General features: G+C 40.7%; 1 protein-coding gene across 4 annotated transcripts; it reads left to right on the top strand.

Moving 5' to 3' along the window:
- The first annotated feature begins 106,426 nt into the window (after nucleotides 1-106,426).
- Nucleotides 106,427-232,659, top strand: SPTLC3 (serine palmitoyltransferase long chain base subunit 3). 4 transcript variants are annotated; one of them, XM_060031241.1, is made up of 13 exons: nucleotides 106,427-106,522; nucleotides 106,652-106,825; nucleotides 128,083-128,265; nucleotides 134,668-134,822; nucleotides 135,462-135,610; nucleotides 155,070-155,194; nucleotides 157,675-157,768; nucleotides 179,735-179,840; nucleotides 188,602-188,821; nucleotides 197,522-197,648; nucleotides 220,817-220,952; nucleotides 226,056-226,185; nucleotides 231,534-232,659. In XM_060031241.1, exons 2-13 carry the CDS (start codon nucleotides 106,718-106,720, stop codon nucleotides 231,645-231,647), a joined length of 1,647 nt encoding a protein of 548 aa, XP_059887224.1. In that variant the 5' UTR covers nucleotides 106,427-106,522; nucleotides 106,652-106,717; the 3' UTR covers nucleotides 231,648-232,659. The 4 variants fall into 4 exon arrangements, with proteins under 4 accessions (XP_059887224.1, XP_059887228.1, XP_059887225.1 ...); XM_060031242.1 differs by lacking the exon at nucleotides 231,534-232,659 and adding an exon at nucleotides 231,141-231,245 and having other exon boundaries at nucleotides 106,462-106,825; XM_060031243.1 differs by lacking the exon at nucleotides 128,083-128,265 and having other exon boundaries at nucleotides 106,463-106,825.
- The last annotated feature ends 41,088 nt before the right edge of the window (nucleotides 232,660-273,747 follow it).

The raw sequence follows: 273,747 nt of genomic DNA on the forward strand, positions 1-273,747 counted from the left end.
AATGTGGGTTTGAACTGCACGGGTCCACTTACATAGAGATATTTTCAATAGTAAATACCACAGTGTTACATGGTCTGTGGAGAAATCACAGATACAGAGGACTGACAATAAATTTTATGCCGATTAACCCCTGAGTTGTTCAAGGGTCAACCTTAATTGCAATCATGGCTACTTATTTAGTTGGTATAAATTTACACCTGCAAACTCAGGTATCCATACAGGAAATACCACTTTCTCTGACAACCACAACTCAAGCATGGATCCTAGAGCTAAAGTGTCTATGTTTGAATCCTGGTTGTGTGGCCTCAGTTTCCTGCTCTGTAAAATGGGTTGTAAATTGTCACCTCAAAGGGTTTTTGTGACGATTAAATGAGTTAATATTTGTAAAGTAATTAGAACTGTGGCTAGCACACAGCACCTGCAATCTAAGACTCTAAGAGCTAGCTTTATTTGATATATATATCATATATATGATATATGTATAATGACATGGTTATCATTATTCCAAAAATATTGGCTGACTACATCTATGTCGAACCCTGACATGGCAAAGGGTAGGGAAGAGATGGGGTCTTTGCGCTCAGGTTAATGCAGAGAAGGTCTTCCCCTTGGTCAATGAGGCTCTTCAGGTCAAGGGCCCACTGTCTACAAGCCGCACCAGGGATCCACGAACCCTGAGCCTGTCTCCTAAATGTATACGAGGTCACTTTCTCTCCAGGGCTTTGCCACCTTCCGAAAGTATCCTTGGAAGGCTATTGCAGACTCTACCCACTATTTTTCCTCTCTCTCACTCCAGAACCAAGGAAATTACTTTCTACTCTGAAGATGGGAACAAAGCTCTAGTCCTCTTTCTTTACATTACCTGCAAATCTTCAACTTCCCTAAGAGGATAGGGTTTTAAGACACAAAACCTGGGAGATCTGTAGATGATTCCTGGTTTCCTGGCCTCGCCTTAGACACCCCTCCTTTGAGGCAACAATCACTTGCGTGGCTGGAGGGGAAGGGGGAAATCCAGTGAAAGAAGAAAAAATTTTTTAAAAAGGTGAATATCTCCATATATCGGCCTGCCCTACCTAAACAAGAGGACTGTTCTTAACACGCAATTGAGAATGTCAGGAACTCAACAACAGAAGGCCAGGTTCCCACTGCTTGTTTGCTCCTGAGAACTGGAGACACCACCCTCCTGCCATACATAGCTGGGCTTTCATCCTGCCCCACAGCATTGGGCCCTGGGCGGGCCTCCAGGCAGGGGAAGCAGAGACTGTTGCTGAGGGGAGGAAAGCCCCTGGTTTCCAGCCCTGGCAGATGCCAATGCTGGGTTTCTGCAGAACTGGGGTCTAGCTTCCCAAAGTGGCCCGTGACACTCATTCCCTCCTGTCACCACCAGAAAACAAGGAGGGGCAGTGACACCAGCTATTGACTGGGCTTCAGGCAGGTTGGGGTGCCTCTAACTTGGGTAGAAATACTACAAGTCAAGAGATCATTCCTTGCTTAGGTGATGAAATGGAGCTCAAGTGAACTGAAGGCCTTGCTCTTCGTTTCCTGCTGAGATATCTCCCCTCTCGGGCGGGGTGTGTGTGTGTTTTACAGGTCTGAGTCTGACGCTGGAGGTTGAAGTCCATAGGACATCAGGCACTGTGAAGGGAAGATGGCTATGAGCTGGGGAAGAGCAGGAACAAGACGGAGCCCACGGGTGTGAGCTGGAGGCCGTGAGCACGGACTGAAATCTTCTTGTTGCCTCTGACCTTGGAAGTCTGGTGTCCCACAGAAGCCAAAGCCCTTTGTCATGTTGCTAAACACATACGCCCGGCCCCTGAGTCAGGGGAGCAGCTGCGGGCCTGGCTGCCACCTCTACCTGTGGGCTGAGTGAGCATCTCAGAGATGGGGATGTGGACCACAGCATGTCTGCCACCTCCCTCCACAGCCCACTTCTCACCTGGGAGTCTCTGGTGTGGCTTATCCTCACCAGAACCACACGGGAAAAGGAATTCTGGGTTGTAGTTCAGCCTGGTCTAGTTGACACACTGCTAAACCACTGTAGTACCTGTCCCCTCAGTCTGCATTCCCTGGATACGAGAATGCTCTCACTGGGGCTAAAGCCAAGGTAAATTTGGAAAGAAAACACTAAGTCTGTGTGTGCATGTGTGTGTACATGCATGTGTGTGTGCTGTGTACATAGATAAGGCTATGGCAGGGAAATGTGCCTTGAAATGGTGTCTTTTACAGCCATCACCTCTACTCTTCCCCAGAATCGTATATGCGTGGGGTAGGATTATACACATATGTCTATAAAGTAACAGTCTCCAATGTGGTGAGCATCTATAATAACTAACAAAACTACACATCTCTCTCATTCTATAGTCAAGATTGTATCTATACTGTCGCCTGCCCTTTGATATCTTCTTCCTGCCTCAATCCCAGCGAGAATCACCAATGGGTGATTTAAAAAAAAAAGACTGTAAATCCAGACATGAGCGCCCCAGAGGTCCTGGCCTCTGGACTCTTCGTGTGAGGCCAGGACCTTCTACTGTTTTATAAGCCCTCAACATGTTCTTAAGTTTGCTGCCACTTGGAAGCCACAGTTCAGCCAATTTCCTGGTGGGTATGACGGCTACATCACCTGGCAGGACACAGGTGGATCCTTAAGGTAGGAACAGGGGAGGTTTAATAGAAGGACTACTTACAGAGGTGGCAGTAGGTTTCAGGAAGCCAGTCCTGATTGGTGAAACGCCCAAAGATTAGAAGCTGAGACCATGTAAAGAGACCGCCATGAGAAGGAGCATGGCCAGAACACTGAACAGAGCTGCAGCTGGAGAGAGAGGCCACCACATCCTTGCTGGAGTTGAGGCTCCAGGCTCTCCTTTCCCACCCAGTGATCTCCTGCCAGTGCCTCTCTCTAGTGGACCCAGCAGGAAACCAGAGAGTGAGGTTGTCCAGGGGAAGTAATCTGTGGAAGTCAGCTTCCTGAAGCAAAGGGCAGGAGAGGGAAGGGATATGGGGGGACAAAGGGAGCCCACTGGCTTCTCAGTTGTTACCTCTTTTAAAGAATCATTAGAATCATCAGACTTCGATGACCGAGGGTACATGGTGGCCGAAGCAGCAGAACCACAGAGATACCTGAGACAGTCAGGTCACAGCAGCACAGAGCAGGATATCAGGACAGGGGACCATGTGACATAATTCCCCTCCCAGCAGTTATGAAATACACCTTACAATGCTGAAAACAGAGGCCAGCCCATCTCTAAGGTTTAAACAGCAACTCAGGATCTGTGTCCCCTGCACACTGATATCAACTTGATTTTTCTTTTGCTCTAAGGCTATAGAAGCCCTTGGGGAAATTGCAGAATAAGAAAAGTTTTAGGCTCTTGAGTCGCTTGCCAATCTCCTGGCAGATACCTTTGCATTTCCAGGTTGCCGCAAAGCGGTAGCGTTATTTTTATCCTCATGTAGATAGACAGGCATAAAAATACAGAAACATAAAAATAGTACTGTAGTCGACTAGCAATGCAGCTCATCTGCAGGGCTAGGCCACCCATACCTGCGTTGGTGGCCCTCAGCCAGAACATCTCAACACAAGGCTGGGCAGAGCAGCCTGAGATCTTTAGCCTTGACACAAGAGCTGGGACCTGCCCAGGGAATAAACCACTTCCTCCATGTAAATTATGTGCTGTGGGAGAGAAAATGATGCTTATAGACCTATGAAGGCAAATGGAGATAAGAGAGAAAAATACAGAAAAGCACATAGGTGCTAATAAAATAATTTTATATATTATTCTTTTATATATCTATGAAGTAAGGAAAATATATATTATAAGGATATATACATAAAGAGAGAGATATATAAGGATGTATATGGTACATATTCTTATATGATATATTTTCCTTATTTCATATATATATATATATATATATATATATATATATATATACATACAGAGAGAGAGAATTAACATGCAGCATGATAAATGCTAAGAAGTGGGTGAGCACAGGGTCCTAGGGACCCCTAACTCCCCCTTGGAGGCATATGTATATATAGGGAATGGAACATAACAGACTTTCAATAAATCATTTTTGACTTGTCCGTCGTTGTTGTCACATAAACTAAGTATAAAATAAATACTAAACTCAAAATGCTCAGGTGTCGGAGTCACTGAGGGGGAAGAGCCCATTGCCTGTGCTTGTTGGGCGGGGATCCAGATGGGAGTGGCCTGGTAAGTACGGCCAGCACGTCCCCAGAGACAATCACAGAAACAAATGGGTGGCTTGTCCCTGACAATGTCGCCAGGTGAGAGGGCTGGACAGGTGCGTGGCCCATGCCACAAGATCAGGGCTCTGTCCTGCTAAAATGGCCCGTCTCTGTTCCCACAAGAATACTAAAGGGTTTACCAGTTTGACTGCATCCTTGATACTGATCACTCTGAACTCTGGTTGCTCAATGTTTTGTCAGAGCTGCATGTCACTTTCCTTACTCATTTATTTTTTTCTGTCTGCCGGGCAAACCCCTTTTTTTCTGTAAAAATCAGACCCGGATTGAGAGAATAAGGGAAGACTTGACTTTTCATTCTATACTTACTACTTTTCTTAAGGGATTTTTTTCCCACTTTTTCCTGTGTGTTTTATGACCTTTCAATTAAAATATAAGTTTAAAAAGACCAAAAATCTGCATGCTGCCTGCCACCATCTTCCTGCCATTATTTGCAGGCACTAGCTTTGCAGGAGCAAGACTGACAGCAGGAGAGGAAGATCCGCTCTGATCCCAGCCTCTGACTCCATCCTCTTTTTCTGCTGCAAGTAGGGCAGAGAGATACAGCAGCAAGATTGGTCTCCTTTGCTCGGTTTGTTCCAGTGCTGCAAAACTGTGAGCTCCTTGAAGTGGAGAAGGACCAGTGTGCAGGACACAGCTCCGTGTGGCCTCCCTGCTGAGTGATTCTCTGACCCTCTGTCAGAGGTTGGCTAAGAGGGGCAGATGTGAAAAGCTAAACTTCATTTTGGCCTATGCTACTCGCACCTGTGTCATAAAGCTCTTTCCCAATATGTTGAGTAGAAAGAAGCCAAATGGTATCAGATAGTAAATTATGTAATGGTGACCCATTCTTTCGTCTGATCCAGAAGTCTCATCTCTGCTAACAGTCACAGGACTTCACATTCTTCCACAATTCCTTCCCATGTGTTTGCTCACTGACTCGGCATCTGGCTATGTCCCCTCAGGTGTCTAAGTGCATCCTCCCTGTTCCTAGTTCACGATCTCTCCGCTCACTTTCCTCCCCCAAAGCAGTCACGAATCCAACTCCTTTCTCTCCCTGAATGTTCAACTGCAACCCCTGCATTAAGAACAAGCATGGAGTCAAAGGAAGCTGGTGGATGGTTCAGGATTGGTCACAAGAAGCCAGATGAGAAAATGGAGGAAAAGAAAAGCAGAGGGAAGTGAGGCAAATGCTCTCCAGTTGGCAAAGGTATTTTAGGAAAGTGGGTTCTACGTTTGATGGTGTGAAGGCAGGTCTTGCCTTTTGCTATAAATACAAGTCCATCTTCTGAGAGTCATATCAGTTGAAGTTGGTCCCTCTTGAAATTAAGACCTTGTGCAAGCTCATTTTTATATAAATATATAAATAAATAAATATATATATATATATATATTTTTTTTTTTTCGGTACGCGGGCCTCTCACTGTTGTGGTCTCTCCCGTTGTGGAGCACACGCTCCGGATGCGCAGGCTCAGCGGCCATGGCTCATGGCCCCAACCGCTCCGCGGCATGTGGGATCTTCCCGGACCGGGGCACGAACCCGTGTCCCCTGCATCGGCAGACGGACTCTCAACCACTGCGCCACCAGGGAAGCCCTATATAAATATTTTTAATTAATCGCTGCTTCATCAAACAGGAGAGGAATTAAGCATTAACACTCACCAGAGACCCTGAAATTAGATTGATTATCTGCATCTCAATTTGCTTTTTTGACACCACTAATTTATTTTTAATAGGTCTGTAATTTAGCTTTATCTATTTCTTATTCTGCTTGGCAGCCTCAAATGCTTGCAGCTCACCAGTCAACCTCTACAACCTTTAGGCACTGCTGTCTGCACAGTGTATTAAGTTTTAAGTTATCCAACCCAGTATGGGGAAGAACTTAAATTAATTTCCATATAGGAACCAAACTAATACCCCATCCTCCCCCAGAAATAGTGAAATTTGAATGAAAGAGAAGGCCAGTCATAGGGAGAATCTAGATAAAAACAGTAAATTCTCACTCTTACATTACAGAATCTGCTGCCCTTGAATATTTTCCATTTGAATTCCTGGCATTGATATCATTATTGCGGTGAAAAGAAATGCTCCTCTTTTGACACCTGTTATTAGCCAGATTGACTTATGAAATATTGGTGAACAGAGGGCTGGGACCTTTCAAAGGACCTCTTCAATGTCTCCCCATTTTTGATGATATGCACACTTTATTATCCTGAGAAATTCACCAGAATTTCTCTGAAGCAGGAAGCTGTCTTTGTTTTGGAAAACCCCTTGGTAACCTCACGGGGTCAGAAACAAGATCAAAAGTAGAAACCCAAGCAACAGAGAAAAATGGTTGTGTCTCTGCCTGCGAAAAAATAAAAAGTTTAAACACAGAGATATTTTGTTTTCTTTTTTGCCTGATATGGAGGTGGGGGGGTTGTAAGAAAAAGAGTGCCATTGGAGGGACTTGTGTAGGGTGAAAATAACACTGTGATATTTTCATGCTATTCACTGCTGGGGGGGAGCAGGGAGGGCAGCTGCATTAATCCAGATGAAGGTCGTGACCAAAGGCATGCTGAGGGAGATGGCAAGAAATGGTCAGATTCAAGACATTTATTAAAAAAGTCCACTAGGATCACTGATGATCATATGCAGGGAGGGGACAATTCATGGGTGAACCCCTAGACTTCTGGCTTGAGCATCTGGGTGGCTGGTCATTAGAACCAATACTGAGAACAACAACAACAGGGGTGAGTTGGAGTAGAAATCCAACATTCCATTTTACACCAGTATGTCTCAGATGCCTGAGAGATATCCAGATGCAAGTAGCACATAGACAAAAGTGGAAAAGTAAGGCTAAAGCCCAAAGGAAAGATCTGGCTTAGAGAGATGTTAACTGGGCACTATCATTATAAAATGGCATTTATATTATGAAAATGGATTGGATCATCTAGGGAAAGGGAGAGAAGAGAGAAAGCGTGCCCAGTGCTTAGTCTCTAGGAATCTCAAAATTGGATTGAGTAAGAGAAAGGGACCCTCCAATGGGGAGGAAGGAAAGGCAGCCCTCAGAGGAAGGAGCGTTCGGGAGGGGAAATGTCACTGCCGCTAAGAGAACGGAGACTGTCGCTCCCAGGAGGAGTGCTGTGTCCAGTGTGACTGAAGAACCGAATAACACAGGAATAAACAGTCAATTTTACCTCCATCAATCTGTTAAATATTTTTGATCCTTTTGAAGGCACGAGGAGATTGAATTTTGAACTTTGAGGATAGGACTGGGCCTTTCATAGCACAGCAATAAGAGGAATATCTATACGCCAGATAGAGATTCCCGAGTGTCCACAGAGAATAGCACCCCCATGGGCAGCGGGTCTCTGAGTTGGGAAGCAGCTAATGATCTCACCTGCCCGCACTTCAAACACCTGCAGTCCCCTTAGCTCTGAACCCCAGTGACACTAGAGCAGCATGCTTCTCAGAGCAGCAATTTGTGGATTTGTCTAAAAGAACGTAAATTCCTTTGGGGGATAAACAATGCCTTATTCAACTCTGCATTCTGTGCAGCGTCCAACACAGTATCCAGCTCAGAGTAAGACCTCAATTTGTGCTTTTCAATTGTGGTCAAAGATTTTCTTAAAAAATATTTCTGAAAAGTTCTTAGCATTATCAGTGTATTAAAAAATTTGGAAGAACCTGGCCCACAAATTAGTAACATCACAAATGAATGAATCTATAAACATATTACTTTTCTAATTTAAGGGAAGATCCTCACACAGCCTAAAAAGTAAAAAATAAAAGGGGTTAATTACACAAGAGACAGGGCTGTCTGATAATATATTAGTAGTTGGGTAAGAGAAAAGCTCAAAGCCAAGCTCAGTATTTCTTCCGAACTTAAGAGTGTAAGTGGAGCAGGCCATGAACCAGAACCCACAGTGTCTGCAGAAAATATACTTTAAAATAATTTACGCCAGGGCTCTAACTGGTAATGCTTTCTCACGACACAAGGATCTGGAGATTGAGAGAGGGCTGTCTCTAGATGATGTTGCTTTTATGTCTCACACAGAGTAACTAACCAGGGCCTTTCATTCTGAGCATACCAGTTTATGCTTAAGAGTGGCAAAGTAGTCTTGAGATGTATAGGAGAGGTTTATGTAAAATAAATGAGACCAGAGGTAAGAGAAAGTATTAGAGAGAAGGCTGGACAAGACTAAGAAAAGGTGGAGATGAGACAAGCAAGGCAAAGCTATCTTAAGTCTCCAATCAAGTAGAAGGATGTGGCACCCTGTGCAACTAGGAAAGGGAGTTAGGGACACCTGAGAAGTGACCAAGACGCAGCTTCAGCTGCTGACCACAAGTCCCACACCTCGTGTTTTCTGAGCAAAGTAACGTGCAGTCCCTTCACCCCTCGCTTTTTAAAAGCCCATAACCTGAGTCCTCACTTTCTCCAGGCATAACAAGACAAACTTCCTTTACTGTGGTTCCCCCAGCTCCTAACAGTGGAGGTTCCAGATGGCACTTTGGGCTCCCCCATGTGCTGGAGACCTTGTGGACTTGCTCTACCAGGTGGGTTGACAGACTCCGTGGAACTCTGAAAGTCATCTCACCTATTCTTCTGGGAAGAGACCACAAGAGAGAGAACACAAGAGAATCTACAGAAAATACTTGGAATATTAGAGTCCAGAACCTTCCTCCCAGAATCCACAAGAACCCTAGTCCAAGTCACTCACTGGACAAAGGAGAAAAATGAGCCAGAGATACCTGGTGAGTTGGAACAGGTCACACAGCTAGTTAGTTGCATAACCAAGACAACAACTGCAAACACAGCATGAGGTCATGGATGAAGTTTCTCACCTTTGTCTCAATTTGTTTATCTGTAAGTAGGGGTGATCATGGTCACCTTGATGGATGGACGTGGGCACAAAATCATGGATGTGTGTAAAATACCTGACACAGCGATTGGTATGATTGGCACAGGGCCCATGTTCGGTAAATTATCCTCTCCCCATTCACCCTTTCTTGCTACCCACAACATGATGCTGTACCGAATCCTGTTGGAAACAATAGATTAAAGAAAACCCAAACCCTTTTCCACTTTTAAGGATACCTAGGAAAGGGAATTTTCACACACCCCGGCTTCCTATTTCAAATGAAGCATGTTTCTCTAAATGAAGCATGTTTCTCTACGTTCCATTCACAGAGTGTTAAATAGCTTGGAGTGCTAAATAGCTTTATGTTGCTTCTTAATTACTGCTTTAAAAACTCACCTTTCCCTGCACCTTTGCTCGTAGCTGTGATACCGTTAGCTTGGTTAGGAGGCCCTGGGCAAGAGCTTGTGGCTCTAAGGCTCTCAACAGCATCCTCAATACAACCCATTCTTCACAGACTAAGAGGGGAGAGATTGCTTCTCTCCAGATGAGAACTGAATTCACTTCTTTCTGCAGCTCCCCAGGGTCCAGAATAAAAGGAATTTCCGAGATGCTTGATAGCCATATGGACCCCCTCGTTGTTCGGATATTTCTATGTGGCCGGTTGGAACAGCAACAACATGAGAAACATGCTTTATGTCTATAAATTTTGGCAGACAAAAATGAAGGAAAGAGGTGCAACGTGCAGAGACTGGGGAAAGTACAGATCCTGGAATCCGCAAAAGGTGCAGAGAGTTGAGGTTCATCCCTCTTGATCTGATGATTACTTCTCTTATATCTTGAATATGTAATTCCCCAAATCTTGGTCATCACATTGGCTTCCCTCTAAATCCTGCTCATCACCTTTCTCTTTTTTCTTAATCCTGAAAAATATAAAGCCTAGTCAATATGCTAAAGAATAAAATATTAATAAATGCTTGTAGAGCGTAGTTCAATTCAAAAGTGTTTCCTATGAGGAATCCCAAAAGTTACATTGCTGGGATCCAAGCACAGAAAATCCCCCAAAGACAAAGGTTAAAATAACTCACTCTCAGCTTAGTTGTAAATCAAAAGAAGAAAAAGGAGAATGTTTTACCAAGGTTATTTAAGCTTCATGGAAGGCATGTTGGCTTCAGGTACATCTGGTTTTCATCTAACTTGAAAAAGGCTTAGATTTCAAAAAAGAGACTATGCAAATGATTAATCAGTCATTTTGTGTAAATGCTTTAGACTTTAGATGTTACTGTGGGAAATAAAGGAAAATAAAAGAGCTTTAGCACAGCCCCAGTAAGCTTAGTCCATGGACAGCACATTAAATCCTGAATTACATACTCCACCAAACGCTTCCTAATGAGCCATCCAAGTCTCTGAGGTATATAATATGCCTTTTTAAAAATGCATGAATACGTATTCCATCCACAGATTTGGATGGTTCCTTTGCATTATTTAAGTTTCAAAGAAGTTCATCAGTCTCCTAGGTATAACGTTCTGTGAATGCCTTAAAAATGAACATTCAGAAATTAGAAGCTCAAAATACCTTGAAGGGGAACAGTATATCAGCTCCCACACCAGGCTATTCAAAGGCAAGTGTGATGAGGCAGTCGCCTCCCTGAGTTTCCCACCTTTTGTCAGTTTGGGTCACAACCCTTAAAACAGCTGTAACTCTGTTCCTTCCAACCTCATTATACAACTCCTGCTTGTTTTAGTTATAATTAGAATCCAACGACCTCCTCTGATTCCTGTCTGTGCTGCTGTTACATGGCTGTCCTTGGATGCTGGGATGTGATTGTCCTGAGCAGGCAGAGACAATGTTCAAAGCCCCAGGATGGGGTCCGTCCCCATGGGAGGCACTGCAAAGAATGTGAAGGTTGGGGCTTCCCAGCCTAAGGAAGTTGGTGAATCCAAAAAGGAAATACTTGTGGGTAGAAAAGAGAGAAAAAATCACAAAAGGGGCTTACAGAGAAGAAGCTAATATAATCCTTTTTCTGGAGAAGCACAAGAAAAAAACAATGCATAACTTAGCAAGCAAAGGGAACCAGGTGGAAGCGGGGAGAGGGAATGGTAGAGAAATAAGGTGCAAAGCAGGGAAGAAAGCAGCTTTACTTGAGAAACTTCATTGTGCCAGACATTCTCATTAATCCATTTAGCCCCCATTGCAACTTGACATGGAAATGGAATGACCTCCATTCTACAGAGAAAGGAACTGAAGTTCAGAGAGGTTCAGAAACATACCAGAAATCACACAGCTAAAAGTGGAGTCAGAATTCACACCCAGGACTGGATGACCCCAAAGTCTTTGATCCTCTGCTTGGCTAAAGAAGGATGCAGTGAAACTGAATTCCAGGCATTGTGGAGATGCGAGGGTGTGTCCGGAGGAACCCGGAGGCACTATCTAACGCAGCCTGACTGCCCATGTGCAGCATGTTTCCTCAACTGAAAAAGATGAAGCTCACTCTACAGGGTCATTGTGAGAAATAAAAGAGTTAATATATGTTCAGCACATGGCACGTGTGCCTGGCATATTGAAAGCCTTACATGAGTGGAAGCTAATTGATGTTATGTTGCTTGGATAATGATTCATTTCCCTAATCTGCTTGTGGAGGTTAATATTATGGGTTTATAGCTATATATACATGAGAGCAAGTGTTTGATGGTGTTTCAAGTTTCTATTCACATCACTCATATTTTTTCCAACAGTATAGAAATCATAAATTAAGATGCTCTGGGTATGATTTGAGCAAGACACGCTGGTTAGAAGATTTCAGATCATGACACATGTTTGAAAAAGTAATACCCAGGAAGCCGGTTTATTCCAAAGGTTGAAGTCTAACACAGAAATCCATTTGTCCTCCCCACATAATTTAGATCTATAAAGAGCTGATGTAAAGTAAATCTCAACACTGATGAAGGAGCAAGGGGAGAATGAGCTCATCTAATCTCTGCGCTCATTTGACATGAGTAGCCTGGCGGCTCAGAAGAGTCCAGTGTGTCATAGCCAAGTCTGGACATCCCTTTCCAGGGTATGGACAGAGCTAGTTCCACTCCACCAGTGCCCCAGTGGTGCTGATGTCACCCTGAAGCACATTTTGGAATCACACACTGTCCTTGAAGTCAGCAGTCAGAAAGTACAAGTTTCATGGTATTAGGTGGTAGACCAGATGACATCAGTGAAAACAGACATCCTTGACCTCCAAGATCATCCTTTCCAAGATTACTCAGATACAGAGTGGCAAAGGAGCAGGCCACTTCTACCCCGGCCTCGCAGAACGCAGGCACGGCCCCCAGGAGTACAGGAGGAAACCTGCGAGGGGGCGGTTCTGTCTCCACGTGCTGGGAGGTGACTCCCATCTGGGCATAACCCTGTCGGGAGGGGCCAGTAGAGAGCGTCCACGTGTCCTCTGTCAGCTGAAGTGCTGCTTCTCCAGTGGATGCAAACCCCTTCAGAGCACCTGTCAGTCTGTGAACTCTCCCCTTTACCCTCTCCTCTAGTTTTCCCCACTCTTTCCATGACTCTTCTCCTCTCCCTAATGCAGATTTTCCAATGAGATATAAAGATGAGAAGGAAAGCAAAATGGAAGAGCCTTCTTTTCATTTGTTTGTTTGTTTGTTTTTCCAAACCCTAAGTCCTGGACACAGGCTACATACCATTTCTTCAAGTCGCCCTCACCATCTTGAATTTCACCTTAGCCAAACTGGAAGCCACAAGCCATTCCCTGCATCCCAGCACTGTGTGATCATCAGGCCACCGTATGCCTGCTTGCACCATCCTGGCTCTGCAGTGGGCATTATGGGTAACCAGAGAAGCCCAAGACATCGTCACAGCTGGGTCGGGAGACAAGGAAAAGCAGCTCTGAAGATTTTCCTTGTCAGGCTGATCTGATGTAACTGCAACATTCTGACATGTAGAAGCCCAGGCTATAAGTCTTATGCTTAAACATGAGAAAAGGGGAAATGCTTTCCTTAAATTGACTTCACGAGTGTCAGTGAGACTAACTGAAATTCATGCTAACTGCAGATGTCAGTCTGCCCTCTTAGAGGCTGTACTCTTCTCTTGGACTCACATCACTGCTGGTCCTGCCTTGCCCTTCTGGGCTGTAAGATCCCTCAGGATCCTCTTGGTAACAGCCCACCCCTGGGATGATTTCCTGGGTTCTGAGAAGTTCATTGACATCTAGACAAAAACCTGTCCCATCTGTTCCCTGGTGCTTGAAATCCTTCTATCAAAAAGATGGAGGAACTTTATGCACAAATGCCCCCAGGAGCAAAGTCCAATGGCTACAATTCATAAGGTAGGAAAGACAGAAGAAAAGATCCCTGCAGACACAGAATTTCTAGGAGGATCAGAGAATGCGGTGGAGATGGGAAGTGAGGGAGAAGGAGAGGCCAGGACCATTCAGAGACACTTCATCCAATGGCTCATGTGACCTGACCATCAACTGGTCTCAGAGCACTGACTAGTTCTCCCCTCTGCTTGGCTACCCAGAGTCCTGCCCTGGGAGAGACTGCCTTAACCATTTCCTCAGATTCTATTATCCCAGCAGCACTCCTGGCACCAAGCCCACTTCCGCAATGGCAAGGTCTTGAGAAAAAAAGGGAAAGAAACTGAGCTGTCAGTCAATCTTCTTGGCATCGTTTGTCTGTTTTTTGTTCTCAGCTTAGTTTGGAATGAGTTTTATTTTCTCTTTTCTTTTTGGGCATAAGTCTCTCTCTCACCCAAGATGAAGTGTTCTGAAGCTCAGTCCAGCCTATTCTGAACTATAAAAGATTGATTAATTAACCTTTCATCCGCTGATTACTTTCAACCTTTTTGTTGGCACATTGGGGAAATGTATTAGTGGTTACTAATTAAAGGTATTGAATATACCTTTACACTTCTTCACATTCTTAGACTTCTGGAACTAAATTGATTAAGAAGAAAAGGGGGAAGTTTCTGTTGAATTTATCCTTGAAAATGGCTAAGAGAGACTATAAATAAAGCCAGAAAAAGGGAAGCTGTGACCTTATTCTATAACCTATATTTGTAATTGAGTTTTGGGAGTTGAGGTCATTTTGTAAGTACAAAAACAGCTAAGATTTACTGTGTGCTTTTCATGTGCAAGAAATTTAAAACAGCTTTACATGTACCATCTTATTTAACTCTCACAATTCTATGAGATAGATTTGAATTCCAATCCCATATTAAAGACAAGAAAATTAAAGCTTAGAAGTCAGGCAAGTTGCTCAGGATCACAAAGTTAGTACAAGCCAGAGGAGGGACTTAATGTGGAGGATCTGTCCCCAAAGACAATGCATTTAACCCCAACAATGCTGACCTAACTGCATCACAGTGCAATCACCATTTTTGGAGTTGAAAGGACATAAAAAGTCCACGTGCAATTCCAGAATGCATCCTTTTTTTCCTCATGATTCTTTTCTGCACTGGTTGTTTATTGATGAATAACAAATTATCCCAAACATTCATTATCTCAACCCAGGAGCAGCTAAGCTGGGTGGTCTGGCTCTGGGTCCTCCACAAGGTTCTGGTCAAGCTGGCGGCTGGCTCTTGAGACAGGCTGGGACCTGGGACCTGGGACCCTTTGCTGCAGTGTTCGCACCTGGACAAAACACAAAGCAGCAAAACACAAAGAAACTATATGGGACTAAAACTAACGTCATGTAAGCGCAGCTGGGGCAAATTATGGACAACAAGGTACAAAAGAACCAAAAACCCAACTGCCACTTCTGAAGAGCCAGAAGCAAAGCAGGGTACTGTGCATGCCCCCTGCACACAGCACCACCTAAGGGGCGGGCAGACCACCTAAGCCACTCCTCCGGCCCGACCCCTGGACACACCCCTACCCTCACCACCATATAAGGAACAAGCTCACCCTCTCTTTGGGGAGTGAGCAAGCAAGGGAACCTGTTACTTATTTTTGCTCCCTCCTGATGCAGCAGGGGCCCCAGTAAAGCCTTGCCTGAATTTCTTCTCTGGCCTCTTATCAATTTCTGTTGATTGGGGAAGGCCAAGAACCTTGGTCAGTAATAGACTGAAGGCTGGCTAGGGCTAGGGAACTTGCTTCTAAGCTCACTCACGTGGTTGTTAAGAGCTCCTTGCTGACTGATGGCCAGAGACCTCAGTTCCTCACCACACGGCCGCTCCATGAGTAGCTTGAGTGTCCTCATGATATGGCAGCTGCACACGACCCACGATGGAAGCTCAAGTCTTTTATAGCCAAATCTCAGGAGAAACATACCATCAACTCTGTCGTATCCTCTGGGTCACACCGATCAGTCCTGGTACAATGTGGGAGGAGGGACGACACAAAAGTGTGAGTACAAGGAAGTGGGGATCCCTAGGGGTCGTCTTGGAAGTTGTCTACCATCCCTGCCTTTCTCCACTGTTCTCTCAGCACAGAATGCCCGTATCCATCTTGTCGGCCTGCCTTACTTCTACTCATCCTTAAAGATTGATTAAAATGTAATTTTTTCTGTAAAGTATCCCCTGGTTTTCATCATCCTGATGATTATGAACACACTGACCACATTATACTGTGAACACTTGTTTACAGGGTATCTTTGGGATCTCCCAAAAAGCAGAGACCAGGCTTGCCCTCAGGGAATTTAATTTGGAAAGCGATCCCAAGGAACAAGAGTGGGAACTGGGAAGAATGAGAGGAGGCAAAGGCAGTCCATGAGGTAATCCGTTGAGCTGATCAACACCGTAGGCAGCTGGGTTCCATCCACTGGGACTGTTACAGACCTGGGTTCTTGAACTCTTTCATCAATAGAAATTTACAAGAGGCCAAATGAGAAATTCAGGCAAGGCTTTACTGGGACTCAAGCTGCAGCACGAGGGAGCGAAAACAAATAACAGGTTCCCTTGCTCGCTCCCTGAGAGCTGGTCCCTTAAATGGGTTGAGGGTGAGTTCGGGCCAGAGTGGTGGCTTAGGTGGTGTGCCCACCCCCTTGGGGGTGCTGTGTGCAGGGATCATGCGCGGTACCCTGCTTGTGCTCCTGACTCCTCAGAAGTGGCAGCTGGGTTTTTGATCTTTTTGTATCTTATTGTTCATAATTTACCCCAACTGTGCGTGCATGCAGTTATTTTTAGTCCCTTATAGTTTCTTTGTATTCTGTCACTGGAGGAGACATTTGTCCAGGTGCAAGCTCTGCAGCAAAGGGTCCCAGGTACCGGGTCCCAGCCTGTGTCAGGAACCTCTGAGGGACTGTGTAAAGAATAGTCTGCTTAAAAAAAAAAAAAAAGAAGAAGAGTAGTTACACTCCAAGTCCTGTCCCCACAATGATCAAGGGTGAATTCAGAGAGATTTGGCAATGATGCAAAAAGCAAGAGATATGGGGCATAGCAAGTGCCCTTGGGGAACACTGGTATGCAACAGGTGTCCACAGCAGTGGCCAAAACAAAATGATGGGATGGGAGGAGGTAGCTGTCCAACATACATTAATTGGATCCCAATTAAGGCCAGGGGCAGTGCATCATTTCTCTTTGAATCCTAGTGCATAGAACAGGGCCTAGCAGCTGGAAAACCTGTGCCAAATGATGCAATCATTCTGGAGACCCTTAATTTATTTAACAAATATGTACTGAGCATATACGAAGAGGTAGGCAGCCTGCAAAATACTGATAATCCTTTTGAAGCGACTGACAAAATAATAACTAGTAATGCACAGGTACTGACCAACCAAGATGAACCCCAGCCCTTCACAAGCAGTTGAGTTATCCTAGAATGCACTTTCTTTCAAACTTGGAACCAACTGAATAATGAGGCCTAAACCAAAAATATTTACACCCATATCCAAACGATGGGCCTTTTGGGATTTGGGGAGTGGAGTATGGAGGAAACAGATGTCTTGGGTGCCTTCAAGAGGGGAAAAAGGAGATTGGTCATTGAATACACACATGGAAGGAAAAGGCATTTCCAGGTGAGAGGGAGGGTGGGGAGAAATAATGCATACGAAAGCACAGATCGACCATTTCAAAATGAATGGAGCGTTCCTTTACGCAGCTGAAAATGAGTCAGAAATACAAATAATAAAAAGTCTCAAGAATTATCAAACACCAGGATAAAGAAGTGCAAAGTACAAATAGCATGTAAAAATGGGATGTCATATTAAAGATATAAAACTTTATCCTAAGGAGTGAGTAGAAGGAAAGTTTTTCTGCCGCTTTATCATTTGTGTGCCGAGCTTCTGGAAGGGCTGCTCAGAAAGGTTTATTGGTCAAATAAATGGATGGAGTTTAAACTTCTCATTTTAAAATGAACAAACTAAATCTTGGACTTCTGTTTCAGATGAAGAAAATTGCAAGACACTGTCGCTCCCACCCTATCTAAGAAGGCAAAAATAAAAAGCTCTAAAATCATTTTTGTCAAACTCATTGGAGAGTTGAGGACACAAAGAAGCCTAAATGAGCTAAGATGTCAAAAGTAACCATCTTCCTGGGAGAGGAGAGAGTCAAGGCTGTTCATCCCCAGCAGAGGGCGGAGGAGGAGGGGGCCTCTTTATTTAGCACAGAACTTGCACTGCAAGAAAAGCTCAGAGAAGTTGTATAGACAAAGGAAAATATCAGATGGAAACTCAGATCACTGGTAAGGAAAGATGAATACCAGAAAGGTAAACATAAAACATTTTTTTAAATTATCATATTATAATAAATTTCTTTAAAAGTATTTTGATTGGGCTTCCCTGGTGGCACAGTGGTTGAGGGTCCACCTGCCGATTCAGGGGACACGGGTTCGTGCCCCAGTCCGGGAGGATCCCACATGCCACAGAGCGGCTGGGCCCGTGAGCCATGGCCGCTGAGCCTGCATGTCTGGAGCCTGTGCTCCGCAACGGGAGAGGCCACAACAGTGAGAGGCCCGCGTACCAGGAAAAAAAAAAAAAATGTATATTGATTAAGACAAAATTAAAGTATTCTGTAGGGCTTATAAGCATATCATGGTAAGAATAAATGACTAGAGCATAGAGGGCAGGAGGGGAGTAAATTTAACTCTAATTCTTACAAGGACAGATGGAGAGATGTGGCAACAGAAAATAAAAATATCAAACGATAGACATAAACCCACCACAACAATAATTATATTTAATTGAAATATGCTGCAACAACGAAACAGGAATTGAAAGACAGACAGTATCTGAGAGAACAGAAAGGAAGACCCAACTATTTACTGTCTAAAGAGATGCCTTTAAAAATAAAAACACAAATTGGTTGAAAGTAAGAGGAGGGAAAAGGATCTAACATACAAACAGTAAGCAAACAAAAGCTGGAGTGGCTGTATTAATATCAGACGAGGTAAACGTCAAGACAGAAACTATTCTAAGAGATAAAGAAGGACATTTTATAATCATAAAAGGAGAAATTTATCTAGAACACAGAAACAATCCTAAATAAGGGAAACATTGACTCACAGAACTTCAAAACACATGAAGCAAAAACTAACATAACATAAGGAAGAAATAGACAAAACGACAGTAATAGAGAGGTCAATGCTAGCTCAGTTATTGATAGAACCATCTAGGGGCAAATATTTTCAATGCACGTAACTGATAAAGGACTTGTATCCAGAAGATATAAAGAACTCTTACAACTCAATAAGACCAAAAAAAAAAAAAAAATTCCAGTGTAAAAAAGGGTCAAAAGACTTAAGCAGACCCATGAAAGAAGATACAGTAATGGGCAATGAGAACAAGAAAAGACGCTCACTCCCATTACTCACCAGGGAAAAGAAAATTAAAACCATGGTGAGATGCCATTTCACATCCACTGGAAGACCTAAAACTGAAAAGATTGGAAATGCCGTGTCGCCAAGCGCATGAAGGCACTGCAACTGTAACACAATACATTGTTAACCAAATGTAAGAAGTTTTAACCAATTTGGAAAACAATTTGCCCTATAACCCAGGAATTCCACTGCCAACTATTTAATAGGAGAAATGAAAACCAATGTTCACACAAAGTAGCTTTATTCACAATAGCCCAAATCTGGAATCAACCCAATTGTCTATCACCAGACAAATGGAGAAACAACTTGTAGTACATTGCAGTATATTCATACAATGAGATACTAGTCAGTAGTCAAAAGAACAAACTACATATGCTTACAACATGGATGAATCTTTAAGACATTATGTAGATCAAAAGAAGCCAGAGAGACTATACTATATGGAGCCCAAGAACAAACAAAACTAAACTGTAGGGCGAGAACTCAGAAAATGGTTGCCTCTTGACTGGGGAGGTAGAATTTCTGGAAAGGGACATGAGCGGACTTGCTGGAGGGCTAGAAAATGCTCAGTAGCTTATTTGGGGTGGAAATGACATTAGTTCACCATGTCCCTGATACATGAGTGTCAGAGTTCATTAAATACAATAAGAATAGTAAGATCTGTTCATTTTATTGTGCACAAATCATACCTCAGACACCTCCCCCCAAAAAACCCCTAAATCCAAGCAAAATTAAGGCCTTTGCATTAACCAGATGTTGCTGCAATAATGTCCCGTACCAAACTACCCCAAGGCTCAGGGGCTTGCAACAGCAAACACTTACTTCTTGCTCACAGACATGCAGGCTGGCTGGTCATCCTGTGGGACCTGTCTTATCTGGAGGTTCTAGCAGCCACCCAGGGCAAGTTCTTCTCATTGCTGACAAAAGCACAAGGGCAGTGGGCAGTGAAAGCCCTTAGACCCTTAGCATATAACTAGCATCCTGTCATGTCCACCTTCCATTGGCCAAAGCCAGTCACGTGGCCAAGTCCAAAGCCAATAGGACAGGAAGGATACTCCACCCCCATGACCCATGACAAGAGAGGGGAGGAGAGAAGGGTGGATACATAGTACAATCTTGCTGTCTTCAGGTAGTATAAGAGGGGTGACAAAAGCCAGGCCTCCCGACAAGTAGCCCAGCACTTCTGCATCAGCCCACACTGTCTCTGCGTGGTCTGGAAGCCAAGAGACCACAGCTGTGTTCCGGAGGAAAGTTCCAGCACATCTTCACACTGACTGCCGGCAAAGAGGGACGAAACCGGAACCACAGGGCTGCATGCAGATCTGATAGAAGGCTCCAGTCTGGTTTCCCTGGTATTTGGAAATGTGCCTCCCCCCAGGGAGCCACAGAGCTCTCCATCTGCACCGGGAGAAGAAACTTCTGTTAATGGAAAGAAATGCAATACAGCCATCTAATGGATCCTGACTGTTACTGGCCGGCTTCTGCTTCCCTGGGACCAACTGAAGTGGATGACAGCACAAAGCTTGAGCAGAAGTGTCGGCAGGCAGATGGGCACCTGCAGAGGTGGAGGCGGCAGGGGGATAGGAGCTGTCACTGGTGTTTTAATTTGCAGCAGCTGCTCTTTGACTCCTTGGGGAGCAGTATTACCTGACTTGAGCCCACCCCAGCATAAAGACTCACAAAGGAGATTAGACAAAACTCTGTTTCAGGAAAAGGAAAGAAACTAGGCCAGTTTTCACCCACCTACATCTGGTGGAGGTCAGGCCTGGGGTGGCCATTTCTGCCACATGTAGTTAGATAAAGCCAACTGGAAAGAAACATCAGCCTCCTTGTTCTTTCCAGGCCAGTTAAACCATTTTCTCCCTGAGCACCCGTGGACACAGGGTCAGCACAGCAAGAGTCTCTGAGTTGAGCTCCTTTTCACAAAACGGTGGTCTGACCCAGGCCAGCGATCTGAGCTTCCCCACACCCTCCTGACTGCAGCCATTTGTCCACACTCCAGTCAACTGAAGAAGTCATTCGATCCCGTCCACTCATCCAGCCAACGATGACTGCTCACCTGCTATGTGTTAGGAACTCTGCTCAGCCCTGGGGATAAAGCTGTGAATGAGAAAATCATGGTCCCTTCCTGCTCAGAGCTTATAAACAATAGACAAGATAGACATTGACGAAGCGGGTTAAGTGTGATGAGAGGTAAGAAGCAGAATTGCAAGGGGGTCTTTAGAGCCTCAAGAACTGCAGGAAGGACTCCCATGTTATTCCAAGCGTGGTCGGATCCATTAAAGGGGCAGTGTTGCGGGACCATGTGTTTTGGCTGCAGTGTTTCTCCTTTAGCTGCAGTGCTTTTCCTGAATGCTTTGAATTCCACATCCTTCTGTGAGCTCTCTCCTGCTCTGTAGGGTTTCAAGCTGAAGAGCATTTGAATGCACTTACATTTTTACAAACCTAAGTGGGAAAGTTTATCTCTGGCCACACCCCATGCAGAACAGAAACAGCTTTGGGGATCTTAGGGGCACCTGGCTGAGGCAGCAATGACCCCAGAAACCACATGCAGGCCCCTCTTACACTCCCACTTCTTTCAAGACACAGCGGGATGTTGAGCAAGTTTCCAGTGCCTCTTGGCCGTCTGTATGTCTTCTTCGGAGAAATGTCTACTGAGGTCTTCTGCTCATTTTTTTTTGTTGGGTTTTTTGTTTTTTTGATATTAAACTGCATGAGCTGTTTGTATATTTTGGAAATATATCCTTGTCCACATGCTCAATATCGTTAATTATTAGAGAAATCAAGACTACAACGAGGGATCACCTCAAACCAGTCAGAATGGCCATCATCAAAAAGTCTATAAATAATAAATGCTGGAGAGGATATGGAGAAAAAGGAACACTATAGGGGGAAATGTAAATTGGTGCAGCCACTATGGACAACAGTATGGAAGTTCCTTTAAAAATTTAAAATAGAGTTACCATACAATCCTGCAATCCCACTCCTGGGCATATATATGGAGAAAACTCTAATTCTCTAATTTGAAAAGATACATGCACCCCAGTGTTCACAGCAGCACTATTAACAATAGCCAGGACATGGAAGCAACCTAAGTGTCCATCAACAGATAAATGAATTAAGAAGATGTGGTATATATACACAATGGAATACTACTCAGCCATAAAAAAGAATGAAATAATGCCATTTGCAGCAACATGGCTGGACCTAGGGATTATCATACTAAGTGAAGTAAGTTGGACAGAGAAAGACAAATATCATATGATATCACTTATATGTTGAATCCTGAAAAATGATACAAATGAACTTATTTACAAAACAAAAATAGACTCACAGACAGAAAACAAACTTATGGTTACCAAAGGGGAAAGGGGGGGAGATAAATTAGGAGTTTGGGATTAACATACACACACTACTATATATAAAATAGATAAATAACAAGGACCTACTGTATAGCACAGGGAACCATATTCAATATCTTGTAATAGCATATAATAGAAAAGGATCTGAAAAATAATATATATGTGTGTGTGTGTATATACACACATATATATAACTGAATCATTTTTCTGTTCACCTGAAACTAACACAACATTATAAACTAACTATATTTCAATTAAATAAAATAAGTTTATAAAAAAAGAAAGACTGAGGAGGGAAAGTCCTTGCATTGTGATAAAGCACCTCTTCTGCACGGCCATTCATTAGCCATGCATTTCCAAGGTGTTTCTGAAAACCACCAGGGGAGATGGCGTGGGGACTCCAGGGTAACTCTCAGGCTCTGCACCCAGCCACTGCGTGGAGTTAGAAAAGGGACTCAAACCCTCATCTCCTTTTTCGTTTTACATCAGTCGAATGAATAGGGCAAACCTAAAAGTCCAGGTCTAGCTGATGTTCATAAGGTATCATGGGGGCCCAAGCAATGAGAAAAATAAAATTAAAATGTAATTCCTATAGAAAATGTAACTGGAAAAATACCTTCTAGTTTCAATCATTTATTCCTCAGAAGGCTTTTCCATGTAATAACTTAGAGCCAGGACCTCAAAAAAGGTCAGCAGTGTTGTTTGTTATTATTTATTTTGGAGGGGGAGATGGGGTTTTTTTCTCCCACCCAGAATGTTATATTTAGAAGAAACTGTCATTAGCAAAAATTTGGCATTTGGACAGCACAGCTTTCTGTTAATAAACAAACACATAGCTTAGGTATGTTTTTAGTTCCCTAAATACAAATAAAATTGTCCCAACCAGGTCTGGAGAGTGGTATATGGTGCCGTGTGCAGAAGGAGAGGGATGGGACATGTGGTATGGGAGACTCCAAGGGGTTTAGGAGCCTGACACAGGAACGAATGGAATGGATTTCCTTTCATTTCATTTCATTCCTTCCATTCATTTCCTTTCATTTCTTCTGACTGTGTGGGAACTCCCGCAAGAGAGGGCATTCTTATCATTGGTTCCCAAAGTAGCCCAGAATGAGCGCATTGCCCTGCAGCTGAAACTCAGCCACTCTGGAAACACCAGGCCTTGGGGAGACCCATCATATCACCAAGACGGTGTCAGCATCTTCCTCGGGCTAGAGGCGGAAGCTGCACCAAAGTGCAGGACAGACAGGTCAGGGGCTGGGGGTCCCCGGCTCCCCTGCCTGCCCTCAGCACTCTGCATGTCAGCAGCGTGGAAGAAGCATAAGAGGAGATGATGTCTGCCAAGGGGTGACTCAAAATTAATCACAGTCCCCTCTGCTTGGACTTAGATTTCAGGCCAGCCTCACCTCTTGGTTTATATTAGGGTTCACTCTGATGTCAGAGAAGGTAAATGTGAGTGCACACACAAGGCTATGCACACACACACACACACACACACACACACACATCCACACACGTGCATACACACAAGTTTCCACCATTAACTACATTCTCCTCCTCCCTTCTTTCTTCCAGCAAATATTTGGGGAACTCCTGTTGTATGCCAGGCACTTGATCTGAGAGTCAAGTTGTTAATTTGGAGCTGGTGGTTGAAGTGGGCGCAGACAGGCTCTCAGCGGGAAGCGACTTGGACCCATGTGGGAACCAGTGGGAGAATCCTATGAGCTCTTTACTAGGTCTCATCATTCCAAAGCTCTGGGATCAAAGACTCAGAGCCTTTTATTTTCCCTCTTCTGACTTTATTTTTAAACCAAGTAGAGAGAGCAGGGAGGACAATTTATTCTATTTAAAAAGGAGAAAATGTTTTCTGTAGAAGATATTTGTCCTTTCATGGCTGGTCATTGTCTACGTTCCCTTTCCTAACAGTCCCTCCCTGCCCTCGGAAAAAGGCTGGCTGGTCTGAGATCTTATCCTGTGCGGTAAGATAATGGTCCCTCAAAGATGCCTGCATCCTAATCCCTTGAACCTGCAAATACGTTACCTTCCATAGGTGGATAGAGACTCTGCAGGTGTGATGAAGGTAAGGACCTTGAGATGGAAGATTCTCCTGGATTATCCTGGTGGGACCAACGTGTTGACAAAAAAATGCACAGCGAGAGAGTTGCGAGTTAAGTTTTATTGGGGGCAAAATGAGGACTGCAGCCCGGGAGACGGCGTTTCAGATAACTCTGAAAAACTGCTCGGAAGAGGCGAGGGGAGGACCCAGGATATACAGGAGTTTTGCAACAAAGGGCAGGTAGTCGGGAACATCAAAAGATTATTGTTAATTAAAGAAAACCAGACATCTCCAGTTAAGGATTTAGCGCATGGGAAGATGTAAGAGTCTGGGCTCACTGAAATCATTCCTTTGATATGCACCTCAGCTATCTGGGGCCTGTATCCTGCATTTTCACATCCTGTGTTTCTTCAGGGCTCACAGCAGGGAGTGGCTGCAGTCTGACAGCTGCTAGATGGCAGGTATTCTTTTCAGCCCTGAGTTTGCTCAGCGCTCACCGGCTCCCTTTGGAGGGCTGCTGCGTCGTTGATGACTGTGACATCTTTTGTTTATTGATATGGCAGGAAATATTCCATTTATAAATATTCCATTTATCAAACGTAATCACTAGGGTCCTTATACGAGGGAAGCAAGAGTGTCGGAGTCAGAGTAACAGAAGACCATATGACAAATGAAGTAGAGGGATGCAGAGTCAGAGGGAGATGATGTTACTCTGCTGGCTTTGAAGGTGGAGAAAGGGGCCTCGAGTCAAGGAATTTAAGCATCCTTTAGAAGCTGGAGAAGGCACGGACATAGATTCTCCCCTGAAGCCTCCAAAAGGAATGCAGCCCATCATCACCTTGATTTTACACTTCTGATCTCCAGTATATAGATTTGTATTTTTGGCCACTAAGTTTGTGGTAATCTGGAAATTCATAGGAAATTAATACACCATGTTAGTGCCAGACTGCTTGGCTTGAAGCTGTCAAATTCTGCTTTCATTTCCCAAGACCACTCCACTCATCCCTGTGGCATTCCAGAAGTGCCTAGGGATGGACTCCCACCACCTCCCTCCACAGCTATCAAACAATCACTGAAGAGAGCCGGTGGACATCAGTCCCAGCCCCCTTGCCCTTAGGTGGGATGCTCTGCGGTACCGGTTCCACATATGTTCGCGAGTTCCCCTGTGGGATGAAGCCCCAAGTGCCCGGTATGTTAGCGGGCTTATTCAGGCACCTGGCTGCCTTCCCTTCCCTGTCCCACTTTCCTCCTGCCCCCTCGGTGCCTCCTGGGATCACCTCCCAAATATACCACTTGCACTTGAATCCTTGCCTCACGGTCTGCTTTCCAAGGAATTCAAACCAAGATGAAGCGTGATGACAGCCCTGCTTTTCTGAGCTAGAATCCCTCCCTTGAGTCAGGTGACTCAAGCCAGATCTACCAGGCAGTTGCAGCCTGGAGCATGAACCTTAAACAGAGAGACAAAGGGCCTTAAACCAAGGAGTACTTGATTCTGGGCAGCCTGGTGACCCCACTGCTCCTGCCAGCATCTCACAGGCTCCACCTGCCTTGGGTTCCGTGAGCCCCTGAGAGACTTCCAAAGAATCACTTCCTCTTAAATTAGCCAAAGTTAGTTACATCAAAGAAGCTTGACAGATAGAGAGTCAGAGAGGAGTGAAGGGAGTAGGTGCATTCTTTGAAAAAGAGGAAGGAACGATGCCCTGAAAGTAAAACAGCAAAGAAGCAGACTTGACACCTGGGAGCCTTAGTTAAACATGGACTTTCCATGATTTTTAAATAGAAGACTCCAGGGAAGCCATTTTCTTCTTTCTCTTCCAGTTTCAGCCCCTCCCTCAGGACAGGCAGCTTCTATGTGTGGCCATAGGATTATGCTAAGAGGGTTAACTAAACTGGAATTTGGCCATTTTGAACCTGGGAGAATTCTTTCATGAGTAGAAAAGCAGGACACCAGGAGACCTGCACTTGGAGGTAATGCTTGGAGGTGCCAGGGACCCCTCTGCTGTTGTTCTGGGTAGACACATGATGAGCTGAGTCCAGCATACAGAGAGCTCGATCCCTGACATCAGAAAAATAGTAAGAGAGAGAAGCACAGCCAAGAAGTTTGTAGTCAACTCATTCAGTGGTTTAAGGACAATAGAATATGTTGATATAGTGAGAATGACACTTAGAGTCCATAAATCGGTGACTAGTTCTAACTCTGCCACTAACTGTGTAACCGTGGGCAAGAAACTTCACTTCCTTGGGTCTGCATTTCCTTCAATTATTAAATGAGAGAATTGGACAATGTGGTCACACTCTGGCCTCATAGCTATAAAGGAGCATCATTCTCGGATGATCTGGTACCAGCCAACTTATCATGGCCAACTGTCATGACCATGAAGTTGAGTAGATGTATTTCCCCCTGGCCCACATGGCTGTCTCACCATAGACAGCCTCCAGCAACCTAGGAGTTTGAACATGGGAATCCAGATTGTTTTCTTTTAACGTAAAATAAAGGCCAGAAGAATAAGGATACGGCTCTAAGCTTAATTTCATGCCCAAGTAACAGGTAGACCAGTGTTGCAGGTGAATGCATTGGCTTTAAAAGGGAAAAAAGTCAAAAGAACATCTAATTCCTCTTAAGGCACAAAATAAAAATATCTCTATTCCCTTCAGAATGCAGGGGCATCTAATTCCTTAAAGCTGCTTTAAAAGAAATATGTTCATTTTGGAGATACTTAGGCTTACAGTTTTACATAAAACTGCTACTTCTAAGGACTCTAGCTAAAACCGCTAATCTGTTGAACCGATTCATTTAGCAAACATTTTGAGCACTTGTTATACACCAGACACAGTTCAGCAACGGAAGTACAAAGCCATATAACACGTATTCCCTTTTATGTAAAAACTCACCTTTATTCATTTAGTCCACAACTGTTCTGGGCACCTATTCTGTGCTAGAAACCATCACTGGAGAAACAAGAGTGAACCAGACAGTCTCAGCTTTCATGCGGCCCCCATGCCAGTTGTGGAGAAGGTCAACAAAATGGGCTACTCTGATAGTGTGCAGAGATATATTTTTATACGGAGGGAATTGACCATAAGGAGTGGTTGATGCCAGGAGGGGTCAGGAAAGACCCCAGAGGTGCTGAATCTTCAACAAAGGAACCTGGCAGATGGGGAGCTGGTTGGTGGAATACTGGTGAGGAGAATTCTAGGTAAGGAATGTGAAAAGGAAATCTGTTTCCTTGTTAAGGTTTACAAAGACCAAGCTTGTCAGAAACATGAAAAAAGGAAGACTCTGTCTGCCTAAAATGTCTCACTTTCCTTTCTCCCGTGGAGGTAAAAAACATTCAAACAGCCCCCAAGGGGATGAGAAAACTCAATTTACAAACATGAAATGTTGGGTGGTCAGCTGTCTTCTACACTAAGAAGGAGGCAAGAACTATACTCTGGGACTTTGGACTCTCTGGGGTCTGGGTTTAAACTCAGCTCAGCCACTTTCTAGTTCCAGGACTTTGGGCCAACTACTTAAACTCATCTGTAAAGTGAGGTAAATAAGAAAATTCTCGTGATGAACTGGGAGATCGGGATTGACATATATACACTAATATGTATAAAATGGATAAGTAATAAGAAACTGCTGTATAAAAAATAAATACAATAAAATTCAAAAATTAAAAAAGAAAATTCTCCCAAAATTGCTGGGAAAATTAAATGAGAAAATGACTATAAAAACACTACTAATTAATCAATAAATACTACAATTCTTTAAAATTTTCTTTTGATCTCTCATAATGAATAACTTCTTGGCCCCAGAGACAAATCTTTGTAGTTGTTAAATGAGTTGAGCAACAATGTCTGTATTGCACGGGGTTGTTCTTTACACCAGCATGTTGAATATGGAGCCAGATTTATTTATTCAAAATATGTAAACATCCCTTTGTAAAACAGATGCTAGTCTAAGTTCCTGGGTAACTTCATTTTTACTTTATTTAAAGTGTCCCCAAATGAGGAATACTGATGTCAATTTCTCCTCTCCCAGTGGTAGTACTTGTAAGCAGACATTCTTGTTTACAAATCCCACTTTTCTTATGAAGTCCTGGCATGGTTCAAAAGATGATTCTGTATGACTGTGTGTGATTTTAGACTTGATGGAGTAATGCATGTACTTGATTTTTTAACTCCTCATATATCACTTACTAGCTGTGTGACATCAAGCAAGTTACCTCATCTCTCTGTGCTTCCTTTTACACATATTTTAACATTGAGATTATAGGGTTGCTTTGACAATTAAATAAGATTATTCATGCAATTCATGAATTAAGACAGTGCCTGAAACATAACAAGTTCACGATAAAAGTTAGATAATATTATTATCACAAAAATTTTTATATACTCAACCAAAATGGGTTGTAAAATAATGGTAAAGACCATGTTTATTGACAGTGAAACTTCTATATTGGGTATTGATTGTTACATAACTTGCTGCCCTAAATCAAAACAAAAATAATCATTGATTATTATTGCTATTAATCCTCCCTAATTTATGGCAAAGATCGCACACCCAAATTATTTGGGGAAAATGCTCTTTTTTAGGATTTGTTTTCATGGACAAAATCACTTAGGGGTCATCCAAAATGCTAGATTTGTTCAAGTGATAGATATTTGATTGGGGCACATTTTTGAATTGACAAATGAATATGAATACATTGGATGCTGAGAATTCATACCTTGGAGGGAAAAATAATTGAAACTCAACTGTGAAAAGGTCATGAGGTGCAGGCTGCCCTACTCCCTTCAACTCAGCCATGACTAGAAACAAATTGCTTTTTCTCAGCACTTCTCTACTTGAGTGGCTTCCAAACTCACGCAAGCAGTGGAATCCTTTTTTCAAATAAAAGTTGACATGGAGCTCCAAATACCAAAAAGGCTTAAGCAGGGTGGCCCTTGGGAAGCAGGTAAGGACAGACGAGCCTGCAGGTACCTCCAACTCTTCCCCTGCTATGATGCCCCTGGGAGTCACTCAGATGTGTCCTGTGTGTGTCGTGGGACACAGTTTGAGTGTCTGCACAAACACACAAATGTAGGCTGTGTGGAGGGAAATATTTTAAGGAGTTTGCTTTACACTTCTTTTCTCAAACCTATTTTTGTAAAAATAACAATACATCTTTCCCAAGATAAAAAACATTAGTGGCTGATAGGAAGAAAAAGAGTCTTTGAATTTTAAAAGTATATGTGAATTTTACAGGGAATCAGACTTTGCTAATATCCTCAAAAACCAACATCTTTGGTCAAAGCAAAACTCATGCTGATAAGTATATTTGCATACCCATAATGACCTTTCAAGACAGATGTAGTAATCATCCTCTCTATTGTGGACACTAACCTGTGTTAAGCCTTTATGCCTTAGGCAAGTGAGTTGGTGGGCAAATCTGTAGTCATTGAAGTTTGAAAGAGAAGTCTTAAAGCTGCAACTTCACTTTTGCATTAGGTTAAGAAGATGAAAGTGAAGGAGATCGGGGATGAGTCAAAGATAGACACTAGTTAGAGTTACTAGAAGACACTGATCAAATGAGACCCACAGAGTAACTAATTCAGACCCCTCTTGACTCTGAGCCCCCAACGTGGAGACTGAGCCATGCTCATTCTTGAATCCCTAGGAATTGGTACAGGGTGGATGCATTTCTTGTGAGATCAGCATGCCTAACTTTCTTCATTCAGAACTCACATGAGAATGACCCTGACACTAGGCAGCTGAAGCTTCCTCTTACGGTGTCACAGCCTGGCAATCACTTTGTTTGTATTTTTAATGAATTATATGAATGCAGAATGCTTCACTTTTGGTAGAAGAAAGAGGTATCAATCTTGTCATCTGTAAATAATTCATCAACCTGGAGGACAATTCTTAGACTACTGACCAACTATCATGTGAGAACTTAAAGGAAAGATTTAACATACTGGGCAAGGGGAGCGCTAGTGTCAGAGTCCTGGGGAGGTGGCCTCAAATTTCAGCTCTGTCACTCACTCTGTGTCCCACCATAGACCCCAGCAAGACACCTAAATGGCTCTGTTTCCTCACCTGTAGAATTTAAGGCTGAGAAATTATCTATCTCATTGATTTATGAAGATTTTATGAAGAACAAAATTAAACATACATAAAACTCTTGCACAGAGCCCAGAACATATTAGGAGTTCAAAAAATTATACCTATCATGACTAATAAGAACAACATTTTTTTCCTGTAACCAGCAGTGGGAAGAAATCACTAAGAGTGAGAGACAGGACTAAGACAGGCCAAGTAAAACAGGGCAGAAGGCTGAGATCCTTTAGAGGAGATTTCTCCTTATCCAAGATATCCCTCAGAATATGGTCCTACATGATTCCATGGCCATGGTGGATGTAAGCCACGTGTGTGGCTACACAGAACATTTTGAGTAGACTTTCTGTGTTTAGAGAATTTCCCACACTATAAGTCTGCCTCCCTCAGGTAGAAGGCAGAATTCATGTATTTACTCTTCCAGACTCCCTTATAACTAAGACACAGACACGTGACCTCAACTCCACCAATCACATATTCCCAACTTGGATTTGGAAGAGAAAGTAGGTGCCATGTGGAATCCATTTTCTGTTGAGGGTGACTGAGTATAGCAGAGAGAACTCCTCTTTCAGATGGAGCAGTGCCTGAGGTCATGGGAATAGCACCTGGCCCAGAGCACCTGTGGTGAAACCTACAGAGCTGGTGCCTGATGGTGGCAGCACCTGGGTCTCCCCTAGAGTGTTCAGTGGTACCATTTAGGCATCATTCCTGCTGCATAGTCTCCGTACCTAATTCTCTTGCCCTCTATCATTCTATGAGCTATCTAATAAATTGGAAGAAGTTTATTTTATTACTCAACTAGGAGAGTGGATTCTGCTATTTGCAACCAAGAATACTGCCATATTGTTTGCCCTCAAGACCAACATGGCATCACAGACTGAAAATGTGCACTCAGTAAATACTTGTGAGGTAAAAGAACGGTCATGAAAATAAATCAACAAAAGAAAAACAGTTCCATGTGTTCAGAAAATTGGGGCTTAAAATTTATGACACATAAAAAGTTTTCCATTTTAGAAAATGGTTAATGCAAAATTTTAGGAAGGAAAAGAATAAATGCCAGTCATGACAGACTTGGTGCTTTGCATTTAACCTACGTTATCTCATCAAACTGACTTCAGTACGTGGAATTTTATGAATCAAGTACCACCTAATCATTGATCTCAGTCATGGCACACACATTAGGTGCCACCTTCCTAAACTGGAAGGCATCAGCAACCATCTGTAGCCTCACTCTAATTCACAAGATAATTTTGTGTGGGGGGGTAGGGGGTGGAAAGACCTTTGCATTTTCTATAAGCACAAGAGAACAAAATAATTAATCAACTGTTGTCCATTAATTACTGTTGTTTAAAAACAATCATTCATTCATTTATCCACTATTTTTATTCAACAAATATTTATTTATTCAGGGACAACCATGTACCTGATACTATGCTAAGTGCCAGAAATAATTGACAGTTAATAGTATATCATTTCCCGTTGGTTTGATTAAATATAACTCTTCAAATGTTCTCTCTGAAACTGCTTAATGGACATCAACCTGGGTGTCAACTAAAACTTTCTAGCTGCTTAAGATCTCAACATTGACTCAGACAAGAGGCAGGGAGCCATCCCAACTCCCAGGGCAAGGGGGAGCCTGCTTGTGTCTGTCTCTTGTGGTTTTTTCCTCTTTTTACTTTTCTTATTTTTGCCACATTGGCAGAAATGTGTCCTACCCTGTCCTGTATGTTTGAGTTGTTTCACTAGCAGTTGAGGCTGGTTGGACAGCTTTGAGTCAAGTTGTCCTTGGCTCCATTGTTAATTGAAAAGCTGTTTCAATAAAATATTCTTTTCTACCAAAAAAAAAAAAAAGTATGGAGTTTTGTATGCTCTGGAAAGTCCTTTGCATGCTGTGGAAAGTTCCAAATCCCCTCCTCCTAAAAATTTGTAGACTTCTGAGGTTATGTTTTTCTAGTTCCTTCTGGCCATTACTTCTAGCCTCCCATGAATTAGATACCATCCGTTATACACCTTGTGACTTTAAAAAAAAAGCCAAGTATAAATTCATTTTCTTTCCCTGATACCCAACTCTACTACCAAAGAATCCCATTTGCACCAGACCTTTATGTGTATAGCAGACTTGGAGGGACAGATGTTAATATCACAGCAATGCAAACAACTTCAAAATGAGTATGTGCCATCTGAGCTCAGAAGTCCTTCTGCTCCCTTTAAGTGTGGCTCAGCCAATGCATCATCTCTACTTCTATACTTGTTCTTTTTGTCTCTGCATCCCCTAATTCATGTGTATTCCTTTGTATATACAACAAAATAGTTAAGAAATGCAGCTCTGGAGCCGGGCCTCCGGTGTGTGGACCCAGCCCTACACTGTACAATCCATGTGATCTTGGCCAAGTTACTTCAACTCTGTGGACCACAATTTACTCATCCATAAAACGAGGATCACCCAGTTCTCACAGCGTTGTTGTAAGAGTTAATGAGTTAATATACATAGGTAGCCCCTAGCATGTAATGAATGTGTACAGGTGTTATTATACAGAACAGCGCAATTACCCTTTCTATTTGTCCCATCACCTGGACTAACCCATGTCTCATATTCTGGCCTGAGGAATGTTTGAAACAAATTTTTCTTCCCTATGAGGAATCCTATTTCCATTTGTTAAGATAATATTTGTTACTGGCCTGAGAGTAAATGTTGACTTAGCAATACAGCATGAGGGTTAATTAAGCACCTGGTTTTGAAGACAGATGGTCTGGATGGGAGCTGGTACCACTTCTTATAATCTTTTCTTTTAAGAGAAAATTTATTTATTTATTTATAATTAATTTTTATTGGAGTATAATTGCTTTACAATGTTATTAGTTTCTACTGTTCAGCAAAGTGGATCAGCTTCACGTATACATATATCCTCTCTTTTTAGGATTTACTTCTCATTTGGTCTCCACAGAGCACTGAGTAGAGTTCCCTGGGCTATATAGTAACTTCTCATTAGTTATCTATTTTATACACAGTTATCAATAATGTATATATGTCAATCCCAATCTCCCAATTCATCCCACCCCCAACCCTGTTTCCCCCCTTGGTCGATACATTTGTTCTCTACATCTGTGTCTCTATTTCTGTTTTGCAAATAAGATCATCTTTACCACTTTCCTAGTTCCACGTATATGTGTTAATATAAGATGCTCAACATCACTAATTATTAGAGAAATGAAAATCAAAACTACAATGAGGTATCACCTCACACCAGTCAGAATGGCCATCATTAAAAAATCTACAAACAATAAATGCTGGAGACAGTGTGGAGAAAACGGAACCCTCCTACACTGTTGGTGGGAATGTAAACTGATACAGCCACTATGGAGAACAGTATGGATGTTCCTTAAAAAACTAAAAATAAAACTGGCATATGACCCAGCAATCCCACTATTCGGCGTATACCCAGAGAAAACCATAATTCAAAAAGACATATGCACCCCAGTATTCATTGCAGCACTATTTACCATAGCCAGGACATGGAAGAAACCTAAATGTCCATCAACAGAGGAATGGATAGAGAAAATGTGGTATATATATACAATAGGTTATTACTCAGCCATAAAAAGGAATGAAACTGGATCATTTGTAGAGATGTGGATGGACCTAGAGATTGTCATACAGAGTGAAGTAAGTCAGAAAGAGAAAAACATATATTGTATCTTATGATCTTTTTTCCTCCTCTTGTGCACCTTATCACTCCCAGCGCCTCAGTTCCTTCATCTATAAAATGGGCTAATAATACTACCTACTTCATAGGGATGTTGTGAGGATTAAATAAGTTAACATTTTGAGAAAGTAATAATTAGCTTGGACTAAGAAAGAAAAAAAATCTGCCTGGGCTTTCATCAGGCTTAAAAAACAGACAAGAGAAAACCAGCTGCAAAGTTCATAGCAAACAATATCCCTCCCAAGGACACACTACAGTAGTAAAGTGTCATAAAATACTCCTCGTTGGGTGACAACCGCTTTCTCACTTACTGAGAAACTTTGTTCTCTAAAATCATAGACTATTAGAAACACTGCTGTTTGAATCAGACGGTATGAATTAAACATCCTACTTTCTGTGTTTGGTTTGGCTTTTGTGCTTTTTAAAAAAAAACACACACACATTTCTGAAGGTCAGAAGCCCAGATAGGCTCACCTGGTTCATTTGCTAAGGGTCTTACAGCACTGAAATCAAAGTGTTGGCAGGGCTGAGCCCCCTACCAAGGCTCTGGGGAAGAGTGTCTCCAAGCTCATCCAGGTTACTAGCTGAATTTGGCTCCTTGAGGTTGTAGGACTAAGGTTTCCTTGCTGGCAGTCAGCCAGTCTGGTCTCTGCTCTGGAGGCTTCCCACAAAAGCATTCTACCTCTTACCTAGAGAAGCTTCATCACTTTGATACAGGAAAACAGCCTGGACTTAGAGTTCATGTGTGGGCCTTCAAATAAAGGGGCTTCTGGCCATCACACCTGCCTTACCTTTACTGTTTCAAAGTGAAAGGACACTGGGTCTGTTTGGTGTGCAAATCTAATGCTGACCCCTCACACACAGCCTGCTTTGCTTTGAGCCCATCAAGATGCTGCTTCAGTTATGCCTAAACTCCACTCTTCTCCAAAATCCTATAGTATCTGCACGTTTTCCTTCCTTTCACACCACACTTCCCCAGCATGTGCTCCTTCTTGCTGCAATGAAATGATAATTTGACTTAATAGAACTAGAGGCTCATTCCGGGTGGTTTTCGACTGATTGGGCTAGAACAGCTTAAAGTGCTTAAAAGAGAGCCTGGCACATGACAATACTTGATTTAATCTTGTCTGTAATAACAAAAATAATAATCATGATGATTATTATATCATAAACTCTGTGGGTAAATGCAAATAAAAGGGCAATGATGCAGTGCCGAAGATAGAAGCTGTGAAGAAGCCGATTGGAAAACAAACAAACAAACCACCATGCACTGTGTCTGCAGAAGTCTCTGTGACTGCAGGGATTTTCCAAAGGCAAATTTCCACTTCAGAAACCTCACTTGCTGTCATGTGGCAGCACCCTTGGTGCTGGCAGAATCTGTTCAATCATCTGAAATACTTCTTCAACATTCAGCCTGGCCCCAAGTTTATTTCTCTGGGACTATGAGTTAGGACAATTAAGCCACAACATGTTAAGACTTTAAAATTGTTTTGAAATCAGCCCTATGACTGATGCTAAGTGGAAAAGTAAGTTGATCTTGGAAATACTGCTCACTTTTTCCTACTAAAAATGTAAAATGCATATATTTCTAATAATAATCATGGTAATCCTGGCATAATGTGAAAGGTTTGAGGGGATCTTTTCGAAACATGCCAGGCACCAATTTGAGGTTCAAGTAGGACCTATTGAGGATAAAGAATGTCAAGTATCAGAAAGAGGTCCTGAGATCATCTCCATCTTTGGCTCACCTAGGCACCACCTCTTATTTGAGTAATTAATATTCATAAAAATAGATTCAAAAGACCTCCATCAAACACTCAATTTGAAAGAGTTGAGTCAGTATCTAGCAACGTTTGGCACATAATAGACTCTCAACAAATATCTGTTGAATAAACACATGGGCTCTGATGTGAGCTTCAGACAGAATACAGCCCTCTAGAAATGTAAACAGGAGAGACAATGCTGACACGGGCATGATAAAGGGCATACAGACAGTAGCGTAAAAATAGTTCAGGTATAAATAGACAAAGCCTGCCCTAGGGCCACAGGAACAAAAAAGCTTGTACAGTTCAGGATAGACAGAGCAATTCAGCTCACTGATTGGCAAAGTTCATCTGCCTTCTTTAAGTCTATGAGTGTTCACTCTGTCCTCTGGAGACAAGAACTTCCAGTATATGGTTTCCTTCCAATCTCAGCAGAGACTCAAGCTCTATCCAGACTTCTTCGTATGAACACACCTGATATTCAATTCACAATGTCTTACTAGGTTAAGAAACAACTATTATTCACAGAAAATAGATAAATGCTTGGTTCATTAATTATATTATTTGTTCTTTTCTGTTGCTATTTGTTAATTTATTGGGGGAGGGGGGTAATATTTAGGATACATCAAAAGACATAAAGAACAATACAGGGAACACCCAGTGTAAGAAATAAAACAACCATCCAATCGAAATTTCATCTCTGATTACAGACCCCTCTCTCCCCATCAGAGGAATCAACAATCCTGAATTTGGTGATTTTTATTGCCAAATCTTCCTTAAGCATTTTAAAGATTTGCAATTATCCCTGACAAAGGATATACAGTATTGCTTGCATATTGTAACCTGAATATAACTGCTATCATACTTTATTTTTCTGCAGTTTTAAATAATCGATGATATTGTTGTGGCACAGGGCAGGCCACCCCTAAAGTTAGTTAAGAAATGGCCAATGCAAAAGGGATGCTTTGAATCTCCTGTTTCCCTGAAAACAGGGAATAAATCTCCCATGTGAAAGGTGCCCTTTCTGTACCAGGAGGTAGAAAGACATCCTTACCCCCAGAGATGGGGAATTCAGGGCTGAGAAGCCTATAGGAACAAACTTTGTTACTTCTCTACTAATTTACCACCCAAGCCCAAGCTATTAAGTTCCTTACTAATTAAACACTCAAATCTAAGTTTCTTTGTCCTGTCACTTCCTCTCAAATTTATTCTTTGTCTAAAATATATGAAAGCTGCCTGCTTTGGCCACTTCCTATGTCCAATTCCTATGAGATCTCTGTGTGCAGGAATTAAACTTTTTTCTCCTGTTAATCTGTTTTGTATCAATTTTATTATTAGTCTACCTACAAGAACACAAGAGGAGTAGAGGGGGAAATTCCTCCTCTGACAATGTATTTCTGAGATTCATCCCTGTTGATCCAAGTACTGTCTATATAGTATCCCATTATGCGAATACACCACAATTAACGTATCCATTACTTTTTTGATGAATAGGTTGTTTCAAAAGTTTTTGCTATTGTAAACAATGATGTTCTGGGTCTCTTTGGAGATATGTACAAGTTTTCTATGAGGCAGAATTAACTAGAATAATAGAGATACTATTATCCTTACTATAACTACTACTATTAATGATATTAAGAGCTAAATTTTATTAGTTTTTTTTATAGTTACTAATTCATTAACTGCTAAGAATTCTGTGAAGGAGATATATTATTAACTCCATTCACCAATTAAGAAGACATTGGAGGGGAAGCAATGAGTTATAGAATGCAAATTTTCTACCTTATAAAATATTACCAAATTGTAAAAAAAAAATTTACCAAATTATAAAAATTTATATTGCTATTAGGCATATATAAAAGTTCCTGTTCCTTCACATTGTCATCAAAACTTGGCACTGTCAGATTTAAAATTTGTCTTCAAATATGTATATAAAGATTGGTAAGTAAAGACTATACTCATTGAAATATAGACTGTTTGAAATATAGATCAAGAAAGATTGAGAGATAGAGACAGAGAGAGAGAAATCAGAGTAAAGATGAATCTATTTAAGGAACCAGGGAAGGCAGTCAAATAAGTTAGAGGTTGAAAACTCAGTAAAAACACCCTAACTGAAGCATTAAGCCTAACTGATAGTCTTGCACACACCCTTCCAAGCAATAGTCGTCATGTGCTAATTCTTTTACCCAGTACTCATTAGGCTGTAAAAGACTATAGGGGGAGATCTGAATTAGAGATCAGAGAATGGAAAATTCCTTTATCTCTAACTCTCAAGTCTTCCCTACTTTTTTTTTTAATTAATTAATTAATTAGTTTGTTTATTTATTTTGGGCTGTGTTGGGTCTTCGTTTCTGTGCGAGGGCTTTCTCTAGTTGTGGCAAGTGGGGGCCACTCTTCATCGCGGTGCGTGGGCCTCTCACTCTCGCGGCCTCTCTTGTTGCAGAGCACAGGCTCCAGACGCGCAGGCTCAGTAGTTGTGGCTCAGGGGCCTAGTTGCTCCACGGCATGTGGGATCTTCCCAGACAAGGGCTCGAACCCGTGTCCCCCGCATTGGCAGGCAGATTCTCAACCACTGTGCCACCAGGGAAGCCCAAATCTTCCCTACTTTTAACATTATGACTTTTTAATAAATGTTGTATCCCTAAGCACCTCTGCTTTTTCCTTCTTGTTATGAATAATTTATACAGCACAGAGCAAATCAATAACACCCTTTTTAACGTAAAGTTATCACTTTTCAGCATTCATTCATTTTCTTTTGTCTCCTCTAGGAGGAAGAAATGTTTATTATGTATGCTTGATCGATGGGAAAACACACCCAAACTATGAACACAAGAAGATTAAAAGTCTTTAGTGCAAATCAGACCGTCCCTCTACCCACAATGCCCTCCCCCCAAAAAAACCACAACTTTACTAGACCACAGGAGACACCAATTTTCACTAGTTCATTAGCATTAACCCTTTAAGTCCACAGGGACATGAAAGTGGTACCAACTGGAAAATTTCCATAGTGTGGAAAGTTGGCTTTTCACCACAGCTATTACAAATGTCTTCCTCATAAAAGCACCCTCTGTGTTGTGCATATTGCAGAAATTTGAGCATTTTTGCAAGAGAGCTATGAAAACATGCTTGCCTGGATAAAAGGATTTGCCTTGTTTTACTGAAAAACAAATGCAGGCCATAAAAAGTGAAGACAGGCTCTAACAACAAAATAAATTATAGTTTAGTTACACATTCTATGTCTTTATGGCAAACTCCTTTTTCCACAGAAAAACTTCAAGGCACGATCACCGCCATAAAACACCACACTCTAATTCTCAAAGGGAGAATTGCAGAACGCTGAAAATCCCAAATCCCTATTAAATTTGATTTAAGAATTTTTACTGGCTATGAACCATCTCCTCTTATCTTGCAGCTCCAGTAAACACATCAACAGTAACCGAAATATCTCCCCTTTTTGTCTCTCAGTCCCATCCATTTTGAAACAACCTGAGTTTTTAAAATACCAACCTGAATTATCCAATGGGAAACACTGAGAGAAATCATTACCTCTCCCTGGCATTTCAGTTTCAAGGAGAAGCCCAGGCTTGGTGTCACTGACAAAACCACTTAGGCTCGGTGATGGAAAGAATGCCTTATCCCTGCCCCCCTCTTTTTCCTGAAGCAAAGTACATATTTCACAGTAGATTGTTGGTTATTGAAAAGATTTTCAAGCCATTTAACTGTTATAAGCTAGGCTTTATTCTTGCATGAAACCTCTTAAAGGTAGATGGCATCTGCCATGATTTACAAACAAACAAAAAAAAAGAGTTCTTGTACATTTTAAAAGACATTTCTCTTCATCCGACTCTTGATCAAGTCCAGTTTTATCTATTCTCCGTTAGGAAATTTATGCCCGAAGCCACTTAAGTTACTCAAGACTTACAGCTATAACTCATGACTCTAAGTACACCCAAGTTTCTAAATAATATTATAACTACCAATACTTGAACTCTTTTCTCCAAATAATTTAGCAAAAGGTAAAAATATAGGAGGTATGTTGTTATGTAGAAATGTGTTAGCCCTGAGACAGTGTCTGGAGGTGTTATCTAAGCTTGGCTTCCTTATTTATTTACTTATTTGGGTTTTTTTGGAGTGTAGTTGATTTACAATGTTGTGTTAGTTTCAAGTGTACAGCAAAGTTGTTCAGTTTTATATATATATAAATCTATTCTTTTTCAGATTCTTTTCCAGTATAGGTTATTACAAGATATTGAGGATAGATCCCTGTGCTATATAGTAGGTCCTTCTTGGTTATCTATTTTATATATAGTAGTGTGAATCTGTTAATCCCAAACTCCTAATTCATCCCTCCCCGCAATGTTTCCTCTTTGGTAACCATAAGTTTGTTTGTGAGTCTCTTTCTGTTTTGTAAATACGTTCATTTGTATCTTTTTTTTTTTAGATTCCACATGTAAGTGATATCATACGATATTTGTCTTTCTCTGTGTGACTTACTTCACTTAGTATTTTAAGGTGTCTGCAGGGGGTGGGAGAGGTCCAGAAAAGACCACCTGCAGGGAAGGAATGGAAAGTGATAAAGGAGGGGAAGGAACAATGGAGAGAGCTGAACAAACACTTGCTGTATTTCATCTCTTATAAAATCACAATTCTCCCTGATAAATGAAGATGGTAAGAAGTCTGATCATTTTCCTTAAGGAACAGACAGTTTTTCTTTCTTTAACCTATTTTAGTTTTATGTCTTTGGGGCTATACTAAACTCCAGGCTATCAGTATGGATATATCAATATACAGAATATCAGTAAGGAAAAAGCTGCCCCTCAAATGCTGAAGAAATATTTAATTTTGAAAAATAAACAGGCTGTGCATACACACACACACCAAAATAAACCAAGACCCCACTTCCTCCTCAGCTTTCTTGTGTGGCCGCTTGTGAAGACAGAGGCTAGATCTCAGGGACAATAGAAATGAGAGTCATTTATCAAGAGGACCTTATCTAGAGCCAGTAATGGAAACTAACATTATTGGTCATTGTTTTAGTGCAGGTTTCCCCAGAAACAGACCCTGAGTCAAGAATTTATGGGCATTTATTTGGGTGATAAACACCAGGAAGGAATGGGGACAGCAGACAGGGAGGAAGTTTATCACCAGTAAGGAATTTATTGTCAAGCCAGGTGTCACCGGGGTGACTCCAGGAAGTCTGGGACCAGTACCGAACATAGCACCTCTGAAATAACCCACCTGAGCAGGTGAGGGAGCTGGGTAATGTACACACCAAGTCTTGTAAGTCATTGGTTGAGGCTGCTGGGGTGAGGAGTGTGGTGTTAGTTCCCAGCGCCTCCTGGGAGCGAAACAGGCTTCAGTGGCCACAGAAAGCCCTTAGACAAAGAAATGCGGGTACCAGCAGGTGAAGGCCAGTGAACTGAGGCTGTCAGGACAAGAAGATATGATGGGCACCAACACCATCTGCTTACCGTCAGGCAGGACCTCAACAGTGCTGAGTCTGAGAAAAGGATTATCTGGCCCTCGCATTCCACAGAGCAGCCCACTGAGACACTAAGATCCTCTCCTTCAAAGGCAGGCTATTGAGGGACCGCAGTTGGGGGACAATTCAGTTTTATGTGGTCAACTCGGCTTCCTTTTGACATTCTAGCAAGATGCCCAAACAGAATATGAGGAACCTGCACTCAGGTTACAGAGCTGTGTCTTTTCGTTCCTCTAGATGGATCTATAATCAGGAAAAGGTGTTCTCTGTTTTGCAATTCCTCATCACATAGATATCCTCACAGCAACACCATGGGGACAAACAGCTTGTTATTTGATCAAGAATTTGCCTGGTTTTTGCCCCTGGTTTCTGGGAAGGAGCCGCTAAACCCTTGGAAGTTCCCAAGTAATAGGAATGTCTTTGTTGTTTATGGTGGGGAACCTTGGGCCATACCTGAGTTTATGCTATTGAGGTAACTCACAGTAGAACCCTAGTTTCAGGATGGGGGTCCTCCATGCTGGAAAGACCAACCATGTTATTTGAAGGTCACATGATATCAGCATAACCTCTTTGGAGGGAGGGGAGCTTGATTGAATTCAATCATGTGGCCAATGATTCAATCAATCAGGCCAACATCATGAAATCCCTGTAAAAAATCTGGACACTCGAATCTCAAGCGAGCTTTGCTGGATGACGATCATACGTCAATGTGTCAGGAAGGTGACCAGTCCTGAGGGCATTCAAGTTTCACATTTGGGATCCTCCCAGACATCACTTTGTGCATCTGTTCATTTAGTTGTTCCTCATGTGTAACCTTTTTGATAAAAACTAATTAATCATAAGTATAGCCCCTTCCTGAGTCCTGAGGGAATTCTAGCAAATTATAGGACCTTAGGGGACACTGGGAACCCCTAAATTTGTATCCAGTTGGTTGGAAGTACAGATGGCCTAGGAACCCCTGAGCCTGTGTCTGGTATCTGAAATGAGGGAAGTCTTATAGGGAATTTTGCCCTTAACCTGCAAAATCTGACCTAACTTCAGGGACTTAGGGTCAGAATTACACAGCACATCCCAAGAAGTTATGCGATCCACCTAAGGTCCTTCGAACTCCAGTACAGACCCTGTTTGTTCTAATTACAGGGCTTTCCACTACACCCTCCTGAATTTTAGCCTATGTTGGGGAAGGTTCAGTTTAGGATTAGGGAAGATTCTAGTTAAAGCTGGCTTAAGATGTCTAAGAATATTATAAAGTATGTGATGCTTCCAAAGATATAGAAAAATAACAAAAAATATATATGAAATTTGTTTCAACAAGCCATCTATCTAAAAAGGCATCTAGGGCTTCCCTGGTGACGCAGTGGTTGAGAGTCCGCCTGCCAATGCAGGGGACGCGGGTTCGTGCCCCGGTCCGGGAAGATCCCACATGCCGAGGAACGGTTGGGCCCGTGAGCCATGGCCGCTGAGCCTGCGCATCCAGAGCCTGTGCTCCGCAACGGGAGAGGCCACAACAGTGAGAGGCCTGCGTACCGCAAAAAAAAAAAAAAAAAAAAAAGGCATCTAGATGCAACAATGCCTAAATCTGTTCTTAAACTGCTGTAGCCTGGAATTTAATCTAGAGAACTTTGGCTGATACTGCTCTAAAATTAAATATCCAGGCAGTTTGATTTTTTTCCATATGGTATCACAGCCACTGTATTTGGGGAGTTTTCCAAGTTCACTGATTTGTGTTCCTCTTTAGTAAAAGCACACTTTTGTTCACACTAATCTTAACTGTGCAGGAAAAAATAATGCATTTTAAAATTTCTCTGTAATGGACTTTATGTTTCTTACAACCTGCTTGTGTGTGTGTGTGTGTGTGTGTGTGTGTGTGTGTTATTTCATTTTGTGGGATAGAGTGCAGATGATATGTACAGATTTTTAAAGTCATTTTCTTCTGAAGTATAACGTACATACAGAAATATGTACAAATCATAAGAGCACAGCTGGGTGAACTTTCTCAAAATTCTCCGTAACCTGAACCCAGATCCAGAAACAGAACATGCCCAGCACCCTGCAGTGACTCTTACGTGATTCTGGATCATGTGGTCGCTTTGCAGCCCTCCAGGACAGAAACTCTTTGCCTCACCATAGTGGCATCCTCTGGTGGGACCTTCTCCCATTCTGCCAACTATTTTTCTTTCCCCTCTTTGGGGAGGAGAGTAAGGGGGATGGGAACATTCAGGTCCCATCCATGCCATCCCCAACTCAAACTCTCCCTCTGTCTGCCTAAAAAGACTGCACCAGGAAAATGTCATAGATGGGACTGCGCCAGGCTGGGGTAAGGGCATCCTGAGAAGCAGCTGCTAGTCTAAGAAGGAAGGTCTGATACATGTGTCTATACCAACTCCCTCTTCTGCTCCTGCTGTCAGCACCATGGTGTAATGTCACATTGAAACAGAGCAGGACCCTATGGTCCTTGCCCCCGTGTCCTCTGCCTGCCTTTTGTCTGTGGAAAAACCTTAGCCAAAGAGTAGGTATAATCAGAGAAGTGAGAAAATGCAGAAACAAAGGAAAACAGTCCAACAAGACTAAATAATAATAGTTTAGTCACTAAGCATAGTTAAGGACCTTTAGTTCCTCCTCAAGGGCTCTAGATAATATTCTGAGCCACATCCTGTGAGCTGTCTTGTACATACTGAAACCCCTGCCCGGTGGAAAAAGTTAACTACATGATGGCCAGAGTGTAACCATGACATAAGCTGCCACAATTCCAAGAACTGGCCTCAAGAATATGGGAACAAACTGGCCCCGGAACTGAAGAGTAACTGTACTGAAAACAATCAAGATGACACCGATCAGACCACTGCATGACCAATTTCAAGATGACTGTCAGAGCTGACTGTGCTGTTTCTGCATGTAGCCCCCTCCCTCTGTCTATAAAAGCTCTTGCCCACTGGTTGTCAGTTGTGGGGAGTCAGCCTTTGGACAGGTGTCCACCCTCCCCTCCCCCGGTTGCCGTTATCCAAAATAAAGCAAACTTTCCTTTCCAGCAAGCTTGCTCTATATGGGCTCTTGAGTGGCAAGGAGCTGGACCCCACTTTCAGTAACAACATTGGCAGTGGCCCTATGCAGAAATAGGGGTTCCATGTAGTGTGCCCTCTCAGGCTTGCCCAACCCTAGGGTTCCTGGGATGCTGCACACCCAGTTGAATGAGGTTAATGGAAATTTGTCCCACAAGTAGATCCAACTTCAGCTTAGGAAGCAGTCTCCAGCACCTGATCTATTGCTGCCTCTCCATCTCCCTTCACATTTTCCTTTCTTCCTCATCGTATCCTTCTCCTCTAGGGCATTAACTCTTTTAACTGATCTTTTCTTTCCTTCGCTGTGGATTACCTACATCCTATCCCAGTGGTTATAACAGAAGGGGTATCTTCTCCACCATGGAAGAAAAGCAGAGTCCTTCAGTCAGAAAATACTTTCTGGCCTTCAAAATCCTGATTTTCAAGATTCTTGCCCTGTGGGAAGGGTGAGGGGGACCCTGTATTTCATGTCAGGAGCTGAAGATATTTTTCTCTTTAAATACTGGCTATAATGACCTAATCCTATTCTGTTTTCCTTACTCCCTCCTCCCCGGACTCTATTCATTCCCCTGCTTTGAAGCAAAAAAAAAAAAAAAAAAAAAAAAATGCAAATCTCCTTTAGAGGAGGAAGAGGTCATACACACAGAAACATAGACTCAAAAAACATGCTCATATATTTCAAAATACTAACCTCAAGAGACACAAAGTGCATAAATACAAAATACACAAAAAGCAATTTCGGCACATTTTCCAATATGCCTTCATGTAACAGAACCACACGTGGTAACTAATGAACTCTAATTCATCAGCTTCAGAAGCATTGGGTCAAGTAATTCTGAAGACAAAAAAGAGACATTAGTAGCTTGCATTTACTTAGTGTTTTATAATTTGCAAGATGCTTTTGAATACTTACCTTATTTTAACCTTACAGCACCTTTGGGGGCTATGTTTTGCTGTCTTCACTTGGAGGCCGAGAGCAGTTCATCTATTTGCCACCAACCAATATAGAGCTAGAATTTGAAAACAAAACAAAACACATTTTAAGTGTGTCTTTCTTGTGGATTTAAAGGTAGAAATGAAATGCGTATTGGGGGCAAACGACTGCATTTTGGAGGAGACATTTTAGGCAAGTCGTTTAGATGGTAACCAAACACTCCAGTGCCCTGGAGAAACACTCAACGAGTGAAGAAACGGAAATGAGATGCGCTTCTGGGAAAGAAGTGCCCTGTTTAGAAACAAGAAGCCACCATCCTCCCAGAACAGAGCTCCCCTTAGACGTTATTATGATGTGAATTGATATGCTGTTTCCTGGGCAGGGATCAGAGGTGGAGGCTGTAGGTTTGCACTCTGGAGAATCCTGAAAACTTGAACTCTTGAAATGGGAAGCAGGGAGGGTCCCAGAGCAGAAGTAAATTGATGCATTCTAGGCAAGGGGTATCTGGTATTGTAAGTTTCCCTTTTCTGCACTGTGATTTCCTTATATTATCTTCAAGCATCAGTAAGGTCTGTTGAACTTAAAAAGCACATGTGAATTGTTCTTTGCGGAATCATCCCTGTCCACATTCTTTGTCAAAATGGACCAGAGAGATGTCAACCCCAAATAATAACAATGATAATGATGCAGGAGGCTGCAAATAAGAAAAGAGTTTATTTGGGTGTCTTAAGAATTGCAATTTGGGAGACCAAGTTTCAGGTAAAACCTAAAGAGTGTTCCAAGGAAGTGAGAGAGTCGAGGCTTATGAAGACAAAAAGAACAAGATTGTAAAAGTTGCCTGATGAGAATCGTGATTGACTCTGACTCCAGTCAGAAAATATTTGTCCTTAAGGAAGCATGAGTTACTTTAGGGACAAGGTCTGATAAGTAGATAGGCTGTCAGATGTTCTGGATGATGTCTTCAGGTCAAACCCATCCAGGCTGAGACTTGCATCCTTCGTGGTCTCAGGGCTCTATTTTAGAGCAATACTGACTCCATCTTAATTTCCCTTTCACAGAGGATAACTACATACAAAGAGGAAAAGGGGGCCACAGACCTGGAAGAACAGAAAGGGGTGTGGGGGTGAGCATTCGTATGGAATATGAGCTGCTGTGGGCACAAGTGGACCCGTGAAACACTCCCTTGCTCTCCAGTGTTCTCAGAAATACCTGCTCACACCCAAAGGGGGCTCCAACTTGGGACCACTGGATGATAAAAGAAAGAGGGCCTCCCATAGCACCTTCCATAGTACAAAAGCTACCCAGATGTGCAGCAAACCCAAACCTCCCATAGTACAAAAGCTACCCAGATGTGCAGCAAACCCAAACCTCCCATAGCACCTCCCATAGTACAAAAGCTACCCAGATGTGCAGCAAACCCAAACACTGAAGTTTGCAGTGAAGAGAGGATTTATTCGCAAAGCATCCAGAGAGAAGATGGGAGAACAAATCTCAGATCCACCTCCCTGAAGGCAAGGGGCTCAGGTATTTATGGGATAAAGAATAAAGAAGCACGGTGGTCTGAGGCATGGGGAGCACAGGGAAAGGTGATTGGAAAAAGGTACAGTCATCGTTGTGCCTAAGGATGGGGAATGGTTGACAGGAGGACCAATCATGATTAGAGGGTTGGAACTTTCAGTCCCACCCCCTGATTTCCAGGGAGGGGAGAAGGGCTAGAGATTGAGTTTAATCACCAATGGCCAATGATTTAACCAACAGTGCCTTTGTAATGAGATCTCCATAAAAATCCAAAAGACAGGGTTCAGAGAGCCTCCAGGTAAGTGAACATGTAATAATTTGAGGAGTGTCAGGCACAGAAGTTCTGTGACTTTCTCCCCATATTTTGCCCTAATGCATCTCTTTCTCTGGCTGTTGATTTATATCTTTTAATTTGTAATAAACTAGTAATCTAGTGAGTACATTGCTCGCCTGAGTTCTGTGAGCTGCTCTAGCAAATTAATTGAACCCAAGGAAGGGAGGGGGTTGTGGGACTCTGTTGATCAGAAGAACAAGTGACAACCTGAACTTACAATTGGCATCTGAAGTGGGGGGCAATCTTTTGGGACTGAGCCCTTCACCTTGGGAATCTGATGCTGTTTCCAGGTAGATAGTGTCAGAACTGAGTTGTAAGACACCCAGGTGGTGTCAGAGAATTGCTTAGTGTGGAGGAAAACCCACCACATTGGAATTAAGTGCAGAATCTTACCAGCCCTTAATAGATGTGCCGTGAATGTCATTCTATGCTGAAGACAAATATTGTATATATACCAGCTAACTGGCCACTGGTTTTCAAATTTATTTTAGGAAAAATGGAAACTACAAGTTAATGGGAAATAAAATGTTCTGGTCCCTTGTATTTTGGCATTATGAAGACATTGTTTTTCAAAATGATAGGGAAAAAAAACAAAACCTTCTGTTTGCTTTAGGGTCAGCTTCCAGCTCCTCACAGGTGGCATTTGCGTTGGTCTGGTGGTAAATCTGTCCAGGATGCTGAGTAAACAAGAGATTGCCTCCAGTTGGATTTTCAATTATACCAGATATGTCATCCGATGTCTGGAAGCCCTACGCTGCCAAAGACAAAACTGTCTTTGCAAGGTTATTTTTAAAGGAGATCTTTGTTACATGCCCCCAAACGTCCTCACCTCATATATTTCTTGCAGTCTGACATGCTCCCTTTAAATCCCAAAGGCTTGGGCTTCCCTGGTGGCGCAGAGGTTGAGAGTCTGCCTGCCGATGCAGGGGACACAGGTTCGTGCCCTGGTCCAGGAAGATCCCACATGCTGCGGAGCGGCTAGGCCCGTGAGCCATGGCCGCTGAGCCTGCGCGTTCGGAGCCTGTGCTCCACAACGGGAGAGGCCGCAACAGTGAGAGGCCCGCGTACCGCAAAAAAAAAAAAAAAAAAAAAAAAAACTCTTAAATTCCGAAGGCTTTCTGTGTTCAGAAACTCCTTATCTATTATAATGCAAACGTCCCTGGGAAAAAAATAATTCTTTATCAACCCATATTTCAAGGAGGACCAGAGCATCAAAGGCTAAGAACAATTTCTTGCAGCCCAGAGATGGAGAGCTGTACAGAAGTTAAGGAGGAAGGCCTGAGGAGAAGGGCAACTGAGGATGGGTTATCTCTAAATGGGGAGGCCCGAGAAGGACAGGCTCTGGGAACAGATAGGACAAGGTTCAGATCCCCACAGAACCAACGTCCATGGCCCTCAGTTTCTGCTTCCTCGTTTGTAAAAGAGCATGACAATGTGTGTCTTACAGGGTGGTCTCAAACATTAAATGAGACAAGCGGGGTCCTTGCTTATCACCCTCCCCATTAGAAGGAAGTCGAGCCATACGCTCCACTCTGGGCTCTGGAGTCTGCGGGATCCGGGTTCAGGGTCACCTCCGCCACTTGCTGGCTGTGTGACCTCAGGCATCACTTGACGTCATCAAGGTAAAATGTGGACACATCCTACCCATAAAGAAGGTTATGTATGAGGCATATTTTTTTTTTAACTTCTAGTTAGAAAACAACACGAATCACTCAAGCTTACTTCGCTGTGTTGACCATTTAAAGGAAAGAGTCATCAATTGCTATTAGGTGAATGGTTTATTCATCTGAAGCAGAATTAGTCATAATAATTATTAGCCAGAAATAAGTTTGCCTGTAGTCGTTATAGTTTAAATAGTATCTTTCTTATAGCTATACTGAAAAAGCCTCTTGAAGAACTATGACATCTAATAAAAAAGGGAAATGGAGAAAAAGTGTGGGTGAAATTTTAAAACTTCAAGCTTCTTGTTCTCAGACCTCACGCCTTCCCTCCGCCCCGCACAGATGCCGCGACTACTCCACTAATTTCTTAGTGAAACGCCTTTTTCCAGCGCAGCCACAAGGTGTCAGCCTAAGCTTAGCCATTGTTTGCATTTTTCGGAGCCTGAACCGACTTCTTCCTTCTCTTCCTTTCCTCTTCGTTTTTCTCCTTGACTCAGAGCAGATGAAGCATCTCTGGATCACGGGCACCAAGTAAACCACCGTCGTTCCCTTGAACTCTGCGCACTTCAAAGGGCCTCCGCTCTCCGCAGTTTGCAGCCTCCGGAAGAGCCGCCCTTCCGTCCCGCCCCCGGCGCCCCGAGCCCAGAGGCCACTGGGCTGGGCAAGCGCATCCGCCCCGCTTCCTGCGCAGGAACGGGACCAGCCGTCCTGACACGCGGGGAGGACGCCGCGCACCTGCCTCCCAACAGGTGCGCGGAGGCGACTCCCGGCCGGGCTCAGCATCTCTGCGATGCGCTCGCAGATGAAAAAGGCTTTCTCTCTTGTAGCCCATCTTCCCCAAAGTGTCAGCAGAACCTTCCCTGTGTGTGCAAGATGGCTGCGGGAGCTCCTAGAATCACATTCTTGCCACACCACAGAGAAGGCAAAAACAAGGAAACAAAAAAGCAGCGTTTCTTTGCCCTGGGTATGAGGAGTGTCTACCTTCCTTAAACACAATGCTTGTGGCAGAGATCAGTAATTTGGGCTGAATTCCAGGGCCTGGGGTGATGAATCTGAACTTAGGACACTGGCCTGTCTGCCAGGGGCTGGGTGAAAAAGCGGTCCCCTTGATACCAAAATCTACAGATGCTCAAGTTCCTTGTATAATATGGTGTACTACTTGCATATAACCTTCATTCATCCTCCTATATACTTTAAATTCTCTCTAGATTATTTATAATACCTAATACAATGTAAATGCTTGTACATTTGACCCCTGAAAAACGCAGAGGTTAGGGGCACACACAGTAGAAAATCTGAGTATAATTTTTACAGTTGGCTCTCCATATCTGTGAATCCCTGTAGGTATTTATCAAAACTGTGCTGTTCAAAGGTATTTAAATACAATGTAAATGCTATGTAAATAGCTGTCAGCATGCAGCAAATTCAAGTTTTGCTTTTTAAAATTTCCTGGAATTTTTTTTTCAAATATCTTTAACCCATGGTTGGTTGAATCCACAGATACGAAACCCATGACTACAGAGGGCTGACTGTAAACTAAAATAAGCAGTTCGATCAGTGGGAGGTCACAACTTGACCTTGTGACTTGAAGTTATCTTCTCTGGTGGTAATTTCAATTTTTGATTAAGCCACAGTCCTTGGAAGTGTGTCTCTAACCAGGTTTCCAGGGATGTACCCCTAGAAGGGCTCTTCGTTCTACATTGTCAGTGCTCTCCAGCCAGTGGGCACCAGGAACAGACCTGTGGTTGAACAAGTTGATTTATTACTCATTAAAACAAGGGAAACGCCATGGAGAAGTTTGAGGTCTCTCATTAAAAGCAAGATAAGTTTTCAAGTTTCTATACTGTAGGATCTGGGCTTGAGTTGGGTGGTCTAGGGGGAGGTTCAAGGAATTGAATCTTTGCTCTGCAGTGGATGCTGTCAGGAAGTAGAGTCGATTCTATGATTGCGTGGCTTGAAGAAATCTTATTTAAAATTTGGAAGGCTTTTCTTCCCCAGGCTCTACTGTTGAGTTGGTGCCAGGCAGGGAGGAGCCACAGAGACCTGCCAGCGGAAGCCGGCCCGGGCTCCCGCGCATTGAGTCCCCCATCACATGCAGAAGAGGAGCCGCAGCCATGGACAGATTTTGGAAGACTTCTGAGAAATTGTCAGCAGTGCCAAGTGTTGGAGAAACCTTTTCTGCCCCTTTGATAGAGTGAAGTGAGCAAATAGAACCCAGCAGCAGGCTATTGAAGAGAGCAATCACAGGCTGTAAGAAGACACTCAATGAAATCTGTTGTGATTCACTGCTTATCACCTTGAGCTCCTGCCACTCAATGCCAGGAAGGCGTTGAATCTTGTACAGTGAGAGAATAAAATAAAAACCATGCAGCTCAAAACAGAAGCCTAAGAGGTAGCTAAGATGGTGGAGTAGGAAGACCTTGAGCCCACTTCCTCCCACGAGTGCACCAAAAATATAGCTACTTACAGAACACCTATCAATGAGAACAATCTGAAGACTAGCAGGAAATATCTTCTACAACTAAAGATATAACGAAGGAACCACAATGAGATGGGGAGGAGGGACAGAGATGCAGCCTAGTCACAGGCTATTTTACTTGCCTGGAGTATGTCGGTGCAGCAAGAAGTGTTTGCTATAGTGCTGCTGAAGAGAAAATTCACATATTGTGATTCTTCATGTCAACTCTGGCCAATAAATTTAATTTGGTTTGCTGGGCTTCCAAAGAAGAAATGGTGTCATCCACAACATCTGCTAGGGTCAGAAATAAGTCTTGAACTTAATGCAACTTTTCCAGTTGCATTATCCCTACCATGGGAGCCGCCATTCCCAATGTATGTGTGTTACCCCATTGTATGTGTCTGTTATCCCTCTTGGAGTTCTCCCAAATAGTCCCTGTTTGCCTCCCTCTGGAGGTTTCTGGATAATTTTTGTTCAGGAAAACATGGTGTCCTGGAGGGGTAGTAATTTTAAATGTCTGAAAGTCTCTTAACAATTACCCTGAATATGCAGGATGAGTATGAGACAGACAATACCCACTAAGCTATACTCGTATTCAGGATCATCCTGATGGCCGCGGAAGCAGCAGATACTAATGGGGCATGAACTGTATTGGGAGTATTGGGTATTAATTTGCAATAGTATTGACCCAATATTTTATCCCTCAAGGAATTAAGCAGTTCCTGTAAAGCAGGCTGGAGTGTATCTGACTATTGAACCAGAGTCTAACATTAGTCCCCACTGGGGTAGGCTTTTTTGAGAGGGCTGTAATAGCTTTTAGCAGAAGCATTGTGTTGACATGGGTCAAGGTTCAATTCTTATAAGACTGAATTTGGGATCAGTTATGTGGGAGAAACATGTACCAGAAAGATCTGTAGAAGGAAATTTACCTTAACTGTTTACAAAACAGTTGTTAAATTTTTGTCCAGAAGAGAAAAATATACCACAGTGGTTTGTTTTTTCCTAAGTAGCAGAAGGTCATGGCATGGGGAAGAGTGGTCAAAAGTGACAGGATGAATTGGGAGATTGGGATTGACATATATACACTACTGTATATAAAATAGATGACAAATAAGGACCTACCGTATACACAGGGAACTCTACTCAATACTCTGTAATGACCTATATGGGAAAAGAATCTAAAAAGAGTGGACATATGTATATATATAACTGATTCACTTTGCTGTACAGCAGAAACTAACACAACACTGTAAATCAACTATACTCCAATACAATTTTTTTTTAAAGTGACAGGATGAAGATGAGGAAGATCATATTAAGATGTTGTCAGAGGACAACCCCAGGCGTGATTTGATTTGAAGGAGAGGAGAGAAACGGAAAGGTTGCTGAAGGTCAGAAAATGTATCCTATTCTGACACCTTGGGTGAAAGCTATCCACTTCTGCACTCAGAAACATCTGGAGAATTCCTAAGAACCCTCAGTTTCAGGTCTCCTGAGGGAGTGACATCCGGTAGAAAGGAGGAAGTGACATGTCTTTTAAGTTGGGAAACAAGCCTAGAGACCATTGCCTTGAACTCTGTCAGTAATTTACAGTACAGGACCCTCTTCACCTCAAGGGTCAAGGGCCATTTTTCTCTGATGCTTTTTCAAAGGACCAGATATCCAGGTCTCAGATCACCCAGTGACTGCTTCAGTGGTTGTTTGAGAAATTGTTTGACCTGCTGGTGATAAAGTCAGAGGTATTGTATGAGACCCCTGCAGTTATTACTCACGTCCGCTTATAGTAGAGTAGAATCTAGAACTGGAAGTAATTCTCAAACTCATAAGGCAGCTTGTTATTAAAGCAGAAGGAGATAGCTCATAAGACTGTTGAACACTAAAGGGAAAGTCTGAACTAAAAGTCAGAGCGTAGAAAGTCTTGTCTCTAATTTTCAGTTCTTTCTCAGCCTGGACATTACAACTTTATGATGAGTAATGAATCCTAAACACCTCAACCTTCTCTTTTTAGTTGTGAATGATTTGAATAACATGAAGAAAATCAGTACCTATTTTTAAACCAAAAATGTTTCCTTTTTTACAGAATTGATTCACTTTTCTTACATCCCCTACAAAAGAAAAGAATGTTTGTTATGTATGTTGGATTGATAGAGAGCTCTACTCAAATTATGAACACAAGGAGATTAAGGAGCTTTAAAACTGTGGTCAAAGTAGATAAAAATAAAACTTTCCAGTTCATGGAGGTTGTGGGAAATGCTGTCTTCAACAAACACACTTATATTAACACTTCAAGAACCCAGGAACCTTCAAGTCCCACTGAATGGAAAATTCCCGCAGTGTGGGAAGTGGGCTTCTCACCACAGGGACTGCAGAGTTCCTCTTCAGCAAAGGGCCCCTCTGTGCTCAGCAGATTTTAGAAACCCTAGCATTTTTGTCAGGGACCTATGCAAACACACTCAACTGAGGAAAGTGTAAGACTTGTTTTGCAAAGGAACAAAATTCAGGCCACAAAAATTTAGGAGATGCTCACAGCAGCAAAACACACTATATTTTAGTCACATATCCTATGATTTTATGGTCAACTCCTTTCCCTACAGAAAAATTAGAGGTGCTGCCACCTCTGTAAAACCTTAGCCCCTAATCCTCAGAGAGCATTTCAGAACTCTGAGAATTCTGATTCCCTATTGAATTGTACAGAAGAAGGTTTATGGAGCCATGAACCACCCCTCCTGTTTCTGCTGTTCCAGAGAAAACATTTACAGTAACAACAAAAGATTCTTCCTTTTCTTTCTCAGTTCCACCCTTTCAGAAAAGGTCTCTGAGTTCTTCAAACCTCAACCTGGATTATCTAGAAGAAACAAATGAGAGAAAAAATTATCTTTCTGGCATTTCAGTTATAAAGAGAAGCCCAGGTTTAGTGTCACTGCTATTGACCAAATCCCTGGCCTCAGGGATAGAATGTCTTTTCCTCTTGCCTAGAACAAAGAAAAAACATTTCATGGTAGACTCTTGGTGATGGAGGGTTCAGTTCCCAGGTGATGTAGTGATTATAAGCCAGTCCTTATTCTCACATAAAACTACTTGATAGCAGACATTAAAATTGAAGATTAAAAGAAAAATAGTTCATTTTTTTAAAATACTACTCTTCATCTCTGTCTTGATTAAACTATAGTGTGTCTGCTCACCATAAGATCTGTGTCTGAGCTCTCTTAAGGTATCTGAGATGTCAAATTGTAACATGTGACTCCTGGAGAGCCCGTCCCACTAAAGAATATTCTAATTAGCAAGACTTCAGCTCATGATGCACTTAGAAACCAATGTTTTTGTTTTTTGTTTTTTAATTTAACTTAGTACTTAAAAAAATAGACTGCAAGACTTGTCATCCAAGAGTGAGTATGTTTGTTCTGTGACAGGTTTCAGAATGGATGAGTCATCTGATATTTGGTTTATTTTTTTAATTAATTTTTATTGGAGTATAGTTGATTTACAATGTTGTGTTAGTTTCTACTGTACGGCAAAGTGAATCAGTTATACATACATACATACATATATATATATATATATATATATATAACTCCACTCTTTTTTAGGTTCTATTCCCATGTAGGTCATTACAGCATATTGAGTAGAGTTCCCTATGCTATATAGTAGGTTCTTATTAGTTATCTATTTTATATATAGTAGTGCGTATATATCAATCCCAATCTCCCAATTTATCCCTCCCCCCCATTTCCCCTGGTAACCATAAATTTGTTTTCTACATCTGTTATTCTATTTCTATTTTATAAATAGGTTCATTTGTACCATTTTTTTAGATTCCACATATAAGCGATATCATATGACGTTTGTCTTTCTCCGTCTGACTTACTTCACTCAGTATGACAATCTCTAGGTGCATTCATGTCACTGCAAATGGCATTATTTCATTCTTTTCTATGACTGAGTAATATTCCATTGTATATATGTACCACATCTTCTTTATCCATTCCTCCCTCGATGGACATTTAGGTTGCTTCCATGTCCTGGATATTGTAAATAGTGCGGCAATGAACATTGGGGTACATGTATATTTTTGAATTATGGTTTTCTCTGGATATATGCCCAGTAGTGGGAATGCTGGATCATATGATAGCTCTATTTTTGGTGTTTTTAAGGAACCTCCATACTGTTCTCCATAGTGGCTGTATCAATTTACATTCCCACCAACAGTGTAGGAGGGTTCCCTTTTCTCCACACCCTCTCCAGCATTTGTTGTTTGTAGAGTTTTTGATGATGGCCATTCTGACCAGTGTGAGGTGATACCTCACTGTAGTTTTGATTTGCATTTCTCTAATAATTAGTGATGTTGAGCATCTTTTCATGTGCCTCTTGTCCATCTCTCTGATACTTTTTTTATAGTGGGGTGGGAAGTTGGGGTCCAAGGGAAAACAAAAGATTAGGGAAAGAATGTGGAGGAATAAAAGGAAGGGAAAGAAAGGGGGAAAGCTTGAATAGGAAAGACAGAAGAATTGCACAGTAGAATGAATCCCACTGTTAAGTGATCTCATCCTTCCCTGATAGATCAGCACATTCAGAAATCTATTTACCTCAACAAAAGATGCATCTTTGTTACCTTTTACACATTCTAGTTGTTTCTTTGGGGTTATGGTGAGCTCCAAAAAAATCATCATTTTGGGGAGGAGAAGCAACCTAAATGGTATTAAACAATAATGATGAATTTTAGAAAGTATGCTAGTGAATACATACATATATCTACAAAAATAAAGCAATACCTCATTCTCAGCTCAGTCATACAGTCTTTGATCCTTGGTCTGGAGTCTAGACAGTAGGGGAAAAAAATGAGTCAATAATTCAAGAGACAAAAATTGGAGCCAGTATTATTTGTCATTGTCTTGGTTTGGGATCTTCCAGAGATGGGCAATAAGACAGGAATTTGAAGCAATTAGTGCATCTGGGATGTGAAGGAAACATGGGTAGGACAGTGGGGAAGTGAGACAGAGAAGGGAAGTAACCCTATAATGATATCAGGCCAGTTATCGCTGGAGTAACTGCCGTCCAGTCCCATTGCAGAGCTCTGGAAGGCAGTGTAGAACATATGCTTCAGCGTCTTCTCTCTCCAAGGGCAAGGGAGCTGGGACACTGATGACTGAGTGCTGCTTCTAGCACCTTCCATGGGTAGGCAGAGCCAGCCTCAATGACTAGAGAAAGCCCCCCTTGTACAGTGACACAAGAACTGGGAGTTGGAATCTGTGGTGGGAGAGAGGGAATTGTATGGGCACCAACACTGTCAGGGCTGAATGGAAAGAAAGCATTGTCTATCGTACTCCTACTTTGTATCAGACTCAGCAGTTGACTTCCACATAACACAAGCTGTTTTACAGATACATCGCTTTGAGTGACAGATCATTAAGCATCATTAATCAGGGGCCAACTGAGTGTTAACGTTGCCAGTGCTGCTTCCTTTAGACCTTCCAGCGAGGTACCAAAGCACCAGAAATATGAGATTATCGTGGAGGTTCTGTCTTTCTTGTCTCGAGACAGATCTGTAATCACCCAGAGGTGTCCCGTGAGTGCAGTTTCCATGTCCTTTATTCTCATGAGGCTCTGAGAATAAGGATTATCTCACTGGTGAGGAAGCAGCCTGAGAGATTATGTACTTCACCTTACGACTGCTAAGAGCTACGGACTCGACCCACTCTCTTCCTTCTCTTTTCTCTTTTCCACTAGACCTTGCTGTACTATAAGACTAATGCCAGTTGGGGGAAGATTTTAGTTAAAGTTCATTTAAGATCACCAAGGGCATTGGAAAGTATGTGATAGTTCCAAAAATATATCAAAATAACAATGAAATATAAGAAATGTGTTTCAACTACTAACACATATGATAGAACAGGCATCATATGTGGGCTTCACAGATACTGCATTTTATACAAATCGAAGGCTTACTGCAACCCTGCATCGAGCAAGTCTGTCAGCACCATTTTTCCAACAGCATTTGCTCATTTCATGTCTCTGGGTCACATTTAGGTTAATCTCGCAATATTTCAAACTCTTTTCATTATAATTATTATATTTGTTTCAGTGATCTATGATGAGTGATCTTTGATGTTACTATCGCAAAGAGATAAAGACTTGCTCAAGGGTCAGATAATGGTTAGCATTTTTTAGCATAAAGTACTTTTAATTAAGGTATGTACATTGTTTTTTAGGCGTTATGCTATTTCACACTTAACAGGTGACAGTATAGTGTAAACATAACTTTTATATGCACGAGAAACCAAAAAACTGATGTGACTCACTTTCTTGCAGTGGTCTAGAATCGAACCTGCATTATCTCTGAGGTATATTTGTATGCAGATATAATGATGGCTAAATCTCTTTTTCAATTTCTGTCACCTGAAATTGATCTTATTTAACTTACTACTCCGGAGAGTATTAAATGTAGAACTAGCCTGAGTTTTTCCTTACAGCCACTATTTGGGGAGTCTTCCAGGTTCGTGGATTTTGACCCACTTTCATTAGCAAAAGCACATGAAATGAATTCACACATTTACTTGCAGTGCATTCAAATGTATGGGGAAACGTGGCATCTTTATTTCTCTAAAATTGACTTATTGTTTCTCACAAGTGCCACCTGCTGGGCTGTATGTGCGCTTGTGATTGTGCATGGAAGTTCAGAGGCACTAGAATTTTCAAGCAAACTTTTTTGTTGAAGAATAACGTACATCAAAAAATATGCAACTATTTTAAGTGTACAGCTGCATAGATTTTCACAGAGTAAACACACTTATGGAGTGAACACCCAGATCAAGAAATAGAACATTACCAGGACCCCAAAACCACCCGCCTCATGCCACCTCCCTGTTACTAAACCTGGGGGTGGGGGTGGGGTAATTGATATAATTCAATCTGGTAACCCCAATCTGTTAAAATTCAATTAAGATTCAATTCAATCTCTTAAAATTCAATATTTTAAGCTGTGCATAAAATTGTCCATTATGTAAAATGCTCAATCTGTCACATTGCACCCCTTTCTCCCTTCTCTGTGCTCAGCAAGAGAGCATCTAAAGGAGGTTGTGGGACAGAAGTGTCCTTGTGATTTGAAGGCAGGAGGGTCTCAGATCTGCATTCCACACTGGTTCTGGGACAAGAGTCAATACTCACCCTGCTGTCATCAGCTGCTGACAACTGTCACTCAGGTAATGCTTAGCTGAGCAGCGCCTGGTTACTGCCCCTGCTAACTGGGCCCCCATCAGCACATCAGCTCTGGATGGCGCTGTGAATCCCTTCCGGTATATGGTCATGATCTTGGCCCAAGTGGTTCCAACATCGTGCTTCTTTCTCCACCACAGTGACCTTCGGGCAAGAGCCTTGACCTTGCGCCCAGTTTTCTCTATTTCTCCTCTGAAGGGGGCTGTCGGAGCTTCTCAGTCCCATCCCTACTACATAGGAACTGAGGACAGCTTAGGGGTACCCAGCTTCAAGCCCTTTCCTAGTGCATAAGTACATTTCACTGCCTTCAACATGGTGAAGTTATCTTCTCCAGGATCATAAATGGGAACTTGGTCTTGAAAGCGCTATCAAACTCACGTCTGATCCCCTGTCTCACCACCGTGTCAGTCTTTGGCCCCTGCAGGAGCACAATTGCCCACTGCCAGGTTGGAAGTGGCCACATGCAGTGCTTTTCTTAGAGGCCTGCAGATTCTACCCAGTGTGCCCAGGGAAGCAGGCCACAGCCGCAACATTCTTGGGCTACCCTAGACCTATCCATAGGCCTGAATTTTAAAAAAGCCAGCCACATTACTAGGAATGAGAACTTCAACACCTGATATGTTCCCTGCATCTCCTTTCCTCCCTCTCTTTAAAGCAAACTTTGAGTATTTAAAGCAACAATCTTTAGGCTTTTCTTTCTTCGATATTACATCCCACCCAGGGCAGTAACCTTCCCACTGGGCTTTTCTTTCCTCTACTGTCTACCCATTCACCCCTTCCTAGTGGTCACAGATGGAAGGGGTACAGAAGAAACTCTAGGTTTCTAGCCTCCAGGTCCAAATCTTGATCTGTTCAGCGGGACTTAACAGGAGTTTTAGAAGATTCTTTCTCCATAATAAAGACTGATTCTCTAGACTCCTATTTAAAAACAACAGCAACAATCATTTTACGTATCAGATTATCTTCTGTTCTCTTTCAATTTCTGCTATAACAATTCTCATCTCTCCCCATCCTCCCAAACCCTCACTTTACCCATCTGCCCAAGGTGACAGGGTACTTCAGGTGACTACGGAGAAGGCCATATATACAGAATCATAAAATAGAAAAGCACATTCATATATTTCAAAATGTTAATTCTAACATACTGAAATGAATTAATGTAAAATACATGAAGAGTAATTTTAGCATTTCCCCCAGTAGCCTTGCACTAACACAGAATCATACACTGTAACTAAAGAACTCTAATTTATCAGCTTCAGAAGTATTGAGTTAACGAGATTTGAAAATAAAACTTAATTCATATCTATGTTTATATAACCCTTTATTGTTCACAAGATGCTTTCACATAAATTATCTCATTTTATCCTTACTCAAGGAAGGATGCATTACTGTCCTCATTTGGAGGCCTAGGGAAGTAAAACTCTGCCATCAGCATATAGTGAATGAAATAGTGAGATTAAAAAAAAAAACTTCTATATTAAAAAAAAAATTCTAGATTAAAAAAAAAAACTTCTATATTAAAATACATGTAGCTCTGAAGGCCCCCTGAAGGGGCCAGGATAGACTCACTTGGTTTTGAGAAGAACCATCTTTCTGAACCACTTTTGTCATGAAATGTGTAACAAACAGGGGCCCATTATTCTTTGGGAAACTGAACATTGGTAATGTAATCAAAGTGCTTCAAAATGAGATGGTAGGTGCCCTGTTTAAATATGTGATCAGCAGGGCTGTGGGCGGGTACATGACTGCAGAGCTTAGTGTGATGTGGTTTCCTGCTTTGCTTGGTCAGACGAGGACCAGAGGCAGTGCTTGGGCTCTTCCGTTCTGGAGGACACTAAACATTTGTGCTTTTCTTGGGACAAAGCACAAGGACATAGCATCAGGCCAGGAGATATGGCCAGTAGAGCAATCAAAGGGAACCTGCGGCTAATGAATTCTAGGAAAACATATAGAATTTTAAATTTTCCCTTTGGGCATGGTATTTCCTATATGTTATCCTCAAGTGTCAGGAGAGTCTGTCTCATTCAGAGCTCTGTTTTTTGGTTTTTTTTTTCGCGGTACGCGGGCCTCTTACTGCTGCTGCCTCTCCCACCGTGGAGCACAGGCTCCGGACGCGCAGGCCCAGCGGCCATGGCCCACGGGCTCAGCCGCTCCGCGGCATGTGGGATCTTCCCAGACCGGGGCACGAACCCGTGTTCCCTGCATCGGCAGGCGGACTCAAAACCACTGCGCCACCAGGGAAGCCCCACAGCCCTTTTTAACTTATGATTGGAAGGATCATCCTTGTCCACATTCTTTGACAGAACGGACTTGAGAGAATAACTACATCATGGAAAGGGGATCAGAGACCCGCGGGAGGAGACAGAGGGAACTGAGCCTGGAGCCTGAGGTGTGAGGGACACAGGTGGGCTTGAAGAACTTTCTAGCACTCCTCTGGGGTTCTCAGAAATACCTTCCAGCACTCACAGGGGGCTCAGGTCAGGCACCACTAAACAGTAAAGGAGGACCTCCCATATACCGGAAATGAATTGGATGCAGAATTAGTCATATTTGGAGGTAACTTTAACCTGTGCCATTTGGATTAGCCAAAAATCAATTGTAGTTAAATATTATATTAGCTTTCTCCTGGATATTCTTTAAATCCTATTAAACAATAGCGTCACACAATCCGAAAAAATTAAATGGTCTTTATTATTTTCCATTCTCAGGGCACCTCTGTTCCCACCCGTTCGCCAGTCTGCGGGAGTCTTTCTTAGTGACGCGCCTGTTTCCTGCTCAACCACCAGGTGTCAGTCCAAGCTCAGCCCTCTCGGCATTTTCCTGGCCCACAGAATGAAGCTTCTTGTTTTTTTCTTTCTGTCCAGGAGGAACTTAGAGATCCTCAAGACCTTCAGGGTAAGGTACAGCGACCACAGAGGCCACTGGACGCTCTTCCTGAGTGAGACCCATGGCCTTCGTGGCTCTGAGCAGATGAAGCATCTCTGGATCGGGGCACTAAGTAAACCACCACCGTTCCCTTGAACTCTGAACACTTCAAAGGGCCTCCGCTCTCCACAGTTTGCAGCCTCCGGAGGAGCCGCCCTTCCTTCCCGCCACCCCCAACCCCGGGTCCCGAGCCCTAAGGCCACTGGGCTGGGCGAGCGCATCCCCCAGCTTCCTGCTCAGGAACGGGACCCGCTGTCCTGTCCCACGGGGAGGACGCCGCGCACCTGCCTCCCAACAGGTGCGCGGAGGCGGCTCAGCATCGCCGCGCTGCGCGCGCAAATGAAAATGGCTTTCCCTCTTGTAGCCCATCCTCCCACAGGTGTCCGCAGGACTTTGCCTGTGGGTGCGAGATGCCTGTGGGAGTTCCTAGAATCAGGTTCTTGCCACATCACAGAGAAGGCAAAAAAAGGGGCGGGGGGTGCTGCTTTTTTTTTGTTTGTTTTTTCCCCCTTGTGGATTTTTGTGAGGGCGGAAATAACTTCTTCCAGACATGTCTCAGCTGATATAGGCTTTCAACTCGCTCCTGGGTCAGCCTATCCCTGGAAAGGTCACCAGTCATAGGAGCTGGGACACCATGATGGGTATAGATGCGTTAGACCCATTTCCCAGAGCAGGGCACTGCCCCAGACTCCCAAACGGGGCCCTGTAACCAAGGCTGTTGTGGAGGCAGTTGGCAGAATTTGCTTCACCAGGTAAAAAACTGATCCAAAACAAACAAAAAGACCTACCGAAAATTCACAGGAGAATACAGTCTCTTCTCAGTAAATAATTTAAAAGTGTGTATACTGTGTGGGTAACTTATAGTGAAACATTTTTAAAATTCTGTGTACCTCTATTGACTACTCGCAAGGTTGATTTGTGAGAATTTCATTATTTGGAATGCATTTTTTGTCCAGTTCATTAAATCTCAACTTGGGGGGGGGCATAAAAATAAGAAAAGGTGTTTTCTATTTCCCACACTATTATTTTGCTTGGAACTCTGCTGGATCTCTTTATCTAGTCCCTTAGGTACATCTTGGGCAGATGCCACGACTTTCTAGTCACTTACAATTACCAAGATTATATTCATTTAAAATTTTTATCTAAATATCTAATTATGTTGTATGAATAATATACCACAGTGGAATAATACTCAGCCATAAAAAGAATGAAATCATGCCATTTGCAGCAACATGGACGGAACTAGAGATTACTGAGTGAAGTAAGTCAGAGAAAGACAAATATATTTTTTAGATTCCACATATAAGTATCACTTATATGTGGAATCTAAAAAATAATACAAATGAATTTATTTACAAAACAGACTCAGACATAGAAAACAAACTCATGGTTACCAAAAGTGAAAGGGGGGAGGGATGAATTGGGAGTATGGGATTAATAGAAACACACCACTATATATATAAAATAAACAACAAGGATTTACTATACAGTGCAGGGAACTATATTCAATATCCTGTAATAACCTATAATGGAAAAGAATCTGAAATATATATATATATATATATATATATATATACTTCTCTGTACACCAGAAAGTAACACAACATTGTAAGTCAACTATACTTCAATTAAAATATATAAATGTATACATAACATATCTATATCTGTATCTATATCTATCCTCTCTCCCCTTCTCCAAGCAAAGGCCCCAACTTCAGAATGAATGAGACCGTGGTCCTCTCATTCCTTTCTTCTACTCCTGCACCTTGCAATTGCTAATGGGAAGACACAGTGACCTCTGGGGTCACCCTTGGTCCTCTTCTAACCTCAAGCTACTCTGATGTTGGGTGAAGAAGAAGGGATCAGGGAAAATAGTAAAAGCCTTTTTCCCGGGTATGTTTGTCATTGTTTCTCTGTGGTGGCTGCTGCTTCTGAGCTACCACCGACTGGCCACCGGACACTCCAAGAGAAAGGGACTTTCAAACGCTGGCCCTCTCACAGATTTCATGCATGACGTTTTTCAAAGGCCTTATTGGAGTCTCCTTACTACACTATTTGCTGATGTGTACCTCACTTCAACTCCTTTCCACTTTCCCTTATCTTGCTTTCCTGGTGGAAAATCCTGCACACTCGCTCCTGGTAGGCAGACTTTGCTTTATTTTATTTTATTTTATTTTATTTTATTTTATTTTATTTTATTGGAGTATAGTCGATTTACAATGTTGTGTTAGTTTCGGGTGTATAGCAAAGTGAATCAGTTATACATATATCCACCCTTTTTTAGATCTTTTTCCCATATAGACCATTACAGAGTATTGAGTAGAGTTCCCTGGGATATACAGTAGGCCCTTATTAGTTAGCTATTTTATATATAGTACTGTGTATATGTCAGTCCCAATCTCCCAATTTATCCCTCCCCTCTCCTTACTCCCTGGTAATCATAAGCTTGTTTTCTACATCTGTAACTCTACTTCTGTTTTGTAGATAAGTTCATTTGTATCCCTTTTTTTTAGATTCCACAAATAAGCAATATTATATGAACAGCCATCTTCAGTGGAGAATTAATCAGATGACACAAAACTGGCTGTTCTCTGTGATGCCACCGTAGGCAACTCTGCGTTCCAACTGTGGGTGTGCAAAACATCTCCACCATCGGTCCTTGCTCTCTCTCCTACCTCCTTGCCTCTTCTCCCCGTATTCAGTTAGGCTGGAACTGATGGGCAAGCCTGCTTGCCTGAGGAGATGTCCATCTAGGGAAGAGATCCAGCCTTTCCCCTCTGCAGGCATCCACCCTCTTTATGAGCAATTTTCTTAGAAATCCCATCATTTGGCTTTGGAGATTGGAAAGCATCACTGTCATGAACAAGTGCTTCACCAGACTGACACCCACACTTCTTATGAATCCCCCACTTCTCCCAGTGCTTCTTTAGTGGGCTAGGAAGGGGCACTGGCTGACTTTAGTAGGGCTGATGTGTCTCCTCGTGGGAAACATGGAGCAGGACTTGGTCCCAGCAGTTTTTAAGAAGGTGGGTGTGTAATACCTCACTTAGTCCTTAGGTATGCTGTATTAAAGAAAAGACGATAACTCTAACATGTTTTGAATACTTACTTCGTTTCATCTAATTGTCACAAGAAGACAATAAAATAATACGATTCTCACTTGATAAGTGAGGAAAATTTAAGCTCTAAGTATTCAGTGACTTTCTCACAGTCTTACAGCTGGTAAATGGGATAGAAACACAGGTCTGTCTGATCCCAAAGCCCATACTTTTGTCACTTCTGCTGTTTTTTATACAAATAGTATCTGATAAGTGGGTCTGATAACCTCTCTGAATAACTAGTTTTAAATAAGCTGACATCAAAATAAAATGAAATTAAAAGGGAATGTTCACCACTGTTCATAAACAGCATTCACCATTTTCATTACAACTCACTCAGCTTACTCATTCCTTCATTTAAGGTGAATGGATAAAGAGGATGTGGTATGTATATAAAAATAATGGAATACCGTTCAGCCATAAAAAGTGATTGAAATTTTGCTATTTGCAGCAACAAGGATGCACTTGGAGAGCATTATGCTAAGTGAGATAAGTAAGACAGAGAAAGACAAATATGTATATCACTTATATGTGGAAATCTAAAAAGATACAATAAACTAGTGAATATAACAAAAAGAAGCCGACTCAAAGACATTACAGAACAAACTAATGGTTACCAGTGGGGAGAGAGAAGTAGGGATTGGCAATATAGGAGTGGGGGATTAAGAAGCACAAACTATTAGGTATGAAATAAGCTACAAGAATATATTGTAGAGCACAAGGAATATAGTAAATATTTTATAATAACTATAAATGGAGTATAACCTTTAAAAACTAGAATCACTATATGGTACACCTGTAAATTATATAATATTATACATCAACTATATTTCAATTTAAATGTCAAAAAGTTTTTAAAAGAGTAATTGAGGGCTTATTGTGAGAAGAAATGGAATGTAATATGTTCTCACCTTCAAACTAGCTTGCAACTAGTAAAGGACCTAAAGACATAGAGAAAATGACTTAATAAAAGTTGAAAGATCCTAGAACAAATGTAAACATCAAATTCTAATGGGATTCTGAAGTTCAATTTCATGTTTGGGGAGTGGATGTCTTAGAAAGTTACAATCTGAGTTGAGTCCTAGGGAATGGACAGACTGTGGAGATAAGAGATGTCAGGGAAAACCTGAGCATGGAGAACAGACAGCATGAAAAAAGCAGAGAGGCAAGATATCTTTCAGCAGGTTTAGAGACAGCTGGTTTGGCCGGAATGTAAGCTGTGTAGAATTTATGTATTCGAGATTGGGAGATAAAATCAGAAACTTAAGTAAGGGTCAGATCACAGAGAACCTTCACTTGTCAGGCTGAGGTTGTGACTAGGATACCATTCAAGGAATTTGAGCTGAGTATTATTTCACTGGAGTTGAGCCTGAGGGGAGTGAGCCTTGGAGAAGCATGTAGGATCCATTAGAGTGAGAGAAACTGAAAAAGTAAAAATAAAAGGTAGAACAACCAGGAAACCATTACAATTATCATGGAATGCATTATAAGAGGAAGTATTGACAAGGATGTGCAGCACCTGGAATCTTGGTACACTGTTGGTTGGAGTATAAAGTGGAACAATCATTTTTCAGAGTTGTTTGGCAAATTTCTTATAAAGTTTAATTCTACCTTATGGCCCAGCAAGTTCACTCTTAGGTACTTACCCAAGAGAAATGAAAACATATGTCCACTAAAAGACTTATATAAGAATATTTCCAGCAGCCTTACTCAAAATATTGTCCATCAACAAAAAATTAGGTGAACGAATTGCAGTGTATTCATATAATGGAATGCTATTTAACAATTAAAAGGAATGAACTACTGACAAACGCAATAACATAGTTGAATCGCAGAAGTTTAATATTAAAGAAGCCAGATAAGAGTCTGGGCCATGTGATTCCATTTACGTGAAATCCAAATTCAGGGAAAGTTAATCTATGGAAATAGAAATTAAAAAATAGTGGATGTTAAGGGAGGAAAAGAAAGGGAGGGATGGAGAATGGGATGGAAAGGTACATGAGGGAACTTCTCAGATGGTGTAAATGTTCTGCATCTTATTTTTGGTGGTGGTTACACATATTATACAACTGTCCAAAACTCATCATCTGAACATGTGACAATTCTGCACTTTATGTTAACTACATCTCGGTTAAAAACATTAGGGCATTGATTATGTAGCCTCCACTCAACCTCCCTGAGAAAAATACCTAACAAATCAAAACAATCAAATACTTTATCTGAGGAATGAATCAAAATAAAATGGCAGAAATAATGGTTGAAAAAGACCTAAGAGTGAGCAATGAAACTAATAAAAACCTACAGTAAAGATAAAATAATATGCTCATATTTTTAAAATTAATGTAATTATTTTTGTAAGAGATAGTGAATGTTATAAAATTAATACTTTAGCAATAGCCTATATATCAAATGCTAAATTGTGGCCCAAAACTCTGAAGTCAGTGGGAAAAGATAAAGCAGCGGTTTGTTTAAAGAAATCTCTAATTAAAAGGACTAAAGTCCTGCTGTAGAAAAAGCCAGTATTATGCTCAAATGTCATATTTTCAAAAGTATTCATTGTAAACCCTTTATAAAGAATTAAGTTCATGGTTCATAAAAGTTGCTTTAGGACAAAACTGATTTGTTCTCACACTGAGAAGTAATATAGTGTTTACAGAAATGTGTCCTTCTATCTGTAGGGCAGATAGAGCTCATGTAAAAAAAAGATGTCATTATAGCTTTATGTAATTAGCTTAAGAAGCAAAATTAAATTATGATTCATTATCTTTCGCCCAGATAAGCTCTACGAAGTGTATACTTAAGGTTACCTGTTTTGGAAGTCAAAAATTATATTTACTGTTCAAAAGCAAGATAGAAATCTGTAGAATCTGTTATTCTTGTGACTTGCTTAGGGAGTAAAAGTGAGTTAAGGGCAATACAAAATCCTTTTGAGAAGGAAAATATAGCCTTGTACTGTGTATAACTCATGTACCTCTTTTTAGGAGGAAAGCTAAGCTGTTACCTGGAAGTGTATTTTCCAGTGGTAAGCAGATAATACTTCTGTATAGGAATACCAAAATTATGTGCAGATACCATGTAGAAAGGTGAGAGTGTGTGAGAGTGAAACAGAATGCAAACTCTTGAAATATACCAGGATAATCTGGGTCTCCCCAGCTCCCCACTCTGAATACATGTTAATTCTCTTGGCTTCTACTACTCTAAGAGACTAGCACATGGTTACTGGAAATAAATGGAATGACTCAATGGGAAAGTGGTTGAATAAATCTTGGTAAATATCTACAAGGAAATATTACCGCTAATAGGTGGAGTTAATTAGATCCGTTTTGACATTGTGTACTATTTGTATGTTAAATAAGAAAAAGAAAATTTTAGAATAATGTATATTGTGAGTATTCATATTGGTAAAAACAATTCAAAAGGGAAAAACTCCCTATATGGTATGAAAACATACCAGCAAATACCATACTAGAAGAGTTAATATTGTTCACATTTAAGGGGGAAAACTTGACAGATCTGTTTAAAATGCATATGTCAACTGCTATAAGTAGATGGCTTAGGAAATATGTGGACTGTAATGGAAAATTCAGGAAAGATGGGTTAACATGGATGGATGGATGAGTGGATGGACTGGTGGATGGAGAAAGGAGAGAAGAAAAGAAAAGAAAGGGAGGAAGGAAAATTATTTTTCTTCAGACATATGAAGGCCTTGTTCCATTATTGTTCTAGTATCTGATGTTTCCCATGATAATTCTATTGCCAAAATATATTTCGCTCTCTTTATCCTTATCCTGATATTTTGTAATCAGGATCTAAATGTGAGTCTTTTCTGTTTAAAGAATTTGGTTCCCTTTCAGCTCAGAAAAAATCCTCATGTTGCTTCTTAGACCATTTAGACCCCTCTATTCCCTCTGTTCTATCTTTCTGGCACTACAACTTGCTGGCCATTCGACCTCTTTTACTATTTCTCTAAAATATTCCATATTCTCTTCTTGTTGCTCCACATTTTGATTTTTTTTTCATTTTTCCCCTTTTTTAAATTTAAAGGATTCTTTTATACACTTTTATCCTTTTTGCAGCATCCTGTTCTTGTTTTATAGATACATCTTCTTAAATTTGTATGTTTCTCAAAGTCCTCCTCTGTGTCGTAAATTATCTCTGTATCCTCCAGGGTCAATTTGTGTGTATGTGTGTGATTGTATTACCTAAAACAATGAAGAGAAAAGGGAGTGAGATTATAAAGGGTAAGAGATATCCATAGATTCCTCGACGATAGAGAACATATTAAGTATTATTGATGACTGAGAAAGAGGTGAGGAGGGAAATACGCTTCTTAGAATTCATGCTGAGGAATGGATGTGGAAGAAGAAGCCATTGACCTGGTGGAAATGGGTTGCAATTCTAGCACTGTCACTTATCTCCTAGATGATCCTAGGTATTTTACTTAATTCACAATTTTCACTATTATTTAATAGATCTTTACCAAATAGACCAGCATGTCCCAACAGAATGCTCTGTGATAATGGAAATATTCCATATCTCCACTGGTCAATATGGAAGCCACTTGCCACATGTGTTTTTTGGGCACATGAAATGCCATTCATGTGATTAAAGGAGTGAATTTTTATTTTCATTTCCTTTTAATTGTTTCAAATTTAAATAGCCACTTGTGGCTAGTGGCTACAAGAAGAGAAACAGAACAGAAGAGAAATAGACCTTTATTCATCCATACAAAAGTGCTTTTATGAGGTATAACTATTAGAATCATATATAAATCAGGAGATAGAATTCTTGGCTACATGATTCAGAATGCCATAGCCAAAGGAAAAGAAATAATATAAAAGAAGTTTAAAAGAGAGCCAGTCTTCTTCTTCCTTAAAGTACTACGCTTCTGACATCATTTTCTTTTCTTTTCTTTCTTTCTTTCTTTCTTTTCTTTCTTTCTTTCTTTCTTTCTTTCTTTCTTTCTTTCTTTCCTTCTTTCTTTCTTTCTTTCTCTCTTTCTTTCTTTCTTTATTTCTCTCTCTTTTCTTTTATTTTCTGGATGTGTGGTATCCACCTGTCTACATCACAGCAAAGGAAGTAGCATAGTTTGTAGGGTTGCACAAGTCAAAAAACATAAACAGTACAGTAAATGGCATGAGGCACTCCCCAGAAGGTTTCATTAGGATAAATCTTATCTCACCTGCAATGGCCTTGCCCACCAGCCCTAATGAGTGACTTTGACTCTCACTGGCTCTTGAATTCCTGCCAAAGCCAGCACATATTCACAGCTGAGTTCTCACGGAGCAGCCTCTTGTTTTTTTATTTGTGGCACTGGACCTCTCTTTGAACATCAGGGAAGCATCCATTCAGCAGTAGACCCATCCACAGAGTGACTTCTCCCAAAGTTATTGTCACTAGATACACAAAATTTATATTTCCTTTTAAGAATATGGATGGCTATATAAACCATTCCTCTTTTAGATTTATATTCTGCATAGGATAGGCATAATCTTGTGAAAAGAGCTCTGGACTTAGGGTCAGAGGAAACGGGCTTTAACCCCAGTTCTGCCATTAGCCAGTTGTGTTCTTCCTGTGCAGGTCACTCAACTGCTCTAGGCCCCAGTTCCTCCAACTGCAAAAGGGAGGCAATTCTACGACATCAACATTAGGATCCCTCACTGCAGTCTAATTGGAAAGGTTGCCTCACCCAGAACTGACCCATGTAAATAGGTAGGAGATGGGACAGGTGGATGGTTCTGTTTCTATGCTGCTGGATGCTCATAATAGGTCATCCCAGTAAAAGGAAAACCAACCTGCTAACTCGTAACTTGATGATGTTAGGGACTTTGAAGATACAGTTCTGTGTCCAGATGATGCCATTTCTCACTGTCTATCAGGAGACTCCTCAATCACATGTGGATAAAGGCAGCACAAGCCTGGTAGCCCCATGGGGATTCCACAGGCAAAGAGCTCCATCCCCGCTACATCGGGAGCTTCTCAGCCTGGCTGTGGTCGATGGTAGTTTTGAGCTCTCAGTGTCACTATAAGCATCTTGCTTCCACACCCATCATTATTAACCGTAATTACCTTTAGTCCTTTTCACTTTATCCTCAATAACCTGTTGTCTACTTTACGGAAGATTAAATGCTTGTAGTTCCTGAGAGTGTTCCTGGGTCAATTTGGGGGGTTTGTGCCCTCTCTGTAAGGACAGTATTTTACTTCCCATTAATATGCATTTCACTTGCATAAACAGAAATCTCTTGCAACTATAGGATACTTAAAAAGGTAGAAACCATAGAATAAACATATTTAAAAAAGCATACCAGTTTCTTTTTCAAATAATAAGCATTGCATTTAAAACAATGTGTCTAATAGTTAGTTGGAACAAATATAATAAATATACCACGGAGTGCCCACAAGTCTGGAAGCATAGGAGAAATAGTATATTTATTGTACATTATACAGATGGGGAAATTGAGTCTCTGAATGGTTGAGAGCTCAGAGTTGGGTAAGGAGTAGATCAGATCCAGAATCGAAGCCCATATTGGTCTATGTATCTTGTCCCACATTAGGTATAAGCATTTCAAATTAGAACCAGCTTCCTAACACATCTGTATATTTTTTTCTCATCGAAAGCTTATAAATACCAAGACAGCAACCAACTCACCTTGAAAGTGATTTCAAGACTTTTAAAAAATTGGGTCATTTGTAGAGACGTGGATGGATCTAGAGACTGTCATACGGAGTGAAGTAAGTCAGAAAGAGAAAAACAAATATCGTATATTAACGCATAAATGTGGAACCTAGAAAAATGGTACAGATGAACCGGTTTGCAGGGCAGAAATTGAGATACAGATGCAGAGAACAAACCCTACAAAATGGAGGGGGCAGGTGGAGTGGTGGGATGAATTGGGAGATTGGGATTGACATGTATACACTAACATGTATAAAATGGATAACTAATGAGAACCCGCTGTATAAGAAAAAAAAAAGGACATATCAATATTAATGCCACATACTTGAATAAATCTCTATCAGTCCTCTCTACCACTTTTTGTTTTTAACCATATGGGAAAAAATAGTAAATATTGAGTTCAAATAAAGAAACTGCTTTATTTTCTCTAAAAAGAAAAAAAGGACTTTAAAAAATTCATTATCTTTTCATTAATTTACTTAAAGTATGTTCTGAAAATATTTGTATACTTTTAAAAAGAAAACTTTTTATCCTGAAGCCCATTTTGTGTATAATGAATGTGTCTTCATTCTGTGACATTAACTATATGTGCGTATCAATGTTCCTGCTTAAAGTAGAAAGCTAATTGCAGGGTGTGTCATGTCTAACCTGTTTATACCACATATGGCCCAGTATCCTAGGCAGCTACAATGATAAAGACTTAAAGAATCTTCAAATGTTTGGGCTAAACAAGAGCCTATAGGAGGTCTACACCAACCTCCTCACTTCACAGATGAATAAACTGAGGCTCAGTCATTCAGTGAGCACAGTTTTGTTGGATATCTGTTGTGTGCTTTCCCTAGGTTTCAGTTCAGTAGGTCAGAAAAAAATGAATCAGCCCAGAGAAGTCAAATGATTGCCCAAGAACACTCACAGCTGCATGCCACACCTAGGATAAAGACAGTTGGGGCAATGGCAATCAGAACACCTAGGACTGAAATGAGCTGGCACATGTCTGACATTATTTAGGAAGGTACTAGTGGTAAGAGGCCCAATGGATAAAAACTCAGTGAGTATGAAGGGAAGAAAGTGTGGGGAATATTTTTAAATATTAAGATCTGAGAGCTTCACAATACTCTGCAATGGCCTATATGGGAAAAGAAGCTAAAAAAAAATGTGGATATATGTATAACTGATTCACTTTGCTGCACACCCAAAAGTTACACAACATTGTAAATAAACTATACTGCAATAAAATTTTTTTTTAAAATCTGAGAACTTCAAAGAAATATTTCCAAGCTTATCTAGCAATGCCACTTGCGTTAAGAGACATGACCTGATGGAACAGTTGAGCATTTAACAGAGGATTCTTCAGAAAAAGCCAGGCTTTGGGGTGGTATGATATTCAAAAGGTACAAGGTGAACCCCATTAGGCTCTCCAGCCTCTAGACATCAAAAAGTCATTTCTGCCCTGGGTGGGAGCAGATGCTCAAGACTCACATCTTTCTCTCATCCACTTTACTCTGTAAGTGAAATCTAAGGGCATTCCTGCCTAAACAGATACCAAACTACAAATGAAATCAAGCCTCCTTGGGCAAACCAGGAGGTTAAGGGGAAAAAAATAAAAGCAAATCCATTTCTATATCACCTCCCTGCCAAGGCAGCAAATCTACAATAAGAACATAGGACACTGAAGGTTATGATGATAACCTCCCACGCTTGTTCTAGAAAGGACTAGAAGAGGCATTCCAGGCCACTGTGGACCCCAAGCCATCACTGATTCCTCCACCAGATGCTTGGCCTCTGGGCAGACCCAGTTTACCCTTCAAGAAGAATGAGATCATGTAAAGACTAATTCACCATTGTTTATGCCTCCAAAGCCTACTCACTATTCATTTGGGGGGATAGGGCTTCCACCTGGGAAACTTTTCCTTTAGATTATTTATGGCCTCAAGAAGGTTGCCTTTGGAACTGGAATGCTTCCAATGACTCAGAATCTAGTTCATGTAGAAGAGGCCCAATCTGAGTTTAAACTACATATATCCTAAGGACTTCAGTGTATCTGGACATGTGCGGAGGGCTTTTAAGATGGGATCACAAAGATAAATTCTAATGGAAATCTGAGAAGGTCTAAACCACGTCTTTGGTTCAAGATTAATGGAGCAGTATCACAGTATCACACAGAAGCAGTATGGTGGTGGCATTTCAGTATAACCTCTGAGTATGCTGGAGGCCCAACGTAGATAGAGACTCTCAAGAAAGAATGAGTGAAAAGATAAAGTCATTTCAGTGTTTTCTCCATGAGATTGAGAGAACAATTACCCGACAGTATCGGAGTCTATAGGACCAAGAACTGGCTCCCTCAGCATAAATGTTGGCATCCTTGATGGCACAGATCAGCTGCCTGTATAAGGACATAACCAGGCACTGGACAGTGGCAATGGCCAGGACATGTGGGGATTGATTAGCATGAGGAGTCGAGGCATTGGGGGAGGAAACGGGGATCTCTGTCCTCACACACCTCCTTCTTCAAAACAAGAAGATTTACTAGCAGAATGCATGTGAGAAACCTGCAAGGATATTCAGAAAAGATTCAGGAGGAATTTGAAAGAAGTTGTTATTCTTGTAGGGACACTGGGAGGCAGAGCCAGAAAAATGCTGTTTAATGACTATTGTCATGAACATTATTTAGTCCTGTGCTGCTGCAGCCTCTAAAATACAGGTTAAGCAAGAAAAATCTGTGCTCTTTCCTTCTTTAATAAAATGTATTTAAGGAATTCTCTAGTTTGATAAATTATAAAATATCATTTCCATCCTTCTAGTCTGCTTGTGGCTCCTCCTGCATCTTCTCTGTGTATTGCCATGTGAATTTCCTCAGAAACAGAGCCAGGGGCTTCCCTGGTGGTGCAGTGGTTGACAGTCCACCTGCCGATGCAGGGGACGCGGGTTCGTGCCCCGGTCCAGGAAGATCCCACATGTCACGGAGCGTCTAGGCCCGTGAGCCATGGCCGCTGAGCCTGCGCATCGGGAGCCTGTGCTCCGCAATGGGAGAGGCCACAACAGTGACAGTCCCGTGTACCGCAAAAAACAAAACAAAACAACACAAAAAAACAAAAAACAGAGCCAGTATAAATGAGAACAATACTTTCTTTGAATAGAGCAATGTCAATGGGTTCCAGAAAGAAGGTACAGCGTTTCGGCTGCATTGAGCCATCACCAAAATTGCCTTCATAACTGCCCTATTAGTATCAGCTTTTATGTGACTATAAGTGTATATATGTTTGAGTGAAGAAATGTCACATAGATATTCCCATTTATATTTTTTCCTTTGGTGAGTGTGTTTATTCTGGCAGTTTCCAACACAAACGACACTACAAACAACCAACACATTTGAACATGAAATGGGGCAGGGCAGGGGGTTGGGGGGCAGGGGGAGGGTTGGTGTAGAATGACACACTTTCTTGCTCCAATTCAAGACACTGACGGAGTTACTAAACTGTGAGATTCTGGACCTTAGGTAGATAGAAAGAATTAACAACTGTTTAGTGTTCAGAAGTGTCATACATTTCCCCATATGCTATTGAATAAGGGAGACGTTCTCATATTTCAGATAAAACTGTGTGCATACATCATTCACATGGTGTGATCTTGGGCAATTAGCTCAACCTCTCTGGATGAAATCTTGCAATTCATAAAATAAAAATAAAATAGCTGCCTTTATCTCCCTCATAGGATTGTTGTAAGATATTATCACATAAAGTAGAAAATCATGATACAGATATATTTCTATTTCATTACAATTAGCCTCATTTAAAATAAAAGAAATTGTCATTTAAAAGTTAAATGGTCCCTGGAAATATCTACATGAGTGACATCTGTAAGAAGGCAGAATAGTCCCAGTCCTTGATTACTCATAGACACAGATTTCACAATGCTATATGGACCAAAATACCTTTATGAAAAGTCTAGATTACAGTAAGAGGTTACAGTACTCAAGATGAGCACATGTCTTAGAAAGGTCATCATCAAAAAAAGAATAATACTAAGTGTTGGCAAGGATATGGGAAAATTGAAATCTTTATACGTAATCTCACTTCTTGGAATTTATCCAAAAGAATTAAAATCAGGATCTTGAAGAGGTTTATGCATCACCCTGTTTGTTGTGGCATTATTTACAAGAGCTGAGATATGAAAACAACCCACATGTCCATCAATGGATGAATGGATAAAGAAAATGATGAATATACACACAGTGGAGTATTATTCATCCAGAAAAAGGATACCCTGCCATAAGCAAGAACACAGATGGATCTTGAGAACAGGATGCTAGGTGAAATTAGCCAATCTCAGAAGAACAAATACCGCATGATTCCACTTATATAAGGAATCTAAGGTGGTAAAGAAACAGAAAATGGAATGGTGATTGTCAGGGGTGGGGGGAGGTAGGAAATGGGGGAGATGCTGTTAAAAGGGTATAAAGTTTCAGTCATGCAAGATGAATAAGTTCTAGAGACCTGTTGTACAACATTGTGTTTATAGTTAACACTACTGTACTGTACACTTAAAAATGTGTTAAAAGAGTAGATTTCATGTTATCTGTTCTTACCACAATTAAAAAAAAAAAAAAAAAGAGGGCTTCCCTGGTGGCGCATTGGTTGAGAGTCCGCCTGCCGATGCAGGGGACATGGGTTCGTGCCCCGGTCCGGGAAGATCCCACATGCCGCGGAGTGGCTGGGCCCCTGAACCATGGCCGCTGAGCCTGCACATCCGGAGCCTGTGCTCCGCAACGGGAGAGGCCACAACGGTGAGAGGCCCGCGTACTTTTAGGGTGACTCCATCTCACAGCCTAAAATACTGTAATGCTGAATTCCAAAGTAGTTGACAAAATTTGGGAACAAAGTCTGTATGGAATATTTGGTGGGACAGGAGGAAGAGGTTTAGGTCAAATGTTCCCTGAGATTCAAAGCAATAACTCCTCTTTTGCTGTAATTAGGGCATTTCATAACTCAGTGTAATGTACAACTGAGTTTGTACCCTATCATTTGGAAGAGAAAGAGGCAGAAATCACACGTCAGTTTTTCACCTGAATAGTAAACATTGGAAAAGAAATGTAGGTTAAGAAAAAATTAACCAAGTTTGTGCCCATAGGTAACAATGTCTCTGGTGCATCAACAATGCTCTGTCAGTGCCTTTGGCTAATGGCATGAGGCTCGTGGTCAGACAATCTTTTGGCAAGAGGAACATGTGACTCTTAGGACATTGCCTGTGATAGACCCTGGGAGCCAGACACCCAATTGTAATGCATCCAAGAAGTGTTTCCTCTGTTCTCTTTAGGGCTTCAACACTGTACTTACTGAAGAATGAAGAGCTTTTATCCCACCTGTTACCATGAAGCAGGTGGTTGCTGGGGACAAAGCTGGTGGGAGGGAGTCCTGCCTCTCCAGTTAAGCCAGTTTAGAGGATGTGAACAGGGTTGAGAAGTGGAGAATGCCAGTGGCCACATCTGGATGCTGGTTCAAGTTTCTGCCCCATCCCATTCTAAGGAAACAAAGGAGGGAGGGACAGCATTTTCCAGCTGAAAGTGAGGCTCAGATATTGGGAGATGTCAGAAATCAAGAAAGGCTTCTCACTCTCACTTTATCCCACGCTGTTGTTCTTGAACATATTTAGGAAAATATTTAATGAAAATGTTAAGGATGCTATAAGTTCATTTAAAAAAATCAAACAAAACATAGTCCTTATAAGCACCAAAAATGAGCTTTGTATAAAATGAATATTCATAATTAGCTTTACATTTGCTCTAAAAGTGTTTGGATTCTTCATGAAACTGCACAAGAGGAATCATTTGTAGATTCTTAGATGCCATTTGGTATTAGATGAAATAGCCTCATTAGTAATAATTGTGTACTTAACAGTTTGTTATGTCAGAGAAATTCTTGATCAGTATTCAAGTATAAGTGCTTTGGGAAAATCATTGATTTAAAAATGTTTTCTAATAAATTTCTTTTCAGAAGTTACCCAATAACACCTACTCAGTAACCTAGTTACTCATTGATGATACATTAAGAAAAAGTTAATATTCATCCCATTTTCCCAGGTAAACCAGAGAATAATTTTGTATACTTCTCTATGCCCCACAAGTGTGTATGGTATTTTGTAATGTTTTTACAAAACCAGTATTATTCATATTAGTCTTCAATCTCTTTTTCTCACTTAGCAATCATTCATGAGTGTTGCTCCAAGTTAGTCTTAGAGATCTAAGTCCTTCCTTATCATAGCTGCAAAATTGTTCATTCTATGGATGTATCACAATTTACCCAATCATTGCACAGCTAATGGACATTCAGGTTGTGTCCTGGGTTTTTTTGTTTGTTTGTGGCTGTTTGGTTTTCTATTATAAACAATGCTGTGAACAACCTGATACATGTGATACATATGTCTTTGAGTCCTGGTACTTTTATTTACAAAGGACAGATTTCTACAAGCAAGATTTGGGATCAAATTGCACAAGCATTTTTATTTTGCCAGTTAAGGCTGGTTTATTTTCCAAAGGTAGCAGCAATTTTACACTCAGCATCAATGTATGAAAGTACCTATTTGCTTGAATCATTGCCAACATTGGAGGTCGCTGTACTTTAGCATTTTTGTCATTCTCACAGCTGTCAGTGGACTTTTAGACTTAAAAAGATAGATTTGTAACTTCTTGTTCCTTTATACTTTAAAAGTCCTGATGTATTATTATAAAATGTTCCTTTTAAATAGAAAAGCTTACATGTTCTTATTTACCCCATCAGACTTTTATTACAATAACAATTTTACAACATAACAGATATAGAAAGCAACCAACAACTCTCCATAAATATTGTCCAGTTCTTGTCCATATGCATATCAGTTTTACAAAGATATGGTTCTAGCATAGTGTAATTTTGCACTTTCAATTTTTTACTATACATTACAAGATAAATACTTTCCCTGTCTTCCCTTTTAACAGCTGCTTAATGGTTTGTATCTGTGAACTCATTAATGAGTCACCCATTGTTGAATGTCTGAGCTACTTTTCTGGTTTAATAATTACAGATAACTGTGAAGTGAAAATATTCATAAATATGAAGTCATCCTTTTTTAAGCAGATTTTCCTTGGATAAATTTCCAAGAATGGAATAGAATAAATGTGTTAAGAGATCTTGAGACACTGTACCAAACTGTTTTCCAAAAGGGTAGTACCTATTCATCCAGGCACAAGCAAAGGATTAGATTTCTTTTAAAAAAATAAAAATCTTTATTGGAATATAATTGCTTTACAATGGTGTGTTAGTTTCTGCTTTATAAAAAAGTGAACCAGTTATACATATACATATGTCTAAATTTCTGAATGACATGTCAAGATCTCTAAATTAGGACCTAGCAATCTCTATTTTTCATCAGGGTTTTTTTTTTTTTTTTTTTGACATTTTAAAACCACTCTATGCCATTAGAAACAGTGGCTATCCTTGGGCGAGGAAATGACTGGAATAGGAAGAAAGTAAGGTTCTGTGGCCCTGCTTATGTTCTATTTCTTGATTTGGAAACCAATTAGGCAGAAGTGTTCAGTTTGTGAAGACTAGGAGAGCAGGACCCTTCAGATTGCAGCACTTTTCTCTATGCACATCATACATCAATAACTGTCCAAGAAACATGCTGCAGGAATTTCATGAGAATGTCTGTCACATTGCAGAAAGACACATGAACACTCTAGAATATTTTACCAGGCACCACTTTGGATTGGATTTGAATTATCTATATATGTCATATGTTTTGCTACATACCATCAAGGATGTTCCAAAGCACCAAGTCCTGCAGGTGTTAGGAAATTGCCCCAAGTCCCAGATGATCAAACATTCTTTGTTTCCTAAACTTTGGCAGCAGTCTGATGGAGGCACCATTAGGAAAACCAGATCTGTCAATCTGGAGCTTACTGTTTCTCAAATTAAACTTTGGAGAACTTACCTGGTGAGAAGGCCCAGGAAGGTTAGATAACTGTTCTGAAACCTGCAGCTAACTAGTGGTAGAGCTAGAACTAAACCCAGGCCTCCAGTTTCCAAGAACGGGGTTTTTTCCCAACCTTCTCCCCAGCCTGAGGCCAGTGTCAGACAAAAAGTTGTTGATTGAAGTCCTTCAGTGAACTCCAGCGGGGCCTGGTTTAAGCTCTCCGGGTGTATTTTTAGTCCTTCCCCAAGATATTCTCAACCTTACTTCTTTGTTAATTTGGAACCTATGCTCTCCTGCTGGGAGAACCATGGACTTTTATGCCTTGCACCTGTTGCCTCCTTCACCTAGAAGATCCTCCTGTGTTCAGTTCTTCGAATATCTTACCTTATTTATACTCGAAACCAAGATGGCGGAGTAGAAGGACGTGCTCTTACTCCCTCTTGTGAGAACACCAGAATCACAAATAGCTGCTGGACAATCATCGAAGGAGGACACTGGAACTCACCAAAAAATATACCCCACATCCAAAGACAAACAAGAAGCCACAGTGAGATGGTAGGAGGGGTGCAATCACAGTAAAATCAAATCCCATAACTGCTGGGTGGATGACTCACAGACTGGAGAACACTTATACCACAGAAGTCCACCCACTGGAGTGAAGGTTCTGAGCCCCACGTCAGGCTCCCCAACCTGGGGGTCGAGCAATGGGAGGAGGAATTCCTAGAGAATCAGACTTTGAAAGCTAGTGGGATTTGATTGCAGGACTTCGACAGGACTGGGGGGAACAGAGACTCCACTCTTGGAGGGCACACACAAAGTAGTGTGCGCATCGGAACCCAGGGGAAGGAGCAGTGACCCCGTAAGAGACTGAAGCAGACCTACCTGCTAGTGTTGGAGGGTCTCCTGCAGAGGTGGAGGGTGGCTGTGGCACACCGTGTGGACAAGGAAACTGGCAGCAGAAGTTACAGGAAGTACTCCTTGGTGCGATCCCTCCCAGAGTCCGCCATTAGCCCCACCAAAGAGCCCAGGTAGGCTCCTGTGTTGGGTTGCATAGGGATAAACAACTAGCAAGGAGGGAACCCAGCCCCACCCATCAGCAGTCAAGTGTATTAAAGTTTTACTGAGCTCTGCCCACCAGAGCAACACTCAGCTCTACCCACCACCAGTCCCTATGATCAGAAAACTTGCACAAGCCTCTTAGATAGCTGCATCTACCAGAGGGCAAACAGCAGAAGCAAGAAGAACTACAATCCTGCAGCTTGTGGAACAAAAACCACATTCACAGAAAGATAGACAAGATGAAAAAGCAGAGGGCTAGAAAGGGACCTACAAAAACAAACCCAAAACAATTAAGAAAATGGTCATAAGAACATACATATCAATAATTACCTTAAATGGGAATGGATTAAATGCTTCAACCAAAAGACACAGGCCTGCTGAATGGATACAAAAACAAGACCCATATATATGCTGTCTACAAAAGACCCACTTTAGACCTAGAGACACATACAGGCTGAAAGTGAGGGGATGGAAAAAGATATTCCATGCAAATGGAAACCAAAGCTGGAGTAGCAATTCTCATATCAGATAAAATAGACTTTAAAATAAAGAATGTTACAAGAGACAAGGAAGGACACTACATAATGATCAAGGAATCAATCCAAGAAGAAGATATAACAATTATAAATATATATACACCCAACATAGGAGCACATCAATACATAAGGCAACTGCTAACAGCTATAAAAGAGGAAATTGACAGTAACACAATCCTAGTGGGGGACTTTAACGCCTCACTTACACCAATGGACAGATCATCCAAAATGGAAATAAATAAGGAAACAGAAGTTTTAAATGACACAATAGACCTGATAGATTTAATTGATATTTATAGGACATTCCATCCCAAAACAGCAGATTACACTTTCTCCTCAAGTGCACATGGAAGATTCTCCAGGATAGATCACATATTGGGTCACAAATCAAGCCTCAGTAAATTTAAGAAAATTGAAACGATATCAAGTATCTTTTCTGACCACAACGCTATGAGATTAGAAATGAGTTACAGGGAAAAAAATGTAAAAATTACAAACACATAGAGGCTAAACAATATGTTACTAAATAACCAAGAGATCACTGAAGAAATCAAATAAGAAATCAAAAATTACCTAGAGACAAATGACAAGGAAAACACAATGATCCAAAACCTATGAGATGCAGCAAAAGCAGTTCTAAGAGGGAAGTTTATAGCTATACAAGCCCACCTAAAGAAACAAGAAAAATCTCAAATAAAATATCTAACCTTACACCTAAAGGAACTACAGAAAGAAGAACAAACAAAACTCAAAGTTAGCAGAAGGAAATAAATCAAAAAGATCAGAGCAAAAATAAATGAAATAGAAACAAAGAAAACAATAGCAAAGTTCAATAAAACTAAAAGTTGGTTCTTTGAGAAGATAAACAAAATTGAAAATTCATTAGCCAGACTCATCAAGAAAAAGAGGGAGAGAACTCAAATCAATAAAATTAGAAATGAAAAATAAGTTACAACAGACAATGCAGAAATACAAAGCGTCCTAAGAGACTACTACAAGCAACTCTATGCCAATAAAATGGACAATCTGGAAGAAATGGACAAATTCTTAGAGAGGTATAACATTCCAAGACTAAACCAGAAAGAACCAGAAAATATGAACAGACCAATCACAAGTAATGAAATTGAAGCTGTGATTAAAAATCTTCCAACAAACAAAAGTCAAGGACCAGATGGCTTCACAGGTGAATTCTATCAAACATTTAGAGAAGAGCTGACACCCAACCTTCCCAAACTCTTCCAAAAATTTGTGCAGAAAGGAACACTCCCAAACTCATTCTATGAGGCCACCATCACCCTGATAACAAAACTAGACAAAGATACTACAAAAAAAGAAAATTACAGACCAATATCACTGATGAATATAGATGCAAAAATCCTCAACAAAATACTAGCAAACAGAATCCAACAACACATTAAAAGGATCATGCACCATGATCAAATGGGATTTATCCCAGGGATGCAAGGATTCTTCAATATATGCAAATCAATCAATGTGATACACCATATTAACAAATTGAAGAAGAAAAACCATGTGACCATCTCAATAGATGCAGAAAAAGCTTTTGACAAAATTCAACACCCTTTTATGATAAAAACTCTCCAGAAAGTGGGCATAGAGGGAACCTACCTCAACATAATAAACGCCATATACAACAAACCCACAGCAAACATAATTCTCAATGGTGAAAAACTGAAAGCATTTCCTCTAAGATCAGGAACAAGACAAGGATTCCACTGTCGCCACTATTATTCAACATAGTTTTGGAAGTCCTAGCCACGGCAATCAGAGAAGAAAAAGAAATAAAAGGCATACAAATTGGAAAAGAAGAAGTAAAGCTGTCACTGATGGCAGATGACATGATACTATACATAGAGAATCCTAAAGATGCCACCAGAAAACTACTCAGGCTAAGCAATGTATTTGGTAGTTGCAGGATACAAAATTAATGCACAGAAATCTCTTGCATTCCTATACACTAATGATGAAAAATCTGAAAGAGAAATTAAGGAAACACTCCCATTTACCATTGCAACAAAAAGAATAAAATACCTAGGAATAAACTTACCTAGGGAGACAAAAGACCCACATGCAGAAAACTATAAGACACTGATGAAACAAATTAAAGATGATACAAACAGATGGAGAAATATACCATGTTCTTGGATTGGAAGAATCAATAGCATGAAAATGACTATACTACCCAAAGCAATCTACAGATTCAATGCAATCCCTATCAAATTACCAATGGTATTTTTTACAGATCTAGAACAAAAAATCTTAAAATTTGTATGGAGACAAAAAAGACCCCGAATAGCCAAAGCACTCTTGTGGGAAAAAAACGGAGCTGGAGGAATCAGACTCCCTGACTTCAGACTATACTACAAAGCTACAGTAATCAAGACAATATGGTACTGGCACAAAAACAGAAATATAGATCAATGGAACAAGATAGAAAGCCCAGAGATAAACCCACACACTTATGGTCAACTAATCTCTGACAAAAGAGTCAAGGGTATACAACGGAGAAAAGACAATCTCTTCAATAAGTGGTGCTGGTAAAACTGGACAGCTACATGTAAAACAATGAAATTAGAACACTGCCTAATACCATACACAAAAATAAACTCAAAATGGATTAGAGACCTAAATGTGTGACCAGACACTATAAAACTCTTAGAGAAAAATATAGGAAGAACACTCTTTGACATAAATCACAGCAAGATCTTTTTTAATCCACCTCCTAGAGTAATGGAAATAAAAACAAAAATAAACAAATGGGACCTAATGAACCTTCAAGACTTTTGCACAGAAAAGGAAACCATAAACAAGACAAAAAGACAACCCTCAGAATGGGAGAAAATATTTGCAAATGAATCAATGGACAAAGGATTAATCTCCAAAATATATAAAGAGCTCATGCAGCTCAATATTAAAAAAAAAAAAAAAACCCAATCCTACAATGGGTCGAAGACCTAAATAGACGTTTCGCCAAAGAAGACACACAGATGGCCAAGAAGCACATGAAAAGCTGCTCAGCATCACTAATTATTAGAGAAATGCAAATCAAAACTACAATGAGGTACCACCTCACACCAGTTAGAATGGGCATCATCAGAAAATCTACAAACAATAAATGCTGGAGAGGGTGTGGAGAAAAGGGAACCCTCTTGCCATGTTGGTGGGAATGTAAATTGATGCAGCTGCTATGCAGAACAGTATGGAGGTTCCTTAAAAAACTAAAAATAAAATTACCATATGGGGCTTCCCTGGTGGCACAGTGGTTGAGAGTCTGCCTGCCGATGCAGGGGACACGGGTTCGTGTCCCGGTCCGGGAAGATCCCACATGCTGCGGAGCGGCTGCTGGGCCCATGAGCCACAGCTGCTGAGCCTGCGCGTCCAGAACCTATGCTCCACAATGGGAGAGGCCACAACAGTGAGAGGCCCGTGTACCTCAAAAAAAAAAAAATTACCATATGATCCAGCAATTCCACTACTGGGCATATACCCAGAGAAAACCATAATTCAAAAAGATACATACATCCCAATGTGCATTGCAGCACTATTTACAATAGCCACATCATGAAAGCAACCTAAATGCCCATCGACAAACGAATGGATAAAGAAGGTGTGGTACATGTATACAATGGAATATTACTCAGCCATAAAAAGGAACGAAATTGGGTCATTTGTTGAGACATGGATGGATCTAGAGACTGTCATACCGAGTGAATTAAGTCAGAAAGAGAAAAACAAATATCGTATATTAACGCATATATGTGGAAACTAGAAAAATGGTACAGATGATCCGGTTTGCAGGGTAGAAATTGAGACACAGATGTAGAGAACAAACGTATGGACACCAAGGGGGGAAAGCAGTGGGGGAGTGGGGGTGGTGGTGTGATGAATTGGGCGATTGGGATTGAAATGTATACACTGATGTGTATAAAATTGATGACTAATAAGAACGTGCTATATAAAAAAAAATAAAATAAAATTCAAAAAAACCCACAAAAACTCCACACAGCAATCTAATAAATTTTTATAAATAACAACTTGTCCCACTGCACACAGATACTAAATTTTCACCCAATTCTGTTTAATTCCAGACCCCATGTCTGAACCCCTCCCCCTGCTGCCTCTGTTCCCACTCTGTTCCCATAGCGACTATGAGTCTTGTTAATTACATGCACACTTGCATGGGCAAAGTCTCCTTTGCCTTTCCTTACAACCCTCTGAACTAAGCATTATTATTGTCCCCACTTATAGATGAATAAACTGAAGCTCAGAAAGGTGAACGGGCTTGCCCAAGGTCACACTATGATTACAATCCATACCACATAATGTAGTCTCTGATTCTATAACATCTTTTAGTCAATTGTCTACACATTTACTTAGTACTTATTCAAAGTGCCTTAAACTGGATACTCTGGGAATTAGAAAGATTGTTTATAAATTTCTTCCTGTGTGTTAGATTAAGTCTCCTCCACTTAATTTGTAAGATACTAAGTAGAACAGAGCTCATCCTGTTTGTCATCCTCCCCCAGTGCTTAGCCCAGCCTGGGGCCCAGAATAAGTAAATACATAATACTAGGATCTTCTCATCTTGGCCACCAAAATAACCAGATGCCAATAGGCAACCAAAAATTCTTTTCCTGAGTTTGATTCCAGGGTCATTCATTTCCTGGTCATTCTTATTTTCCTTATTAGAAAAAAAAAATTCCATTGCATTTTTAAAACAATTTTTTAATTCAAACCAGCCCTAAGTAAAAGTGGGAATTCCAACCTCCCAAAAACATATAGAAAATCACTGATTGGTTTGCCTTTAGAAATTCTTCCCTGAAATTATAGTAAACATATCAAGTTTCAGGAAAAAAATACAATGAATTTTTAAGCATTATCAATTCAAAAATGCTTTGAAATCTTAAGAATAAAGTTCAATGGCACCAAAATCACAAGTGAAAAAGAAAAACGGGTAAATTTGACTTCATCAAAATTTAAAACTTTTGTGCTTCAAAGAATACCATCAAGAAAGTAAAAAAGACAACCTACAGAATGGGAGAAAATGTCTGCAAATCATATATATGACAGAACACTTGTAACTAAAATACATAAAGAATTCTTACAAATTAATAGAAAGACAAATAACCCAATTTAAAAGTAGACAGAGGATTCGAATAGAATCCTTCCTCCAAAGAAGTTATGCACATAATCAATAAGCTCATGAAGAGATTCTCAATATCATTATCAATCAGGGAAAGGACTAGTGAGATACCACTTCATACTTACTAGAATATCTGTAATAAAAAAAAAAGATAATTACAACTGTTAGTGTGGATGTGGAGAAATTAGAACCCTCATCCACTGCTGGGTGCAATGTAAAACGGTGCAGCCACATTGGAAAGCAGTCTGGCAGTTCCTCAAATGTTAAACATAGAGTTAACATATGGCCCAGAAATTCCACTCCTACGTGTATACTCAAGAGAAATAAAAACCTGTACACAAATGTTCATAGCAGCATTATTCATAATAACCAAAAGGTGGAAACAATCCAAATATCCATCAACTGGTGAGTGGATAAACAAAATGTGGTATATCTATACAGTGGAATATTATTAAACCTTAAAAAGGAATAAAGTAATGAAAGAAGCCATTCCCAGAAGAACACACATGTGTGATTCCATTGATATGAAATGTCCAGAAAAGGTAAAACTACAGAGACAAAAAGTAGATGAATGGTTGTCTAGCTAGGGGGAAATGGTGGGGAGGTAAGCGGAGGGAGAAACTGAGGAGAAATGAAGAGTGACTGCTAATGGGTGTGGAGTTTCCTTTTAGAGTAATGAAGATGTTCTAACATTGATTTGGTGATGATTGCACAACTCTGAGTGGAGTGAAAACCATTGAATTGTATCTTTTAAATGAGTGAATTGTGTGATATTCAATTTCAAAACATTAGAAGAAAATATCTGATGACCTACCTCTGCATTCAAAAGAAGCTGAGGTATAATTGATGCCCATGTTACTTGTGGTATGTTTCTGCGAATTTTTTCACATTTCATTATGTACGCGCGATTTCTTCATACTCATCATCATACTGATACGGCAAGCACTAGACATTAACTAGCTGGGAATGGAGTGAGGGAAAGTTGTCAGGTTCCCAGACCTGGAAAAACAGATTGAGTATAGTTTTGGTATGCTGCCAGCTTAAGTTTCCTGCACTAGCTCACTCACAGGAGAAAAAAAAAAAAAAAAGTAGCCATTTGGAAGAGAAGATGATGTGATTAAATGTGTCAACCAATATCTTCTGGATATTTAACCAATCGTGGTTACTGGGCAACTAAAACCCTATTCAAAGGTCAAAACCCAGTTAATATACAACCCTACCTTCCCCATTTCTGTTCAGAGTAGAGTGAATTCATCACAATGTGTCTGTGTATGTGCATACATGACAGAGGACAAATCTGGCGGAAAAGGAAATTTACTATGATAATAGTGGTAACAATTTTAAGATTCTATAAAATGAATGTTATCCAGCAATAAGAATGGATAAATTACCATTACACACAACTATATGGAAAAATCTCACAATCAAAATGTTGAGTTAAAGAAAGGAGACACAAAAGAGTACATTTTGCATGGCTGCATTAATATGAAGTCAAAAAGAAGGCAAGCTAATCTGTGCTGGTACAAGTCAGGATAAAGACTACCCTTAGGAAAGTTATGACTGGACGGGGCACAGGGCTGAAGGATTGTCCTTAGGTCTAGTCATTCCACATATTTTCTCTATCTGGAAGTTCAAGAAGAAGTGCAGCTCTGCAAAATGTCATGAACCAAGAGATCAGGGCAGGAAAAAAAGCAATGAAGACAAGCCAGTCTGAAGAAAGCAAAAATTCTTATATATATTATAAGAAGTACATCATTACTGGTACCATTCGACTTTGAATTACATCTTCCTTGTGGTTTGGAGTAGTGAGAAAAACGAAAATAATCAGGATTCACTGACCGATTTTGAATCTGAACAGCAAGCTGATATAAAGCATTATCTTTTGCGCTTTTCTCTTTCCACCGAGGAGAAGAATTCATTTGATCACCAATTACTACTTAATTGTGAAGTCATCTATTCCTTTTCTGAAAAATGTTGCTTAGGTCTTTTCATCTTAAGGGATATATTCTATTGGTATTTTACATGTACATTCCTTGCCTTCACAGCTGGATTCTTGATTGCTAGCCACTTAAATATTATATATTTCCTGATGCAACTGACATACATTACCCAGCGTCTTACAGGTCACTCTCTATAAAGTAGAGATGCAAAAATTATTGGCTCATCAGTCTTGATTTCTTACCAAATGTCGCTTTGAATTTAAACCTCCAAAGTTAACAGTTTGCTTTTTCTTGAAAAGGCTTAAAATGAGGACCATAAGGTCTTCCATTACTTTTAACTTTACAGGAGGATTGCATAATCCTGAGTATTTTTGACTTTAAAATGGTTCAGTGTAAGAAGGGTAAAGAGGTTTGAAGCATGCTCGATAATTAGTGAAAACACAGTTGTCTTACAGAGGACTTTTTAACTACCTGAGACCTGTAATTAAACAAATCATGCTCTGAGCCTCAGTTTTTAATGTGTAAAATGGAAATTTTATTGCCTATTATTGCAAAGATTATTTTGAAGACTAAATGAAATGTGGAAGAACACTGAGAAACTGTTTGGAATCTTGCTGATGGAGCAAAGAGAGGATGAGAATGGCCATTTAGATACCAAAGAAACAACTTATATGACAAATAGCTACTGTATAATTTTCAAAAGTAAAAATGTAACTTTCAAACAAATATAAAATGAACACATCAAGGATTTTATTCAACTTATTCATTAATAATCAACAGTATTATGTTAACTGGATCAAAGAAGAATTTGAAGAACAAATATTGGTATAGATAGATACATACAGAGATGAATTTTCTAATAAATATAAAACTGAATAGTGTCCTCTAAGGCAATGCAATATAATGTTTGGGGTTATCTTTTCAAATTGGCAGAAATTGATGTATCTCTACCAGTCAATGTTCATTTGCAGTGCTAGCCACAAGAATCATCATTACCATTGCTATCAGTTTTCTACACATTAACTTCCATCCCTATTGAATTGTAAAATAGGCAACAGAAAATCAATCAAAAGACTTACAGAATCAGATGATCTCCTCAGAGTTCTCTAGACTGTATCTTACACTCCACTGAAAGGACACTGCATAATTTTTCTCGCTCATTTCCAAGTCATGACCACTTTTTCTTACAAATATATTTACAGTATACCTCAGTGTACGTATGTATGTAGCTGAATGGAAACAATGTGAAGTGCCTAAGCTCACACATATCTATTTCAGATACTATAGTGGCAAATTATGTTCACCTGAATTCTTTGTATGTATGTGTTTCTATGTGGTAAGGTAGGTAGGTGAATTATTGTTGTAGAGTATTATTCTAATATATATTATTCTAATATATATGGATTATTATTAGAATAATGTATTGACTAATGGTCATCATCACTTTCCTCCTCATCCTAGCTGTTAAGATGCTTTATTCTCATTGAACTAGGAGAGAGAGCTTACAGAACAGAATGCAGAAGAATGAAAAAATAATAATAATAACCTGTTTTGGAATTCTGTGTTCCAAAAGTGAAGTCTCTGGGGGAACACAAAAGACTCATATGAATGACAGTAGCAGGTTTGAGGAGAGAGGGATGTTCTCAGGGACTAGAAGAAAGATGCTTCCAGGTTGGGAAGAAGGGAAGTAAGGAGAGAGGAAGCACAGGTGGGTGGTCGTGAGAGGCGCTTGCCCTGCCCCCCAGGCAGTGCCCCTTAAAGGAAGAAACTCCCTTGAGAGAGAACAACTGAAGAGGATGGGGCCCTGGGCAAACTTGTAAGGATCCCTGATCCCCAACCTGGCAGAGAAGGAGCAGAATAACTCCTTTGCCTTCCCAGGTGGCACAGGGAAAGCAGAGAGAAATCTGCCTGAGCTGAAAGGTGCAGAGGTCAGAATGAGAAGATACTCAGGTGCATATGTCAAGGACCAAGGACATTGACATTCTCCAAGCCTGCTGTCTCCATAGCAACCTGATTTCATGAAAGCTCCTCATAACTAGATCAATGGACTGAGATTATCTCAACCACCTGATGGAATGGGGGAAGGTCCTCAAAATTAACATTAAGTTGTAAGAAAAAGTTATATTTTGGGCACAGCTGAGTCACGCGCTGTGAGTTACGTGTGCTATCTATACGATAGCTGTGCCTAGAGACATTTAGCCCCCCAACAGTCCCAATGCATGTCATCTCTGAGGATCCACGATCCTGAACCTATTACCAGCATGGGAAAGGCTCAGCCACAAGCCCCTTGGAGGCTTAGAAAATGTCTCCATCCCAAGGCACAGAATCACCTTGGGCTATACCTCCAGGGTCAGACCACTCGAGGATAGATTTATCCTTCAAGTGTCTGGAACCAGGTGGGCTTTTTAGACCAGATCATGCCCAGTAGGGGTGTAAACTGATCCAGTCACACTTAGGAGTCCAAATACACTGCCTAGCAAAGTGAGAGACAGGCGACGTAAATGTCTCCCACTGAGTCTTTGCATTCAAGGGATCTAGAAATAGGTTTTAAGCAACAAGATAAACATTTCTGAGAGCTTCTCATCTTTACCTGCTTTTGCTGCCACAGCAATGTGGCAAAGACTATATTGCCATGATGGTGAGAAAGGTTACCCTGGGTCAGGCTATGGACCATCTGTGGTGAGATGGCTAATGGTCATCAAAATCTACATTCTCCTCTTCTTCCCAGACACACAGCTAGATGGCATTTTCCAGCCTCTCTTGCCATTACATGTGGCCAGGTGACCGAGTTGCAGCTAGTGGAATTAGGAAAACATGATATGTGCCAATTCCAGGCGTGGCCCATAAAACGCTCCCAGGGACACTGTTTTATGCCTTTTCTTCTTTGGCCAAGGAAAGGGAGCTGACCATGGTCAGCCTTGGAGTTCACGGTCTGACATGGCCTGGGTCACTTCAGTATGGACCTCACACTTGAACTGGGTAATGTGGTCCCTGTCAATGCCCGGCCCCTGCCTGGTTTCTTGGGCAGAAGTGATGAGAGGATGAGGATTATTTGGAGTCACAGTCACCCTGTGGAGCCTTCTTGATGGATGACTTTATATCATCAGTCAAACTTAGCTTGTGGTCTTTGAACCTCTTTTTCTTAACTCTATGAATGTCATTATATCATCGCTAATAGTATCCATTGGTAAAGGAGGAAGAGAGACTCAAAACTTTTGTACCTTATGCTTTCCAATGTTCTCTCACATAATCCTTGTAACAGCCCTCGAGGTTGTTATCATCTTTTATAGATGGAAACAAACAAGATTCAGAGAAATCAATTTGCCCAACTCCAGCAAAGCCAGTTACCTACACCACCCAGCCTCCACAAGACGCGTACTACTGAATAAAAGTTGAGGTTGTTTCATTGGACAGAGAACATCCAGGCTACTGTCTATTCACAAGCCAACTACTTTTTCTACCTTCTTTACTTACAGGCAAATTAAAGATACATGGCACATTTGCTGTAGTGTGAATCATCAAGACTGTGTGTGCCAGGGGCAGGGAGGAGAACGTATTTTACCAATGACATAAATACCTGGTGGTATGTGACTCATACAGGAATGCAACAAGAGCCAAAAGAAGAAAGAAAGAGACTATTTTGAAGTCTGAATGCTCTTGAGTTCATTCTTATCACATACTTGTGGTTTGGCACCAACAACAAGAGCTTGGACCCAAATAGGCAAACTTTCATGATGCCAGGCTGCTATGTAATGTTTCTGAGGCTCTGCCTTTCCTTTCCTTGGACGTGTTCCCTCAGGTCAGTAGGTAAATGATCTATGAAATGAGTAACCTGTACTGACTCAAGTCAGTCCAGTGGTCCACAGACTCGATTGGATGCCTGCTTGTGCCTCCTTATTATGTCTGGCTCTTGAAGTAGTGGGTTAAGATCACGAAGTAAACACAGTTTTCCCTCTTCAACCACAAGAGATTTAATTATCCCAAAACACTCTTGATAGAAAAATGCACAAACAAAGTAGAATCTTAAAGTTCAAACAAGCTTAGAGTTTGATAAAATTCGTTGAATTGTACCCTTAAGATTTGTGTATTTCACTATCTGTAAATTCTACCTTTAAAAAGAAGAAAACAACAACAAACAAACAAATCATAATGAGATACCGTATACACTCACCCGAATGGTTAACATATTTAAAAGACAGAAAATAACAAGTGTTGGTGAGAGTGTAGAACCACTGGAATGCTCCTGGCACAAACACCTGGAACACTTGTCAACATCTTCCAAAGATGAGCACATGCACACTTTGGGTTTGTTAGGTACATACCCAACATTAATGTACATATATGGTTACCGAAAGATATACTGGAAAATTCACAATAGCAACAATTGTAATAGTTAAAAACTAGAAACAACCCATATGTCCACCATAGAATGGATAAATAAATGATGATATGTTCATAAAATGGAAACTTTATACCAGTGACAGTGAACAACTTATTGGTACAACACAGAAAACTCTCAGGACAATATTTGAGTGAAAGAAGCCAGACACAAAAGAATATAGTCTGTATAATTCTGTTTGTATCAGATTAAGAGGCAGAACTAATCTGTGGTGATATAAATCAAGATACTGTTTTTCTGGGGGGAGAAGGGAACGGTGAGTGGGGCAGAGCATGAGAAGTGTTCTGTACACTAGACGTGTCCTATTTCTTGATCTCATTGTAGCTCCTAGGTAAGTTCACTTTTTGAAAATTTATTGAGCTGTCACTTAGTGTTCTTTTGTCTATGAATATTAGATTGCAATTAAAAATGCTTTTAAAAGGTTTGGGATGGTCAATTTGAGAATGAACCTATGAAAGCCTGTAAAAATACTCATTTACAATATTTCTTTAAAAAATAAAAGCAATAAACAAAGGCTACCATCTGTGATTGCTTTATATATTTTAAGTTAGTAGTAATAGGTACTGTGGTAGGCAACATAATGGCCCACCCAAAGACGTCCATACCCTCATCCCTGGAACTTGTGACTATGTTATCGTACATGGCAAAAGGGACTTTGCACATGCGATTGACATTATTCTGACGTTATTTTGGATTATCCAGATCATCACAATCTAATCACATGATTTCTTGAAAGCAGAGAACCTTCCCAGCTGTAGTCAGTCAAAGATGTACAACTAAATAAAAGTTGGAAAGATGCAACATTGCTGACTTTGAAGAAGGAGGAAGGGGACCATAATCCAAGGAATGCAGGTGGCCTCTAGAAGCTGGAAAAGCCAAAGAAACAGATTCTTCCATAGAACCTCCAGAAAGGAATGCAACCCTGCTGTTACCTTGATTTTAGCCCAGTGAGACCCATGTCAGACTCCTGACTTATAGAATTGTAAGATGATGAATCTATGTTGTTCCAGTTGAGTTTATGATAATTTGTTACCGCAGCAATAGAAAACTAATAAATACTGAACATATAATTTCCATTTATCATCGCTTTCTAGCTAAAAACAGGATTTCTTTCCATCAAATCTTTAAAGAATGGATAAGTTCAGTTTACTTTTTCTGCAGATAATACACATGCTAAACGAATTTGTGGAGCCTGTTCCTCATTCAGCGTTTTTATGATATTATAATTCAAAATGCATGACTTTACTTCCCATAACTAGGGTGTAAGAGACCCTCTTCTCACAAATATCCCATAAGCCTTTCCTATGGGAGGCACAAGAGCACAGTTTTCCTGTCTCTCTCCTAAATTTATTGATGTTTTTTATTCAATGAACGTATTGAGTTCTTTTCATGTACTATCTCTTATTGATAATTCAAAAGAGCTAACTGGATCTCCACTCAGTAGATCTGATAGACTAACTGGGACTTGTTTGTCTTTGTTTAGGTTTCCCCCAAATAGACCCTGAGAAAAGGGTTTTGGTGCAAGCAGTTTATTTGGCGGTGTTTTCAAGAAGAGTGATAAGTAAAACAAGGAAAGGAGGAAAGCTAACAAGAGATGCTTTCACATGATGATTACTGCCAAGGGAACAGGGAGCATTCCCACTGGGGACTCTGGGGAGACTGTGGACACACCTCAGAATTGTCCCATAAAGAAGAAAAAGTATGGGGTATTTATACACCAACTCCTTTCCTTCGTTGTTTGAGGATTGCTCCTAGGGACGTGACTCACCAGCACATCTGACCTCACTGCACAGAGAGCACACCCCATGGTCAGAGAACCTGCACAGGCACAGGGAGATGCAGGAGGCAGCTGACAAGTCAGGGAACTGTCATTCGGGGACCCCGGGGTCCAAAGTTGTGAATGAGGCACTGACTGCATCCGCTATGGTGGGGACCTGGTTCAAGCAATGGTAGGTGGTGGTAAAGGTGTGTTATTCCTGACTTTCTCAATCACAATAGTGCACAAAACCCAGAGATGTAAAAACTAAACTTAACTTCACCTTGGTTAAAAGTAACAATTTCCATCTGAGAGCAGAGAAATTGATGTGGTCACTGTCTGGATTTTCTCCAAGAATTTCAATGACTTCTTGGTCAATTCAGGCTTCTGGTTTGGTCACATGTAGCATGTTTTCCCTTTGTCTCTCTCTTTCTCCATTCTGGGGTTGTTCACACAAAAGCCCACTCTGGAGGGAGTAGAAAGTGAACAATCTTATCTCTGCTCTGCCAGGTTTCCACAAACCTGGAATTTGAGAAAGACAAATACCACATGATATCTCTTACATGTGGAATCTAAAATGTGACACAAATGAACTTATCTATGAAACAGAAACAGACTCACAGACATAGAGGACAGAATTGTGGTTGCCAAGGGGGTGGGAGGGTGGAGGAGGGAAGGATTGGGAGTTTGGGATTAGCTGATGCAAACTGTTCTATATAAGATGGATAAACAACAAGGTGCTACTATAGAGCACAGGGAACTATAGTCAACACCCTGTGATGAACCATAATGGGAAAGAATAAGAAAAAGAATATATACATATGTATAACAGAATCACTTGGCTGTTCAGTAGAAATTAACACATTATAAATCAACTGTACTTTAATATTTTTTTTTTAAAGAGGGCTGTGAGGTTTCCTTCCACCACCTGCCTTCATCCCTTCCTCATGCTCTCCCAGCTCCACATCCCCTCTGCCATTCACAGAGGACTCCAGACTTACCCCATCACTTGGAGAAAGTTGATCTGTCTCTCCTCACTCTCACAAGGTCTCTTTTCTCACATATTTTCTCATATATGCCTCACATTTTGCATTCATGCCACTCCCTCTACCTGAAACATTCTTTCCCCATCTTGTCTCCTGACCCTCTTCTATTCATGTTCCAAGCCTTATTCAAATCCTGCCTCCAATGTGTGGTTTACCATGACCTGGCAAAATTAGGTGCTCCCTTACCTATGCTCCCTGGTTTTCTCACCCCCCTCACATTGGACTAGAGCTCTTGATGTGTCTCTCTTGCCCACAGTTATTTGAAAGTACCGACTGTGTCAGATTCATCTCTCTTTCCTAAGAGCTAAGAACAGCGATTGGCCCATTTAGGCAATCATTAATTTGTGAGGAATCTGATGGAACTGCATCTAACAGACACATCTTAAGAGTTTCTTTATTACTACAAATCTGCTTCTTTACAGGATAAATGGTTTCACGTATATATTATCCCTCTTATTTCAACCATTAAAGAGATAATAAAGTAAAACTTTATCAAGACACCATGTCAACCCTGTCCAGTAATTTGGTTATGGCTTTTTACTTTTAAATTAAAAAGTAAATATAAATAAAATAAGTTTATCTCCAGGATTTTTTTTTTTTTTTTTTTTTTGTGGTACACGGGCCTCTCACTGTTGTGGCCCCTCTCGCTGCGGAGCACAGGCTCCGGACGCGCAGGCTCAGCGGCCACGGCTCACGGGCCCAGCCGCTCCACTGCATGTGGGATCTTCCTGGACCGGGGCACGAACCCGTGTCCGCTGCATTGGCAGGCGGACTCTCAACCACTGCGCCACCAGGGAAGCCCAGGGATTTAATTTTTAAAAATCCATATTTTGACATCAATTTGATATCTATTTAGTCCAGTTCCTTATGCCCACATAAACCTTATAATGAGAATTGAGGCTGTAAAATATCTAAAGGACTTATAGATGATTTGATTATCACAGTTCTGCTTTATTAAATACACTGATCTTATATTGTATGAGCTAATGAAGGAACTTGATGTCTGTGGTACAGCAATACATGAAACCAGAAGGACTGAAATCATCTTGGGAACAACCAAAGATCTAGGCCTGAACACACAACGGAACAACTGTGTGAAAAGAAGCAGGATCCATGAAGATGCTGTAAAATGACTTTAGATATTTTAAATGAGAAGAACGTGAAAACATTGCAAGAGACAGTGTGACAATAAATAGATGAGTGGTGAAGGATTACAGAATATGTTCTTCCTAAAAAAACAGCCAGGAGCAGATTACTGGGCAGTGTGAACTCAGAGCTCCCAGTTGACACGATGGCAAATATGGGGCCAGCCAATCACTGGGGCTCTGGGTCAGCCTTCCTGAATTCCAAGTCCCTTGGAGCCCTCACAGCTGTGTCAATTCTCTTTCCCCTTAGGAACGATATCAGGAACCTCAACTTTGCCGAGAGGGTACACTTGTTCCTTAAAGTCGGGTGACTGCATTTTCAATCCTGGAAATATGGATGTGACTAGGACATGATAAAGAAAATCAAACCCATAGTATTAATACTTGCTTATTAAGTTTAGGAATAATGTATGTGTGTGAATGAGCCAAAGAATCTATAATATTTAAGTTAGTATTTGTAACAGAATATTAACTAGTTTATAATATTTATAGACAGTATCCCAATATTGAAGAGAATTTGATTACCATATATATTTATTTAAATATATTAAAATTATATGATTCATGTTTGTACTTGGCAAGGTTTTGCTTGCTCAGGATAAACGTTTCCCCAATAGCCATTTGAAGTACTTAAAAGAAAATAAAATACATTCAACTGTTTTTATGTTTTAAATTTTAAAGCAATTTAATTAAGTTTTAAATGTTTGAAGGCAGTGCATTAACTAAGTTTATAAGTGGCACTGTTCCTTTAAGAATTTAGCCTACTCAACATATGTCAATCGCATATTATTCAATTAACAATCACGTAATTGCTCTTATTTCACACAGAAGTTATAAGGTTTATAGATTGAACTTTACTAGGGTCTCAATTTGTAATTTAATATGCCAAATATTAATTTAAAACCTAGTTATGGAAATCTGGAATGAAGAATCTGTGAGGCTGGTTTTTGAGGAGAAGGACATTAGCACACCCTCACCCCTGACCCCTTCTGGGTTGGGAGGACCATGCCAGGAGATAAACATTGGTTCAAGATGGCGGACTAGACAGACATGCACTCACTCCCTCTTGTGAGAGGACCAGGATCACAAATAACAGCTGAACAATCATCAAAGGAAGACACTGGAACTCACCAAAAAATATACCCCACATCCAAAGACAAAGGAGAAGCTGCAATGAGATGGTAGGAGGGGTGAAATCACAATAAAATCAAATCCCATAACACTGGGTGGGTAACTCACAAACTGGAGAACAATTATACCACAAAAGTTCACCACTGAAGTGAAGGTCCTGAGCTCCATGTCAGGCTTCCCAACCTGGGGGTCCAGCAACAGGAGGAGGAATTCCCAGAGAATCAGACTTTGAAGGCTAGCAGTATTTGATTTCAGGACTTTGACAGATCTGGGTGAAACAAAGACTCCACTCTTGCAGGGCACACACAAAGCAGTGTGCACATCAGGACCCAGTGGGAAGGAGCAGTGACCCCATAGGAGACTGAACCAGACCTACCTGCTAGTGTTGGAGAGTCTCCTGCAGAGACATGGGTGGCTGTGGCTCACCGCAGGGACAAGGACACTGGCAGGAGAAGTTCTGGGAAGTACTCCTTTTTGTGTGCCCTCCTGGAGTCCACCATTAGCCCCACAAAAAGGCCTGTAGGATCCAGTGCTGGATCACCTCAGGACAAACAACCAACAGAGGGGGAACTCAGCCCCACCCATCAACAGACAAGTGGCTTAAAGTTTTACTGAGTTCTGCCCAACAGAGCAGCACCCAGCTCTACCCATCACCAGTCCCTCCCATCAGGAAGCTTGCACAGACCTCTTAGATAGCCTCATCCACCAGAAGGCTGACAGCAGAAGCAAGAAGAACTGTAATTCTGCAACCTGTGGAACGAAAACCACACTCACAGAAAGATAGACAAAATGAAAAGGCAGAGGACTATGTACCACATGAAGAAACAAGAGAAAATCAACTAAACGAAGTGGAGATAGGCAACCTTCCAGAAAAAGAATTCAGAATGATGATAGTGAAGATGATCCAGGACCTCGGAAAAAGAATAGAGGCAAAGATCAAGAGGAGGCAAGAAATGTTTAACAAAGAGCTAGAAACATTAAAGAACAAACACCTAGAATAATTAAAGAACAAACAGAGATGAACAATACAATAACTGAAATGAAAAATACACTAGAAGGAATCAATAGCAGAATAACTGAGGCAGAAGAACGGATAAGTGACCTGGAAGACAGAATGGTGAAATTCACTGCCATGGAACAGAATAAAGAAAAAAGAATGAAAAGAAATGAAGACAGCCTAAGAGACCTCTGAGACAACATTAAACACACCATCACTTGCACTATAGGGGTCCCAGAAGGAGAAGAGAGAGAGAAGGGACCCGAGAAAATATTTGGAGAAATTATAGTCAAAAATTTCCCTAACCTGGGAAAGGAAATAGCCAGCCAAGTCCAGGAAGCACAGAGGTCCCAGGCAGAATAAACCCCAGGAGAAACAGGCCAATACACATAGTAATCAAATTGACAAAAATTAAAGACAAAGAAAAGTTATTAAAAGCAACAGGAAAAAATGACAAATAACATGCAAGGAAACTCCCATAAGGTTAACAGCTGATTTCTCAGCAGAAACTCAACAAGCCAGACGGGAGTGGCATGATACATGTAAAGTGATGAAAGGAAAGAACCTGCAACCAAGATTACTCTACCCAGCAAGGATGCAATTCAGATTTGATGGAGAAATAAAAAGCTTTACAGACAAGCAGAGCAAGAGAATTCAGCACCACCAAACCAGCTCTAAAACAAACGCTAAAGGAACTTCTCTAAGCAGGAAACACAAGAAGAAAAGGACCTACAAAAACATACCCCCCAAAATTAAGAAAATGGTAATAGGAACATGTATATTGATAATTACCTTAAATGTGAATGGATTAAATGCTCCAACCAAAATACACAGGCCCACTGAAAGTACACAAAAACAAGACCCATATATATGTTGTCTACAAGAGACCCACTTCAGACCTAGGGACACATACAGACTGAAAGTGAGAGGATAGAAAAAGATATTCCATGTAAGTGAAAATCAAAAGAAAGCTGGAGGAGCAACTCATATCAGATAAAATAGACTTTAAAATGAAGAATGTTACAAGAGACAAGGAACGACACTACATAATGATCAAGGGATCAATCCAAGAAGATGTAACAATTATAAATATATATACACCCAACATAGGAGCACCTCAATACATAAAGCAAATGCTAACAGCTATAAAAGAGGAAATTGGCAGTAACAAAATAATAGTAGGGGAGTTTAACACCTCACTTACATCAGTGGACAGATCATCCAGACAGAAAATTAATAAGGAAACACAAGCTTTAAATGACACAATAGACCAGATAGACTTAATTGATATTTATAGGATATTCCATCTGAAAACAGCAGATTACACTTTCTTCTCAAGTGCACATGGAACATTCTCCAGGATAGATCACATCTTGGGTCACATATCAAACCTTGGAAAATTTAAGAAAATTGAAATCATATCAAGTATCTTTTCCGACCACAACGCTATGAGATTAGAAGTCAATTACAGGGAAAAAAATGTAAAAAATACAAACACATGGAGGTTAAACAATACATTACTAAATAACCAAGAGATCACTGAAGAAATCAAACAGGAAATCAAAAAATACTTAGAGACAAATGACAATGAACACATGATGATCCAAAATCTATGGGATGCAGCAAAAGCACTTCTAAGAGGGAAGTTTATAGCAATACAATCCTACTTCAAGAAACAAGAAAAAACTCAGATAAACAATCTAAACTTACACCTAAAGGAACTAGGGAAAGAAGAAGAAATAAAACCCAAAGTTAGTAGAAGGAAAGATATCATAAAGATCAGAGCAGAAATAAATGAAATAGAAACAAAGAAAACAGTAACAAAGATCAATAAAACTAAAAGCTGGTTCTTTGAGAAGATAAACAAAATTGGTAAACCTTTAGCCAGACTCATGAAGGAAAGGAGGGAGAGGACTGAAATCAATAAAATTAGAAATGAAAAAGGAGAAGTTACAACAGACACTGGAACCATGAAGAAATAGAAAATATGAACAGGTCAATCACAAGTAATGAAATTGAAGCTGTGATTTAAAATATTCCAACAAACAAAAGTCCAGGGCCAGATGTCTTCACAGGTGACTTCTACCAAACATTTAGAGAAGAGCTAACACCCATCCTTCTCAAACTCTTCCAAAAAATTGCAGAGAAAGGAACACTCCCAAACTCATTTTGTGAGGCCACCATCACCCTGATACCAAATCTAAAGATACTACAAAAAAAGAAAATTACAGACCAATATCACTGATGAATATAGATGCAAAAATCCTCAACAAAATACTAGCAAACAGAATCCAACAACACACTGAACAACACACCCTTGCACTGTTGGTGGGAATGTAAATTGATACAACCACTATGGAGAACAGTATGGAGGTTCCTTAAAAAACTAAAAATAGAATTACCATATGACCCAGCAATTCCACTACTGGGCATATACCTAGAGGAAACCATAATTCAAAAAGACATATGTACCCCAATATTCATTGCAGCACTATTTACAATAGCCAGGTCATGGAAGCAACCTAAATGCCCATCGACAGACAAATGGATAAAGAAGATGTGGTACATATATACAATGGAATATTACTCAGCCATAAAAAGGTGTGAAATTGGCGGGGCTTCCCTGGTGGCACAATGGTTGAGAAACCGCCTGCTGATGCAGGGGACATGGGTTCGTGCCCCGGTCCGGGAAGATCTCACATGCCACAGAGCGGCTGGGCCCGTGAGCCATGGCCGCTGAGCCTGCGCGTCTGGAGTCTGTGCTCCGCAACGAAAGTGGCCACGGCAGTGACAGGTCCACCTACCGCAAAAAAAAAAAAAAAAAAAAAGTGTGAAATTGGGTCATTTGTAGAGATGTGGGTGGGCCTAGAGACTGTCATATAGAGTGAAGTAAGTCAGAAAGAGGAAAAGAAATATCATATATTAACGCATATATGTGGAATCTAGTAAAATGGTACAGATGATCGGGTTCGAAAGGCAGAAATAGAGACACAGATGTAGAAAAAACAAATGTATGGACACCAATGGGGGAAAGGGGGGTTGGGGGGTGGGATGAATTGTTAGATTGGGATTGACATATATACACTAATATGTATAAAATAGATAACTAATAAGAACCTGCTGTATAAAAATAAATAAATAAAATTCAAAGAAAAAAAGAAAACCTAGTAGGTAAGTCCTTTGCCTTTATACAAAGAACCCCCTATGGAAAAAAAGAAAATCATGTTGACAGAAATAAAAATGCTTGAGGGGTTAACAAAACTGGGTAGCTGTCCCCTGCCTCCAAAATACAGTGACTTTGAGAAGCTCATCCCCAAGTATCTAGAATTATGATATTGGCTTTCAAGTACTTCTTAGAAGTACCAAGTCTATGTTTTGAGAGAGTCTGAGCCCTAAAGGTTTTTGGGTTTCTTTAATAGATGTTTTTTTCATAAGCAAGCAGTTGGGACATCCACTGGTAGGAGAAGCTGCCTGTTCTTTGGTAAGGGACATTCTGAAGGTAATTGCTACTATAAGGACTTGGGTGACACTTGTCCCTGGAGAATTATTCCAAGAAGAAAGCAGAATTATCCCACTGTTGCAGACATTGGGGTAGTAATCAATGACTGGTTTGTGGTTTTTTTTAACTTAAAATAGCATTGTCATCCTATTAGCGAATGTCTTGATAGAAAAAAAAAAACAGACTAATATCTGATACCTGTAATGTTGGTATCTAGCCTCCTTCTGTCATGGTGTTTACAAACTATGGATAAGAAAAGCTTTGCAACTGAATTGTCTCTACACTGGTAATTTTTCCAGACTGAATTCTTTGAGAAATGTACTTCCTTGTAGAGGAATCCCAGAGTATCAAATTCCAGCAGATATTATGATGTCATTACATCTTTTTAATAAATCACAGGATTTTAATGGATCAAGAACGCAAAATAAAATATTTTTTATTATTTGGCCAATTCAATGAAATTTCCCAAATCATAACAGTTTCTGTTTTCCTTTTCTTCTTGGTGGTTGACGATTTTCAAGATAACAGCTGAAAGAGAGATATCATATCTAGGACATGCTCTGGACCCAGAAATTCTAGATTCAAAACATACTTCTGTCACATAACCATGTGGCTTTGGAAAAGTCACCTAACTTGTTGGAACTTTAGTTTTTGCATCAGCATCACCCTCTATTATATGAGTAAAGATTGAATCAGTGAGAATTAATGGATTACTATACATTGTATAATTCTGACCATTTGCTTTGTTTGTTCCCTCCATTTTCTGCTAACTTTCCATCTCTAAGTTGTTCCCAGAGCTTTTTCAGAACACATTGTCAAGCCTCTGAGCACCCCTTTCTTGTCTACCCCTAGAAGCTGGTATCTAGGCAAGAAAAAACGTCCCTTCAGGAAATACCACAAGGTCATCATTAACTAATTAGATCTTTGCCTCTAATACACTAATGGGCAGGTTGATTTATTTATTTTTTACATCTTCATTGGAGTATATTTGCTTTACAATGTTGTGTTAGTTTCTGCTGTATAACAAAGTGAATCAGCTATATGTATACATATATCCCCATATCCCCTCCCTCTTGGGCCTCCCTCCTACCCTCCCAATTCCACACCTCTAGGTGGTCACATAGCACCAAGCTGATCTCCCTGTGCAGTGCAGCTGCTTCCCACAAACTATCTATTTTACATTTGGTAGTGTATATATGTCAATGCTACTCTCTCACTTCGTCCCAGCTTACCCTTCCCACTCCCCGTGCCAAGTCCACTCTCTAGATCTGCATCTTTATTCCTGTCCTGCCCCTAGGTTCTTCAGAAACTTTTTTTTTTTTTTAGATTCCATATATATGTGTTAGCATATGGTATTTGTTTTTCTCTTTCTGACTTACTTCACTCTGTATGACAGACTCTAGGTCCATCCCCCTCTCTACAAATAACTCAATTTCATTTTTTTTGTGGCTGAGTAATATTCCATTGTATATATGTGGCACACCTTCTTTATCCATTCATCTGTTGATGGACACTTAGGTTGCTTCCATGTCCTGGCTATTGTAAATAGTGCTGCTTCGATTAAGACATCTCTTAAGTAGAAGATATGCAGGTGCTGCTCCTGGTCCTGTGAGGGTGGAGATTGCAACAGTCTTTTTCATTGTTGTGTAAAAGGGCTGAGCAAATAGCTTAATATATAGTAGTTATTCAAACGTCTGTTGAGTTTACTGGTTGATCTGAAATACATTTAGTTATTCAGAGACACAGAATCATACTCGATATTTAGTTTGTGTTTTAGTGTTGATTGAGTTCTTAGCCTACTCGGGCTGCTGTAACAAAATACCATGAACTAAGTAGCTGTTAAACAACAGAAATTTATTTCTCACAGTTCTGGAGGCTGAGAAGTCCGAGATCAAGGCATTAGAAAATTTGGTGAGGGTTTGCGTCCTAAGCAGCCACCTTTCCGAGGTAACCCCAGATGGCTGAAGGACCAAGGGAGCTTCTTGGGCCTCTTATAAGGGGCCTCCCAAAAGCCTCACCACCTAATAGCTTTACCTTTGCGAGTCAGGATTTCAACATGTGAATGTTGGGGGGATACAAACATTCAGACCAATAGCAATTGATATCTTAAAACTGAAAGCCACCACTCACTCAAACAGACCTCCACACTTATTTTGACTGGAGATGATATGAAACAATAGGCACACTGATTGTACACATCTACGGTACCTGATACCAGATGGTTGGAGTGTTAGGATGATTCTGTGCACACAGAAATTCACATATTCCAATATGGCAAGTAGACAAGTTTCAAAAGTGAGAACATGTAGTAGATACTCCCTGAAGGTTAATGTATGGTTACCTAAGTTTGGCAATTGAGATTAAGAATGGAAAAAAAAGAAGATTTCAGCATTTTGACATGCTTTCATTTCTTTCTTAAAAAAAATTTATCAAAATACAGTTGATTTACAATGTTGTGTTAGTTTTAGGTGTACAGCAAAGTCATTCAGTTATACATGTATATATAAATATACATATTCTTTTTTACATTATCTTCCATTATAGGTAATTACAAGATATTGATTATAGTTCCCTGTGCTATAGAGTAGGTCCTTGTTGGTTAACTATTTTGTATATAGTAGTGTGTGTATTTTAATCCCAAACTCCTGATTTATCCGTCTCCCCTCCCCTTGACATGTTTTCTTTATTTGTGGTTTTTGCCCCCTTGTAAAAAAAAAAAGAAAAAGATAAAGAAAAATGAAAATAAGATGAAGAGGAGTAAGAAGGATGAAAGGAAATTCAAAAGAGGACAGTGATGAGGGAAGAAGAGGGGGAAAAACGGAGAAGGGGAGGAAGCATATAAGGTTCATAAGTTTTATCTCAAAATCCTTATTCAAAAAATAACTTTGTACGGGTCAGTAGAGCTCAGTCAAAATAACACCATGTCTTCAGTGTGTCTTTCTAAATGGAGGCAGTCACGCCGGCAGTTATCAGTGCCCCCTCTTCCCTTTTCTTCTCTTTTTTGTGTTAAGTCTAGAAGGAAATAAGCCAACACAGGTTCAACTCCCAAATCCTACTGTAACGGCCACTGAAGAGACAAGTTCTGCTCTGATGACAAAGGTTGGGAGAAATGCAATAAAGATTCTCATCTTGAGACATGAAAGGGAGGGCACACTTGGTATTTATTCCATCATTTGGCCCAAGACCTTATTTTATTCCTCTAGGTCTCTGTGGGATGGGGGAAAAGGACACCTTCACAGGCTAATCATGCTTGGGAGAGGCATTATATCACTTCCTCTGTTTGCCACATCTTCCTAGAGGGGAAACAAACCCTGCCCAAGAGAACTGAGAACCAGGAAGTGAGGCTCTGACAACAGGACTATGTCTGTCTTTTTGTTGTGCTTCTTGTTTGTTTGTGCCTACTGACCCAATAAATGGGTTTCTTTTCTGAGTGTCTGATGTTAAAGAAGCCTCCATTCAGGAGAACCATGAGGGCGAGGATTCAACAGGCTGTAAATGATTGACACTGTCCAACCAACCATGTCACCACAATGCCTTTAGATGGTGAGAGGAGAAAACAGACCTCTCTGGTGACTGGTGCATTGAGAGAATAGGAGTTGATGAGTAAACCAGAGGTGTCAGGACTGGGATGCTACCTCACAACACCTATGTCTGTAACAAACTACTTCATCAGACGCTAGCCCACAAAAAATGTTTTATCTCATCTTATAGCTGGAGAAACTGAGGCAAAAAGGGAGAAAAATCACTTTCCCAAGGTCACATGATCAAGGTGATGCAGCTATAATGAGAAACCAAATATCCTGTCTCCCAGACTTCTGTCTTATCGGAATTCTGGATGAGTCAGTACCTCTCATTGATGTCACTGGGGTTTTTTGTTTTGCTTGTTTTTTCATTTTCACCAAGAACTTTTTTTAAACTAATTAATTAATTAGTTTTATTTTTGGCTGCATTGGGTCTTTGTTGCAGTACACGGGCTTCTTATTGCGGTGGCTTCTCTTGTTGCAGAGCACGGGCTCTAGGCATGTGGGCTTCGGTAGTTGTGGCACACGGGCTTAGTTGCTCCACGGCATGTGGGATCTTCCCAGACGGAGTCTCAAACCCGTGTCCCCTGCATTGGCAAGTGGATTCCTAACCACTGAGCCACGAGGGAAGTCCTGATGTCACTGGTTTTAACATAAGGTGGGTTCTGAATTGTCTTTTTGCCATTTTTGTATTATGGTAAAATATACATTACATAAAATTTACCATTTTAACCATTTTGAAGTGTATAGTTCCGTGGCATTCACATGGCAATCATCACTACCATCCGTCGCCCCAACTTTTCCCATCTTCTCCAACAGAAACTTGTACCCATTAAACAGTAGCTTCCTATCTCTCCTCCCTGTGGCCCCTGGCAACCACTTCTGAATGTTACTTTACCGCAAAAAGAAGTGTTGACTTTGACCTTGGTTTACAAACAAAAATGTAATTAGATGCAGGAGGGAGGTGAGAAGGGGATAGACGTCAATTTGGCACTGACTGTCCTCCGTAGGAGACACCTGGGGAGTGTACAGTGGCGTGTGTGTGTGTGTGTGTGTGTGTGTGTCTTTAAAAGATTCTCCACCTCCCTGCTGGCCTCCTCACAGTTTGCCAGTGGCTTTGCAGCCTCCTGGTTGCCTCAGTCCAGGCAAGGAGCTGGCAATCTCCTTTGTAGTTTCAGGAGCAGTTCTGTTACCATGGAGGCCACATTCTGATTTCAAGAGTGTAAAGGTAATCATTTGTTTTTAGCTTCAAAGATCTTCCCAAAAGATAGGCTGTCGCTCTTCTTCTGGAAAAGCCTGATTGGTAGGATTCCTTCAAGCACTCAGTCTGAAGTGCTTTATCCCATTCCCTCACCAGCTTCAAAAGTCAAGCTTGCCAAGAGCCTCTGGAGGAAAATCTGCCACTTCCATCAATTTCACACAAATGGTTGATCCTGGAGGTGGTGCTATTTGCAATGGAACACTTCACAATCAGAGCGACCACTGTCACAGAAAAAACTGCACAAGGAACGGGATGGTGAAAGAAGCCCAGGTAAGAGGCAATCCCTCCCCCTTACTCTGAAAGACCTGAACATTTCAATATTTGTTGTAAAGCTATTTGAAGCTGTCCTAGCTGAAAGTTCTTGGCAGGAAGTGTTTTCTGTGTTTTGACTCCTTACTTCAGCTAATTTCAAATGCTTGGCTACTAAAAAGTTTGGATGTGGGTTAAGGAGGGAATTTCTTCTCTGTACAAGACAGGACACACGTAGATCCAAGAGCCTTAAACCCTTAACATAAAAACGTCTCTGCTAGACTTTTGTTTTCTCTCAAGCATTTTGGAGAAAACAGTTATGAAGGCTAAAACTCTCCAGCTAAATTTCAGTCTATCAGGAAATCACAACAGACTGCATGCATCAAACTTCATAGGGGAAAAAAAGAGGAAGTGAAAGTAAACGCTGCTGAGATTACGTGGAGTAGGTTTTCCCCTGGTACGTGAGGAGTGCCTCTCGGATTAAAAGGGGACTTCTTTTTGGTGTTTGGTGGGGCCTTGTCATAGCTTACAGCTTGATTCGGGGCCAAAGTCTTTCTTTGAAACTTGACATCACAAGCATTCCTTTTTAAGACACTTCAGAAAGTGCGGCTTATTGTTACAGGCTGCACACAGGAACCAAACAGACTTTGAATTGTTTTCCCATGTGATACTTTTTGTAAAAATTTTTGGCTCCTGCTCTGACAGAATGTTTGAGGGGAATGTACTGAGGAAGGGGAAGAACCCAAGAAATGTTGTCAGCTCATTCAAAGAGGGAGCCGGGTCTGCAAGCTGCTTACGAACAGGCTGGCCATTGCCAGCTTCCCATTGGATGCCCAGGTCCTCTGTTCTGAGCAGCAGGGGTGAGTTCACCTGCTTGGGAGCAGGTTAGCATAGCCAAACAGGCAGCTTCACCATTGCAAAATGAGAAGCTGGGCAAGGAATCTGTGCGGGAGAACTGGGGTCGGGGGTGGGGAGGTTGGGCAGTGAGATTGTTCTAAGATCACAGGACAGGTGGGGCTGGCTGGGGGCCAGCCCACCATTCAGTGAAGGAAATTTGTGTGTTCAGTGGAATGAAAGAGGTGTGTGGGGGGGGCACTCTGGAGCCTGGGTTGTGTGTGAATAGGCTGTGGTCCCCCAAATAGGTTCCCCTCTTAACAAAAGACATTGCCCTAGCCTTGGAATTGTCTACCTAAAACCTCAGGTCTGGCCTCTCGCAGATGAGTATAATGTGAAGAGAAAATACTCAACTCTCATTCTTTGCACGAGGGCAATCATACTAATACCCACCATCTATTCATCACTGTATCGAATCAGACCACTACCACTCAAGACACTCTTTGCCCCTAAAATGGCTGTAACACTGGCCACTGGCCTTCTCACCCTCTGGACCATTATGACCCTGAAGGCTCTCATTTGGGTAGAGATGCCCTCAAAGCCATTCTCTCTCTCTCTCTCTCTCTCTCTCTACTTTATCTTGGTTTTGTAACCACCTTCTAGTGTCTGAGGTTAGAGACTTAGCTAAATGGTTACAACCATTCCTAAGGACACGAGCCAGGATCCTAAAGGTTCATTACTAAGTGCTCCTACAAGACTGTGAATATCTTTGGACACTGAAGCTTCCCTAAGAGCAGCAGGAAATACCAGGGAGGCTACTGCCTTTTCCAACAGCTCTTTCTGAAGGAAGGACCATCCAGAACCTATTTGCTCAGATATATTTAGGTGTTACTTAGTTGAAATTGGCTCCCACTGAGAGCCTCAATTATGGCTTAAGAAGTATGTTCCAGAAAGAAGAAACCCTGCTGAGTTCTTAGTGAAGTCGGGCAGACAAAGGCCTGTTTTCCCCTCTGTGATATAGATGAAGTTGTCTTTACTATCATGATCCTTAATCACTGGTTTTAGTCCATTTTGCTTTGAGGACCTTAAACAAACTGAGTCTTTACCAAAAACCTTGAAGCTTGAACCCAGTCCTCGTAGAACACTCACTCTTGGAACCCAGCCACCACATTTGAAGGAAGCCCAAGCAGCTCAAGAGAAGCCCAAGTAGAGAGAAACCAGGTATCCTTGCTGTGCGCCTAGGCAAGATGCAGCACCAGCTTGTAAACTGTGTGAGTCAGCTATCTTAGAAGTGGATCCTCCATCCCTGGAGTCTATCTGTTCCAATTATACTTCATGGAGTATACATGACTTGTCCCCACTGGGCTCTGCCCAAATTACAGATCCTTAAGCAAACAAATGATTGGGTTTTTTTTTTTAAGCTGGGTTTGCTTATCAGACTTTTAATATCTTTATTTATTTATGGCTGCGTTGGGTCTTCATTGCGGTGTGCGGGCTTTCCCTAGCTGCAGCGGAGTGGGAACTATACTTCGCTGTGGTGCGTGGGCCTCTCATTGAGGTGGCTTCTCTTTGTTGCGGAGCATGGGCTCTAGGCACGTGGGCTTCAGTAGTTGTGGCTCGCAGGCTCTAGAGCGCAGGCTCAGTAGTTGTGGTGCACAGGCTTTGTTGCTCCGCGGCATGTGGGATCTTCCCAGACCAGGGCTTGAACCCGTGTCCCCTGCATTGGCAGGTGGATTCTTAACCACTGTGCCACCAGGGAAGTCCCAAGCAAACAAATGATTGTTGTTTTAAGTATGGTGGTGGTTTGCTAAGCAACAATAAACATGTAAACACATGTATATTCTATTTCTTTAAAATGCCTAGAAAAATCATTGTACAGTCTCATTACAACCATTTTCAGTGCTTTCATTTTGAGGAAAGAGTTTGTTTTGGCCATCAATCTTTGGCAAAGATGCCTTTCCCTAAGCTTTACACTTTTGTTGTGTTTTGTTTTGTGTTTTGCATAAGGACTGTATGCTTAAGATGAGTGTCCGGCTGGTAAAACCAAATACAATGAACTCAAATATCAACTATACAAAAGCACAATCACTTGGATGCTGTCAAATCTGAAGTGTAATTATTCAATCTGAGGAGGTCTGTAACTTGTTGCCTTATCTATGAAGAAAGAGCAGGCAAAGAAGCATGTATGTGTTCTGGTTCAGATGTTTTGTTAATTAAATGAATACATGTTTTAAAGTATATTTAATATCTGCCAATTATAAATTAATTTTACCTATTGGTTAAAGTTTCCTACAAAATGATTCTCTTTAGAAACACAAGTAGAGGTAGATTGACGTTAACCTAATTACTCTCAAGAAATCTACTACATTTATTTTGAAGTACACTTGATTTAATCTTTCTACTAATTATTGTCACCTTGTCTCAATTGGCCTGAACTAATGTAGTTTTACTGGAATTCTAAAGTATATCAACCTGTAAATCCATGTGAGAAGAAGTTGTTGCCACCATATTAGAAAGAAAGTCATTGGCCCAGTAATTCACAATTTAGATTAAACCTTTGGAAACAAACAAACAAACACTATGAACATAGTTCAGAGAAGTATTCAGAATTGTTCTCCACAATGTACTTCATCCATCACAGTTCCCTCTAAATCCTGCTTCAACCAAAAGTTTTGCCACATTGAAGATCATTTGATTACAGCAGAGGTTAAGATTACAAATGCCCAGCAGGCTGGTAAAGCATGGGTTTACCTGAACAAAGCTCATTGTCACCATGAGAGAAAGCAGGTCCTATGTTGACAGATCTTATGATTTTCAAAAGAAACTGGAAATCCAGATGGAGTGGGAGGGAGAGAGAATATCCTGATTTTTAAGTATTAGCATCTAATGCTTCAAATCTCCAATAGTGTAGAGTTCAATGAGACATTGCTACCAGCCACAAATCTGTAATCTCTGAACTATAGGCAAATAGGATGAGAAAAATAAGAGGTCATAAATAGAGTGATTCAGGGAATTTGGATCTTCTTAATTTAGACTTACTTTATATTTTCTAAAAGCAATAGATGTATCTTACATCTTAATTTTCCTGAGTTGTTACATTAATACTTGATCCTGGAGTATGGAAGTTTTAGGAACAATTATGACCCAACCAGTTGTACTAGATTTCTCTGACTAAACCTGACTTCAAATATTAGATGACAAAATGTCATAGAACTGATACCATTTCACTGCTCAAACTTCATCTCTCAGACTTTGTAGGAAGTGACACACAAACCTTTTGTTAGACAATGCACTCATATAGCTTGGTCACCATTATTATTCTCTAGACATAGTATAACTGGGCCTTCAAAAGTTGCCCAGGAAAAGGCTATGTGTAAATTATGATTATCCAGTCAACTACAACTTATACCTGACTGTTCTTTCTCTGCCATGTGGAGCTTATCCTTTTGGAAGTCAAAAATCCTTTGAGAAGCTGATAGATACTTTCTGTATTAAAGAATTTTCCACATAGAGGATTCATGTGTTTCCTGACTTTCTCAGATCCTCAGGTTAAGAACCTCAGCTCTCACACCCTGCTCAGAAAAACCAACAAATCAGGCTTTCCAGAGAAGACAGGGTAAAGGGATTCATAAATTGATCTACCAAGGAGAGAAAACCAAACATAAGCCAAAGTGACTCAGACCACAAGCCCACATGTATTAATTTATTTAAAAATGTATATTAGAATTTTGCACCCCACTTTATAATACTATTTTAATAATATTTATTTTACTATAAAACTACTTTTATATCCTCCTTGAAAACCTTGAGTATAAATGAACTCCCCAGGAAGATATTTCTTTCCTGGTGGCTTTTCATATCCCAGCACCCCTCAGGATTTCCCAGGGAACAACTTAAGGAAGAATGATAGCAGGAAGACAAGCTTTGACATCAGCAGAAATGGGTATGAGTACTAGCTTTGCTCCCTACTAGCTGTGCCACATTGGGGAAGTAGCATCACGGCTCTGATCCATACCTCACAAGGCAAAGGTGAAGATTGGATAAGAGAGTGTATGTAAGACTCCCAGTAACTATCACATGTGTAGTAGATACTTGATAAATAGTGACTATTATCTATTAAAGTCTGCCTGCAGCTCTTACCCCTCTACTGCTATTGTAAGACCATTCAGTACAATGCCTGGCATGTAATAGGTGCTCAATAAATGATAGTCTTAAATCCTTGAATTCCCTCATCCAATGGTGGCTTCATTTTACTTGGTCTGTCAGCAGCACTTGACACAAGTAATTACTCCTCCTCCTTCAAGCCCTTTTCTCTCTTGGCTTCCAAGTTATGACCCTCCTATATCACCAGCTGTTCCTTTACAGTGTCTATTCCTGGTTTTCCTCAACTCCTTGATCTTTGAACAATAGAGTGCCCCAAGACTCAGTCCTTGTACCCGTTCTCTTTTCTAACTGCAGATTTCTCCTGATGATCTGACCTTGTCTCATTACTATATGTACATGTATATATGTGCAGCTGTGTGTATGTGCGTGTATGTGTATATATATATATGTCATTTCCAACTGCTTCCTTGATCTTTCGCTTGGATGACCAAAGGCATCTCCAGCTTAACATGTCCAAAACTGAGCCCCCAATACTCCCTCCCTCTGTCCCTAACGTGTTTCCTTTATAGTCTTTCCCATCTCAGTAAATGACAACTCTATCCTTCCAGTGGCTCAAACCAAAAACCTGGGTATCGTTCATGACTTTTTCCTTCTGTATTCAATGAGTCAGCAAATTCATGATCCTACCTTCACAGGATATCCAGAATCTGACCGCTCCTCACCTCCCCACAGCAACCACTCTGGTCTCAGCCACCACTGTCTCTCACCTTGATTGTTACGGGAGCCTCATGCCTTTTCCCTATGTCCCAGTTATTCATTACAGAGTGACAACCCATCCCAAAACAGAATGACATTAAACAACGACTATTTTGTTATGCTCATGGATTCTACTGGGTAGGAATTCAGAAAAGACTCAGTGGAGACAGCTCTTCCCTGTTCCAGGATATCTGGGGCCTCAATTGGCTGGACCTAGAACAGCTGAGCCAGGAGGATTTGCCTGCAAGATGGTGTCCTCACTACCATGTCCAAGCTGGGTCAGCTGAAAAAAAGGACAAGCCAGGATTGTGGGCAGGATTGCCTCAGACAACTTCTACAGCAGGGAGGGCTCTAGAGAGTTTTCTAGTAAGTGAAAACGTTTCATGGCCTTTTGTATCCTAGCCTTGAGTAAAAGCTGAAATTCTTACAGTGACCACAAGGAGCCATGGTTTGATCCTCACTGACTCATCTCCTTTTTCCCAGGGCTCAGTGTATTCCAGCAGCCCTGCATCCTCCCACCTCAGGACATTCCCACATCCTCCCCCATTTGCACTTCCCAGAAATCCAGGTGCCTGCACCTCCCTTCTTTCAAGTCAAATATTACTCACAATCCTATAAAAATTGCAACATACTTTCTTCCTGACTCCCTTTCCTGATCTTGCTTGGTTCTTTAGTACTTAACACCATCTACACACACACACACACACACACACACACACACACACACACACACACACACACTTGAATTTATTTCCTATCTATTGTCTGCCTCTGGCTCTAGAATGGGAATTCCACCCAGGCAGAGATTTCTATCTCACTGCCAAATCCCCAGAACATATACCGGAGCCTGTACACAATAGGTGCTCAATAATAGTTGTGCAATGATTAAAGACCACCTGTTTTTACTAATCTAGTGTTTGTTAAAACTCGGATTTCAGTTTGTTTTGTTTATTTCAATTGCCATTTGCTGTTCACAGGCCTGGTTCTTTAAAAGACTGAAAAGCCCCACTCATACGATACACAAGCTTCTTGCAGATTTCAAAGCGTATAACCTCTTATTAATTAATACACTGATTAATTACTAATTTATTAGTAATTTACCTAATATTAATTAAAGGTTTCCCACCCTTTGTTGGAGAACATGACCACTATTCACTGCCTTCTTTTTAAAAATCACTAAATCACTAGATTTTTGTGTGACCAGGTAACTACGAGCTTTTATATCGATATCCAGATATTATGTATACTCTAAGTTTGGGGTCAGGGAATATGCTTTAAGGAGGTGGAACTTTTTGAAGGAGATGAAAATAGAAATTAAATATTATTGATTTATCCTGATGATTCTACTACCTCTTAATAGGAGATGAAATATGCCTGGATTAGAAGGAAAATGACTAATACCTCAAGGTATATAGACCTGTCATCTGGTTTTAATAAAATTCTGCATTCTCAGGGTTGAATGTCCAAGAAAAATCAGAATAATCTGCTTCCCCATTCATGACCCTGTATATGAAATGATTTTTAAAATTTCATTTAACAAATTTTCCATCACACTATATGCTAGGAACTTTCTAAATACAAACTTATTTGATTCCCACAACCCTGTGACTTTAATGCTATTACTATCCCTATTTTTTATATGAGGCAACTGGTCATAGAAAAGTTAAGTAAGTTTGTCTAAGATTAAACCTCTAGTTAGTGCAGACTGACCCCAGGGTCTATGTCTTTATCACTAGAAAAAAAAAAAAAAAAAGCCTTTTCCTCAAACATTTTATTGTAAATATTTGCAAACTTACAGAAAAATTAAAGAGTTCTACACTGAATACTCATATACCTACCACTTAGAAACTGCAGTTAACATTTTACTATATTTGTTTCATCACACGTTTGTCTGTCTATCCGTCTCTCTATTCATCCATCAAACCATATGTTTGGTGCATTTCAAAGAAAGTTGGAGAATCAATAGACTTCACCCCTAAACTCTTCCACATGTGAATTATTAACCAGATTTCAATATTTGTCCATCGTTCTTTCTTTTTTCTTCTTTTGAGACAAAATGTGCAGATAATTCCATTCAATGAATTTTGACCTACACTACCTTTCGATTTTTCTTGCTGGGAAAGGTTTCATTGTATAGTTTTGACTGTGCAAAGATTTTATAAAACCGTGAGCTGAATCAAGTGTAAATTCATCTATGAGATGAAAGACTCAGCAGGAGGCTACCTCACTCGAGAAACTCCCCTGTTGTACACCTAAAATCTGACGGGTTCAAGAGCCATTTTCCCTTTTTGTCTGGAGTATAATCCAGCTGGCAGGAAGGGAACTCACTGTAGAAATTCTTAAAATTCCATACCATGCCCTGTCTTCTTACACATGGAGGAATGAGGCTCAACAAAATGAAGTGACTGTCTCAGAGGTCACACCAGTGTGAGGCACCCTCCCCCACTCTGGTCTCTTGATACCCAGACCAAGGCCTTTCTGGAAAGGTGCATTTGTTTCTGAAACCTCCAACCTGTGAAAGCAAACAGCCAGGGACTACAGTATTTGATGGCTCAGAGTGGTATCTGCTATTGCAAATTCTTTAGCTTCAATTTCAAAATTGATGATGCAAAGTTGCATTTGTCTCATGGAAGATGTAAAGACCTCTCCTATTTCCCAAAATAAGAGCCACGTGGAGAAAGCCTCCTTCTTTGCTTATCTTAGAAAAGCATGTCAGAGAAATCAGTATTAATTACAGTTAATGATTGCTGCCACACACAAGGTCCTACCACATATTTACGCTTTTTGAAGTATTGTGAATTCTCACCTATCGCTTTCAAATTTCACGTATAAGGACCCAAGGTTCAAAGAGGTCAGATAATCACCCACACGGGTGGCAAGTAATAGGAGGATTTTCTGACCCCTAATATCACATAAATTGTTGCCATCTCCTGCCCTACTGTCCTAGTAAACTGAACCATCATATAGAGGTTGGGAGTCCGGCCTCCCCTTCGCACTGCCTGGGCTTGAATTTCAGCTTCACATCGGTCACTCTATGACCTTGGACAAGCAGCTTAATCTCTGTGCCTCAGTTTCCTTAACTGGAGGATGAGGATAATAGTAGTGCCTGACCAATAGAGTCGTTGTAAGAAGTAAATATGGTGGCGCATGCAAGGCTTAGAATGATTTCTTTAAAAAGCAACCAACGTTTTGCCCCTTTAACCTTCAGCATCAACTATAATGATCCTTATATCCAACGTCTTGTTGGACTCTCACAGCAATGCTGTGAAGTATTGAGTGCTACTGACCCATTTGGGGATGAAAAAAACAGAGCTAAGAAAGATAATGAGACCAAAGACACATGGATGATGGGGACAGAGCTGGACAAGAATCCCAGACATTTTTAACTCTAAGTTCAGGAATGTCTCAAAGGACTGGATACGTAGGTATTTTTCAAGCCCTTACTCAGTGCATACAACTCTGTCAACTGTTCCTTTACAAGAACAGGTAGGAAGTAAAAAAAAAAAAAAATCAGCACCTCTATTCTTCAGCAGATTAATTCACAGCAAGAGAAAAAGTGCTATTTTGGTTATTACACTTACTCAGAAGAGCAGATTTGGGAGTCAGTTTTAGTAATTTTTAGAAATCTGTAAGATTCTAAAAGTCTTGTAAAATGTTAGTTTCTACCTTAGATTTCCATAGCCAGGCAGCAAAGTGATTTTACATGGCACACCAGACAGCACAACTTCCTATAAATCTTTCTTTAAAAATCATTGACCTTTGTCTTTACATCCTCACGGCATGTAGCATGTGTACTCCCCAGAATTACCTTCTTCTGAGCCCTTGTACAGCCTCAACTTCATTTTCAAACACAGGCCATCATGAAAGCTTGCTTCCAGACCCAGCAGGGGAGCACAAGTCAATTAATTTCTTGGTTCCTTTGCTGAGTCTCCCCGAGGCAATGACATTGATGATGCGTTAAGGATTCTTAGGTCTTGCAACATGGCATGTTTCCCAGTCACCTACTCTGATAATCTGAAGGAAACTAGGCTCCAGATCATTTCAAATACTGGAATAATCATGGTAGAAATGATCTCAGATCTCAGAGAAGCATGTTATCTCATTTTCTAGATCTTAGTGACACATTTGTCACTTAATAGAATAGAGAACAGAACTGAGGCACACTTGCCCATATCTCAAAATGGCCAATCCAGGGCAAGACGCACACCTGTCCACTGCCAGTTTCTAGAGCCTCTACACAATACTGCTTTTCATAGTACAGAATCCAAAACAAACCCCGAAGGAGCCCTTGGCAATAACAGCTTTTGCCAAACCATGCAAATAACTTAGGGGTACTTGGGAAAATCTCAAAACCGACGTAAGTTTTGACGGATTGGTTTGTAAGTTTATGCAAAAGGGGCTGGCATTTTGTCTATGGGGCTGTGCTTCCCATCGGTCAGTTCTTTGCAAAACCACTGAATCAGGTGTCTACAGACTAAGATACAGAAGTTCTCCACATAGTGACCTGGGAAAATGAGACAATGGCTGAAATAAATAGGTCACGAATGTCACTTTTCTCTTTTTAAGTGTAATATCAATCTTTATACCAATCAGATGACCCATGCCTTGCACCCAGCCATTACTTAAGGCTCATAAATTATGATGGCTAAAAAAAAATGCCTGGAATTTTTAAATGGTTGATTCAGGAGTACAGGTAAAAATTAGTCAAGGCTAGCACTACTCTGGGAGAAGTTACTTCTTTTTCAACATTATATGCCACGTAAGAAAAGTTAATCAGATAATTATAGCTGTGACCATGGATGTTATCAGATGTTTTGGAAGCAAAGAAACAAATTGTTATGTTGTCATACTCTTGGGCAATTGGTTGTTTGGAGACATTATGCTTACTTTCCCAAGAAGCAAAATGTTTTCATGGAAAATCAAATATGCTCTGCCTTCCATGAACACCAAAGATTCCAGCCAAAAAAACTGTATACATTCAACTAAGCATCATCTCTTTAAGGACACATTCTGTCTTCAAAGGCAAGCAAAAGATGAGTCAGGTTATAGGTTGAAGATGAACCTAGGCTGCTCTTGATGTGCATAAATTGTGAGTGGTTTTATAGGGTGATAGGCAGAGGAGGGAAGGAGGCAAGGAGAATAGGTCTGTACAGCCATGAGCCAAATCCTGATAAACACACAGGGAAGGAAGAACAATGGAATCCTCGGCAACTTTCTCTCTTTCTGGGTAGGGGGATTTTCTGCTCCTTCAGGTTGTTGAATAGCAGACACTCTTTGGTCCATGTTTAGGGGATGAGAAGTTTTGGTTGGGGTCTAGAGATGGTAGTTCAGCATCATCAAGGTGCAAGAAGAAATTGTTTCAATTTGATTCAAAGAGAAAAACCATTGTTTCTAATCCAAGTTCAGTCCCCTGAGCTCAGCCAACCACATTTTGTGTGCTTCCAGAGCCCCACCCTTTTTTTAACTCACCTATGAGTCATCAGCTGCCTGGCACGGGAAGGAGATGCTACAGTACACATCTCACTCCCATGGCAAAGCACATCTCTGGTGTTGGTTCATTCTCATGCAGCTCAGGAAACACTTTCCTTTTGATTTTTGATCATAGGTTCAAAAGTTCAGGATCAATGGAGCGAGTATGTTTCATCAAATATTCTTCTGCAAGGGATACAAGAGAAACTTTATTTTATTTTATATTGGATTATAGTTGATTAACAATGGTATGTTAGTTTCAGGTGTACAGCAAAGTGATTCAGTTATACATATACTTGTATCTATTCTTTTTCAAATTCTATTCCCACTTAGGTTATTACAGAATATTGAGCAGAGTTCCCTGTGCTATACCGTAGGTCCTTGTTGGTTATCTATTTTAAATATAGCAGTGTGTATATGTCAATCCCAAACTCCCAATCTATCCCTCCACCCCCTATCCTTTTTCCCCCAGTAACCATAAGTTCATTCTCTAAGTCTGTGAGCTCTGTTTTGCAAGTAAGTTCATTTGTATAATCTTTTTTAGGATTCTGCATGTAAGAGATATCATATGATATTTATCTTTCTCAAAATTACCGACCATACAGCCATGAGTCACTGTGAATCATTGGTATGTCAGGGCTCCCTGAAGACCCATTCACATGCATGGCTTTGCAGGGGGCCTTTTGAAAACACGTATCAGATCAGGTTTTTAGACCGGCATTTGCTTACAGCTCGTCAATGGCTTCCCTTGTCAGGATCAAGGCTATGGTCCTAAGCTCAGTTTACGAGCTCTGCACAACTTCCCCGCTGATTCGTCCATTGATTCATCAAAGATTTATTGGATACCTACTTCGTATCAGATGCCCTTCTAAGCCCTGGAGTACTAATGATGGACAAAGTGGATGGAGTTCCCCTTTTAGAACTGACCTACAGCCATGCCTGCCCCCTCACTACCCCTGCCAGCCCACCACCCTACCCGCTTCCCTCCCCACAGTTCTTTGGGTTCTTCCTCCTGCTGGGAACACTGCACCTCCTCAACTCCTACTGACTATTCAGATCTTATTTCAAGCATCATCTTCTTTAGGGAGGCCTTTCTCTTTTCCTGGACTAGGCCAGATCCCATCCTATCCGCTCCATAGGTCCCTGACTTATCCTTCATTTCCCTTTTTGTAAGTATTTGCTCTGGTCTGTATTTCCATCTAGACCAGGGGCTGGCAAACTTTCTCTGTAATGGGCCAGACAGTAAATATTTTCAGTTCTTTGGGACACGAAGTCCCTGTCTCAATTACTCAACTCTGCCTTTGCAGTGTGAAAGCAGCCATGGACAACAATAAACAAACGGGTGTCACTGTGTTCCAATAAAACTTTATTTTGAAAGAAAATAGCAAAAGCAAGGGGTAGGCCAGATATGGCTTGTGGGCCATAATTTGCAGACCTCAGAACAACGGGACCTGCTGTGATGATGGAAATACTGTGTGACTGTCCCACCCAGTAAGGTAGCCACCAGCCATGTGTGGTTGTCCAACATTTGAAATGTGGCTCATGCAACTGTAACCTAAATCTCTAAATGTATTTAACTTGAATGATTTTAGTTTGAATGTAAGTAGCCACATGTGGCTAATGATTATTGTTTTGGACGGTTCACATATAGACTATGAGTGTCATGAGGTCAGGGGTTCTGTCCTTCCTGGTCACCACTGTGTCACCTGGACAGAGCACAGCAGCTAGCACAGAGTAGGTACTCAATATGTATTTGTTGGATGAATGAATGAACAAATATGCCTAGAGATGATCATACTAAGTGAAGTAGGACAGAGAAAGACAAATATCATATGATATCACTTATATGTGATATCTAAAAAAGGATACAAATGAACTTATTTACAAAACAGAAATAGACTCACAGATATAAAAGACAAACATGGTCACCAAAGGGGAAACGTGGGAAGGGGGGGGATAAATTAGGAGTTTGGAATTAACAGATATACACTACTATATTTAAAATAGATAACCAACAAGGACCTACTGTATGGCACAGGGAACTATATTCAATATCTTGTAATAACCTAAAATGGAAAAGAATGTGAAAAAGAATATATATATATATGTGTGTGTGTGTGTGTGTGTACAACTGAAGCACTTTGCTGAAACTAACACAACACTGTAAATCAACTGTACTGCAATTAAAAATGTAAATAAATAAAGGAAGGGAAAAAATGAACAAATGTATAAATATGGAATGACATTAGACTTCTGGGATGTTGCCACTGGAGACTTCTTGCTCTCTAATCCTGAAGAGTTGTATTTCTGTACACACGTTTTATCCCCACCTTAGTCCATGAGTTCCATGGGGATGGAAGCCATAAGAGAAACTACCTGAATGACCCAGTGCCTAGCACAGGTACAAGCACATGGTAGTCAGCCGTCCCATGAGTGTTGACAGCTGCCAGTACCCACCTGGGAAGGACAAGGAGTCAGCCCCATGGCTATTTCTGAAACATGTTCCAATCTGTCACATCTCAAAGATCTAACTTAGAGCTTCTTTCTGATTCAACCCTGGTGCTGTGCACTTTAGAAATTCAACTTCATCCTGACTTTGCCTGCTTTATAACCTTGGGGAAATTGCCTAATGCCCTGTGACTATCTTATTAAGTGAAGATAACTCTAATTCTATTACAGTTATCCACAACCTACCTCTTAGGAATATCATGTAAGTAAATAAAATCATGGCCACAAAAGCTTTGAGCACCTCAGAGATAAGCGCTGTTCTCACCTGGACTGAGAACATCATAACTGAACAAGAAGATAGTAGGTAGTAGTTAATTTCAATGATATTAAAGCAACAATGCATTGTTTTCTCTGGTTTATCAGGATAACTTCAGAAAAGCTCTGTGCCTCTCAAGTGATCCAGCTGGTTGTGAGTAAAATTAGAAGATTGCAGTCATTGCAGGGTGGTGAAGGACAGCCACTTTGTTCCAAAGTTCAATTATGTCCAACTGACTTTAGGGCCTCCACCCCAGCTGTCATCCCAGGTAGGATCCTGGGATCCTACAAATCTTTCTTCCCTGCATTTCTTTTTCACTGCTCTTTGAAACAGAAAGTCTGACTTATCCTGCAGAGAAGGCCTGTTCAATTTCAGCAGGCACTACACACCACATCTCCAAGCAGGCAACACATGAGGTCCAGCCAGAAGTCCTTGCATGGTCCCATTCCTCTCGTTTCTACTCACTAACAAGTGCCCATGCTGGTTCTCCTGTCCTGGAAGGCCCTCACCTCCTTCCTCAACATTTTCCAGTCTTGGCTCTCTTTTTCTCTCTCATTCACTCAGTCCTACAACAGATTTTCATGGGGCACACTGCTAGGGACTCCATTTAGTCCTCTCCAAGCCATCCTACCTTTTCTGTGAATCCCTGACTTCCCAATCTGGAAGTGTGGAAGGTGGGACTCTTCGTGGGCTTCCCTGACCTCTTTGCTAACTTCTCTGGTGGTGGATGGGAAAACCATGGGAAAGCAACTGAGCCTCTCAACGACTGAACTTGGGCATCACTACAAAGAAAGGTTGGAGTAGTTAATACATAAAGAACTTGTCCCCTCAAAAAGTTCCATGTTTATAATCTGTCTGTCTCTCTCTCTGACTTCTGTACTTCTTTCTGTCATGCACCACCTAACACTCAGAGATGCTCAATAACTCAAGAATTGAATCTTTGACAACTTCACCAGATTTATTGATTGACTGATTGATGATCCCATTCTATCTTTTTTTAAATTAAAGTACAGTTGATTTACAATGCTATACTAGTTTCAGGTGTACAACATAATGATTTGATATTTTTATAACTTATACTCCATTTAAAATTCTTATAAAATATCAGTTATATTCCCTGTGCTGTACATTACATCCTTGTGTCTTATTTATTTCATACATAGTAGTTTATACATCTTAATCACCTTCCCCTATCTTGCCCCTCCCCACTGCACTGGTAACCACTAGTTTGTTCTCTGTATCTATTAGTCTACTTCTGTTTTGTTATATTCATTTGTTTTATTTTTTTAGATTCCACATATAAATGAGAATATACATTATTTGTTTTTCTCTGTCTGACTTACTTCACTAAGTGTAATATCCTCCAGGTCTACCCATGTTGTTGCAAATGGCAAAATTTCATTATTTTTTTATAGCTGAGTAATATTCCGTATATATATATATATATAGAGAGAGAGAGAGAGAGAGAGAGAGAGAGACACTCATACATCGGGGTACATATATCTTTTCAAATCAGTGTTTTCATTTTCTTTGGATAATTACCCAGGAGTGGGACTGCTGGATCATATTGTTGTTTTATTTTTAGTTTTTTGAGGAACCTCCATGCTGTTTTCCATAGTGGCTGCACCAGTTTACATTCCCCAGATTTAAATTTGAATGTTGGCCAGTGCAGACAGGTCCTGATGCACCCTTTTGCTTGGGGAGGTAACTCAGTTCTCAGACTTCTTCCAAACGCTTCTAAACAAGATTTAGACATGAAAGAATTTTAACACAATTCTTATAGTATGTATTCATTAAGGTAATACTAGATGACATAAAAAATGAGCCACCACATCTCAGTGGCATAACCCAATAGAAGTTTATTTCTCACTCATATTAAGTCTTATGGGCAGTGGCAGGAAGCTGGAGGGGGAGGAGGTGAAGACTCTGCTCCACACGGTAATTCGGGGCACCTGGCTGACAAAGCTCTGCAGACGACACTGTGTGGCTTCCAAGGTCACCTTGGCCATCAGAATTCAGATGACAATAGGGGAGAGAGAGAAAGAGATGGATCGTGAGAGAAGCTCTTGTGGGCCAGGCACAGAAATGGCACATTTCACTTCTACCAACTTCACATTGATCAGTCGTACACGTGTCTGCAAGGGACGTGGGGCATGTAGCCTGGCCATGAGAAAGAGGAGAGGGAAATGGTCTGATGCGCAGCCAGTCTCCACCGCAATGGACAATAGTGTGAAAATATTTGAAATATTCAAAAGGCCTGAGTGAGAGATAATAAAAGCTATTATTTTTTGCAAGTGATCCTTTATTTTCTGTCCTTTTATTAAATGATTTGTCTTCCTAAAAATAGTATTGTAATACAATGTTGTGAGTGTTATAATGGTATTATGTAGTGATAACGCCTAGCCTGGATCTTTTTAAGAAGTGAAGCCAGGAGCTTCCCTGGTGGCGCAGTGGTTGAGAGTCCGTCTGCCGATGCAGGGAACACGGGTTCATGCCCCGGTCCGGGAAGATCCCACATGCCGCGGAGAGGCTGGGCCCGTGAGCCATGGCCACTGAGCCTGCGCATCCGGAGCCTGTGCTCCGCAAAGGGAGAGGCCACAGCAGTGAGAGGCCCACGTACCGAAAAAAAAAGAAGTGAAGCCAGAACTGGGTCTTAAACAGTGGATATTAGGCAAGCCAAGGTGTCTATGTGTGTGGGGTGGTGGGGGGGGGGGGCAGCAGAGGACAGTTAGGAAAAGGACAGTTACCTGGCTACAGGGCCAGGTAAGGAAAAGAGGAAAACCCACTGATCCTCACAGGATGGCGTTGAACGTCCTGGAAGTTTCTCTTTTTATATGTGCCTATGTGACTTAGCCATCCTCTAAGTCAGCCCAAGGGGTTCATTTGTGAGCACATTAAATCAAGGTTCTGAAGTCACCCACACTGGATGCCCTTCACTCACCCTTCTTCGTCTACGGTGCCCTTAAAATCAGGGGGTCCCAAATTTTGGTCCCAAGCTTCCTGCTCTTCTTTTTATTTTGTGCTTTATCACATTTGCCTTTAACCGTGGTTCACGCTGGGCCTCAGAGTAGTTGAGTCCTAGATCGTATACGTCAGCTAGGCCTTTCTCTTTTCCTGCATCTCTAACTGCCCCCAAATACCCCCACTTACGCAAGCAGACACAACCCCAACTCAGCAGGTCCCGTGCACACTCATTGTCTTCCCCCACAAGCAGTCCTCCTTCTAATCTCCGCTTTCTTCTTATCCACATTCCTATAACACTCCTCGCAGATACTGTCATGACCTCTTCCTTGACCTCATACCGAACCAGTCACAAAAGTTAGTCAAACCTTTTTCATGAGGCTCTCAGCCCCTTTTGCTAGAGTCTGGACAACTCCAGGAAGGAGGTAAGCCCCTTGGGTATCCCCATGATGTGGAAAGAACCAGAAGGTGGAGCTTAACTGGGCCAGGAAGTCACCAGGCATGCTAGAGATGGATGCAGTTCAAAGGTCACAGACAGAACAGAACCCAGGAAGGGAGCCAAAGTTTCACACTAGACTAGGAAGATTGGCCATCCATCAGACCTACGACTGGTGTGAGGGCATAGAGGGAGGTCAAGAACTCAGGAGCAGGGACGGGGTCTGTCATCTTGGAATTCCCAGAACCTAGCATGTTGATGGTTCATGCAAGACATCCAATTAGTGCCCTATGTTCCCAAATACAAGGTATTTGTTATATTCTTTCCTTCACCTTCCATTCAAGACCTCATATTATGCAATGCTCTCTCACTTTAATTATTTTAAACCACCCGGTAGCATTTGGGGAAGATATTAGACAAAAGCAACATCCATTAATGTTAGCTTGGTTTGTCTGGAGAAGACATTGTTGTCAAAACGCGGCCTCTGTGCTCTGGTGCTGAATAGAAACGTGGAGACAGACTTCTGGGTAAAGTAGAAAATAATAGCTTTGTTGCTTTGCCAGGCAAAGGGGGTCACGGCGGGCTAATGCCTGCCAAACTGTGTGTCCCACCCTGGAAGGGGTAGTGAGAAGTCTTACAGTGTTCAAAAAGCAGGGCATGGTCACCTCATGGTCGTTCTTCTGACTGGTCGGTGGTGAGGTAATGAGGAATCAGCATCATCGACCTCCTGGTTCCAACTGGTCTGGGGTCTACGTGCTGTGGGCAGCATACAGTTAACTTCTCCCACCTGCTGGGGGCTTCAGTATCTGCAAAACAGCTCAAAGGACATGGCTCAGAATATTATCTATAGTCCTTGAGGAAGAACTAAAGGTCCTTGAGTTTGTTTAATGACTAAAGTATTATTATTTTGTCTTGCTTGACTGTTTTCCTTTCTGCATTTTCTCACTTCTCTGATTAAATTTATTCTTTGACTAAAGTTTTCCTACAGAAAAACAGCAGGTGGATGACATGGGATGGGTCTATTCTGGGAAGGCCGCATAGGGCCCTGCTCAGTTACAACACTGATATAATGGATAATAAGGAGTTAAGGAATTTTAATAAGATTTAATAATATTTTGTGGGTTTTTGACTGAGCAATTCAAGTGTAAAATCTCATTATAAAAGGGCTTTTTAAAAGTTACTTTAAAAACAAGTAATATAAATAAAAAATATTCATCTATCAGATAGATTGTTTTTTTGATTGTCACATATTTTGTGGCTTGGGATAAAACTTCCAGGGACTGTCACACAGATTCCAAAAATACTGCATCTCAAATAGAATAGAGGAAATAAAGGCAATATAGTCTAGAAAACTGTGTTTGTGGAATCTAATAGTGCTTACAGTATGAGAGTAGCAAAAGCATTATTTCTAATTAACATAATTTTTATATAATACATCATTTAAAATATATATGTGTAAGCTAAATTAATAAATTAAGTATTAGTAGACAAATGACACTGTAAATCACTAAAAATGGTCAAAACACTTCTTATGGATCATCTAATTGGGAAATAGGGAATCCAAGGATTGTATTATATTTGTTGAATAAAAATATGAATAAATGTATAAATATTTATTAAAGACAAAAACTTAATTAGTAGTGTTAAGAATAATTTATTCACTAATGCATTGAGCAAACATTGAGCTACCATGTGAAAATCAATTAAGCAGGAATAAGAATGGTTTGATATTAAAAGTCTACTTTCCACCGGCATGGTGACACCTAAAATAAATGAGAGAAATATTTACTTTGACTTTTTATTATGAAAATTTTCAAACATGCAGAAAAATGAAAAAATAATATAACAATCGCCCACCCGTATAACCTCCATCTAGATTCAACATTTTCCCAAAATTGCTTTATGTATGTGTTTAATTTTTGATGAACCATCTGAAAGAAAATTAGAACTGTTATAACACTTCACCCTCCTTAATCCTTCAGCATGCATTGACAAAGATTAAAGCATCCTCCCACATAACTATACTACTACTCTCACTTTTAACAAAATTAACTCCTCAATAATATATATTTCCAGTACACATTTGGATTTCCACAATTGTTCAAAATATGTGTTTTTACCAGTTTTTTTTACAAAAAACAGAAAAAGAGGATCTAATGAAAGAATACACAGTGCACTTGGGTGTCTCTTAAGTTCCCTCCCCCACTCTTTACTCTTTTTTTTTCCAGCTTGATTGAGGTATAATTAATAACTAATAATTGTATGTACTTGAGGTGTACGTGACTTGATATATGTATACGTTATGAAATTATTACCGCAATCAAGCTGATTAACACATCTATCACCTCACCTACCTACCTGTGTGTGTGTGTGTCTGCGTGTGATGAGAACACTTTAGATCTACTGTTTTAGCAAATTTCAAGTATACTATACAATATTACTACCTATAGGTACCATGCTGTACATTAGCTCCCCGGAACTTCTTCATGTTGTAACTGAAGGCTTGTACCCTTTGACCAACACCTCCCTGCTTTCCCCACCCACTGTCTGGTAATCACCAGTCTACTCTCTGTTTCTGTGAGTTCAGCTTTTTCAGATTTCACATATAAGTGAGATAAGGCAGTGTTTGGCTTCTTGAGTCTGGCTTGTCTCACTTAGCATAACATACTCTAGGTTCATCTATGTTTTACAAATGACTGAATTTTCTTTTGTGTGTGTGGCGGAAAAATATTCATGTGTGTGTGTACAAAACCCACATTTTCTTTATCCATTCATCCGTCAACACACACTTAGATCATTTCTGTATCTTAGCTGCTGTGAATGATGCTGCAGTGAACATGGAAGTGCAAATATCTCTTCAAGATACTGATTTCATTTCCTATGAATATATGCCCAAAAGTGGGATTGCTGGGTCATATGGTAATTGTTTTAATTTTTGGAGGAAACTTCATACAGTTTTCCATGATGATTGTACCAGTTGACATTCCCACTAGCAGTCCACAAGGGCTCCCTTTTCTCCACATCCTCACCAACATTTGTTATCTCTCTTTTTTTTGGTAACAGCTGGGCTAGCAGGTGTCAGGTGATATCTAATTGTGATTTTAATTTGCATTCCCTGATGATTAGTGATGTTGAGCACCTCTTCATATAACTGCTAGCCACTTGGATGTCATCTTTGGGAAAATGTCTATTCAGGTTCTCCTCCCATTTTTAATTGGATTATTTGTTTTTTACTTGTATGAGTTCCTTATGTATTTTGGGTATTAACCTATTATCAGATATATGGTTTGCAAATATTTTCTCTCATTCTGTAGGTTGCATTTTCATTTCATTGATCATTTCTCTTGCTGTGCAAAAGCTTTTTGGTTTGATGTAGTCCCACTTGTTTATGTTTTGCTTTCAAAGACCAAGCCAATTGTCATATAAAAAGTCCCACATTGTGGATTATCTGTTTCCTCATGAAGTCATTTACCTGATATTTCTTGTAAAATGGAAGTCAGATATTAGAGCTTGACTAAATTCAGGTTAAATATGTCATCAGTGTATTAAATATTACATCACGACAAGAGCATAGAGTGGTGAGTTGTTCTAACATCTGTGATGTAATTTGATCACCTGGCTGAGGTGTAACCCCAAGTTTGTGTTTGGGGAGTAACTAATAGGGTTATACATTGGCATCTTGCAAAAACCCTATTCCTTATTAATTTTTCACTTAATGGATTTAGAATCTGTTGAGAATTTTTGCCTGAATTAATTATTTCATTAGGATTTGTGAAATAAAATGTACATTGCTGATTACCCTCTTCAATGATCAGTTTCCAATTTTCTCCAAGCAGTTTTTCAAATCTTAAATATGTTCTTTGAAAGGTAAAAGGTCAAAAGTCCAAAAATTTTAATATCATAGTTTATTGTAATGGAAGAGTAGTAATTTTCCACTTTCTTTTGTCTTTTCAGCAAAATGGAAATTCAAATTTTTATAAGCCAATGGTTGAATCCTTTGAGGAAGCACCTCTACATGTTATGGTTTTCACTTACTTGGGATATGGAATTGGAACGCTGTTTGGTTATCTCAGAGATTTTTTGAGAAACTGGGGAATAGAAAAATGCAATGCAGCCATAGAGAGAGAAAAGCAAAAAGTACGTATGAACACCTCCCTGGGTCTTTGTCAATGCCAATTCTTCTGTAAAGTGTTCTCACAAGTGGTGATGTGTGTACAGGTCCTAAAAAGAGTGATACTCTCAGGAACTATCCAGGGTAAATTCTATTCCTCTGCACCCCATAAACCCCCAAACATTCCCTGTGTATTCACGCACTTGTTTTTTACAAACATTTATTGAGCAACTACTATTTGCCGGACTGAACTAAAGGTTTTCTTGTAAATTATCATATTTAATTTTTATAATGATATAGATATTAAAATAGCATTTTAAAGGTGAAAAATCAAAATATAAGAGTGAGGACACATGAGTGGAACTTTATTCTGGTCTTCTAGGTGTCAGTTGAGTATTATTTATGTTCTATCCTGGAAGAGGAAAGAGTGTTTGAGTGAAATGTGGGACTTTTATTTCATCTAGGTCAGTTTCTCAACTTTGGCACTACTGACATTTCAGACTGGATAATTCTTTGATATGGGAGACTGCCCTGTGCATTGTAGAAATTTTAACAGCATCCCTGACCTTTACCCACTAGATGCAATTAGCACTCTCCCACATACTTGTGACAATGAAAAATGCCTCCAGACATTGCCAAATTCCTCACAGATTGCAAAATCACCCTGTGTAGAACCACTGATCTAGATACTTTCAATAATTAACCTATAAAAATCTACATCATCCCCTTTTCACATAGAGCTAACAGGACAACCTGGAAAATATTAAGAGACCTGTGAGCAACCTGCATCCTTTTAACATGTTTTCCAAAATTGGTTCAAATGATTTATGATGCCATGAATCTCTTTTTCCTAAAACTTGCTTTGCAATATACAATTGTGGCCATAGATTATTCCACATGATGGAGCCTTGAACACATCTGAGCAAAGAACATAGGTAAGGCATGAACTTCAATGTAATGAGAGAACTTCAAATCTTGTAACTTAGTGACTAGTACCCCTGGTAAGCTAAACTCTTGTTACAGTAACATAACCATGAACAAATCATGTAGAACACTTACTTTGCAATTACCTTAAGTCAAGCATATCACCTTCAGAAGAAAATCAGGCCCAGCTTTATTATTGTACTCTCTCCTACCTTTAGCAAGTATTTGAGTATATGCTGTCTACCAAGTAATGGAGGCTAATAGAGAAGAAACTATAGGTCTTTCCATGAGAGAATTTGAAGTCTGGTGTGCAAAACAGACTCACCAGCAAAACAAATGATAAAAAGTGATGATGGGGCAGAAGGTGACAAAGGAAACAGGGATCGGTGCCCTGTGATTCTCTTAAGGAGTCAGGAAGGCATGATATTGGGGCTTGCACGGTGAGCAGGAGTTTGCCTAGTGAGCAAGGGTGAGAAGGAAGACACTCTCTGAAGAGGGCACTGCTTGTGTCAAAGCATTCATTAACTCACTAATCAAGTCAGGTTTGTTTGGAGCATGTATCTTGTGCCAGGCACTGTATTACAGTCTTGGAATATAGGAATAACTAAGGCAGATAATGGTTCTTGCTTTCAGAGAGCTAACCATAAAAAAAAAGCAGTTGCAATGGAATTTGGTAAGAGGTACCATAGCGGTAAGTAGATGACATCAAGGAAGCAAAGAAGAGAAACATTTAACCTGAACTTGGTGTTCAGGGAAGACTCCTGGGAGGAAGAGAAAGTTAAATTGACATCTAAGGGCTAAAGAGTAAGTAGTAAGGCAAAGGGTGAGGCAAGATGAGCTGGAAGGAGTCTTCAGGGAGAAGAAATGTGATGCAAAGTGGCCCAGAGGTCAGAGAAAGCATTGTACATTTAAGGAACCAATGAATTCTAATGACCAGAGTGTTGCGAGTGAGAGTGGGAGCATGTGGGGAGAAAGATTGCTTGAGAGGCAAGCAGGGACCATACTATAATGGGTTTTTATAAGCCATGGGCATTTATTAGAACAATGGGAAGGCATTGAAGGATTTCAGGCAGAGGAATGCAGATTTGCAGATTAGAAAGATCATGTTCACTGCTCTATAAAAAATGGATTTACAGGACAATATAGGGGCCAAAAAAACCAGTTAAGAGGCTGAGGCAGAAGTCCAGTTTGAAAAAAAATCTAGATGAGCCCTTGGGCTGGGACCAGGGTAGTGATAATAGGGATGGTGATAATAGGCGAGGCCAAGAGAGGTTTAAGAGATGGAGTTAGGACTACTCAGCTGTAAGAAAGAAGGAAACCATGCCATTTGCAGCAGCATGGATGGACCTAGAGATTGTCACACTAAGTGAAGTAAGTCAGACAGAGAAAAACAAATATCATACAATATCAGTTATATGTGGCATATAAACAAATGATACAAGTGAAGTTATTTACAAAATAGAAATAGACTCACAGACATAGAAACAAACTTATGGTTATCAAAGGGGAAAGAGCCAGTGAGGGATAAATTAGGAGGTTGGGATTAACAGATACACACTACTATATACAAAATAGATAAATAATAAGGACCTACTGTATAACACAGGGAACTATATTCAATATCTTGTAATAATCTATAATCTGAAAAGAATATATACATATATATATATATGTATAACTGAATCACTTCGCTGTAAGCCTGAAACTAGTACAACTTTATTTATTTTTTTAATGGTGTGTTAGTTTCTGCTTTATAACAAAGTGAATCAGTTATACATATACATATGTTCCCATATCTCTTCCCTCTTGCATCTCCCTCCCTCCCATCCTCCCTATCCCACCCCTCTAGGTGGTCACAAAGCACCGAGTTGATCTTCCTGTGCTGTGCGGCTGCTTCCCACTAGCTATCTATTTTACGTTTGGTAGTGTATATATGTCCATGCCACTCTCTCACTTTGTCACAGCTTACCCTTCCCCCTCCCCTTTTTCTCCTTGTCCCTGTTAGGAAGTTATATATAATATATCCCTCACTGTTTTTTTTAATGGTTCTCTTAGAATATTTAACACATATATTTAGAATTTAGTTACCATTATTTAGTAACTAGAGTCTTCCCCTGACCAGGAGAAGAATTTAATAAAATTGCACTTTCTTTCTCCCACATACCCATTCTCCATGTTGTCATTTATTTGTGAATTTTTAGTTTCTGTTTCTTTATACTACAAATATAATGCTACTTGGGCTAAACCATCTTCCATCAGTTTCTTCACTCACTATTTTTTCTGGCATCTGTCTTCCTCCATAGTTATTTCATTGTATTATTGAGGTACACGCTCAATTATTATAGAAAAGGGAATTAAACTCAAGACTCCTTACATATATTGGAAAGTTTTTACTTGGATTTTCCCATTTGTTTGCTGGTTTGGCTGATTATAGGATTTTAAGTTCAAAATAATTTTCCCTCATACTCTTTTCCACCATTGTCACCTAAGAAAAGTCCGAAGCAGTCTAATTCATATTCCCTTGTCTATAAACTGCCTTTCCCTGAAGCATTTTGAGATTCTTCCCTTTGACTTCTGAAATTTAACCAGGATGTAGCTTGGCGTGTGTTTTTCCTTATTTGCTCTATTCAGGACCTGATAGACTATTTACATCTTAGGATTCAAAACTTCCTTCCTCTCTGGAACTTGCCCCTCCTCCTCCTCCTTTTTTTTTAACTTCCTTTTCCTCCTCTTTCACCTCATCTCCTCCTTCTCCTCCTTCCTTCAATCTTGCAAATCCTTCTAGGGAGATACTGGACCTTCTAAATCTGCCCTTCGTATCTCTTGACTTTTCCTCCATATTTTATTTTCTCTGTCCTGGAATGATTAGTCAACTGACTATGCTAGTTTATTAATTTACTTCTCAGCTGTGTTCATTGTACTTTTGAACGTTTAATTTTTTAAAAGGATCCATTGTTTCGTTGTGTCTTTCTAAACACGTTACTTACATATTTTTAAATTCTTTTTCTGTTTGCTCTATGAAGTCTTTTCACTAAATGTCAGTTCTGCTTATTGAATTTGGTGCCTCTTATTGTACTAGTTTTCCTGTAATAGTGATGATGTTTTGTTTTATGCTCACTTTTTAATTTAGGAATCCTTATTTGCTTACACATTCACCTGTCTTGAGTGATTGTAGAAAGAAAATGGAATGTGTTGCCTGGACCAGGGGCTTGTGTTCTTGCTGTGTGGTCTCCCCACCTCTCTACAGTGGGGTCTTGTTCTTCCAGTCAGTTCTTGCTGCCCATCACAGTGCTTTGTGCTGTGGACAATGCAACTGCTTCTTACTTATTAACCCAATAAAAGAAGAACAAAGAGATATTGCTTCATTAATCACCCAGGGTATCAACTTCTTGTAGTTATCAACTCTTGGCTTTAATGATCCCTACAGTTAGTGTATGTCCATACCAGTCTTCTCTGCAAATGTTTTAGGGCTATGGTTTCCTGTGGTCTTATTTCTGCATTGAGCAGATCTTATTTATGTTCTATCTTTTGTGATCCTTCTATATTTCTGATTCATTGATGATTTATAAATTTATTTTGGTTTTTAAGTATCTACTTTTTGTCATTTCACAGAGCTTTTAGATGATTGGTAGAATACATACAAGCACTGAATCCGCTATCTTTATTCAACCTTCCTCTAATTTCTTAATAAGAAAAATTAAATTTAGCCATCCTTATTTTGTGTTTCTCATACTTCAAAGAACTGTCTATAATACAGTTAGTTGCCCTTCCCAACAAAAAGGAAAACACAAACATATTTTATTATTATTCTGAGCTCAACCCTGGTAGGAGAAACAGCTGTTTCTCAAGAGGAAATAATGATAAAAAAGAAATATTAGGTGAGAACAGAAGCATCAATGTAGGCACAAATGAAAAACTACGATTGATAATGATTCTCTCTCTCTCTCCAAATCCATGATTCTATTTGCTACTGAATGGGCAAGTAGTTAAACCAAAAAAAAGAAGGGACAAATTTGGTAGTATTTTTCCAAATTTGGTAGTATTTTTTACAATGTGCCATGGATATGTTCTCTTCAATCCCTTTTAAATACCTATCTCTGCAGCATGATTTATTCAAAAGAGCATTGGTTATAGAACTGGGTACAAATCCCAATCTGTCCACTCAGATTTTCTGACTTTCTGTTGAATTGTCTATAAAAGTAGGATTGATATATCTATAACATTTGGAAAATGATAAGGTACCCTACAAGCTTAACAGTGGAAAAAGAAAGAGTGTCATATTGTAGGAGAAACAAAGGCATTTTCATGGCTGCATTATTAGGTTTTGTTCAACCCTCCTATATCCTGCTCCCAAAAATTATTATGTCCTTGTGGCCTGGGGTTCACTTTCACACTTAGCCTTTTGTGTCAGGAAGAAAAATATAGTGAGTTGGTCATGTGACGAGTTAAATCTACAACTAGATAAGGATATACCCCATTGCAGTGCTTCTGTTTTTGCAATATCTAGTCCAGTTTCATTTTTTGGTATAGTTACAAAACTGTGGGAGGCTTACCTGAGACTAGAAGACAGCGACATTTGGAAGGCATTGACTGCTCCTGAAGAAACCTCACTGGTGCTCAAAGGAATGGGTTGGGGTGAAAATACACCCACACAGAGGCAGGAAGCTCACCGGTAGAGGCAGAGGAATAGGAGAACTGTACCCTCAAAACAGGCCTTCTTCTTTGGACCAGATCTTTTTTTTTTTTATTTCATACTGGAGTATGGTTGATTAACAATGTAGTGTTAGTTTTGGGTATACAGCAAAGTGATTCAGTTTTATACATATACATATATCTGTTGTTTTTCAAATTCTTTTCCCACTTAGCTTATTACAGAGTATTGAGCAGAGTTCCCTGTGCAATACAGTTGGTCCTTGTTGGTTATCTATTTTAAATATAGCAGAGAATACATGTCAATCCCAAACTCCCAATCTATCCCTCCCCCCAACCCTTCCCCCCTGGTAACCATAAGTTAGTTCTCTAAGTCTGTGAGTCTGTTTCTGTTTTGTAAATACGTTCATTTGTGTCTTTTTTTTTTTTAGATTCAGCATATAAGTGATATTTGTCTTTCTCTGTCTGCCTTACTTCACTTAGTATGATCATCTCCAGGTCCATCCCCGTTGCGGCAAATGGCATTATTCTTGAATTCTAAGAAGGTTCCCAAGCTCAATTCTCCCTCTCGGGAACACTGGGATTCGTTGTCTCCAGCACTCATTTGGGGACTTGTATTTTGCTGTCATTTTTGTTACTTTTATTTGCCACAGGTTTTACCTCCCCCACTAAAAGGAGGTGGAGGACTCACAGAGTTATTTGTGGACCCCACCCAACCCCTTACCCAAGAACCTTGCTCAAAATATTTGCAGATGGAATATTTTCATGGTTCCTCCATGTCTTTTAGTGTTCAATTGCAAATGAACTACAAAAAGCGAGACACCAAAGGTAAACTTCTGCCTCTGTTATTACAGGATTTTGTGCCGCTGTATCAAAGCTTTGAGAATTTTTATACACGGAACCTTTACATGAGAATCAGAGACAACTGGAACCGGCCCATCTGCAGTGCCCCGGGGCCTCTGTTTGATGTGATGGAGAGGGTGTCAGATGACTACAACTGGACATTTAGGTGAGGCGGCCACCTGGAGGGGCTTGGTTGAAAGAAATGCTTTCAAGGAAATTCTAGCATGGGCACCAGATCACAGATCTGAAAAAAGCACAAAGCAATAGAACAGCTGCTCTTCCATCATTCAGCCCTTTGCAAGCCCTCGTGATGCCAATGGGAGAAGTCACAGTAATTAAATTGCCAAGGGCAGCTTACTTGTATTGCGATTAAAGAGGAATCAGTGGCAGAAGGTGCAGGATACACAGAGCCAGCCGGGAAGAGTCCTTTTCAGCTTTATTGACAAATTGTACCCTCCTACTTCCTGCTGAGGGAGCCAGTGATGACCATGGCTCTTTCTGATTTAGAAAGTCCTTGCTGAAATTTAAACCAGAGCACAGGTGTCACGAAAGCAAGCACCCAAGACAAATCAGGGCTGAGTAACACTCCATGGCCTGGAAACCTTTTCCCAATGCTCTGCCCAGGTTCATTATGAGGTGACTCTCCTCTAAGGACAAATCATTTTGTGGTGACAACAAGGCAAATCAAAAAGAAAAGACGTGACTTGGGCCAAACCCAAGGTCTCTTCGTGAGAGTCTTTTCTGGAGCACTAGGATGATATTAAATGAGAAAGCCCTTTGTGTTCACCTGCCCTTCTCTCTGCAGGTTTACTGGAAGAATCATCAAAGATGTCATCAATATGGGTTCCTATAACTTCCTTGGCCTTGCAGCCAAGTACGATGAATCTATGAAAACAGTAAAGGATGTTTTAGAGACATATGGCCTGGGCGTGGGCAGCACCAGACATGAAATGGGTACGTACATTCACTATTTTGAAATTTTTTTCCAGTTGGGTCTCAGATTCCTGGTGGCTACTTCTCAAATCTAGATCATATCTAGACAGTGTGCCTCAAAATGTTGTTATAAAACACAAAAAGGAAAAGGTATATAACGGTCTTTTTGGAAATTTCAAACATTATGTTCTTACTAGGCAGTTTTTAAAGATTTTAATTCTCCAGAGTAAAAAAAAAAATTGTTCTTTCCTGACCATGTTATCTAAAAAAGCAGCTATAATGCCTCTTCCATCTGGTCCTTTTCTGGGTCTTTTCTTTTCCACTTTTCTTTTCTTTTTAACAGCTTTTTTGAGTTACAATTGCTATTCAAAGAAAACCATTGTACTTATTTAGTATATATAATTTAATGAGTTTGGACATATGCATATACCTGTGAAACCATCACCACAATCAAGGTGATAAACATATCCATTACCTCAGAAAGTGTCATATCGTCCTCCTTTTTATGGTAAGAATGCTTAAATGAGATCGATCCTTTTTTCTATTTTTTCCCCTAAATAAAATTTTATTTTATTTTTACTTATTGAAGTAAAGTTGACTTACAATATTATATCAGTTTCAGGGGAAACCCTAGTAATTCTGTATTTAGAGATCTACCCTTTTAACAAATGTTCAAGGGCACAGTACAGAATTGTTCCAGGAACTGTGTGAAAGGGCAGGTCTCTAGAACTTACTCGTCCTGTATCACAGAAGCTTCGTACCCATTGAACAACAACTTCTCCTTTGGATTTGGCTCTTTCTCCCACTTTTCTTAATGATGCCTATCACTTATCTTGCTTTTGTACTTGTATATTGCCTGTCTCTGCTCCTGCAACATAAGTTCCATGAAGGGAGGAATGGGTCGTATTGACTTGTGTTGAATGAATGAATGAATGAATGATGAATGAATGAATGGTAAAGATGAAGCAGACTGCCTATTTATTTCTCTTTTAGCTGAAACATTTTTCTCTTAGAGGAGTAAGATCTTTGAGAAGGAAACTTCTGCTCCCCTCACTTCCGGGAGGATGAGCAGAGCAAGCCTGTTCCTGTGGCCTGCTTCGCTCTTCCTGGCCCACTCTCTCCTCCTATATTATCTCATGTGTTCCTCACAAAGCCCCATGCTGTGCGGGGCAGGACAGGTGGTGTTATTGCCATCTTCCAGAGGAGGAAACTGAGGACCACAGTGACTCAGTGATGTGCCTATAGTGGCCGATGACCCATCCTAACTCCCGGGGTTGCTCAGCTTTCCTACTAAGCAGTTTCCCAACCAGGATAATACATGCAGAGCTCACTAGGTCAGTTTCAGGCCTAAGAATCAGAGTTAAAGCTGCTAAAAATGGATTTACCATTCATGAAAAATGAGCCACATGCCTCTCTCAGATAACCCCTTGGCAGAAGGCCTTTAAAAGCATGTAATTATTCAGACCTGTGCAATAAATAGCCATTCAGATTGAACAAAATCACCTTCTTATCCACATAGCCAGTAAATACTTAACTAAAACTCCAGAGTGTATAAGTAGTTGCCCAGATTTCTTAGGAAAGACACGGTATCTTTATTTTGACTCATGAGGGCTGGAGAAATAAGCAGGGAGTGGAAGAAAGGTTCTACTCCTTTAGAAGAGCTGGGTCACCCACAGGACCCTACTTGGTGGCGGGATCGAGACTGGAAGGACACACCGTCAAAAGAGACACGGAGGCAGCAACCTTTGGGGATGTTGCCTCTGGTGCTGGTGACACCAAACACAAGGGTTGTTCATCAGGAAACACACTCCTGAAGATGAGGACCCCCAACTCACTGAGACAGAACAGTCCCCAGTCACAACACCAGAAACTAAAGAGAGGCAGCCTGACACAGGCGATGGTTTCCTCCCAGTAAAGACAGATGCGGAATAAAGGTCCCTGATTCTGCAGACTCAACAAACCCAGAGAAACCAAGCAGAGACGAAGATCCCTGTTTAGACTGCCTACAGCCTACATGCTTTCTCCACCTACTCATCCTTCTGAATCACTGGGCTTTTAATATTTAGTTGCTTCATTGTGAGCTCTCCAACTCAAGCTCTAGGAAGATTTTAACAGCTTCCAAGGAAACAGTGAGACAGCAAGGTAGAAACCACCCACAGTAATTTTAGGCAAATAGAAGAACTGAAAACAAGAATATAAGCAATCTAAAAATAAATGAATAAACAGGGTACATCTGAAAGTCTTCTGCAAGATAAATGGTAACCTGAACATAGCAGTCAAGAATTGGTAATATAGTTGTTTTTTTTTTAACATCTTTATTGGAGTATAATTGCTTTACAATGGTGTGTTAGTTTCTGCTGTATAGTTTTGAATGCCATTTACTTCAAGATATACAAGTAACTTTTGGAAAATGTATGCTACATAGCCTTAAGAAAATATTTAACAGGGCCAATGGACTAACAGTGAAACTTTGGTAATATAGAGGCTTAAGAATTTTTAGTAACCAAAATAGCTTCTTGAGGAACCCAAAGTAAATGTTTAGGGACGTTTAATCACTTAAAATACTTCCTAGAGCTTTTAAAAGTAGTTTCCAATGTTCCAGGGGGAAAAGAACACAGAAATCATATTCCAAAATAGGAAAATTCAATGAAAAAGAAATCAAGAGGAAACACATAAAATATAGTAAAAGGGACTTCCCTGACGGTCCGATGTAGGGTGGGTGAGGGTTCGATCCCTGATCAGAGAACTAAGATCCCACATGCTGCACAGCATGGCCACAAACGAAAAGTAACAAGTAAAAAATAAATAAATAAAAATAAAATATAGTAAAAGGATAAAAGATCACATATTTTATTTTTACCAAAAATATATAACTAGAACATATTTGCCTACTAGAAGCAAAGGACTGAGATTTGGCCAAAAACTAAACTCAATTATGTGCTGTAATCAAAAATAAATACAACTAAATTAAAGTTATTCCAAAGGATGAAAAGCAGAAAGATAGGTCCCAGCCAGGCACCTGGTTCCACCTCCCCATTGTAACCAACAACAAAATACCCTCAGTGCCCAAGAGGGAGGTCAATTCAGTGGAAGGAGCAGCAAAAAGTGCCCTAGAGTAAGGTTGTTTGCCAAATCTACACCTGCAAATGTTAAAACTAGGCCCAAAATAGAACTGAAAATGACACATTTCCAGACAGATATGTACAGAATTTTAAGTGATATTTTAAGATGTAAAATGATGTGCTACTGTTTACTTTTCTGTACAACTAAAAGATAGCAGAATATGGAATTAGGGGAGGCTTTGACCCCTTGTGGGTGGATTTAACATTTCACATGCTGATATGGGTGGGATGATTGCACTTTTCACACATCCTAAATATGAGACAGAGTGAAATGGCAAATTGGAGTCACCATCAAGCATTTAAATATCTGACACATTTTAAATTCCTATCTTCTATATTCCTGTTGGTTTTTGTTAGAATGTTCCCTGATCCGGGCTGTCTCCCTGAAACTGCATGCCTTATGTGACATCTTTGGTAATTACAACCTAGTTTTGTTTTGTTTTGTTTTGTTTTAATAATGTTGTTAATGTGTGTGAAAGATGAGAAATTTTTGAGTTTAGGTGTGTGTGACATTACATTGTGAATTAGGGACCTCTGGAGTGAACAGCCTATCAAATGTTGAAATTGGTACTCTTTAAGCTGGCTTGCCTTCAAATTTTTAGCTGCAAAGTCTGTAGATTAACTGTCTTAGCTGAAAAACGCTAGAATAACTACTATAATTTGTTTAGAAACAGATTCTAAAACTACATGGATGTTTAGATTTTTAGCACTAAGATTGAGAGTTGTGTAAAAATTGTTCATAATGTCTGAAGAGTAACATCAAACAATCAGTAGTATCTTCAGGAATTCCCTGGTGGTCCAGTGGTTAGGACACAGCGCTTCCACTGCCAAGACCCGAGTCTGATCCCTGGTCAGGGAACTAAGATCCCACAAGCTGCTTAGCCTGGCCTAAATAAATAAGTAAATAAAATGAAAAAAACAATCAGTAAAACTTCATTATGCAAGATATTTCTATATATGATCTTTGAGTTTTGTTACTGGAAAGAACTATTTAATTTTGCTGTATGTGGAAGGTGCTTGTTTGAATATATTGATTTAACAATGGAAGACGTTCATGCAGCCACCCCTAACTCAAAGTCAATGCAGAATTGCTTGTTCTTCCTTCATATGAATTAAGCTTTAAGTGAAGAATAAACTGAAACTTTAAAGATAAATAAACAAACAACCTAAAGGTGTGGTGCAAATGCAAACAGAAAGAAAAGCAGAAGTTAAGCTTAGTGTATGAATTATTAAACATAAGGAGAGATTCACCTTATAAAAATTATGTGGAGAGTCCATAATGAAGATTGATGCAACTCCTATAGCCTCTGTGCATTAAGTAACACAGCAGAGACATATATGGCTCTTTATTTTTCTATACAAACTGGAAATTAGTAGGACAATGAATTATGGGAGGCTTCAAAAATCATATGGGTCAACTTAACATACTCGATTAAAAACAAAAGTGAGAAAAATAAAAAGTGAGATAGTGATAGAAAACCCTAAAATTCCTCCCAGTCCTTGAAAAATGAAGAAGACAAAAAAATAAGCAAATAAAGACACAGAAGACATTAACAATGTAATTGTTGAGTTTAGTTTAATATTTATATATTGAATGCTGAACTTTAAAACATATTACCAGTAGACGATATCTTTTTAAATATTTATTGAATTTTCATATAAATTTACTATATATTATGCACAAAGAAAACCTCATTGAATTCCAAAAAGTGAAATCTACATAGGTCACGTTCTTGGACCACTGTGAAATAAAGCTAAAAATTAATACCAAAATTAGAAATGAACCCTTTTTAAAAATCACTTGAAACTTTTAAAGCTCTCTCATAAGTAACTCTTGAATCAACAGGGAAATGAAGTTACAGTTACATCATGTTTAGAAACTAACAACTATGAGAACACCATAGGATCCAACTAGTTGTGTACTCAGAGGAAAATGTGTATTCTTACTTTACTAAAGAAGTAAGATCGAAGCTAGTAAACTAACAACCAATGGAGTAAGGAATAAAAGGAAAGCAAAAGTATTACACTATTAAAGATATAAACAGGAACTTATAAATTAGAGAAGAGTAATTTCTATTGGGCTGAGGCACCTAAATTTTAATGAGTCACTAGAGGTGATTCTGATGACCAGCCAGAGTTGACAACCACTAAGCTAACATAACCCTGATCCCAAAATTTGACAAATGAGCATTTAATAAAAGGAAAATTATAAGACAATATTACTTGGGAAGAAAATTATACAAGAAATTGACGTTGCAAATTCAACGGTATAGTCAAATAACATGATACCATGATCAAGTAATTCTATGCAGGGACTATAAGGATAGTGAGTTCAATAAGAAAATTTGTAACCTTGAAAGATCCAAGAAGGAAAACATATGATTATCTTGATAGATGTCACTAAAACATTTATAAAATTCAATATCCATTCCTTATAAAACTTTTAACAGAATAAAAATAAGAGATTCTTGAATGGAATAAAAAATATCTACTTCAAACAATGCGACTTGTACTACACTTTGTGATGAAACTTCTAGTTACTAGAAGCTTTCACTTTGAGTCAGGGAAAAGATGAAGATGTGTTTTTACCACCATTTTGATAACCTTTGGAAGTACTAAGCAATATAATTATTCATTTATATTTTACTCCTTACATCAATAAATATTTATTGAATAACTACCATGTGACAAAATAAGAAATATATGTGCAATAAAAGAAGAGGTGATCTAACCATTATTTGTAGATGATCTGGTTGTTCCTTTCTCTATTTTTTAAACCATGATCTGTGAGTAGTAAAGTGATCCTCAGAAGGGGCTGCTCTTGAGGCCACTGTAGAGATGAGGGGCTGCTGAGCAGGAGAGACAGAGTTTTAGTCCATTGTCTTCCATTTTACATATTAAACTATCAAGAATTTATTAGAGATAATAAACATTTAATAAAGAATTCAATAAAGAGCTACATTCAAAAACCACTAATTTTTAAAATTCAGAAAGTCTATAATCAACAATCAATAAGAGGATATACTGGGGAAAATAATATTATTAGTAAATATGAGGGAAAATAGCACAGACCTAGGGAATAAGCTTATTTTGAAAATGTTGGGTTTTTGGTTTTGGTTTTGGTTTTACATCTTTACTGGAGTATAATTGCTTTACAATGGTGTGTTAGTTTCTGCTTTATAACAAAGTGAATCAGTTATACATATACATATGTCCCCATATCTCTTCCCTCTTGTGTCTCGCTCCCTCCCACCCTCCCTATCCCACCCCTCTAGGTGGTCACAAAGCACCGAGCTGATCTCCCTGTGCTATGAGGCTGCTTCCCACTAGCTATCTATTTTACGTTTGGTAGTGTATATATGTCCATGCCACTTTCTCACTTTGTCAAAGCTTACCCTTCCCCCTCCCCATATCCTCAAGTCCATTCTCTATAGGTCTGTGTCTTTATTCCTGTCTTACCCCTAGGTTCTTCATGACATATTTTTTCTTAAATTCCATATATATGTGTTAGCATATGGTATTTGTCTTTCTCTTTCTGACTTACTTCACTCTGTATGACAGACTCTAGGTCCATCCACCTCATTACAAAATGTTTAGAACCTATTTGAAGAAAACTAAGATTTTTATAAAAGACCTAAAATAATACTTGAAAGAAACAGAGAGAGACACCAATATCCTAGAAGGGAATGGCTCAGTATTACAATTTGATTAAATCTTCCTTAAAATGAATATGTAAATTGAACACAATCCAATGACATTAATAGACAAGGTGGGTGGTGGGAGGTCTCAACCGAAAGTCTAGAGACAGTTTGGTCCACTCATCTGTATATAAAAAGAACAACATTTCAAATCAACTAGAAGAGGATCAATTATATCACAATTAGTTTTGTGATAACTGGCTGATCATATAAGGAAATAAGCCAGATTCCTATCTCACGCATTGTATCTAGGTAAGTTACACTTAGGTAAATTGCAAATGCATTTGCAATTGCAATGCAAAAACAAAAGCAATCACCGCCAGAAATAACTATATAAATAGTTATTTGAAACTGAGTGAATGAAAATTGAAATTGAAACTGAGTGAATGACTAAATGGATGAATGAATGAACAAATGAAGAGAATAAAACTACTCAGACAATTCAAATACAAGATGCACTTGTGTGTGTTCCTTGGTAAAGACCCTCCTAGAAATATCAGACTACATCTCCCTTTATGTGAGCAATGCTTGTGTCTTAGTCCATTTGGGCTGATATAACAAAATACCACAGACCGAGTGGCTTATAAACAACAGAAGTGTATTCCTCACCTTTCTGGAGGCTGAAAGTCCAAGATCAGGGAGCTAGTATGGTCAAGCAGGGCCTCTTCTGTGTTACAGACTTCTCCTTGTATGTGTCCTCACATGGCAGAAGGGGTGGGCTAGCTCTTTGGGCCTCTTTTGTAAGGGCACTAATCCTATTTATGAGGGCTCCATCCTCAAGACCTAATCACCTCCCCAAAACCCCACCTCCAAATGCCATCATTTAGGACATTAGGTTTTCAATATATGAATTTTGGGGGGACACAAACATTCAGACCACAGCAGCCTCTTCTCTAGCTTGTCACTTCTGATCACCCCTCCATTCTACAACCCATAATGACCTCCAGTCTTTCCAGCAAAACTCATGTCACCTGGCAAGATGCCCTCTTACATGGCAGGGATGCATTTTAAATGATGCTCAGGCTCACTCCTTGCAACACAGGCCACTCAGGTCCATGGAAAACAGGCACTCTCCCTGTTAGGAGAGACAGCTTGTTCCCAACCCAACCAGTAGCCACAGCTGTTTGCCCTTCAGATTTCACAAGCCTGATTCAGACAGTAGTCTACTGTGTACTCACACTCCAGGGAACCAGAGAAAGCTCTCCCAGAAACATGGAGGGAAAAGATCCAACAAAATGAAAAATTTAAACTGCTGTACAAAACAAAACAAACAAAAAAACAAAAGCCAACAACAATGTCAACAAAGTTAAAAGTCAAAGAACAAAATTAGAAAAAATTATTCACATATATTTAACAAAATGTTAATATTCTTAACGTGTAAAGACTCTTAGAAATCAAAAGGAAAAGAACATCCCAGTTTAAGAAGTGGGCCAAGATTTTGACAAAGTTCAAAACAGGCAAAACTACAGAGTAGGATAGTGTGATGTCCCTCAACCTTTTTTTTTCATTATCACTTCCTCTCATGACACTTGAATACCACAGATACACTATATATTTGTTTATGTAGTACATGGATATCTCTGCTTTACACATAAATAGAGTAAGATATTCCCCCTCCAAAAACCAATTTTCACCTCTTTGAAAGCAATATCACCCCTGTTTAGAATGCGTACGTTACCTTTGGGGGAGGTGGATGGTGACCAAAGAGGGCAAAGCTGTTCCTATTGTTTTTTTTTAACCTTGATACAGTTATGTGAGTTCACTGTATGAAACTTCATAGAGCTCCATATGTACAATTTGTTTCCCATTTTCTATGTATGTTCTAGTTTAAATGAAAGTTTTACTTTTAAAAGTAGATCCAGTACATAAATGGACAATTAAGGAAAATAAATAAATATAAATGGGCAATGAGCTTGTGGAAAATACTCTGCCCCTTAAATAATCAAAAAATTATTAAGACACAGAGTTACCATTTTCACCTAATTGGCAAAAGACAGAAAATAATATCCCCAAGTTTCAAAGGAGTGAAGAAAAGGGCACCCTTATATACTATTGACAGAGTAAATTGCAGGGCAATTTGAAAATGTATCAACTGCAAGCCATTTAACTCAGCAATTCCATTTTGAGAAATTTTGCTTTGAAAATTTTGAGTAAGTATTCAATGATGTATGATCGAGAATAATAATTGCATTGTATTTGATAATAGAAAAATTGGGGAAATGAGGCACTTCCAGCAAGGAAAGTGATTGAATATACTTGGTAGATCTGTTTAACATAATATTATTTAGCCATACAAAGTTATAATGTAGTTGCTCAGCACCATGATTTAGAGCAAAGGCTCTGGGATGAGGCTGCTGGGATTCAAATCCTAGTCCTTACTTTTAACTAGCTAGGGCCTGAGATAAACTATTATATACACCTTCCTAGTCTTCAATTTTCTCTTCTGTAAAATGGAAAATACATTGTTAATGAACTTATATACGAAACAAAAACAGACTCACAGACATAGAGAACAGACTTGTGGTTGCCAAGGGGGAGGGGAGGTGGGGGAGGGAAGGAGCAGGAGTTTGGGATTAGCAGGTGCAAACTATTATATATAGAATGGAAAAACAATAGGGTCTTACTGTATAGCACAGGGAACTATATTCAATAGCCTGTGATAAACCATAATGGAAAAGAATATGAAAAAGAATGTATATATATGTATAACTGAATCATTTTGCTGTACAGCAGAAATTAACACAACATTGTAAATCAACTATACTTCAATAAAAAAAGAAAATACATTGTTAAAAGACTAAAACAAGAGCAGTACATATATTATGAGTCCACTTTTTAAAATATATTTTACATGAATATCTGTATTGATAAAGATGGTTATGTTTTATTGTGTAGTATTTTCTATTTCTTCCACAATGACCTCACATTTTTTGGTTTAATTATTTCCTTAAAAGTCACCAGGAGCCTAAGATGAGGGCACAGTCTTATGAAAATCGTTATAGTACTTCTAAGACATTATCACTGAATCAGACTGACCAGATTTTTTCATTGTACTGGAGGGTTTCTGCTGCAGGTTATGTGGATTTTTTACCTTCAACCAGTGGTTTTCAAACTTTAGCTCACATTAGAATCACCTGCAGGGCTTGGAAAAACACAGATTGTTGGGCCCACCTACAGAGTTCCTGATGCAGTCAGTCTGGAATAGGACCCGAGATTTTGCATTTCTAACAAATTCCAAGGTGATATTGATGCTGCTGCTCTGGGGACCACACTTTGGGAACCACTGGAAACTATCTAGCATGGCTGACTTTCTTGACCAAATTTTCAAAGATTTTCCAAAATGCAATGGTCTTTCACCTTGTGTGGAATGAATACCACATATACCTGGGGGATGGAGCTTATAAATAAAAACTGGAAAGTAGGTAAGATACACCCAGAAATCAGTGAAGCAATTTGATTTTTGTCTCTGAGTCTATTCTGACACACATTGCTGGTCCAGATTTCCAAATTTAGGAAAGGATAAACTCAGGCAAACTAGAGAGAAGCTTTTGTTTCTGTTTGTTGATGGAAAGAATCAATAAACAATCTAATAGCAGGAATAGAAAAGAGTTTTATTCCAGCCCAACTGAGGACTATAGCCAGCCTGGGAGACACAAATTCAAGAAGCAGTAGAATTGTATCCCTCCAGACTATGAAATGCGGGAGGATTATAAAGGCAAAAACTGCAAGGTTCCAGTTAGTTACATGAGTTTTTTATCAAGAATTATAACTAGAACTGGCAAGAGGTAAGGGTGTTTTTAAGTAAGGATTGATTGAGGTCTGAAATGGTTGCGTAGTTACAAGGGCAGACCGTGAGACCATAAGTTTGCAGCTGGCAGCTCTTAGCTGATATTGTTTTCAGGATGGTTGGTGGTGTCCTTGAGTTTGATAAAGTTCAGAAAATTCAAGTCTCAGTGATGTGGGAACACGTCTGAAACCACATCCACAATAGCTGCCTGGCTCCATTTTAGATGTCTGAACTACAGTTACTCCATTTTTTTTTTAATGCATTCTTTTTCTAAATGGTTAAATCAGATGTACAATGCATGTTTGACAGGCCAGAGACAGATTGTTCTAGGTAGCATAAAGTTTGTTAAATCATGTATAAGCCAGAATGATTTCTCTATACCTCAATATGTAGAAATTTCTTCCTTCACTTTCTCCCCTCTTCTCTGCTTTTGGTCAACAAGGAAGTGTAGCTTCTTGGTCTTTCTTTCCCTAAGCACTGGATGGTTAAAAGTGGATGTCTAGTAACAGTACATTATCTAAATCTATGTGCTCTATAAGTGCTGCCAGAGTTTCACCTAGCAACTGTTAGTCAGAAGTTCACTTCTAAGAAAACAAACTCATGGGACGCCAGAAGACTAATTCTGTGCCAATGAAAGATCATTTCTACGTGGAGACTTTTTTCCTTTGAGAAGGAAAGCCTTGTGCTTGAATCATCACATCAGGAAAACCTGATTAGTACGTCTACCTAAAAACTGCCTAGTTGAGAACCTTCTTTCAAATTATAGTTGCAATTTCAAGAAGTAGGCTTGAAATATTTTCATCTTAAAAACGTCAGAAAGAACACACTTAGGAATCAATGAAACTGGATATAATAGGATATTATTTTCCATTCTCAGGTTTCGGATGTGATTTTCACGTTAGTTATATACAAATTTCCTGAAATTGCTATTTCTCAGTTTGAGAACATTGTTCTTAGCCGTTAGACAGTGTGTCTCCCTCTTTCTCTACATGACAAGTTCTCTGCTACTGTTTCATTCAGAGTACTTAGACTCTTCTTGGGTTTCTTTCTCAAACCTTTGTACCTAGATTCCAGGAATGTGCAACCTTGCTGACCTAAATACTGAAGAAGGGGTCAGCCTCAATTTGCAAAATGTGTAACTTAAAACATATTTCAAATAAATATCAGCTTCAAATTCCTATGGAAATCGCAGTTTCTAAGAAATTGCTACCAAGTAGAGATCTTGCTTCCTTTTTTAAAAAAAAGCAATTTTAATTAACAGGATTTTATGCAAATCAATGCTATAAATATGCTTTAAAGCAGTGGATTCAGTTAAATAGGCTATAAAGGTCTCCATCTCAATTAGTATTACCTTCTTAATTTACACAGCAAAACCTTTATTCATAGACAGTGCCAGCTCCTTTCAGACTAAATTGTTGTAAATTCTGATCAATGAGATTTCATTGCATTTCTCTCAAGACTTTTTATTTTCCTTTAAGAATATTTGTAAAGGAAGGTGGACCCTCAGGGGAATAGTTTGGGAGGAGGAAAATGAAAGTGTATCTTGGTTTCTGAAAGCCTTTTGGCAATTTCCTGATACCTGTTATAATTCTGACAAGGTAATTGCCCTTCTCTTGAGAGTGATAGAAATTACAGCACAGCCAAATTTCAACTAGCAGAGATATTTCTGCAAGTGAAGAATTTGGCCCTGTAGGTTCAACAAGGCCAAGCAAACACAACAACTTAACAAGATATGCCAGTGATTTTACATAAGTATAATACTTGCCAGCAGGGTAACACCTGGGATGATCGAAAAAAGTTGAAACTCACAGACTTCCAGAATACGTAGATCATCTACCACTTCCCTTCACGTAGAAAAACACCATAAGATACATGAAGACTAGAGATTCTTTTTTTTTTTTTTGCGGTACGCGGGCCTCTCGCTGTTGTGGTCTCTCCCTTTGCGGAGCACAGGCTCCGGACGCACCGGCTCAGCGGCCATGGCTCACGGGTCCAGCCGCTCCGCGGCACGTGAGATCCTCCCGGGCACAAACCCGTGTCCCCTGCATCGGCAGGCGGACTCTCAACCACTGCGACACGGGAAGCCCTCCTTTACTAAATTTAGACTAAAAATCCTGTTACATCCAAATATACTAAGGATATAGATTAACTTTCATAGACATCAGTACCTGTGTATATCCTTTAACCACTGGTAATATCAAACAATAATTAGTTTCAAGGCTGCCAAGAACAAAGAGCTTTATTTTGTGTGTTAAGAGTTGTAATTCAGAAAACGCAGATTCGGGTAAAACCGAAAGAGTGGGGGACTTCCCTCGTGGCGCAGTGGTTAAGAATCTGCCTGCCAATGCAGGAGACACGGGTTCGATCCCCGGTCAGGGAAGATACCACATGCCATGGAGCAACAAAGCCCGTGCACCACAACTACTGAGTCTGCGCTCTAGAGCCCACAAGCCACAACCACTGAGCCGGCGCGGACCAATAACTGAGGCCCATGTACCCTAGAGCCAACGCTCCACAACAAGAGAAGCCACCGCAATGAGAAGCCTGCGCCCCACAACAAAGAGTAGCCCCAGCTCGCCGCAACTAGAGAAGCTTGCAGCAATGAAGACCCAACGCAGCCAAAAAAAAAAAACAACCCAGAAGAGTGTTCCGAGGAAGGGAAAGAGTTATCTCTCTAGAGTCACACATGCTGAATCTGAACCTTGGCTCTAGACTTACTAACTGCATGACCTTGGGCAAGTGAACTAAACTCTCAGGCTTTGGTGTACTTATCTATAAAAGGAGATAACAGCAGTACCAACTTCAAAAATTTGTATGACAATTAATTGAGATAAAGCTTGAAATGTTTCAGCAGGGTAGGTTGTCACGTTGTTAAGTAGGTGGTCTGCACTTATTAGCTCTATCTCCTTCGGGTAAGTGGCATCACTTCTGCATCTATTTCCTCACTGATAAGGACCAGGATGCCTATTTTATAGAGAGTGTGGAGGTGTAATGATTAAATAACCATATACATAAGTGGACCCTCATTATAAGTTGCTTCATTCCCCCTCCTTCATCTATCTTTGTTTCCAGAGGTGGGTTTTTTGTACTTGAACATTCGTTACTTTTTTTTTTCTTTTTTTTTTTTTTTTTAATTTTTGGCTGTATTGGGTCTTCGTTTCTGTGCGAGGGCTTTCTCTAGTTGTGGCAAGCAGGGGCCACTCTTCATCGCGGTGCGCGGGCCTCTCACTATCGCAGCCTCTCTTGCTGCGGAGCACAGGCTCCAGACGCGCAGGCTCAGTAGTTGTGGCTCACGGGCCTAGTTGCTCTGCGGCACGTGGAATCTTCCCAGACCAGGGTTCGAACCTGTGTCCCCTGCATTAGCAGGCAGATTCTCAACCACTGCGCCACCAGGGAAGCCCCAGAGTTGGGTTTTTAAAGTGAGAGAATCAAAGGTGAATTAGCTCTGTGCAGTAGTACAGTAGATAATAGTATTATATCGATGATAATAGTACTGGCGTTACATAAGAGAGTGCCCTGTTTTTAGGAAATACAGAGTGAAATATTTAAGAGAAGAGGGGGCATTATGATCGTAATTTATTAAATAGTTCAGCAAAAAATTTCATATAATTGTACATATTATATATAATTATATACACACGTGTGTGCATATATATATATACACACACATAGAGAGAGAGAGAATGATATTTAATGAAATGTACTAAAATGATAACATATGGGGAATCTGGATGAAAAGTATTTGGGGATTCTTGGTACTATTCTTGCAACTTTTTAGTAGGTCAAAAATTACATCAAAACAAAATGTTAAAGAAAAAAAAGAAGGGTGAAACATGACTCTATTGAGTATGTGGTCAGAGGTGAGGTAGAGGTCATCATTTGGTCCACTTAAAAATTCTTCTCTTATCAAGATGATTTGTGAGAGGAAAGCTCATCATAATTACATATCCACGCCTCAAGGTTTTTGTTTGCATCGGATTCTAATTATCTATTAACGTTTTAACCTGCCAAGAGATGGCAAGTGGTTTGCTAAAAATAAAGGCCTGGGAAGTTGGGCAGATAAAAATTGTTTCTGCTGTTTTACTGAACTTCATCAGGATGGGTGGTCTCTTGACCCAGCACTGGTGGCCTCTGCTCAGCGTGACAGTGTGTTCTAGACCCATTTCAGACAACCCATCTGGCTTCAAGACTTTTCTCTGAATGTTTCACAGGAAAACAAAGGTACTCAAGAGGCTTAGTAGCTCTGTAACCCCTACCAGACTGTACGCAAGCGGAATAAGCAGAAAAACAGGGTATTCTAAGTGCTTTTGGGTGAAGAGCTGAAAAGGTGGACTCCTTTAGGCAGAAGGGTTGATGCTGATTTTAATGCAGGAATCACCAGTTCAAGCAAAGTGGCTCAGAAGTGGACTGAGAGCCATAGCACAGTAGGAACAGCCAGATGAAATGGCTGGCATGTTGCCACAATAAATGGCCACCTACTCCTAGGTCACATCTAAGCAACTATCAACAAACAGGATATTCTGGATGAAAAGAGACTACTGTTACAGTTTGGAAATTAGTCTTCACATGTGCTACACAGGAAGAATAGGTGGTTGTGAAACAGGCTTGTTAATAATACCTACACCCTTTACTATTAATCAGTGTCAATATGAAGGCCGATATCAGTAAAAAATCAGCTGAAATGTAGAGTTCATAAACATAATATTGCTACTTTTTCCTGAGTCTGATTTTTATTGATTTGACTGATGGTGGCATACCCTGTGCTTGGCACGTGAAAATACTGCTGAGAGATCTGGCAAGAGGATACACCCAGCTTGTATTTATTCTTTTATTCACAAAGCAGATTTTCAGTATCCACTGGATAAATAAACCTTCAGGATAAGAACAAGTGTCAACATATGCACAACACTGAAATTCGGAGATCCATTCTCACCAGCCTATATGTGACTTTCAGAGACTAAAGAAAAAACAAAAGTCACAGAGAAATAAAGATTATTGTGGATATATTTGTACCTTCAGTTAGAACTATAGCTCTGCTTTCTTGAGATTTAAAAAAAAGGCCCACAGTTATATGTCAGCAACAAAATGTTGAATATGATTTCTAGAAGTCCTCAAGTACTCAGACCACCAAGGGCAAACTTGACAGGACTCAGGCATCTCCATTCAATCAGAGTATGGCTTGAATGTTGGTGGAAACAAGCTAGTTAAGTTTCTAGTGACAGTTTTGTTTCCCCAAGGTCCTTCTACATTTTCATTTCTTTTTTCTTCAGTTTTAATATTTTTTATTGAAGTATAGTTGATTTACAACGTTGTGTTAATTTCTGCTGTACAACAAAGTGATTCAATTATACATATTTTTTCAGTTTTGAATTTTTTATTGAAGTATAGTTGATTTACAATGTTGTGTTAATTCCTACATTTTTATTTCTTGAATTTGAGGAATAGGAGGCAGAAAGCAGCAGTCCATTAATATGAAAGAGACATATTATCTATTCTTCCTTAAAAACCCCACCCCATCCCAGACCAGCCCAGTCTAACGTTGCAAGGCATGGCTTCTTAGAGTAGAAAATATCCAGCCATCCTGGGAATCTCTCATATCTGTTGATGAAATCTGAGCTATGAACACTAAACAGAGAAACTCCATGATCATGGGGTTTGGGAGTGGGAACTATTATTTTCTACAAATTGAAGGTAAGCCCCTAGATGCAAAACAACTGACAACTCGTAACCCAGCTGTGAGACATCCATTTGTAGAAACTGATATATTTGAAAATTACTTTACTAACCACCTGACCACTGGAAATCCAGAAGAAGGCTGGTTTCTGGAGACCTAATCTGGTCACCTGCTTTCCCCCACCTTCTCCCTCTCTTTAAGTCAAGATAATGAAAGAGACCTCGTAGAGGGGGATTCCTCAGACTGTTCTTAGACACACCCATGTCTAATTAGTTGGTTGGCTGTTTAATCATTTACAAGACATCCTGTATTATCCTAAGGACTTTTAGTGATGTAACTGTCATAGACAAGGCCTTGGAATGGCAGATTTGGGGAAGATGTAGGTGGAGGAAGACATCACGCAGATTCATCGTGAACGTCGACTCATGCACTTCTGGGTGACTGGGCCAGGACACAGTTGTCCCCTGACATCTGAGCAGGAAAGGCTCATGGGGAAAGTTACCAAGTTAACAAAGTTTGGGCACCCTCCATCCTTGCTGGAGACCTTCTTCAGGTATCGGTGTTTCCAAGCTGGTGCTCACTGCCTGGTCGCCTTGTTGCCCTGGCATCGCATGACTTCTTGACCTTTTTCCCTGTGCCATCCCCTCCTCTAGCCTCAGTCTTGGCCTCCTTCTCCATCAAAAGACAGAATGCAACTCAGCAAGCACCTACTACATGTCAGTACTGCAATAGGAGTTGCAAGCACCTACTACGTGTCAGTACTGCAATAGGAGTGCCCGTATCTGCACACCCAGTATCTGCACTCCAAGGGCTCTTTCTGTAATAAAGAAGATGGCCCCATGAACATCCCCAATGAAACTTACTAAGTGCTATAATCATTATGTGATGAGGCTTATGCGACCTCAGAGGAGAAAATGACCGAGTTTGCCTGGGGAAGCTGAGACTGCATCTGAGAAAAGAGGCCATGTTAGGTGGATCTCGAAGAGTGACTAGGAGCTGCCAGAAGACCATTCTAGGTGGAGGAAAGACCACTTCCAAGGTCAAAGATGCCTAAAACAGCACCTCTCCCAGTCTCTCCAGAAATTGCCCGAAGGGGCAGCCAGAGGCCACCCAGCTGTTTAGTGGAAGAGCTGGGGTCAGAACCAGTTCTCCTCACGGCCAGGCCGGTGGACTTTTCATTACCTGTTCTTGGAGGTGTTCCCTTTGGAATGCAGTCTCTGCTGGGTAAAAACAAATCTGACAAAAGATTATGTGCCCACGTTTTATCTTTAAATTTCAGTTTCTCTTTTCACACTATAGTGTATCTTGGATAATAAAGTTTTAAATTACAATTTAAATTTCTAACTATTCCCCACCCCCAAATCTTGAATACAATTGACTCTGCTAGAATGTTTGTTTTACTATATTTTCTGACAGTTTGGAGCATAAATGAATTCTGATTTGATAAAAAGGCCACCAGCCAGCAGCGTGAGAAGAGGGGAAGGGCAAAGATGGGCTATCTCATGTTCTCTTTTATGTTAAATGCAAAATAAAACTTCAACTCACCACGCAATGCCTTCTAAAGTTCAACTCCTCACCATTTGAGCTCAATAAGCAAGCTAATTTACCAATTGAAATAAAATTCTGATATCCCGCTTTGTAGTAATATATGTTAATCTTTAGATTAATAGAAGCTTGTTTATAATAGTCCTGAATATGCCAACAACATTCCTCTAACTTAAATCTGAGTTAAATCTGCATATGGATGGATACAAATTCCTGTCCACCTATACATTTTTTCTATTCTCTTAAGTGTATCATCTAGACCAATAAAAATATAATGCAAGACACGTGGAATTTAAAATTTTCTAGTAGCCACATTTTAAAAAGTTTTAAAAAATCAGGTAAACAATGTCATAATACATTTTATGTGATCCAATATATCCCAAGTATTGTCATTTAACCATGTAATCAATAAGTGAAATATTAATGAACTATACTGTATTATTTTTATTGTTTTTGTTCTCTCTTCAAAAAATGTTGGGTATTTTACCCTTACAGTACATGTCAATTCAGACACCAAATTTTCACTGGTTAAAGTGAAATAAGTGGGAAATAATCCTACCAAAACAGTAAAGTTGTGTTTATTGGAAAAAAATCACTAAAATTAAATAAAATTCAAAACTCAGTTCCTCTATTGCACTAACCATATGTAGTTGGTGCCTACCATATTGGACAGTATAGATCTAGAAGTTAGAGTGATGGCAAACAAGACTGTGGGAAGCATTAGTATTTACTCTCAGTAAGGCATGAGGGATTATTTATAAGAAGGGGTCAGAGAGTAAGCATTTAAAGGTAGTAGAGTCTTAAAAATATGAACTTTGGAGTTAGACTTGAGTATCTCTGTTGCTCTTTATCTGTGACCTCTTCCCACTTCAGTTTTCTTATCTGTAAAGTAATAATACCTGCATTATTGGGCCCTTAAAATTAAATGAGATAACCTAAATAGTGGGCTTTGCAATCCAGCACATTCCAAAGGTTCAATAAATTATAGCTCAATGCACGTATGGAAGTCATGAGCTCTGTTTGCATTTGAGTGTCGGGAACCCTCTGAGGGAGTTAGAATTTAATTACTTATTCGTGGGATGTAAGGTGGAAAGAAAGAGGAACTGTGGCATTTTTTATAAATTTTATTGCATTATAAATTATATATATAGAAAAGTGCACCAATCGTAAGTATAAAATGGATTTTCACAAAACAAACATACCCACATAACCAGCACCCAGATCTAGAAACAAAACAGAGCATCTCAAAGTTTCTCTCCATGCTCTCAACAAAAGAAACCACTTTCCTGACTTCTAACACTACAGGTTAGTTTTGTCTGTTCGTAAATTTCATATAAATGGATTCATACAGTATGAGTGTATACATGTCTGACTTTTTTCTCTCGACCACGTGTTTGTGAGATTTTCCATGCTGTTGTGTGGGACATTAGTTTGTTTTTTCTCACTGATGTGTTGAATTCTACTGTATATGTATTGATCCGTTCTACAGTGTGTGGTTATTTGGGTTGTTTCTAGATTCGGCCTATGGCAAATAGACCTGCTATGTGCACTCCTGTATGTGTCTTTTGGTAATGGGTAAGCACTGGAATTTGAGTTTTCAATCTTGGACTTGTTGAGAACAGGAGACTCACCCATCCTATCATTTCATGAGCAGGAACCTTGGATAAACATAAAGAGTTGGAGGACCTTGTAGCTGAGTTCCTGAATGTAGAAGCTGCTATGGTCTTTGGAATGGGATTTGCAACAAACTCAATGAATATCCCTGCACTCGTTGGAAAGGTGAGAATTTGTTAACGTAATTGTCTTCTGCTGTGTTATTCCTAAGACATAACTCTGAGCAGGTCCTTTGTTAGACGTATGACTGAGAAGTTTCTTTTCTTAGGCTTGGATCTTCAGCTTTTTGAATACATGTACTGTTACCGACCAGGATGCCTGGCCTCCTTAATTGATAGAAATTGATAAGAGGCCAGACAAGAGATTCAGGCAAGGCTTTATTGGGGCCCCTGCTGCAGCAGCGGGGGAGCTCACCCCCAAGGAGGGGAGCGAGCTAGTTCCTCATATGGGGTGAGGGTAGGGACAGGTCCCAGGGTAAGGCCAGAGGGGTGGCTTAGGAGGTTTGCCCACCGCTTTGGTGGTGTTGTGTGCAAGAGGCATATGCTTCCGGCTTTTGCTTCCGGCTGCTTTTGCTTCCGGCTCTTCAGAAGTGGCAGTTGGGTTTTTTGGTCTTTTTGAATCTTGTCCATAATTTGCCCCAACTGCACAAGCACACAGTTAATTTTAGTCCCATATAGTTTCTTTGTATTTTGTTGCACAAGGAGATGAAGAGGTTTGTCCAGGTACAAGCATTGCAGCAAAGGGTCCCAGGTCCCAGGTCCCAACCTGTCTAAGTACCAGCTGAGTCCAGCAAATCTCTTCATCATGATATCTGGTTATAGAATTGTAGCCCTAGATGGGAGTCAAGATTCCTCTTCAGTGACAGTTTTACAAAATCAATTAAATTTTTAGGCCCCCGAGTCACCATGTTCAGCATAACAAATGCTTATTAAGCATTTATTTTAACAAAACGTTTTTCTTGTGTTATTTGTCCCTTTATTCATTCAATAAGTCACTTATTGAGAATCTACTGTGTTCTCATATGAGGCAAGTTACAGAGTATACAGAGACAAACAAGACCTTTGCCCTGTAAATTCATGTAGTTTCTAATGGGGGTAATAACACACCAAGTAACAGAATAAATACCACAGAAAAGGGGTGCCCGTAAATGGGGAAGGACAAAAGAGTTGTCCCCTAACTCTTCTCGAGAAAGGCTGAGATGCTTGTGCAAAGTAGGTGACATGAGAACAGAATCTGTTACTTATCTGTTTAGATAAGTAAGTTATTTTCTTAAGACAAGGAAGAGTGAGCAGCCTGTGTGAAGCACTGAGGTTTGGAAGAATTAGAACATAGGAGAGTGGACAAAGAAGAGACCAGAGGTGAAGGCAGTTACCAAACTGTAAAGAGCCTTATAGCATAAATCATGCTAGAGTGTTGGGAATTCTCCTGGAGAAAAATGAAGAGTTGGTTTGTTCATTTTAAGTAAGCAAATGCCATAATCAGATTTATGTTTTTAAAAATCTGACTCATGACAACTAATATAATGCAGTGTATGATCTTTGATTGGATTCTGCATTGAAAAAAATAGGAAAGGAAACATCTGTAAAAGGCATCAAGACATTTTTAGGACAGTTGGAAAAATTTGGATTTGAACTGTGTATTAGATGATAGCATTGTATTAATGTTTAATTTCAAAGGTGTGATAATTGCATTGTGATCATGTAGGAGCATGTCCTTTTTCCTAGTAGACACGTGCTAAAGAATTTCAGGGTGAGGTATCATGAGGTTTACAAGTAACTCTCAAATGTCCACCAAAAAAAATTATAAATACACACACAATGTCTGGGGTATGGAGATGTGAGAATTTTGCTGGCTTTGCCTCAAAAACTTAAAAGTGTATCATGTGTGAGATTTCTAAAATATAAGGGAGAACTCTAAGATTCTGGGTGGCCATAAAATAAAGGTCTTTATTTTTAATTTTTTTGCATGTCTCTGCATTTTGAGTCTACTTGAGCAATTTCATAATTTAGAAATCTTTAAATTAATAAAGAAAAATAATTTTACAAACAGTAACTTATATAAGCAGTAAATTAGAGTGACCTTCTCTCCTTGCCTCAGACTGAATTGCCATCCATACTTTTCCAGATGCAAAGTTTTTAACTGTAAAGCAGTGATGCCTCTGTCTACATGGATGTTAACATAGTAGGGAATGAGAATCAGAAAACAAGAGCTTGAAATGTTTTGCAGAAATTATCCCTGCCTACCAGCAAGAGTGCCCCGAAACCATTCCAAATAATCCAGCATGGGACTGAAAAGCCTCAGCAAATCCACAACCCACCCAAAATCATGTTAGTTTTCCTGCCAACCATCAATCCTTTAGACTCTACCCGGTGCTTAACCAAGATCTTGGATGACCTCCTCTGCTGAAAACTATATGCAAATGTTTCAAAAAGGTGTTAACCCTTAACAGATCCCCAACTCCATCAGCAAATTGCTCTAGAGGATTTTATCCACGAAGACACCAGTTTAAACTCTTGGACTTTTAAAATTAAAGAGGGTTTTGGAGAATCTGTGTTATAGATCTTAAAGTGAGTTCCTGTTCCCACATGTTGTTTTCCCTTCATTTTATTTATTGGCCTATGTTTCATGTGCTTGTTTTCTACCAGGGATGCCTCATTTTAAGCGATGAGTTAAACCATGCATCTCTTGTGCTTGGGGCCCGACTCTCGGGTGCAACCATAAGGATCTTCAAACACAACAGTGAGTATCAGTGCTTTTATCCAATAGATACCTCTTGCTTCTAGACAAAAGTAAAGATTATTGATGGGGCTTAGTCCTTGCTCTTCGACCTGGGAGCTTAGCTAATGAAACACAGTCATGTTTATACTCACTACTGGCTTGTTAACCTCTGGTGACCTGGAACAAATGGTTGAACTGCATTAAACACCCAGATTGCTAAGTGTAACCCAAACACATTAGTGTCTCTGTCATTAGTGATCTTCCAGCGCGGCCTCTGAAGCCATGACTGAGCTCTTAGACTGCACGTAATTATCAGAAGTGTGATAATGCCTCCTCTTTTGTAACTCTGCCTTGAGAAAGTTTAAAGAATTAAGTTTATTTTTAATTTATTTTTTCATTGAAGCACAGTTGATTTACAGTGTTGTGACAATTTCTGCTGTACAGCAAAGTAACTCATTTATATATGCATTCTTTTTTATATTCTTTTCCATTATGGTTTATCTCGGGATGTTGAATGTAGTTCTCTGTGCTGTACAGTAGGACCTTGTTGTTTATCCATTCTATACATAATAGTTTACATCTACTAACCCCAAACTCCCAGTCCACCCCTCCCCCACTCCTCCTCCCCCTTGGAGGGCCACAAGTCTGTTCTCTATGTCTGTGAGTCTGTCTCTGTTTTGTAGATATGTTCATCTGTGTCATATTTTAGATTCCACATATAAATGATATTGTATGGTATTTCTCTTTCTCTGTTTGACTTACTTCACTTAGTATGATAATCTCTAGTTGCATCCATATTGCTACAAATGGTATTATTTCATTCTTTTTTATGGCTGAGTTGTATTCCATTGTGTATATGCACCATATCTTCTTTTTTTTTTAACGCTTTTATTGGAGTATAATTGCTTTACAATGGTGGGTTAGTTTCTGCTTTATAACAAAGTGAATCAGTTATACATATACATATATCCCCATATCTCTTCCCTCTTGCATCTCCCACACTCCCACCTGTCAAGCTGGTCACAAAGCATGGAGGTGATCTCCCTGTCCTATGCGACTGCTTCCCACTAGCTATCTATTTTACATCTGGTACTGTTTATATGTCCATATATACACTACCACTCTCTCACTTGGTCCCAGCTTACCCTTCCCCCTCTCAGTGTCCTCAAGTCCATTCTCTAGTAGGTCTGCATCTTTATTCCCGTCTTGCCCCTAGGTTCTTCATGACTTTTTTTTTTTTTTTTTAGATTCCATATATATGTGTTAACACACAGTATTAGTTTTTCTCTTTCTGACTTACTTCATTCTGTAGGACAGACTCTAGGTCCATCCACCACACTACAAATAACTCAATTTTGTTTCTTTTTATGGCTGAGTAATATTCCATTGTATATATGTGCCACATCTTTTTTATCCATTCAACTGTTAATGGACACTTAGGTTGCTTCCATGTCCTGGCTACTGTAAATAGAGCTGCAATGATCTTTGTGGAACATGACTCTTTTTGAATTATGGTTTTCTCAGGGTATATGCCCAGTAGTGGGATTGCTGGGTCGTATGGTAGTTCTATTTTTAGTTTTTTAAGGAACCTCCATAGTGTTCTCCATAGTGGCTGTATCAATTTACATTCCTACCAACAGTGTATGAGGGTTCCCTTTTCTCCACAGCCCTCTCCAGCATTTATTGTTTGTAGATTTTTTGGTGATGGCTATTCTGACCAGTGTGAGATGATATCGCATTGTAGTTTTGAATTGCATTTCTCTAATGAGTAATGATGTTGAACATTCTTTCATGTGTTTGTTGGAAATCTGTATATCTTCTTAGGAGAAATGTATATTGAGGTCTTCTCCCCATTTTTGGATTGGGTTGTTTGTTTTTTTGATATTGAGCTGCATGAGCTGCTTGTAAATTTTGGAGATCAATCCTTTATCAGTTGCTTCATTTGCAAATATTTTCTCCCATTCTGAAGGTTGTCTTTTCGTCTTGTTTATGGTTTCCATTGCTGTGCAAAAGCTTTTAAGTTTCATTAGGTCCCATTTGTTTCTTTTTGTTTTTATTTCCCTTTCTCTAGGAGGTGGGTCAAAAAGGATCTTGCTGTGATTTATGCCATAGAGTGTTCTGCCTATGTTTTCCTCTAAGAGTTTGATAGTGTCTGTCCTTACGTTTAGGTCTCTAAACCACTTTAAGTTTATTTTTGGGTATGGTGTTAAGGAGTGTTCTAATTTCATTCTTATACATGTAGCTGTCCAGTTTTCCCAGCACCACTTATTGAAGAGGCTGTCTTTTCTCCACTGTATATTCTTACCTCCTTTATCAAAGATAAGGTGACCACGTGTGCGTGGGTTTATCTCTGGGCTTTGTATCCTGTTCCATTGATCTATCTTTCTGTTTTTGTGCCAGTACCATACTGTTTGATTACTGTAGCTTTGTAGTATAGTCTGAAGTCAGGGAGGCTGATTCCTCCAGCTCCATTTTTCTTTCTCAAGATTGCATTGGCTATTCAGGGTCTTTTGTATTTCCATATAAATTGTGAAATTTTTTGTTCTCGTTCTGTGAAAACTGCCAGTGGTAGTTTGATAGGGATTGCATTGAATCTGTAGATTGCTTTGGGTAGTATAGTGATTTTCACAATGTTGACTCTTCCAATCCAAGAACATGGTATATCTCTCCATCTATTTGTATCATCTTTAATTTCTTTCATCAATGTCTTATAATTTTCTGCATACAAGTCTTTCATCTCCTTAGGTAGGTTTATTCCTAGGTATTTTATTCTCTATGTTGCAATGGTAAATGGGAGTGCTTTCTTAATTTCACTTTCAGATTCTTCATCATTAGTGTATAGGAATGCAAGAGATTTCTGTGCATTAATTTTGTATCCTGCTACTTTACCAAATTCATTGATTAGTTCTAGTAGTTTTCTGGTGGCATCTTTAGGATTCTCTATGTATAGTATCATGTCATCTGCAAACAGTGACAGCTTTACTTCTTCTTTTCTGGTTTGTATTCCTTTTATTTCTTTTTCTTCTCTGATTGCTGTGGTTAAAACTTCCAAAACTATGTTGAATAATAGTAGTGAGAGTGGACAACCTTGTCTTGTTCCGGATCTTAATGGAAAAGGTTTCAGTTTTTCACCATTGAGGACGATGTTCGCTGTGGGCTTGTCATATATGGCCTTTATTATGTTGAGGAAAGTTCCCTCTATGCCTACTTTCTGGAGAGTTTTTATCATAAATGGGTGTTGAATTTTGTCAAACGCGTTCTCTGCATCTATTGAGATGATCATATGGTTTTCTCCTTCAATTTGTTAATATGGTGTATCACATTGATTGATTTGTGTATATCAAAGAATCCTTGCATTCCTGGGATAAACCTCACTTGGTCATGGTGTATGATCTTTTTAGTGTGCTGTTGGATTCTGTTTGCTAGTATTTTGTTGAGGATTTTTGCATCTATGTTCATCAGTGATATTGACCTGTAGTTTTCTTTGTTTGTGACATCTTTGTCTGGTTTTGGTATCAAGGTGATGGTGGCCTCGTAGAATGAGTTTGGGAGTGTTCCTCCCTCTGCTATATTTTGAAAGAGTTTGAGAAGAATAGGTGTCAGCTCTTCTCTAAATGTTTGATAGAATTCGCCTGTGAAGCCATCTGGTCCTGGGCTTTTGTTTGTTGGAAGGTTTTTAGTCACAGTTTCAATTTCAGTGCTTGTGATTGGTCTGTTCATATTTTCTATTTCTTCCTGGTTCAGTCTTGGAAGGTTAAACCTTTATAAGAATTGTCCAGTTCTTCCAGGCTGTCCATTTTATTGGCATATAGTTGCTTGTAGTAATCTCTCATGATCCTTTGTATTTCTGCAGTGTCAGTTGTTACTTCCCCTTTTTCATTTCTAATTCTATTGACTTGAGTCTTCTCCCTTTTTTTTCTTGATGAGTGTGGTAATGGGTTATCAATTTTGTTTATCTTCTCAAAGAACCAGCTTTTAGTTTTATTGATCTTTGCTATTGTTTCCTTCATTTCTTTTTTATTTATTTCTGATCTGATCTTTATGATTTCTTTCCTTCTCCTAACTTTGGGGGTTTTTTGTTCTTCTTTCTCTAATTCCTTTAGGTGTAAGGTTAGGTTGTTTATTTGAGATGTTTCTTGTTTCTTAAGGTAGGATTGTATTGCTATAATCTTACCTCTTAGAACTGCTTTACTGCATCCCATAGGTTTTGAGTTGTTGTGTTTTCATTGTCATTTGTTTCCAGGTATTTTTTGATTTCCTCTTTGATTTCTTCAGTCATCTCTTGGCTATTAAGTAGTGTATTGTTTAGCCTCCATGTGTTTGTATTTTTTACATATTTTTTTCCTGTCATTGATATCTAGTCTCATAGCATTGTGGTCAGAAAAGATACTTGATACAATTTCAATTTTCTTAAATTTACTAAGGCTTGACTTGTGACCCAAGATATGATCTATCCTGGAGAATGTTCCATGAGCACTTGAGAAGAAAGTGTATTCTATTGTTTTTGGATGGAATGTCCTATAAATATCAATTAAGTCCACCTTGTTTAATGTATCATTTAAAGCTTGTGTTTCCTTATTTACTTTCACTTTGGATGATCTGTCCATTGGTGAAAGTGGGGTGTTAAAGTCCCCTACTATGATTGTGTTACTGTCAATTTCCCCTTTTATGGCTGTTAGCATTTGCCTTATGTATTGAGGTGCTCCTATGTTGGGTGCATAAATATTTACAATTGTTATATCTTCTTCTTGGATTGATCCCTTGATCACTATGTAGTGTCCTTCTTTGTCTCTTGTAATAGTCTTTATTTTAAAGTCTATTTTGTCTGATATGAGAATTGCTACTCCAGCTTTCTTTTGGTTTCGATTTGCATGTAATATCTTTTTCCATCCCCTCACTTTCAGTCTGTATGTGTCTCTAGGTCTGAAGTGGCTTTCTTGTAGACATAATATATATGGGTCTTGTTTTTTATCCATTCAGCCAGTCTATGTCTTTTGGTTGGAGCATTTAATCCATTTACATTTAAGGTAATTATCGATATGTATGTTCCTATTACCATTTTCTTAATTGTTTTGGGTTTCTTATTGTAGGTCTTTTCCTTCTCTTTTGTTTCCTGCCTAGAGAAGTTCCTTTAGCATTTGTTGTAAAGCTGGTTTGGTGATGCTGAGTTATCTTAGCATTTGCTTGTCTGTAAAGGTTTTAATTTCTCCATCAAATCTGAATGAGATCCTTGCTGGATAGAGTAATCTTGGTTGTAGTTTTCTCCCTTTCATCACTTTAAATATGTCCTGCCACTCCCTTCTGGCTTGCAGAGTTTCTGCTGAAAGATCAGCTCTTAACTTTATGGGGATTCCCTTGTATGTTATTTGTTGTTTTTCCCTTGTTGCTTTTAATATTTTTTCTTTGTATTTAATTTTTGATAGTTTGATTAACATGTGTCTTGGCATGTTTCTCCTTGAATTTATCCTATATGGGACTCTCTGTGCTTCCTGGACTTGATTAACTATTTCCTTACCCGTATTAGGGAAGTTTTCAACTATAATCTCTTCAAATATTTTCTCAGTCCATTGCTTTTTCTCTTCTTCTTCTGGGACCCCTGTAATTCGAATGTTGGTGCATTTAATGTTGTCCCAGAGGTCTCTGAGACTGTCCTCAATTCTTTTCATTCTTTTTTCTTTATTCTGCTCTGCAGTAGTTATTTCCACAATTTATCTTCCAGGTTACTTATCCATTCTTCTACTTCAGTTATTCTGCTATTGATTCCTTCTAGAGAATTTTTAATTTCATTTATTGTGTTTTTCATGATTCTTTGTTTGCTCTTTAGTTCTTCTAGCTCCTTGTTAACCATTTCTTATATTTTCTCCATTCTATTTCCACGATTTTGGATCATGTTTACTATTATTATTCTGAATTCTTTTTCAGGTAGACTGCCTATTTCCTCTTCATTTGGTTGGTCTGGTGGGTTTTTACCTTGCTCCTTCATCTGCTGTGTGTTTCTTTGTCTTCTCATTTTGCTTAACTTATGGTATTTGTGGTCTCCTTCTCACAGACTGAAGATTTGTAGTTCCCATTGTTTTTGGTGTCTGCCCCCAGTGGCTAAGGTTGGTTCAGTGTGTTGTGTAGGCTTCCTGGTTGAGGGGACTAGTGCCTGTGTTCTGGTGGATGAGGCTGGATGTTGTCTTTCTGGTAGGCAGGTCCATGTCTGGTGGTGTGTTTTGGTGTGTCTGTGACATTATTATGATTTTAGGCAGCCTCTCTGCTAATGGGTGTGGTTGTGTTCCTCTCTTGCTAGTTGTTTGGCATAGTGTGTCCAGCACTGTAGCTTGCTGATCATTGAGGGGAGCTGGTCTTGGTGTTGAGATGGAGATCTCTGGGTGATTTTCACCGTTCAATATTACATGGAGCTGGGAGGTCTCTGGTGGACCAATGTCCTGAACTTGGCTCTCCCACCTCAGAGGCACAGCCCTGAAGCCTAGCTGGAGCACCAAGAGCCTGTCATCCACATAGCTGCTGGTGTTGGAGACTCCCCCAAAGAGGCGGAGTTCCCTGGGGACCAGGCACCAGTGGAACTCTTTCTACGCAGCAGACACTGGTAGCCGCACAATATCTTCTTTATCCATTCATCTGTCAATGGACATTTAGGTTGTTTCCATGTGAAGACTTAAGTTTTAAGTTATAGTCAGGTAAAAAGTGATCTTGTTCCTTAGCCTAAACGCCTCCTTTCACTATCCCAACTCCCCGCCCCCCACACACACACACAAACCATCTAGTCAGTGTCATTGCAGTGCCCTTTCAGGCTCCTGGGTGTGAGGTTTTGTGATGAGGTCAAGGCAGCATGGGAAATATTAGGAAATACTTAGAAGGAGGTGGTGGTGAACACCTGAGTTCTCTCGTCCAGCTCTGCCCCTGACTTTTTGCATCACCTTGTGTAAATCCTTTCCTCTTTCTTGTACTCAGTTTTCCAACTGTAAAATGAAGGTGTTCAACTATATGATGTGTAAGGATCCTCCTAGTTCAAAGTTCCTGATCCTAATTCTTTATTACTGTCATCAGAACTCTCCTTTCTTTCTGTGTGCATGCATGTGTCCACACACACACACACACACACACACACACACACACACACACACTTGTTTTCTCTCTCTTCTTTCTCACTGCTATTCTCTCCTGCTTTCTCTCCCCCTCTACTTTTCCCTGTTCCTCTTCCTTGGCACTCTCCCTTCATTCTCCAAGGAAGTAACAAAGATTGAAGTGAGAAGAAGAAAACAAAGAAGTGAGGAAGAATTGTTCCAGTTCTGTTATGCCCACCTCACAGAAACCTCAAACCGTAAAACAATTATCCCCCAGGAGAGGAAAGCCAATGCATGGGAGCATTCCAAAGTGACCCCCCTTTTCCAACTTGTAGAGTTATTCTGATGAAAAATTTCCTCTCACTGAGTGGGGTGAGTTCTGGTTATGCCTTTACTGAACCCCCTTCAGCGGCTGTGTGAGAAGAACACTCTGGAGTGAAGTTCAGGGCCAGTAACTCTGCAAGAACCAAACTTGAGGCCCCTCAGACCTACAGCTCAACTCTGACCATTAGCTCAATGCTAATTCAAAATATGTTGACTCCATTTCTTAATGTTACATCAACCACTCAGTCTTTGCTTTCATCTCTGATAAGCCAAGTTTAGTTCCTCCAGTTCTGTTTCTTTTTCTTCATTTATCATCAATTGTCACATCCAGATTCAAATTATCTTCACAGTGCTGGGAATTCATATTTGGAGTAGACATCTTTCAGGGGTTCAAAAAATGAATTTATTAGGAGATGAAGGAAAATGCTTTTGACATTAGCACAGTGTGCTATGCTTTTTGATTCTTTGGCAAGGCGGGTAATTGGTGATCAAAAATTCTGTCTTCTTGAGGAAGGATAAAGGAAATAGTGGATAATTATTCAACTGTAGCTGCATCCATGGATATGATTAAACGTGATGATCTCACTCTTGGAGAGAAACATCTATCAATGGCAGCCACTCATTTCTTCACTCAATTCTACTGAGGGCAATGGAATGTCACAGTCCTAGTTGCACAATAGAAACATCTAAGAATATCTATGAAAGGTCAATGACTCGGTCGTCCTACAGACCAAGTGAATTCAAATACTCAGGTTGGGACCAAGGCAGCTGCATTTCTTCAGAGTTCCCCACGTGATTCTGATGCATAGTGAGGGATATAAGCCCTAATATAAGGTTATTTTCTAACCTCATTTAGTCTAAGCTGACCCTAGATCTTGCCAGTATACCCAGAGATATATCACCAGACACATATTGTCACATTAACTATCCTCAGGCTTCCTGTCACCATGATGAGCACTTTTTTATACTCCTGGTCTAAAGTTGGTAAAGGGAGTCACAAAATGTAGAAAAAGTGTTCTAAGCCAAAACTCACTAAGCACTTATCGAACAACTTTCTGATTCAGGCACTATGTTAGGGCTTTGGAGAACTATAAAAATGATAAGGTAATAACTTAGCTAACTGAGAGCTTACAATCTAGTAGGAGGAGCAGATATATACAAAAGTAATTACCATGGGTTGAAGCGAAAAAGGGCCATGTGGTATCGCGCAGTGGTTAAGAGTAAAGGCTTTGACAAATGTACATTTTCACATCCACTGGAATAGTTAAAATCCAAAAGATGACAACATCAAATGTTATCAGAGGTGTGGAGCAATTAGAACACTCACCCATCCCATAACTGGAGTGTAAGTGGCACAACTCGTTTAGAAAACCCTTTGGCAAATCTTGTAAAGCTAAACACATCCCTATGCTATGACCCAGAAATCCCACAGCTCAGAATTCCCAGGAAAATGAAAGCATATGTCCACTAAAAGTTTTGTGCAAGACTGTTTCATAGGAACTTTATTCATAAAAGTTCAAAACTGGAAACAACCCAAATATCTATCAATAGGAGAATAGAAAAAAAAAAGCCTTATTCATATAATAGAAGACAATTCTACATAAAAAAGGAATAAACTACTGATACAAAGTGGATGACTCTCAAGAAACATCATTTTTAATTAAATAAACCATATACAAAAGAGTACACACAGTATGAATTTGCTTATAGAAAACTCAAACCAGATAAAACAACTCTGTGGTGATATAAGTCACAACAATACTAGCCTCTCCTTGTAGGGGAGGAAAATTGGTAAGAAGAGGCATGAAAAACTTTCTGGGGTGATAGAAATGTTGTTATTTTGAGTAGGGTGATGCTCACGTTCTTATTAAAATTCATTGCATTGTGTACTTAAGATCTATACATTTCCTTGTAAATAAATTTTCCTAACTTGTTAATTATCATACAGCATATATAAATTTAAAACCATCAATTTGGTATTTTTTCTAAAAAGTATAGGCCTTGATCCAAACGTTAGTGTCCTTGTTCTATAGCCTATTATCATGTGGTCCTAGGAAAATTACTTAACCTTCTTGGATCTCTATTTACTAATTCCAAAAATAATCTCTATTATGATGCCTGATTCATGGTATGCTGGAGAAGGAATATAAAGTGCTTAGCACAATACCTGGTAATAGAAACTACTGAATTGTTTGTACCTGCTGTGTTATTATGATTATTATTATCCTCGTCATGGTCATCACCAGTGCCACTAAGGGATAGTAGAGAACATTATGGTGACCCAGAAGAATGCAGAGGTCATCTCATTAAGGGGATTGCATGAAATGCATAGCATTTGCCATAGACTTTGAAGGATTGGGAGAATTCTAATCAGGGGTGAGGGAAAGGACGTTTCAAACAGAAGACTAATCTGCAGTGTGCAAAGATAGCAAGACCCCCAAACGTGTCCTGAGTGTGGGGCTGAACTACTGGAGAAGAGCCTTAAAATTAAGGCCTTCCTTGGCCAGTTAATGTAGAGCCACAAAGACATGTATATAAGCCAAGATGTATGTACTTCAAGAAGCAAGGAAAAGTGTCTGTTCTGCTGTGTGCCATGCTGTCCCTTGGAGGGATTAGCTTTGCTCGCAGCATTTAGTAGCCCTCCCAGGTGTCCAGGGGAGATGAAAACAGAGATACAAGCAACTTTGAGTTAAAACTTTGAACAGCATCAGATGGAAAAGATGTGTCTTTATGGATTGTAAAGATCAGCTCTCCTCAAAGCAGTTCTCTTATCCCTTTAATGATTCAGGAACCAATTCGAATGTGTGTGGGGTTCTCTACACCACCAAGAAATTCTGCAACACTAGCTGGGCATCCAACAATTAAACTTAATTCTGATACTATCTACCTGGTGACGGCATCAGACTCCACAGGTCTGTCCCCATTTCAGATGCCAATCTCACGTCCAGGTTGTCACCTGTGTTTCTGAGTGACCAGCTAAAAATCAGAAGTTCCCATCACCCTCTCCTTTAGGTTCAACTAATTTGCTAGAGCAGTTCACAAAACTCAGGAAACTAGTTTACTTACTAGATTATCAGCTAACTATAAAAGGTTATAACTCAGTAACAGCCAGATGGAAGAGATGCACAGGGCAAGGTGGGTGGGAAAGCATGCAGGAGCTTCCACAACCTCTCCCTGAATCTCCAGGTTTGTTTCATCAACCCAGAAGCTCTCTGAACCCCATCCTTCTGAGGGCTTATGGAGGTCTCATTGGCACAATTGATTAAATCATTGGCCATTGGCCATTGGTGATTGAACTCAATCTCCAGCCCCTAACCCTCCCCAGAGATTGGAAGGAAAGACTGAAAATTCCAACCCTCTAATCACTGGTCAGTTCCCCTGGCAACCAGCCACCATCCTCAGGTGCTTTCCAAAAGTCACCTCATTAACATAACAAAAGACACCAATATAGCTTTCGGCACGTAGGAAATTCTAAGTGTTTTAGGAGCTATGTGCCAGGAACAGTGTAGCGGGTGAAGACCAAATACATCATTTCTTATTACAAATCGCAATATCTCACCTTCTCTATCTGGATTTATCATTTAGAATTCGGCCCAAATTGTACCATTCACCAGTCTTCCTTTGGAAATTCTATAGAGATGATGATGATGATAGATAGATAGATAGATGATAGATAGTTAGGTAGATAGGTAGATAGATAGATAATAGATAGATGATAGAATGATAAAGTAAATGGGATTCAGTGTTAATAGATGAATCTGAGTAAAATGTATCTGGGTGTTCTTTGTAGTATTCTTATTCTTGCAAATATTTTTGTTAAGTTTGAAATTATTTTCAGACAAAATTGTAATTCCTTAACCCTTTGCCGAAATTATAAGTCAAGGATTTCATTTTATCTTCCAATTTTACACATCTCTTAAAACACTCAGTAACTTAATCCTCATGCTCTCTCTTTATACCCCCAGAGGACAGATAACAGTTTTTATCTATATCTTTACAATACGTGTTTGCTGTGGTTATTTTATACCAGCAAATAGCACTTATTGAGAATTTACTCTGTGCCAGATGCTGAGCTAATAACCTTCTTTTATGTATTTATTTAACCCTGTGGACGGTCCTCATTTACAGGTGAGGAGATTCAGGCCTAAATAGGTTGTTGAATACCTGTCCAAGATCATAGAGCCCCTCAGTGGTGAAGCCTGGCACTGTCTGTACAAATCCTGCTTTTCCCAATTAAGAATAGCATGCGGTGAGGGTCAGAGTCCATCATTTAATCCATGACATTCTGTTATGCATGAACTGCTGTGGCTCTTTAGTTCTCTGTGGGAGGTAGAATAATGGTCCCCCAACATGCCTGTGTCTTAATCCCCAGAGCCTATGACCATATTATATTTTGTGATAAAGGGGAATGAAGGATCCAGATGGAATTCAGGTTGCTACTCGGATAATCTTAAAATAAAGAGATTGCACAGGGTCCAGGGTAATCACAACGTCCTTAAATGTGGAAAAGGGAAACAGAAGAGTGAGTGTCAGAGTGATGCCACGTGAGAAAAACTTCAAGCCATTGCTGGCTTTGGAGATCAAAGAAACCACAGCCAATGAATGCCAGAAGCCTCTAGAAGCTGCAAAAAGCAAGGAAATGGGTCCCCCCCGACCCAGCTTCCAGAAAAGAAAGCACCTCGACTTGGTTTTAGCCTAGTAAGACACATTTCAGAGTTTTGGCCTCCAGAACTGTAAGATAATTTGTGTTTCGTAAAGCCCTACGTTTGTGTTAATTTTTTCCAGCAGCTGTAAGAAACTAATACACTTTCATTCTCGGGTACACAGATCCCTTGTTCTCACTCACTAATGTGCTCAACAGGACTTTTACACATGAACAGCTCTCCCTGCTGTTGTATTTACACCACAGAAACAGCCACCTTTGAGAGCAAGGCTACCTCCAGGGTCCTTGAAACGACTTCTCACTTGAGAGGTCCTGGAGGTGAGATGGCATATGGAGGGGAAGATAATTAAATGGAGTCCTAATAGCTAAGGCATCAGTTGCTGCTGGCGCTCTTTCTTGCTTTACTATTCCCAGGATAATACTAAACACCTCAGTAAACAATGATACTTTAATCCTTAATACATATCCATGCAGATTGAAATGATAACGTGGAGATTTTTTGAAGGATCTGGAGAAGATGAAAGTTACCTTCCTGTGTGTGCAGGAGGCATGCAACCGGCCCAGATGGGAGCTAATAACTTATGAGACGGAGTTTAAGAATGGCTTCCTAAACTGGAATGTTCTTAAACATCAGGATTATGGGATTTCATACAACCACACTTGCTCTGCTTTCCTGGACTTTGCTCCACCTGTGTCCTCTGCTTATATCTTAAGGATACTCTCCTGACTTTGGTGGGGGGAAGAGGTCCTATTTTTACGTAGATCAATACTAGAGGATACCCACTTGTTATTTAGAGCCATAGTAAATAAATCAGAATTCTGGGCCCTTGAATTTTTGCATTCTGTATGCGAAAAATATACCCAAAGTGGAGTCAAACCATTGCAGACCATCATAATAAACTTTGAATCCTATGTGACCTGGATTGACCAACAACTTCAAGCTATTCATCATTTCTTTATTTCCCACAAAATCAGAATGAGGAACTGAACAAAATCAGAACACACAAAAGCTATACTCTCTAAGGAAAAGTAGACAACTCAGAAGTGCAGTTTTAGCAGAATTTCTCACCAGGGATTATTTCTTCCTGGATTGCAAATGTTACAATTACAGTCAGCCCTCCATTTCTGCATGTTCCACATCCACCAGATTCAACCAACTACAGATGGAAAATATTTGGGAAAAAAATTCCAGAAAGTTACAAAAAGCAAAACTTTATCGCATGCTGGCAGCTACTTACACAGCATTTACGTTGTATTAGGTATTATAAATAGCCTAGAGATGATTTAAAGTATATGGGAGGTTGTGCGTAGGTTATACGCAAACACTATGCCATTTTATATAAAGGACTTGAGCGTCTGCAGATTCGTCTGTCCACAGGGGCTCCTGAAACCAATCCCCCCTGGATACCAAGGGACGACTGTACTGAGATCCAAACTCTCATTTATTCAGCGTTCACTGCTGCCAAGCACTACATTAAGCCCTTTATATAATCAACCGTTTAAATTGAACAAAAATCCAGATTCCTGTTTCTCTTCATTATTCCTACCTATTAAGAGAAAACAATGCTCAAAGTGATTGAATGACCTGCCCAAGGACACACGCATGACATATGGTGGTGAGAGTCAAAATTCAAACCCAAGTCTGTTGCTCTTGTCTTGGTTCATTTCCCCTAGGAGCAGACTTGAGACATGGATGTGAAGGCAAGTCGTTTATTTAGGAAGTGATCCCAGGACGCAGGCAGAGAAGCAGGGGATGAAGACAGAGCAGGGGAGGTGGCCAATAAAGGGCGTGTTGTCAAGCATGTTAGCACAGTAAACACCTGGAGCTCAAGCTTACTAGGAAACTCTGGGTGCCAGTATAGACATGTCTCAGTGTTATCCCACCTGAGGGGTGGGAACTGGGGTATTTATGCACCAGTGCCCGCTGGTGGTTGGTTGAGGGCTGTCCTGACTCAGGCTGAGTATGCTCCCACAGCCAGAAAAATATGTCTTGGACAAAGAATTGCCTGTGTCTGCAATAAGGAGCTGGGCTGAGAGGATTCAGGTACCTGGACAGCTCTAGACGGCACTCTTACCCACTCGCTAAGTCCGGCTACTGCCAGACCACATGTAGAACACAGAGAGCTGTGGGTTCTTGTGTGAAAATCAATCTAGCGTGATGCCTTATCCTGTTAGTAACATGAATCTTAACTCAGAAGCTGAAGTTTGGCCTCTGAAAGCCTCTGGCTACGTGCTGAGAATATCTCCTTGCACTTTCTACTTTGGGCAGCTTCAGGGAAATAGCCAACCCTTAGTTTGCCTTTGTGACTCATTGGTACCACAAGACAGACTCTCCAGCCATTTTACAGCACAAGCCGAGGCATCATCTCCAACCAGGGACCCACAGGCTTGGTCTCCTTCATGATTCTGGTGCATCGAGGAAATGGGTCCAAGCACCGTGGGGTACCCGGCGGCCTTTGCTAAACATGTCCTCTGGGCTGAGTATATTAGCACCCTGAGAATTCAAGGACCTCAAACCCTGGGCGAATTTTAACTCTCTGGAAAGGTCAACCACTTCTTTCAGAGATTTGGGGAAATCAGAACTGAGTTATTTTTTTCCTGTAACTGCTCACTTTACTGGTAAATGCTTACGATGTAGATCCTAGAACCATGTTTCCCAGTCTTTAAGGTACAAGGAGTCACCATGGGGGTTCTTGTTGAAATGCAGACTTGGATTTGGTGGTTCTGGGCGGGGGCCTGAGCACCTGCATTTCTGACAAACTCCCAGGCGATACTGATGTGGCTGGTACAAGACTGTACTTGGAGCAGCAAGGCTGTAGGTCATCTCTGGACTCAAGTGAGTCACAAAGGGCTTCTTGAGCTGGTCTTGAAGAGGAGAAGCAGTCTTTTGAGCTAGGAGAGTTGCCATAAGGTCAGAGGAATGAGCAGGCCAAGAATTTGGAGTGGTTTAGGGGGAAAAAAAGTGGAGAGGAAGAACCAGGATTCTATCTAGAGGCATTTAAAGGCCAAGAGGAAGAAGAACAAAGGATGCAGTGTTTGTGGGAAAACTCTGAGCCCTACCTCTTCTGCGGAGTGAGGGCTCATGAGTGTCATTTGAGTGGAAGGTCAAACCTATAAACATCACTTAGATTACTTTACAAGCCACAACATTTTCAATCTCAAGACTCCTGAACTAGGTTGTTTAACAAATGAAGCAATTGCCCCTATATCTTTGAACAGTAAGAGTATTCAACCCTTGTTGTAATGAAACTTTCACATGCACTCACTCCTTTTAGCTCCAACTTCACAACAAGTCACCTACCGATTATCCCCTTTTTACAGATGAAGAAAGAGGCACAAAGTGGTGAGGTGACTTATTTAGAGACAGCTGGAAAGAGGCAGAGCTGGGATTTAAATAGAGGAGGTCTGACTTCAGAGTTCCAACTTCTAAACACAATGAACTTTGATCTCCTTTCCACTCCCTGCCTCCCCCAGATGGTAGAGTGATGCCTCCATCTCCCATGCAACTGTCCCGGGTCAGGGCAGTTGGGTTAGGCGGACGCAGCCAGCATTCACTGGGCGCCCTTGACTGCATCCTGACTTGAGACACAGGATCCAGGTGCTGAGCCCTGGGCTCCCACAGTGCTCCCTGAATCAAGGCTCACCTTCCTGCACTGACCCCACTCCCCAGGGATCCTATTCAGCATTCTGTCTAGTCCCACAGGCCGTTCTCTAAGGATCAGAGCCCTCCATGCTTCATCAGGTCCAGAGTCTGAGTTCATGGGACACTCTGTCCCCATGCATTAGGCTCTACCCATTCTTCACCTCATGTGCCCAAGGCCAGAAATTTCTGGGATGACCCTCTCCCCTGGGTAAGTAGGCCCTCCCCCTAGCACCTACCTCATCCTCTGCCCAGCCCAGCTCCTCTGCTCCCAGCTGCCTTTTGCCTGCTTCCAGGAAGCTCACCTTGCTTCTTTGACCTACAAAAGGCCACGTGACACCTGCAAACATATTTGCAGACCCATTCAGAAGACCTGAACCAAAGTATGTATCCAAACTGCCTTGCAAAACTGAAGGCACCCATTTTTCTTTCTTTTTTAAAACTTTTTAAAAATATTTATTTATTTATTTGGTTGTGCCAGGTCTTAGTTGTATCAGGCGGGCTCCTTAGTTGTGGCATGCAAACTCTTAGTTGCGGCATGCATGTGGGATTTAGTTCCCTGAACAGGGATCGAACCCATGCCCCCTATATTGGGAGTGCAGTCTTGTCCACTGCGCCACCAGGGAAGTCCCACACCCATTTTTCAATGCATCAGAAATGCCCTCATTGATCTCATGGAGGAGACTCTATAAATGTCACTTTGAGAGAAATATTTGCTTTGCTGGCCAGAACTGGACATTATGATTATGTTTTCCCCCTAAGGCTACACAAGGGGGCAGTTCCCCACAAACCATCTTAAAAATAAGAATAGTTTATCATCATTCACAGTTGTTTAAGTACCTACTGCTTAATAGTTCACATTTGGGCTCAATATTGAAGGATGAAACTGATTATCCCTGAAGGAACACGAAGAACAGGAAAAAGATGGGGGGAGGGCAAGGAATTAGAGTAACAAGTAGTATTTCTTCATCATCCAAACATCTTTTCACTTAAGAAATAGCTGTTGAGTGTCTATCCTGTGTAGGCATGAAAAGATTTTGGCAAGAAGCCCACGGAGCAGGGAACAAGAGGACATATCTAAATGCAGGTGGAGGCAGGTTTGCTGGAGCTCTGAGCGATGAGGGTGAACCAGCAAGCACACTGGGCAGCACAAGGAAAGTGGAGGCTGCCCTTCAGCCCTGAACACGGGCCCTAGATGGAGAGCAGGGCAGGGCACGGAGGGATGGCCAAGTTCTCGTGTCTCAACAAAAGCTCAGTTGCACAAGAGATGAGGAAAGAGGCAGCTGAGGCAGGAGAAACAGTGTTTTTGCTGTACAGGAAAGTAAGAAAGAAGCCAGAGACCTAGTTCTTATCTTTAGGAAGACACTTTTTGAACTACACCAACCTCCCTTCTGAGAAGGTTACGGCTTCTTTGTTGACTTGGGCTCTCTTCTCACAGGACTGTATGTGTAGTTTCCACAGATCCCGGAGGCTTGCTGACATTATGAGGGTTTTGAATTTAAGGACAGGTGCAGGAACAGGCTCGCAGAGCGTCATTGTCACCTAAGCCTGATTGGAGCTTTGGGCACATAGCTGGACTCTCCCTGGGATTTAATAATTCCCTAACCCGTGACAAACCAGGGCTGCTTTGCACCAGAATGTGGACCCCAGGCCATGTCTCATCACCCACCATGCCAGCTCCCTCCTCTCAGCCCGTCACAAACCAAAGGACCCCGCCTCGATGAGCCAGACTTGGTGGTGAATAATGTCTAAGGCGTTGTTGGTACTCAAATTTGTGGTGATTACAAATCCACAGTGTGTCATTATAACTTTGTAACATGATGGTACAGTTAGCACTGTGTGAGTGCATCTTGATGGCATCAACTGTATTCTTTTAATTTCTGTATCTCAGGATTTTCTGTATACTCCAACAAGAAGCTGGTTTGTTTGGGCTTAGGGTCTTTTTTTTTTTTTTTTCAGTTGTTATTGGTTTTACAAACCTTCTGGCATGAGTTTGCTTATCTGAAAAAAAAAACCAAAACCTAATCGTTCAGAGGTGTCATGAGGATTAACATAATGCGGGTATAAGTGCTTTAATAAGCATCATTATTTGAAAATCCCTTGCAGATGTTAGCATGTGATTTGCTGAAACTGTAGAACCTCATAAGGCCTGCAAGAACATAAACCACAATCCCCTGAATCCTATAGGTCTGTGACCCACACACTGTAGAATTATAGAGCAAGGACCTAAAAATCAGAAACTACCAGATGTTAACATGGGTCCAGAATCCCACAGTGAGTGAAATCATATCTTTCTCTGTCTAGCTTCTGTGTTTCTAAGAGGTTAGTGAGTTTGTCTCCCATGGCAGAACAATGGCTGATTGATCTTCCCTTTGCTCAAGGATCCCAGTGTGTGGACACTGAGGGTTTTCTGAAGTTCCGCTAAAAGCTTCTCCTCATCGAACTCTCCATTCATGACAAACACGATGAGTTACTGCCATCTGCAAAATACAAAAAACACATCAAGGTCTTTTGCAGGCTTGTTTTCTGTCCTGCCTGATATTAAAAGAATGGAGAGAAATTTATCTCTTTAGTGGGGTTCATTTAAACTCCCAAACTCAGGCTCTAACATGTATGTGACCCTCTTGATTGCATAAACAGTACAATAATCTCTGCATGTATAGATTTTCAAAAACCTTAGAATATTCACTTTTAAGTGACTGCTAATTTAGTTCACTGGGTTTGCTTTTGAGTTTATTTTTGTGTATGGTGTTAGGGAGTGTTCTAATTTCATTCTTTTACATGTAGCTGTCCAGTTTTCCCAGCACCACTTACTGAAGAGACTGCCTTTTCTCCATTGTATATCCTTGCCTCCTTTGTCATAGATTAGTTGACCATAGGTACGTGGGTTTATCTCAGGGCTTCCTGTTCCATTGATCTATATTTCTGTTTTTGTGCCAGTACCATATTGTCTTGATAACTGTAGCTTTGTAGTATAGTCTGAAGTCAGGGAGGCTGATTCCTCCAGCTCTGTTTTCTTGTTTGTTTTTTTTTTTTTTTTCTGTTTTTGTGTGGTACGCGGGCCTCTCACCATTGTGGCCTCTCCCGTTGCGGAGCACAGGCTCTGGACGCGCAGGCTCAGCAGCCATGACTCATGGGCCTAGCCGCTCTGTGGCATGTGGGATCTTCCCAGACCGGGGCACGAACCTGTGTCCCCTGCATCGGTAGGTAGACTCTCAACCACTGCGCCACCAGGGAAGCCCTCCAGCTCTGTTTTTTTCCCTCAAGATTGCTTTGGCTATTCGAGGTCTTTTGTGTTTCCATACAAATTTTAAGATTTTTTGTTCTAGTTCTGTAAAAAATGCCATTTGGTAATTTGATAGGGATTGCATTGAATCTGTAGATTGCTTTGGGTAGTATAGTCATTTTCACAATACCAATTCTTCCAATCCAAAAACATGGTATATCTCTCCATCTGTTTGTGTCATCTTTGATTTCTTTCATCAGTGTCTTATAGTTTTCTGAATACAGGTCTTTTGTCTCCTTAGCTAGGTTTATTCGTAGGTATTGTATTCTTTTTGTTGCAATGGTATATGGTAGTGTTTCCTTAATTTCTCTTTCAGATTTTTCATCATTAGTGTATAGAAATGCAAGAGATTTCTGTGCATTGATTTTGTATCCTGCAACTTTACCACATTCATTACTTAGCTCTGGTAGTTTTCTGGTGGCATCTTTAGGATTCTCTATGTATAGTATCATGTCATCTGCAAACGGTGACAGTTTTACTTCTTCTTTTCCAATTTGTATTCCTTTTATTTCTTTTTCTTCTCTGATTGCCGTGGCTAGGATTTCCAAAACTATGTTGAATAATAGTGGTGAGTGTGGACATCCTTGTCTTGTTCTTGATCTTAGAGGAAATGCTTTCAGTTTTTCACCATTGAGAACGATGTTGGCTGCTATGGCTTTGTCGTATGAGGCCTTTGTTATGTGGAGGTCGGCTCCCTCTGTGCCCACTCTCTGGAGTCTGGGTTTGCTTTTATTACTATAGCATCGGAGTCACACTCACCGTGTGTCATTTCTGTATAAAAACTTGTAAATTCCAAGTCCCAGAAGGAAAAACTCTGTAAGCAGGTATACTTATATTCATCAGCTCTTTATTCCCTTCAGAGACTAACGGGTCTGCGGTGGATTGTAGAAAAGGGAGCTGCTTCCCCCAATCACATGGGTTACTTCAGCATTTTAGGAACCCAGCCGAAAGCAGAAGGTCTAAAGATGAACGTTTGTTATCCCTGAAATTCTCAAAATAAGAGAGCTGCTTTCTGTTTCCTTGGCTGCCATCTAGTGGTCAGTGATGTAGTGACACTAAAACAACACTACATCTTACGTGAAGACTCAGAAGATATAGCTGCCTGTCTTTAACCTAGAGGGGTGGGATAGGGAGTGTGGGAGGAAGACGCAAGAGGGAGGAGATATGGGGATATATGTATATGTATAGCTGATTCACTTTGTTATACAGCAGAAACTAACACATCTTTGTAAAGCAATTATACTCCAATAAAGATGTTAAAAAAAAAAGCTAAAAACACAGTTAATTAAAGAAATATTACTGCAGGTATGAGGCAATTATCCTTTCTCATAATTCCTATTTAGATCCCAAAGTGTCATTCCCTTTCCTGTTTCCTGGTCTACAATCTTTTCCATGAAAAGACAAGCGATTCAACTATCATATATCACTTTAGCTCTAGCACTGTGCATTAGGACTAGGGCTAAAAGGATGAATAAGATAAGGTCCCTGCCTTCCCTGGAGAAGAGACATGAACTCAAATAATGAGCAGTGTGATGAGTGCTTAAATCCAGAATAGATGAGTCATCAAGGACACAAAGAAGAAAGAAAGTCTGTTCTATTGGCCAAAAGAGTTTGAGTGGAGGCTTGCATGGTGGGTGGAGGTTCTCCAGACAGACAAGAGCAGGGAAGCATGTAAGAGAGATGGGAGGCTGTGTGCTGGGGAATATTGAGAAACCATAGGAGGAAGATAGCCAGGGTCTAGAGCAGGAACGGCCTTTGGAGACTGCATTCTTTAGCTAGTCCCGTAACAAACAACCTCGAAACCCCAGTAGCATCCAACAAATATCACTTATTTCTTACTCATGACTGCAAGTGGGCTGGGCTAACTGTGCCCTACTTGTCTCTCAGCCTCTCCTGGGACCCTCCCAGGACCTGTGGACTAGCCTGGGAGTGTTCTTTTCATGTTACTGGTAGAAGCACAAGAGGAAAAGCAGAAACGTGTAAGGCCTCTTAAGGCCGAGGCGCGGAACCAACCTGCTCTCTCTTCCCTGGATTCTATTAGCCAAAGCATTGGCTGAACCCAAGCCAGAGGCAGGGAAACACCTTCCGTTCCTTTAGTGGGAGGGCTCTGAGGTCGCATGTCAAAGGACTCAAATTAGGGGAGTGTAGGAATTGGGGCCAATGATGCCATCTGCCACAAGTTCTATCTTGGAAATGCTTATTTTGAGGTACCCATGGTTTTGTCTAAAATGTGGTTGGAAAACAGTTATGTAGCTCAAAATATAGGTCTGGCTTTGAGTGATGGACCCAGGAGTGCCAAGACCCCAAATCTGAACCCTTGTGGACCCCATCCCACACAAACTGGTCCAGCATCTCTAGGAGTGAGAGAAGGAATCTACATTTTTACTGGTTCCCCAAATGATGATTCCCCAAATGATGATTCCCCAAATGATGATTCTTTCAAAAGTTTCTTAAAGTTTTGAAAGAAACCAGGACTGCTTTGTACCAGAACATGGCCTCCACACCACATCCATTTACCCACCTCCCAGAACTTAGGCAGTGAGACCCCTGCCAGCCCAAAATGCTGCCGTTCTGTGCAAAACCAGCTAAACTCTACCATGCTGGTGGCTAAACCATCAATTGGTGAGTGTTAGTTAATGATATCCCTCAGGGCTAATTTTCACCTGGCAACAAAGCTTAAGCTTAAGAAATGCATTTAATGTAAAGCTGCAATCTCTGCTAAGGCAGGTGAGGACAGCCTTTGAAGAGCCTGTGAAACTATGTGCTCCCACTAGAGGTTTATTCTGCTGGCTTTACAAACCTGACTACTCAGCTTGTCAGAGTTAACTTTTACTAAAAACTGGACTTGTCTGTCCCCCAAGGTGTTCTCTGACTTCGACTTTGCTCTCTGAAAGTTTGGGTCAGAGGCTGAGCCTAAAATATCTGCTGCCTTCTGCAAAAAGAAAATGAAGGAGGAAAGGAAAAGCCCTCTCATGACTCAATTTTTTGTGTGTATTATTTAAAGACATGCAAAGCCTAGAGAAGCTCCTGAGAGATGCTGTAATCTACGGCCAGCCTCGAACCCGCAGAGCCTGGAAAAAGATTCTCATCCTAGTGGAGGGCATCTACAGGTATGTAAATAACCGGAGACCTATTCACACACTGAGGCTCACAGCGAGCTGACAGGTGGCGCAAGGCTGACCTCTCCTAGTTAAATGGAAAAGTGAGTTCGATATAGGTGTTATGAAGGGACCTGAGTCAGAGCTATCAATGTGAACCATCAGGTCTTGGGTCACCTGTCTTTTCAATGACCATACGTATGGCGGAGCACCCTGGAGGCTGGCATACTTAAGAAGGTGTCTTCAGAAACGTCCTGACAGAGCATTGCTAACTTGTATTGATTCCACTACTTTTGGCTGCCCCACGGTTTCAAGGGCTTTTAGGGGATGGGTTATTCAACCTCAGAACACTCTTTGCCTTTATGACAAAGGCAGGAAAGTAGATACTGCTGGTGGGCACCCAGCTGCCCCTAACTCAACAGTGCACCCAGAGTCCAGGCTTGCTGAACTTGGCCAATTGTTAGCATCAGACAACAAAAAGCTTGCACATTTTCTTCAAGGTAAGGTTAACCTGGAGTGCAATTCTTGATGCAGAGCTGGGAAGAGGGGGAGACGGTCTTAGCATCTGAAGGCATGCTCAGTCTTCCCACAGCTTGTAGGCTGAGCAGACAAAACACCCACTAAGCCAGTCAGAGCTGTACTTTCGTATTGCTGGTTGTGATTGAATTTGCTTCATTCTATGTCTGAACTGATGATCGTTACTAAGGTAGGAACTGCTCCCAAGTTTGTCTTCTGTTGGATGCCCTAGTCCATGAGTCAAGGAAACATTACTTCAGAGTTACTCACTCCTAAATCAATTCTCAATCTTAATGTTAGAAGAAGCAAGAGCAATGTTTCCTATGGGTTAATTATGGGAAAGTGAACAAAATTAAAAGGAAGGGAATGGGGCTTCCCTGGGGGTGCAGTGGTTGAGAGTCTGCCTGCCGACGCAGGGGACACGAATTCATGCCCCGGTCCAGGAAGATCCCACATGCCATGGAGTGGCTGGGCCCGTGAGCCATGGCCACTGAGCCTGCGCGTCTGGAGCCTGTGCATGAGGGCTTAACTTCCCAACAAGGGGAAGCGTGGCTGCAAAGGAGGCTTGAGATAAAGAGCAGCCTTTGTTCTGCAGCTAATGGAATCCGTCCCTGGGGCACCACACAAGCTCATCCGGCAATTTTCAGTTGTCACAACTGCAGTAAAGTACTGCTGGCATCCTGGCATCTGGTGGGCAGAGGCCAGGGATGCTGCTAAGCCCCCTACCATGCACAGGATAGTCCCCTGCAACGGAGAATTATCTGGCTCAAAACGTCAACAGCGCCGAGTTTGGGAAACCCTGCTGTCGAATAATGTAACCACTCACTGGCCCTGAACTTGCTACTTTTAGGAAATAATCTCATCTTGACTCTGGGCTGTCATAGCCTCAAGCACGGGTCTTTCTCCCTGTGTGATTCATGCCAGATGCCAGCCTGGGAGGGGAGAACTTATCTAAACACCTGTCAATCAAGCCTGGACTGGTGGGAGCACAGATCAGCGGAGGGAGAGCAGACGGGCATCTCCTTTAACCAGAGTAAACAGAACCCAACTGCAAATAAACAGAACTTGGCTTCACTAAAGAGAAGTTGTGTTCTCAGTACTTTGATCATGGCTGAAATTAAGTGGACCACCAGCGTTTCACTGTCAAATATTCCCATCAGTTACACAAAGAAACCCCTCTGCTAATGGCTATGTTGGGCCTGGGTCCTACCATGATATCAGGAGGATAGGGGAGCCAGATGTGGACTTCGGCTACAAAACAGGGTGGCAACAAACCACAGCTTAGGGTTCACTAGCAATGGTGACTGCCCAGTGACCTGCTGCTGTGAAACGAGCCACCTCAAAGCACGGTGGCTTACACAGCAATGAGTTATTATTTCCCACGCTACTGTGGGCTGTCTGGACCAACTGGGCAGCTCTGCTCCATGTGACATTGGTTGGGGTCATTCATGTGGCTGCTTTCTGTGGGGTGTTTGGCTGGGTCTGGAACATCCAAAATGACCTCACTCACACATGTGGGCTCTTGGTACTGGCTGTTGACTGAGGTGCCTTATTCTCTCCTCTTCTCTGGGGTGCTTTCTCTATATGTAGGTTTTTCTCGTTCAGCAGTCTAGCTAGAGCTTCCTTACAACATGGTGGCTGGCTTCCAAGAGAATGAAAGCAGAAGTTGCCAACCTTTTAAGGGCTGGGCCCAGAGCTGGTACAACATCACTATGCCATATTCTATTGGTCAAAGCATGACACCAGTCTAGCCCAGATTCAAGGGGAGGAGAAACAGACCCCACCTCTTGATGGGAGGATTGGCTTGTGTATACAGGGAGGGGAAGACTTACAGGCAACCATCTTTGGAGGCAATCTACCACAGCAGCTCCATCAACCCGACATGTATACAGGGAGAAGTCTCCACTGTCCATGGACTTGCCTTCTCAGAGATGTTCCTTTTTTCTCACCTGCGCAGGAATCTTGTCTTTAAATGAGACTGTGACCTAAAGGCACTCATTCATAGATAGGAAACAGGACCCTTCTTAAACAGGCCTCAGTACCTCCTGGGACCTCAGTTTCCTCGTCCGTAAAATAAGACTAGCCTAGAGTAGAGTTCTGGAACATATGGATGTTCTCATTTGCTGCTCTCACCAGAAAATGAAATTATTTCCCACAAGATTTTCCAAAGGGCCAGGGTTACGAATGTGAAACCAGTGGTTCACAAATGTACTTTTACTTTCCAGAGATGTATTATGGATGTATACCTTGTTAGAATTTACACAAAACCTCCTTAGAGTTTCACTCCCAGATCTTTCTTATCTCTGGCTGTGGTTTGCCCCCATGGGCAAAGTCTCCCTACCACAGACAGCTCCCATAAATCAATTTCTTCAAAACTCCAAAAAAGAGCAGTCAGCCAAATCAGACAGTTTCAGGTACGTATCGAGGTAGAAAAGGCTAGATACCAAATCCAAGAAGTCAGTAAACTCCACAAAAGCAGTTATGATAATAATAATAGCAATAATAATATCGTCATCCTTAGATCATGTATGTATTAATATTTATATACAGACTATAGGGGAGTCAGGATTTGGAGGGAGGCCTGGGACATGGGTGTAGGTCCTGTGTTGCTGCCTATAACTATGTGCCCTTCATAGGGTTCTTTTGTAAGAATTAAATGAGATCACATAAGCTAGTGCTTCGAGAAGCCCAGCGCATCGTAAACCCACAACCAAGGGTAGCTGTCTTCATCATTGAATTTATTTTCAGTTGAGGAAGTTGCAACTCAGAAAGCAATAGGCCATCTGCATGCCGAAGCTGTTTGACTCCTGAAGGATGGGTGTCAGAGGACAGGGTTCACATTTATCATGTGTTATTGCTAAACATTTCACATGTGCTATTGTGAGTAAGCGCCTCCAGTACTCCTAAGTTTATTGTGAGGATGAAGAAACTCGGGTTCCAAGACCTAGATAACTTGCCCCTGGGCAGATAACTGAGATAATCAGAGCTGGGATTCAAACCAGGTGGCCCTGCTGGGACAGAGGCCCAATGTAAACAGAAGAATCAGCCCATGTGTCCACATTCAATGAAGTAAATGTGGAAAATGCAAGGTCATCCATTTGCCTTTCAGCATCAACATGTCTAGGGCTCGGTTTCTTCATCGGTAAAATTGGGAGATTGAAACTTGAAGTGTAGAGTTCCATGATTCCATAATTTGGGGTTTAGAAGTACAATAGTATTATTTTAGTGTTCTCACCTGCATTTTCTTTTAAGTCTTGTTTTAAAGTCACAGTCTTCTAGTTTTGTGTCTCTGAGAAGCCTAGTGGTTGATTCATGGTGGTCAAACAATCTCAAAATTATTCAAAAACACACTAGAGATGGGCAGAGAGGTCCCAAATAACTGGGGGTATAAACTAGCATAGCTGGAGCCCAAACTTTCAAAATAAAATTAATCAAGAAATACTATCCAACCTTTTCCAAAAATACACATATAAACAAAGGTTGAAATCTCAGAATGCCATTTTCTCTAAGAATGTAAGCCATTCTCCTGCCCAAAATAATGTAAGTTTAAGGACTGAGATCTTCAGTGGTAAACTCTCACCTATACCTCTGTGGTTTAAACAAAGACAAAGACAAAGAAAACAGTAGTTACTTTATTTTTAATTAAGCTTAGTTCCTTTTTTCCCCTTTCTTTCCACCTTCTTTTCTCCCCTTGGGTTGTACTCAGGGCCCACCAAGGAGATTTTTCCACCATGTAAGTTGGCAACCCAGTGGTTTAAATCCCAATCCTGCCAGTGGGTAATATGGTTTATAGGTGGAGGAGAAGGTGGTGAGAGGGAGATTTCAAAAAGGAGTCTTGTTACTTAGCTAATACATTATGTAATAGAAAAGATATAAAGAAATTATTCACTGACTTGCTGGTTTAAGAATCATTCAAGTTCCTGCACAGAACTTCACATTAACTGGTGGAATTATCTTTACCTACAGTTGTATTTTAGTTGTTTTTTTTTTTCTATTCAAGTCAAAAGAAAACACAACCTTCCACTCAGGAAGAAAGAATAAAACACTGTTCTTAGGTTTGTTTGGGGTTTTTTTAAATCGTTTCTGGCACAGTGTTCTTTGACAGCAATCTGCAGCAATGACATAGATAGCCTTTACATGTAAACACCACACTCAGTATCTCACTACAGGGAAAGGTTCAATTCAAATTTGGTCACATTGAGAGAATGAAAACTTAGTGTGGGTAAATATAGCTCTTTATGAACACTGAATTCCCTCTAGGACTCATGTGTGCCCTACATTAACTCCTGAAATCAGCAGTATTGTGGAGTCATTAATCTTCGAGGAAGAAATATAAACCAGGTGAGCGGGCTCCTCACATCAGCTAGATCGGCCCAAGCAAAGATGGCTAATTAGCTGCCCGGAGTGTCTGCAAACTGTTCAACATTAACTCCGGTTCCTGCCAAACTCAGTTCCAGAACAAAGAATGGCTATTTGTGACATGTCAGGCTTTTAGCATGTTTGTGTTACCAATTTAGAACATTTTAAAAGATGAGAAGATTCTAGAATTTTGAGGGCATACAGCCATTTATTATGTGTGACACCCATATGCTTTCTTCCTGGAAAATTCAACACAGAGCATTGTCAAGGGCTCCCAATTTCTCAAATTAGGCCTCGTTGCTACCATTTCCTCCTAAGCTCCACCTGAGAACAAGAACAACCCAATGGGTGCTCGTTATACGTCAGACACTTTACAAATATTATTTCTAGTCATTCCGATAAAGGCCTTATGAGCAGTGTGTCATCCTCATGCTTATTTTCTATCCGAGGAAACTGAGGCAGTGAAGAGCAAATAAGTTGCCCAAGTCCTCAGTTAGTAAGTGGTGTGGCTACCATCTCAGCTTAGGCAGTCAGCCGGCTGGACCTCCTCCCCGTCAATGGAAACAACTTTAACAAGCAATTACTCTAAGAAAATACTGGAATTAACTTGCAAACTTCTATAAGAGAAGATGACTCTATTTGGTCTTCATGTCATTAAACTCTGAAAACAGCCTTTCAGAATGACCTTGTGAAAAGCACAGTGTAATAAGTTGGACTTCATTAAAATTAAGAACTTTTTCTCTGCAAGACAATGCCAAGAGCATTAGAAAGACATGCCACAGACTGGGAGAAAATATTCGCAAAAGATACATTGGATAAAGCATCATTATCTAAAAGATACAAAAAACTCTTAGAACTCAACAATAAGAAAACAAACAACCGGGTTAAAAAATGGGCCAAGGACCTTAACAGATACCTCACCAAAGATTTACAGATGGAAATAAGCATGTGAAAAGATGCTCCGCATCATATGCCATCAGGGAAAATACAAATTAAAACAATGAGATACCACTACACACTTGTTAGGAGTTCACAATCTGAGACACTGACAACAGTAAACACTGGCAGAGAATGTGCAGTAACCCAGAGCTCTCATTCACTGCTGGTGGGAATGCAAAATGGTCCAGCCACTTTGGATGACGGATTGGTGGTTTCTTACAAGCATGCTCTGACCATACAATCCAGCAACCATGCTCCTTGGTATTTACCCAAAGGAGTTGAAAATTTGTGTCCACTCAAAACCCCGCACACGGATGTTTGTAGCATCTTTATTTATAATTGCCCAAACTTGGAAGCCACCAAAATGTCCTTCACTTGGCAAATGGCTAAATAAACTGTGGTCCATCCAGACAATGGAATTTTATTCAGCACTAAAAAGAAATGATCTGTGGAGCCAATGAAAAGATGCGGAGGAAACTTAAATGTGTATTATTGAGTGAAAGAAGCCAATCTGAAAACGTTACATAGTGTATGATTCTAGCTACATAATGTTCTGGGAAAGGCATTACTATAGAAACAGCAGAAAGATCCCTGGTTGCCATGGGTTGGGTGTGGAGAGGGATAAGTAGGTAAGCACAGTGGATTTTTAGGGCAGTGAAAGTAGTTTGTGTGATGTTATAATGATGGATACGTGTCATTATGCATTCGTCCAAACCCATAGAATGTATGATGCCAAAACTCAGCCTCTGTGCACCAATACCAAATCAAATCTTGGAGACAGAGTTTTGGGTGAAGTAGAAAAGAATAACTTTATTGCTTTGCCAGACAAAGGGGGACACAGGGGCTAATGCTCTCAAAACTGTGTGTCCCAACCTGGGGGGATTTGGTGAGGAGTTTTATAACAATGGTTCAAGGATGGAGCTGCTGATAAGGCTCAGGGTGTATGCAGCGCCTGCCTTCCTTTAATCTGGCCTTTGGTGGTCTTTTGATGAACTTCTGTGGTTCTGGAGGTTATCAAACTGACCTCTCTTGAATGAAGAGTGCTTCATCAAGTAGTTAACATCTTCCATTTGTTGGGGGTTTTAGTTCTGCCAAAACTTGGAAGCAACCAAAATGTCCTTCAGTTGGCAAATGGGTAAATATGAGAAGAGCTCGAAGATATTGTTATGTGTATCCCTTGAGGCAGAACCAGGACCCTGACCCAAGGCCGCACTATTGTTTCTTGACTGCTCTTCCCTTGTCTCTGCATCCCCTCTCTTCCCTGACTAGCAACTGTTTGAACCTGCCCTTTGGAACTCAGGGTAGGTCATGAAAGCTGAAACCTATTTCCTACAAATAAGAAACAGGGGACAGAAGGCTTTTGTGCCCAGGAGCCCCACAGGGTCCTGCTTGGTTTCACATACAATGCCAAGAGTGAACCCTAATATAAACTATGGGCTTTAGATGATGATGTACCAATGTAGGTTAATCAGTTGAAACAAATGTACCACTTCGGTGGGTGATGTTGATAGTGGGGGAGGGTATGCATATGTCAGGTGGGGGTATATGGGAAATCTCTGTACCCTCTACTCAATTTTGCTGTGAACCTAAAACTGCTCTGAAAAATAAAGTCCTGTAAAAAAAAGAAAAAGCATCCAACACCTGTTGGTCTGGGTAACTACGTAACAGCTGGACTGTTTTGACTGAATCGACCTAACACTTAAATTATTTTTTAATACATTAAATAAATACATAAACTAATTAAGAAGAAGGGAGAAGTTCAACTCTGTTTGTGTCAACTGACTAGTTCTTGAACTAAATTGATGGGTTGCTTAAACTGTTTGACAAGCTCCTTCATGGGGGTGAGGGTGTGATTCTGTGTGTTTTCACAGAACTCGCCTGTCAGTGCAGTCAAAACTGTGTGAGCTGTGGACACAGCTTAAGAAGTGTTCTGAGAACTGATTAAAGACAAGAGTTCTTCTAAGTCCGTTGGGTTCCAAGAGGTGTCCTGTAAATATCAATGTTCATTTCACTTGCTTATTTACTTCCCGTCTTTCCCTTTGCTGGAGGACTAGAAGTGTTTTTGCAATTTAAAATACCATGTAAATTTACCAAATTACAATAATACCATGAAAAATTAAGCACTTAGGCAACAAAAGTTGATCTATAGCAGTGGTTCTCAGAGTGCTGTCTCCAGCTAGCAGTAGGAGAATCTCCCAGGAGCTTGGTAGAAATGCCAATTCGAAGCCCATCCCAGACCTACTAAATCAGAAACTCTGTGGGTGGGACCCAGCAATCTGTGTTGTGACAAACCATTCAAGGGACTCTGATGCTCACTCAAGAGTGAGAACCATTGCCCTAAAGGAAAAGAAGGGACACCACCAGAAGCCTCGAATAAGCCTTTGAGTTCAGTGAGGACTGAACAGGAGACCCTAAGGACTTTCTCCCATGCTTTAATAAATTTATGATGTCTTAAAGTTCTTTTGTGTGTTTTTAATTCCTTCTTTTAATCTTTGGCAATTCAAGCACTGAGTTTAGGTCAGACAGAACTGACCAGGTAGACAGTCGCAGGCTGATGAAGATACATCAACATAGAGCCATTTAATTAAAACTAGCAAAATACCTAGACTCCAACATGGTCAGTCTAGTTATGCTAGTCGGCTTTACGAATATGGATAAATTGATCAACAATGCAGTGAGCTGTTTACTTGGGAATTAGCTATAACAACTCAAAGCACTTAAATCCACTGAATGTAAATTCTTTTTTTTCCCCAAGTGAAATAATGCCAGAGCAGCCTCACAGGATTGAGAGGTTTGTCTCCACCAAATAAAATATGCCTTCAGAAGAAAGGAATGGCATGTCCCTGTCTTCCCCTTCTGGTGTCAGGGCAGACTGTCTGAGAAGTACTGAAAGGGAGAGTGACACAGAGTTTCCCTGGAGGGTACACACGGGTGATGAGCATTTCTCCTTATGCCCTAGCATGGAAGGTTCCATCGCGCGTCTATCCCAGATCGTGGCTCTAAAGAAGAAATACAAGGCTTACCTCTACGTAGATGAAGCTCACAGTATTGGGTCCGTGGGCCCGACCGGCCGGGGTGTGATGGAGTACTTTGCCATGGACCCCAGAGATATTGATGTATTTATGGGCACATTCACCAAAAGCTTTGGCGCCTCGGGAGGTTACATAGCTGGAAGGAAGGTAAGAGACAGATCCCTTGTGTCTGTTTAAAACCTGAATGCCCTCGGAAGGTAGTCTGCGGGGTCTTCTGATTTCCCTGAGAGCTTCAGTTCGGTTCAACACACTTGACTGATGAGGGCAGCCTTGCCACCGTGTGTTCACAGCCATGGCAGGCCCAGAAGGTCAAGGAGCTCATTCTCTGATAGCGCAGAGGAGCGTGTGATGAGTAATCACATGACCATAAAAAGACAACACCGGCTGTGCACACAGGCAAAGACAGTACAAAGGAAAGGGCAGTACCTAAGAAGTCTTAGAATGAATGTCAGTCTTGTAGACAAAGGATGGGGCAGCGGGGTTTATATTTCAGAAAGAGGGAATGATGTCTAACAAGCCACAGAAGTGATGCTGCAGAACTGTAAGTCGTTTGGGTTTTGTGGCGTGAAAAACGCAAGGTGGGTGGTAGAAACAGTGAGCAGAGGTCAGATGCTAAGGACACTGACCCTGTGCTACAAGTTGTGGGTTTTCAGAGTTTTAATCAAAATAGTAGCAAGATCGGAAATGTCTTTTTTAGAGATTTTCTCTGCAAACTAATTCTCTTCCACAAGTTTGGATAAGCCGTGGGTCAAATCTTGTCATCCTCTGGTACCTTATCTAGGTGACTTAAGATTCTGATCTGAAGGAATCAGACTGTTAAGTGTTATCCCTGTCATTCTACTGCCAATGTCACCAAGGGGGTTGCTAAAATAAAACAAATGCTTGAAAGGATTTTAAAAGAAGAGGGAAGGGGTGGAGAGAAAGAAAATGAAATATTAAAACCTGGGTTTCAGGGCTTCCCTGGTGGCGCAGTGGTTGAGAGTCTGCCTGCCGATGCAGGGGACACGGGTTCGTGACCCGGTCCGGGAAGATCCCACATGCCGCGGAGCAGCTGGGCCCGTGAGCCATGGCCGCTGAGCCTGCGCGCGGCGGAGCCTGTGCTCCGCAACGGGAGAGGCCACAACAGTGAGAGGCCCACACACCGCAAAAACCAAAACAAAATAAATCCCTGGGTTTCAGGGCTCAGAGAGCCAGTTAATCTGCTCCTTTATAGGACAGTCTAATGCAAATCCTGATAGCTGTCTCCCCCAGGCCTACACCTGCCCCAGAGAGACTGTGATAGTGTAGCTGGCTCCAGCCAGGAGGGCAAAGAAGGCTCAAAAGCAGTGCATGCCGGTGGCTCGATGGCTTCTCTAAAATTCCTGATTCCTCACTCACTGTCCCCAGCAGGAACAGGAGTTCAGACTCCTGGTAAACCAGTTAGACAAAACCAGAGAGTACGGCGAAAACAGTCTGGCTGTGGAAAGGCCATGATTTAAAACAACAGATTTTATTACGGCCACTAACTCTGCCATGAGATGCGCAAATGCTTAAAACGTCCAGAGCTTTTAGTGGTCTTTACCCTTCAAGAAGCATCACTTTCTTCCGAGCTCAAAGCATTGTTGTTCAGCGTCCTTCCACTGGTCTGTGGGAATTCGCTGGGTGATGCTAAAAACATAGGGAATGCCCAGGATCTTACAAAACTCAGCTAAATCTTGTGAGAGGTTAAACTTTCCGTTTCTCGACTGTCAAAGCAATGGGATCAGAGGGTCTCAAAGGAGGCATGCCCCCGACTCAGGCTACTTGGCTTTGTGATTACTTTAGCAGAAGTTCTGAGCTACAAAATTTTTAACCAAGCGTAACTCTGTTTCCTGAACCAAAGGCACCTGAATAAACTGAAGCGAGTGGATCCTTGAAATGTTGTCAAACGTGGTAGCTGTCATCATGTCCCCCTTAGAGTCCCTTCAAGTGATACCCGCTTTAAACAAAGGCTCCTGATGGCCCCTTTAGGACCAGCTCAGTATGGTTCTCTCACATACTCTCCATCCTAAAGTCAGGTGGACTATTTTAGAAGTGTATTTGCTCTTGTCTATGTAACTTCTATTGATTTGGTGTAGATACTGAGCAATTGTGAAAATTATTTAGTATTTACATTAATCAAGAGGGAGATAAAAGTATGTAGATCATTTTTTGCTCTTTAAAAAAAAACTCATTTTGTTCATACTTAGACCCAGAAGGCTTCATCATTTCCCCCTTTCCCCTCTCCCCCTCCCCGCCCTCCCCTTCACCTTCCCCTCTCGCTCTCCCTCCCCTTCCCCCTACTCCCTCCACAAATACTCTGCAGTCTCTGAATTTACCACTAGGTGGCAGCAAGAATTAGAGAGTGTTTGGCTGACCCATGCGGAGACCTACTGTCCTGAAACAGCAAGATGCAAAACCTAGAAAACACAGGGTAGTTTTCAAGATGTGGAGGGTGCGGAGGAGATAGGAGGTCACTTGAGAAAGTGTCTGCATGGGCCGTTCCCTGATGATTTAAAACTCAGTCAGGTAAACACCTGTCTGGAATCGTTTTGGTGAGACTGTGATAAACCCAGATAAACGGTGGTTTCCTTCTAGCCTAATGAGCCCATGAGTTAATGGAACTTACGCATTTGCTCCTCTGTGCATTTAATTTGTCAAATTAAGTTAATTTTATATTATGTATAGTTTCCATTTAAATCATAGTTTTTACGCCCCTGGACTTTGAAGAATTTTCACTTTCAGTTTGTTTTAAACTATGCTTTTTAATTGATAGGACATAGGATTGGGCAAATGCTACAGATTTGTTTGAAAAAATAATCTTTCTAGTATCTGTTTAAATAATTTGAGTTCAGAGTTTCATCATACATATTTTTTCTGGATATTTTAAAGTATATCCAGCATTCTAGATACTAAATACTACAAAAGCAACAAAATTAACCGTAAAAAACGTTAAAGTGCACACACTAGGACTTTATATTTTTCTGAAATCTTAATAATTTCAAGTTCACTCTGCTCATGGGCTTCCTAGTAAATCTTGAGATTTGAAAATAATTATAAACTATAAAACTATAGAAAACTATAAAACTATAAACTATAGAAAACTATAAAACTATAAAAACTATAGAAAACTATATAAAACTATAAAACTATAGAAAACTATAAAACTATAAACTATAAAACTATAAAAACTATAGAAAACTATAAAACTAGGGCTTCCTAGTAAATCTTGAGATTTGAAAATAATTACTTGAGTCCAAAAATCTAGAAATCTAGCTCTTAACTCTCTTTTTAAATGTCAAGGTCAATGTTAGTGGCACAGGAACTATATTCCTAGTAATAGTTTCTAGGAAGCTCTAGAAATCTTTAGGGAACAGGTGAAGGCAGATGCGTCACGTAAGAAAAAATATTCAGAAACACACAAAAGAAAAATTGGTTTGGTGCTAAGATACGACTACAGAGAGTAGAGATTCTTTTTGTCCTCACTTCAGCCTTCCGGTAACAAAATGTCCTACAAATTCATCTCCACTCTTGGAGTTTACTGCCTTGGCCTGACCTACTCTCCCAACCTCAGGGAAACTGCTAAAACAGTCTCTCAAGAGCCAGCAAGGTTTTACTGTTTTGCCCACTGTGAGTTCAGAGCTGCTGTAGCTGATCCAGAACACCCCACCGTGAACCTTTCTCTCCTTTCAAGACCTTCAGGTGAAACATCAGGTACTTACTTCTCTCCACCTATCAGAGCTCCATGCCATGAACGGCTTCTTGGAAGAAAGCCTGAGCTGATGGGGCTAGTTTCCTTATTTTTATTTTTGAATTTGCATTAATTCAGTTGCTGAGGAGATGGGGTCAACACTGCAGACCCCAGCTTCTAGGATCCCGGGTTTGCTCAGGCAAGGATCCTGAGTCCTCTTGCATGCCTGGGGTTGAGCACTGGCTTTCACAGCCTCCACTGGGTGACCAGAGATTTGCAAATGAATGAAGCAAAAGTGACCCTGCGGACTGATAGGTTGCAGGGCTGAGATTCTGGAGGAGGGGACTGGGCAGCCAAGCTTGGCGTGAGTGTTAGCCCAGAAGCCTGGGCGCCAGACGAAGGCAGAAGCCAGCTCTGCCCTGCGTGCTCAGCCCTGGCTGTATTTAACAGCCCCTTGAAGTAAATGGGGGTCATGGAATGAACGCCAAGATGTTTACCCTAAAGAGCCTCCTGTCTAACTTTCTCAGAAAAGCCACCCTGTCCTTGAACTCCAGGCTCAGGGTTTTGCATTTACTAATGGCCTTGGAAACCTCGGTCTGAAGAGACCTCTAACCCAGCCTGAAGGAAAACACAACATGGTCTCTCCTTAAGACCAAAGCTAACTCGTAATTCATGGTTCATGGCATCCAGTGGGCAAGTGATAGGAGGAAATCGGAAAACCAGGAACCAAGGCTTCCTTGATGTCCTGCTGAGGGGACTCCAAGAGTCCCACTTTCTGAACCACACAGGTAAATTACCTCCCATCCTCACACTCAGATTCTGAGAGAAATTGGACTCAGTCTGAAAGAAATAAGATTATGGGCAAGACAGTCTTACTGCTTAAAGGAAGTGATACTGTGCCAATGAGGCATCTATTCAAACTAAGGATGCATGTGACCTTGGCTTTGTGAAATTTCTCAATTTGATAGGAAAATTGGGGGTTGGGGACATAAAGGCCCCTTTAGGGATCAAAGGCAGCTTTGTTTTGTTTCTTTGATCTTTGTCAGCAATGCCCCAAGGCTACGAGAATATTGCTATACCTGTTCCTAAGAATGTAGCTTAATACCTCCCTCTATATTTCAGGGACCCTCACCATCCTTCCTTAGCCCCTAAACCCTTCTGCTTTCCATTAGACCATCAGTATTTACCAGAACCCCACTAAGTACCCACCACTATGGATTATAAGAGAGTGTATAATAAAGTATATAACTCAATTCCCTACTCTCAAGGAGGTTCCAGTTTCTTTGGAGAAATAAATGTAATAGACAGGAAATATTTTGAGACTGATACAATTCCATCTGTGGTTTAGAACTATGAACACTTGAGTACATTAGGAATTCGCCTCTTCCCCTCCTCCTCCAGAGGTGCAATCTCTGTGGATTAGGGAAAGCACCACAGGGATAAGTAGCAGTGAAGGTGGTCTTCTCTGTGCTCTTTGGGCCATCCCCCACCCTGTGCCAAGCCAGCTCCTCTAGTCTGAAGAAGTAATACAGTGCAGAGCTAAGGGGGGTGCAAGGGGGGCAGTAATCTCGGGACAGACTGTTTGGGTCCAAATCCTTGTTATCCAGCCACTTTTTGCACTTTTTGGTTGGATAATTTTCTGATCTGTTTCATGACTCAGTGATCCCACCTGTAAAATGGAGATAAAAATAATACCTATCTCATAGCATTATTGTGAAGCTGAGTTAATACATGCAAATATACATGTAAAATACACATAAAATTCTCAAAATGGAGCTTCAAGCAGCCAGTGAATATCAGCTCTGGATCTATCAATGAACTGTCAGCTCTACCACATTTGCAGTCATGCAATCTGCCATCAGGTCTGGGTTCTCCTTTCTTTAGAATGCCTCTCTTTTCCTTTCTTTTCACTCCTACTGTTAACCACCCAATAAGGATGGAGGAAGTGCTGGGCTGAAAAATCTTTGGTTTGATGCCCGGATCTACCAACATGCAGTTATGTAACCTTATAGCATTACAAGGGAGCTGGAATAAAGACACTGTAAGAAGTTTTTACATTTTGGTCCCCTCCTCCCAACCCATGCTCCCAGTGTTAAGAATCTCTGAGATGGCAATCCATTAAAAATAATTGCCAACAGCATCAGGTATTCACTAGGTACCAGATGCTTTTTAAGCACTGTGTGTGTATTAACTCATTGAATCCTCACAAGGACCCTGAGGTAAGTATTACCCTTATCTCATTTTTCAGAGGAGACAAAGGCACAGAGAGGCTTAGTAACTTGACCATGGTCGCATATCACTAAGTGGCAGAGCCAGGATTTGAACCCAAGTGATCTAGTCTCCACAGCCTGTCTTGTAACTCTGCGGTCAGAACTCCCTTCAAGGGAACAACCCCTCATCACCTTTTCTTGGAGGCAGTAGCTTCTCCCTCTGCCCCCATTTGACTCTTCCATCCTGTGCTGATTAGGATGCCATCTTTATTACTAATTTTAGCACGTGTCTATGCCTCTCCCCTCCTCTCTCCAAATCTACCCATCCTTCAAGGTCAGATCATCTCCTCAAAACAGATCTTTCCGGACCACATGAGCCCCATGATCCCATTTCCTGCATCCCACCCGTTCCCTCTTCACTGGCTTCCCCAGCATCCTGCTGGAAGGCACCAGCTCTCAGCAGAGAAAGAAAACACCTGCTGCTGCTCACGGAGGATTGTGAAGAGCAGCTTAGCTGTGGCTACTCTGGAAAATGACCGCCTCTCTCTCGCTGACCCTCCCGCCACATCCTCCATCGTCAAAGTGAACTTCCTGGATACCATGTGGCCAGTGCCTTCGTTCAGGCCAACGTCACACACATCCTCTACAGATACAGTGAAAACACTGTTTTTATGAGATTTACTAAACAAAATAATGGACAGAAACTTAATTTTGATTTTAATGTAAGTGGAGAATGGCTGCCAGGGACTAGGCTTTCTATCTTCCGCCTCTTCTTGGGCTCCGGCATTCAGAACGTAGCCCAGAGCACATCCTTGTACAAACTTGCTGAATGGAAAGATGGAAGGAGGGAAGAGGCGAGGGGTGGGGAGAGAAGGAGGAGAAGGGAAGGAAGGAAGGAAGGAGGAAGGAAGGAAGGAAGGGAGGGAGGAAGGGAGGGAAGAAAGGAGAGAGAAAGGAAGGAAAGAAATACTTAGAAATGGAAAGAAAAAGGATTTGAATGGAGAATTTAAAATTAAAATAACTAAAGAGAGGGAACTAAAGATGCAGACCTACTAGAGAATGGGCTTAAGGACACGGGGAGGGGGAAGGGTAAGCTGGGACAAAGTGAGAGAGTGGCATGGATATATATACACTACCAAACGTAAAATAGATAGCTAGTGGGAAGCAGCTGCATAGCACAGGGAGATCAGCTTGGTGCTTTGTGACCACCTAGAGGGGTGGGGTAGGGAGGGTGGGAGGGAGACGCAAGAAGGAGGAGATATGGGGATATATGTATATGTATAGCTGATTCACTTTGTTATAAAGCAGAAACTAACACACCATTGTAAAGCAATTATACTCCAATAAAGATGTTAAAAAAGAGAGAGCAAGAGAGGGAACCAGAGTAGAAAGGATGGGGATGGAAAAGAAGAAAGAAACCAACAAAAAGGAATGAAGAGTGTGAAATGGAGAAAGGAAGTCGGGGAAGCAGGAGCTTGGAAGAGGGGATTTAGGATGAAGGACATATTGAAGGAAGCAGGAAGGACAGGATGGAGTTACCTGTTCCCCCTGTGGGCCAGGTAGAGGCATCATGTCACCAACCACCTGTAAGGCAGGCCACTCACTTTACTATGAACGTTTAGGAAAGTTCATAGTAACTTTAGGTACTCTCTACTTACTTACCTATTAACTTTAGTTACTCGTTCATAGGAAGATAAACTATGTACATTTAAAATGCTTGGGTAACGACCCATGGTTGGGAGCAAACACGACACCCATAACCCGAGGGAGAAAAGTGACAGGTGGGCACAGTCCCAGGCGCGGAGGCGGGAGTGGATGTGGCCGGTGAAGGGGAGTTAGGACGAGATGGGCCTGCTCGAAGCAGAGCTCTCCACAGTTCATCTTCCAGGGAGTGATCAGAGTAGATCCTAAGTGGGATCCTAAGCTGTGTCGTTATCCTGGGAGAGAAGGTGGCTGATGCTTTACAGACCCCACTGCTGATGCAGAGCCGCTATGGGCCCGCTAGCTTTTCTGCAGGACAACCCCGAGGGTCCTGGGCTATGAGTCAGGAAAGATGGGCCAATGGATGGTCTGCCTGGCCAGGGCTGAGTGCCTCCAGGTACCAGCTCTGAGTCCCCCACCATCGCTGTAGAATGAGGTGATTGGAGCTTCTTCAGGCTCTCAGCATGCTTCCCTGGGACCTCAGGTTTGGCCTCAAAGGTCAGACATGCAGGTGGAGAATCATTCCTACCACTGTACAGGCCAGCATCCTGCAGTGGGTCAGCGCTCCAAATAGGGTTACACAAAAATCCCAACAGTTGTCTCCTGCTCAAGGCACAACTAGAGTTTATCTGGTCCTCACCTCCACACTGGTTTAATTTCTCTCCTCTCCCTCCTGCTGCTCCCTTCCCCTGAAAGTTTTCTTTTTATCTTTGTCTGTCTTCTTTCTTCAAGACAATTCTACTTCCTCACTGGAGCCTCCCTTATCTACTCCCGCTGGTAATATCCCCTCTCCTTCCTCGGCCATCTGGTAGCTCCGCTGCATAAACTAGTCTGCATGTCTTGTTATTTTTCCTGCCATTACTCCTCCATGGGCACAAGCTAATGTAATATGCTCAAGGGCAAAAAACACATCCCGGATTTTTCTTTGGACTCTCCTGAATACTAAACCAGTGCTTGTGTGGGCTAGGTACCCAAACAAATGTCTAGGAAACCACTTTTCCTTTACACATCTGGTTTTGCCTTACAGAACTCCACTCCAAATTTGCAGCATCCCATTGTGGTATACCTTCTAGGTTGTTTAGGGAGAGACTAAGAAGAAGGGATAGAAAAAATAAAGAGTTTGGTGATGCCCATTGAAAATCAGACCACATTCGAGAATCAAATGTCTTGTGCGATGATGGGTGGGGATGGGGCCACTAACACTGAGATTTATTTGCCTTCTTTTTGGATTTCCCTCCTGTATTAAAGGACCTTGTGGACTATTTACGGGCTCACTCACATAGCGCTGCTTATGCCACCTCCATGAGCCCCCCGGTAGCAGAGCAAGTCATCAGAGCAATGAAACTCATCATGGGACTAGATGGGACCACGCAAGGTAAGAGGGTCTGCAGCAAGCACATCTCCCGTGAATTCCTTTCCTAGACCTCTCCCTGTCTCCCTTCTGCCCCATCAACCTCCCTCCTTTTCAAATATAAATTTCTGTCTTTTTTTTTTTCTTTTTTTGGCCGCATCGCGTGCCATGTGGGATCTCAGTTCCCGGACCAGGGATTGAACCCACTCCCCCTGCAGTGGAAGTGCAGAGTCTTAACCGCTGGATCTCCAGGGAAGTCCCCATACACCTTTGTCTTAACCAATTTGTAAATCAAGCCCTATGCACATCAATAGTACATAATACATAAGAGTACACAGTACATAAATATACTAGAACTGCCATCAGCACACAAAAAAGCGGAGGATGCTCTTTTAAAGCAATGAAAACTTTCTCATTCACCTCTTTATGTGATCAGCAAATGTGGATAGTTTTGTTTATGAAGCCAAATTTGGTGTGTGTTTGCCTGTGCTTTCTTGGAACTGTCACTTGTGTTTCCCTGGGAACAAACTAGTCAATTTAATATTCGTTTTTTTCATCCACCCATCCACCTATCTCATCATTCATTCATTCATTCATTCATTCATTACCAGCCAAGAGCTGGGGAGAAGAAAGTCACCACTGCCCATTTAAGAATATATGGACAAAGCACTCACAACGATAACCTACCAGCCATTTCTTTGATGTTGGATCACCACAGCCAAGGTGTGCTACTTTGTTCAACTCAAATGAGCTTAACCTTTTTTTTGAAAAATGGTTTCATCAAAGGCTCTTGGAACTCTCCATCTTTCATATACAGTTTATAGAGCTTCTACTATTTATCACAATGGGGAACAGTGATGGCTAGGGCAGTTCTTGCTGTCAGGCAGTCTAGTGAGTGTGTTTGTAGAAGCAGCAAATTACCCTGGCCTCAGACCTGCTCACTGGACTATACAATCCGTGTGCCCTGACCCACCTCTCAGCTGATGTGAAACCCTATACCGTCTAGTGCAATGTTCCAAGCCTACTATTTCAGTAGAAATATGGAGAGATCCATCATTTTTCAATTTTATTAAAATAGCAGAATACTTTATTCACATACACATTTTACCCAGAAGCCTACTATATATAAAACAGATTAAAACAGGGCTGGTGCGGATGACGTAGTGTCTCTATGTACCTCCAAACCAATGGTCCCTGAAGCCATTCCACTGAGCCCCCGTGCTCCTCAGTCACTGGGTTGAAAAGGATAGACTTTTCTTTTTCACTAAAGCAAGAAAAAGGCTTGGAGGGTGACTTTGTTCCTCTATGTAAAATGCAATGATTGACTGACCTTCAGGTCATTTCCAGGCATGTCTTTTGGGTTTTATGATTCTGTGTCTTATTGAATAGTCCGTGTGAAAAAGAAATTCATTGCAAAACACCGAGCTGATCTCCCTGTGCTATGCTGCTTCTTCCCACTAGCTAATTATTTTACATTTGGTAGTGTATACATGTCGATGCTACTCTCACTTCGCCTCACTTCCCCCTCCCCTTCCCTGTGTCCTTAAGTCCATTCTCTATGTCTACATCTTTATTCCTGCCCTGCCACTAGGTTCATCAGTACCATATATATATATATATATATTTTTTTTTAGATTCCATATATATGCATTAGCATGTGGTATTTTTTTTTCTCTTTTGCTTTGCTACGACCTAGAGGGGTGGGATAGGGAGGGTGGGAGGGAGGCTCAGGAGGGAGGGAATATGGGGATATATGTATACATATGGTTGATTCACTTTTGTACAACAGAAGCTAACACAGTATTGTGAAGCAATTATACTCCAATAAAGATTTTTAAAAAACAAACAAACAAAGAAAAAGGAAATGCGAATCCAGTCCATCCATGGTGCAATGCTTAAGGGCATAACCTGAAAGCAGCTGCCTGGACTTGACTCCTGGGATACTACTTAACTTGCTGTGTTCTTAGGCAAGTGATTTCACTGATCTGCTCAACCCTGAGCAAGTTACCTGTCTGTGCTTCAGTTCTTCCAGCTGTAAAATAAGGAAAGGGATATTGATGAACTAAGGTTTTTGTGAGAATTAGGTAAAATAAGACATATAAAATGCTTCATTATGAGTGAAAACAATTCCATCTATAGTAAGCATTGTATAATTTCTTGCTGCATTACTTGGTATTACTCCTGAGGTGTTCAAGAAGTATTTGGACTATGTCTTGGAGAAGCTGTAGGAAGGATTCTTGTGATGCAGGTGAGGTAAAGCTAGATTTCCTTCAAGGTCCTGGATTAGTCAGGATAAGCTAAATTATGCCAGTGTAACAAATAAACCTTGAGAATCTCAAAGACTTACCTGAATCAAGGTTTACTTCTTGCTCGCATATCTAATACCAGATCTAATACAAATCGGACATCTCACTGCACACTTCTTCTCCGTAGGAAGTGACTCAGGCTTCTGCAAGCTTGAGGCTTGGCCATCTCAGCAACTGGCCTCCACAGTCGCCATGGTAGAAAGAAAGATCAGCCTGGAAGTGACACATCACCTTGCTTACCATGCATTGGCCAAAACTAGTCACATGGCCCACCTGAATTTGGGGAAATGGTGGTGGTAAACTAAGAGATATGGATATAGATATGAATAAGCAGATATCTTTAAACCTTCTAAAGCTGAAACTCGAAATAGACCTGTCTCCATTCCCACATGAGCTGTCCAGTTGTGTGAAAAAACTGGTCCAGAACCACTGGAACTCTCTCAAAGTCATCTTAATGATCTTCTTGACTATGTGCATTTCTTAATGGAAAACAATTATTTGAGACTAAAGCTAAAATGCCAGTTAAATGAATTGTCCTATGATGACCAGAATTATCCATTGGTCATATTTTCAAGATGAATAACTAGAAAAAAGTTACCCTGAAAATTAGCCTATGTCTTAATAAAGATCACTAATTTCTTAAGCCCTGTAGTGTATATATTATCAGCATCCGTTGATTAACATGTCCCCAGCTTGACAATTTTTTCCTTCCCACCTCTGGATGGCTCTACCACTTCATCACAGGCAGAACTCACTCTGTTTATCTGACCAAAAAGATCTGCAGAAAAGTTACATTTAAAGACATGATCATAAGAACTTTGATAGCTATCTATCGTCAGTTTTTCTTCCTCTGAGGGGAGAGATATTTCCCTTGGTTCTCTCTCTTACCTGGTCATTATTTTTAACCTCCCAGTTAAAGGGTCTCACTTCACCCTTCTTGCCATCTTAAGAGAAAAAAGAAAGAAATGAGAGAAGGATACGTGTTCAGTCTGTGTTCTCAGAGTCAAGTTAAGGGGAATCAGGGAGAAAGATCGGACAGTTTCTTTTCAAAGGAACTAACAAAAGAAAGTGATAAAAAAGCAAACTGACTGAATCATCAGCCAAGTTTCAGATGGTTCAGCCTGACATGGCTTTTGAAGAATTCAAAAGCACACAGTGAATCCTCACGCTGGCCTCATTGACAACAATGCCTGCTTTAAATAAGATAAACAAGTCTGGTTGGGAACGTTGCAGTAACTCACCGATTTCTGCAAAGACAGAGCAACTCTCAGGGTAAAGTTGCCCAAAGCTCAAAGGGCTGCACTTCATGGAGCCAGAGCTGCCTTACGGGATCTGAGAAAGCACCCTGCTCCGAGCCTTGATCTCCGGCTGCTCCCCTGCCGCTGTGATTGGAGCCTTTCAAGGCTTTGTTTTGGGTTGAGTTTGGGGAGCGGTTGGCCAGATCTGTTGCTTGATGAATGTCTTCACTTTAATCTGCAAGGCAAAGCCATACGCTTCAAAGAAAGGCAGACTACAGGAATAAGGTCAGTGTTCTTTGAAGCCAGGGTTCAAAGATGAAATAGCAGTCCCAGTGAAATGACAATGTTTATGAACACACAGCCACCTTGACTCTGCAGCCAGGCTGCTCGTGGAGTTCATGCACCACAAGCTGAGGGGCTGCAAGCCACCCAGGCCTTCCACAGGCACCGAGGCCCTTCTCGTCTCCTGGCCTGTCACTTCGTGCATCACAATGAACCCAAAGTGGAGATTTGGTTTCTCCATCCTAATGGAGGTTGGGTGGTCCCCCAGCCAAACCAATGCTGTAAGCCCTTCAAGGGCAAGAGCTGTGTCATGAATTAATGTGGTGTCCCTCTGAGTGCCAAGCCCAGTGCTCAGCTTAATAACTATGCCATGACTCAAGTTCCATCTTGCAGACCCACTCGATTTCAGGTCAGCGTTTATGCTAAACAAGGAGCTTGAAAGGCTCCAAGGTGGAGGGAATGTTTATCTCATAGGACTGGGGGCTGGGAGTCAGTCCCACACCAGTTGTGGCAGCTGAAGGGATGACTCAGTGATGGGGATACCTCAGTGATGAACACCACTTTTGAAGAGGTCCAGAAAGATGGCAGCTCTGTCACTTTCTTCATCAAGACATGGCCCAGGCAGGAGGGTGAGGCCCAAGCGACACCAACCACTCCCCTAAAGAAAGCATCGTCAACAATTGTCTTATTATTTATTTAAATCTTGGATGCATGTTTTTCAGTTAATAAGTCAACATTCTTTTTGAACCCCAACTCTGGGTAACCTTTTACTTCTCAGAGAAAATAGAAGTTGTATCGCGTGGAGGGGTTAGGGTGCGTGCTTTGCAGCCAGACTGCATGGGGCCCGGTCCTCGACCCACCACTTGCTCCATGAATGGCAAGTTGCTTACCCTCTGTTAGCTTCAGTTCCTTCATTGTAAACTGGGGCTGTAGGGAGGATTAAGTGATGTAATGTAGATAATGAACTTAGCGTGATGCTTGATGCAAAGTAAGCACCCAATAAAGGTGAAAATTACTATTATTTTTAACTCATCTGCTTTCTTTCTCTGATTTTTCCAATAGTTTTTATGCACCCTGGAATCTTCCTGTCTCTCAGGCCTTACACCTACTCCATCAGCAAATCCTGCAGCACTTCCTTTGACATATCCCAGGAATCAGGTCCCTTCTCACCCTCTCCACCATCGTCTCCATCACCTCTCACCTGGATCACTGCAATGATCTCCACTCCCCACTCTTGCCATTTTATGACTTGTTCTCCACACAGAAGCCAAAATTATCTTTTAAAAAAATGTAACCCAGACTATATCACCCCTTCACTCAGAACTTTTCATTGTTTTCCATCTTTCCCAGTGTAAAGTCCAGACTTTGGCCTTCCAGGCTTCGCCTGATGTGGTCTCTTCCATATTTCCCACCACTCTTTCCCTTGCTTAGTCCACTCCAAGTAGCTGGCATACTTGTTTTTTCTTAGAACGCAGGGAACAGCTCCCACAAAGGGTCTTTGCACTTGCTGGCCTTTCTAGAACGTCATGTCCAGCCAACACATGCATAGCCCACTCCCTCACTTTCCTCACGTCTTTGCTCAAAATCAGCCTTATGAGAGGAGCAGCTGTATCCTTAATTTCACACCCCTTCTTGTCCCTCTAATTCTCTCACCTTGCTTCAGTCTTAGTAGCATTTATGAGCACCTGACAAATTATACACGTATCTGCTTATTTTCTGGTTTCCCACTAGGATGTAAACTCCAGAACAAGCATTTTGTCTGTCTTGTTCCTGACACCGAGAACAGTGCCTGGCAACGACAAGTTCTCAACAAATATTTGTTGAATACTTCTCTCTTTCCCTCTTAGCTCAGCAAATAAAGGACCCTTATCTCTTCCACATCTCTGTGCTTGATTCTCTCCCTTCCCACCTTCTAAAGGCACCGGCCCCTTTTCTCAACCAGGAACCTGTTCATCTCCTTCATCGTAAAAATCCTCCCCTCACCCCTTCTGTTTCAATAGCTGTCAACTCGCACACCTTCCATTGCTGCAAATCTTCTCAGAAGAATGGCCGTCTGCCTGCTCCCCTACTGCTCCCTCTCAGCCATCAGCCCTCATCCTCTGCCCATTTCCATGGACTCTGTTCCCTCAGAGGTCGCCGCTGCTCTCTGACCCTGTTAGTCCTCCTCCAGCTGAACTTGACTGGCCTTTCCACCTCATCCTCTCTCCTTGAGAACAGTCTTCCCTTAGTTGTGGAAGATGCTGTTCTTTCCTGGTTCTCTTTTATTTATTTGTCTGTTCTTCCTCCCCTTCTCTGCTAGTTCTTCTTCCCATTTGCATTTGCCAGAATTCCATCCTCTGCTCTCTTTACATTCCCCTCTGCACATGTATGCCCCCCTTTTTCTTTTCTCTGATGTAGGAACGTGCTTCTCAAACTTGAGCCTGTATCAGTGTCTCATGGAAAGGTGATAAAAACTTCTCCACTTCAGAACAGACAATAGATCACTCCATTGGCTAAGGCATTACTTATCTGACCAAAATGGCTCTAGGAAAAAGAATCTCTGTGATTTCATCAACTTTTCCTACTGTTACTTCAGTGCTAGGCTGATGGGATAATCACCAACGCTGTGAATCACAAAACCGTTTTTTGCTGTCATATACATGGAAATATTTGATTTGTTTATGATTGAGCGGTCAGTAGTGTTTCTCTAGAGAGGAAAAGAGTAGTGGAAATTTACTTACAAGTGAAAATAAATACAGAGTTCCAATTCCTAACATATAATATCCAACTTCAGTAGAATACACCTTCATCTTTGCTAATAAAATCTCCTATGCTTAAACAATAAAGTTAAGAAAAATAGAATTTTCTATTTTTCTTCAAAGTCACACTTGTCCCTCTTTGCCTGTAAACAGAAGGAGTTTCTGGGTGACAGGGTGGGGGACATGTCTGGATGTTGTATAGGTAGAGAAAAACTAAAGGTAAAATCAAGGTGGAATAATGAATTGTGTTCTTCCTGGAAATAAAGGAATTAGGTATACAGGATCCTCAAAAAATATAGGAATTTGACAGGATGGAATGCAATAGGCTGTTTTTCCTTTTTAATTTAATATATTTTCTGAATATAGTATTCTGGGATTATTGCTACAAAAAGATGACACAAATAGTATTACCATCATCCTTCCTCAATCCTATTAGATATTATCCAAATAAGTTCCTCAATTCTCCGCTTTCAATATTTCAATATGGAGACAGAGGTTTTGGTGAACTATAGCAGGAAGACCAATAAGAGAAGGATGGGGAAACTGACTAGAAAATTAGAGCTAAGTACCCCAGCCATTGTGCCAGTACAGGAATTTTGCCTCAAAGCTGAGCTTCCTTTGCCTTTTAGAAAATCAGAATTGTGATGAGCCCAAGATCTGAGGAGGAAGTATTAAATAGACATGCTCCCCAACAGAGGGCCTCCTCACACTAACTTTGTGAGGTTTTCTTTTATTTCTTGCATGACTTGAGAGGTATTCAAAACATTCCATCTGTGAAGAAGCTGTTACTTTGGCCCTAGAATTCTGCTTGCACATCTCATGCTGCCTTTGGCGAGACTGAGGAGTGAAGACCCTCAGCTAATGGGATCGTTCTTTTTTCTTCTGAGTATCGGCCTCTGGAGTAGCGAGGCTCTCCATTCCTGAACTGGGGAGGTGATGTCTTTTAAATGTGCATTTGGTTATATAACGGTGTCACTACTTTATGGTGACATTGCCCATTCTAAAATTAAAACTAAGTATTCTGTCCCTTCACTGAAAAATCCCTGGTTCTAGTCCCTGAGAATATCTGAAGGGTTAAAGATCACTGTGGTTTCTGTGCAAAAAGGAACAGCAGTGGGAAAAGGGGGATGCATTCTGTTAGTGGATGAAATTCAGATCATGTTCAAAAACACAGATAAGTCAAAATCAAAGAAAACAATTGGAGTCCTCTCTGATTTCCCGCAGCTTCCACCTTCCTTCATTTTTCACCCCTTGACCACCACCCAGAACTTTGTTCCCGACCCTGGACACAGATGCCCTTGTATTTTCTGCTACTCCAGCTCATCTCTCAGAACAGGCTCAGACCCAAACTTGGAGACCAGATGAAATCTGGACTCAGGACAGCTTGGAATGGGGGTTCATGCTGGAGTCACCCTTCTAGCACCTGCCACCAACCCAGAGAGACCATCCCTAACCACCCTTTCTAAAATACCACCCTCTCCCTTGTGGGTGACTCTATCTACTCCCTTATTCTGCACCATTTTCCTTCATAGCACTTACCACCACCTGGAATTATGTACTTGTTTCCTTGGTTATTTTCTGTCTCCCCAGGAGAATACAAGTGACATGAGGGCAGAGACACTGTCTCCAACTTCAAACAGTATATGTTGGCTGCATGAATGATCCCATTCAGTGTAAGGTTTGGCCATATCCCAGCAACGATTCATAAGGCATTGGTACCACCGATTGGTATTCCCTCTATCTAGAAGATTCTCATCTCTCCCCACAAACCCACTACACCCATTCTTTATCTCCTGAATCTCTGTTCAGCCTTCTAAGTCCTCTCACAGTGGCCACAGTCAAGAAATAATCCTTCCTTCCTCTGTCTCATGAAATCTTTGGCTCTTACGTTAGTCACACATACCTTAATCCAGTCCTCCAAATGGGTAGTGATTAATTAATTAATTGTGCCTTAAGCATCAAAGATGTGAATGAATGAAAACTAAATGACCGAATTTGGGGCTAAGCAGATTTCCTGGACAAGGATTGAATTCTAATCACTCTCTATAAACAACTACAATATCATTTCTTTAGAGGTTACTTATGGAATTATTTTGGTTCAAATACTGGAGTTATAATCACTTCCTTGGTAGATATATGCATAAGCCAAAATGTAGAGTTCCTTTCCTATTCTTTTGAGAAATGAATGGTTTTGCATTATTACATGTGCTAAGGCTTTGTCTAGACACCATCTAATACAGAGGTGAGTAAGGCAGATAATTCAAGCCATTACTACCAAATAGCAGAAGCAAAAATGGAGTTTTTCCTTTAATTATCCAAGCAATTAGCTGAATCCCTCACTTAAGGTTTCCTAGGGAGACACCATCCAAATCTCATAAACGCATTTGACTCACACAGTAGTCAGCAAAGACTGGGCACCAGCTAATCCTCTCTGTCCGAGTTGAAGCACATTTCCAAAACAGAGGTGAGCAGGTGTTCTTAAGCATCCAAAAATGGCATTTTCCACTGAGTATGTTGGAGGTACCTCCTCCCCTCCTCTTTTCCATCTTCATGATGATTTGCACTTAGGGTCTTTTTCAATCAAGAGACTTCACGTTTTCATGACATTATTTGGTGACTAGTAATGAGAGGTTGAAAAAATAAAATTAACACTGAAAAATTAGAGTTTCCCTTTATCAGGGCACCATTTAGCCAATGAAAAGTAAAAGGGCATTAGGATTTTGAATCCTTGAAAATTTTTCATGGTATCTTTCTTACAAGGTCAGTAGTAGTTAAGGTTAATTAGTTGTTGTGACAAACTCCAACATATAACACAAGAGACATTGTTTTTGTTGCTCATATAGTGCCCAAAATGGGTGTAAACACGGCCTCTTTTCCATCTTGTGGCTCCTCCAACTTATGGCTTCCAAGGTTGCCATCAAAGGGGATCGTGTGTATGAAGTTTTCAGGGGCCATAACTGGAATGGTATGTTTCGTTTCTGCCTACATCCTATTGCTGGGACTCAGTTACAGGAACTTGCCTAACCACAAAGCATCCTGGGAAATGAAGTTAACCGCCTGCCTAGGAGGGGGAAATGGGATTGGTCTTTGCCACAGTCTTTGCCACAGGACTTGACCTCGGCCCAGGACATTCTTTCCCCGGTCTTTCTGATGGACGTATACTGTGGGAAGACATTGTATGTTTTAGACAGTTTCCCAATCTTTCTCTATTGACTTAAAAAATAAACTCTTGACCTGGAGTGGAATAAAAGTAGCTCAAGGAAAAAGAAAAACAAAGTCCAAAAGACTGAAGACAAATCTCTTCCTTTTATAGGGACTCTGGGGGCTTCTAGTCTGGCTTTTACATAACCACTTCGGCTTCTTTCTCGTAGAACATAGTCCCAGGCCGTGGCAGGTACTGAGATCATTATCATTATGATGGTGCTCAATTCCCCAATGCTATGTACTTCTTGGAGGCAGAAAATGGACCCTGGGCATAATGCTTCCCCCGAAGAAGCTAAAAAGACATGAAATTGGAACAGCTCTGGAAGTCAGACCAGAACAGGAGAGAATGTATATTTTGGAAGTAGTAACACACTCTCAGAAAATCAGGCCATTTTTCTGAAAGAGAGGATGTGATGAGACAGAAGATTATAAATTGCATCAGTATCAGAAAATTATAAATTGCAATTGAAAACATACAATTTAAACACATGGACATTTCGGTTCATTATCTGAATCAGATGGGTTTATTTTGAGTCACCCCAACTCTCTTATTCAGCCACACTTTGGTTCTTTTGAGACCATGGACTAAAAGGAGGCTAAGAGGCTTTAAAAAGTATCAAACTTCCGATGTTCATCACATCAGCACCCAGCATGTGACTAATCAAGGTAAACTAGTCACAAGGGAAAACCGAATTCTAAGCGCAGGTAGAAAAATAAAACTAGCAACTTCAAATCGAGATTGAATTTATATGAAAATATGATTCTCCTCAACATTGCCTTAAGTATTCCATCTACTTTAGGAAGCACTAAAAGCTGTGTGCTTCTGTTATGTACATGTGGGCAAACGCACTCCACATAATTCATTCTGTACCATATCTGGGATTTTATAAAAATGTTTTCCAAAGGCTTACATTTCTGTTCTGTATTCAGTTCTTAGGAGAAGGAATTGAATAAAATGGCAAGGTCTTTCAAATAGCTTCATTCATTTATGAACCTCAATCATTTTTCTTTTCTTTACCCTCTGGAGAGGAAACTGAAGATAAAAGAAAAAAGAGTGAGACTTAAAATATAATGCATTCGCACTGGAAAATACAACCATGCCTCATTTTTAAATTATTTTGTCTGGATTATTTCATTCATCCTGATCATTTGTGAAATTTTATCATGAGATTGGCAGGTGAGGTACTGACCCTGCTTCTAACCCAACATGGACTTGGAGAAAGTGGCCCCCGCACCTTCCAGCTGTGACCTTGGACCTTTGCTCTGGTCCCTGGAACAGGGCACACATATTTTTACACTTGAGTTTGATAGGTTTAAAAAACGGGAGTGACTAACTGGGAAGATTTAATGCTTTGAAGGGGGAAGGAAAGGAGTACACTGGGTGACAGCAATTCACTCTCCAGAGTGGAATTTTCTCACTTTCCTACTGTTTATATTTGACACGAGATCCATTCACAAACATCTCTTGTAAGATGTTGCTTCTCAGCAGGGCAAGCTCTTTGGGGGCTGCAAACTACACTTATCCATCCAACTATCAAGCTTATCTCGTGGCTGTTCTTACTGATTTACTCTTCACCCAGAATCTCTGTGAGGACGAGACAGTGAGAACCAGAAAGGACTGTGATTAGGGAGATGATACTGTGATAATTAGACACGGAGTTTTCAAAGGTCCTCTCAGCATCTACCTTGGCATAGAGTTCAGCGAATACAAACTTGACTTCTTCCAAGTTCTTTTCTCCCCCTAAACCCAGCCACACATCGTTGGTTCTGTCCCTCTGAAGTCCCTCCATGAATGCAGAGGAGCCCATAGAGAATCCCACCCATAATGGGCCGTCTGAGGCCCCTGGCATCCAAGGCCCATGGCATTGTTGAGGGAGGACCCAGCCGCTGCTTCCTAAATATATTTGCCACTTGGTTACCAGCTGGAGATGCAAAGAGAGGCAGAGAAAGAGACAGAAGGCACGGAGGGCTGCGTTTTCTAAATGGTTTCAAGCCACTGGCCTTTCAACAACAGCTAACGCAGAACAGATGGCTGTGCTACGCTCGGCTGGCTTTCAACTGAGGGGCTGCCTCTGTCCATGATTAATCACCTGTGCTGGGGGGTAAGAAAGTTCTACCTGGTTTTTTTGGGGGGGGACCTAAGGTTGGGGTCAGCAAGCAAAGTGACAGGTGTTGCCTCTCTGCCCTATTGCTACTCACGTGCTTGTAGGACCACGCTGCGGGGAAGCGGGTGGGCATCCAATAAACACAGAATTAGCCAACCTGTGGAGCCCCAGCTAGGAGGGGACATTTGTCTGGTTGTGCAGAAATGGCTTGAAAAACGTTCCACAACGTTCTGTCCCTTCATTTACTTCGCCTTAAGGGTTAGCCAAGCGTAGAATTTTATGGCAGTTCAGTAAATTCTGCACTTGCTTTGAGGCCTTAAAAGATATCCCCAGCAAGAGTGTAAAGAGAATCTGTTTGTCTTTTAGATGGCACTGGGGCAAAAGGATAACATGGCCACTTCCTTCCTCCCGTCCTACAAACAAGATATCCTTTTACACCATGAGTCCTCCAGAAGTTACCTCTTCACTCTCGTTTCCTCTGTGTGGATGGAGTCTGAGATGGGGGAGTTGTGATGCAGCACACATGGAATTCTCTGCTGGTTCAGTCCAACTGGAGAAGAACATGATTCCAGCTGCAGGATCTTTGAGGGTGAAGGGGAGTTACTCTTCCACATTGATCTTTGTTTTCTCCATCACGGGTTCATTTTCAGCTCAGCAGCAAAAACCCCCAAAGCGGGGGAGTGTCGTACCCCAGCCCAACTCTTGTCTGGAGAAGTTTGGGGAGAAAATCAGGTCAGCCACAGCCAGGGAGGGTTAAGCAGGTGGATTTGTGGCTGGAGAAGGCCAGCGTGTGCTCTAGGCTACACAGAATGTATTAGTTCTCTATTTCTACGTCACAGATGACGACAAACTTCGGGCTTCAAATGACATCCATTTATTATCTCACAGTCTCCTGGGGTCGGGAGTCTGGGAAGTTTTTTCTCTGCTCAGGCCCTGGCAAGGCAGAAATCAAGGTGTCAGCAGCTTTTTTCTGCAGTTCACACTCCTCTTCCAGGCTCACATGTGGTGGTGGCAGAACTCAGTTTCTGGGGGTTGCAGGACTGAAGTCCCTGTTTGCTTGTCAGCTGCCAGCTGGGGCCCCTCTCAGCCCCTGGAGACTTGAATTTCTTACCATGTGACCCCCTCCATCTTCAAAGCCAGCAGTGGAGAATCTCTTTCTTCAGAAAGAACCCAGTCCTTTCTAAGAGCTCACGTGATTACGTCTTAAGTACTGGTTAATGTCACTAAAATGTATTTTGTTTTTGTAAATTAGCACTTTATGTAGTTAGATTTCCAGTGGTCATATGCTTCAACTTGAATACTGAGAATGAACATTATTCTGGTGAATATTTAATTCTGGGGGTTAAGAAAATATCAAAACGCATGTCCTAGGCACCAAAACAATAAAACAAAAGAAACTGAGGAGGGTACAGGAACAACCAGATTGGCTGTAGACACCACAGGTCACTTCCATTGATCACAGAGGCCCAGCCTTAGAGGGCAAATCCAAGCAAGTCAGTTCAGTCTTTGGTGAAGACTGGAAATGAATAGTTTTCAATATTTTTTTGAACCACAGAATTTTTTTTCAAATGAAATGTACATGGAAGTCCATTTTATACAAATTTTTTAAATTTTACAACACTCTTATAGGACTTACTGTGTGCCAGACACTGTCCAAAGTGCTTAAAATCAAATCCTCATAACAGTATGAAATGGGCATCCTTCTCATTATTGTTGTCATTGTCATTATTCACATTTTACAGGTGAAGAACCTGAGCTGCAGAAAGATGAAATGCCTTGCCCAAGATGGCAGAGAGGATTTTGAACCCAGGAAAATTAGGCTTACGGTCCTTGAGCACTTGGCAGAGATGTTGTTGTCATGGAGACAGCTTGGAGGGTAGAGTGGTCCGATCTCCTAGCTGCTGAGCCCCTCCCTCAGTTTTTCCCTGCACCCCCTCCCTGAGGCTTCCTCAGTGCACACCCCGCCCAGCAGACACTTTGAAAACCAGAGGTTTGAATCATGCACACGCTGCCTCGATGGGGCCCCCTGGAGGCTACTTTCGTTTGCACCGTTTCTCAGAGCGCTTTCAGGGGACCCCCATCAACCCAATTCCTCAGCCAGGACCTCTCCTTTGCCTTCTTGCCGCAATCTTTGCTGAAGCACATCTCACCCACTTCTGCTGCCACTCTGGCCTCCTTACGTGTCTGGCCACCTCTGGTTTTCCCCTTATCCTATTCCACGTACTATACACTATGACTTCCTCTTCCTAAACCCCCTCAGAACATGGCATATCCTGTTCGTGATGCTGCCCTGGCTCCCTAGTGCCCACCACCTCTTAGATTGGCATCTGCAGCCCTCTGGGTCTGATTCCACTGATCTTTCTCATGACTGTAAACCAAATGTTCTAGGCAAGTGAGATAACCATCCCTCCTGGCGCACAAGGTGTTCACTTACCACCTCTAGGTCTTTGCTCCAAACTCCCAGAGCATTTCTTCCATGGGGCGTTCAATTTTCTACCGGCTGTGATTATTACATACTTTTTCTAGGCTATAAGCTCCTTGGAAATAATAGACATATTCATCTTTTAATTCTCCCCTGAACACAACAGCCACTCACACGGAAAAGTATGAGACAACATTCTCCCCAAAGTCCTGGGAAATAGATTGTTATCATCCCCATTTAACAGATCAGTAAATTAAGGCTCAGATACGAGTGACTTCCTCATCTCCATAGAAAAAAGAAAAGGGCAGATGGGAGCTGACACATGGACCTGTTGATGGAGGGGAAAAATGCAAAAATACTTGGAGACAAATTGCTCTCTGGAGGCTTCAGTTAGAATCAGCCTTATTATCTTCATAGAATCAACAACCACAACAGTTTATGACTACGAGTGATGGTTCAGAACTGGGGTGCACACCGCAGTTACCCAGGGGTAGCTTTTGTAAAAGGTCCACACCAGTCCTTCTGGAGCAGAATCTCTGCAGAAGAGGCTTACCTGTGAGTGTTCCAGAAAAAAAAAATTATTCCCTGAAGACTCTGGTGTGTTCCCCTGTTTAAGAACCACCAATTCGCAAGGGTCCCAAAGGCCCCAGCCTCCCAAATTACCCCATTCGATGTGTAAAACTCCACCATTAGAGACTTGCTAAGATACTGCTCTCTACTTAAATGCAAGTTAACGTTAAATCTTATCACTTATTCTGTAAGGATTCAAGAAGCACTACTATGTGACAGGCCGGCTGACTCTGTCTATATCTGTCTTATGGCTCTTCTCATGTGTATATTGTCTGATATCTGCTCTCTCTACTGTTAGGTTATTTCTTGCCAAATAGCCCCAGAATTTTTTCATCTTCTCCTCCATCTTAGCAGCTGGCTCTTGTACATAGTGAGTGCTTTTCATTTGTGAAATGTATGAATCCATGAATCATGGGACTCACACCTCATCAGGAATGAGTTTACAAGCTTCTTTCAAGGAGCAGACTTTGATAGACTCAGGCACCGCCAATTTCCAGGCCAGCTGTGCAAGGCATGAACAGTCTCCCAGCCTTGGTTTCCTCATCTGTGAAGGGGGCCCAAAAGCACAGCTCCTGGCTCATAGTAGGTGCACAAGACATGTCCATTGTCACCTCTCCTTGTGGATTAAGCCCCTGATGGTGTATCTGAGCAGTGGGTGGGGAGGTGGAAACAGGGGCGTGAAATCCTGTCGTGTAGACAGCCGTCCACCCTGACGTCCGGCCTGCCCGCTCCGCTCCTGTGTGCATTCCACAGGGGCAGGACTGAGCGGCCTGGACCGTCCTTGGCACACGAGTATGTGCCTATAAAGCATGCCGTAACCTTGGAATCCAGACATCAAAAGGGAGAGCTTCAGTGCCTGATAAAAATATGTGTTCCTCTCAGCAAACCACTCCAAACGCCGTCTTCTCCATCCCACTGGGAAGCTTGTCACTGCTAATGCGATTCTTATGATTCTCGCTGCTCGGTACCCTCTTGATCTTTCCTGAGATCTCTCTGCCCCGAGTGTGTAGGAAACAAAATGTCCTGTCTGCTGTCCAGAGCTTAAAATAACAGATGCTGGGTTCCTGCTGCCACATTGAAACTTTACTCCAAGGTCTCTCCCCAGCACCCCTGCTCCCGCCCCCTCCCCATGCCTGGAGCAGAAGCCTAGTGTGAGCACCAGACAAAGAAGGGGAAGGAGGCAAGGGGGCAGGGGTGGGGGGAGGGAGGCCTTCTCAGACCACCGCGGGCACTCTTGAGGATCAAACTGGTTGTTCCGAAAGATCGACTTCTTAAGTTGTGAGACATGTTTTAGGGAAAGATTCTTCCTATCTCTAAAGAAAAAAACCGCATTTCCCAAGCGTCACTGCCTAGGAGCATGTTCGAGGTTGCCCAGCCTGTATTCCGCACTGGTGAAAGGAGGGCGGTGTGTATTTCTGTATGTGCCTTTTTCTGCCTGGGGAATAATAAAATAAGTCCCCCCCATGCCATCTGGGTCTATGCATGTTTCCTCTGTTAGAGAGCAAGCTTGCAAAGTCTGCAGAAAATAGAGTGTCGTTGGTATTGTCTTGCAAACTCATCAAATCCGCCTCTTTCACTCAGTCTTACAGGGGGAAATGCCTTTGTCCTCTTTTGCCGGCAGGTGATGTTTGGATGGTTCGACAGAGAAGATATTTTCCTTCTTTAGCTTTTGACAGGTCATTCTGGGAGTGTCTACTGTCCACAATTCCTTCTGGCCCTCTGGAGACTGAGTTGACCTGAGCATATTTTTGGAAATGCCACAGATGATTGTTTTTATTTGGGGACGGCATGGCTTTGTAGTGGTGACACTTTGGGTTTTATTTGTTTTCCTTCCCCTGCCCCAGCTGTTTTTGTTTTAATAACATTGGAGAGAAGGTTAAACCTAGTCCATCTCTCAAGTTGGCAGAGCTAGAAATCCAAGTGGGTAGAATGGCAACCTACAGGTCATCTGCCCAGCTGGGTCCATCCCTGATTTTATCCAGCCTCATGAGAGGGGCGAGGTTGACAGTGAGGTTGGTCTCAAGTCGAGTGAGCACTTTGGAGCCGATAACTGTCAGGGGAGCAAGTGAACCCACAAACATACCATTGGAGACCTCGAGCACTCAGTAAATGCTGGGATGTCATCTTACCCAACAAGAGGCTAGGATATATGCCCATCTTTTACTTTCCATGTCCAACCAAGGAGCATGACTCAGCAAGACACAGTCAGGCACCTAACACAGCCATGCATGGCCTTGGGGGTGAACTGGTAATGGCCATTGTTTCTGAGACATCTGAGTCTCCGTGGCTGCACCTGGTGAAATCCGAAACTCATGCTTGATCTCATTACCAGAGATGCTGATTTCATTGGTCTGGGGTACAGTCTGGGCATGGGATTTTGCCAAGCTCTCTAAATGATTTCAAGGTGCCACTGAGGCTACCCAGAACTATTGCTAACAGAAAAACGTAACTAACCTTTCAAGTACCTTTTTCCGAGACACAGTACTAAGCATGTTCCTGCATTAACCCTTTATTTCTCCCAATCTTCCTGTCAGATAAGCTTACGTATCGCTAGGTGAAACTGAGGTTTCAAAGCCTTACGTTGTCCAGGTGGAGTTTGGTTCCTAGTCCATTTAACTCCAAAGCTTATTCTTTTTCCAGAGAACCCAGAATACAGCAAAATAAGATACTCGTGTAAACTCTCCAGCACTCTACATAAGAGATCTGATCCTTCACTTATGTATCTGTGCGGAGCCTTCCCTGAATTCTATGTATTATAATAGGTGGAAGGAGAATCAGAAACTAATTAGGGACTTTGTGTATTGCAAAGGGAAGGTCACTGCCTTGCCCAGTCCCCATGCCATGCGTGGCCATCCCCGTACGAAAGAACAAGTGCTAAAAACTCCTTCTACTTTTATAAAGCACTCTTCAAACAAGGATCTCAAAGCACAACATAATTAATAAAATCACCCACATCCTGTAGGTGAGTAGCGTTTTATATGTACAAATTTCTCTCTGCCCCCAGGCCCTCCAAGAGGAGGAGAATGTTTCCAATTTTCCAGAGTGAGCAATAGAGTAATTGAAAGGAGCTGTGTCTTGGCCAACTCAAAAGACCTCAAGGCATTTATAGTGACCCTATGTGAGAAAACATGGTGACCACGAAGTGTGTCATAATGGCTTGTCAGCCATGCTGTGCTAAATGGTTCAAAGAAGAAGAAGACAGGGCAAGAATTAAACATTCAGTTCTCAAGAGTCAGCTGCCCCTGTGATCGATATTCTGATCTGTTTGGTCAGCTCTCCAAAGGATCTAGAAGCAGTAAAATGATGACATTAGCTAGTGATCCAGTTACTTGGGTTAATCAAGGCAGAGAGGACAGACGGGGCCAATTAAGTAGCTGGGCAGCCCAATGATGGATGAGTCATTATGGGCAAGTGCAAAGATAATGCCATTGGGAAAAGCAATTTAAGTCATTCATGCACTTCCAGGCCAGGAAATCCTTCTAGTCTGTGAGGGGGATCATTTAGGAATCATCAGACTCAGCCTGATGAACTCATCTATTCATTGTGCAACTAACAATCAACAGAAGAGCTGAACACACAGGGGACAAGCCATATGGAATACATTTTGGTAGCTGGGATGTATATCTGTGCCTTCATTTGAATCACCTTCTTTACTTTTGTTTGTTTGTTTTTAATTTTATTGGAGTATAGTTGATTTACAATGTTGTGCTAGTTTCAGGTGTACAGCAAAGTGATTCAGTTATACATATATTCATTCTTTTTAGATTTTGTTCTCATATAGGTTATCACAGAATATTGAGTAGAGTTTCCTGTGCTATCCAGTAGGTCCTTGTTGGTTATTTTGCTTATATATAGTGGTGCGTGCATGTTCATCCCAAGCTCCTGGCTTATTCTTCCCCCCCACATTTCCTCTTTGGTAACCATAAGTCTGTTTTCAATATCTGTAAGTCTGTTTCTGTTTTGTAAATACATTCATTTGTATCTGAATGGCCTTCTTTAAAACAGGTCATACTCTAGCCCCTCTTCTGTTTTTTTGTTTTTTTTTAATTGGAGTATAATTGCTTTGCAATGCTGTGTTAGTTTCTGCCGCACAGCGAAGTGAATCAGCCTTATGCATACACACATCCCCTCTTTTCTTTTCCTTCTCCGGTCCCCAATCTCTCCCTACTCCTTATGTTCTCATCTTCCTAAACACACACAGTTTCAAAGTGTATGGATGATAGTTTTATTTTTAAGTAATGACAAATATTTTCCTTCCTCACTGCTAGTTCTGTCCTTCACATAGGTTGCTCTCTGTACACATACAAGTTTCCAAGGGACACTTCAGCATGTTACAAAACTGTTCTTTTTTTTTTTTTTAAGCACAGAAGAGGCTTGTGTCTATGCAGAAAACTTTATGCAAATGGGAGGTTGGGGGGTGGAATGAACTGGGAGACTGGGATTGACATATATTCACTAATATGTATAAAATAGATAACTAACAAGAACATGCTGTATAGCACAGGGAACTCTATTTCACTTCACTGTACAGTAGAAAGTAACACAACATTGTAAAACAACTCTACCTCAATTAAAAAAAAAATTTACGCAAATGGTCTACACTTCTCCAAATCCTTTACTTGTATTCATGTTGCAAATCTGGAATTTTAGGGGAGAGGACTTATCTTATTTTTAAGGAGGTGGGTAGGAAACTAAAAGCCCATATGAATTAAAGTAAACCATACTTGCAATTACCTGTTTCTTTAAAACAAAAGTCCTAATCAGGAACCCCCAGAAAAAGGTTATCCATGACTGCCATGTTGATAACTCTAATGAACGCTAGTTCTTCTCCTGACTTACCTTCTCCCTCTCTGATTTCTCCTGTTTGTCCCCTTTTAAGCTCATCCTCTCTTACCAACCATTCAGTGTTGGATTCTCTAAACACTGTATTCCTGGTTTTTTCAGAGAGTTGACTCATTGTTCCATTCTCGTCTTGCCCTACACTCAACCACATCTTGCTGGTTCCCAGCCACCCTGTTTTCTACAAACTACAGTAGCATTGCATTTGTTTCCTGTGCCAGGAATTCTCTCCTCTGGTTCTTTATCTTGTTAACATTTGTCCATCCTTCAGATCTCAGCTCACTCATCATATATTGACTTCCTCACACTCGGTCCAATCTCTTTACTATGGACTCTCATAACACCACATAGCATTCTTTACCACACTCATCAGAGTTGCAACTTTATATTCATTTGTGTGATTTATTTGATTAATGTCTGTCTCCCCCATTAGCCTATAATCTCTTCCCTGTTTCTGTTTCTTCTCTTCCTGTTGCTATTGACCAACCTTGCACTGCCCACGTCTCTTCTTCACGGGCTACCATAGCTTCTACTGACCAATGGCTTCCTCTATCTCATAGATTCTGATAATACGCTTTTCTCTCAGTGCCCCTCAATTTCTAGTCTTCCTCCAATTGTTGGCTGTCTCTAATTTTTTTTACATTCACACTCTACCAGCAAAACAATCTTATTGGTTTGATTCATATGTACAATCTCTTCGGCAAACTTCTCATGACAGACCAACTCATGGCTCCCTGGGCAACACTCGAATGGACTTCCCTAGGGTCAAGCATGTCCTGCATCCATGGGCTGTAGCCAACATAGTGGACAGGTCAGCTTTCCTGAGAGAGTACGATAAATCAGATACTTTCTCCATCACAGTCTGCTTGCTGAGAACTGGCAGAGCTGGGGAGGGATATTCCTGGAGAACCAGGATTGGGGAAAGAGTAAAGAGTAGAAACAGAAAACAAGCAGGGACAATTGAGGCATTCAACAACCTCCTCTTTGGTTGGTGTTCCACTCAACGAAACCACCATTCCTTGGCATACATCGTTAACAAATTTAAGATGTCACAGGAGTCAAGTCCATTTATATCTGATGAGCAAAGTAAAACTCTCAACGGAAGATCTGAAGTATTTGGGAAGTGATAGAACCCAGTGAAAAATGTCAGATGATTAGATTTTAAAAGTACCTTGGAAGGGTAAAGGCCTATCTACTTCTGGTTCATAGTTACTCCTTGGGAGCAGCCCTTCAGGCCCCAAAGTGAAGGGGTTCACCAGTCCTCCCTTGTGGCAGATCCTGGACTCTAGTCTTTGATGCTGTACCCCACACCCTTACAACATGAGGCTGCCAAAATCTTGTTCAGCCCTCAATCTCTCAACTGGCTCTACTAGAAAAAATTGGTATAACAATGATCATAACAGCTGTTAGAAATGAGTTTTACTGAGCTTGAGGAGAAGAGATGGCCGCCATCCTTTATCTGGGTGGACATCATCAATTGCTTCTCTTGGACAGAGCAACATAATATAGGGTTAACAGCACAGATTCCAGAACCAACTGCCTGGGTTCAAATTCTGGCCCTGCTACCTACCAACTATGTGAACTTGGGTAAGTTACTTGTCTCCTCCTCATGTATGACATGAGATTATAGCATCTACCTCAATATAGTTGTTGTGAGGACTAAATAAATCATTAAATGCCAAGTGCTTATAACAAAGTTTACATTACATATCTGTGAGCTACAATAATTATTGCTGTTGATATTACTATCGTCCTTAAGAAGTCACCTCATCCAATTATTGGCCACCTGTATTACTCAGGACATATCAGCTCATATTCTACTGACATATCAGTAGAAATTCAGCTCAACGTAGCTTCAGTAAGAAAAAGAAATGTAATGGTTCACACAGCAGGGAAAGTCCAAAGGATGGGCTCACTTAGGCACCGCTAGACCCAAGAGTTCCAATGATGCCATCAAGACTCTTGCTGTCTTGTGCCTTGGCTTTCTTCTGAATCAGCATCATTCTCAAGCAGGTTTCCTCCATGGTAGCAAGGATGTAGCTTGAAGATGACCTTGTTTTTACACTTCTTCCTCAGTGGATTTGAAAGATTGGTAGGCCCTGGTTGTGTTCCATCAATGACCCAATTTTCAGGGGGGTGGAGTATTCCAATAGGCCAGGCCTGGGTCACACAATACCCCTGTAGCCAAGAGGAAAGGTGGAGCCAACTCTACCTGAACATCATGGTCCCCTGGAGGAAGGATGCTGAGCAGGAGATACCCGCTGCTCAACCCTTTGTCAAGGCACGGTCTGGGGCCATGTCTCCAAGAAGAAACTAGAAGACTGTGATGACATGTTTATTGAAATTTTTATCCATTTTCCATCTAAAGAGTTACAAACACACTCAGGAGTGATGTTCAAAATATTGAATAACTGGTAGAGTAAGAGTTGATCAGTTTGAATGGATGCCTGACCAATCAGAATGGAGGTCAGCTGTATCAGCAAATTCCTGCTGAATGGCAACGCTGCATCAAATGCAAACATTGGACTGATTTCTCAGGGACTTAAATATCCAATCCTATTCAATCTTCCTTATTGAGCAAACACTCTCTAGCTTTGGCTAGTTTATTCACTTACCTGATTAGAGGCAGAACTGAGGAGACAGATATCTCCAGAACTCTTTCTACTCTTCAGTTCCCTTTGGTCATCTCATAATGTGTGTGACCTTCCCACTGGGATACGCACTTAAGACAGAAGATAAGCTTTTGAGCTGAAGTACCGATAACCTTGAAATGGGCACATGTACCTTGCTTGACCTTCTGTTGGGGGCCAACCCTGTCATTTTTTCTGTCTGGAGAAAGCAGAGGGCCCCCTCTTCCCTTTCCTCTATTACTCTATCACCACTGAGTGCCTCACAAAATAGTCCCAGTCTCCAATGGATCTATCTGTCCAAGGATATGCTACCCCTTCAAATTCAGATTGGATGAAGTGTTCTTTGATTAGAGACCTAGATGAAGGGTTACTTAAAGGGCCAGCTCAGCTTGGCTAAAAGGCCACAACCAACAACTGGTATGGGGTGGAGTGTGTGTGTGTGTGTGTGTGTGTGTGTGCGTGACTTCTTGTCACACTCTCTTCCCCTGAACTAATGTGCCTATAATACTTAGCAGAATCCACACACAATAGGTGTCTAGTAAATGATAGTTCATCTCCTTCCTTCTTGCTAGACACCCTTCCTGCTCCCCTACTGCCATGCAGCCTAGCCTGGCTTTGGTTGCCAGCAGTACCCAGCAGCATCATTCCCCCGGATCCTGCCTTCTAGGCTCAGGGCAGATCCCAGGCATCAGTGCTCACACCTGCTCACCAGGAGATATTTCCCTACCCTACTTTGACCCCCTTCCAACTCTTAACGCAGGACTGCAGAAAGACTTAGGAACACTTGCCAAGACAGTCTGACCTTTGCTTCCCTCTTCCGGGTGGGAATTGATGGATTTCATGCCTGTTTCCTTTCAGGGTTGCAGAGAGTACAGCAACTTGCAGAAAACACAAGATACTTCAGACAGAGACTGAGTGAAATGGGATTCATTATCTATGGCAATGAGGAATCTCCTGTTGTTCCCCTGCTCCTTTACATGCCTGCTAAAGTAGCGTGAGTATCCAGCAGACTCCCAGAATAACACCTAAGCTCCAAGGTGATCTGACAGAGATGGTGCTTTTGACACCACAGGGCTCTTTCAGCATAGGTATTGCTTTGCACTTTGAGCGGGACGCTGAGTTCAGAATTCACTTGTCCAACTTCTCAGAAACTACCTGCCTGCCCATCAGCAAGACCTTTTCACAGATCTTGCGGGAAGGGAGCCAGGTACTGCGGCCCATCATTTCCAAGCTCTGTGAATTGGGTGGAGTCACTTATCTCAGGCCTCAGCTGTAAATTGATGATGATCCTGCACTTCTTCCTGCCCCCAAGATCTTTCTCAGGGAGAACCTCAAAACACCATCTCTCCCAACATTCAAAAGCAACATTACCAGGCTCTGTGCTTTCTCCCATTGCACTCTCACGGCCATCCTCAAAAGAAGGCACCCTCATGTGTGGGGAAACTGAGGCTGAGAGCAGTTAAATAGCTTCCCAAAGCCATACCAGTCAAGCAGTAGTAAAACCAAGAGGCAAACCCAAACCTAGGCTTACTCCAAAGCTCTTGCTCTTAACAAAAAATGTTAACACCACTCCTGTAAGCTTATTTGGGGTTGTTTTCCATCGATTGCAACTCTGAGGTTGAGCATTAGTAAAAACTGCATAAAAAGGAAAAATGACTTTTCTCAGTATGGCACAGATGAATTTATACGTGAGCCATCTCCAATCTGCTAGAGAATAATTAACTCTGTTGTTAAAAGGAAGTTAATTAAACGCTTTTCTAGTATAAAATGTTTGTGTATCTGATGAAGCACATGGTAGAAAGTAATTCTCAACAAATGTTTATCAGATTCTAGACATCCTGACACTCCTTTAACACAACCCCATTGTTGGAACTCTCCGTTTGATTCTCTTAACAGTCGAAGTAGATTGGCAGAGTATTAGACGTAGTACAGAAAAGAAGTTCTGGAGCTATTAGTTGAAAACTCATGATGGATAGGACTGAGTTATATGTTCCTAAAAGATGGATTTTTTGGAGTACACTTTTGGGTCATTTCACCACAGCAAAATAATAAGCAGTTAAAACACACACATGAGTTGCCCCATGCACCACAGCTGTCCACCACTCAGCCCTTTGTTCATAGATCTGGATCAGGAAATCAATGCCTGGAGTAGCCAAGAAGACAGTGTGCTTCAGAAATGTCATAGGATACTGCTCTGTGCTAATGGCAGGAAGGAGTGACAATGGTGATTCCAACTGGCAGATAACCCCAAACTCTTTACCATCTGATCTTGGATGACAGGAAAGAAAACCCACGTTTACTCAGAGTGGTTGGGGAAACGGTATGTTCTGACCCTACATGTAGTCCATGCCTATCTAATATTTTATGATTAGCTGAAATGAAGACACCAAAAGTAAACTTGTTTCATTTTAGAGAGTGTCAACACCAGAGGGTGGCGGTAGGGAGTGTGCTGGATACTTCTGACTTTGATGATAGAAGCTGGAATTAGAACCTCAACAGGCTGGGAACATGAATCCATCCAATGAGAAGAGTCCATGAAGAATAAAAACAAATGCATTTCAATGCAAGAATTCAAGTGCACGATGACAGAACAAAAGAGAGAGTTCCCCTCCTCCTTTATATGCCAGGAGTCCTAACTAGACAAAGCTAATGTGAAAAAGGAAAATTAAACTGAGAGGGAGTTTCCTGGAAAACTTATGTTCTAAGGTATAATGAGATGTTTGGAATGAAAAAGAAATTTGACTCTGCCTCTTCCTAGCTGGGGGATCTAGGACAAGTTAACCAACCTTCTGAAGCCCCACTTTTCTCATATTGAAAATGGGATAGAATAGGACCTATTTCCTAAGATCATTTGAAGATTAAACAAGATGAAGTCTATCAGCATTTGGCATGTCATGCCTTAACATAGGAGCTACTCAGTGTTGGCTGTTATTATTAATAGTATTAATAATGTATATAAAGCACTTCAAATAGTAATTGACTAAGCGCTCAATCAGTGGCAGACATCATTATTACTACTACTACTACAGCTACAGTGACGATAATTGTTCGTTTCAACAGGGTATAAGATTGAGTCATCGTGGTTGCATGGCTAAGGAGGCGCTAACATTGCTGGATGTTACTTATATGCTAAGGAAGGCTCTTAAACCCAGTTGTCACCCATTGAAGGTGGGATGCTTAGCCCTGGTTTACAAATGAAGACACCTAGACACCCCAAAGTCAACCTAGTTTCTCAGGGTCACTCACATTGTAGGTACTAGAGGCCGGAATTCAAACCAGTTGCATTTGCCTCCTAAACCAGTGCTCTCTTCAACGCACAACACAGCCCATAGGGGAAAAATACACATCTCTTTAAAGCAATGCAGAGTATAATTTAACCCTCTTTAATGTCATCACTGGTGAATCAAAAGGCATCCATTATGACAATGGGAAAAAAAATCTGATTATTTGAGTTGTTAAGAAAAATAGAACAGGTTAGTTACAAAAGGTAATATTATCTAATGTTGGCAGGAGTTACTGCTGCCCAATCTTGTTTCCTGCACTGATATTTCTTCAATGGAAAGTTGAAGGCAGAGAACCTTTTGAAACGGAGTTAATTGGCTAAGCCAGTGTATGAGCACTTGTTTCAATTTGCTCATTTAAAAACTTTTGATTTTTCTCAAAGAACTGTGATTACTCCATATTTCCACCTACTACAGAATGGAGACATTATCTCCAGCCAGGTATCCTTTTGGATAAAGTCCTGTTTGCAATTCTACCACTGGAATCTTCTATGGAGTTTAGTATAATGCGATTTCACCCATAAAACATTCACTTAAATAATCAAGAATATATTGTATTTACTATTTGGTACAGGGTTGACATTTTCCATCCTCAGCCTTCATCACACACTCGGAGGATGGTGGTGCAGAAGATGCAGTGATGCTGCGTGCAATGCAATGCTAATGTTGTACTATTATTATTCTTATTCACATAGTTTAGCTTCTTTCAGCCTATGCCAGCTCTAATTTGCTTTGGGGAATACAAACCCAGAGGCAATCGCATACATTAGCTGAAGGAGGCTAGGTTTAGTAGTGTAAGTTTTAAACTTAGAACTGCTCCGGGGAGGCCTCAGGTTAGCCTAATGAATCAACAGTCATATATTTCACTCCACATTCTTTGGCAAAACTTACTTCCTCTGGTACAAAGAGAAGAGTGCAGACAGTGAAAATGGTCTTTGGGGAGTTCCGAAAACCGGCCCGATCATGGGTCAGGTGGTTTGGACTCTAGCAATAAAAGCACTTGACTTGTTTCTCAGACAATTACGAGCTCTCACCCTGTGCAGTTCCGTGGGCAGCCTTCCATAGGGTGATCAAGAAAAAGAAAGAATGGCTGTTTTCAAGCTTCCTCAGTTAGAAAGCCCTATCTCCTTGTAAACTTCGCAATCCAAATCAAAGGCTATATCTTGCCATGGCCAAGCCAGGGGGCCAGAGAGGCTGTGTGTTTGGTAGTTCTTGCAATCTCCATTGCTTTCTTTGATAACCTGCGTTCTGCACGAGGAAACCAAAAGGCAGACAGCTAAACGGGAGGAGGATGAAAGACCCCTGCGTCGCGGATTCTTCCTGAGTTACGACTCAAGGTTTCTGTGGTGCTGTCAGCTTCCAGCCTAAAATAAGACACCAGCAACCTCTTAATGCTAAGAACAGATCTGAGACATTTATCCTACTTGAGGGCAAAGCATCTCAGTGATTAAGGATTCCTGCGGGGAGCGACGGAGCACAAAGGGGAAAAGGCTCACTTGGGTGCACATGCCTGGGTCTGACATTGGATCTCAGAGCAAGAAGTTTACAGACTTTGAGAGCTGGGTATTCTAGAATCGTTACTGAGATTAGCTCTGAAATAAAAAGAGGCTAGAAGCAGTTAAGGGGAAGGAATCATAGCTTAAAAAAGTTTTACTCAGTATCAAAGAGCTTTGTAATTCTATGACCTACAGCTTCCAGGTGGCTTCTACCGACCAGCCTCTGTGTGTGTGCATTTCTCTCCCTCCCTCCTTCCCCATCCCCCCTTAATCCAGCCAATAGGTTTATTATCCCTGAACATACACATAACAAATGAGGAGACCCTTGCTATTTCCTGTCTTTGGCTTGATGGAAAATAAAATCTTTGTCTCTGGAAAGATAACATGGCTTGGGATTGGCTCCTGCAGATCCTCTGACCCTGATCCTGAAATTATAGTCACGAAGTAGAGGCTTCTTAAAATTTCCACACCGTATTATCAGTATGAAGTTTTTAAAGCATATAGGTATGCATCTAACATATTCTTTCTTCAGGTAATTGCATTGACTAATGGTTTTTATTCCTTAGGAACCCTGCAGACAAAAGATTTTACATATGTGCAGACTTGTTAAACCAGGGTCACGTGCACCAGCATTTTCTGCTCAATGTCAAAGACTCTGTGCACGTAACTGTCTAATGAGTGCAACATACCCCACAGTACACACACTCAGTTATGGGTACCATCAAGTGACTGGCTGCCACATTTCCTTATCGGTTGTACCTGAGAGAAGTTTCATTACTTCAGTCATCTTCTACTTACTTTAAAAAAGTAGGGACGGGCTTCTCTGGTGGCGCGGTGGTTGAGAGTCCACCTGCCGATGCAGGGGATGCGGGTTCGTGCCCCGGTCCGGGAAGATACCACATGCCGCGGAGCGGCTGGGCCCGTGAGTATCACAAAAAAAAAAAAAAAAAAAAAGTAGGGACTTCCCTGTTGGTCCAGTGGGTAAGACTCTGTGCTCCCAATGCAGGGGGCCGGGGTTCAGCCCTGGTCGAGGAATTACTGGGTTGGCAAAAAAATTCGTTCACGTTTCTCCGTTACATCTTATGGAAAAACCCTAAAGAACTTTTTGGCCAACCCAATAGATCCCGCATGTCACAACTAAGAAGCCTACATGCTGCAACTAAAGATCCCGCATGCCACAACTAAGACCCAGTGCAGCCAAAATAAATATAAATTTAAAAAAAAAAGTCAATTAGCCACATTCCTTTTTTTTCCTTTTTTTCTTTTTGCAGTGTAATTTTGTCATCTCTCAGTTAACCTCCTTTTTAACATTTCCCTTAGGGCTTTTGCAAGGCATCTATTAAAGAGAAAAATCGGCGTGGTGGTCGTTGGATTTCCAGCTACTCCCCTTGCAGAAGCCCGGGCTCGGTTCTGTGTTTCAGCAGCACATACACGGGAGATGTTAGACGCAGTAAGTACTCCACAGCCCAGCAGAAGCGACAGGATGGGGTCCTCGGATTCTGAGCACGTTCTTTTACTGAGCTTGCTTGGGTTTCCCTGGGTTTCTCTTGGATGGTTTAAGAAAACAACACTAATAACACTCACTGCTAAAAAATAAAAATAAAAAATAAGGGTATCCTAACAATGCCCAACAATGTGATCAACTCAGCAGATAGAAAAGGAAATCAGCTCAGTGAAGACTTGAGTCAAGTCGGTGTTTTGGTTTCATAGCAAAGACCCACTGAGTAGCCAGACATCCTGCTCTTTGCTTGTTCTTAAAGGCAGACGCTGATCTCACGTGCTATTTCAGCAGTAACTGCCTGCATCCTGGCACTGCTCACAGCCACCACATCCATCATAAGAAAAGATGACCCAAATAAGCCACATGTTGGAAAAACAACAACAAAGACAGATCTGTCATATAAACTCATCCTACGTGAGGTGTAAAGGATTTCAAAACCACATTTCATTGTCCTTGGATTTCGATCTCTGTGTGAATGAATAATATCAGAGAACCAAGCCAGGTCAGTCAGTTTAAGGTTGATGAAGCTGTCTTATAAAATCAATGCAGTTTAGCAAACACTATCAGGTGTCTGCTCTATGCAAAACCCTGGGGCAAAAGTCTAAGAGAACATACTATAAATAAGCACTTCACAATAATATCAGACAGAATAAATTCATCTCGAGAAAGAAATATAGACAACTGCATGAAGGTGGAGTGGGTTATTATGGAGCTATTTGAACAAAACAAGAGACGACAAGGTCAAGGGCAATGGAAACAAAAGAAATGGATCTAGGAATAGACGTTATGCATGCATGAAGCTGCCAAGACTTGGCAAATATTGGATGCAGGGCACGTATGGGGTGAGGGAATCAAGAATAATCTGAGGTCTCTAGCCCTCTAGCAAATAAAGAATGGCAAAACTAAGCACGTATATAAGCTAAGGTATATGGCAAGGAACAGCATAACACCAACAGGACTGGGGGAATAAAACGAGCTCACTTCTAGACATGTTGGGATTACAAATCTATGGGCCAGCTGTGAAAAAGCAAACTATTATATATAGGATGGATAAACATCAAGGTCCTACTGTATAGCACAGGGAACTATATTCAATATCCTGTGACAAACCATAATGGAAAAGAATATGAAAAAGAATATGTGTGTGTGTGTGTGTGTGTAACTGAGTCATTTATACTTCGATAAAATTTAAAGAAAATAAAATTCAATTCTGGAGCTTAGGAGAGTATGCAAGGCTGGAGCTGCTGTAATCTGAGGAACTAAGGGATCATTAAAGTCAGTGGTAGAAAATATAATTGTCCAAATATAAGTGAACGGGCCAAGCACAGACTCCCCCTACATCCCTGGTTGGATATAGGAATCACAGATGAGGAACTGGGCTTAGATGGAGCTAGATCAATTGGAAAAGTCATAAGCTAGTGTAGTGCTCAACACAGTAAAAAGGAAAAAGCTTCAAGGACGGGGAGGATCAAATGTCCCTGCGATTTTTTTAGATTCTACGTGTAAGCGATATCATATGATATTTGTCTTTCTTGTCTGACTTACTTCACTCAGTATGACAATCTCTAGGTCCATCCATGTCACTGCAGATGGCATTATTTTGTTCTTTTTCATGGCTAAGTAATATTCTATTGATGAACCTATTTACAAAACAGAAATAGAGTCACAGATGTAGAAAACAAAGTTATGGTTACCAAGGGGGAAAGTGAGGGGAGGGATAAATTGGGAAATTGGGATTGACATACACACACTACTATATATAAAATATATAACTAATAAGAACCTACTGTATAGGACAGGGAACTTTATTCAATACTCTGTAACGACCTATATGAGAATAGAATCTAAAAAAGAGTGGATATATGTACATGTATAACTGATTCACTTTGCTGTACACCTGAAACAAACATAACATTGTAAATCAACTATACTCCGATAAAAATTAATTTTTAAAAGTGTCTCTACAAAACAGCAGAACATCCAAGTGGGGTGAGAGATGAGAAGAAACCATTGGCTTAGCAGTTAGTAGGATCTTGCTGTTGCTCAGAAAAGAGAGTTTTAGGGGAGTGCAGGGAACAGAAATAAGAATACAAAGAATTAAAAAATTGAAGGGATACTTTGAGCTCGAATTACACACAGACACTCACACGGGTCCATATCTTTCTGCATCACCATTATATTCTAGGACTTAAACCAATGTATAGAACATAGTAGGTACACAATAACAATTTATTAGGTAACATGTTAATAACTGAGCTAACTCTAGATTTTGAGATGATGGGAGAACTTTGCTGTTTTTGTTTTATATATTGTCCAGATTCTCTAAAATGAGTATATTTTAGAGAATATTAATTTTAACAAATTGTTTCTTCTAAATGTAATGAGTGGGTGGTAAGAAATGGTAGGCAAGTCTTTTGAGAAGTGTGTAAAGGCAAAAAGAATAGGTTTAGAAAAAGCCCTTGAAAGTGGGGGAAGACTTGAGCATGTTTACACATCAAGGAAAAAGGGAGCGAAGAGAGGGGCACTGCAGGCATGGGGAGAAGAGGATGTGCCCAGAAGCACGCTCCAGAGACGGCAGGAGGGGATGCACAGCTTGGGTCAATTTGCATCTTTTTTCTGATCCAAACGGCATGGAGGCACTCACGAATACCCAGTTCAATAGATATCAGACCTTGTGATTGTTTTCATGAGTTAATTCCTGCGGAATACTTGGTTTGGAAGGAGCACGGAAACCTCATCTAGACAAATGCCTCTAAACTTTTGAGATCGTCAAATCAATACAAAATTTTGAGCAAGTTTCTTACCCTAAGAGAAGTGAAAAATGATCCCTTGAACAGTCAGGGCATTAAGGTAGCAACTGAACATAAATGACAGTCGCAGAAAATATACAATATTAGAGAAGTCTATTCAGTGACCACGTTTGGAACAAGACAAAAAGGAAGACACTTTACAAACACAAAATGACTTAAAAGGTCCCTCTTCTAACATGAGTGGCAGCTGTTCCGTTACCAAGGACAGCTCTAGCCTTGCTATAATCCTCCCGCCTTCTAGATAAGTCTACGTACGTGTAAACAACACTGAGCTGCTCCAGCTTCTCGACAGCATCCAAGCCAGAACTGGCCCCTGCTTCCTTAGAATCATCTCGTGCACAAGTCCAGATGTGATACGTAGCCCTTCCCCACTCCCTGTTACGAAGACGGTCCTTCTGGAGTGCATATTCCCTGCTGCAGCAAGCTGAATAAAGCCGACTTTGTTTGAGTACTGGTGTGTTTCAGGTAGTTGATTAGTGGGCCTCAACATAAATCCATTTAGAAATAATACATGCATTACCAATATATTATGTACATTTTATAACAGACACAAAAAAAGAAGTTAAAAAGGTTGAGATACCACCTCACACCTGTCAGAATGGCTATCATCAAAAAGAACACAAATTACAAATGTTGGCAAGGATGTGGAGAAAAGGGAACCCTCGTACACTGTGGGTGGGAATGTATATTGGTGAAGCCACTGTGGAAAACAGTATGGAGGTTTCTCAAAAAACTAAAAATAGAACTGCCATATGATCCAGCAATTCCATTCCTGGGTATATATATGAAAAAAACAAAAACACTAGTTCAAAAAGATACATGCACCCCAATGTTCATAGCAGTGTTACTTACAATAGCCAAGATATGGAAGCAACTTAAGTGTCCATCAATAGATGAATGGGTAAAGAAGATGTGGTATGTATTTGCAATGGAATATAACCCAACCATAAAAAAGAATGAAATTTTGCCATTTGCAGCAACATGGATGGACTTGGAGGGCATTATGCTAAGTAAAATAAGTCAGACAGAGAAAGACAAGTACTGTATGACATTGCTTATGTGTAGAATATAAAAAATACAACAAACTAGTTAATATAATAAAAAAGAAGCAGACATAGAGAGCAAACTACTTGTTACCACTGGGGAGAGTGGGAGGGGTCACGTAAGGGTTGGGCAGCAAGAGGCACAAACTATTGGGTATAAGATAGGCTCAAGGATGTATTGTACACAACACAGGGAATATAGTTGATACATTGTAATAACTGTAAATGGAAAGTAACCTTTAAAATTGTATTAAATTTTTTTTTTAAATTTTTTAAAAGGTTGAGATTAAAATGAATCAAAATCCTATGTTTTCCTCCCACATCCTTCATGAATTGTGGTACTTCTCCCCCAGGTGTGTGGGTCCTTCACTTTCAAAGCCACAGAGCTACTCCATCCCCCACCTTCAGGAAAAGCAACAGAAACTACCCCAGATTGGTGCCACTTAAAATGTAAAGCCTGATACTTTTTCCTAGGGCTTATATTTGGTATAAAAATTAAGAAAATAAATTGAAGTAAAAAGAAAATTTTAATTACCCATAATCCTACCACCCAGAAATAAACTATTCTTAACATCTTGGTAGGGATCTTAACTAATGTCAGTTTGGAAGATTTCCCAACGGAGAAAATCCATAAGCCCCATGAGTCATTCATTCTGATGATAACGATTCTCACTTTACCTTTTTCAAAACATTGGACTCTAATATCATTTCCCTTTTCTTTTGACTGGTTGAGAAAAACAGGCCCAAAAGGTTAAAAAGGCATGCCCAATTCAGTAGGATTAGTGATAGACTGGAAGGAAAAACTTACATTTTGTATATTCTGGATCTCAGTTGTTTCATTTGTAAACTTGGGGCTACATTTACCTGCCTGGATTGAGAGAATTGAAACAGATGAGTTCTTGGTGTCTTGTGGTTTTAAATTCTATTATTCTATGGAGCATAGACATGAGTATTTAAAAGTTGAGGGTAGGAGGAGGGGGGCAGCTGAAGAATGGGAGAGAGAGGAGGAACCTAATTAGCTCCCATAATGTTCCGTTTTCTTCCTGGCCAGGTTGGTTTGCTGTGTCATGAAGAATTAACACAAATGTAATCTGCGAAGTTTTCTTTTTCTTCCACAAGTTTACATATGTCATTAAACTTTAAAATAAATCCTTCAAGGGTAAGCATGGATCAGATGATTTTATTCCTCTCCTCTCACCCCCAAAATAAACTAAAGATTTGTAATGTGGAGTTAGACTATTAAAGAATATGAAAATAAAATGCATTAGCCTCTAACATTCCTCTAGGGCTGACTTATGAACCACAGCTTAATGATTTGGATCTTTCTCCTTTTCTTTAAAATCGAATAAGCTGGCAAAAGAAGAGTGTGGTTCTCTGTGAGCCCCCCAGAGAGCAAGGCCACTTGGGGATTTAAAGAGAACTGATGGAAGGAATCTCTTTGCAGGTTTTGGAAGCCCTGGATGAGATGGGTGACCTCCTGCATGTGAAATATTCCCGGAACAGGAAGTCAGCACGCCCTGAACTCTACGACGAGACGAGCTTTGAACTTGAGGATTGAGTTTCCTGGACCTGAATGGAGCCTAAAGACTTTGCCAGAAAGACCTCCCTCCTTGCCTCCAAAGAAATATGAATAGATTTCTTCTCCTTTCTATGGACAGTTTTGGTTTCCAAACCAATTTCATTGAGCCAAGGGAGACATGATTGTTGTGCTTTTAATGTCTCTGCAGAGACAAAACTATGGTTCCAGAGTTTAGTTTTCTCTTCCCCTAAGTATCCTGCTGCAAATACACACACACACTTCTTAGAATAGTTTTAACAGCACAGAGCCTGTATTTTAGTTGCTATTGTGCAGCCTCTTTGGTCCAGACCCTTGCAGGAGTTCCAACCAAATAAGAGGGTTTTGATTTTTTAGTTCAGTAGATCTTATTATGTGTTTGCTAATTTCATCTGCAGATGAGGGCAAGGGTGATGGGCAGTAGGTGGACTCCTTGTTACCCATGAAACACCAGCTAGAACTCATCCGTATCATGGGGAGTTCCAGGCAGGAGGGTAAAGAAATGTTGCCTCTACCATTTGCCACATTTGGACTTTTTCCAAGGACAAGTGTCAAAAGCCATAGTTAATGTTTCAAGGGAGAGTGCAGGCCTGGCCAGCGGCGACCAAACATCTTTAAAGGAAATTTTCTTTTTCCACTTGCTGGTCTCCTACAGTTTTACAGCTGAGTTTTGAGGTTTGGAAAACTCAAGACTTTTGTTTCATCAGGAAGAGGGCAGAAAGCAAGCAAGCCAATGATAGGCCTAGACTAAAACTGTAAAGTTATAACAACTTGAATGTTGTTGGTGCCATGCAGACTGAATGTTTAGCATCGCTTTTACTACTTTAACGACTGAGTGGTCATTTTCCTATTAAATTTGGAGTACATGGGGGAAATTCAAGTTCCTTTAGAGTTGCCTTTCAAGACTACACTTGAAGAACATATTGATTCAAAAATGACATTTAAAAGTAAATGCTATTCTACTTTTCAATTCTGACCCCCTTCCCCATTCAGGCTTATTAAATACGACTATCCTCTGGCATAAGCACTCCAATTTGGTGCTAGGTGGGCTTGCACACTATTGGGCAACTAACTGGAATTTATTTGAGTTGTCTCTCTCTCTCTTTATCTCTCTGTCTGTCTCTGTATGTCTGCCTGTCTGTCTCTCTCTCTCCTAACGTGAACACAAATTTCTCTGCAAAAGTAACACTTTGCTAATTGGATCTAGTTGGTATGGAAGAAGCCAGGGGAAAACCTTATCTTTATCAAGCTTCCAGATGGTGCCCAGATTGGGAAACACTAAAAAGCAGTGGTGACCTTTTAGCAAAGCTTCTGTAATAGTTCGAATGAGTTACAGAACATTCCACTCCATCAAATGACACTATAAACAAATCACTTCAAGAGAGGTTTGACTTTGCATGACACAGATGGACCAAGGCTTTCATGCTGTGAGCTGGGATAGAAACTCCACCCACAGCTCCCGTGTTGGATGGAGAAGCATGGAGATTGGTTCAAGATGGTGGAGTAGAAGGAGGTGCACTCACTCCCTCTTGTGAGAGCAGTGGAATCACAACTAACTGCTGAACAATCATCAACAGGAAGACACTGGAACTCACCAAAAAAGATACCTCACATTCAAAGACAAAGGAGAAGGTGCAATGAGATGGTAGGAGGGAGCAATCACAATAAAATCAAATCCCGTAACTGCTGGGTGGGTAACTCACAAACTGGAGAACAATTATACAACAAGAGTCCACCACTGGAGTGAAGGTTCTGAGCCCCATGTCAACCTGGGGGTCCAGCAACAGGAGGAGGAATTCCCAGAGAATCAGACTTTGAAGACTAGCAGTATTTGATTGCAGGACTTTGACAGGACTGGGGGAAACAGAGACTCCACTCTTGGAGGGCACACACAAAGTAGTGTGCGTAATGGGACCCAGGAGAAGGAGCAGTGACCCCAGGGGAGCCTGACTCAGACATATCTGCTAGTGCTAGAGGGTCTGCTGCAGAGGTGGGGGGTGGCTGTGGCTCACCATGGGGACAAGGACACTGGCAGCAAAAGTTCTGGGAAGTACTCCTTGGCGTGAGCCCTCCCAGAGTCCACCATTAGCCCCAACAAAGAGCCCAGGTAGGCTTCAGTGTTGGGTTGCCTCAGGCCAAACAACCAAAACCCAGGCCCACCCATCAGCAGTTGCCTCAGGCCAAACAACCAAAACCCAGCCCCACCCATCAGCAGTCAAGAGGATTAAAGTTTTACTGAGCTCTGCCCACCAGAGCAACAGTCAGCTCTACCCACCACCAGTCCCTCCCATCAGAAAACTTGCAGAAGCCTCTTAGATAGCCTCATCCACCAGAGGGCAGACAGCAGAAGCAAGAAGAACTACAGTTGTGCAGGCTGTGGAACGAAAACCACATTCACAGAAAGATAGACAAAATGAAAAGGCAGAGGACTATGTACCACATGAAGGAACAAGATAAAACCCCAGAAAAACAACTAAATGAAGTGGAGATAGGCACCCTTCCAGAAAAAGAATTGAGAATAATGATAGTGAAGATGATCCAGAACCTCAGAAAGAGAATGGAGGCAAAGATCAAGATAAAGGAAGAAATGTTTAACAAAGACCTAGAAGAATGAAAGAAAAAACACCTAGAAGAATTAAAGAACAAATGAAAAGAAATGAACAATACAATAATTGAAATGAAAAATACACTAGAAGGAATCAATAGCAGAATAACTGAGGCAGAAGAACAGATAAGTGACCTGGAAGACAGAATGGTGGAATTTACTGCCACAGAACAGAATAAAGAAAAAAGAATGAAAAGAAATGAAGACCGCTTAAGAGACCTCTGGGACAACATTAGACACACCAACATTTGCATTATAGGGGTTCCAGAAGGAGAAGAGAGAGAGAAAGAAACCGAGAAAATATTTGAAGAGATTATAGTCAAAAATTTCCCTAACATGGGAAAGGAAATAGCCACACAAGTCCAGGAAGCACAGAGTCCCAGGCAGGATAAACCCAAAGAGAAATATGCTGAGACACATAGTAATCAATTTGACAAAAAATAAAGACAAAGAAAAATTATTAAAAGCAACAAGGGGAAAATGTCAAGTAACATACAAGGGAACTCCCATAAGGTTAACAGCAGAAACTCTACAAGCCAGAAGGGAGTGGCACAGTATATTTAAAGAGATAAAAGGGAAGAAGCTACAACCAAGATTACTCTAACCAGCAAGGATCTCATTCAGATTCAATGGAGAAATCAAAAGCTTTACAGACAAGCCAAAGCTAAGAGAATTCAGCACCACCAAACCAGCTCTACAACAAATGTTAAAGGAACTTCTCTAAGTGGAAAACACAAGAGGAGAAAAGGACCTACAAAAACATACACAAAACAGTTAAGAAAATGGTAATAGGAACATACATATCAATAATTACCTTAAATGTGAATGGATTAAATGGTCCAACCAAAAGACATAGACTCACTGCATGGATACAAAAACGAGACCCATATATATGCTGTCTACAAGAGACCCACTTCAGACTTACGGACACATACAGACTGAAAGTGAGGGGATGGAAAAAGATATTCCATGCAAATGGAAATCAAAAGAAAGCTGGAGGAGCAATACTCATATCTGATAAAATAAACTTTAAAATAAAGAATGTTCCAAGAGACAAGGAAGGACGCTACACAGTGATCAAGGGATCAATCCAAAAAAAATGATAAAACAATTATAAATACATATGCACCCAACATAGGAGCACCTCAATACATAAGGCAACTGCTAACAGCTATAAAAGAGGAAATCAACAGTAACACAATCATAGTGGGGGACTTCAACACCTTACTTACACCAATGGACAGATCATCCAGACAGAAAATTAATAAGGAAACTGAAGTTTTAAATGACACAACAGGCAAGATAGACTTAATTGATATTTATAGGACATTCCATCTGAAAACAGCAGATTACACTTTCTACTCAAGTGCACACGGAAAATTCTCCAGGATAGATCACATCATGGGTCACAAATCAAGCCTCAGTAAATTTAAGAAAATTGAAATCATATCAAGCAGCCTTTCCAATCAAAATGATATGAGATTAGAAGTCAATTACAGGGGAAGAAAACATAAAAAGCAAAGACACATGAAGCCTAAACAGTATGTTACTAAATAACCAAGAGAAATCAAACAGGAAATAAAAAAATAACTAGAGACAAGTGACAATGAAATCACGATGATCCAAAACCTATGGGATGCAGCAAGAGCAATTCTAAGAGGGAGGTTTATAGCTATACAATCCTACCTCAAGAAATAAGAAAAATCTCAAATAAACAATCAAACCTTACACCTACAGGAACTAGAGAAAGAAGAACAAACAAAACCCAAAGTTAGTAGAAGGAAACAAATCATAAAGATCAGAGCAGAAATAAATGAAATAGAAACAAAGAAAACAATTGCAAAGATCAATAAAACTAAAAGCTGGTTCTTTGAGAAGATAAACAAAATTGATAAACCTTTAGCCAGACTTATCAAGGAAAAGAGGGAGAGGACTCAAATCAATAAAATTACAAATGAAAAAGGAGAAGTTACAACAGATACCGCAGAAATACAAAGCATCCTAAGAGACTACTACAAGCAATTCTATGCCAATAAAATGGACAGCCTGGAAGAACTGAACAATTCTTATAAAGGTATAACCTTCCAAGACTGAACCAAAAAGAAATAGAAAATATGAACAGACCAATCACAAGTAATGAAATTGAAACTGTGATTTAAAATCTTCCAACAAACAAAAGCCCAGGACCAGATCACTTCACAGGTGAATTCTATCAAACATATAGAGATGAGCTAACACCCATCCTTCTCAAACTCTTCCAAAAAATTACAGAGGAAGGAACACTCCCAAACTCATTCTATTAGGCCACCATCACCCTGATACCAAAACCAGACAACGATACTACAGAAAAAGAAAATTACAGACCAATATCACTGATGAATATAGATGCAAAATTCCTCAACAAAATACTAGCAAACAGAATCTAACAATACATTAAAAGAAACATGTACCATGATCAAGTGGGATTTATCCCAGGGATGCAAGGATTCTTCAATATACACAAATCAATCAATGTGATATGCCATATTAACAAATTGAAGAATAAAAACCATATGATCATCTCAATAGATGCACAGAAAGCTTTTGTCAAAATTCAACACCCATTTATGATAAAAACTCTCCAGAAAGTGGGCATTGAGGGAACCTACCTCAACATAATAAAGGCCATATATGACAAACCCACAGCAAACATCATTCTCAAATGTGAAAAAGTGAAAGCATTTCCTTTAAGATCAGAAACAAGACAAATGTCCACCCTCACCACTATTATTCAACATAGTTTTGGAAGTCTTAGCCACAGCAATCAGAGAGGAAAAAGAAATAAAAGGAATACAAATTGGAAAAGAAGAAGTAAAACTATCACTGTTTGCAGATGACATGATACTATACACTGATAATCCTAAAAATGCCACCAGAAAACTACTAGAGATAATGAATGAATTTGGTAAAGGTGCAGGATACAAAATTAATGCACAGAAATCTCTTGCATTCCTATAATGCAAGATCAATGAAAGATTAGAAAGAGAAATTAAGGAAACAATCCCCAATACCTAGGAATAAACCTACCTGAGGAGGTAAAAGACCTGTACTCAGAACTATAAAACACTGATGAAAGAAATCAAAGATGACACAAACAGATGGAGAGATATACCATGTTCTTGGATCGGAAGAATCAATAGTGTGATAATGACTATACTACCCAAAGCAATGTACAGATTCAAGGCAATCCCTATAAAATTACCAATGGCATTTTTTACAGAACTAGAACAAAATAATCTTAAAATTTGCATGTAGAGACAAAAGACCCCGAATAGCCAAAGTGACCCTGAGGGAAAAAAAATGGAGTTGGAGGAATCAGCCTCCCTGACTTCAGACTATACTACAAAGCTACAGTAATCAAGACAATATGGTACTGGCACAAAAACAGAAATATAGATCAATGGAACAGGATAGAAAGCCCAGAGATAAACCCATGCACCTATGGTCAACTAATCTGTGACAAAAGAGGCAAGGATATACAATGGAGAAAAGACAGTCACTTCAATAAGTGGTGCTGGGAAAACTGGGCAGCTGCACATAAAAGAATGAAATTAGAACACTCCCTAATACCATACACAAAAATAAACTCAAAATGGATTAAAGACCTAAATGTAAGACCGGACACTATAAAACTCTTAGAGGAAAACATAGGAATAACACTCTTTGACATAAATCACAGCAAGATCTTTTTTGACCCACCTCCTAGAGTAATGGAAATAAAAACAAAAATGAACAAATGGGACCTAGTGAAAATTGAAAGCCTTTGCACAGCAAAGGAAACTACAAACAAGACAAAAATACAACCTTCAGAATGGGAGAAAATATTTGCAAACAAATCAACGGACAAAGGATTAATCTCCAAAATATATAAGCAGCTCAATATTAAAAAAACAACCCAGTCAAAATGTGGGCAGAAAACCTAAATAGACATTTCACTAAAGAAGATATACAGATGACCAAGAGGCACATGAAAAGCTGCTCAACATCACTAATTACTAGAGAAATGCAAATCAAAACTACAGTGAGGTATCACCTCACACCAGTTAGAATAGGCATCATCAGAAAATCTACAAACAACAAATGCTGGAGAGGGTGTGGAGAAAAGGGAACCCTCTTGCCCTGTTGGTGGGAATGTAAATTGATACAGCCACTATGGAGAACAGTATGGAGGTTCCTTAAAAAACTAAAAATAGAATTACCATATGACCCAGCAATCCCACTACTGGGCATATACCCAGAGAAAACCATAATTCAAAAAGATACATGCACCCCAATGTTCATTGCAGCACTATTTACAATAGCTAGGTCATGGAAGCAACCTAAATGCCCATCGACAGATGAATGGATAAAGAAGGTGTGATACATACATACAATGGAATATTAGCTATAAAAAGGAAAGAAATTGGGTCATTTGTGGATGTAATTATAGACTGTCATACAGAGTGAAGTAAGTCAGAAAGAGAAAAACAAATATAGTATATTAACGCATATATGTGGAATCTAGGAAAATGGTACAGATGAACCAGTGTGCAAGGCAGGAATAGAGACACAGATGTAGAGAACAAACGTATGGACACCAAGGGGGGAAAGCGGGGGGCAGGGAGATGGTGGTGGTGGTGGGATGAGTTGAGAGATTAGGATTGACACATATACACTAATATGTATAAAATAGATAACTAATAAGAACCTGCTGTATTAAAAATTAATTAATTAAATTTAATTTAAAAAAAGAAAAATATAGAAGCAAATGTTACACTCCTATACTATTCATTTCAAGCTGAGATAATAAGACTAAGGAGTTCAATAAAAGTATTTTTAAAACAACACAGATATAACTGGGCTAAAGTTTAAAATAATACTAACTATAAAATAATAATCACAATAGATAGCACATATTGCATGTTTACCATGTATAATGTACTATGTTAGAATCTTTAGATAAATTAACTTCTTTAATCTTCAAAATAACTCTGTAATTTTGTTTTATTTTTGTCCCCACAGTAGAGATTAGGGCACTGAGGTCTCCTCTGAGATTGAGAATAGCCTGTGTCCTCCTAATCACTATGTCTTCATCACTTGGGGGAGAAGAAATACAAACATCACCAAGAGGCATCAGGGGCACTTGCAGGAAATTCACGTGCCTCAAACATTTATATATATATATCTTGTCTAGGTGGGGTTTCTCCTGGTTCTAAATCACTACAGTAAAGAGCTACTAATTGGAAAATGTTCTGTCCCTCAGGTGTGTCAGTTAAGGAAAAAAGTTTAAATCATTTTTTCAAAGAAGACATACAGGTGGCCAACAGACACATGCAAAGATGCTCAAAATCACTAATCATTAGGGAAATTCCAATCAAAACCACAATGAGATATCACCTCACACCTGTCAGAATGGCTATTGTCAAAAAGACAAGAAATAACAAATATTGGCAAGGATATGGAGAAAAGGTAACCCCTATGCACTGCTGGTGGGAAAGTAAATTGGTGCAGCCACGATGGAAAACAGTATGGAGGTACCTCAAAAAATTAAAAATAAAACTAACATATGCTCCATCCATTCCAATCCTGGGTATTTATCCAAAGAAAACAAAAATACTAATCCAAAAAGGCATCTGCACCCCTATGTTCATTGCAGCATTATTTACAATAGCCAAGATATGGAAGCAACCCAAGTGTGCATCAATAGATAAATGGATAAAGAAGATGTGGTACATATATATACAATTGAATATTACTCAGCCATAAAAATAATGAAATCTTGCCATTTATGACAACATGGATGAACCTAGAGGTTTTATGCTAAGTGAAATAAGTTAGACAGGGAAAGACAAATACCGTATGATTGCACTTATATGTGGAATCTAAAAAACAAAACAAATGAACAAATAACAAAACAGGAACAGAGTCATAGATACAGAGAACAAACAGGTAGTTGCCAAAGGGGAGGGAGATAGGGGGAGGAGAGAAATAGGTGAGGGAGGGTAAGAGGTACAAACTTCCAGTTGCAAAATATATGAGTCACTGGTATGAAATGCAGAATGTGGAGAATATAGTCAATTATTATATAATATCTTTGGTGACAGATGGTAACTAGACTCTTGGTGGTCATTTTGAAATGTATAGAAATATTGGATCACTATGCTGTATACTAGGAACGAGCAAACAAACAACCTCACAGAAAAAGAGATCACATTTGTGGTTACCAGAGGTGGGGGTGGAGGCGGGGAAACTGGATGAAGGCAGTTAAAGGTATCAACTTCCAGTTATAAGTTAAATAAGTACTAGGGATGTCACGTACAACATGACAAATAAATGAACACTGCTGAATGTTACATATAAAAGTTGTTAAGAGAGGAAACACTAAGGGTTCTCACAAGGAAAAAAATTTTTTTCTATTCCTTTAAATCTGTATCTGTATGAGATGATGGATGTTCACTAAACTTATTGTGATAATCATTTCATGATGTATGTAAGTCAAATTATTATGCTGTACACCTTAAACTTATGCGGTGCTGTATGTCAATTATATCTCAATAAAGCTGGAAAATATATATAAAAAGGTGATCAGCTTTTGGAAAGCTTTTTATGGGGAGATTATAACCCCCCAGTAGGTACATCAGTTTAAAAGTGGATCACATGGTAAAGCTCCTCCTGGACTTTTGCAAGGAGTCCTATAAGCAGAAGAGGAGAGGAAGGGGGCCCTGAAAATGCAGTTGCCCAATCCAATGACTGATTTTGATAACTAAATTCCAACAGAGACTAAATTCCCACTCTTCTCAGTGAACTGCAGCTTTCCTTGGGCAAAGAAAATGTATGCTGTATAAATGTGCCAAGAAAAGCAAGACACATAGATCTTTTCTCTTGAAAATGTACATTTAAATGAAATTGATCTCAGTTAATTGTCCAAAATGCATCTTCATCAAGATCCTGGAGTCCTGGGAAATTGATTACATTCTCCAATACAAGATCAAGGACATACCTCTGTCAGAAAGTCTGTGTTGAATATACACTTAGGAGAACAACTTTAATCCAAGTGGAATGTTTCCTGAGCATATTAGAGGGGCTCGGGTCCCAAAGGGCTGGTGATATAAGAATGTATGTCATAATAGGGTAAGGTTGGTCAAGAGGGTGCTTGTGAGAATTTTTTATAAGAAAAAATCTACTGCTAGGTTAGTAAAACCATCATTTCAATTCAATAGGGATTATTGGGTCTCAAAAACGATACCAGAGACAAAAATGTCCCATTGGTTGGTTCTGTTTGGAAAGGTAATTTTCTAACAGAACATAATGTTTTGCACCCCCAACCCTCCCAGTTGTGGTGTGCACGCATGTGCGCGCATGCACACACACACACACACACACACACACACACACTTTCCCCTTCCTTTACAGATCAAGCAAGAGTATAAAGATACAGAAATGAGAATTTGGTTGGCTGATAGATAGATGGAAGATGCTGTCTCTGAAAATGACCTTCAGGGAAGCAGAAGATAAAAGATCCAGACTGATATTTGTAAGGAGGATACATTTGCAAAATAGCAAAATAGTGTAGACACCTTCCTAATCTTATGGAATGCAATATCCTGGGTGTTTGGCTATCTTCCCCTTCAGCATGTTTTGGTTTGGCAGAGGCCATGGACTTCAGAACATACTAGTAAGCTTGTTAAAATGCAGATCCCTGGGCCCCAGACCAGACCGCCACTGAATCAGAACGGCTACAGTGCCCAGGAATCTTTCATTTCAGCCAGCCTTCCCAGGGGATTCTCATCCAGGTCATAGTTTGAGAACCACTATTGGAACTTTTGTTTTGGTAGATTGGTCAGTGCTAATAACATAGCAGGAACTTTGTTCTGATTCTCTGTTGATGGTTAAGAGTGTTTATTTTACTAAAATAAAATGAATTATTTCAAACTTTCACCTCAATGGGACGTTTGTTCCCATTTCCAGGTACCTTCTCTTTCTACAAAAAAGGACCCAATATTGAAGAATAATCTGCCATTCATTTGAGCAAAATTATCTCTTCTCTAGTTCTCCCTCTGTGTCATTTCCTACAAGATGTTCCTTTTCCTTTTCATGCCCTTGTTCCGTTGAATGCGATACCTTGTTTCTTTTTTTTCTTCCTACCCCTTAAAAAAATCTTCAACCTCTGATTATTTATTTATTCCAATAATAGCTCTTGAGTTGGGTGAAAGTCTTAACAGTTCTTCAAACATGCAATGCTCCTCTGTATTTTTCATCAGAGATAACAAATATTATAAATGGGTTGCTCTGACTTCAAAGTTCCGATGAGAAAACCTTAGCTCTCTTAAATATACCCTCTGATTTATGGCAATAATAACAATTGTAATTTGAACTTATCTGATGCTTTCTTGGCAATTTTTCCTGGTCTCAGTAAGAACAACATATTTGAAGTCTGTTTTCTCAGAATGCCATACACAGCTGTGTAATGTTTAGGAAATTAAAAGGAGACTGTATTTTAAATGTTTCTAAGCAGTTATTGTGGGACGTTGTCTTATGGTGTTGTGGTATGTTGTGTGTGTGTGTTTCACTGAAAGATATGAGGTGACCAACTTCATTTCATTCTGCCTGCAATGTGTTAATTTCTCTAATAAACATATCACCAAAATTGGCAATATAAAAAATTGATGGTTTTTGTGTTGATTTAGTTTGGGTTGCCCTAAAAAAAGACTGAGGTGGAGATTTGCTTTCAAGAATTTCATTGAGAAAAATTGGCGCAGGGTGGAGAGCCCTGGTTTGCACTGTGTCACAAGAACCAATTGCGCTCATCTCTTCGCAATTCTGTTTTCAGTGACATCACATTGGCCATATAGGGAGTATTTACATCACAGAAACTGGCAAACACTGCAAATCAGTGATCTGGAGAGCTGGCGGTTAGACATTTACCAGCACACCACTGAGACCACATACAATGGTGCAATATCTAGGTTGGAGTGAGGGAACAGGATTGGAAACAGGAGAAGTTGCACTGTGATGTCATCATAAGGAAGGCTTCAGTGAGCCCCAGGGAAGCTATGCAACTGAGATGGGCCTCTAGAGTTATCTCAAAAGGAGGAATGAGAGCCAGGTCTTTTCTCCCCATCGACTATTCACGGGATGCAAGCTACCAGGGTAGAGGTGTCGGGGAGAGTGTTACGTTGGGCAAGACAATTCTGTTCAGTTGAAGGCAAGTCAGTTCTTGGGGAGGGACTCAGCTTTGAGCTGACAACAGTCCATCCTCTTAAAAAATTTATTTCTAATCTACACACTTAAAAAAATTTATAATGGAAAATCCTAAACATATGATAAAATAGAAGAGTATAATGAACCCACATGTGCCTATCACCTAGCTTCAAACATTATCAATTCATGGCCAATCTTTTTCATCTATTTCCCTTCTCCCCACTTCACCCCCCTCCCACCAGATTGCTTTGAGGCGAGCCCCGGAAGTCTTATGATTTCATCAGTATATATTTCACTGAGTCTCTCTAAAAGGTAGAGATGTCTTCATTTGTTTCAACCTCATTAAAAGGTAAGTCTTCAGGATCACGAAGGCACCAAAATGAGTCAAATTTTCTTTCTCCGTCTCATACCATGCACTCTTATTTCCTGGAGTAAGAGTAGGAATTATTTCTAAAGTAGGTATATGGTGTCTTGAACGATAATAAATCAATCCTTTTGGGACATTTATCATGTGCCAGACACTGTACCAAGAACTCTGACATACATGATCTTCGGGGGACTCCCGTGGAGACAAATCATGGACTCATCTTGGACAGCAGCAGTGTTGAAGATGTCAGGGGGTTAGCAGTGACTAAAGAGGACTTCCAAGACTCCGATGGGGCGTTGCTTTTTTTCTGAGGATGCCCTCTTCCTTATTGAATCAAGTTTCTTAAAAATTTATTTCAGCTAAATTTTATGTATCAGCAGGGGTGATTCGAGCAGGAATAAGAACTAGTGAGACCAGCTTACCCATCTGAAAAAGGGTGATGCCTGTGAGGGTTTAAGGTAGAACCTGTCACACTCATTCTTGTTGTACCCCTTTGTCCAGATGAGAGGCTTAAATCTGATGGTTGCAAGTCAACTGCTCAGAAAAGTTATCACTGATACAAATCAATGAAATATCGAACATGAGGAGTCAGAGTAGAAGAAAGAGATGTTTTTTCCCCCCTCTGGCATGAAACAGTGCTCTCTTTTATTCAGCCCAGATGCTAATTTCTATATCAAAAACATTGATTGAAGGGGCTAGTGATTTTGGCTCGCACCCAAGTTTATTCAGGATCTTTCTTAATTAGGTTTGGGTGCACTGCCCGTGGCCAGGGTTAGGTCTGGCTCCAATCACCACATGCTCTCCACTTCATCACCGGCCAAGGAAAAAGGCAAGGAAATTGCTGCTTCTTTGTTTCTCCAGCCCATGAGTCTGTTTTTTTTCCAGATTTGAAGCTTGCATGGACCAAATGTGCAAGGAAGACCAAAAGAACTGTAATGGCTTCAGTGAGGTGAGATCAATCTAGCCTACTTAACTAGTGATCCCCACCATGAATAAGGCTCTGTGTGTGAAAAATGAACGGGTAGCCATGTGAGATCGTGGAAAAAGATCTTGGCATGTGGTGTTTCACCAGGTTGATGCAGCCAATCAGACTACGAGTTTTTTTAAAGGGAAAAATAATTTCTTTTGCCAACAATACACGATTTCCTCATAATTCATCTAGTTTGTACATAATTGTAGTTGTCATGCAACTATTTTAATAATGTTCATATCAATTTCATATACTTTATACTAGTCTTTTAAAAGCATCTCTGCACACATAAAACATCAATAAATCTCGGTCACAAATTATAGACACTTATGACAAGAGGGGTTTTTCTTTATACATAAAGTAGTGTGTTGATATTAAAAAGTATAATCCAGGTCCCCTAAAACATTTTCAACTAAATATCTAAGAGTTTTTAACTCAAAAAAATCTTAGATAAAACTTCAAAGTATATATTTGTAAGATTTTATATTAATGAGACAACTCATTAAGTTGGATCAACCAAATAGAATGAACCAAATGTTAAAGATTTCCTACATAGACACTTCTATAAGCCCTATGGATTGTTAATGTTACAGGAACATTATACAGAAAAATTAAAATATTTTATTAAAGTGGGTCTATTTCTAATAAAATGAACACTCTTTTGAAAATTGCATTTTTTACTATGTATTTCTTACTTATAGTAGCCAAGTAGAGAAGAAACATGCCAGCTATTCAAACTGTTAACACGTACCTCGACTGTGAATATAGATGGAAGATAGGGATTACCAGATATCTGAAGAAACCCAACAACACCAAAATGAGTAGCAAAGATGAAAACAGAGAAAAACTTTCACCGACAGCAACAATCATAGAAAAGGGAACTTTTAAAATATTCTAATTATCATCCTTGTGGGTCAAGCTGATTGTTTGACGATATCACACCCACAAAACCAAACTGGGTTGATATTGAAAAGGAACCAGCATTCATGAAAATTAAAAATACTATTTAAATGTTTGGTGAAAATAAATCAATAGAAAGAAAATAATAAAAAAATTTTAAATCTCTCTCAGAATATAAAGCAAAGGACAAAAGAGATAGAAAACATGAGAGAAAAATTTAAAGATATAGCAGAGTCATACAGGAGGACCAATAACCATCTAACAAAAAGTTGAGAAAGAAAAAATAAGGAAAACTGAAGGCAAGAAAAATAATCTAAGAAATACATAAAAGAACTAGTTCCCTGAGGCTGAAACAAAACAGAAGGTAGGAAAGGCCCAGTAAGTACTGAGTTGATGAATAAAAATAGATTTTCACCTAAAAGCATCTTCATGAAACTTTGCTACACCAAGGATAAAGAAAACTAAAAACTTTCCAACTAGAAAAACAAAACAATCTCACCTACAAAAGTAAAAGTACCAGATTTTATTTCTGAATATTACAAACGTGTCCTCCAAAAAGTTCATTCCAATTTTCACACCCATCAAGCAGTGTATAAAAATATTCATTTCCCCCATCTGTGCCAATGCCGACTATTACCATTTTTATAATCTTTGTCAACCTGATGGAGAAGAAAATGGGTTCTTATTAACGTACGAGTGATACAATTTTTTCATGTGTGTATGACTGTATGTATTGGTCTTTTGTGCATTTTTTTGTTTGTATCCCCTGTTGCTTTTTCTATCATGAATGTCTCATTAGCATTTCTGGATGCTAGAAGACAATGAAGCAATGCCTTCGAATTCAGAGGGAAAATAGTTTTGAGTCTAAAATCCCATATCCAGAAAAATATGTCTAATCAAGGGAGGGACAAATAGGGACTTTTCTGAACGTAAAAGGTTCACAAGGTTTACTTCCTCAGTACTCTTTCTTTAAAAAATTCCTTACCCAATACTCCAATAAACACATCCAAGGAAAAGAAAGACATGTTATCCAGAAAAGAGCAGAATTAACCCAGGAATAATTTTTAAAATCCCAAAATGGTAAAAAAAAAAAAAAAAAAAATCCCCAAATAGTAATTTATTAGTTAAAGTAGATTAAACATTTGTAAGAAAAGGTGATGGGTGGCAAGCACCCTCCTCCACATGGTACTTCAAGGACCCAGGCTATTCTCAGCCACCCACCTATGGCTCCACCAAGCCCTAGGACCTTGTCATGTCATGTGTGGTTGAGGCTCCAGATTTCAACCTGTGAGAAAGGGATGGTGAGCATGGAGGAGGCCCACCTCTTAGCCCTGTCTGTTGCTAGACTTAACTCTGACCCTTTGGACACCTTCCAAGGAGGATGACAGGCCCTGATTCCACAATCCCAAAAGGAGCATCCAGAGATCTCTAAGAAGCAGAATTGCTGCAGATAGCACCCTGATTTCTCAGTTCCTAGAGATCCAGCCCTCCTCCCACAACCCTGCTCCAACACTAACCCCCTTTAGTTAGTATGCTAACTAAATGCTCCAACACTAACCCCCTTTACTTCTGCCTGATAGATGAGACCTTATAAGCTCTATCCATACTCTGGTCCTAGAGTCCAGAGCCATGTCCCCACAGCCCCTGGTGAGAAGGTCAGCCATTCCCTTATCCCATGTCTCATTTCCATCATTTCGTCTCGTGTGGACACATTCACCTCACTCCTCAGAAAAGAATATGTGCAACAGTCTCAGCTAAGGCATATTTGAAATGGCTGGGCTGGGCCGCACTGGAGGAGGGGGCGTCGCAGAGGTGGGTGTCCATCTACACGAAGCTCTCAGGCAGTGGGAACTTTGTCCTGGCCACCAGAACTTTGAGCGTGCTAAGTCTGGCCCATATGCTCCTCAGGATATGAAAAGAGAGGTGGTAGGTTTCTCACCTCTGTGATCTTCACTCTGCCTCTCAAATTGTCACACCTCACTTAGGGACCCTCCTGGGTTTCATTAGTGATGGGGAAAGCCAGCCAACTGGGGATTAGTATAGGTTTGTTTGGGGATGGTTCTTTTAAAATTCCACTTTCACAGGGGAATAGCCTGGGGTCAGCTCTTCAGTGAAATGCTGGAAACAAGAAAATATGGTGCACTTTATGGCTTGTTTATCCAACTGCATCTTCCCTGGTGCACGTTCCTGGGGTCTCTTCCCTCCTGGGTTACGACCTTTCAGGGTTTTGCAGCTTGTTAAAAGCTATTCTTCAGTGACAGTTTAAGGACGATGAGAGGTAGCCACTAAAAATAACAGCATGCACAGCAATTCATTCCTGCCCCCATCTCTATGCGGTATCCTCCTCCATGTTCACCATTCAGCCTTAAATATGACTATATGTGAGTGATGTGAAAATGGAATTTATATGTGGTAGGTTCTCACCTTGCAGAAGTAAAGGTGGGGTGACAGACTATCAGAAAACACTTGTTCATCAGAATTCCAAGAGCATTCATGTTCAGTTCTTTTAAATTTATACTTCCAAAGTTCATGATGAGACAGATATTCTATAAAAAGGGGAAGGTACTAGAAACAAAAATCTAACAGTGAACTTCACATTTTGAAACTTGCTTTTTTTGCCTCTGGGGAAAAAATTAAAGTTTTAATAAAAAGATGCTTAAAAGGAGAGACAGGCAAGTTGAACAGAGATTCAGTAAACCAAAGAGCTAAGAAATTATTTAAAAGCTATCCTGTGTTCATTATTGTGTTCTTGAATTGTAATATATCCCAGTGAGGACAAACTTTAGTCCTGGCAACATTATGGTCTAAGTAACCAGGCACACTGACAGCTTTCTATTACAAGCATCTGCATCTTTCTGTCTAAGGGTTTTCTGTGGACCCAGGAGTCCCCACCTATAGGAAGCGAGAGTTGATACCCCAAGAGCAACCCTCCTCAGTGAGTGATGGGAGTTGGCAGATGAGAACCTTGAGCTCTTCGCCATCTGGGGGCGTAATTTGAAGACATGTTCTACACAGTCTCTCAGACTGTCCTCAACAGGCTAGAACTCCAGCTGCCCACAGTGGTAACCTGCTGATCAACGAACCCATTATTCGCTGTCTTCTTTTCCACATCTCCCTTCCCCACTCTCTCACCATATTTCTGGAATCATCTCCCAAATAAACTCCTAGCACCCAAATCCTTGTCCCTGTGTCTGCTGTCGGATGAACCCAAGCAAGACACCTTTTCCCTTTGACCCACCAACACCTAATCTTGAGGTCTATGGTCTTATTGGAGTCACAAGAACTTGCCCAGTTGAGTACGACATTGTTACAACCTTCCCCAAGAAACCAAACATTGGCCTTTCCAGAGGACCGTCTTTCCAGAGATGCCACCAACTACATCTGCCCAGGCTAGGTCAGTTGTATCTCAGCTCACCCCCAAACAGATGAATGAGAAATAAATGCTTAAGCCACTGAGTTGTCACACTATCAGATGGAAAGACCTATACATTTAAAATAACTGAATGGTAAGAACTAATTTTTTTTTAATTGAGGAAGATTTTTTTTCCTCAAATAGTAATAATATCACAAAGAACCAATACATAAAAGACATGAGATAATAATTTCACATAAATAAATAAAGTACTGAATTTGGACAGCAATAAAAATATAAAATAAATTCCTAAGAAGGCACCATTTCCAGTTTCTACCTATTAAGTATGAGGATGATAGAAATTGAGTTTTGAAGATACTAGTCCACTGCTCTTAAAACAGAGTCCACGCACTCCACAGTGATCACAAGTCCTCTCCTCTGACCACCTCTGTCCTATTCCAACTCCACTGCCATATTTCTTTTTCTTGCGGTACGCGGGCCTCTCACTGTTGTGGCCTCTCCCGTTGCCGAGCACAGGCTCCGGACGCGCAGGCTCAGCAGCCATGGCTCACGGGCCCAGCCGCTCCGTGACATGTGGGATCTTCCCGGACCAGGGCCCAAACCCGTGTCCCCTGCATCAGCAGGCAGACTCTCAACCACTGCGCCACCAGGGAAGCCCTTCACGGCCATATTTCTTAAATGTTCTTAGCTTCTTCCTGTCTCAGGCAGCCACCCCCCCCCCACGCCCCGCCACAATACGTTGCTCCTTCTGCCTAGAAATTTTCCTTCCTCTTCCTCCTCATTCCTACTCCCCAGCTCTTCACTGCTCCTTTCTTCTAATTGACACAAGTGTACTATGATTGACAGACAGAACTGACCACATTATTTAAATTATTTTCTCTCTACTTGTTAATTTTTGTTTTGAGCATGTCTAGTGGATTTCATGTAATATTAAGTGTATGCATGGTTCAACTCCACTTTGTTTCTTTATGACATTGGAATCCTCTCTAAAATTTAAGTATGGAATGCCACTTTATTGATCATCTCCTCTGGGTGCTCCATTACTTTCTTGTAGATTATTGTCTCATAAAATCATGGCAATAACATTGCAAGGTAGCCATAAATGTACTCATCTTTGGTGGCTTCCCAGGTGGCGCAGTGGTTGAGAGTCTGCCTGCCGATATAGGGGACACGGGTTCGTGCCCCGGTGTGGGATGATCCCATATGCCGCGGAGCGGCTGGGCCCGTGAGCCATGGCCACTGAGCCTGTACGTCCGGAGCCTGTGCTCCGCAACGGGAGAGGCCACAGCAGTGAGAGGACCACGTACCGCAAAAAAAAAAAAAAAAGTACTAATTTTTATAGATGAAGAAAGTGAGATTAAAAGAGTAGACAGGAGGACTTCTGGTTTGGCTCAGATATGTAAAGAACTTGGAAGTTGTCACTCCCACCTTTGCAACAGGAGATAGCTAAACAGATAGAAAATTACTTGTTTTTTTTGGACCCATCAGAGAACTGAGGTGGCAGGGCAAAGAGCCAGTCTGAAATCTGAAGAGACAAGGGCATCCAGAAAGTCACGGTCAAATCTGCTTACCTGAATCACAAGCTGCTGGAGCCATAAAGCAGTAGGAACATTCAAATGGTAATTTTGATGAATTGCTGGAGGCTGAGTGTGGACTAACAAGGGAATGAGAAACTACTGAGGTCCCCAATATTGCAGGGGGCAACTTTCATAGCTTTTTACCCCCATGAATTCCACCAAAATCCTCACAATGAAGATCTGAGAAGGATCTCCTCCTGGCTCTGGCCAGGGAGAGAAAGAGGAATCCTTGTGAAAATACGTCCAGAACATTTTCCACCACAAAGGTGAACCCTCCATGGGAAAAAATATTGCAAGAGCCTTGTCCCATCTGGGGAAGGGGCATGTCTGCCGATCCAGTCCCCTCTAGCCTTCCTGTTCTATCTAATGTGGGGGAGAGGCAAGGTCAACAGAGGTCAGGGCTCTGAAGAAATAGATTGGGAATGCTACAGCCAGGGAAGGAAGTAGAGGGCAGAGGAAATAGTAGCTGTACCACTAGTAACTCACTTGTGAAGGTCACAGCCCAAAGACACAGGATGACTAAAACATTGAGATGTAATTGCAAGATTATAAAACATTCCCCCTTCTCAACACATTATCAGCACACCAATAAGACTCCCGTATAACAACAGTGGGTTATAGCTGAAAGTGCAGACCCAGAATTTCTCTGAGAAGGAGCACTTAGGGAAACCCAAAGTCAAGACAATAACAAGGACACCAGAGGAATTTAAAACCTCTTGAACCTGTAGCTACAGCAAGCTTTAAACAAATTCAAACTCCTAACCAGAAAAATGTAAATCCTCACAGTAAAGGCTTATTTACCTCAGGTCCTATAATCCAATAAAACATACAAAAAACCACAAACAAACAAACAAAAAAACAAAAAAAACCCACAGTCTGAAGAAACAAAGCAATCATCAGAACCAGACCTAGATATAACATAGATATTTGAATTATAGGACAGGGAATTTAAAATAACTATGATTAATATATTAAAGGTTCTAATGGAAAAAGTAGAAAATAGGCAAGAAAAGATGGTTAATATAAGCAGAGAGATGAAAACTCTCAGAAAGCATCAAAAGGAAATGTTAGGGAAAAAATTGTAACACAAATAAAGAACAACTTTGATGGGCTCATCAGTAGATTTGACATGACTAAGGAAAGAATGAGTAAGCTTGAAGATAGAAAGTTCCCAGAGCAGAACATCCAAAAACTGCGGGGCAATTTTGAAAGGGTAACATACAGGTAATTAGAGTACCAGAAATAGAAAGAAATGATGAAGCACAACAAATATTTGAAGTAAGAGTGGCTGACAACTTTCAAAAACTAATGACAAACAGTAAAACACCACAGATCCAGGAAGCTCACAGGTAAAGAATATATACAAACAAACAAATTAAAACCTTATGTATGTCATATTTAAACTGCAGAAAAAGAAAAAGTCTTGAAGAAGCTAGAGGAAAAAAAAAAAACACCTTTCTTAGAGAAGAACTAGCATAAGGATTACAGTGGACTTCTCATCAGAAACTATGCAAACAAAGGAGAGTGATATGAAATATTTGAAGTGTTGAAAGAAAACATACCACCAACTTAGACTTCTGTCCAGTGAAATTATCCTTCAAAAATGAAAGAGAAATAAAGACTTTCTCTGACAAAAAAAAATTGAGAGAATTCATCACCAGTGGACCTGCTCTGAAAGAACTGTTAAAAGTTCTTCAGACAGAAGGAAAATAATACAGGTAGGAAACTTGGATCTGCATAAAAACAGAAGAGCGTTAGAGAAGGAATAAGTAGAGGTAAAATAAAATATTTTATTCTTATTATTCTGAAACCAGTTTGAATGATAACTTTTTAAAAGTAATAATAGTAACAATGTGTTGCAGTGAATATAGCATATGGATAAGTGAAATTAATAACAGCAATGTCACAAGGAATAGGAGAGGTGAATTGGGAACATTCTGCTAAAAGGTACTTAGACTTCATGTGAAGTGTTATAGAGTTATTTGAAGATGGATTTAGATTAGCTCTTTTTTAAAAGGTGTATTTTACACTACAGGGAAACCACAAAAAATGTTTTAAGTATAACTAATATGCTAAGAAAGAAGATAAAATAGGATTAATCATGTAAAATGCTCAGTTAAAACAGAGAAGGAAGAAAAAGAGAAGGGGAAAGAGACAAAAAACAATACAATGAAAAGAAAACAAACATGATAGATGTTAATCCAATTATACCAATAATCACTTTAAATGTGAATGCTCTAATACATCAATTAAAAGACAGAGATTGTCACAGTATTTGAAAGATCAAAGAGGTGGTAAGTGGAAGAGCTCAGATATGCTCCCAAGACTGAATCCACAATAGAGGTTCTTTCTGCTTTACCAGAGCGGGTGTTTCTTTCATAAAAAGAAAAAAAAAAATTTCGGCACTGACATATTTGATACACAAATATCTCCTGAGTTAAGTTACGTCCACCAAAACATTAAAAAAAAAAAAAGAGTAGAAATCCAAAATAAACCTAGATATTCAAAAAGTTGTTAAAGTGACTGCATGTACTAGTTACGAATGCATTAGGCCGAAAGTACAAAAAATACCCAATAAATACTGGCTTAAACAAATAGGGTTTAGATTTCTCACCTAAAAGAAAGTCCAGAGACAGGCAGTTTCTAGCATGCTCAACAGTGCCATCTGGGAGCCAGATTATTCCTGTCTTTTCAACCCACTTCCCTTGGCTTTTGTCCTCATGTCTGTTGCCTAATTAACACAAAATGGCAACCATAGTTCTGGATTTCACATCATCATTCAAGGCAGGGAACAGAGGAAAGAGGTATGCTGGTAGTCTATGGCCCATTTTAAAAGGAAAGAAAATGTTTTCCCTGAAATTGTCTCGGGAGAACCTGCTTACATCTTTTTGGCTGGAACTGTATCACATAACCACCTGTTGCCGCAAGAGGTAAGAAAATGAGAATTTTGTTTTTCCAAGGTATATAAGTGAGGTAGGTGAGGGAAAAGAAGGTAAACAAACTCCCTTATAGTGGCTACCATTGCATATCCAAATAAAAAAGAGAAAATCTGATTTTCTAGCTATCATTAGGTTTACTTTTTCTTCTTTTGTTTTCTTTAACTTATGATTTCTTGAAAAAAAAATGGTTGCATTGAATATTTGCCATATGAGTCACAACTTCACTTAAAACTAAAACATCTTTCTTTTTCATCTGTTTAACTCTTTTGCCCTTCATTCCCTGACATAGAGCTTGTCTCCAAGCTATAACCTGGACTGTATTAATGCTTCCATGGGTTATGATATACACTTCAAGTGAAAAGATATAATTTAGGTGAACATGTTGTGCAAATGGTAAGTAAAATGTCTCTAGGTTCTGAATACATGAGGTTTAACTTACTTCATCCTAAGATGACATGGGGCGTTTGGTGTGGAGAACCGAACCAGGTGCTCTCAGAATATTCTCAACTGTAAGTGTTTGAAAATCCAACTCAGACGGCTTTCTTAAAAAATAGATGGCGTTTCTCAGCTTCAGGAATTTTATCCACTGAATCAAGAATGTCACCATGGACGCTGTTTTTGTTTTTCACTTTGGGGTTTTGTTTTGTTTTTTTAATCTGTCTTTTCTACAATTGATTCCATTGGCTTTACCCTCAGGCTGAGTTGCCTCATGTTCACATGATGGCTGCCAAGAACTACAGGGCAACATATTTTCTGATACATATGTAAAATATAAAAAAGATGGAGTTAAAGATATCTTTCTCTTATCCTGGCCATTTAGTTTGCTACAGTCCTTCACTTTGCTCTGAGTGAAACTGAACCAGTCACTGTATTGATTAAGAACACAAAGATCTGGTTGGCTTCAGCCAATCAAGGCCCATCCCCACAGCTGGGGATGGGGTCAATCCCACACAAAGTGCAAAGTGCATAGTTGCACAGTGGGAGAGAGAGAAGAGAGAAGAGGGGGGGAGCCAACTTGTGGTTGCTGAGGAGGGGGAACCACAAGTTCCACTAGAGCCAGATCCCTGCACTGCTTCCTTACCATCTGTGAACATGGGTCTTCACGAACCTTAGATCCCTCCTCTATAATATATGACAAGTAAAACCTGCTCACCAGCTCAACCCATCCCTCAGAGTCCTTGTAAGGATTGAATAAGATAAGATAAATGAAGGTCTTTGTAAGCAGTAAAGTATTCGATGCTACAACATACACAAATTATTAAGTACTAAAGGTAAGCTTCTGGATGAATTTCCCATTATACACGTTGAGCAGCTACTGTAACTGACCTGCCTCTTTTGGCCCTTCCCATTCCTGTTCACACCATCCACCTTCCGACTGGCCACACCTTTGCCTGAGGTTTTTCTCTGGGCACCAGAGCCCTCTCTGTCCATAATGGTTGTCAGGTCACAAGCGCTGGGGAACTAACATCCTTTTCTTCAGCCCAGAAGCAGCCCAGCCTGTGACTGATGAAGTTGGGGAATAAATTCCTTGCTCCTGGGGAGGGAATCTTCTGGGACGTGTTCTGCACAAATCCCAGAGTGGTGTCTCCAGTTGTCTGCTCTTGTAACTGGCTTGCTGATGCACCTTGTATTGGGTTTCTTCCCTCCCTATCTCATTCCTCCCACGAACCCCTGCTTCCTGGGATCACCTCTCAAATAAACTCCATGCACTCATATCCTTTTCTCCGAGATGCCTTCTAGAGGAATCCAAATGAAGACATACATCAAATTCGTATCACGCAAATATGAGAATGCTTATTTGCCATGAAAAGTATATTCCAGACATTGTATTTTAAAATACATTCCATGATTCTTTTAGAGTGATTTCTGTGTGAGTTTTCATTTTCTATGTATAGTGTACCCTTGTTGCTAATGAATTCATTATGTTGCTAGGCTCACTGAGGGGTCAAACATGGCCTGACTCCAGAGAAAGATGAAACACAAGCAATGGTCCCCAGATGTATTTTTTACAAAGTCCTGTCCTGAAGATAGATAATGCTATTAGAACCCAGAATCTATAATTAGTATATTTATCAGTAAAAGACACACTAGACTGTGATGAATTTGCATGTTTGAAGGCAAAAGAAAAAAAATATGTTCAATATGCATCCACTTACCCATTACTATTTTTTTGAAAAGTTTTGTTTTGCACTGAGTTCATTTTTATTATAATCAAGTGATTAGACTGAGCTGAACAGACCATTTCATTTAGGCTTGTAAGAAATGATGGCCTGTTGTGTTATGTGAGCATTTTGAAAAAATAACTTGGTTTTAAACCATTTAGCAGGGCTGCATACAAGTGTTATAAATTGAATGTCTAGCTATATTTGTTTTCTTATTTTTCAGTTGAATTCAAATTTGTTTCAAAACTTAACCCTGCCTCAGGGCCTTTGCACTTTCCTTTTTTTTTTTTTTTTTTTTTTGCGGTACTCAGTCCTCTCACTGTTGTGGCCTCTCCCGTTGCGGAGCACAGGATCTGGACGCATAGGCTCAGCAGCCATGGCTCACGGGCCCAGCCTCTCCGCGGCATGTGGGATCCTCCCGGACCGGGGCACGAACCCGCGTCCCCTGCATCGGCAGGTGGACTCTCAACCACTGCGACACCCGGGAAGCCCCTTTGCACTTTCTGATCCCTCTATCTGGAGTGCATATCTCTGCATGGCTGGCTCTTTGTCCTTATTTAGGTGGTAGAAAGTCCCTCTTCACCCACTATCTAATACTACGCTGTCCCATATAGTAGCCGCTAACCATAGTGGATGCTGAGCACTTCCTAGGTGCCATATACGTGCCATATACAGAAAACATATGCTGGATTTTATAGACTTAGTGTGAAAAAAATCTATAAAACATCTCATTAATAATTTTTATATTGATTACTTGTTGAAATGCTATTTTGGATATATTGAGTTAAATGTATATTATTAAAATTAATTCCGCCTGTTTCTTTCTACTTTTCTTAATGTGACCAGAAAATTTTAAATGTCATATCCGGCTTACATTTTGGCCCACATGATATTTCTGCTGTTCAGTGATGACCTAAAGTCAGGCCCACACCGACCTCAGCACTCTGCTTTATTGTCATCACAGCACTGTATCACTCCTACACAAGCCAATTCTAAACTAGTTACTTGTAAATGATGCCATTTGCAGCAACATGTATGGACCAAGAGATCATCATACTAAGTGAAGTAAGTTAGACAGAGAAAGGCATACCACATGATATCACTTATATGTGGAAACTAAAAATGTGATACAAATGAACTTATTTACAAAACAGAAATAGACTCACAGACATAGAAAACAAACTTATGGTTACCAAAGGGGAAAGGTGGGGAGAGATAAATTAAGAGCTTGGGATTAACTGATACTTACTACTATATAAAAAATAGGTAACCAACAAGGACCTACTGTATAGCACAGGAAACTATATTCAATATCTTGTAATAACTTATAATGGTAAAAAATCTGAAAAAATTATATATATATATATAACTATGTATAGTTATATATGTACTATATAAAGTTATATATGTGTCTGTGTGTGTATATATATATAAATATATATATATATAAAACTGAATCGTTTTGCTGTATACCTGAAACATTGTAAATCAACTATACTTCAATTTGAAAAATAAACTATTTTCTTGTATACTAGAATTATACAAGTACATTCTAAATTGTTTACTTGTATACTGTAAGCTCCGAGGATTTCTGTCAGCCAAGCTTACCCTACACCAGTGCCTAGAACACAAGAGAGTTGAAAACATACTTTATGAAATGAATAGATGAAGGAATAAAGGAATGAGTGGACCAGGCACTCTGTTGTCCTGAGAGCTCCCCTGTCAATAGCAACCCAACTTCATTCAGTCCCTACCAGGTTGATGAGCTAGACCAGATCCCCCTGGAGAGAGAGAGGGCAGGCACACAAAAGAAACAGAACTTGCTCGCTGGCCATTTCTCAATTCTATTTTGTGGTTTTCTTCATAAAATCGCAATCAGAAATACAAGACCATTTGGCTCATCTGGTAAGAATGACCAACACACCCAAGTTAGACCTAGCTGAGCAGAGGATTTGCTGGTTATTAGGAAACTAATGACTCAGTAACTAAGGCTATTGACTGGGATCAAAAAGATTTTAACTGACCTTCTGCTTAACGAACAATCATTACAACAATCAAGAAACTGGAGGTACTTCATTGGGCAAGAAGTCACCGTTAATTGCTGGCCTCTAAGTCCCATAACTGCCATTAAATGGCTACCAGTGATATAATTAAACTTCATAGTTGACAACCCCATTAGGATGAATGGGAAAGTTCACATTTTACTCACTACTATTATTTTTAGATTTACCTGTCTAAAGACTCAAAGACTTTGTCCAGACCAAGTCAAACCTACTTATCCTTCATTCACTGAATTGGCTCTGTCCTGTACAGAAAGTCAAGACTTAGGCAACCATCATGCAACCATCATGCTCTATAAGTTACATGATAAATTGAACTTTTTCTCCTTATTACCCTAGAATAGAGATTTCTATATTCAAAGAACAGAGAAGGTATGTAGTTTTCAGCTCAGATCCAGAGAGTCTAGGGTTCAAATTTTATCCTGGCCAACGATTTACAGGAAGGTTTTAAACACATTTTGAACACTTTTCTGTTTCTATTTCCTGATTTTGGATATGCCCACACCAGAATTTGGGTTGGCCAAAAAGTTCATTAGGGTTTTTGCGTGAGACCTTACTTTAGTTGCCACGGGAAAAAAAAAATTGATTTTCATGTAATAATTATGCCTTTCCTAAGATACAAATTATTTCCAAAAAATTAATTGAAAATATCATCTAGCATGAATATATAAATAGCAAAGCCTGGAAAATTTCAGCCTAATTAATATTTTGATATTATTCTCCATATATCACAAATATTCAGTTGCTTGGGAATGTCTGAATTTTTAAATTTTTCGGTTTTAATTAGATTCTCATTATTAAGTAGACATGACCTAATAAAGTGCAACTCTCTCTTCCTACGTCATACCTAAATGCCTGGAACTTGGCCCCGTGCTCTCTTTTTTGGGGGGCAATAACTCCACCTCATCCACAAATCCACAAAGCTACATATTAATTTTCATTCCTTTTCTTGTCATTTTCCTCCACTAGAATGTTCTTCCTTTTCCCATCTGTTTCTCCATCCTGCCATTAGATGATTATTCATCACCTTCCTCTTAGAAACCTGCCCATGTTAACTGGCTTCTATTTGAATAACAACAGCATGGAATGGATAGTTTAATTCATTTTCTTCCTTCCTTCCTTCTTTCCTTCCTTCCTTCTTTCCTTCCTTCCTTCTTTCCTCGCTCCGTTCCTTCATGCATTCAAAAACATACGTATTGAGCTTCTACTGTTCACTAAGATGCAAACAGTGAGTGAAACAGAACTGGTTCCTGCCCTCCTAAAGCTCCTCTAGTGGAAGAGACAAACATGAACACGTTTATCTCAACTCCATAGCTCACTCACCAGCCCCTTGAGGCAAGGAACGCTTTTCATGCTGTGGGACAGAGGAGATCCTGAGGAATGCCTCTTAAATCCTTTTCATTCGGTGGGACAGAGGAGATTCTGAGGAATGCCTCTTAAATTGACTGAGATCCGGTAAGTGAATTTGATATTTATGTTGATAACTGACATGTGTATTTGCCTCTATAACTCTAACTCTGGTTTTCAGTGAACAGTAGCCCACCATCCCCGAGGCAGCGTCCTCAACCTTTCTGGGGGATACAAAGGAAGTGAAGAGGGGAGAGGCTGTCCTCAAGAAGCCGCCAAGATGGTGCCCAGTCTAGGGATTCACAAGTCAAGGCATTGCTTGCACTCCAGTTCCGGGGATTCTTCCTCTTCCGAGCGAGGGTGGCCTGTGCTGTAGATGAACTCCTTCAACCAAAGGTGTTAAAGGCCACTCTGTGCACGGCCCAGTCCCGAGGCCCAATTTGAGAACTCTTACACTTAGGTAGGTTTACCGGCAGTGATAAAACCCAGTTTCAAAAGCATGTGAATTTATCCTTACAAGATCCTTTTAAACTCCATTGTCCCTCTTCAAAATGATTGCAAATAAAGCAGCAAGTTTCTCCAACTTGTACAAATATGAGTTGATTTCCCAAAACTCAAATAATAAATCATTTTAAAATAAATTCACAAAGGCACGGTTGCATCCTTCCTGATCTCCAAAATCAAGCAAAGGAGCTGAGACATAAAGAGAAGAAATGAAGAAGGTAATTTAAAATTTTCATTTGCACCATAATCTGTGTTAATGAAACAGGGCTCCTTGTGAATGCTGTTGGTTGTTGAGTTTCCCACTTGGAGATGATGCATCTTTTCCGTTAAACTGTAATTTTCCCAGAGTAGAGACCTACTGAGGGTGTCTTCTCTAGTGCAGTGAGCACTAAATATGTTCCCAGAAGTTGGTCAGCCCCAAGACTAAACAATAAACCTCAATATGATAAGAACCATCATTATAAACTCCAAGTCACCTTCTAGTAAAAGCTTCTCTCTCTCTCTGTCTCCGTCTCTCTCTCTCTCTCCCCCATCCCCCCTTCTCTTTCTCTCTCTCTGGCTCTTTGGGTCTCATTTCCCAACCAAGGAAACAGTGGAATCACAGGGTCTGAGGCTGGAGAAAAGCACTGTGTTTAGAACATATTTTGCTTATTTTACCATAAACCCAGTTAGTCCAGCTACATCCAATGCGTACTTAAAAAAAGAAGAAAAAAACCCTGAAAATACTAATAGAGTGACCAAAGAAGGAAAGTGACATTTGAGTTAAATTGCCACCTTCTCTGGATTATGTTACCAGGGCAGCTCTCCACGCCCCCAGTGAGGGGGAGGGGTTGGCATGGGGCTTCATTAGCCATAATGATAATTACATGCACTTTCAAAGAGGCTTTTATCCCCCAAGCTTGAAGTGCTCTATAAACATTAATTAATTTAAGCTCCTGGTAGCTCAGTGTCATTATGTCTTTTGTAAAGAAGAGTAAACAGAAGTGCGGGAAGTTAAGTGGTTTCACTAGGCTCCTTTGGCCAGGGCCAGCCGGTTGCATAGCTGTGAACAAAATCGGGTCTGAACGGCAGCCTCCCAAGCCAGTCTCAGGCAAGGCAGGCTTGGGGTGAGAAGGGGCGGTGTAAGGGGGAGGTAGGAGAGATTCAGCAAAATCAGGGAAAGTGAGGAAACGGCTAAATTTTAAACAAAGTCACGGGTAAGCAGTGCAGCTCAGCTGATAAGATGGACATCAGCATTTAGACCACTGGCCCTCATCCTTTTAAGGCGGGGCTTCTCTAAATTTAATGTGCAGACAAATCTCCTGGGGCACCTTGCTGACCTGTGGATCCCGATGCAGCAGGTCCCTCGTGAGGCCTGAGTGTCTTCGCGTCTAAACAAGCTCTCAGGGAATGCTGACGGATGCTGCTGGCCTTGGACCCCATTGTGTGATAATTGCCTCTGTAGGTTTTTTTTTTTTAATTGTTAAGTTTTTTTCTTCATTCCATTCTGTACTACTTGACTATTTTCAGTACCCATGTGTTATCTTTTTTTTCTCCTTTTAAAATTGCTGTTTGATATTTGAAGGGGGAAGTACATAGGTCTTGAAGTACTTGATTCTATGAGTTCTAACAAACACGTGCACCTAGGTGATGCACAATCCTATCAGCATGGAGATCATTGCCATCACCCCAGGAAGTTCACAGCCCTGTTCTTTGTAGCCAAGGTATAGGATATTTCTGTAAAAGGTCAAAATAAAAAGGGCTATTGGAACTTCTAAAATGAGAGGCAAGTTACTTTTCCAAGCATTTTAAGTTAAGAAAATGGAGTCACACAACCTTACTCATTTCACAGTGACCTTCTTTGGAATTTGGAGGCAGAGCAGCAAACACATTATGCTGCAAAAATCAGGCTGGAATCTGGGTCACCTGCCCTTTGATCCTAACATGGAGAGACTGCCAGTCCTTTGAGCAGGTCTGCCTTGGCTCTTCCTACAAAATGTGCAAAAGGAATTTCACTTCATGACATTTATTATTCAATATTAGTATTTGTAGTGTTTCTCAGCCTTTCCTTAAAGAGGAAACCCTAAATTTTTTAAAGATGGTTTTTAAAGAGGAAGCACTAGACTGAGGCAAATTTGTGCTCCTGGAGCAAGGGAAACTGAAAAGAAACAAACCAGGTCTCTGTGTTTAAACAGCTCTAAACCACCAAGATGAAAAGGAAAGACATCTAATCATTCATTCAGAGTTTTCTTTTTTTCTTCCATGAAGATAAACACCTGGACATTTGGAAACATTTGGGTAATTAACTCAGTTTTTCAGTTTTTCATCATAAACAAATTAATTGATCAACTTTTACTGAGAGCAGGGTTATTTACAAAGCGTGCTGCTAGGTTCCTCGGGGATGTAGGGTTGTTTGGGCTCTGGAAAAGTTTCTGGTCCACTTTACAATTGCATTCAGCAAGGTAAGAGCCTTTAAGAAGGCACCAGAGGGAGGAGGAAGGTTCGATAAAGGGCACACCATCAGGGAAGACCAGGGGAACGCTCATGGAGGTGAGCTCACGGGAAAGCATTTGCGACGGGACCTTGTGGACAGCAGGGGGTGGAGCGGCAGCCGACAAGTAGAGATATAAAAGTGGGAAGACATGCATGCAAGTGTTGGGAAACAAATTCTTGTTATCTTGTCAGAAGAGAAAAAAGTAAAATGAGGGTTATTTTCATTTGAAAGTGGTAGTTACAGTAACATGTAACTCTGGGCTTAAAGAAATCTTCACACGCGGCCACACTTCCATCTTTCATTCAGGAAGTGTTTCTGAGAGCCCACCGTGCTTCCAGCACTGTGCTCAGCTTTGAGTGGGCTCGGATGGAACGGACGTGGCCCCTGAGCTCACGGGGCTTACAGACTAGTTAGGGAACCATACAAAAGACAAGTAAGTAAACTAATACACATTGACAAATGATGAAAACTGCTGTAAATGAAGGAGATATAGACTTCTGGTGAAGACATATCAGAGGAGGGACATATTTTATACTGAATGATCAAGGAAGACCCCTCCGAGGAGGTGACATTTCAGCTAAGATCTGCAGGACTTCAGAATTGAGAGTTCGAAGTATAGTGGCTTTTCATTGGCTGGGTTGTGACAGTCTCATTGGCTGAGCGCTTGCCAGGCAAGGAAAGGAAGTCTTTCTTCTTTCTCTTGGTCTTGGTTACTGTTGTCCTAGGGCATGAGAGCTCCCCCTTCTGGCCTCCAACTCTATTTTAATTGAAGTTTCTGTTTATTAATTTTTACAGCCCCAGGACAGAAGAGAATGGATGTGTTCCAGGAACTGTCAGAAGAACAATGACCCTGGAGGTTAGAAAGCCAGGGGGAGAATGGCCCAAGATGAGGTGGGGCAAAGATCAGATCTTGTAGAGTCTCGTGGGCCACGGCAAGGAATTTGCCTTTTATTCTAAGTGCAATTCACAAACCCAGTGGGTTTTAAGAGGGGAGTGACATGGTCCGATTGGCATTCCTATAACTAAGTCCTAGAGATCTACTATATAGCATAGTGCCTATAGTTACCAATACTGTATTGTAGACTTTAAAGTTTGCTAGAAGGGTAGATCACAAGAGTGTTCTTATCACACACACACACACACACACACACACAAATAATAAATAAAGAGGGTGGGAGGAAACTTTTGGAAATGATAAATATGTTTATGGCATAGGTTGTGGTCATGGTTTTACAAATGCATACTTATGCTTTTTTGTATGTCAGTGATTACTCAATAAAGTGATTTTTAATGGAAAAAATAGGATTAATGTATTCTGAAAAAAATAAAAGGTCATTCCTACTACTATGAGAGAAGGGGATTGGAGAAGGGGAAGAATGAAAATGAGGTCAAGACTGTTGGAGGAGCCTGGATGAGAGCTGATGAAGGTCTGGCTGAGGGTCTGGCACTGGGGGTGAGAAGTCAGTGGATTTCAGATGTATTTTTGGAGGTAAAGAACCAGCAAGGCTTGCTGATGGATAGGCTGTGGAGGGTGAGGGGAAGGATAAATGTGAGTACCTGGGTGGATGGTGGTGTTTAATTCGATGTTATTTTGTATTTTCCATGCCATAGCTCCCTGTATTAGTACACAGCTTTAAACATTATCAATCAATTAAAAAAGAAAGAAATGTAATATCCAATTCTCCTCTGAATTCCTAAAATGCTACTCACATGCTACCAAAAGCTAACGATCTAAATGTTTATGTGCAAAGAAAGAAAATAAGGGAAAATACATGCAGATTTCACTCTGAGTTCTCAGAAATATCACGATATGAGTTCAGTTTTCCCTGATGTAATGACCTGTGAAAACTTAAATATGAAGAAAAATTAGGGATGAAGCAAAAAAACATTGTAGACTCTTTTAGATGATAAACTTTTTGAAGATATCCACCCCTCCCAATTCCCCCTGCAGCCCAGACAGAGTCAGTGGTGTGCTGATAAATATTTATTTTGGGGGGAGGGAGGCTTGGTGGGGAGAGTAGAGAATGGGGGGAGCCCTGACTTGTATATTTGCTGATTTCTATGGTATAAATATGCCCTCCATGGCTGATTTCAGTTACCAACATAAATAATGTCACTGAACACAGAGCTGGGAGGAGATGTACAAAAGCATACCATTATATAGTATTTCCACCGTATAGCTGCAACAGATAGGAATAAATTCAAGACCATAGGTAATTGTAAAATGGAAAATAATGAGGAAATAAATTTTGAGCATTACCTTTGCTTTTAATATAACTTATTTAATTGTTCATTTATGTAATTAAATTCTTAAAAATGGCCGTGTTTAAAAGCAAGCTTACAAAATTCCTGGAAATTTAACACTTGACTGTCACACGTCAGTCTGTCTTTCTCCAACACAGCACTGATCGTTCACTGTAACTCGTGACACATACCAATGAATGTGTGTTGAATGACCACTGGCCTCCCTGGACTAAGAAAACATGTCACTATCTTCTCATTCAAATTCTAGAAAAGGTCTATCCTAACTGAATATTCATTAATAAGCAATTACTAAGCATTAGCTACATGCTCAATAACTAGGGGATGGAGAATATAAGTGGCATATATTGAATGTTACTGTGCATAGATTTTTAACTGAATTAATACCTGCAACCGTAGTAACTACAAGCAGATACTATTACTGTCCCCATTTTATGAGGAAAATTGGAGCACAGATGTCAGTAGATTGAAAACATGACAGTTTGAACCCTTTCTCTAAAGTTAAGATAAATAAATAAAAATGAAGCGAAATCTCTTCTTCATCCACGTGCATATGTATCTATTTCATATGTAAACACTCATCTTAACGTCCACGGATCAAACTTTCCTATCTTGTTCAGATACTGGAAGTGTTTTTGCATCTTTAACTGCCTCAGTGCTCTTGAAATAGTGGTCTATTTTCATAAAATGTGCCTTTATGGATTGAAAAAACGAATTTAGTTAAATGACAATATGAAAAAACAATTATTGGCTTCAGTTAACATGGCCAATACTTGCATTTTTAATCAGCAGCGATTTATCATACATTTTTTATAGCCTTTGACTATTTCTCTTCATGCCACAACTTGTAGAGATTTAGGTTATAAAAATAGTTTATATGCCTATAAAAACCAGAAGCTCTGTTCCATGGAAAACAAAGAAAGTAATTTGTACTGTCAAACCATCCTTTTAAACTTCAGAGTAAGGCTGGGGGCTGGGAGCTTCAGACTAAGAAATGCAAGAACTACAAGGATAAGCTCACCTTTTAAAACAATTTCTGACCCAACTCTTTAAACCTGTTTTGAAACGACAATAAATGGGTCTCTCAGAGGGAAACACAGTGTTTATCCAAGTGCTTGTCACTTTGGCTCACACCAAAAACAGCTTTGCAAAATCATTTCGCATAAACCTTAACAGCGTCGTAAGGCTTCTCAGAACCCTCATGAATGTAATAACTCAAATAATATTACCCCAGCATCTATACGTTTAAAGATAGATTTAATCCATCTTTTGAGTACTGACTGGTTTTGGATTTCCATAGTTTTATTTTAATTTTGAGACGTCTTATTTCCAAGTCTTGAACGACCTAATTGCTTTCATAACAGAATTCCCCACCTTGGAAGGGAGTGGGGTGACAGAGGCTCCCCTCAGAGCACTAAGTCGGTCTGGGCCACGTTTAGTCAATTATTTTACATCTACAGCTCACAATTCCCCCCTCCGCACCCCCCCCACCCCCGCCATCTCCAGGATCCCTTGTTGGAGTTTTCAAGGGCCCATTCTGTCGACCTTTGTAATAGAATTCTTCCCCTGGGCATGAAAATATGGCCGGAGCCTCCTTTAATAATTTTAACAGGGTGTGGTACAAAAAGATAATTATGTCTTGTGAGGCCTAGCGTGGGGGAAATGCCTTTTTAATCATGGCTCACATTTTCTTCCCCATTGAATTGAGCCCGCTTTGGATTTGGTATGAGGTAGCTTGCAGTTCAAGGGGCTTAAGACAGAAGAGGGCCCAAGGTATCAGGTTAGAAAGCAGTTGGGGTGTCTTTCCCCATCCACGGCCACTTTTACTGCCTATTCTGGCTGGAAGGAGCCCCAGACAGACCGCAGTGAGCATGGCAGACAAGGAACAGGGGGCGGGGGGCGGTCAGTATGTGTGGAGCTGCAAGTGACGGCTGCCTCCCCATCAAAAGGGCCAGTGCCTTGGGTCCCACATCTTCTGGAAAGGTCTGTCACTGAACTTCAGAAACGTAAATCAAGTTAAATGGCTCCTCTGCTTGACCTGAGGAGCTTTGCTGGCTTCCCATCTTTCTTAGGGCACATTCGAACCTCTGTGCAGCAGTCTAGCCCATACCCACCTCTCTCAGAGCTCCCCGCACCGTCCACCCGCTTGCTTCTGCCATACAGGCCTCCTTGCTAGGCCTTGGGTGTGCCAGGCCCTTCCCACCTCCAGGACCGTTTTAAGTGCCTGACACTGTCTCTCCTCAAATTCTCGACTCTGTTCAAAAGTCACCTCCTCTGAGGTGCCTTCCTTCATGCTGTCTGCCATGGCCTGTGGGGAAGGGGGGAGTGAGAGTGAGGGCAGGGCGTGGAGAGTGGTGTTAGAGGGCAGGTACCCCTGGGGGCTGCGGGGGCTCAGCCCCTCTGAACACCCACTGGGACACTGTGTAGAAGAGGCCTCGAAGGAAGGAAGTGGTGGTATTTGCCCACCACCTCCTGTGTGTGCTTTGGTAGACGGCAGCTCCCAGAGACACAGGGGATCAAAGCTGAGGGTCCCCGGCATCTATCAGTGGCACCAAGGAAATACGGGGCGTCGGCAGTGTCAGTGACCGACACTTCCCTAATCCTGAGGGGACTAAATCCATGGACAGCGTTCCTGGAATATATCCAGTCTGTGACTTGAGCTCCTGCTCTAACTCACTGTGCATGCTTGGGTGGCACCTTCCCTCTCAGGGGCTCAGTTTCTTTGACTGTCAAAGGGGGATTTGGATCAGAGCGGTGCTTCTAAAGTGGGGCATCTGAATCACAGGTGGCACAGAGGTAAGCTTAGGTGATAGATGGATGGATATGTTCTCATTTTAAGGGTGATGTATTTTTATTAGATAGGTACCTCTAACTGCTAAAACAAATACCTCCTGAATGCCCAGTAGCTTAACACAGTAAGCACTCATTTCTCACTCCTGGATGGTCCAGGGCAGGCTGGTGGGGTTGGAGGAGGGGTGGAAGGGATGTGGGAAGACCTCTGACCTACAAGGTGGTTTAAAAATCAGGGTTCCTTCCCTCTACCGACTATGCCATTTTCAAGGACCCTAGAGTCCTAAACTACATTCTTTGCATCCGGGCAGTACACAAGAAAAGAGAGAGAGATAGTGCAGGAGATTTCGGGAACTGAGTCTAGAAATGAATAAATCAGTACCGCTGATCCTGACTATTCTTGATCTAAGTATTCTTGGCCAGAATTCAATCACATGGCCCCAGCTAGCTTGGAAATGCAATCTTTCTATGTGCCCAGGAAAATAACAAATGAGCTTTGATGAATGCACACACAGAATGATAACCGCCACAGTATGTATCGATAGATACATATACGTATACACATATAGATACAGGTACCGATATAGATATGAAAAATTTAACACATCAAACTTTAATTTCATGAATGTTATTGCTTGGATATGGGTAGGTGGAAATACTGATCTAAATGACTGATTTAAAATTAAGTCAAAGAAAGGGATTAGGTTAATACTAATGGAGGAGTTATGTAGATGTGACAAATTGTAAAGATGGGATACCGCTATCTTCCAGCTATACAATTTTACATATAATTTGTTTATTCAAAAAAAATTTTTTTTTTTGCGGTACGTGGGCCTCTCACTGTTGTGGCCTCTCCCGTTGCGGAGCACAGGCTCGGGACGCGCAGGCTCAGCGGCCGTGGCTCACGGGCCCAGCCGCTCCGCGGCATGTGAGATTCTCGCTGACCGAGGCACGAACCCGTGTGCCCTGCATCGGCGGGGGACTCCCAACCACTGCGCCACCAGGGAAGCCCTATTCGAATTTTGTGTCAGTAATTGTGAACCTGAGTCAAGGACAAACAATTCGGGTCATTTTTCTGGAAATTTTAGGAATCAGGTAACTAGTTCTACGCTAATGCTGGATAACAATCCCCCTAAAATTCGGTGGCTTAAAACAATAATCAACAATTCACATGTCTGCAGCGCAGGTGGGGGGCGTGTGACTTACTCAGGCCTAGCTGGCCCGGGCCCCAGGGCTGCTCTGCTCACATCTCTCACCCTCCTTAGGGCAGTAGCTGCCCCAGGGCAGAAGCACAAGAGGGTGAGAAGAAACACACAGTATCTCTTAAGGCCCGGCCTCAGAACTGACACACCTCTGCTTCTGCCCACATGCCACAAGCCAAGCCAAGTCGCACGGCTAAAGTGTGTGTAATAGAAACAGAAATTATAGACTTTTAGAAAAAAATATGCTATTTAATTCAAAATAGGATTTTTTTAGAAATTATGAGATTACTGTATCCTATGGAATTTATAAGAAATGTAGTGCCAACCTATCTTCAAAGATGTATCACACAGTATTTTTTTTCCCTATGTGTGTTAGTAAACCTTTATTGTTTAAGCTATTTATTTATTTATTTATTTATTTATTTATTTGTGCGTGTGCCTGGCCGCACCGCACGGCATGTGGGATCTCAGTTCCCTGACCAGGGATCGAACCCGCGCCGCCTGCAGAGGAAGCGCTGGAGTCTTAACCACTGGACTGCCAGGGAAGTTCCAGTCACACAGTATTTTCATTCTTATTTCTGTTTATAGAAGTACAACTTATCAGCACCCAGATCAAAAAATAGAAGACTTCTAGTATTCTGAAGGTTTCCTCGGGCTCCTTCCCAGTCTACACTCCTCCCAAGACACTATTCTGATCGCTCATCACTTTAGATTAGTTGGACCTATTCTTGAATTTCATATAGATGTAGTGATATAGAATGTATTCTTTTGTATCTATTTTTCCAATCAATCGTCATGTCCGTGAGAATCACCCATATTGTTTACATGCAGCAGCCAGCCACTAATGCTATTCCACTGTATGGATATATTGAAATTCGTTTATCCGTTCTAAAATTGATACACACTTGGATTGTTTCCAGTTGCAGATTATTAGGAACAAAGCTGCTATGAATATTCCTACATACATCTTTTTGTTGATATAAGTGCTTATTTTGTTGAGTATATCTCTCTTAATGAGCATTTTAATTAAGGGGATTTTGTACAACATGTGTCCAAAACTAGAAGTTAGGCTAATTAAATTACAATATATTCATACAAGATAATATGCTGCAGCCATTAAAAGTTTTCTTTTAGAGGATTTTTAATGACCATATGCAATGGTCATTAAATAGTCCCCAAACTATGTAAAAATATCTAAATAGGTATGCGGGCTGTGTATATTTGTGTGTGCATATATATGTATGTGTTTGGTGTGTGTAGATGTGTGTGTAAACAGAAAATATCTATACCAGAAGGCTAACAGTGATCATATTTAGGTGACAGAAATGTACATCATTTCAATTTTCCTTTTTTTTATAATTTTCCATATTTTCAGCAGTGAAAATATATTACTTTCATAATTACAAAAATGTTTAATAAAAGAAATGATTAACAGTAAGAACAGAAATCTACTCATTAGTAAAATCTTGTACTACAAACCACATTTTTGCAATGCTCTTTTTTATGTATTACTTTTACTTAATCTAAATGATATATAAAATCTTAGCCGTTATCATACCAGCTAATGAGTCAGAATTGATGTGGTCAAGCCAAGCAGACATCCTCCTCCGTGGCTCTTCCTAGACTATTCTGTGAGTCCAGATTCTCATTATTTATTATACAGTTGTATAATAACCAGGAAAAATAACCATCTTAACACTAGGAGAGAAGGAAGCGCAAGAAGAAAGGCAACATCTGAGTGCTTAATTGAGATCACAGATTAGTAGATGAATCTCAATAAACATAGTCATTACAAAGTGCCTAGAAAATCTTAGCATGATATAACTGTGCATTATGTTACAGAAGCAAACCCTTTTATAATGACCTACAGGTTTACTATATTTTGAAATATAATCGAGTATTTCCTATTATTATCCAGTTTAGAGTAAATTTTTTTTAACTGCTATCTCCTGTAACTGTTGTCACACAAAACTGTTGTTTAATTCTGCCTAATCTTCATAACCTCAATTAAGTCTATATTCTCCTATAATTTGCCGTAAAAGGTTATCTGAAAAACTCAACCAAAGTCAAAATCAGCTTAGGAAGAATCTGAGAAACAGAAAATCCTGCAGTGCTGAATATTTCCTTTTAGAATTTATCTAGACCGGGGTCAGCAAACTATGGCCCACAGGCCACAACAAGCCCACACTGTTTCTTCTTCTACTGTCCCTGAGCTAAGAATGGTTTTCACATTTTTAAGCAGTTACATTTTAAATGGTTATAAAAGTACATACATAATGTACTTAATATTTCTTCTTTTCCCACAAAGCTGAAAATGTTTAGAATCCAGCCCTTTAAATAAAGATGTTAACCCCTGCTCTATCTAACCCACCCATGACACTACAAGCTTTTGTTCACATACTGGTGAAAATGAGTGGTATTTTGGCAGAGATAATTCTGTATGGAAACAGCACTATGCATTCAACATAGCCATTTTATTTTTCTCCTAGACATATGGGAATTCTACATTTCCCGGCTCTTCTTGCAGTTAGGTGGAGCCATGTGACTGAGTTCTGGCCAATGGCATAAGGTCTGGCCCTTAAAGCTTCCTGAGCGATCTTCCATGTATCCTTTCTCTCTTCCCTTGTCTGCTGGATAAAGGTTCTAGAAAACGCATAGCCACCAAAGAAGGAGCCTGGGCCCTTTAATCAAAGGAAGGTATTCATAGTGTTCATAGTTTCGAATACCAAGGTATTCATAGTATTACAGTACAAGCAAGAAAATAAATTTTTATTGTGTTAAGTCATTGAGCTTTGGGGGAATGTTTCTTATAGCAGCCAATGTTACTTTGGCTGGTTATACCTGGCTGGAATACATAGATTTTTTTTTTGTTTTTCAATATTGCTGGGCCTGATATCACTGTATTTACTCACATGCACACACATACAAATGTGAGAATAGTTTATCCTTCAGTCTTTGTGAGTAACCAAAACATCCCTTGAAAAGATTATCTGGCTTTCACATCCCCAACAAATAAAAGCTTTATTCCCAAATGCTACTTTTGTCGCATGGATAAAACCGAACTACAATTTGAGAACCAAATTAGACACCAGGTAAATAAAGGAAAAATCCTGATCTTTGTAAAATAACAACCGCCCCAAATCTGATCTCCAAAAATGTGTAAACAGCTTTTCCATGCTCATTCCTCCACAGGGCCATTTCATATCTAGCTTTCATCATCCTGTTTACCAAGTGAGAATTTTCAGATTTCAGTTTAGACACATCTGGTTCACAAATGAGCCACAACATCCCCAGTCATTGTGAAAGCCTGGCCGCAAGCATCAGTGATGAGCTCTCGTGTTTATTAGTAAAGATGTGAGAACCAGTCAGTTGCAAAGCTGTTCTGAGTGGAGGCCTCTGATGTGGCTTCTTAGAGGTGTCAGCTTGATCTTTCTCTGCTGAAGAACTGCTGTCATTAAATTCACTTCTAAATGCCGATTAACCAGTTTTAGCTTTCTTGCAGATATAACCTCACCTGGAGCTGTTGAAAAACTATTTCAACTACTCTTTCGTTGTTAAAAAAGAGTTAACATGACCCATCTGTTGGTGTTTTCTTCATTTCTTTTAAACTTCCCTAGGTATTTTTAGATTCCCTGCAATTTTTTAAAAGATGCCTCATAAAGCTAAGTCATCACTGAAGTCAAGGGTGACGAATAATAAGTATATTTATTTTTTGCCTTATATCAAGTCCGGCTTACTCACAAAAAGAAAAGGAGAGAGAGGGAGAGAGAGAAGAGAGAGAAAGAGAGAGAGATTGAAGCTAAACTATTAAGAATTAATTGATAATGACTTTTGATCAGAGCAAACAAAAAAAGAACTGATTCAAAAATAGATATATATCTATATATGTATGTATAACGGAATCACTGTGCTGTACACCTGCAACTAACACAACTAAATCAACTATATCTCAATTAAAAAAATCAAACCTGTACCCCTCCCCGCAAAAAAATTCAGTCAACATTACTACATGAAGAAGTTCTTATTTTATGTAGTTTCCAAACAAGCGTCTTTATATTCCACAGAATTTTCAAGATGTTTGATTATGACCGTTAAAGGGCATATTTTGACTAAATAAACAAATACATAAATAACTGAGTCATATAGGAAAGTCACCTTCTAATATGGTCACAAGGGGGTTGGACAAGGTTAACAAACAATTTAAAACAAAGTGGACTAGGTTTCCAGGAAATTAGATGAACTCCCTTTCCACATAGGACAAATATAACACAAGTAACACACCAACAGATTCTCAGTCAGGAACTCTTCCCATTTAATCAAGACCACTGCATCTTGAGAGGGATTCCCCAACAACCAGGCAATTAGGACGTGGACCCTGTGATGTGATGTACAGAGAAGAGGACACCACTGGGGCAGTATTCCTGCCCAAAGTGCAGAATTGGAAATTAATCCTGAAGAAATAACCACACAAGTATAAACTGAAGGCCATTCTGCAAAATCAACTGACCTAGACTTTTTAAAATGTTAATGACGTGGGACTTCCCTGATGGCGCAGGGCTTAAGAATCTGCCTGCCATTGCAGGGGACACGGGTTTGAGCCCTGGTCTGGGAAGATCCCACATACCGCCGAGCAACTAAGCCCCTGTGCGCCTCAACTACTGAGGCTGCACTCTAGAGCCCGCAAGCCACAACTACTGAGCCCACGTGCCTAGAGCCTGTGCTCCGCACCAAGAGAAGCCACCACAACGAGAAGCCCGCACACCGCAATGAAGAGTAGCCCCCGCTCGCCACAACTAGAGAAAGCCTGTGCACAGCAACGAAGATCCAACACAGCCCAAAATTAATTAATTAATTAATTAATTTTTAAAAATGGTAATGACACAAAAGACCAAAAGAAAAAGGGGGTGGGGAGGAAATGGGGATTGTTCAAGACAGAGATAATGAGACGAAATGGAATAAGGAATTCTCACCTGAGTCCTGAATAGAAAAACATGAGCTATAAAGGCTATTGTAGGAACAATTAGAAAATTTTGAATATGGATGTGAATTAGATAGTATAATTGTGTCAATGGTAAATGTCCTGAGCATAATTACATTGCAACGATGTAGGAGAATCTCTATTCTTAGGAGATATGCACGGAAATATCTGCGGTAAAGGGCTGTATTGAGCACCTTTCTGTGTGACAAACCACCACAACAGCAAACATGTATTTAGTTTATTTTTCCATTTAGACTCACCTCCCCTGGGGGGTTCCTGTGATCTCTATTGGGGTCCCTTATGTGATCAGCAGCCGACCAGTTGGGTGGCTCCGCTTCTGGGACTAGGCTGGCCACTGGCTGCAGTGACTGGGAC

The sequence above is a fragment of the Delphinus delphis genome, chromosome 15, assembly GCF_949987515.2.
Source record: "Delphinus delphis chromosome 15, mDelDel1.2, whole genome shotgun sequence".
In the NCBI taxonomy this organism is placed as follows: domain Eukaryota; kingdom Metazoa; phylum Chordata; class Mammalia; order Artiodactyla; family Delphinidae; genus Delphinus; species Delphinus delphis.

Bases quoted from the DNA above. Each gene is read 5' to 3' on its own strand.
- SPTLC3 (XM_060031241.1), top strand. From the start codon at position 106,718: ATGGTTGATCCTGGAGGTGGTGCTATTTGCAATGGAACACTTCACAAT. The intron at 135,611-155,069 runs GTACGTACATTC...TTTCATGAGCAG, and splicing joins CAGCACCAGACATGAAATGG to GAACCTTGGATAAACATAAA. The intron at 220,953-226,055 runs GTGAGTATCCAG...CATTTCCCTTAG, and splicing joins TACATGCCTGCTAAAGTAGC to GGCTTTTGCAAGGCATCTAT.